This window comes from Barbus barbus (genome assembly GCF_936440315.1).
Source record: "Barbus barbus genome assembly, chromosome: 13".
In the NCBI taxonomy this organism is placed as follows: Eukaryota; Metazoa; Chordata; class Actinopteri; order Cypriniformes; family Cyprinidae; genus Barbus; species Barbus barbus.
Genome location: NC_136741.1, coordinates 29942838 through 30231195, shown reverse-complemented (window position 1 = coordinate 30231195; position 288358 = coordinate 29942838). Strand labels below are relative to the sequence as shown.

Here is a 288358-nt window from a genome sequence, read left to right as displayed (position 1 = left end):
TGTGTTTTTATATCTTCACTAGGCCTGTTGTAGTGTGAAGCTCGCACACTGTCCTCCAGTTTAAAAGGTCAGACATCATTCCTGTTATTCAGAACCTTTTGAACTTTGTAACTTACAAAAAAAATCATGCCTGTATGATAATATTTCTCTAAAAGTGTGTAGTAGGCTGTAAGAAAACTTCTGAACAACTAGAAAGTTAATAGGATGAAAAAATACTTGTTAAAAATGTTTATATTATTATTCAAATTATATTTTCCTGTTATTTATTCTAACAGGGTGGAATATTTAGAGGAAGACAAACTCATACAGACCTACATATCTACATACAAATATAAAAAAGATGCAAAAAATTAATATTGTTCATTATTACCTTTCATAATATTTTTGAATAATCATTTGAATAATTTATTTATAAATTTTAGGAAAATGTAAATGTAATTTTGTAAATATGTGTGTGTATATACTGTACACACACACACACACACACACACACATATATATATATATATATAATGTGTGTGTGTGTGTGTGTGTGTGTGTGTGTGTGTGTGTGTGTGTGTGTATATATATATATATATATATATATTCTAAAATTAGATTTAAAAAAAAAAATTCATTCATTCATTCATTTTAAGTGGGAGCATAATAAAATGGTTCTGCACAATAGAAATGTCCCTGAGATATACTGTTGTGAGCTCAAGTGTTACAGACATCATATGTTTTTATTTATCATTGTATTATTATTTTTGCCTACAGGTCTGCGTGTTTGTTTAGAATGCAATGAGTCATAAAACTTCAAAGGTTTTAACCAACAGCATAAAAACAAGCATATGCTTCAGTCTGAAAACATATTTCTCAACAATGGAAAAGTAGCAAGATGCAACACAGCGGCCGTCCATCTGACGCACGTGTATGTAGATGAACACATACAAATACTGCAGACCGAATGCAAGAATAAGGTTTTGGGTTCTTAAAGTTACAGTATGTTTTCAATTACAGGAACTCTTTTTGCACAAGATCAGGGAAGATTAGATTCCTCATTATATAAGCCTTTAAAACAGGCTGATTGAGTGTAGCTGTGGAGGATATACAGTTCAGAACAAAGCAGACATATATTTACAAGTCATGTATAGTGTCTGTGCACTGCTGGGTTGCCAGAACCTTTGAAATTAATCAGCTGCTAATTCATTTCATGTTAATTAATGCTGCAAAAGAAAATATAAATATGCTAAGCAGGCGAAACTGGTGTGAAGTCACTGCTTCGTTTCAAGGCAGTCTGTGAATTGTTTTTCATAAAGTGAACAATTCAACTCGTAATCCCACATCTTTCTTCAGTTCAGCAAGATTATACACAATATTAGGAATTTGATTTACCTCCACTATCATTCAAAGTCCTTCATCTTAATGTTGAGATTATTAAATTGTCTCATTGATACATTTTGATACAGTTTTGGAGAAGCTGCACAGTATGTATAGACTCAAATGAATCAGTCCGTGACTCCTCAACTCTTGCTCTAAAGCATGCGCAGCTTATTGAACTCCTCTTTTGTCATCCGTGTCTCATTAGTACCTGTTCCTCCAGCTGCACCCGTGGGTCCCGAGCTCACTCAGTGCAGTCAGGCAAGACTGAAGGGTCGTAGGAAGATACTGAGACAACAGACATATCATAACACATGAGGACTGCTGCTGACCTCGGCCCGGCTGCTCGCTGGTAAATTAGTTTAGATTAATGTGCTTTTAATTAGAGTTTGTTCTTACCCTCGTTTGCACAGCAGTTTGACCCGAGCAGATGCTCACGCCGCAGACACTCGTTCTGCTCTCTGCAAACCCGATTTCCCTCAGATACGCATGTTACACTTTGATGGGTGATCGGTACTGTTACCTTTTTCTTGCACCATGTGTGTGTGTTTTTATGTATGCATATAAATAAAAATTTCAATTAGAATATTTTATGAAAATAAAAAAAGTAAAAATGCAAGAAGTTTTAATCATCTAAAATATAATAAAATTTAGTATGATATATTTTAGTAAGTACAGATCAGAATAATTAAGTTGTTTTATGTTTTATTTTTACATAAATATATCTCTTGTATGAATGAAAATGAAACTTTTTTTAAACATTAAAGTATACTTTACAGTTATATCTAACTTATACAGTTACTTTTGTAAATTTTATTTGATATTTTCTACATGAGTGTGTGTGTGTGTGTAAAGGTATTTTTACTTTTATAAAATTAAATATTCAAATTCAAATAATTATTAAAAAATAATAACCCCATTCAGACATTAACTTTATTAAATTGTGTTTTAAATATGTTATTAAAAAGACAAACGTCTTTTGCTGTTATACAGTGTCTTTAATTGTTTTTTGAGACCCTAATAGGCTCTGAACTTTTGAGAAGCAGACCAAAAGCATAGATTTTGTTTCGATGTTCAGGATTCAGAGATGATGTTCGCAGTCGCTGTGCTTGCCAAGACGCATCATCCCATAAATCCCCAGGATCCCTTGTCTTACTCATTCAATTTTCACTCGGTGGTCTTGTCCTGATAGAGTCCGGTGGGTTTTGATTGAGCTGATTTGTCGTGACACAGTTTTGTGATGTTTCTGACATGTTCAAACATGTGGATGTGTGCTCTAATACATTTGAGCAGTCATTGCTCTATCCTGTATTTGTCTGCTCTCGATGGCTGAAGTAATGAACAATATCATTCAGCGTGCGTAAATGTCACCGTCTAATTAGAGTTTTATAAATTGAATTATACTGAAATGCATTTTCGTCGCTCTGAGCAATGAAAGCATTACTGTAACGGCTGTCCTGTCTCAGGAGTGCAGCATTCAAGCCATCATTACAACATCTCCAGAATGTGATGGAAACGATAACAGATGTGACAAAAGAAGAAGAATTGGACAGGAATTTGAAATCTAGTTGGCCGATGCCTAAATACTGTATATTGTGTTGACGTGGAGTTACGTCAGGAATTGTTGGGTACGAAATAAAATACTAAACAAGCTTTTTGAAAGATTAGAGATTAGTTCATAGCAGTCAGGTGTGACTTTACACTTTGGACTTCATAAGTTCTCTCACTTAAAAGCTCCTTGATAAAATGACAAATCAAATAAAAGACAGAATGGAATTAAAAGAGTTTGGTTCAATAATCCTCAGGGCATTTTCAGCATTTTCTTAATTTCTTCATATCTTCATTTTGTTGATTCCTCCATGTGACCTCAAATCCTTTGATATTTTCAGTGTTTTTATTGGGTTTGTCCATTATATTGCAGGGTGGCCTTAGATTGATGGTCAGTTTGATTGTGGGTTAACCTTTACAGATATGTAATTGCAAGTGGAAAGTCCAATGAAATATAACTCGTTTTGTACCTGGATTACATGAGCAGTTATGTCTCAACCAATTGACCTTATTGTCATTGTGCCTTTTTTTCAAACTTATTCATATCTGCTGTTTTGGACATAAAACAACTGTCGTTGGTTGTTTTAAAACACAGGTGAAAAATTGTCTTCCTTTTTAACTGACCAGAATGAACTGCAATTCTGCTTCGTTACTTGTGTAGTATAATTGTTTAAAGAAAAATTTCATCCAAAAATTAGCTAAAAATGTCCTCACCCTCTGGCCATCCAAGTTGTAGATGAGTTTATTTCTTCATCAGAACAGATTTGGATGATCGTCAGAACGAGAGTCCAAACAGCTGATAAAAACATCACAAGTAATCCACACCACTCCAGTCCATCTATTAATGTCTTGTTTGTAAGAAAGAAGACATTAAGACACTTCTGGCCAAATACAAGTCGATAATCCATAATAACGCTTCCTCCAGTGAAAAAGTCCATGTCCTGTTGTTTCTCACATCAAAATCCACCCACATATTTATTTAGAGTTGTTTTGGACTGTTTCCACTTGTTAACAGTACTTGAACTGTGCATATGTCTCTCCTGATTCAGATAAGATCACTTTTTCACTGGAGGAAGGATAATAATCCAATATTATGGATTATGGACTCGTATTTTGGCTGAAAGCAATGGTTTAAAAGTTAAAAACATCTTCACAATGGATTTGTTTCTTATAAACATGCTGGCTTCATAGTATGTTAAATGATTAACTGGAGTGGTGTGGATTACTTGTGGATTATTGTAATGTTTTTATCAGCTGTGCGTACTCTCATTCTGACGGCACCCATTCACTTCCACACTCAGGTATCCGTCACTGACTTGTGTATAGTTCATGAGGTGCCTTGTCATTTTAAGGGCGTCAAACCTCCCGCTTCCAGCAACACTGCTTTTGTTGAAGTAATTTCTGTGCCCCCTGAGTTTCTGCCATGTTAGTCATGTCTCTCTGCCAGTTGTCTGGTGCTGCTAAACTCACTGCTGTTATGTGTTGTTGTGAAATAGAATGGGTTGTTTTGTCGTAGCGCTGGACATTTAAACTGGTTGTGAAAACTCTTTACTCTGCTGCACTAAAAACCACTTGAGTATGTCGCAGTTAATAAGAAAGGTCAATGTAGCATAGAATTACATCTGATGGGCAGTGGTAATGACTTTGCCTTTAATTGCACTCTGTGTGCACTAAATTAATGCATATATGTATAGGACAGATGGGGAGTGCTTTATAGTGTATGTGTTCAGACATTACTTGTACATGTAATTGATTACAAAACAATAGTGCTTACAAAATGCATTTAAAATTGGGGGAAAAGACTTTGTCAATGGTCATTTATTATATACATACATTTAAGTGAAAGTGACGTGACATGTGGCCCATACTCGGAATTTCTTTTGTTAATGTAAATTTAACCCATCATAAGTGCACACACACACCGTGAACACACACCCGGAGCAGTGGGCAGCCATGCTGCAGCGCCCGGGGAGCAGTTGGGGGTTTGGTGCCTTGCTCAAGGGCACCTCAGTCGTGGTATTGAGGGTGGAGAGAGCGCTGGACATTCACTCCCCCCACCTACAATCCCTGCCAGCCCGAGACTCGAACCCGCAACCTTTGGATTACGAGTCCAACTCTCTAACCATTAGGTCACGACTTCCCATCATTATGCAAATCATAATCATAAGGATGACTTAAATCATCATAATGATTTTGCATCATTTCATACAGTAATATATTGTAAGTCTTTCCTTTTGTTAGCCTAAAGGATTAAAAAAGGAATAAAATTTCAGCATTGCAGTTTTTTATAAAAAATTTTTATATATATTTATTTATAGTATTTATATACTTTTATAGTATTTATGAATATTTTAAGCTAATATTAGCTTTTATTTTTAGATTTCCAGTTTTCATTTGAATTTTAGTTAAATTTAAGTTTTAGTAATTTTAGGTGCTTTTGTCATTTTTAGTAGTTATTGACGACAAAAAAAAATCTATTTAGCTTATTTTTTTATTTCTGTTTTAATTATATTGATTTTAGTACTTCAGCGTAAATATTATAATTTTTTTGCTATTTTTAATTGTACGTTTTTCATCTACTGTTTCTATTTTATTTCTACTTTTAGAAATGAAAGAAATAGAATAATAGAAATTGCATTGAAATAATACATTAAATACATGTATATTATTTATGTCATTGGGCGTGTGTGTGTATGTAAATATATGTGTGTGTGTGTGTGTGTATACACTCACTGGCCACTTTATTAGGTACACCTTGCTAGTTCCAGGTTGGACCCCCTTTTGCCTTCAGAACTGTCTTAATTCTTCGTGGCATAGATTCAACAAGGTGTTGGAAACATTCCTCAGAGATTTTGGTCCATATTGACATGATAGCATCAAGCAGTTGCTGCAGAGGCCATTTGAGTAAAGTGAACTCATTGTCATGTTCAAGAAACCAGTCTGAGATGATTTGAGCTTTGTGACATGGTGCATTATCCTGCTGGAAGTAGCCATCAGAAGATGGGTACACTGATGGACATGGGCAGCAACAATACTCAGGTAGGCTGTGGCGTTTAAACAATGCTCAATTGGTACTAAGGGGCCCAAAGTGTGCCAAGAAAATATCCCCCACACCATTACACCACCACCACCAGCCTGAACCGTTGAGACAAGGCAGGATGGATCCATGCTTTCATGTTCTTTACGCCAAATTCTGACCCTACCATCTGAATGACGCAGCAGAAATTGAGTCTCATCAGACCAGGCAACGTTTTTACAATCTTCTATTGTCCAATTTTGGTGAGCCTGTGCGAATTGTAGCCTCTGTTTCCTGTTCTTATCTGACAGGAGCGGCACCCGGTGTGGTCTTCTGCTGCTGTAGCCCATCTGCTTCAGGGTTCGACGTGTTGTGCGTTCAGAGATGGTATTCTGCATACCTTGGTTGTAATGAGTGGTTATTTGAGTTACTGTTGCCTTTCTATCATCTCTAACCAGTCTGCCCATTCTTCTCTGACCTCTGACATCAACAAGGCATCAACAAGCAATCACTGGATATTTTCTCTTTTTCGGACCATTCTCTGTAAACCCTAGAGATGGTTGTGCGTGAAAATCCCAGTAGATCGGCAGTTTTTGAAATACTCAGACCAGCCCGTCTGGCACCAACAACCATTCCACGTTCAAAGTCACTTAAATCCCCTTTCTTCCCCATTCTGATGCTCGGTTTGAACTTCAGCAAGTCGTCTTAACCACATCTAGATGCCTAAATGCATTGAGCTGCTGCCATGTGATTGGCTGATTAGCAATTTGTGTTAGCAAGCAACTGAATAGGTGTACCTAATAAAGTGGCCGGTGAGTGTGTGTGTGTATATATATATATATATATATATATATATATATATATATATATATATATATATTTATTTATTTATTTATTTTTTGCTATTTTTCATTATACTAAAATTCACATACCATGGTATTTACATGGTGCCTAAATAAATATGGTACGATTGCACTTCTGTTTTCAGAAAACCTTACTTTTTTTATGTAAGTGTAATTAGTTTTACTCAGACTGGACAGTTACTATAATTCAAGTAGGCACCTTGTTAGAGAATTGACTACGAGGTCTTAATTTTTCACACTTTAGCCCTTGATTAGGGCAGTCGTGGCCTAATGGATAGAGAGTTGGACTTGTAACCTGAAGGTCATGGGTTTGAGTCTTAGGTCCGGCAGGGATTGTAGGTGGGGGAGTGAATAACCAACACTCTCTCCACCCTCAATACCACGACTGAGGTGCCCTTGAGCAAGGCACCGAACCCCCAACTGCTCCCCGGGTGCCGCAGCATTGGCTGCCCACTGCTCCGGGTGTATGTTCACTACTGTGTGTACACTAGGATGGGTTAAATACAGAGCACAAATTCCGAGTACGGGTCACCATACTTGGCCACACACCACTTCCCTTTCCCTTTCCCTTTGATTAAAGCAAAAATCTTCCTTTTTTCTGCCAATAAGCTCCACCAAGCTCGATACTAATTGCCTGAACTGCTGTGCAATTTATTTGCTGTCAAACTGTGACTTCTGGTCACACAAAAAAACTGTTGGTTTACTCTGCTGTCATAATATTTGCTCTTGCGTCTGATCCGGTAAAAAACACACAGTCTGCCCCATATATCCACATCTGCGTTTGTGAGACACAGATATTTGCCCTCCTTTCCAGCACCTTGAGGGAAAAGGTTTCACAATGCTTGGTACGGCTCCAAATTTAATAGCCAAACACAGTAATTGTACAAATAGCTGATTGCAACACGTCCTAATGCACAGGGTGACTGGATAAGAAGCGTTCAAGAGATGTTTAGTGTAATTAGCAAATAACACGTTTGGACGAGCGAGAGTGCAGTCATAACCCGCTGCAAGCGAGCACCCTACAGCTGTTCTCTTTGGGTTTCTTAATGCATTCTGTGCGATTTGTGTGAGTAAAGATGGGTCAAAATACCTGCGTCCCACAGGTTAGGCTGCTTGTCTGAACAGGAGCCCCATTTGTATAGATATCTGAGAGCTTATAATGACTACACATCCCCCTGAGCTCAACCAGGGCCAAAAATGCCCTTTATTACCACTCTACATGCAAATGCCATATGCAAATACAAGTTCATTAGATCTTCTCCAGATCCTCCGCTGACAATTCAGTTTTTTTTTCTCCCAGAGTATCGTTTTTCCTTGCCCTCTTTTCTGTAGGGGGAAAAGTGGGTCAACTCACGCCATTGTCTATTTCCAGCCAGAGAAAACTCACACGAATAGAAACAAATAACAATCAACAGATATAGACTGTACTGACATTTCAGTTCTTGTCTGTATGGTTGGATAAGAATGATAAAATGACTATTTATTTTCTTTTTTTTCCCTGTCTGAATGAATAACAAACCTTAAAGTCAACATGAAATCAAAATTGCCCCATTTACTTCAACACATTTTCCTGATAAAAATTATACTATAGATAATTTCTATAATATATAATACTTAAATATGAATTAAAATTATATATTTAATACATTTATATAATTTTACTTCATATTTTTATATTTTATAATAAAATATATAATTAAAAAGTTCAATGCATTTATGTTTAAAAATAAATAAATAGTGAATTCATTTTAAATAAGAAACAATATATAAATATTTATAATATATATGTATAGTTAATTGATATGCTTAATGTATATTTATAAATAAATTGTATAGATATTCATATATATTGTTTATTATATAACAGGCCTCCACAGTTTATTTATTTACATTTATATAAGTGTATATATGTACATAATGATAAATTAGCAGTCGAAGTGTTGAAGTGCCTCAGAAATATAAAGTTATGAATACATATTAAATAAATATACCTTTATTTTTTATTAATTCACATTAATTTTATTAATGTGCACACATTTTTATTACTTTTTTTGCATTAGAACTGTTGCAAAAAAATCTGGCCAAATTTTAGTACAGTAATTTAATGCTGTTTAAAATAAAATAAAATAAAAATGAAGCATTTGAGATGCACATTATGGATGGAAATGCTTGTGGAAGCATTTGAGGCAAAGTGTGTTTAGAGTTCAAAGTGTGGATTTTTTTTCTCTTCTCTTTCTCTTTTGTTTTGTTTTGTAAGCTTTCTGAAGAGATCCTGTTTGTCTGAACAATTGCAGTCATGGCGTATGCAAAACCTGTTTGGAATTAATGGGATTTAATTATATTTTTGTAATTCAGTCTGGTGCGGCTAGTGGAGCATCCATTATATTAAACTAAACCAGTGTTCAGTTTGTCTTGTTACAGATTGTGTATCTACTCCTTGTATCTTTTAATCGACCAGTGAGATGTCAGCACACTGTTTTCCTGAACTGTCAGGACGTATCGGATTCTTGTTGCATCCAGATTCCCAACACTGCCTTCATCAGCTCTCATCCCAAAGGCTTTTTTTAGACAGAAAAATCTTGTTATAGTTCTGTCAAGCTCACCTTTAAACTCGGCACACATCTCCTATCTGCACCGGCAGGCCTGGAAGAAGCTTTTCTTCAGCGCTGATGGCTGTTTGTTGTTCAGTGTGAGATGAAGAGAAAGATGGAGATTGGATTGTCCTTGATTTTGATCGCGTGGATCAAGCGTGTTTAATAAGTACACAAAGCAGCATCGGCCGTGTCGTAGCACTCCATCTGGACTTTGATCTCTTTGAGAGGCTGAGGCCTGAAGGAAGGATGCGGCGCTCGTTTGATGATGCTGCGCTCTGGACCGCTTTGCCTGGGAAGAGATTCATTCAACTTGGAGCAGCTGTGTTTGCTGTCAGAGCCTCCAGGTACTCTCATGCTCCTTTCCATCTTACAACGTAAAGTAATTCTCACGGGCGGCTTGAGTTGCTTTGGAGAAAGACGCGTTTATGGGGCTGCAGAATTCATGGCATAAATTATCCGTGGGTGCATTAAATTTGCAGGATGCTTTTCAGTGTGCCTCAAGGATGAGGTAGCAGTAATAAAACAGAGTTGTTACCATGTACGAAACACTTGCACATGCTTATTAGATTTGTTTGTGAAAGGACCATTTCTGTAGGCAGTACATAAACATACATGTGTGTACAGTATAAGCTCATATGTCTATTTATAATAAATATAAAATAAATGTATTTATTGTTAATAAATTCACATATGCATCTAAATAATTTATATAAATATATATATATTTAAATGTTTCATATTTAATGTAATTATTAATATAATCAATATTTTATTTACTGTTATATGCTGTTATTTTATTTTACAGTGTACTACGAAAATAAATGTGTATGTAATACTATGTGTATAAAATAAATGTGTATATAATACTGTCTATACATTACATGTGTATATAACATGTATATAAAATATATTTTAAATGTTTAATTTTATAATTTATTCTATATATAAAAAAATAATTTAATTTATATATATATATATATATATATATATATATATATATATATACATGTGTGTGTGTGTGTGTGTGTGTGTGTGTGTGTGTGTGTATACATATATACAATATATATATTTTATGTAAAAAAAAAAAAAAGTTGAGCAAACTTCAAATTTTAAGGCAACCAGCTTCAGCAGATTTTTTAGTTTTCTCAACTTGTTGTTTTAAGTTTATACAACAAAAAGTTGAGAATCTCCTACAAAAATAAGCTGAGAGAACTCAAAACTCTGCTGAAGCTGAATTTTAAGATGGCTCAACTTGTTTTTTTCTACAGTGTGTGTATATGTGTGTGTATATATATATATATATATATATATATATATATATATAATTTTTTTTTTTCAAATAATTAACATATGAAGAGTTTATTTGCAAAAACAGATAACTCTGTTTTTTTTTTTTTTCCAAAAATCATGCTTTTTATTATGTTATCATGTTTTTATTGTGTTTTATTGTGTTAGTTGGCTGGGTTTTTTTTTTTTTTTTTAACCCAGTCAAAATAACCCAACTGTAGTTTGATTGAGATTAATTGGACTGCACAAGGAAAAAACATGATTTCTGAGTTATCTGTTTTTGCAAATGAACTCTTCATATATGTCAGACTTTTGTCCCGTATCTTGTGTTTCCACGTGCTCCCAGTGTTTCTATGTCCATATTTGTTCTTTCCTGTTCCTGTCTTCGTTCGGTTTTGTATCATTAGTTCCAGGTGTGTTTCATTTATGATCTAATTTACTCCACTGTTTATAAGCCCTGTGTTTCCCTGAGTCTAGTGTCTGCTGCTGAATTGTCTTCCTGGATGTCAACCCTGAGTTCCTGTGTTTGTTTCCCTGCGTTTGTTGAATTAAAGTCCATGTTGAAGTTTATTCCTCGTCTCCTCGCTCATTCGTTCCAGCACTCATTGTGAAATTGACAATATACATATTTATTTATTTATTTAGTCATTTAGCAGACGCTTTTATCCAAAGCGACTTACAAATGAGATATACATATACACAAAGCTGTTTTTATTATTAGTTATCATTAGAAGTATAAATAAATTAGTAATATAATATTATTATATTATAATATATTTAAATATTTAGAGAGAGAATTAATCAATATATTGTTTTATAAATTATATATTGGTTTATTTCAATACATTTAAAATTTTATAAAAAAAATAATGTTGTGTGTGTGTGTTTTCTTTATATCCATTTTTAGAGTGAGTGTTTAATAGATAAAATAGTAGACTATTCATGGCATAAATTATCCATGGGTGCAATAAATATGCCGGAAATTCTTCAATGCAAGGGGGAAGTAATGAAACGGAGTCCTTACCACGTACAAAGCGCTCGCACATGTCTCAATGAGGCTCTCCGACATTTACAAAGCATAGATTGCCTGTCCTCGGCCCCACAAGAATATGATTAGATTTGTTTGTGAGAGCAAAGGACAATTTCAGTGCAGTCCGTTCAGAGAAAACCATTTGCGCCGCAGACGGATCTCCATCATTCGATTAAATTCACCGATAGGTAAGCAGACGGACAGCTAGATGAAAGATTGGAGTGGAATCAGCAAATCTGATGCAGTTCTCACACTGAACTTCTCACAGTACTTCAGCATCCATAAGCCAGTATCTCAGGGTGTGTGTGAGTCCTTTTAAAGGTTAATGAAGGGGTTTTGTGCTCCGGGCACAAACATTATCTGACTTTGAGTGCTAAGCGACTGAAGCTCAGATGAATCTAATGAAGAGGAAAGTCATTAGGAGAGAAGCTATCATGCTGCGTTCTCTCCGCTCCTCAGATGCAATAGCGGGGGCTGTGATGGACGATTGTTTGCTGCTTTATCACACTCTGTTTGTTTGATTTCCCAGGGCCGCGGCTCAAGGGTAGGTGGGCATTGACTCCCCCGCACTGAGGTCACCCTCCTCCTCAGCGCTCTAATTCAATTTCCACACGACATGGCCGCCCATCGTTGCGGTATGCGGAGTGTTTGTCAGGCAGCGTGTTCATTAATAAGGAGCAGCCTTGAGCTCTAATATAGCTGCTTAGTCATCGACTTCAGAGAATCTCAACCCGGAAAGAATGGATCCCAGAGTCGCACCCTGAGCTTTTATTGTCAGTCGTTCACTAATTAAGATTGGCTGCGAAGGTTGTTTCAATCACCGAGGTCTTTCTCGTCGGCATGTGCGCCAGTGCACAATAATGAGAGCTTTAATGAGCTTTCTGGCATTGCACCGATGCACCAAACACGCACACATTTTAAATTCCTTTTTTGTTTTAATTTTTTTATTTATTAAACTACTGTTTCTGATAATAAATAAACCAATAGAGGTGATTCAAGAAATGTAAACAGTTTAGATTTTTCTGACCATTTTTCTGAGTCAAACTTTCTGAGTGCAGTTATTTCCAAAATTCCATTTTTTTTCTCCAAAATAAATGTGGAAAATGTGGGGGGAAAACGTCTGTGACTCTCTTTGTGTGTTTATACAGTATGTGAATATATGTGGCCACACGAGAGGTCTTGCTATCTTATTGACTGTAATGTCCTTGTGTAAGTGCTCTCTGATTCTGAGTCAGCACCGCAGGGCAGTCAGGTGTGTAAACGGCGTCATGTAACAGGCCTGTGTCATTGCTCTGCCACCGTCTGTGTGTGTGTGTGTTTGTGTGTGTGTGTACCACTCCTGTGCTTCTGCTCCCAAACCAACCCAGCTGTGTGACGACGCCACCTGATCCTGCCCTGCTCTGTGTACAGCAACTCTCACTACTGACCCACAATCCTCAGTGCTTGGTTAAAGCCCCGGGGGAGACAATCTCACCTGGAGCACTGTGCTTCTCTGGCTCGCTCTGTCATAGATGCCATTGGCTGTGTCATTTTATATTGATTTTGATTGGTTAGCAGCCTAGCGGATGAGCTGAGCTGCCAGTCCATTGGTTGAATGGAATGGGCGGCTTTTCATATAATATAATATAATTATATGTACAACCCGAATTCTGGAAATGTTGGGACATTTTTTAAATTTGAATAAAATGAAAACTAAAAAAAATTCAAATCACATGAGCCAATATTTTATTCACAATAGAACATAGATAACATAACAAATGTTTAAACTGAGAAACTTTACAATTTTATGCACAAAATGAGCTCATTTCAAATTTGATGCCTGCTACAGGTCTCAAAATAGTTGGGACGGGGGCATGTTTCCCACAGTGTAGCATCTCCTCTTCTTCTTTTGGTGTTGGAATTTGGTCCCATTCTTGCCTGATATAGGTTTCCAGCTGCTGAAGAGTTTGTTGTCGTCTTTGACGTATTTTTCATTTAATGATGCGCCAAATGATCTCTATAGGTGAAAGATCTGGACTGCAGGCAGGCCAATTCAGCACCGGACTCTTCTACTATGAAGCCATGCTGTTGTAATAGCTGCACAATGCCTTCCCTGAAATAGACGTCGTCTAGAGGGGAGCATATGTTGCTTCTCTGAAACGTTTGATGTTATGCACTGTAGATGATGAGATTTGCAAAGCTTTTGCAATTTGACGTTGAGGAACATTGTTTTTAAAGTATTCCACGATCTTTTTACGCACTCTTTCACAGATTGGAGCGCCTCTGCCCATCTTTACTTCTGAGCGACTCTGCCTCTCTATAAGACAACCTTTGCTGCCCCCGTGCCAGCGTTTCTGAGACCTGTAGCAAGCCTCAAATTTGAAACGAGCTCATTTAGTGGATAAAAGTGTAAAACTTATGTTTAAACATTTGTTATGTTCTCTGTTCTATTGTGAATAAAATATTGGCTCATGTGATTTGAAAGTCTTTTAGGTTTCATTTTATTCACATTATTCGCGTCAGGAATATCCTAGAAAACCAGAATGATAAGAGTTACCAAGCTGGGGTCAGGGCAGGCGGCAGGCTGGGAACAGGTCAGGAACAGATCAAACAATAAAGAGGCAGGCGGCAGAGAATCACAAGGGTCAAGGCAGTCCAGGATCATACACAGAATAAACAATCAGGGTAAACGCTCAGAAATGTCAGACAGGGCTAAACAAGACTTCACAATGGGGTGAAGTGAGAGTGTGGCTTAAGTAGCTGGGGTAATGAGAAACACCTGGCAGAGCCCCCCCGCGAGCGGCTCCCGAAGCGAGAACGATCTGGACGCCGAGGTCTTCCACGGGGTCGTGGTGCTGGTTTGTTAGGGTGGTTCTGATGAAACTCTGTGGTGAGGTTGGGATCCAAGATGTCCTGGGAGTTTACCCAGGACCGTTCCTCGGGACCATACCCTTCCCAGTCAATGAGGTATTGGAGGACCCTGCCTCGGCGTTGTGAATCTAGGATCTCTCGCACCTGATAGGCCTCCTCGCCATCCACGACTATGGGAGGGGTACTCTCTGCGGTAGCCTCGTCCTGGTCCCTCTCTCCTCTCGAACCACCGGCGGGCTTGAGCAGAGAAACATGAAAAGTGGGTGAGATACGGTATTTAGCAGGTATTGCTAAACGATATCAAACTGGGGTGATTTGTCTAATGATTTTGAATGGCCCCATGTACCTGGGGTTTAGTTTCTTCCAGGGATGGCGGACCTGAAGGTCTCTGGATAAGAGCCATACCCACTGACCAGGGGTAAAACTTAGTCCTGCTCTGCGGCGACGATCAGCCTGTTCCTTCACTCTTCGAACTGCCCGTTGTAGATGTACGTGGGCTGCGTTCCGTGTCTCCTCACTCAGTCTTTTAACTCTTAGTTTTAGTTACTTTTTCTTATTTGTAAATCGCTTTGGATAAAAGCGTCTGCTAAATGACTAAAAGTAAAGTAAGTAAAGTCTTAGCCAGTCATTGACAGCTAGAAGCGCTGAGGGTTCACCTGACCAGGGGAACATTGGAGGTTGGAATCCTAGAATGCATTGGAAGGAGGCAAGTCTGGTTGCTGCCTTCCTGAGAGAGTTCTGACAGTAGGAGCGGAGGAAGCGGGTGAGTTCTTGGTTAAGTCTCTCAACCTGGCCATTGGATTTGGGATGGTATCCGGAACGGAGACTGACATTGACATTTAGCTGTTGACAGAAAGCCCTCCAGACTCGTGATGTAAACTGTGGTCTCCGATCAGAGACGATGTCCTCTGGGAGCCCATAAAACCTGAATACCTGTTGTATTAGGGCTTCAGCCGTCTCGAATGTTGTGGGTAATTTAGTGAAGGGAATAAGTCAGCAGGCCTTGGAGAAGCGGTCGATAACTGGGAGTATGGTGGTGAAGTGATTGGAGTCGGGTAGGTTGGTTACGAAGTCGATGGCTATATGGGACCAAGGTCTTTGGGGAATGGGAAGAGGCTGGAGGAGACCTGCTGGTCGCTGATGGGATGACTTGGAGATACTGCAAGTGTCACAATTCTGCACGAACCGGGTTACGTCTGATTGGAGAGTTGCACACCAGAATCGATTAGTGACGAGTTGAATGGTGGCATTGATACCTGGATGACCGGCGCTGGGGAGTTCGTGAACCCACCGCATGACTCTCAGACGTAGAGCGGCGGGAACGTAAGTTCGGTCAGGCGGGCATTCGGCTGGAGTTGGATCATTGATGAGGGCCTCGGAAATCTCAGTCATAATATCCCATTGTACAGGTGCTAGAACAAGTGTGGAAGGCAGAATGGGTTCGGCCGTGTTTGAAGTGGGGAGATGGTCAAACTGTCTGGATAGGGCGTCCGCCTTGCCATTCTTGGAACCGGGTCGATAAGTTACTTTGAAATCAAAGCGTGAAAAGAACAAGGACCATCTGGCTTGTCTCGGGTTGAGTCGTTTGGCGGACCTAATGTACTCGGTTGCGATGATCTGTTAGCATGAGGAATGGTAATTTTGCCCCCTCCAACCAATGCCGCCACTCCTCAAAGGCGGCCTTCATGGCCAGTGACTCTCGATCACCCACATTGTAATTCCTCTCTGCGGGGTTGAGTTTGTGGGAGTAGAAAGCACATGGGAAAAGTTTAGGTGGATTACCATGACGCTGAGAAAGAACTGCCCCGATACCAGTGTTTGAAGCATCCACCTCGACTGTGAATTCCAGGTCCGGATTGGGATGATTTAGGACGGGAGCTGAAGTAAACCGCTCTTTTAACTGTTGGAAGGATTGTTCACTGGCATGTGTCCAGTTGAGACGTGATTTACCTCCTTGAAGTAGAGATGTGAGAGGGGCCGCGACCACACTGAAGTTCCTGATGAAGCATCGATAGAAGTTAGCAAATCCAAGGAAACACTGAAGTTCCTTTACTGTCGTGGGTTTAGGCCAACTGACCACCGCCTGAACCTTACTGTCGTCCATGGTAACTCATTCAGGGCTAATGACATAGACCAGAAACGAGATTTGAGTCTGGTGGAACTCACATTTCTGTATCTTGGCGTACAGTTGATGCTTGATGAGCCACTGGAGTACTGCCCTGACGTGTTGAACATGGGTTTCAAGGGAGTCGGAGTATATCAGTATATCATCAATATAGACGATGACGAATCGGTTCAGCATGTCCCGGAGGACGTCATTGATGAATGCCTGCAACACAGAAGGACTGTTGGCAAGCCCGAAGGGCATAACCTGATATTCATATTGCCCAGATGTAGTCGAGAAGGCGGTCTTCCATTCATCTCCCTCTCTAATTCGAATCAGGTTGTATGCACTGCGCAGTTCAAGTTTAGTGAAGTATTTGGCGGAGCGGAGCTGTTCCAGGGCGGCGGGTACCAAGAGCAAAGGATAGCGAAACTTGACAGTGATATCTTGCATAAGCTCTGCATGGGCTCTGGGTCTGAGAGTTTCTGTGTGACGGGCAGAAGTAGAGCTGTATGACGAGCACGTCATGAACGCATCAAATTGCCAATGCGGATGGTCAGTTCCATAAATTGTTCTAAGGTTTTCCCTTCATCGCGGCATGCCAGCTCAGACTGAAGCTCCTCATTAAGTCCTCTTCGGTAGAGCAGTTTAAGGGGGTCATTCTCCCAGCCGGCCTGAGCAGCAAGGGTACGGAAGGTGAGGGTATAATCCACCGCGGTGCTGTTGCCCTGGCGCAGAGCGATCAGCTCCTTTCCTACCTCCTTTCCACTGGGCGAGTGCTCGAAAACCTTGCGGAACTGACGAAGGAAGGTGTTATAGGAAGGAAATGACAAGCGGTTTCCCTCCCACATCGCTGTAGCCCACTCCAACGCTCTGCCAGTGAGTAGTGAGCAGATAAACGAGACTTGGCTGTCATCCGTGGGGAAAGTGAGAGGTTGTTGATTGATATAGAGGTAACACTGCATTAGAAAACCTTTAGATCTTTCCGGGGATCCATCGTATTTGTTGGGAAGCGACAGTTGTGGGTTTGGCAGAGTTGGAGTCGTTATGGGAGTGGTTGGCACCGGCGCGGGTGGCGTGGGGTTTGATGCCGCACTCACCACGTGGAGATTTTGCAGCGTCCTTACTAACTCCTCTGTAAGTGTGGTGAGCTTCTGAAGCTGTTGATGATGCGCGGCTAGCATCAAAGTTGGGGCTGATACCTCTGAGGAGAGTTGATTTAACACTGCTGGGTCCTGGTATGGCGAAGTCTTCTGTAATGAGGAGTCAGAAGCGGTCGGATCCATTTGCAGTGTTTATTAAGATCAAAGTCAACAGCGTCAGGAATATCACAGAAAACCAGAATCATAAGAGTTACCAGGCTGGGGTCAGGGCAGGCGGCAGGCTGGGAACAGGTCAGGAACAGATCAAACAATAAAGGGGCAGGTGGCAGAGAATCACAAGGGTGAAGGCAGTCCAGGATCGTACACAGAATAAACAATCAGGGTAAACGCTCAGAAATGTCAGACGGTGCTAAACAAGACTTCGTAATGGGGTGAAGTGAGAGTGTGGCTTAAGTAGCTGGGGTAATGAGAAACACCTGGCGGTAATCAGTCCTAGGCACGTGGAGAGCTAGTACGCGGGTGAGGGTGCTCTCTGGTGGTGATCGGAGAGAGCCACAGAGGCCTGATTCGTGACAGTATGGATCTGGCAGATGTGATATAAAATGTAATTTATATTTATTTCTGATTCATGTATAAAAATACATATAAAAAAAATTATGCGTTTGTTTATTTTTTCATATACTGTATTTATATGAACTTTTTGCTTTTGGTGTTGTTAAAGTACTGGATATGACAGCTTTAAATTGGCCCATAAATAAAATTATAATTGGATAATTTCAAGTACATAATGTACATCATCATGCAACATTATGTAATCATTATTGCTATTGCAAAATTGGTCCTGCAGATTTAAATTATTTCTCGGATCATTGATCTTTTTGGCAAGTGTGCTGTTACTTGTCTGTTTTATCAAATTAACAGTTTCTGCCTCATAGATGATCAAACAGGTGACACCATGGCAACCACCTACAACTTCATGGTGGTGACTTTTGCATAAAAAACATGCCGTACGTTAGGTTCTTGTGTACAGTGCCTGTTTCTTCTCCATCTCTGCCGAGACACTTGGTTTCTGAGCTTCCTGTGTCATAGAGGCGCGATCAGAAGAGCCCAGCACTGACAGCTTTTGTAATTGAGTGCTTACAGGTCACAGACCATTTGAGACGTGGCAGAGTCTTCCTGACAGCTCTCAGCCCAAAAATAGCCCCATTCCAGCTGAGTCACCTGAGTGGCTCGTTTTGTACTGTGGCGTGGAATTGAGAACGAGTGGCACACAACATTCAGAGAACGTCTCGCAAACTTCCGTCAGATGTGGATGTGGAAAAAATGTGGAAAAATTATTATTTCCAACCCTCATTCTAAAACGACCTGATTTTAAAGGGCGGGGCCTTTAAGGCTTGTCAGTAATCGGCCACTGTTATAATTGGCTAATGTCATTACATAGGAAACAGTATCAATGCCCCGTCCCCTCACTATTGCATGTGATAGTTTTGACAATGTGATCAAAAAATTGGTAATTTTCAATGCATTATGAAATCATTTACTTAGGGTTTGAGACACAGCTGCAGTCAGATCTAGTACCGCTTCATCTTTCAACAAATGTTTCTTTGTGAACTCTCCATGGCACTGTGCCTCGTTTACAAAACAAAATCCTCTGAACAATCCTCAGACACGATCCAGGGTGCCATTAAAAATAAACTATCCACTTATTTCTTAACCTGGGATCCTTCTGGTATCTGTACAAAATCGCGAACCAGCTGTTTAAACCAAATGCATCAAAGCAAACATTCTTTCACTCCATTTGTCCTGACAACAGACTCGAACATGTGGACTGTGTCAGAAAGTGAACGCGCATCTGTATAGTGTATCCAGTGTAGACAAGATAGCGACAGGGATTGTTGTTTCTATTTGCTTTTGACGCAACGCATCACTCACATTCAGCGTGATCAAGTGTTCTAGAATCAGGTGTCTTCAAGGTTTATGTCATCAAGTGATCATGACTATTCGGCGATGCCTTGCACTGGAGGCGGTGTTTATGCAAATGTCTGTGCCCCTGTGGTGTCATCATGCACCTCAGATCCAAACGACCCATTTTTGGAGCTTGATTAAATAAATGATTTGTTTATAAGGAGGAGAATGTTTTAAGCTGTGAAACTCACTGTTTTAATGGTACAAAGACCTCTTATATGCCAAAAGATCAAGGCAAATTTGATTTATCATCTCATGACCCTTTGAAATAAAGATCCTATTTTTGGTACTTTTTGAACTTTCTCTAATAGCAGTGCTGTTAGCAATGTATTTTATAACATTTGTTTTCAAACCAAACCAAAAAAACAACAACAATAAAGCAATTAAAAATAAGCTGGCATCATGAATATGGATCCATTACCTGCTGTAGAAAATGAAAAATGCAGATTACATCGGTGCCTTGACTGAAATCACCTGAGATTAACAAGGCAGGTGATCTTGTTACCGCTTCAGTTTCAATCTCAGTCTCACTTCAGTTGCATCATGACCCAGCATATACACAAATACATGAGACGTATAGTCTCACTTCAGAAGAAGAGCTGCCGAGCTTTCCAGATATTAGAAATCATTTGTGAGCACTGGAGTGTGTGTGTGTGTGTGTATGTGTGTGTGGTAATTGTAAATAATCCCCTGCGTCTTCACCGGCGGCGGCCGTTTCTCATGTAGATGCTTTAATGTCTTTCAAAAGCATGTGGATTGTTTTTGTGACTCGTGGCGAAATGCCTTTTTCTTTCTCTCGCCATCTTCCGTGCCGCGCAATTCGCTCACCTAATAGATTTTGTGTAACTGCAGGCTACCTGGAATTTGCTTCTGAACTGTGCTTCTGTTCTTCAGCTGGACAATGCAGGCAAGAATCTGAATGCAGCATTTCAATAAAAGACTCCAGCTTGCATCTGTGTCTCTTCTATCTCTGTTTTCCACTCTATTCTTTCCTGTCTCTGTTTGCTCCGAGCCTTCACTGATGTGAGCCACTGATCGCATCGATTGTGTTTTACAAAACAAATTTGCAGGCATAGAATGCAGTTGTTCGGTGACATGAATGAAAGAGGATGAAAGAGGATTTTGACCAACCTACAGTAGCTAAATGATTCCTCAGGAGAGGAATGTGCATTTACCATTTACATGAAAAAACATCCACCAATAAAGGAAGAACTCAAATCATATCTAGAGAGTGTAAAGCTGTTTAAATCATAATGTTTTTAACTGTTGTTTAAGGGTTTATTGTGTTGTCATGGTGACGAAGGTGAAAAATTGGATGTAACATTGCAGAGAAAAAGAAAGTGTTTTTTATTTTCATGTTAACATGCATGTTCACGTGTTGTGGCTGTTGAAACATGGAGTATTAAAACATTTGGATCAGCTCCATTAATTTCCATTGCAGGTGCCTCATCGTAGATTGTAGCCATTTTTTGGTGTTATAATCAACCCAGAATATTCCTTTAATATCTAATGTAATTTTGCTTTTCAGGTGTCTTTGGTTTTCAGGATGCCTAGATATTTTACTTAATAAAACAAGACACTCTTTTAATTTTAATTATTGTATTATTTTATAATTATTATACTTATATATATTAGATATTTATATTTATTTAATTATACAATACTTATTTTATTTTTACAATACAATACTTTTTACAATATTTACAATTTCACAATATTTATGTTTATTTTATTTATTTATTTATTTATTTTTATTGTATTTTTTGTGAATATTGTTTCACGAGAGCATGTGTGCATGGATACCCATGTGCATGAGCAAGCGAGTGGGTGAGTGAGAGAGAGAGAGTGTTCCATCATCCAGTAAACTCCAGCCGCTCTGAGCTGTCGTACCCTCCTCCTACGAGAGAGAGAGAGAGGGGGGGAGTCACGCTACAGCCAAGAGAGGAGAGGAGAGCGCGAGAAGAAGAGAATCGGTGGAGGAAAAAACGCGCATCTCTCGTTCCATCGGCCGGTAATTTCCTCTTGGCTCTCGGCAGGGGAAGGCAGGTGCGCAGATCACTCCATCTTTTTCTCATCTTCTCGTTTGGCTGTTCTTCTGCTTTTCTCCTCTGAGCGGAGGAGAGTTTTGGGGGAGCGAGGGCATTCGGAGAGGCAGGATGGTCAACAACCTGACCGAATGCGAGGAGGCAGAGGGGGCCGCCAACAGCCAGGGTGAGTGGAGGAATCTCTGGCGTTCTCATCCGCGCTCGAGCGCTCGCACACACCCACTCACGCTGACACGGGAATGGTCCATACAGATGGAGGGAGGGTTTGAGCCGCAGGTTCTGCTGTTGCTGCCCACCACAGGTCCTCTCCTGTCTTACTGCATGGCTGCTGGTAGTGGCATAGTAATAGGAGGTTGTAGTTGTGTGTGTTCATGTAGCGAGCCGCACTGTGTGCCTTTGTGTGTTTTGAAGCGTGGTACACAAATGCAGAAAGCTGCAATGGAAGGGGAACCTCTCACTACCGTCATACAAGTCTTAACTCCTCTGGTTAAGAACATAGATGCCGTCATAATCCTGTGGCTGTTTTAGTGCTGTTTAAGGTCTGTGAAAAAAATGGCATGGTTTTTATTGTATATTTTTTTATCATTATATTATTATTATTATTATTCATGACCTTTTTTATTATTTGTTTATTATATATTTTTCTTTCCATTTCATTTTAAAGGAGTCAAGTTGGAGAATGCTGTGACCTAATACTGTAATGGTCCTGTATATTTTATTTTATTTATTTTGTATTTTAATTTATATATTTTCATTTTTATTTCATTACTTTAAATTCTTTTTTTTTTTTCATTTGTATTATTTTTATTTTCTTTTTATTTATTTTATTTTTTTTATTTAATTTCATTATTATTCATTTGTATTTGATGTTATTTATTTTATTTAAAGTTTTATTCAAATTATTTTATTTTATTTTATGTTATTTATTTTCATTTGTTTATGTCATTTAATGTTTTCCTTGGTGTCACTCTGAAGGATTCCAGTAGGAAAGTGCCGTGACTGTATAATCTCATCTATCTGGTCAACATTGCATAAATCTCCATTACTGTAACCATATCATTGTGGTTCTTCGCCTGATTAGTCAACGTTTGCTGCTCCCATCCTTGGACGATTAAATGCCATTCAATTACTTTTAGATTTTCAGACGTGACTATCTGATCAGTGTGTTTAACAGGCATCAGCAGCTGTTGGTGTGTGTTTAGACTCTTTGATCATATCAGGAGGCAGTTTTTCATGCAGAACATACATCACACACAGTTATGTGGCACAAATCAGATTAGGGGACAGTGTTTAGTGTCATTTCCCTACATGGCTTTCTGTGTGTCGTCGTCCTGTAGAGCGGTGGATTATAGCGAGTCTACCTATAGTGTTTCTTCTCTTGCTGCCACAGAATTATACCTGTTAGGTTTGTATAATTCCCTGTAAACCCAAACCCAGGGTCAGATCCAGACGTGTGGATGTGCCGCTGTCCGTGGTGCTGAATCGAGCCAGGCAGCAGCACTATCAGTCAGTCCTGCCTGGCGCTGTCCAGGGTCCTGATTTATCCCTTTCATTACAAGCTGAGGCGGATTATCAGGAGATTTAGGCGAGCATCTCGCTGTCCCACTACACTAAGATGAAAGGCATCCGTCCTCCAGATGCATCTGCGTCATCCGCTCAGGCATATTCATGAGATACCGCTCTGTTAATTATTTGCAAGAGACTTTGTTACAGGCTTGATGGGCAAAGAATTTATTTAGAAGGGTTCACATTTTTTATAAAAGATAAAAATGCTATATATACAGAATATATACTATATGTGCATGTGTATATATGTATATACTGTGAAATTTAATACTTTATATCTATAAATAACAAAAAAAATATTGACTATGCATTTTAGTACACCTGGAACTATGTATTTGACTTTTGGCATAATAAACAAATTTCTTATTTCATAGTTTGTTTTGCCACATTTAGCTTCATTTGTGTCTTTCAGTAACTTGAAGGACTCCAGTAGAGAGTCCTGACCTGTCGCTGAGCTAGTGTTCACTGATGTGTGACTTTTAGTGCACTCTAATCTCATCTATCAGGTCAGCATGGCATAAATCGTCATCTCTGTCACTGTAAGAATAGTGGCTCTTCGCTCAGGGGACGTAACAGAGGTTTGTTGCTCCCCTCCTATTGCTTATACAGCTCCTAAATTTAGAATTTCTCTCAATTCAGTTGGATTAGTGCATGTGGATTTATTTTGGTTAAAAATGTATTTGTATATTTAAAAATAATTAACGCTAGCAACCACATAGTGGTGTTAGAACTCATTGCAACTGCATAGCAACACCCTGGCAACCATCCTAGCGTAATTCTAGTGAGCATTGTTTTCACTTATAAAATGCAAAAAATCTAGTTTTAGTAATTACGTTTCTCTTTTCATCACTTGACCTTCCCCTGTGAAGCAGCATTCGATGCTTATCAACAGGGTGATAAATTTGAGGATGGCAGCAATAGACAGAGGATGCAGCTCTGAGAAGGGCTGTGGGCAAGTCTTTCAGAGATAAGCGCTTATTGTGCTATTTGTCTGCGCGATCCCCGGTGCTTCGGCTGTGCGGATTGTACAGTGGCACAGGGACAATCTGTCATTGTTTTACAGTGTGAACTCTGATGATTAATGTAGTTGTCATGCAGTGAGGCAGTCAGTGTCTTATGAAGGCCTGTAGCTCTTTTCCAAAACCTGGTGAGCTGACAATCTAGACAGTGTTTTACGGCAAAATATGGATGCTTTTTGGGCTGTAACTAACACATAGTGAAGCTTTGTTTGGATTGCATTTGGTGTTTTTGAAAGATGTGTCTTATGCTTATCAAGACTGCATTTACAGTATTTGATTTAATTACAGAAATATTGTGAAATATTTTGAATATAATTATGTTATAAAACGTAATAAATTTTCAGTATCAATACTTCGGTCTTCAGTGTCACATGATCCTTTATTTTCAGAGGATTTTGGTTTGATTTCAAAAGTATTGGATCCAAATCATGAAGTAAGCTCCACTGGCATTCTTTTGAATTTCGTTCAAAAGTTAGTGGTCAGTAGAATTTCTTAAAGGGGTCATCGGATGCAAAATTCACTTTTCAAGTTGTTGAACATAAATATGTGTTGGAAGTGTGTGTACACATCCATCCTATAATGATAAAAATGCACCCAGTATTTTCTTTTTAAATCCCTATTTTAAAATCCTCTTTCTTAAAGAAAAATCCTCTTTCAGGTTGTTCTGAGATTCCTGTCAGAATGACGTAGTTCTGTACAGGCCCCCCCATGAGAGTTGATTGACAAGGCCATCTTACATTAGACCCGCCCTGAGTGAGCTGAGAGCTGTCCGCCTTCGGTGCAGGGGAAGACAAGATGTCTCCGATTAAGCGATTGAGATGCTTTGTTGTTGGATGTAATAATGAATAAAGCAGTCATCATTTACTCCTGACATCTGAGCTGCTGAAGATGCAGAGGATTCCTTACTTTCGCTTTGAAGTGAATGCGCTGATCCCCGATCTGCCTAAATGCGTCTGTGTTCACCAAATCATTCATGATCCAGCTTCATCTACAGAAGGAGTATAACAGTTTTTTATGAATCTGTGCAAATTGCCTTCCCTAATATGCGCTAGTTCTCCAGTTTCATGGCTAAAGTAAACAGTACTGCTCATCACCCCACAGAAGAGAGGGGCAGGCTCAGCGGAGTCATGAGCATTTAAAGGGACATGAACTAAAAAATGGCTTGATGAAAACAGAGCTGATTTTAACAGGGTAAAGAAGGTGTTTTTTACACTACCACTGAGAAATTTTAACCAAAGTATGTTATAGACATTTCATTAAGACCCTAAAGAATCATCAACTTGTGGAAAATGGGCATCCGTTGACCCCTTTAAATGTTTTTGAAAGTCTCTTATGCTCATCAAGGCTGCATTAATTTAATCAAAAAGTCTGTCAAATCAGCAATATTGTGAAATATTATTACAATTTAAAATAACTGTTCCCTATTGTAATATATTGTAAAATGTAATTTATTCCTGTGATGTAAAGCCGAATTTTCAGCATCATTACTCCAGTCTTCAGTGTCACATGATCCTTCAGAATTCACTCTAATATGCTGATTTGCTGCTCAAGACACATTTCTGATTATTATCAATTTTAAAGACGGTGTGCTGCTGAAATATTTTGTGAACATTGTGATTTTTAAAGAGTCTTTAATGAATAGAAAGTTCAAAAGAACAGCATTTATTTGAACTGAATTTGTGCAAACTGTCCTGTATGACAAAACAGACATTTAACATCATGTCTAGTGCATCTTAACTGAGATATTCCTCATCAAACCCTCACATTTATAGCAGAAACGGTCTGGAAATATATTTCAAGGGAAGATAGATGACACAGAGAGTGGTTTCGGTATTGTGGATGTGATAGAATCGTAATGACAGAGTTCAGAAAGACTGATTTGATGCCTTTCTTTAGGTCCCTCTGGGTCCACATGTCTCTCTGTTTATCTGTTTTGTCCTCACTCGCTCTGATCCTCTTCATCGAGGGGTTAATGACTATCCTTTGTCTCTCTCACACTCTCTCTGCAGTGTTTTATGTGTGCTGAAGGTCTTTAATAATGTTTAGTTAAGGCTGTGAGTGGCCGGGCGTTTCAGCAGAGATTCTCCTAATGCGTCACAGGAGCCCCGGTGTTTAATGAGCAATGAACCGCTTAAACTGTATGAATGTCACTGCTTTTGATGTAATTCACTTCCAGTTTCAAATGCTAAAACAATTGATCTAGTGTTAAAATGAATATTTGTGTTTGTTTGTGGTTAATGGTTAATGTGTGGCTCCTCTGCTGTGAACTGACACTAAATCACCAGCAGTCCTGCAGCATTTGTTTGACATTTTCTATATATTGCAGTGGCATTCTGGCATTTTTATAGTGCCAAAATACATTTTGGGGCTGCTGTAGCGAGTGTCTAAATGTGATTCAAAATGATGTGATTAGCTTCAGCAATAGGACGGCACAGTCTCACATACTCCACATGTCAAATGGCTAATGGCTTTGAAAGGAAAAAAGTCTATTTTAATTAAAAACGAGCCCTACAGTAAAGGTGATGGTAATGAATACTAATTCAGAGGTAATTATGTCAACCTTAAAACATTTAAAACAATTCTAGTTGAAAGTGTAGATATTTGTCGTTTTGTTTAGAAGCTTATGGACAGACTGTAATATGAGTATTTTATTTCCAAATCCTAAAGAAAAATGGAGCACATTTCTGTACTACATTCAAAGGTTATGTGACAAAAATATAATTACTGTAATTAGACAATGGCACATTTATTCATGATACATTATTTAAATTGTAAAATATTTGCCATAATTGTATTTGTTGCAAGGTCTTTGTTTTTAAATGCAAATTAGCAGCATTTTTTTCCATCTAATACAGTAAAAAAAAAAAAAAACAGTATTACAAAAATGTGAGTCAGTGAGAAAGAATATAGTTACATAAAATGTCTGAATGTATTAAGATAATTTTTGGCTTAATTGTCATTAAAAATAATGACACAAACCCATAATGACCCTAAAATAGGCTTTGTTTAATTTATGCAAACTATAATTTTGTGGTTCTTTCCTCTGATTTTGGTGTCAAATATGCCTTGGACATGTTTCTGTGGTGTTTCACAGAACTGCAGTGGCTGTAGGTGCGAGGATGTAGGAGAGATGTTTTGCAGTTCTTCGCAGGGTTATCGCCATAGTTACCGCTGTCGCAACGGAGCGGCCGACTGCATTGCTCACCATCAAGGCCAAACCGAGTGCTTGCGTTTGCTCAAGAGTGCAGGAGACTCATTTCAAACTGAATAGAGCGGAAATAAGACAGCTAGAGAATGAAATAATGAGGTGGTCGACAAGGACTGTGAATAAACAAGTGGCCCAAAAGGCTGAATAATAAATGGCATCACTGTGATGTAGTGCTTCCCCTCACATGCTGCACAGGAAGTGCTGTTATGACACTTGATGCCTACAGTGATTACCATAGTAAAATCAGTCAGCTCCTGAGTAATGGGAATGTCAACTTGTCTCAGCTCTGTTGGTAAGGTCTTTACTAGCTGTGTTTTTAGAATGTGGTACAGTAGCTGGTTTGTGGCTGGTGCTCTACCATTGTTAACCAGGTGGTAAATACCCAAATACTGTATGTTATTTAAAACTATTTATTTATTTACTTACAGTCAGAAATAAAGGCCAGCCTGGACCAGTTAGAAACCATGTAAAAGCAACCGTTCTGGTGGCTATGCATGGAGTGTTTGCATACTGGTGTTTCCAGCTCCATCCAGCTTTATTTCTCACTGCTCTGCACTGAGCGACTAATCAAGAGACTCCAGCGAATGAGTTGGACCTTTTCCATTTCAAGGTTATATGATATGATTCACTCTCATCATTAGAACAGCAGAACAAAAAGTGTTTGCTACAGTTGTGTAACACGCAGATGTCATTTAAAGCTCTGAGTGTCTCACGGAGCCCGAGTCTAATTACTGAAGGGTTCTGTAACGATACTTTATGACTGCAAACACCCACACTCCTCTCTCAGCCTCTTTCTCCCTCTGATACAAATCTAGCAAACCAGTCCAGAAATGCCAGTTTGACGTGAGTTCATTTGGATTAGACTGTTGTTGTTAAATCATATTGGGATTTCGGGCCCAAAACAAGTTTCCCATTTGCTTGCAAGTAGCATTAGGATGTCTGAAGGGTTTTGGAGAGCACGTTGTGGTCAGGGGAGTGAGCTGTTGGGATTCAGGGCAGAATTGGGCCAATTGAATAAAACCTGAAGACAACTTGATTGGGGTGGATCTTGAGAACAGCAATAAGATGAAGAAAATATACTGGCTTGTGCAAGTCCAGGGTGCTGCTATATGCCAGTGTGATGTTTGTATTATTTATATAATGTAGTATTTATTGAAAGGATAGCTTCCCTATCAGGCAGCGTTTGTGCGTGAAGGCACCTCATGAAACTGATTTCGGACAGGCTTCTGAGGCAGTGCAACGGTTTAATGATCAACAAAATAGAGCGAGTTTTGGTGATAACTAAACGAATATTGAATTACTATAATTAGAGATGTTCCGATACCCTTTTTCCCTTCCTGCTACCGATTCTGATACCTAGGCTTAGAATTAAAACTTGGTAACCATGTATGAATGCATATTAGTCATATTAAATGAACTTAGGACTGGTGATGGTGCTTTTTTTGGTCATTCAGTGTTTCTGTAAAAGATGGGATACTCTGAATTCTACAAAGAACGATATAAAACGCACTTAGGATTAACGAGCTGCTGGATTCATGAATATTAATCACATTATCTGTATTGGCTCGAACTGATTTGCTGACATCAAAACAGGGAAGATAATAGGTGAGCGCCAGCCAATGAGTTTGTCGTTTGTCGTTTGCGCATTAGCTCCGCCTACTACCGGAGAACCCGGTAATTCTTAAAAGCTGAAGAATTCCAATGGAACTCTGTTATTTTGACAAGAAGATACAACAAAGAATATTGTTTACATACCTTGCAGAATTTACGTGCTGCACGTATGACTCTTTCTCTCTCTGCGTGTGAGAAAAAAGTATTAATTCATCCCACTCGCAAAAACAGATTTAGTATTCATCAAAATGAATTAAAACAGTGAAATGCAAACTCAGAATATGACGCAAAAAGAATATGGATCAGAATATGATCCAGTTCAACCATACTAAGCAGCAAAAATGACGTAAAAGTAACGTAACGCATTACTTTCCATAGAAAGTAACTAAGTAACGTAATTAGTTACTTTTTTGGGGAGTAACGCAATATTGTAATGCATTACTTTTAAAAGTAACTTTCACACACTAGAGATTACGGTACATCAAATGCAGGTGTGCTGCGCATCCATTCAGATGAACTGAAAAATAGCACAGATCGCTTGACGGAGAGTGAAACTCTGAAGCGCTCAGTCAGAGTGTTCGGCGAGTGAAAATACATCTGTGCTAAACTTATCAAATCTGAGCATTTATTAGCCAGTGGCTAATATTAGACATCATTTAGTCGCCCAGGGTGAAGATTTAGTCGCATATGTGAGTGATTTACTGGCAATGTGCTAGCACGCTTGTATTTCTTCTTCACTGCCCTAAATAGTGGTTGCTTGTGGCAACAAAGCACAACTTCCTGTGTTTACATTCTGAGCAGCGAAGAAGAAATGATTTCCCATTTGCAGCATTAAGCAAAGCTAAAGGGCATTACTATAGGTCTTGCTTAAGAAAATGGTATCGGATCGGTACATGTAAATGTAAATGTAAATGTACATGGGTTCAAGTACTCGCCGATACCGATGGTATCGGTGGAATTTCCGATACTAGTATCGGAATCAGAACAACCCTAACTATAATACTGAGTTCTTGCTAGAAACAACATCAAAAGTGCAAAAAGTTAGTCAGGAATATACATTTACATACAAACTGACCACTAAACGCAACTTTCAGACGCCATCTTTATAGAACGCACAGAATAGTGGGATATCCAAGGCAGTGAAGGATACATCTATGCTGCCTTCAAAATTCGATCAGAAGTAGGTACTGAGACAGGAAGGGAAGCAGAATTTGGATTCGGGCATGCCTTGATGCCTTCCTGCCTTTCGGACACAGCCTAACAGTAGGCCTATATATGATTTTGTTCCCTCCTTCTAAGTCTCTCCGATGTCATTCTGCAGGATTCATGTATTTAATTTGACTTTTGCTTGATTATATAGTGATGCAGCCTTAGAACTTAGAAAGCACCTCTAATGACACTGAACCGATCCACCTCCATCATTTGTGGGTGTACATGCACTTCCAAGAACGATTTGTGTCTCCTCAGATGGAGCTAATATTCATTTCCATGGTTACCCATTGCTGGACGGGCGCCAGCGGGTCTCTGTGCTAACTTCGTTCAGTGTTGCTGTGGAAAACATCGTCTTCCCTGCACCCCCTTCGCCTCCTTCCCAGTCAATTTGGAAGAAAGCTTCGGTGCGGATGGGTTTGAGTGCGCAGCATCATTTCCCCAGCGACGGCGCCGTGTCTGTACGCTGGACAATGCTGTTTTTCTTCCCTCTATATCTCTGTTTGAGCACTCAGTTTTTCTGTGCATGTTTGCGGTGTGTTTGTGTGTGTTTATGTTGTGGATATCCGTGTGCGTGTAATTGGCCGGAAGTGTGTCGCTGATTTGAATTGTGTGCCTGTGTGCAAATCAGGACTGGCCTAATTATATATTCACATGCTTTCTTTGTATTGGTGTGTGCTAAGTGAATGATTGGCATGAAAGCATCAGTTGTTTTGATGCATTCCTGCTGTGACTTCTCCACATCTCGTGAATGTGAGCTGCCATCCAACCCAGACTTCCTAACATAGACTGAGCACATACTGTGATCTGACTACAAAACCGCCTGTATATTTCAAAGTAAAGATGCATGTATTAATTCATAAACCCTCTGGAGTCTGAGGTGATTTTGGGGCCCTTGAGATGTTTTGACATGCCCTGACGTTTGTGCTTATTTCAGCTACTTGACATACTATTGGCCAACATGTATTTTTTTGTATTCAGCACAAACTGTGCTACAGTAGTATGTGAGCAGTAAGTTTTGGGGAAAAATGTAGCTGAAATAACATACTGAATAGTTCTGAATAAGACTTTTGAGTAATTAGTAGGGGTGGGCGGATCAATCTTAATATCGATAGTATCGATACCAACGTTGGTATTGGTATCGGATTGATACTCTAGGTTATTTTTTTCTCCTATACACTTAATACATTGCTTAATATATTCAATAAAGTGTAGACATGTCTGTGGGTGTATATGCCGCTCTTTTCACATCTCGTATGCAAACATTGCTGCTCCTCCCCTGCTACACTGTGTTTGGTTGTCATGCCATCACGTGACTCAGAGACTCCAAGCGCAAGCAGATACTTTTGGCTACAGATCGAACGGTAGAACTCCGAGCTACAAAATAAATGAAAAGGAGAGGAAGGAAATCCTTCACATGGTGCATATTGTATATAACTGTATACCAAAATTGTCCTTTTTATGCAATATCACTGTAAGGTGTATACTGAGTTTGGCCTTTTAATATTATTTCTTAATGCATTAAGCCACTTTAAATGTTTTCATTATAACGGTTTTCTATGGGAGTAAAATGCTTAACATGTAATTTAGCATGTTTGCATATATATTCTGGGCTCATCTGCTTACCTGTTCATACATAGTAGGCCTATATATTTTTATAAACTATACCGAATTTGGCCTTTTCATATGACAGATTTTTATTGCAATAATAACAAACAAATATTACAGTATGTATAAAACAAACAGAAAATACAGTACGTATATTACATACGAAAATCCTTTAAATAATAAACGAGTTATGGCTTAATAGTTCTTTTTCATATCACTGTCTTCATTCAATAAGCCACTTACGTTAAACATTTCTTTATAAATAATGGTTTTCTATGGGAGGAAAATGAATAATGTGAAAACTTTGAGCGTTGCTTTCATATTCTGGGCACATCTGCTAACTTGTATATCTACTTTGCAACATTAATAAGGTGTATACTGAGTTTTGTCTTTTAAATATTACGTTCTTAATTTAAGCCACATTAATTATTTTTATAACTTTTCTATGGGAGGAAAATACTTAACATGAAACTGTGCATTGCTTTCATGTTCTGGGCTCCTCTGTCTGCAAAGTCCTTTTAGAAAGGCAAATAATATCCACGTAGCTTTAAGGTGAATATAATATTAGTCATATCAACATTAGTATTGTAACTGATCTAGACAATGACATCTCTGAATTCTATAATGAAATGCCTTAACTGAAAATTGAGTGTTTAATCTTATTTTTATACATTACTGACACTCTCCTCCAATTTGATACTGTTAAGTGCTTTGACACAATCTGTATTGTTAAAAGCACTATATAAATAAAGGTGAATATTGTTAATTTTTTAAATTGTTGTTGGACATTTAAATTTTTTATTTTTTTTAAATGACAAGTATCGGCATCGGTATCGGCATCGGTAGCGGCGATACTGGCTCTGTGTTTACTCTGTATCGGATCGATACCCAAATTTGCAGTATCGCACACCCCTAGTAATTAGTCTTGTAGGCTAGAATATTCATGTCAAAATGATGTGAAAATCATCTTGCTTACTTATTCACAGAAAACAATATATTGATTTAAATTTTGTAAGACATGTTTTGGGATAGACAAGCTTTATGCAAGGGAGTGACAATGGCCATGAATATTTAGTGATTCACATCTAAGAGACAAAGGGCCGTCCCCTGATGGCCCATCAGTGTGACTGTGACTTTGAGGCAGGTAAGAGAGAATGTGAGGAGATTGAAAAAATTGTTTTTTTAAATGATTTGTATTTTATTTACAACACAGTATAATCAAAGCATTCACAATAAAGCTCAAAGACACATTACACTGCACACTGATCTAACCACAGAGATGTGAACAGACTTTGAGTCATTCCTGCAACAGATTCTGTTCAACAAGTGAAACAAGTAAATCATACCTGATATTTAAGTGTTAGCTGCTTCTTTCCATGGATGCATGAAGCAAAAAATATAATCAGTAGTCGAGGAGCTTTTTTTTTAATCATAGAATATCAGTGTAGTTGAACATCTGATGTTGGTACAGCTCTCTCAGAGGAAAACAGCTCGAAGAGACTGCATGTAATGCATGTATTAATTTTATTAGTTTTTGTGTTTTTATATTTCTATTTAGCTTAAGTTTATCACTTCAACTTTTAAATTTTATCACATTTACTTCAACTTAAATACATTCATTTCAATGAATTGCCAAGGCAACATTTTTTTCAGCATCTAACATTCATATTTTATCTTAGCTTTATTTCAATTACTGAAAATAATTTTAATAGTTTTAGTTGACAAAACCAATACTGTACTCATCTATTTGTTCATATATATTTTATAATTTTTTTGTTGCATTTATATCATATTATTTAGTTGTATTACATTTAAATTACTGTTGATTTATCTATTAACCTTTATGATTTTTGTTGCTTTGCATACATTAGCTCGCATTTGCTAACATGCATTTTACATGTTAGCATGCTAAATTTGAGTACATGGCATTTAAACACGCTATTATAATTCATACATACAGTGCCATCATTAAACATTTCTGATCAGGTTTTTTTAGTTAGTTAGTCTCTCAAACACATGAATCCATCTGAACATAACCGGCTAATCATCAGCTGTTGAGAGATGTGTTCGCTGATGGATGGGAAAGCATCAGCAGAGATGTCTCCAGTCTGAAGTGTGTGTCCTCCCACAGCAGGAGTCAAAAATAGTCCCGTCTAAATCCATAAGAGCAGTTTGTAATTGGTGCTGTATGGGGACAGCTGGATGACAGACGGACGGGAGGGATATATGGAGCTACTGGAGGAGAATTAAAGGAATTCTGGGTAATTGGCCAGCATGAGAGAGAGGGATCAAAATCGGCGTGCCTCCGACTGATGCCCAACTCTCCATTACGCCACACAAATACTTCACATGGAGCCTAATGAGGGAGCAGGGCTTAGCACTGATGCTAAAACTGAGAGATGAATATATGTTTATATACAGAGTCGTGTGAGCACTGGTGATGCAAGCCTTGTGGTAAAAAAAAAATATTTATGTGTGAGTGTGTCTTTATATAATTTTACATGTAATTTAATAAGTATTTATTAATTAATTATTTCATCAAAGTACGTTAGACTAGAATATACATACCATGCTGTATAAATGTGTATCTTCAACTTCTGGGTTAAAAAATTATTTAATTTATATTTTTAGGATTTTAATATTTTAAGAATAGCATAGGAAAACATGTACAGTATAGTTTTTAAGTATATATAGAGTGATATCTGTCCATAAAAATTAAAGTATGAAATCAGTTGGTTGTAATATAAGTATATGTCATACATATTTCATTGTTTAAGCTCTATTTTCAGTTCAGTTCGATTCTGATGGCATGGCACATCAGAGTATTATTTCCGATTTAAAATTTGATTTTTTTAAACAAATTAAAAAAACTCCTGCACACTTCTGCACACTGGAGAAAAACATGGATTATCTAATGTCTAATTTCTTTTGAGAGAAGTATTTATTTTTCCTATTTTCACCCAAAATAGGATTTTTCTTGGTGGATGATAAAACTCTTTCCGTTTCTCAGATGTGGCTATGCTATCAATGAGACTTCTCTAAATCTCCTGATTTGTGGAAGCACTTACAGTAAAAGTTAATGGTGTGTGTGAATAATTTGGGTCGTGTTGGGAGGAGTTTCAGTGATGGAATTATTATACTACGTTATTTCGGTCAGTCTTAAAGCATCTCCAGCTGTCAGACTTCAGTATTTCCCACAAGAAAAACAGGTTTATTATACATGCATGCATGACCTCTTAAAAAACTGAAATTAAATACTTGAATATCTTGTTTCTCCAGTTAATATAGGTATTAATATCTTTGTAAATGTTCAGATGTTGCTTTTCCTGTTTCAGTATAAAGTATATAACAAGACTGAAAGAGTATTATGTTCGTGAAACCATTTCACAAGGTTTTTACATATTTTTGGCATATTTTATGCACAAACAGCGTCTCAAGTCTTTCATATCTTGCAAGCAAGTCAACAAGCAAATCAAACCACTCAGGGATTTTCTGTGTGTGATTGTGAATGCTTTCACATGTTGTAAAATGCCAGTCAAGTTCTAGTTAACTGAAGATTGTAAATATATGATTTGTCATCACTGTATTTGTCACGGGTTGCCGAGGCGAGGAGTTTGAAGGAGTATGAAGGAGGCAGATGATCCAAAATAAGTCTTTAATGAATCCACAAGGAAACATACAACCACTTAAAATAACTTAGTTTATTTAGTTTAGTTTAGTTTAGTTTAGTTTAGTTTAGTTTAGTTTAGTTTAGTTAATAAATAAACTAAACTAAACTAAAATAACTTAAGACAGGACAAAGAAACGGAAATGGCAGGGCTATAAATACTAACCAAACGAAAGGAACTAATGGGATAATAAACACAGGTGGAAACTAATGAACTATAACGAGGATTAACTAATGAGAACAGGAACTACCAAATAATGACAAAAAGGAACTCAAACACGTAACTGATCGCCCCCCTCCCGGAAGGCGCGTCCCGCGTCGTAACAGTACCATCGGGGAGGGGGGGGGTGAGCGGATCAGGAAGCCATGGCGGAGCTGGACTTTCTAGAGGCCATGGCGGATCAGGGGACTCAGGAGGCCATGGCAGATGGGCCTCCGCGACCTTGCCCGGCTCGGTCACCATGGCCACGGGCATATGGCCCCCCCCAAAAAAAATTATTGGGGGAAATTAGGTCCTTCAAAGCCTGGACAAAGTCTGGGGGAGCTCTGGAGGGCGCTCTGGAGGAGCAGAGCTGGCTAACTTGGGGAACTCAGGAGATGGAGGGCTTGACAGGACCAGCGGAGGCGAAGGAGAATCATGAGACGATGGGGAGCAGGACGGGACCAGCGGAAGCGAAGGAGACTCATGAGACGATGGGGAGCTGGACGGAACCAGCGGAGGCGAAGGAGAATCATGAGATGATGGGGAGCTGGACGGAACCAGCGGAGCGAAGGAGACGATGGAGGGCTGGACGGGACTAGCGGAGACGAGGGAGACGATGGAGGGCTGGACGGAACCAGCGGAGACGAGGGAGACGATGGAGGGCTGGATGGAACCAGCGGAGACGAGGGAGACTCAGGAGATGGAGGACTGGACGGAACCAGCGGAGACAAGAGACACTCAGGAGACGATGGAGGGCTGGACGGAACCAGCGGAGACGAGGGAGACGATGGAGGGCTGGATGGAGCCAGCGGAGACAAGGGAGACTCAGGAGATGGAGGGCTGGACAGAACCAGCGGAGACGAGAGAGACTCAGGAAACGATGGAGGGCTGGACGGAACCAGCAAAGACGAAGGAGGATTGAAGTTTGGATCTGTGGCCCTCCCTGGGCCAAACAGGGAACTTTAGCCCTCTCCGGGCAGGATTCAGGGATTGGAGCCGACACTGGAGCGAGCTCTAGGGTCCAAGACATATCCTCATATACCACCAGTATTCCTAGGGGCACGTGAGGACAGTGGAGCCACGGATGGTCTTTCTGGGCTAAGGACAATGGTGGGGCTTAGTAGAACTCAGGGAAGCGTTGGAGGAACGGAGGGAGCGGGCTCATCGGAACTGTATGTGGAGGGAATTGGCTTGTGGTAAGGTGGAGCGTCCACGTGTTTCCGGATGGGAGGAGGATGATCCTCCACATCGACAAGGAACTTTAAATCTAAGCAATTTAAATCTAGAACATAATTAATAAAATCCACTAGGTGTCTGCGGCAATCATTAGGAGTCAGGAATCTAAACAAATTATCATCTTTTAGTCCCATCCGGAAGCACACATTAATCATGAAATCGCTCCAACTCACCAGATGTATCACGCTCAGAAATTCCTCCACATACTGCTCCAATGGCTATCCCTCCTGCTGAAAGTCCAGGAGCAAATCCTCAGCCCAGTTCATATTTAAAGGGCCTGTCTTCGGTCACGGGTTGCCGAGGCGAGGAGTTTGAAGGAGGCAGATGATCTAAAACAGAGTCTTTAATGAATCCACAAGGAAACAGACAACCACTTAAATCAACATAAGACAGGACAAAGAAACTGGGGAAAGGCAGGGCTATAAATACTAACCAAACGAATGGAACTAATGGGATAATAAACAAACACAGGTGGAAACTAATGAACTATAACTAGGATTAACTAATGAGAACAGGAACTACCAAATAAGGACAAACAAGTACCCAAATACATGACAGTATTAGAGGAGCATTAAGAAATCGGCCCTGCTGCAGTGATTATATACGTGGAATGATTGCATCCACTCGAATGTGTGAGCAGATGTGATTGTGGGGCCCTGTGGGAAACCCGTCATGTTTCAAAGACTCTCTTTCCTCATCATATGTTTAAAATACTTAAAGCCATCATGCTGAGTGAGGCTGGAGAGAAGGAGCAGGAATATTCTCTGTGAGTTTTTCTTTCTCACGATGTCCTTGGTTGATTTTGAATGACAGGTGAAGCTGTAATTTACATTCAGAGAGCAGAAGCCGTCACTTGCTGTCTGTCCTCTAAAGCGGGATCCAATTCTCTGTCACGCTTCCCTGTTTCACGTTTTAAGAGGGTGAAAGTGCTCTCTGCTTACACTAGGACGAACATAAAGGTACCTGTCCATTTGCGAATTCACAGTTAGGAAGCTCTGATATACAGGAACCTTTAGGCCAAAAATCCCAGAGGAACGCTAAGGAAATTCTATCATAATTTAGATCCAATTCTATAGGAATCAAACAAGAATCCACTAAGAATCAGGCACAGTCACATTCCCAAGAATCAGGCACAATATTTTATTATTTTAAAACTGGAATATTGTGAAAAATTACAATTTAAAATAACTGTCAATATTGTGACGCGTCGGCTGCCTCCCCCCTTATTATCATCACCACCCCATCCTGTATTCGCCGCCCTTCACCAGGCTCTCGACGGGAGTGGGTGTGTGAGAGAGGAGGGGAACTGAAACAGCCAGGGCTGGCGGTGTGTGATGAGGCGCACCTGATCTGAATATAGCCTCATCACCGCCGCTGTTTAAATGCCGAGCGTGCCTCTCCTCGAGAGACCGGTCTCTTCCCCATGCATGCACGCTGGTGTCCTCGTGGGTCCAGGAAGGGAGCGTCGAGAATGGATCGCCTGCCTCCCCCCTTATTATCATCACCACCCCGATTTTCTGCTCAAGAAACATTTCTGATTATTATCAATGTTGAAAACTGAAATTGTGCTGATTAATATTTTTGTGAAATTAGGAATAGAATAGAAATTGTAGAATATTTGTGGGAAATTAGGTCCTTCGAAGCCTGGACAAAGTCTGGGGGAGCTCTGGAGGGCGCTCTGGAGGAGCAGAGCTGGCTAACTTGGGGAACTCAGGAGATGGAGGGCTTGACAGGACCAGCGGAGGCGAAGGAGAATCATGAGACGATGGGGAGCAGGACGGGACCAGCGGAAGCGAAGGAGACTCATGAGACGATGGGGAGCTGGACGGAACCAGCGGAGGTGAAGGAAAATCATGAGATGATGGGGAGCTGGACGGAACCAGTGGAGCGAAGGAGACGATGGAGGGCTGGACGGGACTAGCGGAGACGAGGGAGACGATGGAGGGCTGGACGGAACCAGCGGAGACGAGGGAGACGATGGAGGGCTGGATGGAACTAGCGGAGACGAGGGAGATGGAGGACTGGAAGGAACCAGCGGAGACGAGAGACACTCAGGAGACGATGGAGGGCTGGACGGAACAAACAAGAATCCACTAAGAATCAGGCACAGTCACATTCCCAAGAATCAGGCACAATATTTTATTATTTTAAAACTGGAATATTGTGAAAAATTACAATTTAAAATAACTGTCAATATTGTGACGCGTCGGCTGCCTCCCCCCTTATTATCATCACCACCCCATCCTGTATTCGCCGCCCTTCACCAGGCTCTCGACGGGAGTGGGTGTGTGAGAGAGGAGGGGCGCTGAAACAGCCAGGGCTGGCGGCGTGTGATGAGGCGCACCTGATCTGAATATAGCCTCATCACCGCCGCTGTTTAAATGCCGAGCGCGCCTCTCCTCGAGAGACCGGTCTCTTCCCCGTGCATGCACGCTGGTGTCCTCGTGGGTCCAGGAAGGGAGCGTCGAGAATGGATCGCCTGCCTCCCCCCTTATTATCATCACCACCCCGATTTGCTGCTCAAGAAACATTTCTGATTATTATCAATGTTGAAAACTGAAATTGTGCTGATTAATATTTTTGTGGAAACTGTGCTACATCGTTTTTCAGGATTCTTTGATGAATAGAAAGTTTAAAAGAACAGCATTTATTTGAAATAGATTTTAAATGTTTTTACTTTTTTATCATTTTAATGCATCCAATAAAAGTATTAATTTCTCTCAAATAAAATTTACTGACTGCAATCTTTTGAACAGTAGATATCAAATGAAGTCAAACTTCTGTTTTTGTTAATATTTTGTTATATCGTCCTTTAATGATGAGTTTAATGAATAATTGTCATCAGTAGGAGTCCAAACTAGACTACATGATGTGTTGAATCCTAGAACCAGATATTTTGCAATTGTGCAATGCAAACACTGTCGTTATTGTATCTCAGCTGGTAAATCATAGCGATGGCAAAGTCTCAGGTTTCATTCCCAGGACATGCATTAACTGATAAAATCAGTATATTTGTAAATCACTTTGGATAAAAGTATCTGCCAAATGTATAAATTGCAAATGTACAGTGGTATTGGAAGTCATTGTAATAGTAAAAACGCTATTTCTGACTTGTACTTGAGGTATTGATCACCGCATTTTGGAAATAGTGTAGTTTGATAACATAAATTGAAGCGTCCACACAAAAGGCCATGTTTGGATAATGACTTCAAATTAACATTATATAATGCCTAACAATTCAGTTACGGACATTCAGTGAATATATATACGATTCAGAGTTTCTTTACCTTTCTGTTTTTGAATGTGCATTAACTACTGATATGTTTAGCATTATAGAATGTATTAAAGTGAAAGTTATTTATAAGTGCAATCAGATCATGCGGTGTAGCTGAGCAGAATTACATAAATACACTTCTAATTTAGCCCTGCAGTAAGGACAGCTGATGTTTACTCCACAAACCCTGTTCTGAAGAGCAACTGCACTACATCACGTCATACTGACACACTGAGCTTTAAATCCACTTATGCTCCAGCAGTTTGGATGCATCCCAAACCACCGGGAACCCTCTCATAGCCTTCCAGATAAGGGATCAATTCTACCGGTTTATCCTCAGGCTACAACATCCAGATATCTTCTCTTATTACACTGGCCAGAGCAAAGATCGATGCTCTGATCTCACAGTCCAAGATTTCACACATCTTAAAGTAAACAAAAAAATTGCAGTCAGATGCTAATTTTTACCTTCTGGACATTAAAACGGGTGTAAAAATCCCACAGACTAGCATTGAAGGAGGCCCCCAAAACAGAGACTTAAGAACCATAACACCCTAGCAACTGCATAGCAACACCCTGGCAACTACTTGAAACATTGTAGCATCATATAGGTGAGTTTGCACAGTCCAGCTGCACTCATGTATTTTGGCTTGATTGTCCATGTGTGGAGCGAGCAGGTCTCAGTGTGTGTCGCGGGCTCTGGGCGAGAGTGTCAACATCAAACGGATCTGTTCTGTAGTGGTCACTAATCCCTTTAGTTCTGCAAGCACATCTGATCCCCACCTGCCCGTCGCTCTGATCGTACATAACGCCTCCAAATCCCATACAGCATTTTCACCATGTGCTCCCAAACAAACAACACTGTTCCCGGAGCCAATCTGCCGCTGAGCTCGTACACAGATGTGTGTTTTACTGCTGTAGACGAAGATTAAATAGTATTGATAGTTTACTGACAAAAAAATGATATTGTTTTTTTGGATATTCTACATATGTAATTCAGTTGTAAAATACTTGAGTAATTTTACTTGATTACTTTACTTAAGTATTATTTTGGGGGATATTTACTTTATTCAAGTACAATTTAAACTGACAACTTGTACTTTTACTTGATTACATTTCTGAAGAAAAACAGTACTTTTTACTCCTTACAATTTAATTTCAACTTAAAAAGTACATTACATTTTTATTTTATCTTATGCACATTAAATATGGTAAACGGAAGCTCAAAAGTGTGTGCTTGACATGAGAACCAATGATCATTGTTTTCAAGCATCAAGCATACAGTTCTACTCAGTTATGACTTTCATCAGGTCAATGTCTGGCTTCAAAAGTTCACCATCAGATATGAGGAAGCATATTGAGGTAGAAAAGCTGCGTTTTCCCCAAAAAAAGTTTATTCATTATTCTTTCTGTTTTGATAGATCCATTAGCTGTGTAATATATTGGCTGAATGCACAAGATTGAGTGCAAATAAAATCAGTGATCAAAATTTTACTATAATTATTATTTTTGTGGGAAATCATTTTATTAATTTTTTTTATTAAATGTTACAAATCTCCCAAAAAGTGTTTAAATGAACATTGTATGTTTACTTAATTGTAATTCATGTTGTGATGTTCTTACCAGGCAGTGGATAAGTTGTTTTAATGTCATCATGTCACACATTGAGTAGGAATTTGGACTCTCAATGAATATTTTTTTAATCTTAATAATTACATAATTTGCTCATTAATTCATATAATTAGTCACTTATAATTATGTAGCAATATTTTCTGAGAAAAAGCCCAAATAAAAATGCCCCACATAAACAATTAAAAGATTAATTATCCTTTTAGACAGTGATGTAGAAAACAGAAAAAAGTGGCCTTTCAAAATGTTAATGTTGTATGTTTTAGTTCTATGACTCTCCTCATAAATTCAGCCCATTCTTGCATTCTGTCTGGAATATGTTTCTAAGATCGTCATCACATTGTGTAGTGCAAGCGGACAGGACCACTTCAGAAACCACACAAATGAACACGACGGTCAAGTTTAAAATATTGATTCATTAACAGGGATTGTATGAGTTACTGTCATATTCACTTTCTGTAGTTTTTGAAGTGTCATTTTTGGACGTCCCATACTTGTCTTATAAGAAGAGAGATGATTTAGATCTTAGTTTGTGTTCATCTGATAAATAAAAGTCATATATATATATTTGTGGTGAGCGCACTGGCGCCATTGTAATGTGGCTGCCGTCGCATCATCCAGGTGGATGCTGCACACTGGTGGTGGTTGAGGAGAGACCCCCCACATGATTGTAAAGCGCTTTGGGTGTACAGTCAGCAATACACAATAAAGCTCTATATAAACGCATCATTCATTCATTCATTCATTCATATATATATATGGGATGGCATGAGGGTGGAAAGGATGGAGTTTCCTTTTAATCCCTTTCCCTGATATTTTTTGTGTGTGTGTGTGTGTTCTGCTGAGCTGAATTTTAATTGTTATCACTGCACTAGATATGTGTTTGACCTGTGCCATTGCATTTTGTTTCATTTTCTCCCTTTAACCAAACTTCTGAATGTCTGTCAGAATAAAAAAGAATAATACTTTAGTACATTTTAAAGTAGTACTTTTTTACTTTTACTCAAGTATGTTTTTGGCCAGATACTTGTACTTTTAATTGAGTAAAATTGTCACTGAGTATCTTTACTTTCACTTGAATAAAATTTTTGAGTACTTTTTACACCTCTGTCAGTGGTGTTTTTAGACATGTAGCATGGAAATACCATGTTTTTTGGCATGGTAAAATATGTACTGTGGTGCTATACAATGTTTGATTTTTGAATGGTATTTAGTACAGCATGTAATGTAAGGGAATATGTTAATCATTCGGTTCACAAACAATGATTATATTATTTATAAAAACTGTGATGGTATTACCAAGGTTCTATGGATGTTTATCATGGTGCTTTGTGGTATTTTTGCAAGTACTTTGCTGTATTATATATAATCACTGTGGTACATGAATTTCTGTACCATGATAAATATATACTGTCATTGTACCAGTCTTTGTAATGGATTTCATGCATGTTTCAACTGCAAAAGATACCATGGTACTATCATGAGTTTGGACATTTGCTATGATAGCAAATGGCATACTTTGGTATGTTATGTAAATACCATGCAACATGAATTCTAACTATGCTATAATACAATTATATTGGTACTATGGTATAATCTCACAATTTATCATCTCAAACCATAAATGTACCATAGTTCTGCCACAGTATGTAAAGGTTACCGCCGTGCCTCCTTTAATGTTTGAGTAGATGGTTCTAGATCGGCTCGGCTGGTCAGAGTCTAATCTGATCTCGTGCTGTTTCTGACCTCCACGCTCCCGTGACCCGGAGCTCATTTCATGGGCTGTCAATATTAATCCCGATGGAAGGTGAGCGGACAGATTCAGGTGTGGAGAGAGAGGTTGGAGAGATGAGGAGGTGTTCTCCTCTCTCCACTGTCTGTCTATTGAGCTGCTCAGTATGCAAACGTTGTATTTGTAGCGTGACTGAATGCTTTACAGCTTCAGTGAATATATCCTGGGAGAAAAGCTGGTTACAGACCAGGATGGAGCACTCTAGTTATCGATATATTTTGTGAAACTGACACTGAATTATCATCAATGACTGAATATTGTCATGAGCCCAGATCCTGCAGTTCTTCCTGTCGCCACCGGAGGACGCCATCTCCCGTCCTCTCGGACTCCATCCCCTTAAACTCCACACAGCTGTCACAAACCACACACACCTGCCGCATCAGTCAACTATTACACTCATTACACCCGCAGCTGTTCCCCAGTGCCACAGACTATATAGTCTCCCCTCTTCCACCACTCTGCCTGGTTGCATTAATTTTGTGTATATGCTTGGTAAAGGTATTTTGTTTCTAGTGTTTGCGCTGGTCTGGGATACATGCACTGCATTGCCGTTCGTATCCTATTCCTTTTCTGCTTTGTTTTTTGCCGTGTTGGCTTTTTGTTTTGAAATTAAAAAGCGTCTTACCTTAATTTGGACCCTGACCTCGTCTTTTCATGGCGCTTCCGTTCTGTGACAAATATAAATGGATGCATATTAATCTTGAACAATCAGCGAAGAAGACTAGTTAAAGGTATGAAAAGATATCCAGGTCACAGCTCACCTCAAAATCAAAAGGAAAAGTTTCTAATTTGCTTAAATTAGGCCTTTTATTTTGTTGCAATATGACATTATTTCATGACAGTTTTTACTTTCCATATTCTCGTTACTATTAAACATCTGGATGTTTTTAGCTTTTTAATGAATTATACATTTAATTGATATTATTCTGGCTCTGTAATAAAATGTTTTTCATTTAAACAGATTAAAGTCAGTACAACAAATATTATGTTGCATAAATTTTACCATTTAAATAATTGTTTTTTGTTTGTTTGTTTCATATTTATTATTGCATTAATGACTATTTGGGGGAAAATATGCTTGATTAGAAAAATAATGTCACAATGCAGAAAATGTGGTCCTAAAACAGGCTTCATTTTTTTTATGCAGAGTAACTTTTTTTATTTTTGCTTTGAAGGTAAAATGCGATCTGAACTTTTTAACACCTTCACAAGCATCAAAGATGTTTGTGCTTGGAAAATGAACGTATCTGAGATGCATACTGTTGATATAAATGTAATGTGTGCTGCACACCCTCACTACAGTCATGTTCGCTGAGGTGGATTGGCAAACACGTGACCTCCACGCTGGCAAGCGAGCATGTGTTTGCGTGTCAGCCCTCATATATTCTAGATATTCATGGTACTAGAGTTTCAGTACCATGATAAATATGCACCGTCATTGTACTGTGGTACTTTGGAATATCATGTATGCTTCACTACCAAAAAAGTACAATGGTATAATTTAATTACCATCTATATTGTTACCATGGTATATCCAGTATTAACATCTTATGTGGGAAATAATAGTGGATAAGCATGCATAGATGCACACTTGACAAATCGGAATAGCACACCAATACTTTCACTTTTGGTGAAATGTTTTCAGAATATTATGCAATAATGTGCAATTCTATATACAGTCAAACCTAAATTTATTCAGACACCTTCAACATTTCTCACATTATCACAGTTTATTCTCTATAGTTTAGAAAATGGTAATAAAATATGACAAGAACTCAACAATAAACCATGTCAGAACAAATTCATCTTGATAATATCAGATAACTTTTATAGAAAGCTATATGAATTAAGTTGAATAGCTGTCAGCTGTTAAATTTAAGTACACAATTAGATAAGACCAATTTAGGTCAACCAATTGCCAAGCAATGCTTAATTTAGTTCAGTCTGGTGTAAAAAGGTTTCATTAGCAATTATTGAAAAACATGGTGTCTGAATAATTTTACTGGTTGTCCACATAATGAAGAATTTATGTCACAGTTAACTTTATTTTGCAATCCTCACTTACATAAATGAACTATGTCCTGCACCCTCTAGTAAAAAATATCAAAATTATATCTGGTGTCTGTGTAATTTTTGGTTTGACTGTATATTCACTACTTCTAATCTTGCACACTATTTACAGTTGATAGTGTGCAAACTGGGCTGCAGGGAACCCATCACGCCGCCCATCTAGATACGATCGATTCTTGTGAGGTTTGTTAGTGTCGGTCTCAGTAATCGAACCCACTCCTGCGGCGTATCGGCCCTCCACCTCTCTTTCAAGCAATTAAAACACCCTTGATTCCGACGAGCACCTGGTGACCTCCTTAAAAAGCGTCCGATAAGTGGTCTTACTCTAGCGTTACACCAGCTGGTGAAGACATGCGAAATCATGCCCACTTTACCTCCTGAATGACTGCAGATAACCTTGAAGAGGGGCAGACGTTAATGATGACCATCTGTTGTTCCTCGCGTGCCGAGTCCAAGGAGAAGTGACCTGTCAGATCCGACAGAGGATTCGCAGCCAGCTTTTAAGGGCTGATATCGCTCTGATTGCTTCTTTAATACGCAAGGATCTCAGAATAATGAGAATATAAATGAGACGAGGCGCCCAACGAGAAGCACATGCACGCTTATCTGTGATAATTAAGCTACAACCTAATACTTTTATTAAACTACAACCTAATACGTTTCACAGTGATATGACCTAAAAACCACCTAGAGCACTCTGGGAACCATCTAGAAGTGCACTAGCACCTGTGTAGCATAGTAGCAGTTAGTTTGGTGCATGCAAGCATCACTTACGTTTGCTTCAGATGTACAAATTTGTCATTGTTTTGTAATATAGCTGTAATCTATTGATGCTTAGATTAGGAGATGTTTGGCTTGGTATGTTTTTCATGCATTTTACAGGAGCAAGATGCTTTCAAGTTGCTAGATTTTTAAGGCATGGCTGAATTTTTATGACACAACTACACATGCATAAATCCCTGTGTAAACACTTGACTGCATGAAAGGGTCTGCGCTAGAGGCAGCGGTGTCTTGTGGGCAGACTTGGCCCCGTCGGATGTGAGACAGACAGCGAACGGGCGAGGAAAACAGAAAAGTAAAGCGAGCGTGGTTGCCAGATCCCCCCAATGCTAGCAGACGTCACCACACTAAGTAGGTCAGGCTGCAGGCTTCCATGTTGAGGCAACGTACTACAGGATCTGATCCGTGTTGTGTTTGAAAACTCTGAATCATTGTGTCTAAATTTACATCTAGTCGTCTGCCCTTTAACATGCCATTTATAACATATATGCCTCGAGGATTTTGGTACAGGACCGCTGAGCGTAGAAGCCTGACAAAAGCATTCCTGTAAATAGTTCCTGACCCGTCACAGCTATAACTGTTCACATCCCAAAGCACATGACCATTGGGAAAAAGAGAGCAAATGTGAGCTTGACATCGACATGAAAGGTGTTTGCAACCCATTTTACTTCTATAACATGATGTATTTATAATGTTCAGTGAGAATAAATGTAGGGCGGGACTTGATTTTAATTGAAAAGTACACACTACATGCCTGAATAAAAACTAAGAGGAATTCTTGAAGATGTTTTGGAGGCGGAGGAGGTTATTATATTTGGATGAAAGATAATAAAGACAAAAATGTTCTTATTTGGAATAGCATGAACAACAAATTATAACAATAAAGGCCTGTTCCCAGCAAGAATGAAAACTATAATGATAGCGATAACTATATCAGCATCTACACTTATGCACATTAACATTTTATTTAAGTGCACACTTGTAGTTTTATCAAATGTTGATTTTATATTGAATATAAAATCATATATTTGGATTTCAAGATCTTTTTGCATCCCATTTTGCTTCTATAATGTAACACATTTCTGGGTGAACCAGAATATTCAGTATAGAAGATTTTTTTTTCACGAGAGAATGAAAAATACATGGGATTCTTGACGTTGTTTTGGTTAGGTTATTGGTATGGTTTGGTGTAGGTTATTACATTTAGATGAAAGATAAAGATAAAATAATGGAATAACATGCACAAAAATTGATAACAATAAGAGCAGAAATGTTTATTAAGAAATTACATTTTGATTTCATATTAATATATTCAGTTCTAATCTATGCATCTTTAAATATTTGATCAGAATAGCTTTAATTCAACATGAGAAGGTGTTTGCAATTCATTTTACTTGTATAATGTGACAAATATCTGAGTGAAACATGATATTCAGTGAGAATAAATAGACAGAGTGACTGAAACGTGCACATTTTATGCCAGAATGAAAATTAAAAGTTGTTTTGGAGGTTATTACAGTTAGATGAAAGATAATACAGATCAAAATGTTCTATTTTGGAATAACATGCACAAAAAGACCAGAAATGTCTATTAAGAAAATTAATGTTTTGATTTGATGTTGACTTCAAAGTCATATATTTGGATTTAGAATCCTGTGCATTTGTTGTTTCAGTTTGTTTTTAAAATCTAATATATAATCTAGTAATCCATAATCACTATACACACAATCAGGCTGCTGTATGTTGTCATGAACATTGGAAAATTATGAGATTGATTTATTCACAGTTACACAAGAAGCCAAAGCAAGTCATGTGTGTGTTTTCTTTCATTTCGCTCGCTGTGATACTCAGTGCAAACATTCTAGGCCAAATGTGGCAGGAGGAATATGGAAATGAAGTCTGTCAAAGAGCGTCTCAACTCTAATCTATACATCCGTAAATATTTGGACAGAATTACCGCAGCGCATGATGAGGAGATTCTGGAGGATTGTGTGCAGGAGCAGCAGAAGAACTGTGGAAGAGCAACAGAGGGCTTTCAAATGAGTGTGTGTCCAGATTACATAATATCCCCGAGGAACAATTTCACTGTGCTTTCATAGCTGGAGACGTAAGGGAGTTCTCACTTAGGTTTTGTTTAGGAATCAGCTTTGCCTCTGATGTTTTTCCAAAGATTTCTTTGGAGATGTAAAAAGAGACACAAATGCGTCAAAAGTTTTCATGCACTAACAGTAAAATGTGCATGTGGAGAGCAGCTCAGATGATGATGAGAAATGCTTGAGTTCATCTTAACTGGATCTCGGCAAATCTGAGAACAGTTCAGTTTGAGATCTCCTGAAGCATCTGAAAAGTTTGAGACATAAGTCTTAATTTGCTGTCCAATTAATCGCATTGTTTAGTACAAACAATTGAGATATTAAAGGCGTCTCATTTGGGTTTTTTCCTCTCTAAGTTGATGTTCCATTGTCCAGTATTTAGTGTGAAATTTGTAGGATTTAATTTTCACTCAGAAATTGCTTGTAATTTCCCAAAGAATATTATGTAATTTCTCAAAGAATTAAACATGAAATTATGGTGTAAAAAGATTGAAATAGTATTTTCTTTTAAAACAGACACCGATTATCTTTTATTTACAGCTTTGAAAAAATAAATTCACAGTGTTTGTTGATCAGCTAAAAATCACAGTCATATTTCTTGGAATCATTCCGATGTGTGATTGAAGCACAATTAATCAGCAGTTATTAATTTTAAGGCTGGACACTTGTTAGGCCAAGTCTTGCATTCAACAGTGTGATTTTAGCCAAGACTTGCAGGATTAACCTGCTGAGAAACTTGGCAAGTGTCTTGAATATGTTCATTGTGTTTACTCTGTAGGGCACCTTAGTTAAAGATATTAACATCACAAAAAAAAAAAAAGATTTCCAGTTAACCTTAAACTATCAGGCGGTGCAGATTGACCCTTGAGAAGCTGTTAGTTTTACAAAAACAGCAAATCAAAGACTATATAATAGTGCAGTAAACAAACAATGCAGTGCAGCATCTGTAGCTTTTAATTTTAATAACATTTTGTAAATGTTCTCAAAATGTAAGGTGTTTTTCCCCATGCGATATGGTTTCTAAGGTGTTTTAAGTGAAGTGCACATTGCTATGATGTTCAGGTTGATTTCTACACTGAAAAAAATAATTTTTCATAGCTGTAAAGGTAACAAGAAAATACTATTTCAGTCTTTATACTTTTAAATTTCATGTTTAATTTAACATGTAACATTTTCTTTGTAATTATTGGCTAAATTTACTAGCAATTTCTGAGTGAAAATATATATATTTGTTTAGCATTCCATGAAAAGTTTCTCAAATCTCGGGTTCCTCCTTTAATGTACTGTAAGTCTGGGATTTTTTCAGCACAAATGTGTTACTCATCCAAGTGCAATGCTTAATGTTCTGCATTTGTTTAAATCACTATTGCATGACAGAATACTAACAAGTCATCTGCATTTTCTGGGTTTATTGGAAGGCTTGAATGTCTGTGCGATCTGTGCAAGGTTTTTTATTTCATTTTAGAGCCAAAATGCAACGGCTCAGTAAACATCTCTTCCAGCGGTGCATTTACTTTAAACTTTGACACTTCATTAACAGAGCATGTGATTCTGATCCACTAGATATCCTCCATGACCTGTGGAAGAGCGGTTGGATCCGATCCGAGCTTTATCACACCATGAACATCTGTCGTGAGTTTGGGAAAAGATGAGACACCTCTTTAAGAGCGCCTGCATACACAGCTCGGCGCAGATGGCTGAATCTCGTCTCCTTCCCCATCAAACACTGATGCACATCTTGCACATGCATTTTTTTCTTAGAGCATCCTTGTTGATGGTCTGTCCGCTGCAGAAAGTGCCTCGGTTCATGAAATATATATAAAAGGGAAAGCGACAGTATTTGAGAAGGAAAAACATCTAAAGCAGCAGGGATTCACATAAATGCATTTGATTAAAAACACTTGAATAGATGAGGTCATGTGAACTGTCGAGGGGTCGTTTTCAGTTGCCTCGGCCGCCCAGTAGCCTTCATCTTATTTCCAATAAAATAACCTTTACAAACAGACTGATCAAATGAACAGATGTTTAGGATGAAGTCAGAAACACTTCATGTAAATATGATAATCATTCAGCGGTTTATATTACCATTTAAGATATTTTTTTAATGTTTTGAAAGAAAGATTTTTATGCTCAGCAAGGCTTCATTTATTTGGTCAAAATTACAGTAAATATCTGTAATATTGCGAAACACTATTTCAATTTAAAATAATTTAGTTTATCTAAAAAATAGTTTCTATTTGAATATATAGTAAAATGACATTTATTCCTGTGAGGCAAAGCTGTATTTTCAGCATCATTACTCCAGTTTTCAGTGTCACATGAAATCATTCTGATATACTGATTTGCTGCTCAAGAAACATAACCTTTATAAACAAGCTGGTGAAATGAGCAGATGTTTTGGAGTACATAAGAAACACATTTTTCTTAAAAAGCACACCAGTGAACGTGACATGAGGAAGCTTCATTGTTTGAGACCTCGCTCCGCTGGCACTTAAAAACACGCAGCGCCCAATAAAAGACTAATTAAACAGAGCAAATTAAATGAAGTATGTCAATAAGTGAAGGCTTTGTCTGTGCCACACTGAACGGCTTTAGAAAATCTGAGCTGCTTGATCCCGCAGTAGAAGCGGATCTTATGCAACGTCTGTGTTGAAGTGGTGAATTCTGCCCCAGATACGCCTTTATGCAACGCTCTGATGTTGAATTCCATCACAACGTCTTTGCAACACAGTTCTGTGGTGGTACAGTGATGCCAATGCTGTTGTACTTTGATATATATGGTACTGAAGTCAGAATTATTTTAAAATTTGAGGTTGGTAAGATTTTTTATGTTTTTGAAAGTCTCTTCTGCTCACCAAGACTGTATTTATTTGATCAAAAATACATTAAAAACAGTAATAATGTGTTAAGTATTATTAAGTATTAGTAAGTATTATTGCCATTTAAAATGCAATTTATTTCTGTGATCAAAGCTGAATTTTCAGCATCATTACTCCAGTCTACAGTGTCACATGATCCTTCAGAAATCATACTAATTTACTGATTTGCTGCTCAAGAAACATTTCTGATTATAATGAATGTTGAAAACAGTTGCGCTGCTTTATGTTTTTGTGGAGACGGTGATACATTTTATATTTCAGGATTCTTTGATGAATAGAACATTCAAAAGAGCAGCTTTCATTTAAAATAGAAACCTTTTACAACATTATAAATATCTTTACTGTCACTTTTGATCAATTTAATGCACCCTTGCTGAATAAAAGTATTAATTTCTTTAAATAAAAATCTTACTGACCCCAACTTTGAATGGTAGTGTAATCCAAAAAACATGGTAATACCATGGTATTTTTACTGTGATATTATATATTTTGGAGAAGTGACTCATTTGGATTTTGAAAATGAGAATAGGATTATAAGACATGAAAATGCTCTGACAGTTTGATCAGCCATGTGTTTGTTTTGTCTGGATGATAATCCTTGTTCTGAGAAAAGTCTCATGAGAGTCATACACTACATATTCAGAATTACAAATGAATTGCTGCCAAAATCTGTTGGAGAAAAAAAGGGGGGGGGGTTGTCTTTTGCTAATTTTTTATTTGTTTTGGAACCTTATGCACAATCATTTTGACCTTCCCTTAACCTTAAGACCTCGGTAGCAGCAAATGTGAATCTTCTGAGTGTTTTCCAGGAATATTTTTTTTGCATCTAGACAGAAGCCGTGTTGAGAAATTCTAGCCATATTCACTCGGGATGAGGACGAGAAGTCAAAACGCCCCTCAGGACGTCACGTGTGTGTTTGTGCATGAGTTCACCTGTGTGATTGTGATGCAATGCTGTATGTCTGTTGGAGGTAAACACGCTTGCTCTCTGTTGCATTCGGCTCTGAGGAAGATTTATGCAATCCACAGCTGCTCTGGGTGTTTGCATTGCAGGACTATTCTGATGGATCGCTCCGGCTTTCCAGCCTCAACAACTTAATGCCCTTCCCATTTGTCACTATATATGTGGTGCAAATAAAATGCATAGTGGGGCGAGGAAGTGTGTGTGTGTGTGTGTGTGTGTGTGTGTGTATGCACATGCACCGTATGTGTCCTAGCAGGTAGCAGGTGATTTTCTCAGTATTTCGATTTTTTGCACCCTCAGATTCCAGATTTTCAAATGATTGTATCTCAGACAAATATTGTCCGATCCTAACAAACCATACATCAATGGAAAGCTTATTTATTTAGAAAAATTGACACTTATGACTGGTTTTGTGGTCCAGGGTCACATATGTATATGCATTTGTACAATAATATTTCTATGTTAGAAGTTTTACTTTTAATGTGTTACTTGCTGTTTCTTTGTAATTATTTGTGAAATTAAGTAGCAATTTCTGAGTGAAAATTGTTTTACCAATTTTTTCAGGAGATTAGGTTTTTCCTTTTTTTGTTATATATTTGTTATATGTTTTATATATAAGTTATTATAATTATTTTATGGATATTAAGAATTCGCTTTTATATTATTTTTTTCATTTTAATTTAAAATGTAATTTTTTGTGCTTTTGTTTATTGTTTTTTGTTATTATTATGATTATTATTATTTTATATATGTATATACTTTTTATGTATATTTATATATATATATATACATATTACCAATGCAACATTTTTAATACAAGTTTTATATGATTTATTATTTATATTTTCATTTATTGAAATTATGAAATAAAAAAGATCCTAGATACATTACTGAAATTGTACAGTAAAGGAGAAATATGAAAATCTATTTCATTTTTGCACATTTTATTAGTATTGTTGCTTGCTGGAATGGCGGTTTGGTATCCAGTATCCCGTGAGGGTCTCAGTTCATTATGATTGGAGTGAGTTTGATGAAGCATGTGTTGGATCATGTTAGACGCTGGTTTAAGTGTCCAATCAGACGGATTAGAGGTTTTTAAAAGTGCTCTGAACTGCAGCTCTAGAACAACTAATTCCCACACTGTCCTGCAACCCTCTGAAACTCTCTCTCTCTGTGTGTGTGTGTGTGTGTGTGTGTGTTTGCCAACACATCTGTCACATCAGCCTCTCTTGACTTGCTGAGTCAAGTTTCATTTTTTATTCAGCGTGTGTGTCTTCTGCCTCACAAACACACACTGCCTGCAGAAATAATCGATATAAGGCACTAGTCTGTCCTCTGTTGACCAATCAAACGTGTCACATGACTGACCAGTGGAATATTGAGCTGTCAGTCTGATCGCGTCACTCTCCTGAGATCCACAAGCCTTTGACATTTAAACAGAAGCTCTAATATCAAGTGCCTTAAACATTTGGAGAAATATCTTATCTGTCTGTCTATCTGTCTATCATTGTATAGTTTTATATATCTCTGTCTCTGAAATTCCTTATTTTATAAGGCTTTCAAATACAAATTTTGAAAATATTCAAACAAGTCATCATCAAACCATAATTAAAAATGGAAAATAACTGAAAAATTAGTTTTTGTCTTTTGGATTTGAATGCTACTTCCTTACATTCAAATTCAAGCAATTCTTCATCCAGTTTGCTTTCATTAACATTCTAGAACTGAATTGGAATTTAAAGGGTGTTGAATTCAGAATGATGCACAAACCTCATTTGCTACAGTAGCTGGTTGCTAGGGTGTTCTGAGTAGTTACTAAGGGGCTGTTTACTATTATACATCAGAAGAGTCTCTGGTCTTTGGCTTGATTCCCTCCTTTAGTGCAAGTCTGTGTAAGTTTTTCACGTTTTATCGTTCACCAGGTGAAAGTCGTAAACCTGATCGCCTGGAACTGTAATGACACACCTCTCCACAAACAAGACATGTTTTCTGGCTCAGCCGCAGCATGAGTTTGTGCTAGGACTAGCAGCGCAGAAATCACACACTTCACCCAGAGTTCACACGTGCCGTCTCTGAAAATGATGGCAGGTTTATAGTGCATTTCCCATGCTCTGGCAGTCTTTTAGGCAAAAGCAGCACTTCATTGTGTGACGGTACAAAGAAAGAGCCGCGTCACCGTCACCGACTCTGAGGCGAAACAATAGAGCTGCCTTAAAAGAGGTTTGAGGTATTGGCAGGAGGAAGCAGCTCGGTTTGATGTGAGCACTTCGCTTCATTCACATGTGTAGCAGAGACAGTTCCTTTGTCATTACCTGCTGCTGCCGGAGCGAACGAGAGAATGAGAGCAGAGACCGGGACTGTGGAGATAAGCCGAGATTCTGAGAGCCGCTTGATTACCACAAAGACCCTAGTGAATATTGAGAAGGGTCAGGCCGTGCTGCAGGAGGGACGGAGGATCTGAAGTGCCTCGCTGACAGGAGCTGAGTGCTGTTCTCTGAGGATTTCTGAGCTAAAGCCCTTCTGAATCGCTGCCACTGACCATCATGGGAAAGTTCAGCTCACTGCATGTGGGGGTTTGAACGTGTGTATGTGTGTGGGACTGGGTCGTATATTGAGTATTTGAAATATTACTAGTGATTTTGGTGACACTGCATTTATCACAATGAATTTTGCAAATTAAAAAAAAGTTAATTATGATTTCCTTTTTTTTTTGTTGGACTAATTAAGCTTGTAAAGACTATATAAGCATGCTAGTTTTGTGCTTACTAATTAATTTCCCCCAAAATATTTTACTTATTCAGTTCAGTGTTTTATTTAGAATATATTAATATTTTGAATTAGCTTTTGTTTTTAGTTTTTATTTTAAGTTTTAATAAATGTATGTGTATCTGTCATATTTATTAAATATATTTTATTTTAGCAATTCAATTTTAGTTTTAGTAATTTTGTAATGTGCTTGTCATTTAAGGTTTTTTTTACACATTTTTACTTCAGTTATAGTTTCAGTAATTTTAGTACTTCAACTTTAATTTATTTCAGTTAGTTGCCAAGTAAACATTTCTAATTTTAGTTATTTTTTAAGTTTATTTCTAAGTCTAAATTTAAGTTTTAAATCTAATATTTGTTTTTGTTTTTATTACAAATTTATTATAATTATTGATAACAATATTTAATAGTTTTTTTCTTTTTTTTACAACACTGTTTTAATTATTTGTTACTAAGTGCCAAATGAGCAATTTATTTATCTAGTCACAAAGTCTCCATTTAGCATTTTATTTTAAAATGTTTTAGTGAACAACATGTAAAGGTAAATTACTTTTTTTATCTCTCTGACAACAAAGGCTGTTTGGTGCAGATTATGGTTCCTCTGATTTTAAAAAATATGTTTGAGATTTATGTAGAATATCATAAGGCTAAAAAAATCAAGATATATTTTCTTTAGGTGTATCAGACAGCTGCTGAGTGACCTGTGATGTAATGGAAAGAAACTGACACTGAATTTGCTGATTTTGCTGAAATGTTAGATGTTAGTGGAAGTTCCTGTCACTGGGGTTTTTGCACGTGCTGGACAAAGCAAATATGCACAAATGCATGTTTCAGAAATCATGAACACACAAGAGGGATTTCTTGGTGAGCTGTAACCCTCGAGTGAATCCTCCAGCTAAACATAAAGATAAAGGTCATATGATGCAATATTTAGCTGAATAACTGACTCCCCGAAAGAGTTACACACTTTTCCAGCCATGCGTCGAGCACCTGAGGCTTGTGCAAGGAGGAATCACAAAAGAGATGTGAAACTCATGTGAGACGGGTGACGTTTCACCTCATTCACTTCTGTCATTTGTACCGTGAGCTGAATGATAAATACAGCTGGGTGATTTTCATTGTGCACATGCAAACACAATACAAAACAAGTATATTGCAAATACACCTAACTGCAACAATTATTGTTGGCATTTGTAGTTTGGGTGAACTTTTGGGTAAGAATTTACTCACTTCTCAGGCCATCCGAGATGTAGATGAGTTTGTTTCTTCATCAGATTTGGAGAAATGGCAGCATTGGATTGCAATCGTAGCATCGACACAAGACCACAGGAACCAGACAAATCCTCTGCACAAACTGGCCCCCCGACTGAGCCTGGTTTCTTCTCCATTTCTGTCACCGATGAAGTTTTGGGTCCTTCCCGCTTTCGCCTTTGGTTTACTTAGTTGGGGACGCTTGACTGATTGCACAGACACTATTGGAAGAGAGCTGAACTGGATGATGACTGAATCATGAATTGACTTTAACTGGGAAAATGACTCTTTGTTATTGTCCTCTTGCAATATTGACATATTTTTATGTTTGACACTGTACAGCTGCTTTGACACAATCAGTATTGTATAAAGCTGTATATAAATAAAGGTGACTTAACATGACTTGACATTGCATTGCTTGCTCACCAGTGGATTCTCTGCAGTGAATGGGTGCCGTCAGAATGACAGTCCAAACACAATAATCCACACCACTCCAGTCCATCAGTTAAGATCTTGTGAAGCCAAAAGCTGCGTGATTGTAAGAAACAAATCAAAAGACATTTTTAACTTTGAAACTGTTGCTTCCAACTAAAATAAAGTCCTCTATCCATAATATTGCTAACTGATGGATTGGGGTCTTCAAATCTGTTCTGATGAAGAAACAAACTACATCTTGGATGGCTTGAGGGTGAGCCCATTATTTTTATTTTGGGGTGATCTATCCCTTCAACACGTTTACAAACCTCCATTATGATTTTCCATTAATGTGTGATTTTACAGTCACTTTAATTTTGATAAAACTTGATTTGTCTTAGATGTGTAGATGAATGCTGCGTGAATATGTTCTAAAGTCATGTGTGTTGTGTGCGTTTTTCTCCAGTGGTCAACACCACCTGTCCACCCAAGAAAGGTGAGAGACGGGCAGACTGCTGCCGTTGTGCGTGCGACACGTGTGTGTTCACGCAAAACACTGTGACGTGTGGCTGTATGTAGTCGTGTGTTCTTCATTGTCTTGGACTTTTCTTGAAAGAAAAGTTCCATGTACTGTAAGTTCACATATTTTCTGTTTGTGTTGTTGTATTTCCATTTATGGGTCAATGACAAATAGGATGTCCAAAAATAGTTCAATAGTAGCTTAGTATGGCAGTTCAGAAATAGCTTAGAATAGTTTAGAATGCACTATTTGCATTGATATGATGCGTTTGCATCAGAAAGATAATCTGAGTATTTATGAATGAATCTCATGAAAAGTATATCTGACTCTTTCTCTATAATTGTTTTTCATAATTTTAATGGCAAATGTGATGTCCAAGATTATGAAAATGGAAAAATAGTAAAAAAACAAAAGACAGGTTTTATTGAGTGTACTTTTTGTGTCACATAAAAACAAAATAGCTTGAATGTTGGCTACAAAAAAAAAAAAATTGGAAATATTAATAATAGTATTTTTTTATAATTTAACTAATTTAAAACAAAGCTACTTCATTATTTTATTTGTAAGATTTTTGTTTTTTGCATGCTTTTTTAAAAAATATCAACAATTATTCTGTTTTATTTTCATCATTTTAAATAAGTTATTAGATTCTGGACACAAAACAAAGAAAATGAGCATCACGTCATTGATCCTTATTTGTTTTGCTTTTCTTTTTTGTCTTTTGTTTCTTTGTGTGTCCTCTGTAAGCAGCATGTCGTGTCTGTGATGTCTCCCTTTGATTTGATTCTCATTTTGTGTGTGTATGTTCATGTTCTGGAGAGTCTGTTTGTTATTGCCTGTGAAATAAGCAGGAAACCAGTGACGGCATGCATAATAATAATCAGATGAAAGGTAGACGTATACAGCTCTACGGGATGTCACACGAGCCGAGACCAAACACCACTTTATTAGAAATGATGTGGGAATCCTGTGGAATTAGAATTCCCATAACATTCAATAATGTGACGCAATTCCAAAAAGCAAAACAGGATTATCAACGAAAAAAAGGTAGGACAGGATTTTATCCATCCGGAATTGATTTTATCTCTGTATGACAGATGCTTGGAGAAGAAGTGGTTGGTGATGTCATTTCATTTTAATGAAATATTTTGAAGGAAAATTCAAGCAAACAAGTACTAACCAAGCTAAGCCCAAAATCAGATGATAGCGGTTGTGTATTAAAGGAATAGTTTGCCCAAAAAATTCAAAATGTTTGAAAATTTACTCACTCTCAGTTCATCCAAGATGTAGATGAGTTTGTTTCTTCATCAGATTTGGAGAAATGTTGCATTGCATCAGTTTCTCAGCAATGGATCCTCTGCAGTGAATGGGTGCCGTCAGAATGAGAGTCCAAACTAGTGATGGATTTGTCTCTTGCAAACACACAGCTTTTGACATCACAAAATGTTAACTGATGGACTGGAGTGGTGTGGATTATTGTGATGTTTTTATCAGCTGTTTGGACTCTCATTCTGACGGCACCCATTCACTGCAGAGGGTCCATTGGTGGGCAAGTGATGCAATGCTACATTTGCCCAAATCTGAGGAAGAAACAAACTCATCTACATCTTGGATGGACTGAGGGTGAGTAGAATTTTTATTTGTGTGTGAACTATTCCTTATTTATTAAAAATTATTTCAGTCAGTTGTTTGAAATGATGTCTACTCTCTTGAGATGTAGTCAATCAGTGGCTCAGTAAAGCTGAAAACGTTTGCTTTATTCTGCATCTACATCAGTAGGTGTCAGTGTAATATCTAAGGCCACAAAATGTTGCTTAGTGCACATTTAAGCTTGGCTTCGGCTAGAAGACTCTTGCATTTTGGTGATTTCCGCAGTTGGAAGCTTTGAGAAAATATCTAACTGGTGCTTCGGAGCTAATTAGCTAAACCTCAAACAGAAGCGAGCGATCTGAGCCGCTGACACTGGTGTAAAGTTATCTCCTGTTATCTCTTCAGCCAGAGTTCTTCATATCTAGGTTACACACAGCAGTTCTACCTTCTCCATATTATCTTGATTGTTAGATGTTATCTTAAACAAATCGTATTAGCTAGTTAATCCTGATTAATTAGTCAGGAAATCTCCAGTAACTGTGTCATGGTTTGGAATGGAGAGGTTCGATTCGCTTCCCATCCGTTTGATGCATGAGGTGCGTGACATCAAGCTGCATTTATCCGTGTTGTGCTCATGCATTACGACTCATACAGTCAGTGATAACAGTGGCAGAGTGAATATAAGCAGTAAATAGAATATCTACCTCACCATCTGTCTCTTGTGCATAATAACTAAATACTAACCCTAGACATATGTGCATTTCTGCACTATTTGCATGAATCTGCTTGTAGTCTCATGAAAAACATGTCCAACTCAAAATCTAAAAGAAAAACAGAAATGGAATGAATTATTGAATGACTGAATGAATAAAATAATATAATGTTTGCATAGTTTTACAATTTTGAATTATTAATTTTTAACTTATTTATTTTACTATTTTATTCACCCCTAAATGACATAAATATTATTTTTTTTATTAACTTACTAAATTTTTTTATTTTATTTTAAATGTTTAATGGGCATGTTTTTCATGAGATTTATTGAAATACTATTAATATTTTATTTATTAAAAATCATAAATTTTACACTAGCTGTGACATTTTTGGGGACTAAAATTGAACTAATACATGTTTTCATCGTTCACCCTTAAAGGACATAAAATTAGCAAAAAATACTTGTCTTTTTATCCCATGGTAAAACCATGGTATTCTTTGAAGCACATTGGAGGGACATGTAAATACCATGGTATTTGAATATGGTAATTAATCACAACCATGGCATATATCAAAGCACCATGGTACTACCATCTGATACCATCAATTTACCTTGATACCACCACATTACTTGTTTGTTAGAGAAACAAAATAAATAAATAAAATTTGTAAAAATGCATGTAAAATGATCTAAAACCCAACAATGTAATAAAAAATAAAGGTGCTGCAACACTCTTTTGCTAAATGTGTAGCACATTTACCTGTTTAGCCTGTTCTAGTCAGCTTTTAAACAGAATATTCTTGAAAATTTTAAGTTAAATACATTCATTGCAGCTTTTTTGGCTTGGAAATAGAATAATATAAATTTCCCACTACAAGTTCCCTATATGTTTAGCACATTTAGCTGTTTTGCCCGTTTGTTTTTCAGCTGGACTGTTGATTTGCTTGAGTAGCTAAATGCATTCAATACGTTTCAATCTGCAACTTTATTCCTCATTGGCTTCATTTTCCAGTCGTTTGATCCTAAATCTCTGTGGCCGCGTGTTCTCGCCTAGGCTATCAGGCTCCGTCCTCATCTCTGCACAAAAAAGGTGATATTGTTAGACTACAAATGGAAGCGAGGCGAGGCCATTCCACAGGGTTCAAACAGTCCTTTTGAAGTGCCAGACTTATTACAAAATGTGCCATTTACCCTCGTACGCACACACACACACACACACATACACTGAAAATTGGTGCTTTTAAAAGCTTAATAGAGCCGCCGCTCACTGAGACTTAACCTGCAGACATCTGCCAGAGAAGAAGCCAACATCAGCACACAAATAAAGCCATAAAATATACACATGCACATATTAAGAGAAAAATTACTGTATATGAACACATGCAAACTTGAGAAGCAACTCTTTATAAGATATTATGAATAATTTTTCATCTTGAATTTAAGAGTATTTTTTCTAATTGCACTGGTGGATTTTTTTTTACTTGTTTATACTTGTATAAAAATAAATAAATATAAAAAATACAAATCTGCCAATAATGCAATATTGCTTCTCAAGTAAATGTATCTTGTTTAAAGATTTTTTTTTTTTTTTTTTTTGGAAACATAACTAAGAACAGGGTTTTTATTTTGTGTAATATACATTTAAATATAATTAAAAAATTAATTTAAAGTTTAATATTTAGAATTTCGTGTACCTCTTTGCATGGGAAATTCTGACTACTTACGAATTCAGAAATTATTAAAAATGATTAAAATTAGGAATTAAATAGACATGTTTTGCAATTTAATATTGATTTCACGTTTTTCCACAGTTTTTTTCAAAGTTGTAAATTGGAGTACATTTTGCAAGAAAATTCTATTTCATTCTATTATGTTTTTCTACTTCAGAATTTATGTGTTATTTGACGATTCTTTGTGATTATTTGTAAAAATTTACTAGGATTTTTTGAGGAAAATTGATTTCAAAACCTACTTTCACTGTAAGAGGAAGAGATTAGATGCATTTAATTAATTTTATGTAATGCATATGTATTTTATCACTGTTGTGCTGCAGCAGTGAATGATGGGTAATGTAGTTTTTCACATAATCCTGTTGCCTCATAAATCATCTAAATGAGAACATTTTTTACAAAGTTTTATTGCTTTTCTCTGTTGACAGCAAAGCACAAAATGCATAGAAACTGTGAACAGTCTCAATTAAAACTTGATAAGAAGTGAGTAGCTTTTGCTGTCGAGATTTTCCTGAACAAGCCTCAAAGAAACTCCCAGAGGTAATTATGGCTTTTGGTGCTGTTCATGCATGCTCATCTCATAAATGTAATATATCGTAATATAAAACAGGAGTTGAAGGCAGCATAAAACACTGTAAAATGTTGTAATTTGATCACATGCGTCTTATTTTGACAGCATGATAAATCTGTTGGAAGGTTTCATCAGTAAACCACTATAGTTACTCTGCTTTCCACGTCCCGTTGCTCAGAGCGGATCTCACACGTCTTCTTGTTTGTCTTTTTCACGCTTTTCCATTGCTCTTTGAGGTGTATTTCTGCTTTCTCTTTTAGTATATTTTTCTCTTTTTTACTCTGTGAGCGCGTCAGAGCTGTCAGCAATTACCAGCAGAGACAGTGTTGATGTATGTAGAGGGAAAAGTGAAGAGAGTCAGAGATGGACTGGTGTCATCGGCTCAGAAGAGCAATCGCTGTTACCCACGATGGGCTGAAGCAGAGGTCGGTCCTCGGGGCAGTGTGTGTGTGTGTGTGTGTCTTTAATTTGTGGAGCTGAACACCTGCAGTGTTCCTCTCCTGTCCCGACCCGACAAGATGATTCAACAGCCCACTTCAATCAGACCTGATAAGCCAACAGCGAGCCCTTCGGAATCACTTCCTCTCTTCCAAAATCACACTTCCCGTCTCTTTTCCTCTCGTTTGGTCTCATTAGTGTTGTTTGCTAAGACAAGCGTCACTATTACTGTTGCTCATCGTTAGAGTATAACACTAATACTAAGTAATAAACTTCAGTCCTGCAGCGTTTGTGGTAGAACTGAGCGATATAACCAAAACAATTTAATATTTCTTTAATATTTTTTATTCTTTTGACAATATTCAACATATATTACCATTATTTGGCTCAATAAAATTATACTTAAATCATAAATTAATGTTTTTATTCAGCAAGGATGCATTCAATTGATTAAAAATTATTGTAGTGTCATTACAAAAGTAGTAACAAAAATGCTTTCAGCTGATGATCATAAGAAATGTGTCTTGAGCAGTAAATCAGTATATTAGAATGATTTCTGAAGGATCATGTGACACTGAAGACTGGAGTAATGAGGCAGAAAATACAGCTTTGCATCACAAGAATAAATTACATTTTAACATATATTCAAATAGAAAACAGCTATTTTAAATTGTAATAATATTTCACAATATTGCTGTTTTTACTGTATTTTTTATCAAATAAATGCAGCCTTGGTGAGCAAAGGAGACCCCAAACTTCTGAACGGTAGTGAATATCTTGATATTATGTCTTTGAAATGGCTAAAAAGGATGATTGATTAATATACAAAGTAAATTAATTAAATTATTTAATATATACTTTATATATATATATATATATATATATATATATAAGTAATTTATAATTCCTTTATTATTTATTTATTGTTGTGTCAGTTTTGAATGTGATGTATATACTGTATACTACACTGATGTATTTGTTACTGAAGTTAAAAAGACTTTATTAAAACATTTTCATGTTGTTTATTTGTATAATTAATTACAAATATATTATGAATTTTTGATACATCATTTAACCAGAATATCCTAGGGCCTTGCAGCTGTTTGTCTTAGACCAGCCAGTAACCACTCTAGCCAGTTTTGCACAGACATACAGTAAACCATTCACATTTTCCCCAGAAACTGTAAAAGTGTAGTTTCTGACATCTTCCTCGAGCTCCTACTGATGTTTTGGTCCTGTGAGAGGTTCAGGCCACCTCTGCCACATGAATCATTATAGGTGAGATGAAGTGTGCAGCCGTTTGTCACCAAACCTCTCTAAAACACTCCTCAGCAGTGATGAAACATCGATCTACGAGCGCAGGCCAGCGTCTGCTCAGATGCATGCGGCCGGTCACCACAGCGGAGCGTCTTATTAACACTCACAGACGCTGCAGCACACATACCCCAGAGATGTTTGGACAGATTTGTGCATTAGCGCTCCTGCAGGACCAGAGCTTCTCTCCGGTGCTTCTCCAAACATAATGAGAGGAAAGATCAAACTGGTCTGTGATCAGCAGTCAAGGGCAACAGATGGCGGGTCTGCTGTGCGCCGTGTGTGCTGTCGCTATTCAGATCCCCTGCTAGCTGAAAAGTCTAGTCAGAGAACGATAAAAACCTCATGATAGAGACGCGAGACCCAGTCCTGCTATGGAGAGGTCGTTCCTGCTGCAAGCTTTTGTTGGTCTTGGCAGGAGAAGGTCACGCCACACTTTTGTGAAAGTGCCGATGTCTCATTTAGCAAGGCTTTTTGCAGCTTTTTCTGCTTTGAAGCGAGAATATTAATAAGCGCAGTTGAACGATTTTCCAAAAATAAAAAATAATAATATAGAAAATAGATTTTTTTTAAAATATTGCTGCTTATCCTGCTTTGAAGTCATGAAGTGATCATATTAATGAGACGAGTACAGCTGAACGCCACTATGATTTTAAATGACATTTTCTTATTATAATTTAAAATAATAAATCATACATGTATATATGGATTCCTTACAATTATAAATGACTTAATTGCATCAATCACAGTTTGCACCACAGTCTTAAATTTATATTAAATTAAAATGTAATAATATATTAATAAAAAATTATTATTTCAGTTATTTAAAAATGTGTATTTTTTGTATTATTAATATAATGTAAAATAAATTAATAAAATTGATATTTAAATGTATAATAATATTATTAATATGAGACATAGTTATACACATGCTTTTTGTGGTATTAATGTTATCAAGTCATTTATTGGTTGAACATTAATTTGAAGGATAATTTTTAATTGAACACTTAATGCATATGCTCTTTTGTGAAAATTTAGTGGCAGGTAAATCTGCATTTAAAGATATAATTGTTAATAATTTATTCACCCTCAAAAGAAGGTCTTCTGAAAAATGCTTTGGAATAGCAAGTTCGTTCCCCATCATTTTTCGTTCTCTCTCTCTGTAGATGCTGTCAACACTAAGATACTCACGAGTTTGAATGCATCGTCTGCCAAATGCGTAAATATTGTCTAGTGTCTCAGACCTGGAAATTGGAAAATTGGCAAAAATAAAATAAATAACTGTGCACTAAGTTGCATGAAGCCAAGCAATCAGAGGTTTTTGAGAAAGCTCGTGCTATTTTTGTGTGCGCGGTCTGTGCGACGTCTGAGACTCAGACTGCTTTGGGTTTTTGCCAGTCGTTGCTATTTATAGGCCCCTGTGAAGCATTGTCCCGTGTAACCAACACTGATGAATCCCTGACAATGTGTCACAATATTTGAGCCAATGAAAGAGCAGATTTGACTGTGTTCGACGGCTCCATCATAGCAGAGGGTCTTCATTCTGTCAGACAGGGCTGGGCGCTGAACTCTGATATTACTTTGCCACAGAAACACACTCCCATGTGTCAGTTCTTTTTTGAAAGAAAAAAGCCAGCAAGCATGACCAAACGAAGCATTATTTTCTGGACTTAATCATCTGTTTCCAGACGGCCCAGCGGTGTCACTGAACAGAGTGTTTTAGAAAGAAATATTAAAGCTGACAGCGATTCCCTTTCTGTTACACACAAGTATGGAAGCTCCCATTGATCAGAGTCAGTCAAACGACGTTCCCTCGCTTCTTTGTGCGCGTGATTGAAGCGGATAACGCTCCGTAAAGAATGCGTTTCTCTTCAGGGGAAGTTCTCCATGCTTCATCCTGCTGAAGTCAATGACATCACCTCTGCTAATGACGACACTCTTGTGTAATTACTCACTAGATGTGTGACAGCATTCTAATATGCGTTCAACAGCTGTGGTCCATCTATCATTCTATCTATAGTTCTATCGTTCTATCTTTCTGTTTCATTCTGTTTATCCATCCTTTCATACATCTATCATTCTGCCTGTCTTTCACTCTATCTATCCATCATTCTATCGTTCTATCATTCTATCACTCTATTGCTCTATCTATCTATCTATCTATCTATCTATCTATCTATCTATCTATCTATCTATCTATCTATCTATCTATCTATCTATCTATCTATCTATCGTTCTGTCATTCTATCGTTCTATCTATTGTTCTATCATTCTATCTATCTATCGTTCTCTTTCCATTAATCTGTCTATCCAGCCATCCATCTATCCATCTGTCCATCCGTCTGTCATTCTATCAGTCCATCCATATATCCATCCATCCACCAAATCTACTTATATATAATATTTAGATCAGGTTGCATTTTCTACTGTTGTATTTGTTCATGTCTGGGTGATATCATTAAAGCACACAACAATATTAATTTGTTCTGCACAGCTCTTTCTCATCATAAAATGCGAAACTGAGGCATCTGATTTTTCATTTAAGCCTTTTAGCTGACATTAAGTTCCTCTAACCTCTACACTCCTACACAGAAAAACCAAAGTCCTGATTACAGGTTAGTCCTCCAGTCCCAGTCTGATTTCTCCGGCGGTTGTTCCCAGTGTGCGAGCTGACAGCTGATCTCCTCACTCTGACTGCGATGTAGCGGCTGCCTGCTGTCATCGCTTGATTGATGCTTCGGCCTCTGGAGCATTTCAGTATGGCTGTCAGTCTGTCACGCTGCATTGAGCTAAATCACACCGCACCGCGGACTTCTGCTTACATTACAATGACAGTCTGTAAGGCCGCGGGCCTGAGGGAATGTATATATTTCCCCCTACAATATGTACCTAGGGGTTGACCATCACAAATAATTACAACAACATGACACAAAGATAGTAACAAAAAATAAAAATGAATATTAATTGTTAAAATTATTAAAAGTTGAATATTAAAACACAATTAGACAGTTTATGGTGTTTTGTGCACTATATGCTTTCATTGTAAAACAAAAATTAAGTTCTATATTATGGTTCAACTTGAATAGAGTTAAATAGACAAACAAAAAGAATAAAAGCATTTTTTATTAAAAGTGGTTTTGCATTTTAAATGAATAGCCATATTCAGACTTGTAGGGCATGAGGTAATTTCAGCATTTACAGATGTTAATGGAAATACTTGTGCTTTTAAACCTTTTAATTAACCTTTTATACTTTTGTACTTTGATTAAAAATAACTTTAAAACAGAGAGCAATATAACAGAAATATAGAATGATAGGCAGGTACACTGTAAGAAAGATCTGTAGAAAAATGCATAAAATAATTTAATTTGTTTCACTTAAATTTTGTATGGCTCTTCTGTAATTCTGTGGCGCTAATTATTATAATACTATAAATTTTCACATAGTATCAATATTTTGGTAAATACTTGGATCAAGTAAATTTGAGAACTTCTGTCATTAATTATGAAATATTGGTTTAGAATAAGTTTTTGTACAAATTTTGCATGTTTTATTTTTTTAAAGATAATTTTGCTTTTGCAAGGATGGGAACATTCTAGAAGTTTCTAGAGCATTCTGGAATACTCTGTAATATTCTAGTGCTTTCTGGAACATTCCAGTCATAAAGGACAATAATCATCCAACGTACATTTCTGAAGTTTTGGATGACTCATTTTGGTAGCATAAATGTTAAACTGTTGTTGTCAGCATATATATCTTATGCACGAGTAATAACAGTAGAGGGTCCAGAGACCCAATCACCACTCGAACTCTGTCATCCAGGCACTAAAAATATCTGCCCTCTGATCCAAGATCCCAGGTGAATGAACCATCTTACCTGTACAGATACAGGTCATCTCAAACACTCCACATGTGAGACCTGTATGCATCTCTGCCCACCAGTTTCCTTACCAGTAGTATTTACTGTTTTAGTACAAGAACCATGTAAACTAATGGCATTTCTTGCAGCTCAAACATTAGAGCACGGCGCTGGCAATATGGGTTTGATTCCTAGGGAATGCATGAGCTGTAATGCAGTGCAAGTCACTTTGGATAAAAGCATCTGCCAAATGCATACATGTGAATTCAATTTCTGCAATATGTAACAGGGCACATTCTGCATTTGTTTTTAGTATGCATGCATGACCTAAAATGTGCAACTAAAACGTGAAGTGCTGGAATCATCACAGCAGATTTTTCCTCATAAAACCCCCTGGAGTTGTGTGGCATCTGCTGTCACGCTGATGATTTATTTGTGTTTTTTGCTAACAGGAGATGGTAACCCCAAGGAGAGCAGTCCATTCATCAACAGCACCGACCCAGAGAAGAACCAGCAATATGACGGCAAGAACATGGCTCTGTTTGAGGTACACACCAATGCATGCACGTTAAATGATAACCTGCAACTGCGGCACATTTCAGCTCTCATTAGAGCTAGACAGTGAGGTACACGCATGCAAACGATAGTGATTAACGGAATAAAAGAGTCTGACAGTAATTAATAAGGATAATTAGCGTTTGAAGGGCAGGAAGTCCCCAGGACATTGAACTCTGCAGGTGGATGATAACAGCATGTAAGTCCACAAGAAGCGTAAAACACATCATGCACTGCATCTAAAAATACTTTAAACTGCCTTTATATGGCCTCATATTAATTAATATAATGAAGTCAGAGATGCCCAAACTTTTTAATACAAAGAGACAGGCTGCGGGCCAACAGTAAATGTATTAAAGTTTTTACATTTTAAATAATTAAACAGAGATTTAAATAAAAAATATATATATATATTTTTATAAAAAAACATGCATTTCAATGTAAAAACTGAACTGCCAAAAATTGCTTGAAATTTTCATTAGTTAATAGGACCTAAATTATGCATTTATATGCATTTTAAACTAAAATCTTAATGTTAGGAGAAAATGTTAATGTTCATCTGTAGGTAGATGCAAGAACAGTCTAAAATGATATTTTGTTTTACATTTATGTCTCTGTTGTTTCTCCTAGAATGTGTATCTTCTAAAGTTTGGGAAAAGAGCTAAACAATTGCAATTAACACCACAAAATAAAATTATCAATTAAAATATCTCTATGCAATCTCAAACAGTTCTTCTATTGCATCTCTATACATTAAATGCATTGATGTAAATGCAAATTAAATTTTCAATGGCCAGTGAATGCTAGCATACTAATCGCTCTTTCTCTGCAGTATGCAGAAATACACAGTATGCATGTTTTTATGAACTACTGCATTTAATATAATGTGCATTAAACACGCCCTACTAAAATGCAAATTGCTGCAATCATTATAGCATTTTCCTCATGAGATTCTCACTAGATCAAATGATCTGAGCTGACGTATGCAGCCATTTTAAAGCTCTGTACTCTTAATGTGACAACTAGTGGCTTATTTATCTCTGTTCTTAATCGAAACATGAGAACGAAGCACAACTGAGGGTCTCAACAGCTATTAAAGAGCAAACTCTGAGCAAAAATTGTCCTCTGAGCTAGTCATTTGTAATCTGTCCATGTAAACATGACATTTTAGATGTTCCTCAGAAACTACTTGAATTATTTAATGCTTACAATATTTGTTCTGTATGTGTGTGTTTACTCTACAGGAGGAGATGGACACAATTCCCATGGTATCGTCTCTTCTCAGCAGTCTCGCCAACTACTCAAACCTGCCCCAGGGCAGCAAAGAACACGAGGAGGCGGAAAACAACGAAGGCTCGCGCAAGAAACCTGTCCAGGTAGACACACACGCTTATGGCACGCTCTCAAAGCAGCCGATATCACACATTTTCGTCTAGCTCTCGATTGCTACAGGTGTTAATTAATTGTCTGCTGCCAGACAGAGCGTACAAACATAGCGAGATCTCGGCTGTGACTCAAACCTGTGTGTAAATGACAGCTCTCAGCTCTGTCTTGCACTTTTGACCTGTGACCTGATCTCCCTTGGTCCCTCGCCATCCCAGAGGGAGCGTGCTCATTAGAGAGTGGCTTCGATCAGCCTCATAACCTCCCTCATGGCGCTGGCCTTTCTCGGTCTGTTTCTCAGTCTGTTGTGTGCAAATTTGCTTCCAACTCTTGTGTTTTATATTAACGTACTATTAAAAAATATATGCAAAAAACTTCTGCATATAAGCAACTTCTGGGAGTCTTACTTGTGCAGATGTAAGTGAAGTCATGTTGTGGGGTCATGGTATGTAACACATTGATAAAATGAGTTTATTTTATTTCATAAGTAGTCTTTCATTTGCACCAAAATAATATAAAAAGTAAATTAAGTAGTAAATTAAAAGCATCATTTTGCAGCAAATTACTCAGAAACTGAAGCAGCGCAATATTATTTTTGTATTTTTTTATATGCTATTATAATTAGCAGTCAACCGATATATCGGCCGATTTTTTTATTTGTGGAAATTGTGATGGTGTGAGGACTTTTATTTTGACAGTGTTGAGAGTGCATGATTGCATGTATCTCTTCATTAGTTCGCTGTCTCTATATAATAATAAATTATTAGCTAGAACTGTCACAAAAAAGAAAACAGTATACAAAAAAGTATTATAGCATTTGCTTTTCTATTATTAGTAAAAGAAAGCCAAAACACTATAGTGCTTTCTCATTTACTGTCAGTATTTCACAAATACATTATTTAAAGAAGTGTTTGCGAAAAATACTATAATATGATTAGAGACAAAAATAAGTTGCCATCTAAATAAATCTGTTTATTTTACAGATTTTTTTTCTTCAAGTTCAAATTGTTTTGTTTTATTATTTATTAAATTTCAGACTATTTATGCAATTTTTATACATGAGTTTTTATTATCTTTTAATTAAATAGTGTGATGTGATATATATACTGTATAGAGAGAGAGAGAGCCCTGTGAAAGTATTCATACCCCTTCTTTTATTTAACGTTTTGTTATTTTGCAGCCTTATGTTAAACTGTATTAAATAACTTTTTTTCTCCACATCAATCTACACTCCATACACCATAATGACAAAGCAAAAACAGAACTGTCACAACTTTGCAAATTTATTAAAAATAAAAAAACTGAAATAAGTACATTGCATAAGTATTCAAACCCTTAACTCATTACTTAGCTGAAGCACCTTAACAGTCTTTTTGGGTATAAGCGACAAGCTTTGCACATCAGCATTTGGCAATTATCTGTCATTCTTCTCCTTGCCTCTTGACCTCTCGAGCTCTTTCATGTTGGATGGGGTCAGATGCACATTTTCACGTTTCTCCAGAAATATTTGATTGGGTTCAATCCCAATCTCAGAGTTGTCTATAAGCCACTAGGTGTTACTGTCTATAAGCCACTGTGTTTAGGTTCATTGTCCTGTTGGAAGGTAAACCTTCTGCCCAGTCTGAGGTTCTGAATGCTCTAGACTCAATATTTTGGTGCATTGAGCTTTTCTTCTACTCTGACGAGTCCCTCAGTCCCTGCTGCTGAAAAACAGCCCCACAGCATGAGGCTGCTTCTAGCATACTTTACTTTTTGGATGGTACTCTGCAGGTGATGAGCAGTACCTGGTTTCCTTCAAACATTATGTTTGGAATTGAGGTTCATCAAACCAGAGAATCTTGTTTCTCACAGTCTAAGGGTCCTTTGGGTGCTTTTTTGCAAATTCCAACCAAGTGGGTTTTTGTGTGTCTTCACCGAGAAGAAGATTGTGTCTGGCCACACCGACATAAAGCCCAGATCAGTGGAGTGTTGCAGTGATGTTTGTCCTTCTGTAGGTTTCTCCCACTGGTGTAGTGGAGGGTATACACAGGTATACGGCGTATTCCCACTTCTAAATCCCCTCTGATGCGCATCATTCTGTAGTGTCCTGCACTAGCCAAATCATGACAGTCCAGCATATGAGCAATCATGACAGTCCAGCAATCTAATCGCATGTGAATAAATGCAAATATTCCCTAAAAACATCCAGTAAAGACAGTGATGCGGTCAGGAACGTAAACACTCTCATGCAGTGTATGTTTCATTTATAGGTTACTCGAAGCCGGATGGTGCTCTCGCCCAGAAAGTCTGAAACGGCCTCATAGAAGTACTAACTTACGAGTCACTAGTCACGACGTGCAGCAATCGCTGTCGCCAAAGCTATCTCTACTGTAGCTACGCTGAATAAAAAGAAACGTGAAGATGATTGCAACAATAGGGTTTATGTGTGTTTTTCAAGTCATCTCCAGGTAATAAAAAAGCATCTGATTCTGAATAATGCAGTGCTAATTGACATAGCATTTATTACACTTGGCAATAGATACTTGGCTATAAAATATATATTCTATTCTGTGATAAAAATGGGGGAAAAAATTGTATATAAACAAATCATAAAATTGTCATTAGGAAAAAATATTATAAATTACTGTTTATTGTCCAGCAGTGTATTTGATTTCTCAGCCAATTAAAAGCAAGAGGTAATAATTAATAAGTAATAATAATAATAGTCACAAAACCTGTCAATTAGACAAAAAATTATTATATTTGACATTTCTGTCCCCCTTACTTCTACTTGTGAATCATGATTTTTTGTTTGTTTCAAATAGAGATCACAATTCTGAACAGACAACTAAACAAAATAGCATTACTAGAGGTTCTGACAAAATGTCAGTTGCTGCAGTCTATTTATATATTTATTTATTTAAATTTTTTATTGCAAAATCCGCACCTCTTCTATGGATAATATTATTTTCATAATGATCTTTACTCAAGCAGCAGAAGTTAAGTGACAGTGTACAAATATCACTGGCCCATTTTGGGGTGAACTAAATATGCAAGACTAGTTTTACATGCCACTGTTTATGACACAGGTCGTTCATCCTTTGCCGCCAACTACAATGTCCAGCAAAACGTCCGAAAAATCTAAATCTGGTAAAAGATTTTGTGGTGTGTTCTGCCGAATGTTCAGCAGGTCATCCCTGGTAAAACTGATCATATTTGAAAAACAAAAAACAGCAAAAACAAACAAAAACAGTACAAACACTGAAGAGCAACGCACAATAGCTGCCATCAGCGGCGCCATCTTGTCAGCATAACATATATATATTTGCACGTATATATTTTAAGTTTTTTTCATCTTATATTGTGTATTATTTCAGCTTCATTTCAGTAACCAGAAAATATTTTTATTAGTTTTAGTTTACAACTCTGATTGAGTCTCTATTGAGCATTTAACGTGTGTTTAACTATCTCCTATTAAATTCCCCTCTGGTCTTCCCTATTCAAGCAGCCAAAATGACCAAAACCCTAGTGAAGATGAAACCCTGTAGTACAGTACATCATCGCTCAGCTGCATGGGGGATAACCGAGATGGAATTGGATTTGTGCTCTCAACACGATCGAGGACAGCGATAATCTTCCTCTTGTTTCACAACTGCGACTTCAACTTAATTAGCTCGTCTTGCAAAGCATCTGCTCTCCAATCAGCCTCCATTTTGAAAAGGTCAATCCGCTCATCTCCAACAGCAAATGTCCTGATGTAACCACATGCATGCTCTACGCCGGGGGTCCGTTCATTTCCAATCACACCGCCAGGATTCAGATGACTAGCACTCTGACTCTCATTCTAAAGATGTCTTTAGATTGCAAAAATGGCACAGAAGTCACTTCTACAGTACATATACGATACTGTTCAAATTTTTGGGGTCAGATTTTTATTTTAGTTAGCAAAGATGCATTAAATTGTTCGAAAGTTACCATAAAGACATTTATAATGTTACAAAAGATTTATTTCAAATAAATGCCATTATTTTGAACTTTATATTCATCAAAGCCTCATGAAAAATAAAATGTATCATCTACAAAAATAGGAAGCAGCTCCGTTATTGTTATAATCTACTGTTTTTAAAACATAATCATAAATGTTTGTTGAGCAGCATATTAGAAAGATTTCTGAAGGATCATGTGACACCGAAGACTGGAGTAATGATGCTAAAAATTCAGCTTTGATCATAGAAATAAATTACATTTTACAATATATTCAAATAGAAGACAGATTTTTAAATTGTAAAAATACAGTATGTCACAATATTAGTGTGTAACACAGCTCTAAGTGAATGAAAATCTTAAATCTTAGAAGAATAGAATGTCTTCTATTTTTCTTAAATGCATTGACACTTACATATATGCATTTTGAAACTCAGATTGCATTTTGCTACAAGTATCCCGCGGTCTCACGATGAAAATGCAATCCCAAGTGTCCTACCCCTAAGTCTAAATGCATTTAGGAAAAACAGCATTTAAATGATCATTTTGCTACAATTTTTGCTTGGACATGTTAAACATATCTAAACAATTTGGGTAATACATTTTCATTTTCATTTTGCAACTTATAAAGCTTTAAAATATGTTTTTAATTTGCATATTAAAACTAGTGTAAAAATGGCCAATTTAAATTATATAATTAAATTTTCATTTTAATTTTGCACTAAATGTTGCACATATGAATGGGAAAATGTAAATTTAAATATAGAAATACATTGCCATTTTACATATTGAATTGCCATTTTGCATATTACATTTCAAATTGAATTTAGCTACACATATGCTTCCATAGGGACGCGCACAGACCTGGGAAAACTTGATTTTCGCGTTGGTCTGAATGAAAATGCAAATTCATTCTTTGCCACTAGGTGCCCGCTTTTGGAGCGTTAAAAGCTCCACTGCTTTAAATGAAATCGGCCAATCAGCGCAGATTAGCGTCACGCAAAGGAGGGCTTTGGAAAAATGAATCGTTGAGCGAATCGTTTGGGAGTCGTTGAGCAAACAAGGTAAAAATAAATGCATATTATAAGAAAACGAAAGGTGTTTGTTGATCTTGCATGCATGTCAACCTGTTGTTGGGGACTCCCAAACCAAAATATGAACCTTTCATAACCCATAATAGGGGCACTTTAAACAAATCTTACAGACTCCAAACTGTGATACCAGATGTGTACTTTGCTCATTTTTACTGTTTACTATTTACTAGTTTTACTATTTACTATTCAAAGTACTGAACACACAAATTGGGCATTTGTACCATTTTCAAACTGCTTAACTATTCAGATATGCGTCAGTTGACTGTCTTTGGCATCACTTTATCGCATTGGGTTTTTTTTTTCAGATTTAGCATGTAGCAGCATTTTTAGGCAACATATCAAGTTCAAAAATCACTACACATACTTTTACTACAGATCTGAATAAACTCATAACATTGCATATTTACACCTTGAGTGCAACCGCTGTTCGTGGTACAGACATGAATGATTTGATGAGTGGTTTGCTCTACCTTTTCTAGGCAAAAATACAAAATCTTTACATTTGCATTTTTCAAAGTTGTAAATAAAGATTATTGGAGTACATTTTATAAGAAAATACTATTTCAGTTTTTCAACTTCAAAATTTCATGTTTAATTCAGTGTTACTTTTTTGTAATTTTTGTGGAATTTACTAGTGATTTCTAAGTGAAACTCTACACCATTTCGTTCAGCCAATGTAAAAATCTAGTAATGTTTGCTGTTCAGTTGCGGTGTAGTAATGGCACAATTTGCCATTAATGTTGTGTTTCTGCGACTGCTTGTGTTGATAATTGGTTGGAAGCAAATATTTCAGTCTTACTGCATTGATGTGGGCTGATTGCATGCATAAAAATGTTATTTTTCTCCTGAAGGATGATGTAAGATGAGCTATGAAGTAGTTTTTGCCTCATAACGAGAGGTTATCAGATGTTCGTGCGGTGACATGTGGTCGTTACAGTTGCCATATGCTCTCTGTGGACCAAAAGCCAACACTCGCTACATGAACACACACACAGAGAGAGTCACAGGAAAAATGCTAATTCATGTCAAGCTCTGAGGGACGGGGGCACAGAGCAGTTATTTGTGTAATTTCTGAACATGCTGGCGTACACACAGTAATCCGTGTTGGGCTGACAGTGATATTCGCTGCCCTTTTCCTTCCCCTGCCATTGCTGTAGTTTTTAATAATTCACCCCGTCTGAACTAAGTCACATTAATGCTGTCAGCTCCTGTTTGGGAAGCTTTTCTCCTCTGCTCTTCTGCCTCTCTGGCCTTGGTTATCAGTTCGTTTGTCAATCCTGCTGGCGTGCAAAATATACAGAATGAACATATTCATGTCAGAATCATGTTTTGAGAAAATAATATTTTATCCATTATGTGTTTTTGTATTCCAACATTATTTTCATGGCAATTAAACACATTTTCACCCATAGCTAAAGCATCTCATTACTGTAGTGAGAAACTGTCAACATGTTTATAGCAGCTCTCTGAATAATAACATCTGCTTTAATGACAGACATTTGAGGGAAACTCAATCACGCACTTGAGTACTGATGTTTGTTAGCAAGAACACAGTAAGAAAGAAATTAATTCTATTATTCAGCAAGGATGCATTAAATTAATCGAAAGTGACAGTAAAGTCATTTATAATGTTACAAAAGATTCTATTTCAAATAAATGCTGTTTTTTTTTTTTTACTTTATATTTATCAAAGAATCCTAAAAATAAAATGTATCTCAGTTTTCACAAAAATATGAAGCAGCACAACTGTTTTCAACATTGATAATTAGTACATTTTTGAAAATATTAGAATAATTTCTGAAGCACTATTGTGACAGCAATGATGCTGAAAATTCAGCTTTGATCACAGAAATAAATTACATTTTACAATATATTACATTAGAAAACTTACAATAAAAAAATTCACAATATTAGTTTTTACTGTATTTTTGATCAAACAAGTGCAGCCTTGGTGAGCAGAAGAGACTCCTTTTATAAACAAAAACAATCTGTTTTAATGCTCATTTTAGGCCTTATTGTGATCCAGTAAGTTGTAAATACATGCAATGTCTTAAATATGGATAATTTAAAGTTAGAGACTCAATTAATTTTTTTTCATTAAACATAAAGAAATAGAACAGTAAAGGCATTCTAGGTGGGATGTAATAATTTTTAGCCATTTGTAAATAATATTTTCAAATATGGGCACATGCACTTTTATTTGTATGCCTAATATGTCGAAAGTGCAAAACTTTTCAGTTAGGAATTACATAAATGATACCATAATTTAATTTCAAAATGGCCATATTTGAGAAAAAGAAAGTTGAGTAATCTGGATATTACTGTTATTACATTTCTATCATTAAACAGTTGTTAAATATTAAATGTGTTGCTACTTTCAACATTAAAATTGAAACTTTGTGCTGGAATTCACTCTCTGCTACTGTGAACAGTAAATCCCGCCTACTTTGATTTGATTGGTCATCTCAATCATTTTGACATTGACGACCAGCCTAAAAATCAAACAGATGCATCCCAGCAACAAACAGAGCTTTTCAAAGATATTAAAATTTTCATGCTGGTTTGCAATGACATGAGAGTGAGTAAATTATACCAGGACAGTTTTTTTGGGTGCACTGTCTTTTTAAAATCTGTCATTTTTCAGGCTTTCAGAAGATCAGTTGTTGAAAACTGCTCTGTCATTCCTAAAGAGGAATCCATTATCTACCGGTTTCACATGTTGTCGCTGCTGCTGGGCAGGTCCACGGCGCTTTTATAGCCGGAGCAGCTGTCAATATCCGCAGTGGGAGCAAGACACCTGAGGCTCACAGTCAGGGTCCTCCGACGGCTGTCCCAGGAGGCCGCTGGGCATCTGCTCTACGCTGCCTTTACCTGAGAATCTCGCTGGCTGGAAGCAGCCTGTGGGAAATCATAAACACACACACAATCGGGACGAGCGAGGTCTGATTAGGCACCTACTCCAGCTAGAGTGTGATGGAGTCTTCTGGCTGCTGAAGAGTGACCGCTGCCAAACACTGTTGATAAAGACGTTCACACTCGCTCGACACGCCACCGCAGCTTCCATAATGAGAGCTCATTTCAGCCCGCATGGTGTCGATGCCACACTTTTGACTAAATGACAAACACCCTAAGCCTGCCAGATACTGAAATATCCCAGATAAACATCTCATACAACTAAAGTAGCCTACTGTGGTAACATCATGGTGTTCTTTAAAGTACCTTGGCGTAACATGTTAATATTGTGTTGATAATGTAAATAGCATATATGAATATGCAAAACTATGCAACGCTGTGCAAAATGTACTGTCATGATGCTACGGTGTTGCCAGGGTGTTGCTATGTGGTTGCTAAGGTATTCAGGATGTTTGCTAGCAGTGATGTTGTTGTTAAATAAAACTGAAGCAATTAAAAATCTTTTTTGTTGTTGTTAACTGAAATTAATATGAAATAAAATATAAATATTATGGAAAAAAAAAACATGCTGCCATAGTGCTAGGGTGTTGCCATTGCCATTCAAAATTATTTTTGTTAAAAATAAATAAAATAAAAAAATATATAAATATTATGTGAAAAAATAAAACAAACAGAAATGAGAAATGTTGCCTTGGTAATAAGTTCGAAGCTCTAAAATGACTAAAAATGAATTAGAGAAATATTTTCACAAATTAATAAAAATGACAACACATAACAAAATTACAAAAACTTAACCTAACATTAAAATAAAACCTGAAATTATAAAAATAAAAGCTATAATCCTGCAACAGCATATAAATAAGAAATAACACTTTTGTTGGCATTACTAGGTGGTTGTTGTACTAGTGGAAGTCACATACTAAAGATGCTGTGATTGGATGCCAGGGTGTTGCTATGTGGTTGCTAAGGCATTCTGGTTGGTTGTCTATATGCTTTTCTGTCCAGATTCTATGTTGTCCTGGTTGGTTGCCAGATCTTTCTTACTGGCTCAAGTCAAAAGAGTCTGAAGATACATATCTAGGGTTCTTCCATCATATATATTATTATCTTCCATTATATATATTCCATCATGTGAAAATCATGCATCCAATCACTTGCTTTAGCAACCAATACTAATAATACAAAAAAGACTGATATTTTCTTCTGTTTGGTGGATAAATGACTGTATTGTGTGGGTCTAAACTTCCAGAGGCTGTCACAGGATTGTGCTGTAATCATCAGGAGGAGAAGAGCGCTTCATTTATATTCTCATCATTCTCCGAGGTTTAAATGTGCCGATTTAAAGGCTCGTCTTTTCAGACTGCAGTGGGAACGGCAGGTTTCCTTTGGGTTTATGGCGTTCCTGTTGGAGTTCAGTGGCTAAATGTGTTCCTGCAGTTCAAATGAACACAACCTCAAACTTTTAATGAGAAAAAACTTTCCTTTATTGACTTCTGTTAAGGTTAGTGTTCATGTTGAGGTCTATCCCCAGCAGGGCTTTCATTCAACAAAATTAGGCGTTTCCTTCTGTCCTACAGGTTAACAGGACAAGAAGTTGGTAAGGAGAAAAGCCGAAAGAAATCTTTTGAAAAACAATTGCTCACCAAAAAAAAAAAACATTAAAGGAATGCAAAAATATTTAGTCAAATATTCTATTCTATTCTATTCTATTCTATTCTATTCTATTCTATTCTATTCTATTCTACTCTATTATATTATATTATATTATATTATATTATATTCTACTCTATTCTATTCTATTATATCATATTATATTATATTATATTATATTATATATGAATTTTATTATTATAAAAAAAACTTTCAATTTAAATGAAAACAGAAAATATCAAAGTAAAATAATATAAATATAAACAAAAATTATAATAGCATATCAGTGATAATAAAATAACTGCTACAGTTTAATAGACTTTTGCTAAAAGGCATAGTATAGTGTATATTATAGTATATATTTAATTCATTATTATATATATATATGAACTGATATTTTATTATTATTTTTTAAAAATAACAAAAACAAACGACCAAATTACTAAAATTTTACATTTAAATGAAAACTGATTATTATTATTATATAAAATATTTAATTATGTATGAAATAATATTTAATGTTGTTGTGTCTTATTACGTTCTGTATCATTTTTATATTATTAAATAATTAATTCTTGCATATGTCATTTAATATAATGTAATTTTCAGTACTGCTGTGATTGTTTTTTTAGCTGCTCAGCTGATAATTATATACAGTAATTTCAGGAGATGTTTGGGAGCGTCTGGAAGTCTGTGTCTGTATCTTGTTTCGTTAATTATCTGTCTGATATTAAATCTCGACCGCAAACTCCAGCTCAGCTCAGCCAGTGTTTCTGTGGCGACAGCATGTTTTTATTCCTAATTGCTGATTGGACACGTCTCACTCACTCCTCTCATAATTAGAGCGATGCAATGAAAGTGGATGAGAGAGGAGGTTTAGTATCTCTTAATTGTGTTTTGCTGTTATTCATGGATGCTGAGGCAGCGAATGGAGTGGAACATGCTTTCAGGAGCACAGCTGTATTGTTATTGTGAGAAGTGAGGCGTAATCTTACCTTAACACACATTTTATGAATGAAACTTATATATGAGCAGCCTTGGCCTTTCTGCACATCATTGTCTTTCATTTCAGTTCTCATATAGCAAAAGAAAGCACTCTAATATATGTAATATGAAATATTACATTTCCTGAACGTAAACTCAAATGATTTGGCAGAGCATTGATGTGGTTGCTAAGGTGTTCTGAATGGTTGCTAGGTGGCAGGTTGCAAAGATCCAACTCAAAATCTCAAATCTATCATATTGTGCCTTTTTTTGCCCGTTTTATATTCTGTTTTCAATATTTTCCATAAGCAACAGTAATAGTGATGCTAACCTTAACAAATCCAAATTTAATAGTAAAGCAATATTTTATAATCATATTAACAATTAAGATACTGTTACATGCTAATAAATGTTTTAATAAATATGAATATAATAAAAATACTTACTATGTATTAGCATACTGTAACATACTACATAATAATTGTTTTAATAAATATGAATGTACTAATAAATATTTACTAATATTAACATAGTCACTGCATAATGAATATTTTCAGAAATATGAACATAAATATTTGATAAATAGTAACACACTGTTGCATACGTTTATACACTATATAGGCCTATATCTATATAATTTTTATATTAAATTATATACCATATGTAAAGTGTGTTTTTACATTGTGTAGTCAATTGTATTTCTAATTTATGTTAATCTGTTATTTCTGTTCTGGTTTGTGTACATTTATTTCAATTTTATTTTTCAGTGTTATTTTTATGTAATTTTTTTTTCGATGCATGGAAGGTCAAAAAACATTTTGTGTGTGTGAGAGAGAGAGAGAGAGAGAGAGAGAGACAAATAACATTTGAATTTGATTTAAGCTCATTTGAGTTCTGGTTCTGGCAGTGTGGCTCTGGATCTGGGTGTCCAGTTTTATGCAAATTCTGTCATGGAATGAATAAATATGCAGAAATAATTATTTCACTGTCATCAAGTCAAAAGCTGGAAAAACGATTGCGAGAGACATTATTGAGATGCGAGTGCAGGCAAACACTGCAGGGGGCACAGACAGTAAATCTGATTAGTATTCATCTGACATCAGGCAAGAGGTGCCGCACATTAGCATAAGCAGAAGGATGTCAAAATGACAAAGAAGATCCGCTTTCCTCCGCCTGGATTCACTGTGGCGTTCAGGACGAGTGCTGCTCGTGGGTTTGGAGGGGCTGGACCTCATGTGGAGGAATGAGGGACTCCTTTAAGATGAACAGCTACAGGACAGGGTGATTAGTTTTATCGAAAACTGAATCCGTTAAAAAAAGTTACTTAAAATACTTAAAAAAAGCCAAAAACTCAAAACTCTTAAAAATCTTATCTTAAAAAATCTTTAAAAACTTAAAAATCTTCAAGGGACTTCTTTAAGATAAAGAAGTACAGGTTATGGTTATTATCGACAACTAAAACTAAAACAAAATTGATAACTGAAATATAAAAAAATATCAAAATCAAGGCAACATTTCTCATTTAGTTTAAGTTAAAGGACTAAAATAACTATTACAAAATTAACTAAAACTTAATAAAACCAAGACATATTTTTAAAAAACAAAAGCTAAATAAAAAAGCCAAAAACTCAAAACAAAATGACTAAATCTTAAAGGAACTTCTTTAAGATAAAGAAGTACAGGCCATGGTTATTATCAGAATTGGGTATAAAGCGTTACTGTAATCTAATTACTTTTCCTGCAGTAAAGTAATGAGTTGCATGTAATTTGATTACAGTTACTTATGTAAATAAAATTACGTTACTTAAGTTACAAATGCAGTGTTTAAAAAAAAAGAAATGAAGTAAAAATCATGTTTTGCGTGTCAGTATGCCCTTTAAAAAATCACCGGAAAATGCCAGCTAAAACATTTAGATGCAATGAAATGCAATTTGAATCTGGCATTATAGTTTGGGAAAAATTCAACAAGTGAATGTGTGCAAGTTTATGTCACCGTAACACCAATAAAGTAAAAAATAAATGACTTGTCAGAATGAGATCAGCTGCTGGATTAAACCGCGTCAGCTTTCTTTAGATATTCTGTATTTCATGTCATTTTCTGTCATTTTTGTGACTCGTTTCAGGAAGATATTCACGGAGACTGAGAATGCAGAAAGCACACCCTATTTGTTTTCTTTATTTAAAAAAAAAAAAAGAAAAGAAAAAAGTTTTTTTGATATTGGGAATGAATCAGGGTATACAAATAATAGGCCTACTTATGTATTTTTTTCAGTCAATATGAAATTAATAAGAGAACTATGAGTTTCTCTTTGTAGTGTATTTTTTAGGTTTGATAACTTGAAAAGTAAAGTAAACTTGAAAGTAACTTGAAAGTAAAGTAATTAGTAATCGGATTACTTTTTAAATGCAGTAATCAGTAATGTAATTACAATTTTAAAGAAGTAATAATTCATTTGTAGTGGATTACTTTTTTTTTTGTAACTTACCCAAAATCATTACCTAAAATAAAAACAAACATTAACTGAAATATTATAAAATCTTTAAAAGAATAAGAAAATAAGAACAGATTTTGGACAGTATGGGCAACATTTGCAAGTTATAACAAAATACCCAAACATACCATGTTAATAATCATTTTGGACAAATTTATTACAGTACTACAGTAGTTTTTGTCTTGAATATATAGCTTGAAGATGCTAAATAATAATAATTTATTTGAATTGATGTTAAATCCAAAAAATAAAATGTCTTATGTTTTCTCAAAGTTTAGGAGAAGGGAAGTAGTTTAGAAGTTGCCAGCTCTTTGCCTGTAGTACTACACACTAAGATGAGGTATGCATTTAAAATAGTTTTTAAAGGCAAAAACAAAAGTATAAATGCTTAATGCTCGGCCGACACATAGCGAGTGGCGTCCCGATATGTTATAAATGGTTACGTTATTGTGGTGGTAACGAACCTCATGGGGCCGAGTTAGAGTTTTCGAGTTTCCTTCTGAGTCTCACTGGTCCAGAGATGTGCTTCAAACCGTAGTCGCTTTGATTTGTAGTTTGTTCAAGTGTCTGTGGATATTGATCGGAGTCTGTCTGAGAACAGTAACCAAATGAATCATAACTGACTGTGGAAGACATCAGTGTTTTCTGTTTGCCTTTGGTGTAGATTACTAAAACTTAGTTTAGTAGCACTTTATATGAAACCTGTGTATGTAACATTTTGTAAAGATATTCATAATTCCTTATAATCAGTTTTGCTCTCCTAAGTACCTGTAACCACTTTTATGATGTAATATAATTAGTGGTGTCAAAATTAGCGCGTTAACGCATGCTATCAATTATTTTCAGATTAACGCGTTAAAAATATTTAATGCAATTAACGCAGGGGCGGGGCTAGGGTTGGACACCCCATTCGCAACTGCTGCCTCTGTCTCTTTTTTTCTTGCAAAGGATTGCGTTTATTTAGATGCAGAATGTCTTTGACCACATCAAACGGGAGAAGTTTCAGACACGTGCTCTATACGTCGCCTCCACGCCAGACGCGAGTCAAACAAGCGCGTAAAAGATACTGTGCTCTAGCGCGCACTCTTCAAATACACGCACAAAGGTGCCGGCGTGCGCTGTAGCCTATATCATTTCATATCATACAACCGAAAGAAACTACGTGCATGCAATGTCGTAGTTATGCCGTCAGTTAAGGCATGAAGTTACCAAAAAGGCGATTAAAGCTGCCTTAAACTGTGTGCATGCATGCAATAGCCTATGTTATATATGCGTCACATTTAAGTACATGTCTCTGAAATGGTTTTAAAAACTGTCCTGAGGCACCCCAGCACTGTCTCCCTCATCTAAAATACCCAATTCAACTCATCCGCTCATTAGTTGAGACTTTCAGACCTGAAGTGAGTCAGAAAATGTAAAGAGATTTGTGAGAAAATAAGATGCATGTCAGATCCCCATCACCTTCAGCAGCAGCAGCTTTTAAAGCAATAGCAGGCAAATAAGTTAATAACCAGCTGCTGTGATGTCTATTAATCCAAGAACAAAAGAAAAAAGAGGAAATCAATAACTTTTATAGTTTTAAGGGTTCATCTATATTTAATTTAGAATTTAGTGTTTGGTAAGTATTAATTTTCTGTATATTTCTGCTGAAGGGCACAGCTAGCTAAATATGTCATTTATTATAATGGGTTCATGTGAAGATTGTTTTAAGTTAACTTAAATTAGACGTTAAGTCTAATAAATGTTAAAATTGATAGCTCTCAATTATACTGTAATGCTGAATGGCTACAGTCAATGGTTAAATATTCAGGGGGCAAAAAGTTTTTTTATAGAGACATCAGTAGTATTGATATCAGTGATGCTGGCCTGCAATCATGAAAAAGATACCATTAAAGAAATATAAAAAATATACTGTCTTTATGTTGTTTGTACATTGTACATTTGAAGATTGTTTATTTAAAAACTTTAATGTTAGGTGGGGTTAAGCGTGATTAATCATGATTAATTTTAGAAACAATGTGTGATTAATTAGTTAATTTTTTTAATCGATTGACAGCACTAAATATAATACATACTTATCCATGGTTAATATCTTTAAAATATATAATGCATCAGAACTCTATAAATGAATTATGCATTATGTTCTTTAAATATATAACTTTATGCAAGTGTTAAAATGCATTATAAAGTTACTATTATTTATGAAAAAAATATTATTATTATGATATTTATTATTATTATTTAATGGTTCATGTAATTATTATTTATTTAATTTCTATCATTTAATACATTAAATTATGAATTAATAAAATACATTAATTTTAATTATTACAAATTATTTAACAATTATTTTAGTATATGTTATACAGATTTCATAAACAGTATAATTTTTAATTTTATCGCAGTATGTAATTATTGCCGTTGTTTTGATGTGATGCATAAAGCCACATTATATTAAATTACATTAATGCTGAAATGAATCCTTGCTTCAGAAATCAAATTATCTCACACAGAATTGCGCATTTGCATGGCTAATATTGAATTTAATGGCATGCATTATTCAGGTCTTCTTATTTATTTCAGGTTAATTAAATTAAAAGTCTTGTTTCCCAGTTTGCCATCTGCTGTTGCTTCAAGCCTACGGATGACTTGTTCTGGTGTGTGTGTGTGTGTGTGTGTGTGTGTGTGTGTGTGTGTGTGTGTGTGTTTCCCATCTGAAAAGGGCCCTATTCTCAGTCTGTAATGAAGGTTAAAAATATGCCGGAGGGAAGCATCTTCTCTCTCTGCGGTTCTCATTGTCTTTGCTCCTTTCAGCATGTCAGATTGTCTACCAAATATAATGGTTAACAACAATTACTGTAATTAACTCTAATTTAATCTAATTTATATAAAACATATTTTTCTGGCTGTAGATTCCGATTGGATGAGTCATATTCAAAGACTCTATAAAATAGCAGATATAAACACTTGTGTGCTCAGTTGGATGTCCATATATCTGTATTTTCATGGTACTTTAAAGATCTTCCAAGATTAACATGTTCAAAAAGAGGTACTTTTTTGATAGTTAATGCTAATGTTCTATATTACTTGCTGCAATAACTCTCTGTGTGTGTGTGTGTGTGTGTGTGTGTGTGTGTGTTTTCTTATGATTATAAATAATTATGTTTATTTACTTATTGATTTATTGATTTATTATTTTACAAATGCAATAAGCTATATCAGGTTTTATTTAATCTTTTAGATGCCATCAACCCCCAATTATGATCAATTTAAAAGGCAGCTATATATTTTCATGTGTAAAAGACTTAATTAATACTGTGAAAATTAATATTATAAATATGTAGAATAAAATTTAGTTTATATTGTGTTACATCATTGTTTGGTTCTACTCACAATAGTATTGTACTGTTAGATGTATTTATTATTTACTTAAATCACATTTTATTCATTAATTTTTATCAATTTATTAATTTAAATGCATTTGTTTGTTTATTTAAATAATTAAATACATTTTATTTAATTGTGCTTTAATCACTGAATCAATATTTATTTTCCTTTTTTGTATTTTGAACATTTTTATTTATGTAAGTAATTTATTTATTTATTTTAATCAAATTTATTAATTTATTGCTTATTTGTGTAAATCATATTTTATGTATCTTAATACAATTTATTAGATAATTACTTTAACTTTATTTATTTATTTTTACAGTTTTTCACTCAGTTTTTCCCATGGATTTTTTTCAAAATTTTTCTATTCAATTTTACTGTGGCTATTGTTAAGAATAAAGTATAATGTTATTTTTGAATAATGCATGCATGGACTTTTTATGTAATTTTGCCTTCAGACTAATGATTTTTATCAGCTGGACGATCAAACCGCAGCAAAAAATCCCACAGACACACGCTTGAAGAAGGGATCGGAGTCATTTAGGGACCAAAAACCACCAAGCAACCACTCAGAGCACCTTAGCGACCACATATCAACAGCCTCACACAGTAACACTCAATATTTCCTTTAAAAAATGTAAAAGCCTTGTCACACACCGTTCTTCTGGTAGCTACAGTACAGTGAGTTTGTGAACACTGTTCAGTTATTCAGTGCATGTTTTCAGGTCTGAACTCCAAAGAGTCACGTGGGATTCACTCAAATACCCATTAGATCACATTTAATCAACTGTGTGAATTGAAAAGTGCTTTCACCAGCCCTTGTGTGTGTGTGTGTGTGTGTGTGTGTGTGTGTGTATGTGTGGTTGTCCTGTACCTTACAGCGCTGTCATCCGCTGTGGGTCCGTCCAGCCTGGTGAGCTGACTTTGCCTGTCTGACCTTTTTTGGTCACTGGGATAATTGCATTTTATTGGCGACGTCCTTGAATGGGGACGGGACGTATTTGAGTGTTTTTAGATGTTGTGTGGTTGGTCACACACACTCACCATTTATCAGACCTTTACTCACTGTGCGTTAGTAATTACTAACCAAACACACACACTCACTTTCTCTCTGAATATCACATTGGCTCTTACTGATCTTTGAAAGCCCTTGAAGCAAGCAGCAAACACAATGAGAGTGAGCTGTTTATTGGCGAAGAGGAGGGTCATGATTTACAGTGGTGTTGATCACAGGGTTTAATCTGCTCTGCTGCTTTTTCAGTGTGTGACTCATTAAGATGTTGCAAAATATCATATAAAAATAATTGGATATTTACTTTTTTTGGAATTAAATGTGAGTGATGTTTGCTCATGCAAAACTCGCAGCCATGATGCAAGCATTCTGCATGGATGCTAGGGTGTTCTAAATAGTTGCTAGGGTGTTCTGAGTGGTTACTGTGATGTTCTGAGTGGTTGTTAAGGTGTTCTGAATAGTTGCTAGGGTGTTATGAGTGGTTACTGTGATGTTCTGAGTGGTTGTTAAGGTGTTCTGAATAGTTGCTAGGGTGTTATGAGTGGTTACTAGGGTGTTCTGAATAGTTGCTAGGGTGCTCTGGGTGGTGGATAGGGTGTTCTAAATAGTTGCTAGGGAGTTCTGAGCAAGGTTATTATAGTTTTGAATTTTTAAATTTGTTTTCAAATTTGCTAAGAAATTCAGTTTAGTTTTATTAGTTTCACTAATACTTTTGTTAGTTTTGGTTTAGTTTGTATTTTGTGAACACATTTTTATTTAGTTTTTATATAGTTTAGTTTCAGTTTTAATGAAAGTTTTCACTTCCAGAGCGAAGGCCAAAGAAAGACTTAGCATAATTGAACCTTGAGTAAGGAAAACGTTTTAGTGACAAAATGAACCCATGCTGAGATTGATAGACGGTAAAAGTATATACACCAAAGGAAGTAAGCCTTTTTACTACATAAATCATAAAAAGTTGCGCTTAATGTCACCTCTAATGGTGTGTTGAATTATTTCATATGAAAATAAACGTAGCCTAATTTGGTTATATGTATTTTTTCTTATTTAACCATAATCGTGATATTGTAAGTGTCTTGTCTTGCGCACTTTTCCGTGAACATCCGCGCATAAATCATAACTGTGTGGGACTAATGAAATTCAATAATAACTGCAATCGTAGGCCTATTTAAAGGCTCACATTTGAATATGTTATTTTCTTTATTTATGAAGAATTATAAGCGTGTGTATGATGTGATTTAGCCTATGCATATTTATTTGTTCGAAAGTTTGGCAGTGATCACAAGATGCTAGGACAAGCTTTGTATTGTTTACAGAAAGGTGCGTTCTCATCTTTTTTTTTTTCTTCTGTTAATTATCATGTTGCTTGTCTGTTTTTCTTCAAAGCACCAACTTGCCTAATGTTGGTTTGATTGCTTGTATTAGATGAGAAGATAAATATGTTTGCCTGCCTGATGTTGTAGATTAATGCGGGTCCGGTTCGGGTCGCGACTCTTGGTCTTTATGTCAAACGGTTCTGGTCTGGTAAACTACAGAAATAAATGAGTGCTGCTGTGGGATAACGGGTCGGGTGTTCTGTTAAGTACTGCTGGTGCACGTTTATCAAACAGGACCCGTGCAGGACTTGCTTTGCATCTCTCCGTCAGAGATGCGCCATTTACAGGTATTTCCCTAAACCGCCACACAGCTCATATATTTTTCAGCCAAGGGGTGAGAGAACGTAATGATTACGAAAACGATTATTTATTTTTGTTAATTATTATTTTATTTCAGTTAGTTTTTCAATAACTGTTGTTAGTTTCGTTTCGTTGTGGTTTTTCAAATATTTTGACATTTTTATTTTATTTCAGTTTACGAAATTGTTTTTTCATCAATCGTTTTCGTCTTAGTTTTAGTTTTCGTTTACGAAAATAACCTTGGTTCTGAGTGGTTACTAGGATGTTCTGAGCTGTTGTTAAGGAGTTCTGAATAGTTGCTAGGGTGTTATGAGTGGTTACTAGGGTGTTCTGAATAGTTGCTAGTTTGTTCTAGGTGGTTGCTAGGGTGTTCTGAATAGTTGCTAGGGTGTTCTGAGTGGTTACTGTGATGTTCTGAGTGGTTGTTAAGGTGTTCTGAATAGTTGCTAGAGTGTTATGAGTGGTTACTAGGGTGTTCTGAATAGTTGCTAGGGCGTTCTGGGTGGTTGATAGGGTGTTCTGAGTGGTTGTTAAGGTGTACTATATAGTTGCTAGGGTGTTCTAGGTGGTTGCTAAGGTGCTCTGGGTGGTGGATATGGTGTTCTAAATAGTTACTAGGGTGTTCTGAGTGGTTACTAGGATGTTCTGAGCTGTTGTTAAGGAGTTCTGAATAGTTGCTAGGGTGTTATGAGTGGTTACTAGGATGTTCTGAGCTGTTGTTAAGGAGTTCTGAATAGTTACTAGGGTGTTATGAGTGGTTACTCTAGTGTTCTGAATAGTTGCTAGGGTGTTCTGAGTGGTTACTGTGATGTTCTGAGTGGTTGTTAAGGTGTTCTGAATAGTTGCTAGAGTGTTATGAGTGGTTACTAGGGTGTTCGGAATAGTTGCTATGGCGTTCTGGGTGGTTGATAGGGTGTTCTGAGTGGTTGTTAAGGTGTACTATATAGTTGCTAGGGTGTTCTAGGTGGTTGCTAGGGTGCTCTGGGTGGTGGATATGATGTTCTAAATAGTTGCTAGGGTGTTCTGAGTGGTTACTATGATGTTCTGAGCTGTTGTTAAGGAGTTCTGAATAGTTGCTAGGGTGTTATGAGTGGTTACTCTAGTGTTCTGAATAGTTGCTAGGGTGTTCTGAGTGGTTACTGTGATGTTCTGAGTGGTTGTTAAGGTGTTCTGAATAGTTGCTAGGGCGTTCTGGGTGGTTGATAGGGTGTTCTGAGTGGTTGTTAAGCTGTACTATATAGTTGCTAGGGTGTTCTAGGTGGTTGCTAGGGTGCTCTGGGTGGTGGATAGGGTGTTCTAAATAGTTGCTAGGGTGTTCTGGGTGGTTACTAGGATGTTCTGAGCAGTTGTTATGGAGTTCTTAATAGTTGCTAGGGTGTTATGAGTGGTTACTATGGTGTTCTGAATAGTTGCTAGGGTGTTCTGGGTGGTTAATAGGGTGTTCTAAATTGTTGCTAGGGTGTTCTGAGTGGATACTATGATGTTCTAAGTGGTTGTTAAGGTGGTCTGAATAGTTGCTAGGGTGTTATGAGTGGTTACTAGGGTGTTCTGAATAGTCGCTAGGGTGATCTGGGTGGTTGCTAGGATGTTCTGAGTGGTTGTTAGGGTGTTCTTAATCTCAGGTTAAAAATCTCTGTAATATTCTGTTTTTAGGAATGACTCTGCTTCCCTGTTTTATTGTCCAGCAGGTGAAAAGCACGTCTAATGACTCAGTAAAGTAACAGCACACAATCGCATTCGTGTCTGGAGCACAGAAGATTTACAGTGTTCAGACCTCTTGAACAATGACTTCCCATTTCCATAATTTGGAACCACAGGACAAGGGTTTTTAAAAATCATTTTATTGAGATTACACTTGAAAAGAGCCCATTAAATCTTTTAGAGCTGAGCACAAAATAAGATCTATTCAGACTGTATACATTTCAATGACTTCTTATATGACTTCTTATTTATTGTTATGCATTACAGTTTTTCTCGATTGCTAACACAATTCATGAAACAATTCACCATTTTCTCACAACTATAAACACAATCTCAAAATTACACACCAACTTGTGCAAACTTCAAACTTCCAGGTCAAAATCAAATAGTTTAGTCAAAAGCATGTTCTCTTTTGTCAGAATCTAATCTTTGGCCTCAGATGATACACAAACCTGTCAAATACTCAGACTACTTTCCTGTCTAGAGAACACTTGTGAGATCAATTCAAAACACTGTTACAAAAACCTCCTTTTAGGAAACAGGAATCCTTTTGCTAGTCAATGACTGTTACAGTATACGGCATAAATAAAGGGGTGCAGATACAGTAAAATTCAGCAATAAACTTTAAGAAAAGTTTAGTTTCATTACATGACTGTAAAGATATCTTACAGTAGATGAAAAGCACTAGAAGAGAAAAGTTCAAAGATTAAACAACTAAATATACAGTAAACACACACTGGAATATTCTGTCAGTTACTGTAAATAAAAATGCATTCATTCATTCGTTCATTCAGCATCTTCAGCCAAATTGCATTACAGTATTGGTAGTACAGTATTTGTTATGGCAGTTTACATGTAAGGACTACTTGGCTACAAATCAATTCAACAGTAATGAGTTTGAGGGTGTACATCATACTGTACATAGAATAATGAACTTTTTCTCATCTGAAGTGCTGCTGCTATGTACTGTAACTATATTGTATGTGTCCGTAGTATTGAATCCTTGTAGATGAGCCTGTAGGCCAACTTCCCTCATGGTCAGTCCATGCAGAAGAACATGGTCAACTATAGTGTTTTGTATTTCATCAGGAACAAATAACCTTTGACCTCATCCCCTTCATTTCTCTTTTCTCCTCCTATTCCTCTTTGTCTCCCACTACCAGGATTAATTTTCCAAAACACATAATCACTTGTGCTCTTGTTCATATCATCCTGAGATTCTGACCTGTGTGTCATCAGTTTTGCTACTTAATGTTCACACAGGAATAAATGTGTGCTGTTTGAGTTCATTTTTTAATGCTTGAGTTAATTATATTGTGTGTTTGTGTTTTCTGAATGTGAACATGGTTAAACCTGTGCAAAATGATGGCGTTTTTGTGTAAGGTTTTGCAGAAAACAGCAAATTGGAACGTGTGTGCAAACAGGTGAAATGTGTTAAAAGTTTTGAAAAACGTGTCTTTGTTTTGAGAACTGTATGAATGGTTTGGAAAACTGGGTAAAATGAATCAGTTATAGTGTGTTAGCAATCCAGAAAAACAGGTGAAATGTGTTAAAGGTTTTAAGAAACGTGTCTTTGTTTCAAGAACAGTATGAATGGTTTGGAAAACTGGGTAAAATGAATCAGTTATAGTGTGTTAGCAATCGAGAACAACTGTAATATTAATTATCCTTGGAAATCAAGTTTAATATGACGTAATATTTCCAGGTTTCCATGGATTCTCTCTCTGTTTATCAGAACATCAACAGTTGCATTATTGTTTTTACAGTTGAGAGAACAGAACATGTGTTATGTTTGCTGAACAACGAAATGAAAACATGAACCTGATCAGCAGAACAGACCTAATCAGGTATTGATGTTGTACTAACACTCTGTGTGTGTGTGTGTGTGTGTGTATGTGTGTGTCTCGACAGGCTCCGCGGATGGGAACGCTGATGGGTGTCTACCTGCCCTGCCTGCAGAACATCCTGGGTGTGATTCTGTTTCTCAGGATGACCTGGATGGTGGGCATCGGCGGCGTCATTGAGGCCTTCATCATCGTGCTCATGTGCTGCTCCACGGTCAGTCACACATCATGCAATAGACATCTGAGATGAAAATGGACTTAAATTTGATGAAATTGTCACAATTTGAAGCATCTTAATGGTATTACAATTAAGGTTAATTTTTGTTTTGCAAATCATAATTAATATAGGAATTAGTTATTCATTTTTATTCATAATTTTAATTAGCTTTTAGTTTTAATTTAAATTTTGGTTTAATGTGTGGCAATTTTTGTCATTTTTATTAGTTTTTGTTTTGTTTGTTTTTTCCTAAAAAAAATTAAATTTCTAAATTTACATTTTTTTCCAGTTTTAGTTTTCAGTTAGTAATTTCAATTTAAACTTATTTCATACGATACAAATTTCTATGCATAATAATTGTTTTATGCGCCAATTTGTAGTTTTTATTAGTTTTTTAATATTTCTAAATGGTTTTCTAAATAGTTTTATGGTTTTTTTCAGTATTAGTTAGTAATTGTAGTTAGTAATTTTTAATTATATTTCAGTGTTTAGTACTTCAACTTAATCTTATTTTGGAGTTTTGGTTTGTTTACATATTTATTTTTCAGTTCATCATCTAATATTTATATTTCTATTTTATTTCAGGTTTATGTGAATTATGAAACATTTTTTAATAGTTTTAATTTTAGTTAACAGTCACATTAATACATTTGATGCTGGGTTGCATTGTTCTTAATAGGTTTAGTTAGATTCACCTTATATCTGAATATTTTCAGCTTTTATGAATCATTACATTACAGTGAATAATAAAGACATCATACTTCCACGTGCACACAGCTGATGCAAGCATCTAATTTCCTTTGATTTTGAATTTGCATGTCCCACATTTGCATGCCATCACATTCTCAAAGACCCGCTGATTAACATGCATGTGTTTCAGCCGAATCCAGGCCTCCTGCTGCACATGTGTACGTGTCACCGAGCAAGCATGCACTTCAGCATACGTGCTCATTAATGTGATGTGTATAAATGCATCATTCATTCATTCATGTGTATGTCTGCATGTGCAACCTAGATTCTCCTGCGCCCGTGGCCGTGGATGTGCTATTTTTATCATGAGCTCAGGAATTCACTATTTTCTATTTCTTCATCTCTCTTTCACTCGCTCTCATACATACACATGGTGTGATTGAGTTGGGAATAGCATACTACAATACTACTCTCAAAGAGTGAGATGCATCAAAATAGCCAATATATGCACAACCACACTGAGGTTAAATCACCTGCGGTTCTTAATGGAATATTTCACCCAAAAGTGAAAATTTTCTGAAAACTTACTCACACTCAGTGCATCCAAGATGTAAATGAGTTTGTTTCTTCATCAGATTTGGAGAAATGTGTCTTTCCATCACTTGCTCACCAGTGGATCCTCTGCAGTGAATGGGTGCCGTCAGAATGACAAACAGCTGATAAAAACATCACAATAATCCACAAGCAATCCACACATTCACAATGTCTTAATGATGGATTTGTTTCTTACAAACACGCAGCTTTTGGCTTCACTAGATGTTAACTGATGGACTGGAGTGATGTGGATTACTTGTGGATTATTGTGATGTGTTTTTATAAGCTGTTTGGGCTCTGATTCTGACGGCACCCATTCACTGCAGAGGATCCATTGGTGAGCAAGTGATGTAATGCTACATTTAATCATATTATACATACATATATATCCATTTTATTTCAAAAATGATAACTGAACACTATTTGCTTGATTAAACATGCAACGTTGTGAGTCATAATACTGGTTTTACTGCCTATAGTTACATAATGCATCATGGTGAACATGCTATTTTAAGAAAATGGTAATCAGTGTACAGTATATACCGTGCATTATGCAGTAATCCCATAAAAACGCAGCCCTTGCCTCTTATTTTCTCTTTGAGTATCTCTTGAGTGCACTTGTTTTCATCCCTATAAAGAACGCAGCATCTCCACGTTTCGATCCATTAGGAAATCCACTCCAGCTGTTAGAAGCTCTTGTGTCACTCTGGTGTGTTGTAGTTTAATCCGCAACAGATGCAGCCAAACAGAGATCTCTACAACACAACACATCCATTTATAAACCATCCGGATACTTTCAGACAAAAACACTGCAGCTAAAAGCACATCGTCTATATGTCGTTGTGCTACAGGTGATCGTTAAACAGAGAAATGCTGCTGGTTTTTAGGTCAGCATGCTGTTGTATGTGAGTACACACTGTGTGCATGTATTACTGTATTAATGATGCTTATAGAATGTGCTCACTAAATATGCATCAGTCTCTCTACATCTGATGTCAAGAGTGGAGAAGACTGTGTTTATTTCAAAATATTGCAAACACTATTTTCTTGTGTTGTTAAGTTTTTATTTTGATAGTATTAGCATCTCATTTTGCATGCGCACAAACTGATTCCAGCATAGCCTGTAGAGTCAGTGGTCATTTTAGGCCATCTTTCTTTTCTTGTGTCTCTCTAGTTGCTCTAGTGACATTTTTAGCCTTGTTTTGAAGGATTTCATAGCCTCAAGTGTGTTTGGAGCACAGAATACAAAAATAGCTGAATGAACAAAAAACAAGATTGATCAGATATATAGGCCTATTATATAGAAAATGCACAGCATTATTTTCGTGACAATTAGGCATGTTTCCTTATATGGAGGACTCTCATTAGATTATCATTATTTTCATTTTAATTGTGGTAATTGTTCAAAATGAGCTAATTAATTGTCAGTCAATATGTGTTTTAATAAGCATCAATTAAATGCAGTGCAACAAATGAAGAGTTCATTTGCAAAAACAGATAACTCCTTTTTAACAATTTTCAAAAATCAGGGTTGTTTTTCTTTATGCATTCCAATTGATCTCAATCAAACTGCAGTTGGGTTATTTTGATTAGGTAAAAAATACTAGCTAATTAACACAATAACACACAATAAAAACATGATAACATAATACAAAATTATAAATTATTTAATCACAATTTTCACAATTTTACAGTAATTTATACAGTAATTATGTGGAAATGGGCTACATTTTCATGAAAATGTCACAATTAAAAACATCTTAATGGTCTTAAAATTAGGCTTCATTTTTGTTTTGCAAAACATTATTAATATAGTAATTAGTTTCTTTCTTTTATTAATATTTTGAATTACTTTTCACTTTTATATTTTAAATTTTTATGTCCTTTTTGGCATTTTTATTGTAATTTTTTAATTTCAGTTTACTGTTTCAACTTCAAATTTCATGTTTATTATTAGGTTTTTAATCTAATAAATGTATTTTATTCCATTTCATCTTTAATTCAGTTAACAAAAAGTGTTTACTAACTTTATTTAATAATGCTTTTGCTACTAGGTTGCCGGTTTAGTGAGGTTCACTCTTAACTTGTTGAAAATCATGAAAGGTAACAGGCAGTTTAATTGACAGCAGCATTAATTTAATGCATACATTAAACCCTGAGGTTTTCTCATTTAAAACCCAAGCACATTATGTGAAAAGCCACAGCCTTTAGAGACGCTCAAAGATAATGAAGGCTTTACAGAATCCTTCAAATCGAGGTTAAAACGGCCTCAGAGACTTTTCTGCAGATGTGCAGATGAAGCTACAGATGACGTTTGCCTGGTGCATCTCGGTGACTTCCAGCCTTTGAAACGGCGTGTGTGATTTATCTGGCCATCCACATCGTCAGCAGAATCGACAGCGGTCCAGGGTGGTGCGAGCTACACCTCAACATCCGCCTGCGTTCTCTGAATGAGCGCATATATGCATCATAATTAGAAGTAGCGAGACGCTATCGATGTCATCTGAAATTACCAGCTCATTGCCAGGCGGCCGTCACTTGTTTTTCATTGCGTTCGGTCTCTCGTGGCAACAGATGGAGAGGAGGAGAGAACGCTGATTCTTTCATGCATCACAGAGATGGAGAAGCTCGCCTCTTTAAGACAGACTGAAGCCGTTAGAAATGCAGAAATGAATCATTAAAGGACACAAACAACAGCATTGATCCACTTTCAAACAGTCGGCAGGCACAGAAATATTGACAGGCGGATGACAGACAGCGCTTTGGTTATTTATGGATCGTGACAGTCGTGAAACGATCAAATTATTCGTGGTAATGCATTAATGCATGAATATGAGTTGACTGTTGTGTATCCAGAGATGTAGATGTAATCAAATTAACACTTAACACTGAGACAGTGGCTCCGGTCCAAAACCTAACGAGAATTGGCCAAATTCTAAGGCAGGCAAGGCAATCCCAGAATGCTCAAAAAAAACAGCAGCCAAAATGAGAGAAATGTTAATTATGAATACATTTATAGCCATTATGAGGTTCCACACTCAGATATTTGCGCAAAAGGAAGATGCACTTCTCCATCTTCATTCTGCACTTCTGTTTTCTGAGCTCAGCTGTATTAAATTCATTTTCACAAGGTTCCTGTTTCAATTAAATATGGTTCTTTTGAACTTTCTATTCATCCTGAAAAATAAAATGTATTGCAGTTTTCATAAATATATCAAGCAGCACAACTGTTTTCAACATTGATAATAGTCAGAAATGTTTCTTGAGCAACAAATCAGCATATTAGAGTGATTTCTGAAGATCATGTGACACTGAAGACTGGAGTAATTATGCTGAAAATGTAGCTTTGATCACATTTTACAATACAATATATTCACGTAGAAAACAGTTAATTTAAATTATAATAATATTTGACATTATTACTGTATTTTTGGTCAAATAAATGCAGCCTTGGTGAACATAAACGTTAAAAGATCTTTTGAACAGTAGTCTATGTGCACCTCACACTTTGAAAAACTGCTCAATCAGCCTTATTTATGTAAAAAGCAGAACAAAATTCTGACTGAAATGTAGATTTTGGTTATACATTGTTATGTATATTACTGCATTTCACTGAATTGAGTGATTTATACAGAAGTGTGTTCTTCTCATGTTTCATGAACACTTAGCATGAATGAAAAAATACTGCAGAATTAAACAATAACAATCTCTCAGTAAATGTCAGCTACACAATATGTAATCAGTCAGAAAATGGGCTATTTTATTCATTCACAATTGTTTCTCTAAGCCTTTGGGTTGGTTGTCATAGTATCTGTCTCATATTATTGGCTCACTCTGCTGAAGGCAGATGGTGTGATTGGCTGGGAAAACTAGTTCAAGCAGCCGGTGCCCTACATCGTCCAATCAGAGGCTGCAGCCAGCATGTGATTAGCATATGGAGTTCTGTGATGATATGAAGAGCGTTTCTGAAGTGCCATTGGACACGTGTGTGTGTGTGTGTGTGTGTGTGTGTGTGTGTGTGTGTGTGTGTGTGTGTGTGGGTCGGTGGGTGGGTGGAAATGGACCAGATCTTACATGGGTCTTGGTTATAGTCAAGATAAAACACTTAGTCTCAATTAGTGTCTTATCAAACCCGTCTGAAAGAGAAAACTGCTGATTATACACTGATTAAAGCCTAATGAACTGAAACACTTCAATCCTCTCAGAATGTATTGTTCAAAGGTTGCTCTTTCATAGCTCATGGACTTTGTCTCAGATGTTTCTCCTGAGATTACTGGGGTGTTTTTCTCAGGGGAAACATCTGAGATGGAGGAGACTTCATAAGAAGTCTTTATTTGCTCTCCATTTTAAAGTTTTTGTGTAGGAGAAAAATGATGTATGTGTTCACATTTTCAGTTCAGCAATCAGCCACGAGACGCCTTGTGTGTGACAGTGATTTTATCACGGTTTAAAAGGTGTTTTTAGGCAAATAATGAGAAACACAAAAAAAGCAGATTCATCTTCCACCTAGAAATATAGAGTAGAATCTTTTTCTCTTTTTCTTATTTGTTTCTGTCTGTATGTTGCATGTCACTTTCTAAAGAAGCGTCAGTCTGACAGCATCAGCTCTTTCCCTTTCCTATAAAAAAAATGCATTTGCATTTCTGGAGACAGTTTGGTGCCAATTTAAAGATGGTTTTAATCTCCAGCAATATAAAGAGACATCTCGTCCTTTAAGGAGACAGAGGAGGTTTCAAACGAGATCAGATTTATTCTGGTACTTTCAGTTCTACTATATTGCTTTAATCAAGGCGATCTGACACAACTATAGATCTACTGCTTTCACAGTCTCCTGCTTTGCTGTTTAAAAGATTATGTATCTATCTATCCATCTATCCACCCACCCACCCGATTTAGTAAAGGATTGATCAGAGTTATTCAAACTGATAACTTCTGCAAGTCTTTTTGAATGATTCATTTTAAAGAACCTGTTCATGGAAATCTATCTTTTGCCAAAGTAATGAAACCTACACTTCAGTAGGTGAACCAGATGTTGATTCTTAGTTCATTTAGTGAAGGATTCATCAAACTAAACTGTTACAGTCTTTTTGAATGACTCCCTTAAAAGATTCATATTTGCTCATTAATCAGAATGTTTGTTTTTTACTATTGAGAACAAAACTGTCATTATTTTGTATAAAAACTCAAAAATCATGAGTTTCTAGTATCATAATCAAGTTTTTGTTGGTAGTTAGTTGCTGTTGTTAGAAATGGATGTATCATCCTGGCATTATTATATATCTAATGCATTTAAAATATGCTTATTCGCCTAATCCACTTGTTTTCTCTCTTTCTTTGTATTTTCTTCTAGACGATGCTCACTGCCATCTCCATGAGTGCCATCGCCACAAACGGCGTTGTGCCAGGTAAGCGAGCACCTGCTAGAGCTTAACATGTGCATGTGGGTCGTCTTGGCAACAGGAAGTGGTCACCGTAGCAACAATAACTCCAAGCAATGAGCAGACAGCAATATCCTCAAAGCTGTATTTATGTATTTATAATTGGCCGAGCGTGTCCTGTCCTAATGACCGCCTCGATCTCATCTCCTGATTGGAGGAGAGCAGAGGTGAGATGAAATTGCCGGGTTCGGTTCCCCATCCGCTATTCGTCAGCAATAAGCTGCTATTATCTCTATAGTGCTAAAAAGCCTTTCTATAAGCATGCTTAATATTTTCCAACACACAAGAAGTTGTAATTGTGGGTTGTATAGTGCTATTTTTCTGAGCCGTCAACATCAGAATGCTTCGGTAATATCCCAGCAGATCGTCACTTCCTCAAATGCAAGATTCCTGAGAGGGTTTTCTGTTTGCATCAACAGCTGGAGGCTCCTATTACATGATCTCTCGCTCTCTGGGCCCTGAGTTCGGTGGAGCTGTAGGCATCTGCTTCTACTTGGGCACCACCTTCGCTGGAGCCATGTACATCCTGGGCTGCATCGAGATCCTGCTGGTGAGATCAACAACCTCTGTGCTTTATGAGTGTGTTGAATCAACGACTTTCTCACATTTCTCAAAACTTAGGTCACTTTTTCTCTCCACACAGCTCTCATAACCAAGTTTTAGCCTGGCACAGCACTACATGTCAAATTAAAAATGCACTTAGTGCCAAAACACTTCATGCATGTCTCAAATCAAGTCAGGTTGAAGATTGTCACCCAACAAATGCACTTTACAAAATAATGACCTTCAAAAAGTAGCATTACACATTGTTTTCTTTTGCAAAATTTATACAAATGTAAGAAATCACTGCAGTATTTGTGACGTGGCTCATGTTTGCACTACAGTACAAAATTATTCTTAAGTTTATCTTTTTGTATGAAATGCAAGACTGAATCTTTTTTAAGATTTAGATTTCAAGATTTTGATATTTTTCAGAATAGCATTGCTGTATAAATGTAGCAAATTTCTGTCTTAGTTTGTATTATGTTTTAAACAAGTTTTTGTTTTTTCTAAAGTATGTGAATGAGCAAATTTTTGGCGATGATTGTGTCCTAATAAGAAAAGAATTGATGTTATTTTTAAAGATGCAGTCATTGAATGCATTTTGTGCCAAAGCAATGATAAATGATCCACAGCTGTGAAAAGTTTTAGTCCTAGCAGTTGATTTTTGCATGAAGGTACAGCTGAAGGCAAGCCATTTCAGACTGGTTTTTCAACACATAATTGTCATGTGTCTAGTTTTAGAGATAAACAAGAATATTTAAAGTAATAATTTGAAAGGCAAATCCTGTCAATAACTCATTCTCATGTCATTCCAAACCAGTATAAACCAAATAAAAAAACAACTTTGAATGTTCACACTGCACTTTTTTGTACAATGAATGTATGCTGTGTTCAGGAGCACCATGAAATAAAGTGAATGAATGAAGCATCATAAAAAGCAGTCCATCCAACTTGCCCTGTCAAATCTCATTCATGCTTCTGCATATTAAAACTTGGTGCATCACAGAACATGCAGTACTTTAAAGATTATGATTTTGTTTTGTTATAGCCTATATGGCATGTGGTATGTTTGGTAACAATTTACAACAAGGTTTCATTTGTTAACATTAAACTATATTAGTTAACATGAACAATACTTATACACAGCGTTTATTAATCTTAATGTTAAGTTAATAAAATAATATTTTGAAGAATGTTGGAAACCCAAACTGTTTTGATTCCCATTTACTTCCATTGCATGGACAAAAAATACAATTCAAGTCAATGGGAACCAAAACTGACTATCGCTTTAAAAAAAACACACATTTCTGGTTTGGTTTTGATGAAATGGTACTAGAACCTGAATGAGGGTTCAGACTTTGAATCTGTTTCTCTCACAACTCTTGCATGGCTTCAGAAAACATTTTAATATAAAGCATAAGTTGTATTGACTACTTTTATGATGCTTTTTGAGATCTTGTTGGCACACTGGTCACTGTAGGCTATTATTTTGTGCAGCATGGACATTCAGCTACACTTCTCTTTTTGTTCTCCGAGAAGCAAAGTCTAAATATGGATTTGGGATGACATGAGGCTGAACTGAAATAATTTTATCAAAAGACTTTTATTCTTTAAATGCACGCACACAACATCACTGGCAGCGAAGGACCTGTTCTAAACTGCCTTTAAAAATCAACTAGATCAAGACATCACAGTAGTCAGGATGTTACGTAAAAACACTGAAATCATGTGTCTAGATGCATTTTTAAAAAGTTGATTTCGTTTCTTCTTGTTCATCAGTCTTTCATTGTATCTCTCTCTCTCTCTCGTCCTGCTTTCCTCCCCTCCTCTTAGAGCGAGTAATTAAGTAATTATGCAGACTCTGCGTTTAATTGCGCCGCTAGTGTGTCCTTCGAGCTTCGCTCATCTTGTGTTTTAACACACGTGTTCTGAGCTGCTCATGTATTTCATATTGCATTGCTGGTCCGGGACTCCAGTGTGTCTGACTTGTGGGTTAATTCTGTCTTGCGGGGGAACATAGGCTTAGCTTCCATTGTCCATACAAAATCTTCCCCAAGCTCAGAGATCGGCAGGTCCACGACATGCTGATTTGAGTGAGAATTTTATCCAGCCTATGGTTCAGAAGGACACTAAATCGTCTATTTAAAGTGAGCCGGCACTTTGAGATTAAAGCCGTATTGTGTAACCCAGCAGATATTATAAAAATGAACAGGTCACCATAGCGACTAACTGATCATATGTGTGTGTGTTTCAGCAATTGAACAGCACTTAAGCATGCTTCCCACATGCAGATCACGCAGTCTATGAAGAGCTCTGAATCCTGAGGGAACACCACCAGTTGATGAAGAAAAAAAAAAATAATAATCATAAATATGTATATATTTAAAAATAAACAAAACAGGGAGTCATGTGACGTGCTCGTGAATCTAGTCGCACTTGAGTAGAGCTCCGTACGTTTGGCCTCTTTTTGCAGATTTTTTTTTTCGTTTTGTTTTAAGTTGTATTCATTGGTGGTGCTTTCCCTGATGACATGCAGTCATAAACAGCAGGAGTTGTCTCCATCGCCTTCTCCGATTAAGAAGAAATCCAAGCCTCCGTCGGCGAGCGATATGGACAAGATGGCAAACACTGTTACACACTTCGAGGACATTCTAAGAACCGAGTTGACGGCGATGCGGAACGAGTTCGCTTCTCACATGTCAGTTAATCAGTTGCTATGCTCTAAACTGGATCTTCTTACAGGGGAGATGAGAGAACAATTGGTCTCGTCTTCCTACTTCTTTTCAGGCCCGTATATCGGTGATTAAAATGAATGTTCTCCCACGTATTAATTTCTTTTCTTCCATGATTCCTCTCGCTCCACCGGTTGGCCACTGGAATAAACTAGATGCATGTGTTTCACGGTGTATATATGGGATGGGAAACGTCCTCGTATTAAACTGACTACCTTACAACGATGTAGATTACATGGAGGTCTTTCTTTCCCTAATTTTAGACTGTATGCTCAAGCCTTTTCCCTCCACCCTTTAGCAGTTTGGTTTGATCCTGACGCTTCTGTGTCTTGGAGAGCAATTGAGGAATCTATTGTTTATCCGTATAAATTGTCTTGTTTTTTCGGGAGTTCCGCTTAGGCAGTATAAATCTCAATTTGGTCCCATTGTAACCCACCTCCTCTCCACATGGAGGGATGTTGAAAGACGTTCACAACTAGTTACAAAATGGCATAGGCATTCACCTATTTTCCACAATAATAACCTTTTCTCAGACAGTACTCCATTTCATTGTCTGCAATGGACTCATATAGTAAAGTAAACACTCTGGGATATATCTATGATGATAGTGGTTTAAAATCCTTCCAGAATCTTAAAACTCAATATAATCTGCCAGGCACCTCCTTTTTTTATGTATTTGCGCATTAGATCGGCCCTATGGGCATATAGGGTGCCTTTGAACTCTCTGCCTGTTCATCCTTTACACAAACTAATCCTTCCTTCTGAGGAATCTCCCTCCTCTGCTTCAGTCATCTATCTCTTTCTTCTTGAGCATTCATACAAACCTTTATCTATTACTACTGTTTGGGCTAAGGATCTTAATGAGGATGTGCATGTTTTATTTTCCGATTCCCGTATGGGATATGTTTAAATTGTCTTCTAAAAACCCTAATCAATTGATTCATTGGAAATTGCTGCATATTGCTGCATTAATTCATTTTTTATAAAGTGGAAAATAATAATATAATATAAGTTATTATATAAATTATTGTTTTAAGTCTTTATGGTTTATATGGCATACCGATTTTTTATTTAATATTATACAGTTACAGTATTTATTTAATGGCATAAAATGGGTGAAACTTCTGAAAAAATGTCTGGGTCATGTGAAAATGTCCTGAAAAATATATGTATTTTTCATAAATTTTTTGGAACCGATTTTTTTCCTTTTTGAGGCAATTAAGCATATTTTCATTTAAAGATTATTTAGATTAGATGAGATGCTTTTTTCTAAAGTGGAAACAATATAACATATATTTCTTTTTTGGGGTGAATTATGACCCAGACATAATCTTGACAGATTGCGTAAGATTCCCAATAATTTCTCACTTTTATCCTTCTTATAAAGGGGAAAATATGAAACAGTTTAATGAACGATGCAATGTATTGTGCTTAGAGTGGTGAAACCTGAAAGTTTATGGCATTGAATATAATTTAGGTCAGGTTTCTAATAAGAACTAATGGCAGTCCATTTGCAGTATTAATTCCACGCTTGACTAGTTCAATTAGCGCTTGTAGAACTGAACTCACAGTAGTCCGTTTTACTGCCACTGTGTCATTGTGAATCTCACTCATCTCTCATTATTTTGTCCCTCTTTGTCTGTTTGCTGTTCTTTGGCTCTGTTTGTAGTTTTTTGCTTATTTTTAGATTCATCTTGTTTATTTGATGAGGTTTGCTTTTATCATTTTTACACTCTTTTTCTGATATTCTCACCTTTAACCCTCCCCAATCTTGTTTCTGTATTTTATTTGACTGTTCAGATTCTGTTATAAACAACAAGTATATAACATAAAAATAAATATAAAATAACTTTTAAGTCTCCATAAGCAAGTTTGCTAGAAAGATTAATGTCAAACACAGTCCATTTGGTTATTGTTTGGATTGAAATGATGATCTGAACCATTTTTTGTCAGAAAAGCACAGTTACAGTATATATTTATAATGTAATACATTTATAATAGCAGAAGGCATATGGCTTCAGAAGTTTTTAGCTAAAATTACACAAAATTTAATTTGACCGAAACTTTTATGGGTAATTTATTTTCAGAGAGGCAGTTTAAGAAGCAAAAAGTGAAATAATGAGGACAGCAGGTTAACGGAATGCCTAAACATGAAAGTTCATAAAGTCTGAGGAAAATTATTTTATTACAGAATATTGATTGGCAGACCTAATTATTTTTGTTCTTTATGATTCTCTTTTATCCTTTTAATTCATTTTTCTTCCTTCCACCTTATTTTCTCCTCCTATCTCAGGTGTACATTGTACCACAAGCGGCTATTTTTAAGATGGAGGGTCTGGAGGGAGCAGAGGCCGAAGCCGCCATGCTGAACAACATGCGTGTTTACGGCACGCTGGTGCTCAGTTTCATGGCCATTGTGGTGTTTGTAGGAGTGAAGTATGTGAACAAGCTGGCGCTCGTCTTTCTCGCCTGCGTCATCTGCTCGATCCTCGCCGTCTATGCCGGAGTGATCAAAACTGCCTTCGAGCCTCCGGTCTTCCCGTATGTGCCTCAAATATTGCAATCACATATATCAGATATCTAATAGGGGTCGACTGAGTATTGGCCTGGCCAATTATCGGTGCCGATATTAAGAGTGTTATGGTTATCGGTATCGATAACACTTTCTAAATCGATTTGCCAATAATATAATTTAAAAGCATTTAAAGAATGTTATTGTCAGAGCCTTTGTTATTCTTAATTTTGACATTAATTTTCATTTTTACACCAGACAAAAATATCGGTTGTCGGTAGGGCTGCACGATGGAATAAAATCATGTTATTAAATGTGGTATTTTGTGGGACAAGAGGTTCTTAAATGCTTCTCATGCTTGGAAAGATGTTTGGGGCAAATGCACGGTTTAAACGACCTGGGTAAAGGCTCGATGGTGTACAGAAGCGGGTTCAGTTGGAACAGCATTTACTACATAGAGCCGTAGTTCATCGACAAGCTATGCAAACTGCTTTCATAATCGCAGAACGATTTCATCGATTTCATAATTGCACAATTAAATCAGTCTGTAATTATGAAAGTGGTTTTGTGTAGCTTGTCTGTAAACTTACACCTTCATTGTTACTTTCCTGAAGCAGAGATATCCCTTCTAGCCACAACCCTGGAGCGATGTGCATTATCTTTCTTCTGCGGTGCATATTTAGAGTTTCAGCGTGACAGCGCCCTCTGGCCTTTGGATGAAGATTTACTACTGATCACAGAACCTTGCTTCACTGACAGATACGCAAGACAATCACATTTGATTAATCGTGCAGCCCTAGCGGTCTACTTGATCTGTAATATTCGGCATGGGCCCTGAAAAATACATATCGCTTGACCCCTAATTTCTAATTGAAGCTGGGGATTTTTTTTCCTTTAGAAATTATTAAGTTTGAAATAATTTCCACAGAGTGTGTGTGCTGGGAAACCGGACTCTGATTTGGAAAGGCTTCGATGTGTGCGCGAAGGTCATCGAGAGAGAAAACGCCACGGTCACCACCAATCTCTGGCGGCTCTTCTGCGACTCCGAGTTCTTGAACGCCACCTGCGACAGCTATTTCGCCAACAACAACGTCACGGAAATGCAGGGAATCCCCGGAGTTATGAGTGGCATTCTGCGCGGTAAATACAGCCACAAAATGACATCATAGTCATAACCACGTTTTTGGTGTCAGTAAGAGTTTTTTGTTGTGTTGTTGTTGTTGTCGTTTCGAAAGAAAGAAAGAAATTAACATTTTATTCTACAAGAATGCATTGCAAATAGATTAAAAGTGACATTTACAATGTTACAAATAAAAATTCAAATAAATTCAGTTTTTTTTTTACTTTCTATTCATCAAATGTTTCATGAGCAACAGATAAGCATATTAGAATTATTTCTGAAGGAAATTCAGCTTTGATCACAGAAATAAAATACATTTTAAAATATTTTCAAATAGAAAATAGTTATTTGAAATTATTAGAATATTTCACAGTATTACAGATTTTAATAAATGACCCCAAACGTTTAAATGCTAGTGAACCTACAGAAGATATTCCCTTTTGTATGAGGATATTAAAATAAAGTTGTTGTTTTTTAATTCAAACTTTTCCTCTGTGTCTGCTTACCATTGCTATTAATATTGCTCATATTTAGTGTTAATGATCTGAACGAGCCTCTAACACTGATGATAAATAAATGTACTCATTTATCATATCTCTCGCTTTTGTTTCCCTATTTCTCTCTTCCAGAGAATCTCTTTGGGAATTATATGGATAAGGGCTCTTTTATTGAGAAAGCGGGATTACCCGCCGCAGTCGAACCTGATTCCATACCGACCAACACCAACCGCTACATGCTCGCAGACATCACCTCCTTCTTTACCATGCTGGTGGGCATCTACTTCCCCTCCGTGACAGGTAGAGTCTCCTCTTGACAGCCCTGATCTCATCCATCATTTATGATTGTGAAAATTGACCTTGGGGATCAGAATGCATAAGAATATTCTACGCTCTTAAAATAAAGGGGGGCTTTTCACAGCGATGTCACAAAAGAACCATTTTCCTGAGGAAACTTCCTTTTTAGAACCATTTTTTAATATAAAGAACATTTATAAAACTTTTTTTTCCACTATGAATAAATTATAAAAAATGTTTGCAATCGAAAGGTTTCATGAATGTTAAAATGGAACTTTAAATGCAAATAATGAACGTTTATTTTTAAAAGTTTATGAAAAGTCTGGATTGTCCAAATTTTAGAATACAAGTTATCAAAACTACACTGTAAAAAAAAAAAAAGTTGGGCAAACTTAAAAGTCAAAGCAACCAGCTTTTTTTTAGTTTTCTCAACTTCTTGTTTTAAGTTTATACAACAAAACTTTGAGAAAACTAAAAAATCTGCTGAAGCTGGTTGCCTTAAACTTTTAAGTTTGCTCAACTTTGACTATGATGTCAACTTTTTACAGTGTATGAAATAACCGGGAATGATGTTGTAAGGAAACATGCCACCCATTCTATGCTCTGTCTTTTTTGAACAGGTATCATGGCTGGATCAAACCGATCTGGTGATTTGCAGGATGCCCAGAAGTCCATTCCCATCGGCACCATCCTGGCCATCACCACCACCTCCATCATCTGTATCCTCTCATAGAGAAACACACACAGCTATATATTATGTAAGCCTAGTAATCACTCTGTGGAGAAGCTAAAAGACTTAGAAGCAATCAAAGCTGCTGATACAGTTACATGTTTATCCAAAAACAGTGTTCTTTAACTGAAGTATTCAGACATGTCCAGCGTGATTCTGTTTGGTGCCTGCATCGAGGGAACGGTGCTGAGGGATAAGTATGTTATGTGTTTAAACGGTCTCTTGTCACATGAGTTAGTTCATGAAAAATACAGTACACTAGCATTTAAATGTTTAGGATTGGTTAGATTATTAATGTTTTTAAAAGAAGTGTCTTATTCTCACCTAGGCTGCATTTATTTGACCAAAAATACTGTGAATATTGTGAAATATTGCTACAGTTTAAAGTAACTGTTTTATTTGAATATATTTTAAAATGTAATTTATTTCTGTGATTAAAGCTGAATTTTCAGCATCATTACTCCAGTCTTCAGTGTCACATGATCATTCTAATTTCAAGAAACATTTCTGATTATTATCAATGTTGAAAACAGTTATATATATTTATATGTGATATATTTTTATTTCAGGATACTTTGATGAAGAGAAAGTTCAAAAGAACAGCATTTATTTGAAATTGAAATCTTTTGTAACATCATAAATGTCTTGACTGTCATTTTATTAATTTAATGCATCCTTGCTGAATAAAACCCCAAACTATTGAGTGGCAGCATAGTGCTTTGTGTTCATGTTTGTGCATCTCAGGTTTGGTGAGGCGGTCAGGGGGAATCTGGTGATCGGGACACTGGCGTGGCCGTCGCCCTGGGTCATCGTCTTCGGCTCTTTCTTCTCCACCTGCGGAGCGGGGCTTCAGAGCTTGACGGGCGCTCCGCGTCTCATGCAGGCCATCGCTCGAGACGGCATCGTGCCGTTCCTCAGAGTGAGTGTGCACATGTATGATGAGTGTTTAGTCTTTCAGCATAAAGTCAGATTCACATTGTAGCTTATTCTGGCCAAGAGCTGCCAGCTCCGACCGTGTGTGTTTAGCTCTTCATGGGCATTTGTGTGTGTGTGTGTGTTGCAGGTGTTTGGTCATGGAAAAGCAAACGGGGAGCCCACCTGGGCGTTGCTCCTGACCGCATGTATCTGTGAGATTGGAATTCTCATCGCTTCTCTGGATAACGTCGCTCCGATTCTCTCCATGTAAGAGACGATACAGATATACAACAGCCTCAGAAAGTGTTTGCACATTTAAATCACACATAAAAATGACATAGTCATTGCATTAGATAATACAGTTTTAAAATAAAGTAGCATTCATCAGTGTTGTTATTGTTATCTGAAATTAAAACTATTCAAAAATGTTTTTTTCGGTTGAAATAAAGTTAAAATAAAATACAAATATAAAATATTACATGAAAACCAAAACTTAAATATAAATTAGAAATGTTGCCATGTCAGATTACTGGAATATAATATGCTGAAGAATTAAAATGACTAATAAAATAATAAAAAATGAAAATAAAATAATAAAAATTAATTAAAGATAAACAGAAATATTTTAAAAAGACACATAAATTGAACTAAACTGAAATGTAAAAATTTTAATTAAAACTGTTAATATAAATATTAATTAACTATTAATGTAATTTTGTTTTATAAAATATTATTTTATATACAATAGATATATTTATGTTCATATATTTAACAAACATAAATGATAGCCTATTTAACAAAATTATTTAAAATTTAAACAGAAAATGGAAAATATGAAAATAAAAGCTAATTCTAAATATTATTAAATACTATGATAGTATTTAAATAATACTTAAATAACAATATTTTATTTAAATTAACCAAACTGATTTTTAGTAGCTTATGGTTTAGTTTTAGTTAACAATTGTACTGTATTAGCTATCAACATGATCCACTAAACCAAAAAAAAACAAATACTTTCTTAATTTTGCTTGAAAACTGTGTTTGGGCTATTTTTGTTTTCAATACATGTTATTTAATTCAATATTCTTTTACTAAAACAATCAGACATTTTAAGTGTGGTCCAAACATTTGAGCCATAATCCCGGGTATCTGTTTCTGTTTCTCAATGTTGTCGTGTTTGTTTCTCTCTTGTGTTTGCAGGTTTTTCCTCATGTGCTACATGTTTGTGAATCTGGCCTGTGCTGTTCAGACTCTGCTCAGAACGCCCAACTGGAGACCGCGATTCAAGTTCTACCACTGGTGAGCTCCAGAGCACCGTGTCTTGCCGTTTGCTGTGGCTTTACTCGTATTTGTACTCTAATATTTGCCTTCCTCTTTTCCAACAGGACTCTATCCTTCCTTGGCATGAGCCTTTGTCTCTCGCTCATGTTCATCTGTTCTTGGTACTACGCCATCATTGCCATGGGAATCGCCAGCTGTATCTACAAGTATATCGAGTTCCGAGGGTAAGTGGATTGTGACCCGGAGTCGGGGGAGACCGGCGGGCCGGAAAACCAAGAGATGGATTAAAATTGAGTTTCAGGCGTTTGACCTGTCAGGATTTTTAGATCCCTCGTAATCCGGCCGGCTAAGAACAGCTGAAATCTGCTCCAGGATTTGATTAGTTTAGTGCCTTTCCTTTGGAAACACTTCCAGAGTCAAGGCGAACAGTGCCCGAGTCTGTCGCCGGAAATGAAAGACGAGGAGAAAATTGGCGGCAGCATTATGGAGTCTGAGGCTGTGTGCGGATTTGAATTCTTACTGCATACTGTGCAGTATATGTGCAGTATATACTGTATTCTTACAAACAGAAACAATGTAAATAGCAGTATGCATACGTCATCGTCATCATTTTAGACTAATCTGAGTCAAAAAGTGAGTCAAACTGCAAGGTCAAATTGTGTGCATTGCATTGTGGGATACAGTACCCAGCACATGTACTAGATCATCAAGGTTTTGCATGCAATCTGAAAAATAGTATGCAAAACAGTAGACATATACAATATACTGCAGACATAGACACGAGCACTCACGGAAAAGCACAAGATATTCTCTATTAAATTTTTTTTATTAAAAATTAGATTTGGGAACGTCTCTTATTGGTGGATCTCACATCAGGTCTTAATACACACAAATGTTTTATTAGACTTGCCAGTTAATGGAGTTTCATTCACAGTATCCAAAAAAAAAAAAAAAAGTAAACTTATTTATGGTTTTGACTATTTATTTCATACCTCCATGCATACTTCATTTATATGGCAGTATGCATTAAAGTCGGGACAAATTAACAGGACATTTATTAATTTCTTCTGTAAATGTCAAACATCTCTACTTCATGTACAAGGATTTCATCCAGTATACTTGTGCAGCTGATTACATGTTACATGCTGACTTGGCATGGACTCTGATATGAATTTCCAAATTTAACGGCTCTGATAAGTAATAAATAACGTCATATGCAGCCAATGTGAAATTTATTATAAGAAACCCCCAAAAAAGGTATCCCTGTGTGCATCTGCAAGACCCTCTGGTGTGGAGGGTGGACACTCACCGGCAGAAACAGAAAACAGCATCTATGAATGCAGATATAGTCAAAGTAAAATGTTAGAATGGCATTCTGAACATAAACAGAGTGTGTGAAAAAGATGTGTGTCGGTGCTGACAGGGCAGAGAAGGAATGGGGTGATGGAATAAGAGGTCTGTCTCTCAGCGCGGCCCGCTTCGCCCTCATGAGGTTGGAAGAGGGACCACCGCACACCAAGAACTGGAGGTAAAAAAAATACAAATCATGTATGTATGAATTATAATAATACTAATATAAATACTGTATATAGCTGTGTCATTTATATATTTATATTAATAGTTTTTTCATCAATAGAAATAGGCTGAAATAAAATAAAATATATAAAAAATAAAATAAAAATATTAAATGAAAAAAAAAAACTTTAAATGGAAATGTTTTCTTGTCAGCTAACTGGAATAAAATGTTGAAGAATATGTTGGAGTAAAATAAATTGAAGAACTAAAATGACTAAAATGAAGACTGAAATAAAAAATAAATTAAAGATAAATAGAATTGTTTTTAAAAAACAGCAAAAATTGCTATAATGTCAAAAACTAAACTCAAAATCAAAGCTGCTAATACAACTATTGATATGATTAAATAAAATATATTTAACTTTTGTGTGTGTGTGTGTGTGTGTGTGTGTGTGTGTGTGTGTATTATTTATGTAATATACATATTCATATTTATGTATATGATTATACTTGGGTAATATGTAAATATGTATTCGTTATATATTGTTTTTTATACAAATAATAAATATATACTTATTTTAAATGTATGTATTTTTATGCATTTTTAGTTCTATATGAATATGTTTATATATGTTTCTTCATATTGATGCTTTTAATTATTTAGATATTTATGTTTTATATATTCATATTTAGATATATTTGTTCTGAATTTTAAAGGTACAGCATTATGTTACTGGTCTTATTGCTCAAGTTTTGACACTATTCTCTCCTGTTTTATTCTTTCTCCTCAGACCCCAGATATTAGTCCTGGTCAACATGGATTCTGAGCTGAACGTGGAGCAGCCGCGTTTGCTGTCTCTGACCAGTCAGCTGAAGGCTGGGAAGGGTCTGACCATCGTGGGCACAGCTCTGGAGGGAACCTACCTGGAAAACCATCCTCAAGGACAGCAGGCCGAACAGGTGACATTCACACAAACACAGCATGGCTAGTGAACTATCTGCTCAGACAGCATACGTTGGAACTTGATCTTGATATTTATTTGTGTTATAAGGTAATTCCCCACTTTGTTTTGTGTCTCAAAGTCTCTGAGGAAGCTCATGGAGGCGGAGAAGGTGAAGGGTTTCTATCAGGTGGTCATTTCTACTAACATGAGGGACGCCACGTCACATTTGGTCCAGGCCGGAGGGTTGGGAGGTCTTCAACACAACACCGTTCTGGCCTGCTGGCCGCGCAACTGGAAACAGGCCGAGGATCATCGGAGCTGGAGAAACTTCATTGGTGAGAGACATTTCTTCTTATTTAAAGGTTCTATATTGGCATTCCATGAAGAACCTTTAACAACCATTGAACCTTTACTTTCCTCACAAGGTTCTTTATAGTGAACAAGATGTCTTTAGATTTTGAAAAAAAAATTCTTCACACTACACTCTTAAAAAATAAGGTTTCAAAAGGTGGTTTTCACAGTGATGCCATAGAAAACACATTTTTGTGCTTCCCAAAAGAACCTTTCAGTGAACATTTAAACAGTTAAAATCACCATTTTAGGGAAGCTTGTTTCTGCAACAGAGAAAAAAATCAATGCCGTTAAAGATAATTTAATTTTAAGAGTATAAGAAAAAAAAAAGTGTTGCTTTTTTTTTTTTTTTTTTTTTTATGACATCGGACTTGGACATGAACTTTTATTTTTAAGAGTGTTGGAATGAATCCCAAATGAGATCTCTTTTATAGTTTATTCCAAACAGCAGTGAGATGAAATGGACTTTGGAGATGTTTCTCCTTCTCGTAGGTTCAAAACTTTGGTCAGATTGTCTTAAAAAATACCAAAGTCTGCAATCAAAAGGCAGAGATCTCAAGCATTTCTTGTCAAATGATCTGAGTTGCTTTTCTCATTCATTTCATAGCTCTGTACTATCACTGTATGATAACTATTGACTCATTTGTGTCTAGTTTTATTTTTCCTAAGCAATTTGAGGAAATATATCTGAGACAAAGTTGCTATATAAAACATAACTGAGCTGTATAATTTTCCTCTGGCTTTATGAGATTGGATTTACACCTCTTGAGTCAGTATGTAAGGTTTAACACGCTGCTCTGCGCTGCGACATCTGTTAAAGTCATTGCATCATATGTGTTGGTGCGAGTCTGTTCTGTGTTATCACAGCTAAACTGAAGCTCTAAAGCAGCCAGACTGAGCAGGTGCAGCTTCACATCTCACGCCACAGATGTTCACTTGTGAATTTTAAGAAACAAGCGATGATTTAATTCATCTGATTTGGAATGGATCCCAAAATAGTCACAGAAATAGACAGTGCTGCTGAATACAAGTGTTTAATTATCAGCTGATCTCGAGTATTGATTCTGTGTAAATACAATCGATTAAGGATGAGCGGGATCTTAAATCTCGATATGAATGAATTTATGTCACAGTAATTGTATATTTGACAATATAATGACTTTTACTGAAACTTCAACAAGAAAATGGTTTATATAGTGCAAATCCAAATGATATGGCCCTTTTTTGGATAATGCAGTAAATTAAATATGTGACCACACCCTGGACCACAAAACCAGTCATAAGGGTCGATTTATTGAAAGCTGAATAAATAATATTTCCATTGATGTATGGTTTGTTATGATGGGACAATATTTGTCTGAGATACAACTATTTGAAAATCTGGAATCTGAGGGTGCAAAAAAATCTAAATATTGAGAAAATCACCTTTAAAGTTGTTCAAATAATTTTGATAAAATTTATACTTTAGTGCTCCAGGGTCACATATAAAAACAATGATATATATATATATTATATAATTATATTACATTGTTATTACATTGTTATATTATAATTACATTATATATAATTATATTGCACACACACACATATATATATATTGTTATATATTCATGCACATAAGATATATAAATATTATATATTATGTATATATTATATATTGCACATATTACTGTTCAAAAGTTTGGGATCAGTACAAATTTTTAATTAGTTTATTTTTTATTGATTTAAATTTTAATGCTCATAAAGTGTTTTTTAAATACAGTAAAAACTGTAATATTGTGAAATATTATTACACTTTAAAATTACAATTTTCTATTTGAATATATTGTACATATAATTTATTCCTGTGATGCGAAGCTGAATTTTCAGCATCATTACTCCAGTCTTCAGTGTCACATGATCCTTCAGAAATAATACACTGTATTCATAAGCATAAATAATAAATATAAACATGCCTTCATGACAGAGCTGGTAAGAGAAACCACCGCTGCCAGTAAAGCCCTGCTGGTTCCCAAGAACATCTCGGCCTTCCCGTCAAACGGAGAGCGTTTCACAGAGGGTCACATTGACGTGTGGTGGATCGTTCATGATGGAGGCATGCTGATGCTGCTGCCCTTCCTCCTCCGCCAGCACAAGGTACATGCTTTAACTCTTCGTTTCTGTCAGAAGGACGTTATAGTTAAGGCACTGTAGCTCATGTGTTGGCATCTGTGGATGATGTTCTGTAGGTGTGGAGGAAGTGCAAGATGCGCATCTTCACCGTGGCTCAGATGGACGATAACAGCATCCAGATGAAGAAGGATCTGACAACCTTCCTGTATCACCTGCGCATAGACGCCGCAGTGGAGGTGGTGGAGATGGTAATGCATCCGCTCACCATTATACTTGTACTACTTGTGTTCAAAAGCAGCTTTGAGAGAGAAACAGGATGATGTTTAAGTTGAAAAGTTGAAAGGAAGGTCAGAAATTAACTAGGGAGGTACATTTAATATTTAAATCAATATTTAAAAAACTGGGTAAAATATGTAGAACATTTATAACATTTTATAATATTTGCCATAATTGTTCAAATTATCAAATTCAATTAATTTCAGTTTATTCAGTTAAAATATTCTCTAAATAATATTTATTTGGATGTATGTGTGTGTGTGTGTGTGTGTATTATACATAAACAAATATACATATATTTAATTTTAAAATTATACATATTTTTTATAATGCGTGTGTGTGTGCATATATATATATATATAAAGAAATGTCAATGTTTTTTTTTTCAGAAAAATTTCATTTTCAGAAAAAGTAGCTGCAGATGATGACAAAAATGTATATTTGGATCAGCTATTCCTTAATTGTAGACTATATTTTCCTTGTTTTCTCACTGTTTCTGTACAGTTCTGTGAGTAACTATAGCATCTATATGCATCTCTCTCCTGTATCTTCAGCATGACAGTGATATCTCAGCGTACACTTATGAGAAGACCCTGGTGATGGAGCAGAGATCTCAGATCCTGAAGCAGATCAACCTCACCAAGACTGAGCGTGAACGTGAGGTACAACATTCACCATCAACCTGTACTTATGATCAGACATGCTACTCTACAAACTTGTGCATCAAAGTTATGTTAATAACAAAAGTGATCAGTCAATTTTAGAAAGCATAAATGCAGCAATGTTTTTATTTTTGGCTGGATACTTTTCATTTTAAAGAGTTAAAATACTTTACGTATTTCTCTGTACTTTATGGAAAACACCTCATTAATATTATAATATTACATCACAGGATACAAATACAGTTTAACCGAAAGGCCGCATGTTGAACCTCATTATGCATGACATCAGTGCTTGAGGGCGGGGCCTCGGCTCTCATTAATATTCCCATCGTTCCTCTCCCTTCAGATCCAGAGCATCACTGACAGCTCTCGCGGGTCGATCCGCCGTAAGAACCCGGCCGCCGTCACGACCCAGCTGAGTGTGACAGAGGAACCGGCGGCCAGCAGCAAAGAGGAGAAACCAGAAGAGGAGGTACTGCATGACCGGCCGAGCCAGGAGATATCATGTCTTCAGATATCACAGAAACAAATCAATGGCTTTACTGTTTTCATTTTACATGCCAATAACAGCCACGGCGCTTGTGTTGAACATGCTGTGATCTCAGCTTGACTGTCTTGTCTGATATCTGTGTTTTTGTGATGCCTTTCAGAGTAATGGACACGGCAGTATCTCTCTCTCTCTCTCTCTCTCTCTCTCAAAAGTTATTTATTTTCAATATTTTTAGTTATAAGAAATACCATTTTAATCATTTAGTTTGTATTAATTCATTGTTTTAATTAAAAAATTATTAATAAAACTATATTAAATATTAATTTGTTTTATTTTTAACTTGTCTTTTAATTTAATTCTAAAAGTCAAAACAATTAAATATAATTCAAATAAAATAATTGCTCCATAAATAAATGACTTTATATTGATTATTTTATTTTCATTATGATTTATTTAATGTTATTCATTATAATGCATTATCAGTTTCATTGTGAATGTATTAAATCTAATTAAATACAGTGAAATATAATTAAAATGAAAATAATCGTCAATAAATAAAAATAAATTTCTATTAATTATTTTAATTTAATAATGATTTATTTCATATTGTTCATAATAAAGCATTTTCATTGTGATCATAATCTCTTGTTATTATTGTTGTGATTATTTATTTTTAATTCATAATAATTTATGATTTATTATTACTATTATTTATCATTTAAATATTTATTTTAATTTTTAATTATTTTAATCTGATCATTAACGTTTTCTTTTCCTTCTCTTTTGCCCTGACATTCTCCATATGTGCGTATGTACCGGTCCTGCCCTCTCAGTCTGTCCCTGTGTCCCCGTCCCAACAGGAACAGCTCATTCATGACAAGAGTACCAACCCGCCGACCCCGGCCACACCGCAGTCCCCCAGCGCAGACGCCGAGACCCCCGGCACAGCTGTTCAGATGACATGGACCGAGGCGAAGTGTGATGGAGAGCAGGCCAAACCTGTAGGAGCTACGACACCAGAGGCCATCAAAGACCTCTTCAACATGAAACCGTGAGTGCAGCATGCACCTATTTAAAATACATATTTGCTAAGGTTTGAATTTAGGTTCAGTTTTGCATTGCACACATTTACACTCGTCTTTCATTCTTTCTCTGTCACGCCACAGAGAGTGGGAAAATCTGTGAGTATCTCAGACAGCGATGCACACATTCACACTCGCTGATGTTGATGAATGTTTATGAGCTTATGGTTGATGATGGTTTTGTTTTCAGAAACCAGTCCAACGTGAGGCGCATGCACACTGCACTCAGACTCAACGAAGTCATTGTTAAGAAATCCCAGGAGGCCAGACTAGTCCTGCTCAACATGCCCGGACCGCCCAAAAACAGGAGCGGCGACGAGAACTGTATCCTGATCATTTTTTGTGTTGCATTGTCTCATTGTTTTCATTTAGAAAATTATTATGGCTTTCATTATTTTTTATTCCAGTTTGGTGTAAAAATTCTACATTTTTGGTTTTGGCATTATGGGAAACTATGCAAATACACCACTGTTCAAAAGTTAATCTAATGAAGGAAATGAGTGCTTTTAACCGGAAAGGATGCATTAAATTGCTCAAAAGTGATTTTAAAAATGCTGTGTTGAAAATAAAAATGTATCCCAGTTTCCACAAAAATGTTTTCACACTAATAATAATAACACTAATAATATGTAATAATACTTCAATACTAATAATATGATTCTTAAATGCAGAAAATCAGCATGATAGAATGATTTCTGAAGGATCAAGCTACACTGAAGACTGGAGTAATGAGCTTTGACTGAATTACATTTTACAGTATATTCAAACAGAAACCAACTATTTGAAATTGTAATAATATTTCACAATATTACTGTTTTTACTGTATTTTTGACCAAAATAAATACAGCCTTGTTGAGGATGACACTTCTTTCAAAAATCTTATTGACACCAAATTTTTACATACTGTTCACCATATATAGTACATACTGCAAACGTATTTGAGTAGTACACATCTGCATGTCTGTTTCGTATCTTTTACAGCTCTCATTTCCTTGACTCTGTCAATCAGACATGGAATTCATGGAGGTTCTAACTGAAGGTCTCAACCGGGTCCTCCTCGTGCGTGGTGGAGGTCGTGAGGTCATCACCATCTACTCTTAAGAAACTAGTCGATGTCATCCCACTCCATTTGCGTTCCTTCCCCAGTGTGGCCCAAGCAATATCCCAGAATCCCCTTCAATCAACCAGCTTCATTCATCCAACAGAAAATGCCGTTCTACTGGTTTGCCAAGCTCTCACTGGCCAAACATCGCTCTAGGCGTTACTCTCGTTCATGATGGACGTGATCCACACTTTACTGTTCAATGAAGTGCACTGTTGATGTCAGTGGGTGTTTGTTCAATGCCCCGTCTGCTGTAGCTTTCCTACATCATCTGTCAGTCACCGCTCTCACCCAATCAGGAGAAGCGTGTGGGTTGGGCTTGATTTGTTTTTATGTATTTGTTTTGAGGAAGAGGATCCAGAACAGAATGTGCAAAGTCAAGGAATCGGAGTTCAAAACTACACCAGAGATGCTGTGAAATAAAATATGCTCTGGTAAAGACTGACAACCTTGGGAAAAGATTTTGATGGTTTGAACTCGATCCTTTCGGTCTGCAGATTGGTCAAATGTGAATTAATAATGAGTTAATACTATAATGTGAACTATGAAATGTGAAGTTTAAAGTCAACATGAAATTAAACCTATTTACTTTTCGTAAACGATCGGCGCATGTTATTTCGAAGAAAAAAAGTTAGTTTTTATAATCAATATATAAAAATGAGACAACTCTTATTTTTCAACACCCAATCAAATCTCGTGTGCATTTTTTGCTTCTCTTCCTGAATGCTTGTATGTAGGAAGCAAAATGGTTTGCAAACAGCATTTCACGTTGACTTTAAGCGGGTTCCTCTGCACAAAGATCTGTTGTTGTGTGTTTGTTTTGTCTCATCAACCTCCTCCATGTTTTTATTCGTTCCTAGCTATCCCCCTGCCAAATACAGTCACAATATGTGCCAAAAAACAAGGCTGGCAGGGTGTGCGACTTGCTGTTTGACAGCAAAGCAGCGAGTGATAGTCTATCGGTGCAACCGACACTGTAATTAAAGAACATGCTTGGAAAAAAAGAAAAGAAAAAAGTACTCAGCCACTCCGAAGTAGTGTAAATAGAGTATAAGGCATTATTAAATATCAGTGTAGTATTTTTATTGTGAAATAACCGAAGATTCTGGTGAAGAAACGCTGTTGTCTTACAGGGTCAGGGTGTTTTAGGTGGCTACAGGCTTCACTACGGCGGCTTGAAGTGTACTACGGTACCGAAACTCCCCTCCCCAACAAGCACTCAACCTGCACTGACAGCCACTGTGTAACAAATGATTTAATGAGTCTGTGGATTCATTAAATGAATGTGTGTGTGTTTGCATGAGCGAATGAGCGAGTTGCATCCTTGAGCAAATGGAAGTTGCCCATTTCTTTCTTTTTTCCCATTTTGCTATAAAGAAAACCTCTATGTTTGTTGCATTTACAGACAAATCTGTATGAATTAGCTATATCATAGACAAAATCTATATTATATTACACCAGAAATGTCACAGAGCTATATATGGAGCATTATGGTATCTGATTGTATTGCCAAACTTCGATTTCACTCGTGCCATGTGAAAGAAAATGTGAATTGTCAATAGAAACTAATATTGATAACAAACAATGTCACTTTAAACACAAATGCTGCACAGAGTTTCTGACTTCGAAACTTGATTTCTTTAACTTCATATCAAATTTGGAAACTCTGAATTATTTAATTGCTCGACTTTATATATATATATATATTTAAAAGCATCCAAAATCACAGCGGCTTCAGCAGTTTATTAAGCTACAGTTCAACTTGCACGCTTTCTTTGAGATGTGATTTTGTGTTACAGTGCTGTTGCAAGAAGTGAATTTGTGTGATTTTAAAAAAGTAGATTGCAGTCATCATCAACAAAGCCGCATATGGATCCATGTTGGGCGTCACTATAGTTACTAATCATTTCTGGGTCCAGAAACAGCTCAGAATAGACTCTATGTTGTCGTTTGGTAATTACGGTAATTCTGACGTGACGTGAACGCACCATTAGATTGAGTTGTTATAAAGCATTATGGAAATCTGAACTCTATGCAGCGAGACTGTAATGCATTAGCCAAATCACAAAATGAGATTTCAGATGCAAAATTAACCCAAGATTGTTTGCAAAATTATGTTTTGATCATAGAAAAGTAGAACAGAAAGTGTATTTTTGAGAGCATAATTAAGGCTATGTGAAATTGGGAAATCATATATTCATTGCATTATTTATTTTTCTAGAGATATAGGCTATTTTATAGTCTTTTTAGCAGAAATACCAACAACTGCATATATATGCAAATATATAGATAAATATGTATAACTTCAATCTCACTGGTAAGAAATTCAGTAGTTTAGGAAGATATTACAGATTATTTTATGTTTAAACATGGGAAAACCTCTCATACAATGAATGCTGCTGCTAGTGTATGAATAGATATGGATTGTGCGTGTACAGAAAGCGAAAGATTAAATATTTAAAGGTATATTTACGAGGGGAGGAGCAGACGCTAAGATTGCAAAACAGTTCTGGCGTTTGCATAGAAAATGACTTCAGCCTTATGTAATCAGCTTTATCATGTTTTATTTTCTGTTAAAAGTGATAACTTAAAGTGACGACAACGTTTACTGAATCCAAACAAAATGAAAAACGTGCGTCGAAAAGTGACGTATTTTTTAATATAATACTGCCTGCGTAGACTGAGCCTCTGATGATGTTTCAAAAATTTGTTGACTCAACTATGTTTTTAACAAACCACTTACGATACGCTTCGTTTGCATGGTGTGTGTTGGAAAAATTTGATTTTTGTAATGTGAAAAGAGCGGTTCCTGGAAAAATGTCAAGGCCGCTTTTTCAGATTGTTGTCGCGACTCAACGGCAAAATGTTCTTACGTGTAAACTTAGATTAGCGGGATACTGTGTTGTTGTTTTGGGTTTTGTACATAATATCGCTCTCGAGACACTGTAGCTACAGGGTCGTTGTTCCCTGATGTGTTTATTAGGATGCTTTTAGTACACACCGAAAAAATTAACTTTGTTTTCAACGGTAACGTGCAATATTGGTTTCCACTGGAAACGGTACGTATGGTGTATTTTTTAGTTGCTTGTTCGCACACGAGTCTGCTTCTCGTAGAGTTCATCGGCACGCTTCGTATGCTAGAGTGTGCGTTACATCTGTTCTATGGTGGCTGAGATAGAAATGCACTTTATAACGTTATTTACGTCCATGGTGACAGTGACGATTGAGTTGCCAGAATCGTGAGCATGCCAGATCCATTTCAGCGCTGATGCCTCTAGCGGCGAGAGTGTGTACTGCATCTGCCGTTCGGCCAAGTCATTGCAGACCGGACAGAGTTTTGTTCGCTGCGGTAACATAATACCTGAAGATTGATTTTATTATGCTGTAAAACAAAACAAAAATGTGTATTTGCTGTTTATTTGGCATGAATTTCTAGCATTTCTTGTAATTAATAACAACAAGTAGATGTAAAAAAAAAAAAAAAAGAAATATTTCTAATACGAATCACCGAGTTGATGTGGTTTTCCATTCCTCCCACTTTTCACTCCCTATGTCATTCTGAACCTACAAGCACTGTTTCGATGTAATCACCGTATGAAAAGACTTTAAACAAGCGCTTCCACTGCTGGGCTTGGCTCTATTCAAACTGACAGTGGACACATTCACAATCCTTTACTTTCTTCAATATCTCACGATGAAAACCTGGCTTGTGTGTAGCAAAACATAAATGTTCATGCATGTGAACAATGAACATGTGAAGCTCTGTCAAAGTCCAAATGTTGAAATCTGAATCAAATCCATCTGAAGCAGTTGATATAGAGCCAGGACCTGGGTCCGTTGTCCTGTTCAACGCATGCACATTATCCTGACCAAGCTGATATATAAATATATATATTTAAATGTTTTGTGATATACAGTATTACGTTCACGCCAGTTTATTTCAATTATTTAATTGTAAATGTGTTATTTTTACCAGATGTTTGGTGTTCTTGTGCACAACGGTTTCTTTAGATCAACTATCTTCGTGTCAATGGATATTGGTTGGTTAAAGGGGTCTATTTTTACTATAGGTAGTTTATAGCCAAGACGAAGACCATTTTGCTTTTACTACAGTTATTACTGAGTTAATATATTTAAAGAACTGATTACCAAAGTTATTTATGTTAACCTGGGTATGTGTTTAGTCTATTTCAAACTCATTCTGAATGAATTAAAAAGAAACTTGAGGGTTTGTTTTGTTTAGCAGTAAAATCTTTAATTACACCGGTTTGTACACATGCCTTAAATACATAAATTGGCAGCTATATGTTAACATAACAAAAAAACTTATTTTATTATTTAATCATTATTTATATTATTTAATCTAGTTTTTAATTCTAGGGCCAATTTCAAACACTCAAATTAAGCTGAAAGGACTAAAAAATATTCGCTAAAATATAAAATGTCAGTGTTGCTCACTGAAAATGCATATGCCCAATCTTATTTTTTTTAAAACATTGAGTTGTTCCCTACTAATTTGATTGGAAAAGCAGATTGCATGGGTTATTGCTTTATTACAGCACAACTGCGATTGTTGGATATTGCTGAAGTAAACAATCCGAGACGACTATAAGGAAAATGTACAAACAAAATCCCACTTTGTCTTGGCTTTGCTTCTCTGAAAGGCAAAAATGTGATTAATTGAATAGCTCGCTTTAGGCAATTCACTGATTTCACGGTTTGCAAACGATAGTGCAGTTAATTCTAGATCAGAACATTAGTTTTACATAGAAAATGACTGAATCCCTCAGGCTTGTTTTTGATTCATTTGAATTGAAAACATTTTGTATGAACATTTGAAAGGGAATGTAGTGGAGAAAAGGCGATTTTCTTTTTATGTGCGTTTCAGGGTTTTATGGTCATATTGCCGTGTAGTGTGTTTTTCAGTTGTGTGTGTGTGGATGCGTGTGTGTGTGTGTGTGTGTGCAGTGACACACAGCAGATCTGGGACCACAGGCAAGGGTGGAGGTGGGTCCTGTAAATATAGCAGAACTAGTTAGTGTTGAGGTGTTTATTTTTTGTGTCAGTGTAAGTTGAATATTTTAAAAAGATAAATAATGAGTATTATCTATTGTGTTTCATGGTACATAAAGAAAATAATGTAGTTTTATCTTACATTTCAAATGCTTTATCTCTATGGCTTCTGCAAAACTCCCATTCCATTTTATAGATTTGTCAGCACAAAATGCAATAAACGAATACCATTTTATTACGGATCCTATGATTGAGTCTTCATTCCGAGCAGGTTTTAAAAGGCTCAAAATCTCAGTCCTGCTCCTGAGATTCTTCAACACACCACATTTTGGATGTGATTTATAGCACACACCTGATTAATATCATCAGCTCATTAGTAGACTCCATGACTTGAACTGGCTGTGATTTAATTACTTTTCTGAGGTTTTACTGTGAAAACTGTCAGCTAAAGCATTGGAATTGCTGAAATTATTAAAACAAACATCTGGACTAATCAGTAAACCTCACTGTTGACTAGTTAACCATCTTGAACCCAGTTCCCTCGCATGTTGGGGAATCTGAAACCTTTCTCAAAGTCAATTCTTTTGAAGTATTTCTTTGTTTATTCGTGCAAAAGTCAATTGATTCAAGATGTCAGTCCTCTGGCCTTCCTAAAGAGCATTTGTGGCTGGATATTGGAGCAGAGACGGTAAGTGTTGAGATCTTCCTCTGTGATCTAAATACTGTTTATATTCGTTTAAACCGATTCACATTCTAGTAATAGTGTTTTAATTAATGTCGCTGGTTTTTGGTTACCTTTAAACAACAAGATTGAATTTGGCATTTAATATAAACCAGGCATAATTTCCAGCAACAAAAAAAGTGAAAATGGTGCATAAAGCCAATCAATCACAGCCATTTAATGTAAGGTCACGTGGAGCAGGATTTTGGAGCAATTGATATTTCACTGAGAGCTGGGTTTCCAGCACAGCATGCTCTGTTTTATACGATACATTAAGGAAATATAGCATGTTGTCCAGTTTCTGCAGCATGAATACCAAGCAAAAGAACATGCTTTATCCCATCAATTAAGGCTGGACAGATTTTAAAACACTAAGCATCACACACTTACCAATTAGAAAAATGCTGCAAAGAAAAACTTAAGTTGTTCTGAACACTCAACATGTGCCTTGTTGCTACACTTAAAAATAAAAACTTAAAGAGGTTTTTGCAGCAATACAATAGAAAAGACATTTGGTTTCTCAAAGCACCTTTCAGTAACAGTTAACCTCTTTTTTTTTTTTCTTAGTGTGAAGAACATTTGAATGATTTTAACAACTTTAACCCACTATAAAGAACCATTTGTGGAGTTGAAAGATTCCATGGGCGTTAAAGGTTCTTTACGGAACCATCAATGCCAATGAAGAACCTTTATTTTTAAGAGTAAGTTTGCATAGAAATTTCCAGTGGTGGGGTTTGCTAAGTGTTTGATTCTGAGTTTACAGATGGGTGGGTGCAGGAGTGGGTTAAAAGTTCATCATTGAACCATTAATGCCAAAAAAAAAAGCTTTATTCTAAGAATGCAGTAGATGCATAAATTTAAAATTAGTTTTAAAATCAGTTCAAAATATCAAACGTCTAAAATTCATAGACTGAAGCTTAAAAAAAAACAAAAACAATCTGTGCCCATCATACACTACATGACTTTCTGTGAAATGTCACCTTCAACTGCCCAAAATCTCTAGACCGGCTTTGACTTTGCGTCCAGACCGCAAATTGGGGAAAATTTTTTATTTTATTCCAGCCTTTACAAGTAGTACACAGCTATTCTGGAGAAACAAATTCAAGAGAGACAGAAATTTATTTTATCTAAAAATGAATTTATTAAGTCAGAAGTTGGCTGGTATATACAATGCATCAATTCCATATAAAACAACAGAAATTCTCTCATTTATTGATGCATTAATCAATCATGCTCTGTAAAGGTTTCGTCTAACACATTAGAGGAGTAAAAAATAAAACCGTAAAACCAGAAAACTATGACTTCACAGAAAACTCGTTTTTTATCATAAATTACACAGGAGCAAAAAATTATGATAATTCAGAGCAATGCCGACTTCTCAATTCGAATCAGATCTATTAATTTCAGTAATGGCGGGAATAATGGGACATGGGCGATGGATCCATGCTTTGGCCCATTCCCTGTGCTGACCGGGACCCTTGACCCACAGATCCCATATTCACCAAGTGGTTAATGGGTCCGCTCTGAATGAGCGTATCCAAGGCTTTCTGCACGCTGGGGTTATCAAAGTTGATGCCAGTGCCTGTGGTGACTGCCGGTCTCGGGGCGCCTGTCGGCCCGACCATTCGAGCGCCAGGAGGCCTCAGAGTAGGCCGAGGGTTCATCATGCTGCTCTGCGGCTGGACGGCGGCGATTTTGGGCATGCCGGTGGAAGTGGGGGCAGCATGAGAAGACTGGAGTCCGGCGCTCTGAGGGCCGAGGCTGGAAGAGTAACCCTGTGTTTGGGGCACTGGAGCAGGGCTGGACACTGAAGTGCCGCTGCCGCTGTTGAAGATGCTGAGGATCTTAGCCTGGAGCTCCTGCTGTTGGTTGGTGGCAGTGGGGGCGGACACAGGGGTCAGGTGGGTGGAATGAAGGGGCAGGCTGGCGTATGCGGGCTGAGCTGAAGCAGATAAAGGCTGTGTAGGCTGAGACGGCTCGAGGGTCGCTGGTGGAGGGTGTGCGACTAGAGAATAAAATCAGTGACGGGTAAGGCTTGATGGGTAAAGTGTAATACAACATTGAGTTTAAAACACCTAATGAAGTTACCTGTGTCAGCACTGCCTCGGACAAGACGATCACGTTTGTCTCTCAGATACTCAATTAGCCTGGCCAACTCATCTGGAGTCATAAACCTGAGAGATGCAAAGACGATCCATTATATTTGACACTTAACACCAGTAAAATGTCCTGAGTTACAATGCCAATTTCAATAATGCAGCAAAAAAGGCTACGGAATTTAAAAAAAATTCCATATTTGAATTCAATTAAAACAAATGGCATATGATCTTTAAGTGAACGCCATTTTAAATATTTTCCAGCTATTAAATAAACATTACAAAAAAAAAAAAAGGCTGCATTAAACTGCATTTACACAGTGCGTGTCTTCTCCAGGTTGTGCATAAAAGCTGAAATGTGCCCAAATGTTGGCTTTTAAAGTTGGAGCGTTTTTAATTACTCGCACACGTCTCGCCTCCCTCCGCCATTGTATATACAAAGCAAATATGCGACAAATGATGTCAGAAAAGAATCAGTTTGTTATAATCGGTTATGGTCTATTACTGAACCGATACCGAATCGTCGTCTGCAACGTGTTGCATCGTAGAAACGACTCATTTACTTCTTATAGAAAATATGTTTAATACATTTAAATTTTGCCATTTTTCCATATTAGTAATCATTAAGAAAATTCATATGTGCACTGTGGCGGAGGACATGGCGGAGGAGGCATTCTGTGCTGCGCTTTTTTAAAAACCATTCCTGAGGTCTGCATCTGTGTGAACAGCCCATAATGATGCTGTAAATGTATCTTTGCGTCACAGGAATAAATAACGTTTTAATATTCAAGTAGAAAACACTTAAATTGTAATATTTAAGCATTTTAATGCATTTGATAAAATAAATGCAGATTTACCTAAACAAAAATAAAATCTTGCAGACCATAAACTTTTGAATGCTAGCATTTGTTGACCTACCTGCCCTCAGAGAGCAGCGTGATGTGGGTCAGAAGGGAGGAAGGATGACCCTCTCTGTCAAGTTCCCTCATCAACACCTCATCTGCCATCTTGGCTGCCTTCCTCGCGAGCTCGTCCCTTTCTTTAGCACGGTGTTCAACTTTAAAGGAGTCAAAGTTGTGAGCCACCAGCACCATGGCATCCTGCATGGGCATGTTCCTGTGCTCTGCAACAAGAGTATGCTGTGGTCATCTAAAATGTAGATTATATATTATATTGTGCTATGTGAACATCTGAAATATTGTACTGCAATCTCATATCAACACTGGGCCAGTTTAGAGTAATCCAGAACATTGCTGCCAGGATTCTGACTAGAACCAGAAAATCTGAGCATATCACACCAGTCCTCAGGTCCTTACACTGGCTTCCAGTTACATTTAGGATTGATTTTAAAGTACTTTTACTCGTTTATAAGTCACTCAATGGCCTAGGACCTAAATATATTGCTGATATGCTCACGGAATATGAACCTAACAGACCACTCAGATCATTAGGAACGAGTCAGTTAGAAATACCAAGGGTTCACACAAAACAAGGGGAGTCTGCTTTTAGCTATTATGCGGCCCGCAGTTGGAACCAGCTTCCAGAAGAGCTCAGATGTGCTAAAACATTAGCCACATTTAAATCCAGACTCAACTCATCTGTTTAGCTGTGCATTTGTTGAATGAGCACTGTGCTACGTCCGAACTGACTGCACTGTATTTTATGTATAATTATTTTCTCTTAACTGTTTTAAATTCATCTTAAATCAATTTCTATATTTTAAAAGTCCTTTATTTTTAATTCCTTGTTTTTATTGCTGTGATTTTATTTTTCACTTTCTTTTATGTAAAGCACTTTGAATTACCACCGTGTATGAAATGTGCTATATAAATAAACTTGTCTTGCCTAGTTGTGGTGTTTAATTGCATTGGATTTTCCCAGCTTAAATCTGATGAGGAAGTAAACTGGCTTAAATTATCAACTCTTTGTGGAAGGACACACACCTTGTGGAGTCCCAAAGAGGATGTTGACTGTACAGGAACGATGTACTTGGTGCTGCTGGGTGATGATGATGGCAAAAGGTGTACGAGCCCGACTCACATCCTCCAGAGCTTGGGTCAATGACACTTCTGTATTCAGGAAGATGAGATCCACTACCATACCCAGATCCCGAACCTTCCTGCCCACCGTCTCTGCATATTCCCTGCACACAAACACGGAGCAGAAAGTGTAACTGGTTCTCCAAGAAAACAACTGATGTTTTTCAAGAACACTGAAGTCTTCAAGAACATAGTCAAAGGACTCACTTTTGCAGCTTGTTGACGACTATGACGGAACAGTCCACTGGTCTCTCAGCATCAAAGCGCCTCTGCAGCTCTTCATAATATTGCCGGTAAAGTTCGTTTCTCCGGCGCTCTTCAGGACGCACCCGCTCCTCTGTAAATTCAGAACCAGAAAGTTCACGTATACTCCTCCTCTGCTCTCTCTATGACCAAAACTGTGTGCATGTGAAATCATTTGTTCGTTTTAAACGTACCCAACTAATTTTATTAATTTAAATATTTTAGGGATTTTTAAAATTTGTGCAGTGATATTTTCATTAACACAAAATTCCCATTATCTAAATGCAAAAACAACGAAACCGTGTCTTAGTAGTATTCTACTGCCATTTATTATTGCTTATTTAAATAGAAAAGAATAGAATAATTTTTCAGCTTAAATTATTCAGGGGCATTACAAAAAGAACTTTGGAAGAAAAAGTATTTTTCTAGAAGTTGTTTTAGTATCCTTTAAGTTATTTTTTATTTTCTGTTTTCATTTTATTAGTTAGTTTTAGTAATTTAATATTTTTGGTTTTAAAATTTCTTATTTTTATTCATTTTAGTTTATTTTTTTAATTCAAATTAAACTAAACAAAATATTGCAACTAAGTTATTTTATTTCAGTTAACTTGTTTTATTTCAAGTAACAACTTAAGTGAATTTAAAGTGCCCGTATTATGGGTTATGAAAGGTTCATGTTTTGGGAGTCCCCAACAACAAATTGACATGCATGCAAGGTCAAAAAATCACCTTTAATTTTCTTATATGCATTTGTTTTTACCATATTTGTTCAATGATTAATTTTTCCAAACCCCTCCGGCCACGTACACACTGCAGTTAAATTTGATCGTCAGTTCACCTTTTACTCCTTAATCGCATCCTGTACATAATTCACTAAAATACAGGAGTGACAACCTACGCAGTAGGTAGACAATTATACACAGTGTGTACGGAAATGAACAACTAGTTGTTAATGACGTATTTTAACGTGCATCAAATGTGTCTTTGCGAGATGCAAGAAAATAACAGTGAAAGAAGTCTTAACTTAGCACATTTTGACACGGGGCTAGCTGCGCTCATGAGCCCTGCGGTAAAGTGTCAGTGTTGACAGATCTTCATAGAAAAAAAAAAAAGTACAAAAAAACTAACCCAAATGCATTGTTTTATAACACCCAAAAAAAATCTCATATCCGCGACAGACCATTTTATTAACTCCATAAAGTGCCTATCTTTTATGAGGCACTTATGAGCCTAAGACCAAAAAACATGCCTAAAAGCGCTTGTAAATGTAAGGACATGGCAACACTGCACAACAGTGCTTTCTAAAGCAACCTCCCAAGCATAATCAAAGTGCAGCACATCTAGCAGCGGTAGTTTAGTTCAAATTGACAGACAAAAAGAGTCTTTAGGCAAACAAAAAAAATGGCACAACATACGGCTAAGTTTTTATTCACTCCCGCAAGACAAATGTTGCTATGGTTACAAATGTGGGAGTGACTGCTGTTCCATACACACATGGAACGATCATTTATGGGACTCACTCCCGCATTTAAATACGGTTGTCACTCCTGAAACTTACAATGTGTACGTCGTCTCCTTCGCGTGACGCTAATCTGCAGTGATTGGTCGATTTCATTTAAAGCAGTGTTTGTGAGCTTTTAACGCTCCAAAAGCGGCACCTAGTAGCAAAGAATGAGTTTTCTCACAGACCAACATGAAAATCAAGTTTTCCCAGGTCTGCGCCTGCAACAAGTGGGCGGGCAATATATGCTAATGTTTCATGTTGACGTCAACATGAAACAGCTTGGGATTCATTTTTAAAACTACTTGTTTCAATGATTCAGAGTCGACTCTTTCTTTTCAGAGACAATAACTTTATGCACTTTCAGATTTAAAATTTTGCAGGATGTTTTCATTCACTTGCTGTTACACACTGCATGAAAGGTAATCTTCAAACATCCATAATAGGAGCACTTTAACTAAAATAATGCAAAAAAAATTATTGATCTTAAAATAGGAATAATTTTCTTTGTAAACAATTAAACCAACCCTCAGACTCTCTCCTGCCGTTCCAGGGTTCCCTGTAGCGCTCAGGGTACGGCTCCTCTTTCTTCCGATAATAGTCATACTCTCCACGGTAATAACGATCATACCCTTCATCTCTGTGGAAGCACAGTAATGTTGTTTAGATGATGTTACAACACAGGAAAACAAGAGAAATGCACAACTACAAAACCGCTCAAATGCATTGTAGTGCACCTGTAGGAAGGATCTTTCTCCCTGCTCTCGGACCCCCTGTATCGCTCATCGGGCGGCCCTCTAGCCTCATGCTCCCGAGGTGGACCGGGACGTAGCTCACGGCTATCACTCCTCATCTCTCGGCTGTCACGGTGGTCTCGAGAATCTCGCCCATGCACCGGGGACCGAGAACGGGGACGGGGCTCTCGACTGTCCCCGTAAGAGCTGGCTGGCCTGAACAGACAAAATACACTCAATCAACACATGCCAACTAAACACTTAACCCCCAAAACTAACAACTCTATTAGACAACTCACTAAAAGAATTTTACCATCAAGTACTTAAGACATTATGTTAGGTGTAATGGTAAAAACAAAGAACACTGAAAGCACTTAATTGATTTTCTGGTAATAAAATGTACATTTGCGTACAGAGTTCGTTTCAGAGTCCTGTTGCCAGAGACCACATGAGAATGTAGCGCCGAAAATTAATCTTTCCAGTCGCAAAATTCAAGTCATTTCTCTTATAAAATGTACCTTTGCGAACTCCGAATATAGCTCTCCAAAAATGAATGTCATGGGAAAGATGTTGAACATTATCTTTTGAAGTAACCATGAAAACCAGGGTCCATCTGTTAGTTTCCATGAATCAAATTTTAAGAAAAATGAACAGCAGGTTTCAGGATAAAAATGCACTTTTATTACATTGTCAGCATTTTTTGTTTGTATTAAGCAAGCAACATAAGTTTTTAATTTTAAAACCGATTTAAGATAAACCAACACAAACCGCACTGTTCCACGGCCGCAAAATAGTCTCATTTTCTTTTCAAATTGAGGTGGTGACAATGAATTGATCTGGAAAGACAAACACCAACCTCCAAAAATAAACATCCAACAATTGAATGAGTTGCTTAAATTAGTTTTAATTGTTTCCATCCCACTTGAGTACATGAAATAATTCAGTTTTTGGTAATGTTTTAATGCATTTTAATATTAACTAAACTTCTGAAGTGAGTGTTAATTGGAGTGTCGAAGACTCCAGCAGGAAGTAGCGAATGTCAGTGGACGATTTCGAAAAACTGTGCATAGTAAGTGAACAGATTGAGTAACACACCGTTTAGACAAAGACACACCAAGGGAAACGTACTCAAATGACCCTTTCAACTTTATTTCAGTTAATTCTGACACCACTAAAAGTGATGAAAAGGGATAGAAAATAAATAGAACAAACTAAAAACCGAAGAGCCGCGAGAAATATAGGCCGAACCGTTTTTGCGCACTCAACGATATTTATGCATTTTAGAACTTTCGATGAATTCCATTGTGGAGGGAAAAACGTTTACCAAAATTCTCGATAGAGGTCGTCTTCATTAGCAAAAATCCCAGCGATACTTTACCTGCGTGGAGGGCTTGACCTGGCTTTATTCTGTCGTCTCTCCGCTGCCATATTTACATCTGCAAATAAACCAATCCAAACGTTCAATATGACAAAAGACGAAAATATTTCAGATCCAAACGAGTTTTTCTTTTAATCAGAGGATGAACATTTGGCATTCTGCATCAGATGAAAAGAGACAAGTTGTCTAAATTGTAAGCATTTCCAAAATTTAAATAGCAGTTAAATTATATACTACACTGAAAAGAGCAGCAAAGAATCTTGTGAACCTGTGCATCACGTGTACGACAGTATTTGACATTCCCAGCTGAAAACGCTTATTAAACACCTCAAATTTGACCTTATTAGACCACTAACAATAACTGCTGCTTTGGACAAATAGAATATAAAAAAGTACAAATTATAGCATTAGCAAATCAATAAATACCATCAAAATTCAGATACTATTGTATAATTTTAATTATACAGTCAAGATTATTATAATTGCAGCAGTCAAAAAGAAAGGGTGAAATGGGAAAACATGGGGTCTGTATATTGATTCATTTCAAGAAGTCATAGGGCACCAATATATAGCCTATTTGTAAAACGTTCCTTTGGATTTATAGCCTCTAATTATACCTTTACATGTACAAAAACTCAAGACAAATTTTATATGCAATTTGCATAAGGAACATATTTAAGGTAAAGTTTGGCTTTATTAGATTCACCATATTGGAGTTATTACAGTAATACAATTAATCGGTCTTATGATTTATTTCTCTTAACCTAAAATCTTGATGTAACAACTCCCCAAACCACTCCAGTGTTTAATACCAAATCAGACCTTACCTAGTTTATAACCTCTATAAATTCGGCCGTTATGTCCGGCTTTAGCGGCCTCGGCATCCTCCACTCGCTCAAACTGCACAAATCCGTACCCCCGAAACAGGGACAAAGCTGGAAAAGGGAACAATTATTTTCGTTTTACGCAAAAAGACGCTTTTTAGTGGATTTTTGGCCTAAGCTTTCCTTGCTTTTTGCAAATCGCAACCAAAGTATTTAGACCAAAGTCTAAAGAACTGTGGGTTAAACCAGTTAAAACTGCAACGAACACTGAAATTTTTCGAAACGTCTAAAAATGCTTTGAATTTGTACGCTACTAACCCTGTATTTTCCCATATGGCCTGAACAGATCCTCCATGTCCTTCTTCGCCATGTGTGCCGTGGGCAAATTTCCGACAAAAATCCGTCGCTCCAGGTCACGAGGGTCATTGCTGTTGGTGGTGTACAAGGGTGGCGAACTACTCCGGCTTCTTCTGTGCGACATGCCTCTATGAGCTTTAGGTTCAACAGCCCGTTTTCAAGGAACGCTTGCAGTTGATTTTAGTTACAAGACTATTTGATTAGCTATATTTCCCCCAAGGTCTTGAAATTGACGATGCATCAACATGTAAGAAAAGAGAGATTCCAGAGGTAAAATGACTGGGCAAAGAAAGAAAACACCGCAGAAGTCAACATGAAATAAAAAAAATAAATAAAATAAAAAAACTCTTACACATCTTAATTAGTGGTCAACCGATATATCGCCAAGGCAGATATTTTTTTCTGTTTGGCCGATGCGTTTGACGCGAGACTTTTTTGGCGGCTCTGAGAACGGCAGTGCCTGAGCACACAGCGCTTATTCTCCCTCTTGTTCAGTGACATCATTCTGTCTATTACGGAAAGAAGTCTATCTAGTAATCAGATAAAACAGTTAAACAAAGGAATTAAAATGCATACAAGTATTAAAACGATTGCTTTTATATTATTAGTAATAGAAAGGCAAACGTTATACTTTCTCTTGCCATCAGCATTTAGCAAATAAGCATTTACATAATTTAAACAAATCTTTTAATGTCTAATGAACATTTTATCACAAACTTAGTCGAATCCAGCTATGACATCTTATAAAAGTGTGCATTTATATCCTGCATGATCCCATGTTCTCTGCGTGACGGTCGGTCTGTGAATTGAATGCGGACAGGAAGAGAGTTCAACTTCACTGGAGATGCGCGATCGACAAACATTAAAGGGGTCATATGATGCTTTTTTAAAGATCATTATTTTGTGTATTTGGTGTAACAGAATATTGACATGCTTTGATCAAAAAAAACACGTTATTTTTCAAATACTGTACATTTATTGTAGGTCCTCTATGCCCCGCCTCTCTCAAACGCTTAGTTTTCTACAAAGTCCCTCCTTCCGACAAGCACAGTCTGCTCTGATTGGCCAGCTGCCACAGTGATTGGCCAAACACCACAAGCACGTGTCGGAAATGTAATGCCCCTTTCCATAATCGCAAGCTTTAGCTTTCAAAATAAATGTAAAGACAGTTAATAATGTCCTTATTTATTTGTGAAAAATACTTTTGTCATCTAAAGTATAATCGTTTATTTTTCACTTATTTTTTTAATCCATTTTCAAATGATTTCTTAAATATTAAAATAAATTACATTGGCTTTATCGGCCACCCTGCTTTCCAAGATATCGGCATCGGCTGTCAATATCGGTCGACCACTAATCTTAATATCTGAATGTAGATTGATTGATATGAACTATTAATTTTCTAATTGAATATCCCGTTTCATTCTAAAATACTTGCCAATGTAGTTTCATGTTGACTTTAAAGACAAACTTGAGAAACTTCACAACAAGTAGAATTTCTAAGTACAGTTTAATTCACATGCAGTGTTTTGCTGCCTGATCAACTGACATATGAACACTTTACGGTCATTTACACCAACTAAAATGATGAAAATAAATGAGCTTTTTGGCTTAGTGAGGTCTTGATCGCAGGAGTCCTTGGATTTTGCTGCTGCACGTCAAGTCTGCAACGTTCTCATGCAAAGATGCTCCTCAGATTGCCTTTTTAAATGAAACATCAAGTATTTGATGAAAGACTGTGGGTGAAGACGACAGGAAAACCTGTTGGAAGAACGGACCACAAACGGGTTTCCACAGAGCACGCAACGGAAAATATGCAAGCTTGTCGCTGAAGATAACATCAAATCTTGTATAGGCTTGTTCTTGGGGATAAACATAAAATGCTCCCCAAAAATGTCTCGCAGGTAGTCCAAAGTTTAAAAATTTGCTAACATCTAGGCGATGTTTGATGAACCAGTCAGTAGGTCAACAAAAACACTGGACACTGGACATCATGGCTCAAGGGGTATCATAAAAATGTTCCACTACAACGCACATCTGAAAGCAATTGTCACACAGTTTCTTGGCCCGCTTGTTATCCCCCATGTTTCCCTCATAGTAGTTGGATGGCAAGAGCTCACAGATGCTGTAGACTTTGTGGTCCACTTTGGCATTCTGGTGATATTTTGGTAAGTTTCAAAACACAACATCATAACCCGAGTTTCCAAAGCTGCTCAACACCTTACCAGATGAATGCTGGTCGCTCCACCTAAATGATTTTGCTCTTTTTCAGATGACTCTACCTCAAGAATATCAACTGCCAACAATGGAGAGTAAAAAACATGAATTTTGGATCATATCAGTTTACAACATATGATATACTATGTACAGTACACTTAAAAATTAGAGACAGTAAGTGTGTACCAACATAGTAAAGTTATGACAGCATTTTTTATGACAAATTTCACAGGGTGAGTTCAAATATTAAATATCAAAATGATCAAAACAGGATTTTATACATGTAAACTTGAGTATGTTTTGATGAACAGGCTGGATAAAAAAAGGTAAAATATAGTAAATTACCATATTGTCTGCGAAATGACTAAATAATATGGGCTTAATAAATCAAAAACATTTGATTCAGTATTTTGGCACTCTAGTACCCATTATAATATATTAATGCTTGAATATTACACATCCAAGATGTATGTCCTGTAAAACACACCTGACTCACATTGTTCAAAGAGTCAAACAATTATAGTATTTTAATAATCTGTTAAACTGTCTATCATCCTCCATGGTCATATTTCCACCACTTTTTATTGTTCAAAAGGCAGAGAGAGTGAAAGCTGGTAACAACTGGAAATGGCCAGCATATAATCCTCGTCGGCGCCACAACAACGCTTTCCGACATTTTGTGACCGTGTCGTGATGAGGTGAAACCCAAACCGTGTAAAAGAACGCGCAAATGTTTCTGCAAACGACAAAGACCGCGTACTCCTGTGATAAAATGCATATCGTGCATATTCCGTCATTTTGAAAGCTGTAGGGAACACCGCGCACACTTCGTCTAGTGTGGAATTCGATCGGGCGCCATGTTGCTCCGCAAATAGATGCTCCGCTGCTTTGAATTCGTTTTTTTTATCGTGTTTGTTTATGTTCGAGCTAAACTATTTAAACGTTGTTTTCTTACTACCAAAACGACATTTACGGCTTTCAACATTCAAAAAGAACAATCGATGCTTCGACTAAGAGGGCAGCTAACAAGCTAACGTTAGCTTACATTGATAACAATGACTGCAGGTGGAGCTCTAGAATTTACGATCCCTGAGAAAAGTTTTGTGAGATCATGGAAGTAAACTCTTACCGTTACCATGAGAACCTGGAAAATATCCTGCGATTTTCTCTCGGCGTCCTGTTTGTGCGAACAATTAAAACGAAAGACTGCCGCAACCGTGCGGTGATCCTGTGCGGAACTGCGAGTTGCTTAGATACTGTCTTGATGGCGCCGTTTCCAAAATAAAAGTTCCTTTGTTAAGCGCCGATACAAATAATTGTATTTTTTAAAAAGTCCTTAATTTCTATTTAGACCGATTTGCGAATAAACGATAATAACAATACATTTAGAAGTACATATTGAAAATTAAAATATAAATAGTAAACCTTTATTATTTATCGTTGCATTACCTAAAATTAGCACTAAAATGTATTTTATAATGTATTTCCAATACTGACCTCAATATGAGTATGAAAATAGAAATAAATCTTTATTTATGTTGATTTCTTTGTTTTTAGAATATTTGACCATTTAAATGTTGTGCACTTTTATTTTGACACCGCGGACGAAAAACATCATGTGACTTCATCACGGGAAAGTTGAAGTCACATGAATTTTTGGGGCTACTTAAACAATTTACTAGCTGATAATCATTTTTGTTCCCGCACCTGGAAAGGTAAGACTAACAAAACAATTCTATGAACAGCTTTAATCTTTCTTTTGCTGAATAATATCCGTGCATGCGTCAGATTTCCACCTCATTATTAGGATAAACCCTCAGTTTCCTGGTTAGTGCTTTGAGTTAGATCGAGCAAAGGTTATATAATTGTCCCTTTGGTTTTTGGTGACCTCTTTGATTCAGATTTTTGTTCGAGGGGTAAGTCAGTACTGGTGTTTTGCTGTGTTTCAGATGCATCTTGTGCTGGTGTGTTTGCTGCTAGGAGTGCTGGAGGCTTCTGGGGCTCCAGATGCAGATGAGATCAAATATCTTCCTGGACTTTCAAAACAGCCCAGCTTCAAGCATTATTCTGGATACTTCAAAGTGGCAGACAACAAACACCTTCACTACTGGTAAGATGGACCGTCTGACTTTCACTCTCATTTAAATGACCCTAGGAATAGTTTTGAAAGTTTCCATATGCAAATGTACAACATTATTGTGTTCCTGTTCAGGTTTGTTGAGTCTCAGAAAGATCCGGCCAATAGTCCGGTTGTTCTGTGGCTAAACGGAGGACCGGGATGCAGCTCCTTAGATGGTTTGCTCACAGAGCACGGACCTTTCCTGGTCAGATTTTACAACACTTTAATTTTTTTTTAAATAACTGTACTGATGTTGACTTTATAAAAATATTTAATGCTTCAAATAAAGTGTGTTATCCCTTCTCTCTGGTTATTCACAGATCCAAGATGATGGTGCCACTCTGGAATATAATCCTTATGCTTGGAACAAGGTATGGATATATATATATATATATATATATATATATATATATATATATATATATATATATATATGTATATATGTATGTGTGTATATATATATATATATATATATATATGTATGTATATGTATGTATATATATGGCTTTTATAATCTCATTGATATTTATACTTCAGCGTTACCAAATGAGTTATTTCTGTGATGTGAAATGAGGAAGTCTTGGGGTCAGTTTTCACCCTAAAACAGCAGTTTTTGTAACTGGACTATGACACTTCCTTAAGCCAGTCACATGCTCTTATGGTCTTTTGTTCTTGGCTGTAGCAAACCTGCTTTATACCCCCTTTCCACCATCTGGAACCAGCTTCAGATCCAGTGCTATAGCCGGTTTTAGCCCTTTAAGAACCGGTTGCTTTTCCACAGGCTAGAGAGCCAATAAAGCGCCAGGTTTTATGTCACAATATGGCGGTCCAAAGTTTCTGTTCATCTTGTTGGTCACGGTAACCCCAGCCCCTGACGCAAGCGGTTCTTCCTTCTAACCCAGCAATGTTTTGGTGCTACTTACGAACCGCTTTTCCTGGTTTGGAGCTGGTGCTTTGGGTGTCGAAAAACAAAGAACCGGTTTGAAACTAGGCTCTGGCTCCGAACCAGCACTGGAACTGCCTTGGTGGAAAAGGGTTAAGGGGTACATTATTGTACTAAACATGAGCTGTTTTTCAGATTGCGAATGTCTTATATCTGGAGTCACCAGCAGGTGTCGGCTTCTCCTACTCTGATGACAAGAAGTACACTACCAACGACACAGAGGTATGATCAGATGAAGAAAAAAGGAAGAAAAAAAATAAATATATATGTGACCCTGGACCACAAAACCAGTCATAAGGGTACATTTTTCAAAATTGAGATTTATACATCATCTGAATAATCTTTCCATTGATGCATGGTTTGTTATGATAGGACAATATTTGGTTGAGATACAACTATTTGAAAATCTGGAATCTGAGGGTGCAAAAAAAATCTAAATATTGAGAAAATCTCCTTTAAAGTTGTCCAAATTAAGTTCTTAGCAATGCATATTACTAATCATAAATTAAGTTTTGATATATTTACAGTAGGACTTTTACAAAATATCTTCATGGAACATGATCTTAACTTAATATCCTAATGATTTTTGGCATAAAAGAAAAATCGATCATTTTGACCCATACAATGTATTTTTGGCTATTGCTACAAATGTGACTTAAGACTGGTTTTGTGCTCCAGGGTCACATACAGATAGTATTTAATTGAACTGTTTATGATCAAAAACCAGAATGCTAACCATATAATCGCTGACTTTCCAGGTGGCCACAAACAACTACTTGGCCTTGAAAGAGTTTTTCAGGTTGTTTCCTGAGTTCAGCAAGAATGAGTTTTTCCTGACTGGTGAGAGTTACGGAGGCATTTACATTCCAACGCTGGCTGAGATCGTCATGGAGGACGGCAGCATTAATTTGCAGGTAGGAGGGACTTTATTTTGACTGTATTGCCCATAATAAACAGACGTGGAGCCAGCAGAATGTATGACTTGTGTATTTGTGTTTTGTAGGGAATTGCAGTTGGAAATGGCTTGTCCAGTTATGAACTAAATGACAATTCACTGGTCTATTTTGCATACTATCATGGACTTCTTGGGACCAGGTGTGATTTATTTATTTATTATTTTGTGTGGCTCTATTTACCATTCACTCTCTGATGCATGTAGTTTTATTATTGGTGCTTGATGTGAAGGCACGTGTAAATATTACTTGGGGTTATTGTGGTGTGCTTTTCACAGGCAAACAGTATAAATTGTCAATAAAAAAATAAATGCATTGTAATTTTTTATTTATGCATTGTTTTTTTTACATATTTTCTTATACATAGTTTGTGGAATGACCTGCAGACTTTTTGCTGCAAAGATGGTGTGTGTAACTTCTACGATAACCAGGATGTGAACTGCTCTGCTTCTGTAAGTTAAACAGTGCTCTACTAATAGCTTAAGATGTCATATATTCTTTACTAATATTTTCTATCAATCTTCAGCTCTATACAGTTCAAGCTATAGTCTACAATTCAGGACTCAACATTTATAACCTGTATGCACCCTGTGCCGGAGGTGTTCAGCAGAGGGTCAGGTGAGCTTGGATCAGTTATGTGGAGTAACCGTTCAATGGCAGTTCATAAGAAGATGAATAATGTCATTCATTTTCAACCAGCATTGAAAACGGCCAGCTTGTGATCCGAGACCTGGGCCACCACTTCCCCAACCATCCGTGGTCCAAAGCGCAGAACGAGGTAGAGAAACCTGTTGACGTGTTGCTTCAGGAATGCAAAAGTCTCCTTTCCAAATATGAAAATGAAAAATTGTCACTTGCTCATTATTAATACATCCTCATGTTGTTGTTTCAAAGCCCTACAAGTTTCTTTTGTTCTGTGCTGCCCGAAGGGACTTTTTTCTTTTTTAGCATTTTTAATGCTCGTTTCCATACAGTGAAAGTAATGAGGTAATACAATAGCTTTTGATTTTAATTCACTGAATATATTCCCATTCACAGCAGCTCTCTCATTTTGTTTGCATATTCAAATTGAGACTTGCTTCACTCCACAATATTAGTTATTGTGTGTCTCCAAATGCAAAACTCCAGTTTGAATATGAGTGCGCGAATGGGATTCAAGAACAATTTATGGTTTTGGAACGACAAGTAAATAATGGCTAAAATACAATATTTGGGTGAATGGTCTCTTTAAAGGGATGCTTCTTTCTGTGAACTATCCCTTTCAAGAACCATGAAGAACAAAGCTTTGTGCCTGTCATGGTGTTTTAACCTGTTTATATGGTGCTTTGAGGGTTAATCTGCATGAGTCTTCTCATTGAATCAGAAATTGCGAGGTGCGGTCTCCCTGTTCAAATCTTCAAGGCTGGATCCTCCGTGTACCAACTCTACTCCATCCACCCTGTACCTCAACAACCAGCTGGTGAAGTCTGCTCTCCACATCTCACCCTATGCTTTGGACTGGGTCATGTGCAGGTGCGATGAGTGGACTTTAACCATGCAGATGAGTTTTGTGATGGAGGGTTTTCATTTGTAATTGTCCGGTTGTTTGTTGCAGTGCTGAAGTCAATCTGAACTATAAGCGGCTGTTCATGGATGTGAAGAAACAGTACCTGAAGCTTCTTGGAGCACTTGTGAGTGATGGAAATGTAAACGCTTATGAATCAAATACTTACCAGCTCTTATTGATTTCAATAATCTTTTCAACAGAAATACCGTGTGTTGGTATATAATGGAGATGTGGACATGGCCTGCAACTTCCTAGGAGACGAATGGTTTGTGGAGTCGCTCCAGCAAGAGGTGAGTTGTTGCCATCTGATCTTGTGTGTCCTACTTTCCTTTAGTCTTGGTCTGGGGACTGCTCATTAATTGGCGTTTGTGGTGTTTGTTTTTTTTGTTTGTTTTTTCTTCTTTCTTCAAATAAAAAATCTGTGCACCCCTAGTCAATAAGACTGCAACTTGTGTGTTTGTTTGTATGTTGTATTAGTTTTTTAATTAGTTATTAATAATGGCAAAATTTAATAAATATTTAGAGAAATATTTTGTAACTTTTATACTAACAAGAAAAATCATAGATGGTTTTTATTTTTATAGTATATTTTAAAACAATATTTTTAGTATATTTTAATAGAGATCTTAAATCCATTTTTAAATTATACTAGGTAACATTTTATTCAGAAAATATATTAATTGACATTTTTAAAAAGGTTTCTCCTGAAATTTATTCTAGAACTTGTCATAAAGTAAGCTGAATATTGCTATTATTGTTATTTCAGGCTGTTGTCGTTTTTGTTTGTTTATTTGTTTTAGTTTTTTGGAGAAAGCTCTTGCCAGTTTTGCACAATTATGTATTAGACCATCCATATTGTTTGTGGTCTAATTTTTTTTTTTTTTTTTTTTTTATATAGCAGAATAAACAATCTCTCTTCATCTTTTCTAACAGGTGCAGGTGCAGCGCAGACCTTGGATTTATTTCAATGGTGACACTCAGCAGATCGGTGGCTTTGTCAAGGAGTTCACCCACATCGCTTTCCTAACAGTGAAGGTAAGACTGCAATAAAACCAATGGCACACTTTCTCTGTGATTTTGATTAAACGCTACATTAATAAGAAATCCTTGCCATGCTATTATTTCAAACATCTCCTGAGCTGCCTATGTAGCATTTTAGGCATCATAACGCAGCTTAATTAGGTTTAGAACGGAGAACTACATGCACTTCCATTGTAAACTAGTTTTGCCGTCTAATTTATTTATTTTTTTTCTTCCTCAAAGTGAACTTTTATTTATTTTTCTTTATTATATTCTATTATTTTGGTTTGTTTTTATTTTTTAAATTGTATTTATCCATGTCCTCCACAGGGTTCGGGTCACATGGTTCCCACTGACAAACCCATAGCGGCCTTCACAATGTTCAGTCGCTTCATCACCAAACAGCCTTACTAGAAGACACTCAGGGACTTTTTTTAAATCTGGATTTGCACTGTCACACTGGTAACATGTTTCTGATGTATGACCACTGACTGTTTTCTGTCGCTTTGCCACTCAAATCTGATCATGTATTTATGTAGTTTAGTTGCCAGGCTGTGAAATAATCTTTGATTATGATTGATTTAATAGCGAGAGATGCTGAGTGTTTACAAATTGAAATTCAATCCGATCAGCTGTGAGTGGATGCTGACTGTTTATTGCACAATTTTATCTTATGTCTTCTCTATTAAACATGAAACTGTAGCTTTTATTAATCATTGCACAGATTATTTTTGTCATCCCTTCAGGTATTAATGCCTCACTGTGATAACTGTAAACTTTTGTTGAGCTGTCACCGAGTTGTTCGTTTGATTGTGATGTACATGATCTCTGGTACTTTTTGTGCTCATAAGGGAATATTTTTTGTGCCTTTTTATTTTTCCCCCAGTTTTTTTTTTTTTTAATTAAATAAATTTTTCTATGATTGTTTTTCTTTGATCTTTTTATTTTAGAAAACGGTTCATTTAAACCCATTTAATCATTTCAATGATGAACCAAGCAAGTTTTAAGATCAAAAACAGTAACATTTGCTGATTTCTAACATGTCATTTTTATAAAGTGGTACAGTGAGTGATTTTCATTCACAAATGAGGATGGCTAAACAATCAATATACGATAAAACTTGTACAAAAAAATCATAAAATTGAACTAAAAGTACATATACATCTAAGCACATAGTATAGGAGTTGTACATGTGTTTTCAGGGTTCAGACACTTGTGCAATACCTTAAAGTCAACATGAACCTGTATTTGCAGCCTATTTTGCTTCTGAAACTTGTGTAAAAATGCCGTTTGGTACTTCATATTAATGCACTGATTAATTGGGTGGGGGTTTAATATTAGAACAGAGTCATGTCTGAATGTAACTTTCTATTGGTTTGTGGGGGATCCGTTTTCTATTGAAAAACCATCCTCAAGAGCAAATATGTATTTGCTTATACTGGTGTAATCTTCATGCGACAGCTATTTACCCTGAGTGCAAATAGTGCTAGATAAGTGTAAATAGAAGAAATGCACTTTGTGTTAAAGCAATTGTGAAAAAGCCTTTGCCGACAAGGTTGGTAATTCACACTCATTGTTAGACATTGCCAATGTTCATTATATTATTGCATTAACTATTGGGAGGATATTAGAAAAAAATAGGGATTGCATGTTGGCATAAAGTGCAAATTGTACACAATTACACCAGGAATGTATATTCGGAGAATAAATAGGTTGAATTTAGAGTTCATGCTGACTAACAATAGCAAGCCTTGAGGATCAAATGTTCTGTACAGTTAATAAACATCATGCTTTTGCTGGAAGGTTAGTTCTTCTCTTTTAAAACCTCCATTTATTGCTCCCTATTTCATTATCTGTGCATGACTTTCATACATGTGGTAATGTTAGCCTGGCTCTGGTCTTAAATTGCATTGTCTGTCTCACCCGTCAGCTTCCCCTCGATTATTTCTCTCAGGCCTGTTCTGAAGTGTAGGTTTGCCCCCACGATGATGTATCCCTGTGAAATCAACGATAGAGCATCACAGCTGAACATATCAATTTTCTTAAGATGTTAAAAGTTTCACCAGCCACTTACATTGTGATACTCCACCACCTCTTCGATGAAGTCTATCCCGTCCGGTAGAGGGATCTGCACACCTCGCTTCGTGTAATCTTAAATGAAAACACATTTAGATTTGTTTTCAATATTTTAAGTGAATGTTTCAACAAAAATGTAAAGAAATGTCTATTCAGAAAGAACACATTCAATTGATCAAATGTGACATTAAATGTTTTAAATAAAAAAAAAATGCTGCTCTGAAAAATACTGGAGTAATGATGCTGGAAATTCAGCTTTGATCACAGAAATAAATTACATTTTAACATATATTCAAATTTAAAAAAATGTGTTTTAATTTGTAATAATATCTCTCAATTTCTACATTTTTTACTGTTATTTTCTAATCAAGTAAATGCAGCCTTGAGCATGAGACTTCATATAACCCCTTAACTTGAAAACAGACTTGAAAGTGCACTATTTCAAGTTAAATTGTTATAATTCATGAATGCTTTTGAATAAAGTTGGTCTCTTTTTAAAGAAGACAATCAGCAGATTATTGCAGAAGTTAAATAAAAGTAAAAACAAGTTATAAAGTTTAAATTTACTGTAAATAACATGTACGGTACTATTATTATTATTAATATTAATATTAATTATAAATATTTTACAAAATATGTTTTAATCAAAATTTGGCATAAAATTAAAGCCATATGTCTAAATAAGTTGCGTTGATATAAAAAATAATTGAGGTTACTATGCAATTTTGTTTAGGTGTTATACCACAAACAGCCACCGGGTGCCATTCAATCCAATTCAATCATTTTATGCACTTTTCTGTCACAAATGTATCAATTTCTCTCTCAGTCTTACTCCTATCACAAAACCGTAATATATTTGGAATATGACACCTCCCACTAAGGGGGAGGAGCCTGATAAAAGATTTTAAAGTACCATTTCTATGGTGACGCAATATCCAATCTCAAAAGTTTTCACAGGATGAATTTTGAGATTTTAAGCTTTCAAATGATATATAATATATGATGATTGCTAAAACGTGTGATAGGAAAAAAGGAAACAATAGAATTTTTGTGTCAAGGGTCAGAGCTCCTGTTATGGTGTATATGTTTTGAGGTGAGTTCTTGTCATAAATTAATCTATTACTGCTCCTACATAAATTCATTTAGGAGTCTGGACCTTTCCAATGATATATATAGTTTGTCATGATTAGATTAGGATTTAATGGTAATATATTGAAGTAAAGTTGAGGTGACAGTTAAGGTTAATATCTATATTGTTTGACTTACTGTTAATGAGAGGCACCACAGATATCTGCAGCATCGTTTTCAACGGACCTTGCAGTGGAATAAGCTGAAGGAAAAATATTCATTACATTGACTATCTGCTCTTGATTAATTTTGCATCAAATATATTAGTATCTGGAAACGCAAACTTACAGCCAAAGACTCGAGGGCAGATTGATTGGAGAACATTTTAAACCTGAAAACAGATTTTCAGATCAAAATTAATGTTAACAATTAATCAAATGTCAAATACGGTTCAGTGTTCGTGCATCATATTCACTTTCTCAGATCTAAATGGATGACCAAGCGCTTGCCCTTCATCGATACTTTTGCATTGAATTTGCCTTCCTGGAAACAAGGTGAAATTTGGTGCATTTATAACATCCCTTCATTCAACTATTGGTTGTGTATTGTGTAGTTCTCACCATGGTCATGCTGCTGAGCTGGACTGCTGGTTTTCCTGGAGGAAGAACCAACAATTTGACGTTACAGTTGATGGCCACACTGGCACCAGAGGTCTTGATAGTGGAGCGAGGAGGAGAGGTGACCTCTAACTCCAGCGACAGAGGATGCTCCATTAGAGCCGGGTTCTGATTGGACAGACAAACACAGAGAATAGGTAGTTGCTGGGGCATTGCTATGCGATTTCTATGTATATACATATACATCTTAGTTTTGCTCACCAGCATCATGATTGTCCCCAAGTAGGTGGTCCTGAGGAGTATCTCTAAGTCCTTTGGCATCTGAAATGAGTCAAGCGTTAGTTGCTTTTGTCTTATTTGTGTATCATGCCCTTGAAGTGTATTGGATGGTGTCTTACTCTTTCGTTTGCAATCTGCATTTGGAACAGTCCACCTTTGAAGTAAGAGTAGAGGCCGCTGTCAAAGAAGAATTCAGAGAGAGCAAAATAGATCATACGATCATACTCTCTCACTACCGGATTCACAGCGTAGTTCACGAGCGTCTCGTTCTCATTCTTAAGGTCGTAAAACATGCCCTGTGTAGATGAGAGAGAGAGAAATACATAATACATTAAAAAAATTTACATACCCATAAGTCTATATACTGTATATAAATATATGTAGAATGTATGCTAAATATATGGTGCAAAAACATCACCATATTTTTTTATATTAAAAACTGTATTTCATTTATACCCTCAAATTCCAAAATATATAGGCTGTGTGTGTGTGTATAAAACATATGAGTTATATAAATAACATAAATATCACTATATTTTAACATCTAATTAAATATACTGTGTGTGTGTGTGTGTGTGTGTGTAGACTTGCATATGAAGTTCAGTTACTAGTCATCTGTCACTCACTCTAAAATCCATATCAAGGCTAGTTTCCGTCACCACAGGGTCATTTAGCAGTGAGTAATCGATGCCCACGTAACTGTCCACCTCCGCGCGCACTGAAAAACACATTCACGTAAACACACCAGTCTGCCAGATCAATGTATCACAGCAGTTTTACAATCATCAACATCTTTCTCTAACCTGGGATTGTTTCCAGTAGCTGGTTAACCAGAACTAGTGCAGCATGATTCAAAACAGGACAAATCTGACAGAGACATGTGTGCGAAAGTTAGCTTTCATTAAAATGAGTTCAAATGTCCTTAAAGTTCAAATCATTTGATTTATAATATATGTAAGCACCCCTGCGAGCACCTGCTAATCCTGACTGGAAAAAGCAAACAAACCTGTTTATTTAAGAGGAAGCGCATTCCTGTAGTCAGGAAAGTCCCGATAAAGTCATAAACCCTCCTGTGAGACACATAAGAATATGCCATATATCAGAACAGACATGCAAAATGCTGAGCAAACTATTTCATTAACAAAGAAATTAGTTAATCAAATCATGAGTCATTTGCAATGCTCAAAGTTCAATAGAGTCAAGTACCCGAGCGTCCCGCTAAATCTGGCCCTCATCTTGGCGATGGACGCATTGCAGGTGACATTGGAGATCTTGAGACGTCCCTCCATGTCTTTGCTGAGATGGAGGACTGTGAAGATGTTGACACCGTCAGCGGAGGCGTTGATGGCTCCCTCATCATAACTGACAAAGAGAAAGAGGGACACCTCATCAAGACTGCATTTATTTGATACACAATAGACAGAGCAATAATAGATTACAATATTGTGTGCAACAATAGAGCAAATATTGTGAAATTTTGCTATTTAAAATAACTGTTTTCTATGTGAATATGTTAAAATGTAATTTATTCCTGTGATCAAAGCTGAATTTTCCGCATCACTACTCCAGTCTTCAGTGTCACATGATCCTTCAGAAATCATTCTGATATCTAGAAACATTTCTGATTATTATCAATATTGAAAACAGTTTTTTGTGGAAACTGTGATGCTTGTCTATTTTCAGGATTCTTTGATGAATAGAAAGTTCAAAAGAACAGAATTTATTTGAAAGAAAAATCCTTTGTAACATTATAAATGTCTTTACTGCCACTTTTGATCAATTTATTGCATGCTTGCTGAATAAAAGTATTCATTTCCTTCAGTTGCTTGTAACCGCAAATCCTTCATGTCTTTTGTTTGACTTCTGCAGGTGTGTTCAGACTCACAAGAGCCAGTACAGGATGCGTCTCTGGAAGTTGAGGGTGATGGAGGAGTTCTGCACCTCGAACAGCAGCCCCACATCAGGCTGGAAGCGCAGGTCAGAGGTCAGGTTCAGCTCCGTGATCTTCACACTCAACAAACATCAGACAAGAATTAACTAGATATTATGGAGGGACTCATAGGTTCGTTCAGCTCTTGTGGTCGTCATTCTAGTCCATACGCTTTTGTAATGCCACTGATACCAAAAGGGTACTTCTATCTATCTATCTATCTATCTATCTATCTATCTATCTATCTATCTATCTATCTATCTATCTATCTATCTATCTATCTATCTATCTATCTATCTATCTATCTATCTATCTATCTATCTATCTATCTGTCTGTCTGTCTGTCTGTCTGTCTGTCTGTCTGTCTGTCTGTCCGTCCGTCCGTCCGTCCTTCCATCCATCCATCCATCCATCTATCATCTATCTGTCTGTCTGTCTGTCTGTCTGTCTGTCTGTCTGTCTGTCTATCTATCTATCTATCATCTCTGTCTGTCTGTCTGTCTGTCTGTCTGTCTGTCTGTCTGTCTATCTATCTATCTATCTATCTATCTATCTATCTATCTATCTATCTATCGTCTGTCTGTCTGTCTGTCTGTCTGTCTGTCTGTCTGTCTGTCTGTCTGTCTGTCTGTCTGTCTATCTATCTATCTATCTATCTATCTATCTATCTATCTATCATCTGTCTGTCTGTCTGTCTGTCTGTCTGTCTGTCTGTCTGTCTGTCTGTCTGTCTGTCTATCTATCTATCTATCTATCTATCATCTGTCTGTCTGTCTGTCTGTCTGTCTGTCTGTCTGTCTGTCTGTCTATCTATCTATCTATCTATCATCTGTCTGTCTGTCTATCTGTCTGTCTGTCTGTCTGTCTGTCTGTCTGTCTATCTATCTATCTATCTGTCTGTCTGTCTGTCTGTCTGTCTGTCTGTCTGTCTGTCTGTCCATCTATCATCTATCTATCTATCTATCTATCTATCTATCTATCTATCTATCTATCTATCTATCTATCTATCTATCTATCTATCTATCTATCTATCTATCTATCTATCTGTCTGTCTGTCTGTCTGTCTGTCTGTCTGTCTGTCTGTCTGTCTGTCTGTCTGTCTATCTATCTATCTATCATCTCTGTCTGTCTGTCTGTCTGTCTATCTATCTATCTATCTATCTATCATCTATCTGTCTGTCTGTCTGTCTGTCTGTCTGTCTGTCTGTCTATCTATCTATCTATCTATCTATCTATCTATCTATCTATCTATCTATCTATCTATCATCGTCTGTCTGTCTGTCTGTCTATCTATCTATCTATCTATCTATCTATCTGTCTGTCTGTCTGTCTGTCTGTCTGTCTGTCTGTCTGTCTGTCTATCTATCTATCTATCTATCTATCTATCTATCTATCTATCTATCATCTGTCTGTCTGTCTGTCTGTCTATCTATCTATCTATCTATCTATCTATCTATCTATCTATCTATCTATCTATCTATCTATCTATCATCTATCTGTCTGTCTGTCTGTCTGTCTGTCTGTCTGTCTGTCTGTCTGTCTGTCTGTCTATCTATCTATCTATCTATCTATCTATCATCTGTCTGTCTGTCTGTCTGTCTGTCTGTCTGTCTATCTATCTATCTATCTATCTATCTATCTATCTATCTATCTATCTATCTATCTATCTATCTATCTATCTGTCTGTCTGTCTGTCTGTCTGTCTGTCTGTCTGTCTATCTATCTATCTATCTATCTGTCTATCTGTCTGTCTGTCTGTCTGTCTGTCTGTCTGTCTATCTATCTATCATTCTAAATGTCGTTCTAAACTTTGTTTGCACATTTTCTTAATTTCTTTGCATTTTAAATAGTTTCAAATAATTCTACTCCTTACATATTCTTGCAGTTGTACATCGTCTTTGCGTCCTCAGTTAAAAATCAGGAACTGAATTATAATTTTAAAAGGCATTCTTATTTCTATTGTGAGTGTCGCTCAATCCTGACGTGTGTTTTCAGCCTGCTGGTGTTTGTGAGTGGATGACTGCGTGAGGGCGCAGTGTGAAACATGACTGTATGGCAGCAGATGAAGTAAACATACTCTTTGATGGTGTACTGGAAGCGGCCCTCTGTACCGCGCATCTCTGGCATGGTGATGTTACTCAACTCTTCTTCCACGAACCTCTTTGTCTCGGCCTTCACTGTAAAAATGTCAAACAGAGGCCAGTCTGAGACTTTTATTGGCTACTAAAGGAAAGTTGCATATTAAGTCTGAATATTGAGTCAGATATCTTACACATCTCCAGTCCTTTGTCAGTGATGCGGATCTTGCATCCAGGCGGCTCCGCTAAAGTCATCGTGAGCAATGAAAGAAGAAAGATGACAGAGACTTGCAGCAGTCCCATGATTCCTCAGTAGACCTGAAAAACAACAAGTAGCCTACTTAATTTAACAGAGCAAGCAAGAGACAATTGAGAGTAAATCACACTGTAAAAGTATTTTTCAAAGTTGTAAATAAATCAAAGATGACTGAAGTAACCCACGTTATCAGTTTTTCTCATTCAAAATTCAATGTTTTAGTGTTTTTCTAGTAGTCTAGATTTATGTTAATTTTTGAGTGAAAATCGATTCAAAGTAAATTATACATATTTTTTCAGTCCAGGGTCATCAAATATTGAAAAGGTTCATATATATTATCAATTCCCATGTCCTTTTTATTCAATACATACATAATCAGTGAATAAGAAGAAATAGATGTTATTTAAAATAATTTGAGATCATAAGTTCATATAATAGACTAATAATAGTAAATAATTAATAATGAATTAATAGATATGAATGAATTAATAAAGTAAAATATGAATTTAAATGGATAAAAATTAGGTACATTGTTTTAAAAAAGTTTAAATGATACAACTTAAATCCAAATAACATATTTAAAAATTAATAATAAATGAAATAAAAATAATGTAAGTCAATTCAAATCCAACACTAGTGCATCAAAAACCCTTCCTCTTGCATTAGTTTTAAAGATCACATCAGAGTTACGTCTGTCCACAGATGGTGCAGTTTTTCTCTCCTGCACCACAGAGCTTCTCCGGTGCGGCAGCAGGAAAATAGGTCCTGACAGCTAAATATACAAACAGCCAGCAAATAAGAGAATGATCTTGCCTTTCAAGCGTATGTAAGAAAATATCCAGTCAAAGAAGTCCAAGTCTGTCGTCTCTCGTCTCTGTAGCAGCGTGTGTGTGAAGGATCTGTGTCTGCGTGTGTGTGTTTATAGTGCAGAGGAGGAGAGACTGCGTGCCTCGTCTGAATGGACAGTAGAGAGAGAGGGAGAGAGGGAGGATAGATAGACTTATACAGCATCCCCAATGAGAGCATTATTGTGTGGTTTCTATGGGTGCCAGAAATGTTGTTCTGGTGCTTTTTATTCATGTACCGTTCAAATGGTTTGGGATGAGTTACATTTTGAGGTTTGTTTAAATCACTAAACTAAAGTATGATTAACAGTAAAAGTGTAACTTAGCAAGCATTTATCCAGTACGGCATAAAACTATTCAGAATTGTAGAAACAAAAATAAAATAGTTTTGCTTACGAGACACAGCACTTCAACTACTTATGTAAATAATAATTATAAAATAAATAAATACATTTCAATTATATTTTATTTAAAATAAATGAATGAATTACATTTTAAAAAGTAATTTTAATACATCAATTATAATTTTGCATTTTTTAGAATTTAAAAATAAATAAATGTAATAAATTATAATTTAATTACCATTTTGAATCATAACATTTAATTACCATTTTGAATCATTTAAAATATATAAATAATATTATAGTATAGTATTGTATAATGATTAATAATAATGTAATGATGATGCATATTAATTTAATATTTCATATAATAACTAGCCAGAGAAATTCAGTAATAGTAAATGCAGAAATATCTAAATATATGTTACTGCGCAGTATAATAGAGAGCCAGTGGCCAACGGCTCGAATGAGGTCGCTCTCTTGGAGGTCGCATGTGTGTGTGACGCTGGAGGCAGCTGTCTTTAGTCACCCAGATATAACCAACAAGAACAAACTGAATCAAAACAAACCGTCCCGCAAATGGGCTTTATAAGGTCATTGACCCCAGGGTCCGGCTGATTTACCCCGCTTCAAAGAAGACGGTCTCAGGCAGGCAGAAAGATTTCACAAATACCTTGTGTATTTTGTATAAAACCCTGTGGGCTTGGGAGCTTTTTTTAAGTGTCCAGAGGTAATTACTCCTCTGAGACAATGTCTTTCAGCAAACGCATTGTCCGTGTGCAATACCCAGGTGACCTTTGACACAAAATGATGCTGAATGAAAGCAAAATGTCTTTGCATTTCAGGAAGGACGAACATGTTGTGTTTTTGCAGTAAGTTTTCTTAAGGAACAAGAAATAGCATGACATGAGATTTGGTGATTGTTAGCAGACATGGTTTAGATTTGGAAGGTGATGTTTGCTTCGAGAAGGGACTGGGGTTACTACAGATCACAAACACATTTGCTTTCCAGGTCAATACCCCAAAATACACCAAACATATACAACAATGTTACACAAGCAAAATAGACACCTACTTTATATTCAAGATATGTTTGGTTCACATTGGGAAAGCACAGAAACTGTGTCTGTAAATGTTCTTTTAAAGTACACTTAAATAAATAAAAAATAAAAAAATTAAATAATAAAAATAACATTATAATAATAATAAACATAAACAGTTTAAATGACACTTTTAAATAATTGGAAAAAATAAATAAATTATAATTGTAAATAATTTAAAATAAATAAATGCATTTATTAAATAAACAATCATTTTAAGTTTATTTTTAAAACGATTAGAATAAATACATAATATTATAGTACTATGTAATTGATAAATAAACTATATTTTTAATTTTAAATAATTTCGAATGAATAAATATGATTACTTTTTAATTCAATAATAGCACATTCTGAACGTGAATTTGGGTCAAAGGGCAAAACAACATGATGCCGTTTAAACTAACTAGTAGTGCTGATCTTTAATTTAAACAGTTACTCATTATTAAAAAACAAATATGAAGACAAATTATATTTTACTTCTTAGAATATGTCCGATTGCCAAATTAAAACTATGAAAATGTCCATATTAGCCTCATAGAAACATAAACCTACCTCCATTTGTGCTGGAGGTAGCACTCGATCCCTTTTGAGTGATGCCACAAAAAGAAACCTTGTACACATTTTATGCAAGCATGCAGCTTATTCCCATATTTCCCTCCCCAAATACCTCTAGTGCCTTTCACAAGAAGCGAATACTTACAGCGGTGTGGAAATGCAGGCTGGGTAACTCTCAGAAGAGGCAGACGTTTCTTGCAGCCTTATAAATGCTGTATTCCTTCCTCTTTTAGTCAGGGTTCACTATGTCCCCTTTTCTTTGGCAGACAGAATTTATAAGGGCATGGGAAAGGCTGTTCCTCTTCGCCTCATGTCTTATGACCTTGCAGCAACAAGATGACTCTAATTCATAATAACATGCAGTTTCCAAAAATGAACACGCAACAAAGTAGCATCTGATTTTTGTTTCACTGCAAAGTTGCATCATTTCCAGAAGCTGGCATTATTTCTAGTGAGGTAGTGGAACGGCTTCAGGATGCATTAAACAGATCCCAGCGCTTTCATTTTTGGAGACTAAACCTTAAATTAGTTCATGACTTCTTGGAAACCCATGTTGCAAGTTTTCATAGAATCACATGATGCAAGAAATGTGTTCGACTTAAAACCACACCAATACTTTGAAGAATCAAGAAAAAATGTTATTTCAAGCTTTTGGCCACCAATTATGGGGAGAGCACACCAAACTTTCTTTTATAAACCTGCTTGAAAAGCGTCACATGCTCTTTGAGAAGCACACGTTTAGACACAACGCTGCATTTGATCTGGTTTTCCTCCCAAAGACCAGAATTTCCTCAAGCTGTAGACCAGCAGTCCTGCACTGATTTGTGATTTGAGAACATACAGCATTGTTATTGTTTACTAAAACTATTCAAATGTTTATAGGAGAATTGATATTGAACTGTGAAAAAAGTTGTAAATTAGACGAGTATTAGAGTATCAAATTTCACGTTCAGTTCGGTGTTCATAGTTGTTTGTGAATTTTATTAGCAATTTCTAGAAATACTGCCTAATAAAATAATTTTATAAAATTATTAAAGCTGAAACTAATAATAAAGCCACACACACACAAACTAAAACTAATAAAAATGACAAAAGCACATAAGAAAATTACTAAAACTTCAAAACTGAACATATGAAATTATTAATAAATACCATATATAAATAATACTGCAGTAACACTGTAAAGAGAGTGCAAACACAGTCAGCAATAACCAGAAGTGAAAACAGCAATATAACATTTAAATAAAAATAAATGATATAGTGCAAATGGCCAATGAAGGACAAAGGTGAGTGAAGCGCACATGGCATGATGTACAAACAGGAAATGAGCTGAAATCAAACAATAGTTCAAATGAAGTAATGATAGAAGTTAAATATTCAAAAGTGGAACTGTGATAAAGTTCATAAGCAAACATTCACAAGACAATAATAATTTAAACAGCCTTTATTTGATGCATATTAATAATTGAAAGCTGAAGTTTAGGTTTCTAATAATTCAAAACATTTTTATTAGTAAACTGAACTAAAAGTGTCTGCTAAAAAATAGTCTATAATTATTAGTAACTTATTTAAAACTTAATAAATAAATAAATGAAAACGTTGCCTTGGCAGCTAACTTAACATTTAAAAAGTTTAAGTACTTAAATTGCTAAATGTATAACTGAAATAAAGCTAAATGGAAATTGTTTGTTTGGGAGAAAAAAAGTAATAAAGAAATTCAAAACATAGCCGTTTTATTGAAGTAAATGCACAAACATTTTCAGGAAACAGTGAAGAACATTCACATAGTTTTCTATGAATAAGATAAATCATTTATGTTGTTATTTGTGACCCTGGAGCACAAAAGCAGTCATAAGCAGCACGGAATACATGTCTGGGTCAAAATGACCGATTTATGCCAAAAATCATTCGGATATTAAGTAGCTAGAGACATTTTGTAAAATTCATAACGTAAATATAGCAAAACTTAATTTTTGATTAGTAATATGCATTGCTAAGAACTTCATTTGAACAACTTTAAAGGTGATTTTCTCCATATTTTGATTTTATTTATTTTTTCATCCTCAGATTCCAGATTTTCTAATAGTTGCATCTCAGACAAATATTGTCCAATCATAACAAACCATACATCAATGGAAACATTATTTATTCAGCTTTTAGCTGATCAATAAATCTCAATTTCCAAAAATGGACCCTTATGACTGGTTTTGTGCTCCAGGTTACATTGCATTTCCCAGCAGACTGACTGAATGAACGCCTCTCTACAAATGGCCGCGCGGCTTTGACGCGTTCCACTGCGGAGCCGCGCATGCGCATTAACCGCGTCCGAGTGCCCGATACAAGATGGCGGAGTCGGTGGGGAGGGAGAGGCGGAGGCGGGTCCGAACCGAATAGCGCAAAGCCAATTGAGGACTCCGATCAAACCTCTCCAAGGTAAGGGATTCAGCCATCGAAGAGCAGCACTAGACCTATAGGCGTGTGGCGGAATGCACGGGGCACAATAATATCCCCGCGGGTGCTGCAAACGCGCGCAATGCACGCAGTAAACAGACCTTATGCTGCGCAGTGAGCGCGGCGTCTAGTGTGAGAGACCGCGCGCCATTTTGTCGACCGTTTCTACGAAGCAAAGTGGCGCCTAAAAGTTCTGTTAGTAACGGTCGGAGATTGACGGGGTTTAAACTCAATAAATGAGCGGTTTGACACACTGGTGATGGCCCTATGTATCCCCGTCCTTTCTGTGCTCAAATGAAGCCGGTTGCTCCGTCACTTGGTGGTATTTTACCCGCTGTCTCCTGCACATCGGCGGGCGCTGCCGGAGCTCTTTGTTGGATGTTTTCTCCTCCTTCTTCGGGTTTGTTTTCGGGGTTTGGCTCGATCTGGGGCGGGCGGCGGATCAGGCGCATGCGTGCCCTTCTTTCGCTCATTTGCGCGCTTATTAACGACGATAAACGCAGTAAAGAATAAATAAAAGATGTGTGATGCCTGAGTTTACCAAACAATAACCCCCGGTAATACTGTGTTAGAAGCGCATTACCCTCCGATACCATCACCGTACCATAGCACTTTTTGTAAGGTTTATTTGTGGAAAAACGGGTCTTTTCTGAGATTTAACGATACATTATTTTTGTCGTAATATCATTACCTCAGATTTACCACAGTATTACCATGCTAAGTTCCTCAGAGTACCATGAAGTAGACTGGATACATATTTACATAAACATGCTTTTACCATAACACTGAATATTTACCTTATGTTTGCTGAATTATAACCTTTTAGCATATTATTTTCTGGAAATCCCATTCAAAATAATACCACAGTAATCATACCATAATACAATACAATTATATTGTTGCTACTCTAAAATTAAAATAAAATCGTAAACTCCGTTATTGTACAAAGCTTTAGAGTTCATGTTAGTTTTAATTGTGTGACTATTGTCTAATAATACTGTGATTCTTTGAAATAAATTATGGTACAGTATAATTACCATATTTATAAATATTGCTTTAGTTTTTGGTAACGTTAGGTCATCATGGCTCAGTTTTATGTGTGCAATAATGTTTCGAAACACTTTTTAACTTTATTAGTGAATGCTTAACAAATGGAGGATGCAAAGTTTCACTTTCATTATGTTATTTTCCTGGGAAGTTTTTCTTTCACATTCACCTCAAGGCATATTTCACCCCAAAATAGACATTTTGTCATTATTTTCTTACCTCTTACTAAACTATTTAATTGATTACAGTTGTCCGCTTCAGTCTCTATTTTATTTGTATGTCCATAATTTAATTGGCTTCTGGGATTAAGACGTTTAATCCAATTTAATCAGTTTGTATTTGTTTTAGGGGCGCTGAGACCCCAGTACTCTGGAAAAAATAAGAAATAACAATTCAAATTATTTAATATGTTCTTGAGACCAGTTCATACCTATATTATTGAACGTTTAATCTTCTGTTCTATCACAATCTGGTTTGCATTTATTCCTATTTTCTTTTTTATACATGGCCTCCGGGACCCCAAACACCACATTTAGGCTTAAACTGGCCGCTCTATGTAGCGCTCTCAGAATTACAACGCTTGCATTTTGTAAAGATGAAATATTTTCTGTCTTAAGACAGGACAAATGAGGAGCTATGACGAGTGAAAACCACGGAACAATAAAGGCAGACTCGGCAATGGTCATGTCGCCCACCGGGTCCACGTCACAGGCGGCTCCTTTATCACCCTCAACCAGCAAACCCATGCAAGAGCTGCCAGGTGTGTATCTCTCAGGCTTTAAATGACTGATGGACTCTGTTTGGGGCTGCTGTGTCCTGTGCATCTGATTTTTAGCTTCACTTTCAGATGAGCTGATTCAGGCGGGATGGTCTAAGTGTTGGAGTAAGAGGGAGAATCGGCCGTATTACTTCAATCGATTCACTAATCAGTCTCTGTGGGAGATGCCTGTCCTGGGCCAGCATGATGTCATTGTAAGTTAATTAATTAAATCTCTTTATTGTGGATGTAACATTTAGGGGGGAAACTTTAACAGTGTTTATTGGTATACAGTTTTTTTTGTTTATTTTAGATATTGGTTATACAGTTTTATTTTATATATATATATATATATATATATATATATATATATATATATATATATATGTGTATATTTTCAAGTTTCAATTATTACATCATGTTTTTTGCGTTTTTTGATATACAATACTGTATCTGTGTTATTTTAGTATTTTTTTTATGTAGTTTTTCCCCCAGTTTCACAGACAAGGCTTAAGCCTAGTCCAAGACTAAAATATAAATCTGAGCTGTTTCAAGAAACTTGCACTGACTGCTCTTAAAACATGTCAGTGCCTTTTGTTTAGTCCTAAGATGCACACCAGTAATGCTTTTTTCTAACGCATGTTTATAAAAATGACTTAAATGTCCTAATTAAACTATGGCCTAATCCTGGTTTAGGCTAAGCCCTGTCTATGCCGGGCCTTATAGTGTTAAAATTTTGAATTAGCTTTGAAATATTTGAAGCTTTTCATTTTAATTTTAGTAATTGTGTTGTCATATGTGCTGTTTAATTTTTAAATACAGTACTTAATCAGTGTGTTTTTAGTATTAAATATATAACTATAGTATTAATTAATATTTTATATATAATTGTAGTATATTTTTATGTTTGTTTTATTAGTTTTTCTAATTTTACTAGCTTAAACATTTACTCCCGGTTTTCACAGACCAGGCTTAAGGCTAGTCCCAGACTAAAACGCATGTTTGAGCTGTCTCAACTAAAAATATCTTGCTCTGACATATCTTATACTATAGGGCCTTTCGCACTGCTTTAGTTCCAGAACTAAAAGTACGGTACTAAAGTACTGGGAACTATTTCCCAGTACCATTTAAAGGGTTGGATTCGCACTGACAGTGGGTACCAAGAAGTGACGTAAGCCGGTCGACAGTGATGTCATTTGTACGCGGCGTTCAACAACGTAAACAAAGCACAGCGTTAACAGCAGGAGGATTGAGGATGCTGTGATCGGAGCTGTGGTTTTGTTGTGTCTCGCTGGTTTCACAATAATGGACATGGAATTTCGACGTAAACGTCAAGCGATTGAAAGGAGGACTAAAGAATCTCCAACGACAATTTGCAGTGCTACATTTCATTGAGGCTGATAGAAGCACAAAACCCCGTAGATGAAGTCTTCAGGTAAATGCCGTCTATAAATGCTCTCAGTGTGATATAATGTTTACACAGTATATGTTTACAAGGTGTTTTAAATCATGGCGGGTGAGGGCGTTTTCGTACGTTTACATTACGGATAGTTCCTAGAACTGTTTTAGACCCTACTCTGAAGTAGGAGCTTTAATTTACCTAAAAACCGTTCCTAGTTCCCGCGGTGCGAAAAGGCCCTTATGATCCGTCTCAAGATGCACACCTGTAACGTTTTCTTCTAAGGCTTTTTTATAAATGCTGCTTAAATATCTTAATTTAACTAAGGCTTAGTTTAATCTAATATTTATATTCTCCTTATTATAGCAACTTTTGTAAGTCGCTTGGGATAAAAGCATCCACTAAATGCATAAAAGTAAAAAACAAAATCCACAGGGAACTAATAGTTTTGGTTAACAATAACAACACTGTCCTGTTTTTGCCATTGTTTTAGTCGGATCCTCTGGGCTTGAACGCGGCTCCAGCCTCTGGCGAGGCGATGACCGACACCGGTCTGGGCAACGGACAGCGTAAAAGACATCCATCGGAAGACGTTCAAGCAGGCCCTAACAGTTTCAAGAGGCCAAAGGTCCATTTTCTTCCTATTAGCTTTTTTTATTTATTTACCCTTTATTTAACCAGGCAAGTCAATTAAGAACTGGTTCTTATTTTCATTAACAGCCTGGCAGGAGAATCTCCTGAGAAACATACATTACGATACATAAAGCACATAAAAAAGAATAAGATCTTAGTTAAAACATAAGCATTTGATATGCTTATTTGATACTTCCAAAACAATATCTATTTATCAATAACTTTAGGCATATTTAAGTGAATAACGTCTGTTTGATTTCAGGTTGAGATTCCAGTCACTCCAACCACTCCCACTATCCCGATTTCTCCCAGCACGCCAGGAGCCAAACCCTGGGTCAGCACCACAGATGATAAACAAGGCCAGACCAGCACGCCTGCACCGGCTCCATACCGGCCCTCTGTGTGAGTATGGACACCCTTTACACCAGTGTTAATTTCGTTGACGACGACGAAAAATATTCATCAACAAACCTTTTTTCTGTGACTAAGACGAGACGTTGACGAGCTAAAACTAATATCTGGTGATAAAAACTATGACGAAATTTATGCCGCGTCTTCATTAACAAGACGAGACGGGACTAAAATGTTATTTGAGGACTACCGGACATTCAAAATACATCCTATAGGCTAAGATAACTGTGTTGTCTTTCAAAATGTGCGTCTCTGTCATTGGATAAGGTGCGTTTGCATATCTAGTCTCAGTATGGCAGCCGCAGTGGACGGATAGGCTACCAAAACGCGAACTATAGCGATCTGAAACAATGGCCTCAGCACCCGAAGGGTTAGGGAGTGGGTGACCAGACGTCCCGTTTTTCCCGGGAGTCACAATTCATTGTCGATTAACTTAGTCAATGAAGGTGCGATAGGTGGAAACGCGCTGATAGAAGTGCTCTCTCTCGCGCACGCTCCACTTCTTCAGTTCTCATACAGCGCGCGATCAGTTCTCAGCGCTCAAATACACACACAGCAGTCCACATGTCTCTCATGTAGAGCATCTCACGGAAATACAGTCCGTTATGGTTTAAGTGAGCTTAAACAGGTGGCTGAAAACTGAATGTATGTCAGTAGGCTATTACATACATACCTTCCGTCTTAAATGGACAGCATTCCTAATTATCTGGCATAAATGTTAACCAACAAAAGATGTTAAATAAATGTATACTTGTTAAGTAAACCTACTGTATCTGAAAAATGAGTTTAATTTATATCTCTACCAAAAAATGAAAATTTATTCCAGTTTTTCCAAATTCAATCCTTGATTCAAATTTCTCATAACTAAGCTTAATTGATTTGGTCTAAAGAGAGAAGTATTAATGACTATTTTTGTTAGAATACTACATATAAAATAGCTACCAAAATAAATGTTGGTAACTGCAGTTTGACTAAAAGTTGACAAAAATGCAATGACTTTTCGTCGATTAAAACTAGACTAAAACTATGAAAGACTCAAATGACTAAGACTATTAAGCTTTTTCGTCTCAAGATAAAGACTGACTAAATCAAAAATGCCTGCCAAAATTAACACTGGTTTACACCTCATTTATCAGTAGCATTGACTAAAAGTGAAAGTGAAAAGTGATTTCCGGTATTCTGACTGCGGTTCAGCTCTCTAAACATGACGTGTCTGAACTGGTCTTTGCGTTTCAGAGTGTACTGGGACCTGGACATTCAGACCAACGCTGTGATCCGCGAGCGAGCCCCGGCGGACCACCTGCCTCCACACCCTGAGATCGAGTTGCAGAGAGCTCAGCTCACCACCAAGCTGCGGCAGCACTACCACGAGCTGTGCTCTCAGCGTGAGGGTATGAGCACACCGCTGCTTTCACATCTGACTGAATATATGCCCATAAAAAAGCTTTACATTCTACATGCCAGAGATTATAAATATTAACGTCCCTAACAAAAACACTGTATATTTTTTGTCTTTTTTGAACTGTCTGTTTTCTACTTTTATGCTGCTGGAAATGTAGTGAAGTTAGTAGCTTTGTTACTTACTGTTTTATAATCCCACTAATTCCAATCTGGGTTAGTGTTAATGGTTTATGAGTGCATTGCAAAGTTAATGTAAGGAAACTGGAGCTCAGTTGTTGTTTTTTAAAGAAATTAAGACACTTATTCAGTAAGCTAAAAGTGACATTTCAAGTTATACAAGATTTGTTTCAAACAAATGCTGTTCTTTTGAGCTTTCTATTCATCAAAGAATTAAATAACAGTAAATGTATCCACAGAAATATGAAGCAGTGCGACTGTTTTCAACATTAATAATAATAACTGTTTCTTGAGCAGCAAATCTAATGATGCTGAAAATTCAGATTTGATCACAGGAATCAATTACATTTTTAATATATTCAAATACAAAACACTTAAATTGTAATATTTCACAAAATTGATGTTTTTACTGTATTTTTGATTAAATAAATGCTGGTGAGCAGAAGATTCTTCTTTCAAAAACATTAGAAAGCTCTTACTGACCTCAAACTTTTAAATGCTATAAATATAATTTATAGATTATTGTTTAGAAACAATTGACTGTCTGTTTTCAGGCATAGAGCCCCCGCGGGAATCCTTCAACCGCTGGCTTTTAGAGAGAAAGGTGGTGGATAAAGGTCTGGATCCGCTCTTACCCAGCGAATGCGACCCGGTCATTTCCCCATCCATGTTCAGAGAGATCATGAACGACATCCCCATCAGGTACTACAACATCCGTGTTCAACGCTTCTCACTGTTTTTGTGTTGTATAATTGTATAATGGTAATGCTTTAATAATTTTCCAACAAATTTCAGGCTCTCTCGTATCAAATACAAGGAAGAGGCCAGGAAACTCTTGTTTAAATATGCAGAGGCGGCCAAGAAAATGATTGACTCCAGGTAATTATTGATGTCAGTTACTAAAACTCTTTGAGATGAACAGGAATGCTGTATTAAAGTAATATTTCCCGGTTGCACAGAAATGCAACTCCTGACAGTCGGAAGGTGGTGAAGTGGAACGTCGAGGACACGATGAACTGGCTGAGACGAGACCATTCTGCCAGCAAGGAGGACTACATGGTACATTCTCACTAGTTTTGCCCTGAGCTGCCTACCTAGACAACATTTCAAGGCATCATATGCATGACCATAATGTGATCTTTCATCAGGATCGACTCGAGCACTTACGGAAGCAGTGTGGGCCTCACGTGACTGCCGTGGCGAAGGACTCTGTCGAGGGCATCTGTTCAAAGATATACCACATTTCTGCAGAATATGTGCGCAGGATCCGCCAGGTTCACCTAACTCTGCTTAAAGAGTGCAACATCTCAGGTAGGAGCTGGAGATGTTTGTGAACTGGAAAACGGACAGTGAGGGTTTTATTGTGGACAAAAATCGACCAGCTCCAAAGATAGGATGATTTTTTTGGCCCTTCATTGCAGGTTTGACTTGAGCGCCTTTGTGATTTATTCTTGTTGCTTTAAAGTGGACGGGACAGAGTCGACAAAGGTGCAGGACCGGTTGGTGTATTGTTATCCTGCCAGACTGTCCATCCCGTCTCCTCCTCAGCCGCGTGTTGAGCTGCACTTCGAGAACGACGTTGCTTGTCTGCGGTATAAAGGGGAAATGGTGAAGGTCAACCGCGGTCATTTCAACAAACTGGTGTGTATATGCTGAGACTAGCTCAAAATGGGGCTGTGACGATAAATCGAAGCAGAATCAATTCGTGGATCGATTCTGAGATCTTCTGCATGCATTGCGATTCTCTCTGGAATCGATTCTGAGCTTAGATTTTAACAGCAGATGGCGCTCTAATCTACTTTTTATCTGCACAGTCAAATTCTCATGAAGAGTGCTGAAAATCTCAGAATCGATGCTGAATCATTTCTCGATTTGCAATGCATTGATTTATTTTCCCAGCCCTAGCACAGAACTGATTAAGGTTGGATACTTTGGATTCATATCTTGTTACGTTTATTTCTCTGGCACAAACAGGAACTCTTATATCGGTACAGCTGTATTGACGACCTTAAGTTTGAAAAGTTCCTGTCTCGTGTGTGGTGCCTTATCAAAAGATACCAGGTAATACTCAAATTACAGACATTGGTAACCAATCAGGAAGCCGAATGCTGCATCAGCGTCTGTCTCCGCCCTCTTGTGAATCACAGGTGATGTTTGGCTCCGGTGTGAACGAGGGGTCTGGTCTGCAGGGGGCACTGCCTGTTCCCGTCTTTGAGGCTCTCAACAAACAGTTTGGAGTGACATTCGAGTGCTTCGCTTCTCCTCTAAACTGTTATTTCAAGCAGTTCTGCTCCGCTTTTCCAGACATTGACGGCTTCTTTGGATCTCGAGGGTATGTAAATGTGTTCTTGGTCATTAATGTTATTTTTCCGGTTTGAAAAGGCAACGAAAAGTGATGTTCCAACAGCTTTTGAGGATTAACTTATTTCAGAATGATGCTTGTTTATTGAAAATTGTGTATTATAAAATAAATTTATATAAAAATGTATTAATTTTATTAAAAATTATAAAACCATTCTCGCTTTTTTTTTTTCTGACTTTTGTAATTTTTCAATTACTGTTAATTTGCTATATTGTATCACCCATCTCTGTCCTCACAGGCCATTTCTCAGCTTCTCTCCCGCCAGCGGCTCATTTGAGGCGAACCCTCCTTTCTGTGAGGAACTCATGGATACCATGGTGACACACTTTGAGGTGTGTTAACTCTTAACGTCATCCCAAAGTCGTTAGATCAGAATATATTACATATACATTCCCATGCTGATTCTCATTGTCTCTCCGTCTTTCTCAGGATCTTCTGGAACACTCCAGCGAGCCGCTGTCCTTCATCATCTTTGTGCCAGAGTGGCGTGACCCGCCGACCCCTGCCCTGACACGGATGGAGGCAAGCCGCTTCCGCAGGCACCAGATGATCGTGTCTGCTTTCGAGCACGAGTACCGCAGCGGCTCGCAGCATATCTGCAAAAGGTCAGACATTTGCTGGTCTGTTTCCTTGTTCTTGTAGCTTTAGTTCCTTGTTCACTGCACAAATCTTACCAGAAGTGCTTTTAAACTGCAATCGCCACCAGTTTTGTGAAGTTTGAAGGAAGTTAATTCAGAAATGAAAATTTGCTGAAAATGTGCTCACCCTCAGGCCATCCAAGATGTGGATGAGTTTGTTTCTTCATTAGATTTGGAGAAATGTAGCATTGCATCACTTGCTCACCAATGGATGCTCTGCAGTGAATGGGTGCCGTCAGAATGAGAGTCCAAACAGCTGATAAAAACATCACACCACTCCAGTCCATCTATTAACGTCTTGTTTATGAGAAACAAACACATCAAGGCGTTTTTAACTTTAAATCTTTGCTTCCGGCTAAATATGAGTTCTGCAGTGAAAAAGTCATCTCATCTGAATCAGTAGAGAAATATGCACAGATCAAGCACTGTTTACATGTGAAAACAGTTCTAAACAAAAATGTGGGAGGAAAACTGGGGATTGATTTTGTCATTGGATGAAGTGTTATTATTGATTATGATTATGGTATTTTAGCCGGAAACAATAGTTTGAAGTTAAAAGGGTTACTCCACCCCAAAATGAAAATGTTATCATTAATCACTTACCCCCATGTCGTTCCAAACCCAAAAGCTTCGTTCATCTTCGGAACACAATTTCAGATATTTTAGATGAAAGCCGGGAGGCTTGTGACTGTCTCATTGACTGCCAAGTAAATAACACCGTCAAGGCCCAGAAAAGTATGAAAGACATTGTCAAAATAATCCATTTGCCATCAGTGGTTCAATCTGAATGTTATGAAGCAATGAGAACACATTTTGTAGGCAAAGAAACCAAAAATAATGACTTTATTCAACAATTTGCCTCCTCTGTGTCACCGTATCGCCATTTTGAAAAATATCCACTGAATGCAAACAGTGTACGCTGCTCTGTGTCAGCCGCACCACACAGATACGCTGTTTTTGTTAAATCAAAGCGTAAATGAACGTAGAATGCATACCAATGTCGTGCAAGTCTTTTTTTTGTGTGGAGTAAGCCGTTATTATGAGAAAGTTTCTCATTATGAGAAACAAAGTCATTATTCTGAGAAACGAAGTCATTATTACGAGAAAGTTTCTCAGTATAACGAGATACTAAGTCATAATTATGAGAAAGTATCTCATTATTATGACTTACAGAATTATATTTTTTCTTAAGGTGGCGGGAACGAGCTTCCATAGATTATTATATATATTTTTTTTAAACCGTAGATATGCAAATGTTTATGGTATGGTAACAGTGTACGTTCAAACCGTGATAGACCGTCATACTGGTATATCGTTACAACCCTATTGGCAGTGTTATATTACTTGGTAGTCTAATGGGACAGTCACAAGCCTCCTGGTTTTCATCCAAAATATCTTAAATTGTGTTTCGAAGACGAACAAATAAAAGCTTTTATGGGTTTGGAACAACATGGGGTAAGTGATTAATGACAATTTTTATTCTGGGGTTAAGAAACCCTTTAAAAACATCTTGATGAGTTTGTCTCTTACAAATATGCAGCTTTTGGCTTCACAAGATTGGGATGTTTTTATCAGCTGTTTGGACTCTCCTTCTGACGGCACCTATTCACTGCAGAGCATCCATTGGTGAGCAATGCTACATTTCTCCAAATCTAATGAAGAAACAAACTCATCTACATCTAGGATTAACTGAGGGTGAGTACATTTTCAGCAAATTTTCATTTTTGGGTTTATTACTCCTTTAATAAAGGAATAAATACAAAACTCATCTATGTTTTGAATGGCCTGAGGGTTTCATTTTTGGTGAACTATTCCTTTAACTGTGGACTCCCTATGCCGTGACTCATGTTTCTCCTCTGTGTCTCTCAGAGAAGAGATGTACTACAAGTCTGTCCATGGAACGGCAGTCATTTTCCTCCAAAACAACGCTGGCTTTAGCAAATGGGAGCCCACCACAGAGAGAATCCAAGAGTTCCTGGCGGCGTATAAGGCCTGCGGCCGTCCATTGCCCTCACCTGGTCCTCCTTCCACCAGTACAGGAGACAAAGACTCCAAACCGGTCCAGGAGCAGAGCTCGGCTAGAAGTCAAGACAACAGCAGTCCTGTTGACAAGACTGCACCGGACACAACAAACATTTAGACCGCGGCGCTGGGCGTGTGGCCACGTGTATGTATGTTCATGGGAAAGAGTCTATGATTGTATGAGAGGTTTAATACTGCGCTGTTGGGTTTAGGTGGGCACTGGGCATGTCAATGTTCACGCGAGAAGAAGAAAAACCCATATTTGTTTACTTTCTTCCTCCTCTATTATTTAATATAATTCGTTTTAGGTTTTTGAGTTATGTTATCATAATTGTTGATTTTATATCAGTGTATTGATAGTTTGGTCACATTTTTGTTGTCTTCTTTTAAGAGATGATAAATGTAGTCATGTATATCTAATTCTTTTTTCATTTTTGTTGGCCTTTTTAGGGTGAATCTCGTTGAAATGTCATATTTCGCACCAAGATCGAAAGAAAAATATTTTTCATAAAAAAGCAGAAAGCCTTTTTAAAAGTTTTTCATTAGCATCAACAATCATGCAAGTTTTTCCATTTTCATTTGAGTTTTTGTAGTTTTCATTATTCTAAATGGTTAAACTTTCATTGCATTATTTTCATTTGTTATACAGTATTTACTGTATTACAGTGCAAAGGTTACTATTACAATTATATTTATAAAAAATAAAGTCAGCCTAAACTAAATTAAACACAATGCAACATGTTAGCACTGGGGTTTTACTACCTAAATATATTTTGCATTACAGTGGTAAATTTTTATTTTTATTTTGCATTACGGTGTATATAAAAATAGTATAAAATTACAAAAACATAACAGTTTTTAAATAGGCTTCATATTCTTATAAGCAAAATAAAATAGCATATTTCTTTGTTGATTTTGGGTTGAAATAAGACAGGCTTTGTGATATTCACTCTTTAACTCTGTGCTTTTCTCACTTGGCAGGATTACGAAGCTGTCAATGAGTTGATGCACCGAAGCTTGTATATTGTTGTTTTAGATGATTCAGAAGACGATCGGCGATCAGGCAGCTATGTTTAAATGCCTTCACCCTGACATGCATTAGCGCTTCTCGAAGCATTCGTCAGTTCTTGTTAAACCCATAGGCGTTCCGTTCAGAGGTGAGAGGTCATGTTTGGTTGCTTCAAGTCAGAATATATACTGTATGTAAAAACAAAAGGTCGGTAAAGAAGCAGAAACAAATATTTATACTCTAGTTTCCATCTGCAGTGAAAGCCAGTCTTTTATTTCTAAAATATTGTACAGAACACAATAGCAAATCTGAAATTGTTGAACCGTAAGGACTTTCTACCTTTATTGCGTTCTTGGTTTCTGTACAGTACAAGCCTGTCCTAATGTGGCATTCTGGGTCACATCAGTTGTAGCATTTAGGTCTAGCAAGTGGAAAAAGAAAAGTCAAAATTCGTATTAGTTATGAAAGCATTATTCCAACTGTTTGTGGTGTTTTATTGAGAATGAATTAGCTTGTTAATATGGCGTACGCCCCTCGTTTTTTTTTTTTTCTCCAGTGAGTCTACCTCTCATTTCGGGTGTTTCATAACTGAGAGCAACGACAGACACCTGGAAATTCAAACGAAGCCGTAAATGAGTGGCTTATTCTCTCTTTAAAAACGGCATTGGCGTCCAGTTATCAGAATTGGTTGCTATTGCCTTGGTTTCACCGTTTCGTGTATGTGAAAAGTGCTTTAAAAGATGATTTTTTTTTATTCTAATCAGAAATTTGTTTACATGATATTGGTTTAAATTGTATCACTGGGCAGCGTTTTGAATGTACGTTTTTAAAAAAAGGAAAAGAGAAGTTATTGATGGATTTGTTACTACAATTGGACTTCAAATGTTGCGATTAACACTACAATGATGGATCTTTATTCTTTTGACATGCATATGAGTATGTAGAAATTCATATGGTATCACTTTATTAAGCCCAATCACTTCCATCTTTAAGAAAGTATAGGTTTGTTTGGTTGTTTTTATTCCGTGGACTACATTGTCTTGCAGCCAAACTTGGGAAATGGCTTTTATATTCAGTTTAAAAGCATTCCAGTGGTTTGGCGTGTAATGTAATCCAGTTTGCCATTTATGAAATCCAATATTTAAGCATTGGGCACTTGTTGGATTTTTTAATCCCAGAGTGGATCACCAGCAAAACTGTAGATGTTGTACAGAACATGGCTATGAAGTTTGTCGTTTTCCTACACGGCTCTTGTGCGTTTATTTGGAAAGAAAACAAAAGATCACCATGCTTTTGTTTAATTAAACGTTTTGGTTCTAAATAACTGTTTATGAATTATAGGATTTATGAAATAGTTGTTTTAAACTAAACCAAAGTGTTATTAAAAGAGGAATTTATCTTGTATCTTAAAGTAGAATCGTGTATGATTAAGTGTAACCAGCAAAAACATCCATTTATTCATAACTTTATTTTTATAACTCTTTTTTTTGTTCTTTGTTTTCTTACAAAGGTATGTTTGGGTTTTTATTTTGCATGACCTGATATTTTTCATTACAAAAACACACAAATTGTACAGATCTGTATTGTTTAATTAGTCGTACGCGTTGCCACACTAGGCTTTTAACTGATTTGTATTTATCAGTCATGTTGATTGATTTATATTTGGTTTGTTGATTCAGTGTCCTCTAAAATGCCATGAATGTCTGTAATCTTATTCTGATAAAGACAAGGATTCAGTGAATGTAAATATGTCTGTGCTTATACGAGTTTTCTTCTACCTGTATATTATCAGTGTTGTGGCATTTCCCATCACCTAAAGTGGTATAAAGATTTTCCTCTGAATCAGAAAAGCTCAGTAAAATATTGAAATCATGCACTCATCTCTGGCATTTTAATTTGATTTGCATATTAGAAGTGTCATCAGAAACATTGTACAGTAACACTAACAAAAATATTACCATTGTTAATAGCAGGTTTTGTTTACCTGGTATAATTTACAGTAATGCATGCAGGTGACGTCCTTCAATCGAATATCCTTGGTAAGAAGTATAGTATTTTAAATATATATTCATATTTCATATATTTGGAATATTCCATCTGCGGGACAAATATTTATCTGAACGTAAAACTCTAACAAGCGTCTTCCGTGCCACAACAATGATGGCCGCGCGCTGACTCTGACGCGTGACCACGCCTATGGTGTAGACGCGCATGCGCACAACCGATCAAAGACTTGTTTTGGAATTCAGGAAGCGACGATTCATCGAGCTCGCGAACTTTGACAAACTGTGTTTTTCTTTCTGATTACTTCATTGTTTCGTGCCGTTAAGCCGGTTATTCTCGATGCATATCTGTAGTCAAGTTTAAAGGGTCTGATTTAGCTCGCCTGCTATCTAACTGCATTGAGTTGCTGTCAGGTGAAGTGCACACTTATCGATCAGCATCAAGAAGCCCCTGGAGCCTTTCCATCGATCTTCATCGATCCGCTGAGGATATATTGATTGTGACTGATGGGGGCCCAGAGGAGTGAGGGACGCAGAGACTGGCTCCAGCAGGATTTCACCGAGCAGCAGGTCCAGACAGTGGTGAGTCAAACTCGTGTCATCATCTTCATCCATGCACCATAACTGAACATGCACCTTTTATAGGTCATATTTCACCCACAAATATAGAAAACATATTGTGCACAAAGAAAATTAATCTTGTTTTTAGGGCAATTAACATTTTTTGCATTGTGAGATCTTTTTTTTTTTTTACAATTAAACACTTAAATTATTATTACAGTTATGTTTTATTTATTTTATACATTTTTAGGAACTGTATAGCTATGTGTGTAATTATATATTGTAGTCAAATCATCCAATTGCATGCATAAACTTGCAATCATCAATTATTTATTAATCATGCAAGAGGGCTGTCCTGGTTGAATATTGATTGTTGCATCCTTTTTTATGGCCATTTACTTTTTATGATGTTTTTCCGAATGGCAGAATCCCTGGAACATCATGATCAAACACAGACAGGTGCATCGCAGAGGACGGCGCTCGCAGATGGCGGTTAGGTAAGTCCAGTAATGGGTGTTTTAAGATGAAGTGCATCATTTGTTTTCATTGTTAAACTACTTTGTCTTATCACAGGATAATGTGGTTCTTTCAAAACATCATTGTGTTTGATTGAGCATTGTGTGTAGTTATACAGACCCTGTGATTTCCATGGATCTTCTGCGGACCGTTCTGCAGCCCAGCTTCAATGAAGACATCCGTGCTGTGTTCAGAAAATATATGAAGGTGATTGATCGATCGTGTTATTATTTTGGGACTGGTTGTGTGTGATTAAATCGCTCTGTTCATGTGTTTTTTTACAGTTTTTTGAGAAGGCGGCCAGTAATGTGAAAGAAAATGTTGGAGGAGATGTCCAGCCTGACCAGCTTATCAGAGACGCTTGCAGAAACTGCCTGGAACACGTAAAACATGATTCATGCACATTTTCACTAATATATATATGCTCAAATTAGTGGTCATTTAAATTATGAGTTGATAATATTCTGTTTCTGTTTTAGGCAAAGCAGCTCTTTCCTGATACAGAGAAAACAGCTCCGAAACCCAGTGTTGACCCAACAGCGAAGGTAAAGGTTATCCAAATTGAGAGTTTAATTTCTTATGTTAATTAATCTATGAAAACCTGCACACTTACCTGAAAAACTATAAATGTATGTGGAATTTTAGAAGACATTTTTGACTTCGTTCTTTGTTTTATTTATCTTTTATTTCTTATCGATTTTCATTTCGCAGCGTGCACGGCAGCCAGACGACACCTCTGGCCAGAGAGACAGTCCCATCCCTAAAAAGGTTAAAGAAATTACTTCTTTGGAAATATTTTTGCAATTTAAAATTAAATGTAATATACTGTAAAGTGTAATTTATTCCTGTGATCAGAGCTGTATTTTCAGCATCATTACTCCAGTCTTCAGTGTCACATGATCTTCAGAAATCATTCTGATATGCTGAAAAACATTTCTGATTATTATCAATGTTGAAAACAGTTGTGCTGCTTCAAATGTAAGTGGAAACTGTGATGGAAAGTTCAAATGAACAGCATTTATTTAAAATATTTTATAACGTTGTAAATGGCGTTATTACATTCTTGGTGAATAATTTCTTTAAAAAAAATCTTTCTGTATATCTCAAAAGCCAGATTGCTGTTGTTTTTAACACCAACAACTATAAAAATGTAATGTTTGTTTATTAATGTTTATTTTCAGAGGAAAGGTCGCCCCCCAGGTACTGTTGTACAGTATGACAGACCGGCCACATACAACACTGCGTAAGTGTCCTTATGTTTTCTTTATCTGATGTCTCCACATCTTACAAATTTATGTTTTTTAATTTTTAAAACATCCTCCACAGAGCAAAACTCAAAATATCTGAGCCAATAAAGCGAGACGGACCTAAGGTATGTGCATTTGGATTAAAATAGCATAATACTCATATGTTTATATGATATTAATGTGAGTGTGTTGATATCTGTATAGTGGGACCCATCCAGACTGACTGAGAGCAGCACATTCGTTCTGGGGTCCAGGGCAAATAAGTAAGTGTACAGAGGTTTGCTCAAATTATATTATATTGTATATTTCACAATAGCTGATGTATACGATCAACAAGTATTGATATCATTTCAGGGCTTTGGGAATGGGCGGTACAAGAGGAAGAATCTACATCAAACATGCAGAGCTCTTCAAGGTACTTTTAGTCTTTTTCTGAGCATTCATTAAACTTTTTCTGTGTTCATGTGGAGGTAATATCTCTTTTGTCTCAGTATGCCGCAGATGCTCAGGACAAACACTGGCTTTCAGAAAGACAGCACATGAGAGCCACCGGTGGAAAGATGGTGAGGACATTCTAAACATGGAATAATTCACCACAAAATTAAAATATGCTGACATTTTTTTTTAGCCTAAGGCCATCCAAGATTTAGATGAGTTTGTTTCTTCACCTGAACAGATTTGGAGAAATGTAGCATTGCATCACTTGCTCACCAATGGATGCTCTGCAGTGAATGGGTGCCGTCAGAATGAGAGTCTGATAAAAACATCACAATAATCCACACCACTCCAGTCCATCAGTTAACATCTTGAGAAGACAAAAGCTGCATGTTTGTAAGAAACAAATATGTGACACTGGAAACACAACCAGTCTTTTTTCGAAATTGAGATTTGTACATCATCTGAAAGCTGAATAAATAAGATTTCCATTGATGTATGGTTTGTTATGATAGGACAATATTTGGCTGAGATGCAGCTATTTGAAAATCTGGAATCTGAGGGTGCAAAAAAATCTAAATATTGAGAAAATCGCCTTTAAAGTTGTTCAAATTAAGTTCTTAGCAATGCATATTACTAATCATAAATTAAGTTTTGATATATTTATGGTAGGAAATTTACTAAATATCTTCATGGAACATGATTTTTACTTAATATCCTCATGATTTTTGGCAAAAAAGGTCATTTTGACCCATACAATGTATTTTTGGCTATTGCTACAAATATACCCCAGCGACTTAAGACTGGTTTTGTGCTCCAGGGTCACATATGTCTTTGAGACAGTTTTAACTCAAAACTTTGTTTCTGGCCAAAATAGGAGTCCCTTATCCATAATATTGCTTCCTCCATTGAAAAAGTCATCTGGTCTGAATCAGGAGAGAAATATGCACAGATCAAGCAACATTTACAACAAAAACAGTTCTAAATAAATATGTTTGTGGATTTTGATGTGAGAGGACACAATAGGAGACAACAGGACTTTTGCACTGGAGGAAACGTTATTATAGATTACGGCCAGAAGAGAGGTTTAAAGCTAAAACGTCTTAATGATGGATCTGTTTCCTTCAAACATGCAGCTTTTGGCTTCTCCAGATGTTAACTGATGGACTGGAGTGGTGTGGATTATTGTAGTGTTTTTATCAGCTGTTTGGATTCTCATTCTGACGGCACCCATTCACTGAAGAGGATCCATTGGTGAGCATTAAAGCATTGTAAGTATTAAATTACAATTGGTCCTCATCTTATTTAAACTGTTTTTGTTCTCAGGCCTATCTGCTAATAGAAGAGGATATTCTTGATCTGGCCCGAAGTGAAGACTACAAGTAACTAAACATTATAAAACATATGAAAGACCGATGAATGAATTTTACGGACAACATGCATCATGAAATTGTCTTTGAATCTTAGGGATTGTCCTGATCTGAAGCTGGATGAATTGAAACCATTTCTAGTGCCAATATGGATGGTGGAGAAGATGCAGAAGGCAATGGATGCACAGAAAACAGAAAGTGATCTTGTCATATAGTGCCAGGCAAGTCGTTGGACCACGGACACTCTTGAGTGTGACCAATTTAACATAACTGTAACTTTTTGTTGTTTATTTTTGTTTGTGCGACGTTCACAGTAGACCCAGGCATTATGATCAAGTTGCCCAGAAATCGTGTTGGAGGTTTACTTGGCAAATCAAAACTCCACATTTCATCTCACATGCTATTGTCTAAACTGGTCTAGAACTGATTTATTTTTTCTGTCAACAAATGTGTGCTTTTGTCATGACTTGAATATCTAATGAGGCACATATAGAGCCTTAATGATTTATTTTTTATTTTTTAAATACTGTGGTTAATGGTCATTTTGTGTGTTTCCCATGATTCTGTGTCCTATTTTTTTAAACAAATTAATTTTATGAATGGGCATATCTGCGTTAAAATTGAATTTTAGTTATTTTAATTTCCTTTTTAAATATATTGCATTGCTCTAAAAAAACAAAAAAGCTTCCTTGCACTATAGAGCCCTGATGTTTTTACCTTATAGTGTCTTTTGTAACTTAAATGTTTTTGTTTTTAAATGAACTGAAATGTTTTAATTGACTGATTTTATAGCTTATTAAAAAAGTATGTGGGGGTGTAATTTAAATTATTTTCTAAATGAATTTCATACCTGTTACACTCACCTAATGTCTGTTATAATTGAAAATGTAGAACAGTTTATTAATGCATGCAAATATATTTACCAATAAACAGTTTTGTGCTAAATGGTGTTTTTGAATGAATCCGCGAAATAAAACCAGTTCATTTGATGCGTGACTCAAACACATCAACGGTTATAGACACGCCCACCTGGCCGTATTACCCAATCAAATCAAATGTTTTGTGCCCAGCATCAGTGCTGATTGGTTGCTAAGCATTCGCTTTGTTCGTAATCTGCGCTTCTGATTGGTTGAACTGAAGGTAAGGCGGAGAACCTAAGTTTAAACAGAGGGGCGGGATGTGATTTAACGATCAGTTAGTGTCGACTGCACTGAACATAGCCGGTAATCATACGACTCGTTTAAATAATGCTGCTTTTAATGTGTATATGTTTTATTGTTATGTTACGGTATAGTTGATTTGGTTATATAAGTGTATTCGCTCGTTGATATTTCAGCTTTAGATAACAGACGTGTTTTTAAATCGTTGTACGTCGGTTTTTATCACTGGCTGTTATATTTTGACTAAGTTAGGCCTATAGCCGTTTACCTCACACCCGAATTCAGTTATGCTAGTTCTTAAAAACCGAATTCAGTTATGCTAGTTCTTAAAAACCGAATTCGTTTCAGCCTCCCGTTTCCATTCAACTCGATTCGGTTTCCAGTTAGTTAGTTTAGCCAGGTTGACGTGAAGAAGCTCACTAACGTAAACGATCTTTGTGTGTCGTAAACGGCTTTGACTGGTGTAACGTTAGATGTGCGCGTTTTAACAAGTGTTTTTCCTCCTGTCTTCATCTTAGATCCGACGCGATGGCCTCTCAGAACATGGACCCCGCAGCAGCCTCGTCCACAGCAGCGCTGAAGGGCAGCGAGACGAGCGTAAGCGTGTCCAAAGGATCCGTCACTAAAAGGTTTGATTGTTGCTGATATTCCCTTTAACTCTTCTGCAACCTTATGGACTTTTTTTTATATATATAATTTTGCATGTGTTAATGATAACTGCATACATTTTGGCTCAAGTGTGTAATTTTAATATTCCACCCCCATTTCCTTTAATAAATCTATTTTACACTAGGTACTCGAAATTGTTCCTCTCAGGACTTTTAGACAAAAATGTCCCCATTGAAACTAGGGGTGGGCTAAAGTCATATCACGGTATTTTCCACTGTCCAGATGATATCGATATTATATCGCGGTATGAGGGAAAAAATTGGAATCGCATTTTAGTAGACCTTAGTTAAATTACAGGCAAAATATGTTAATCTTATATAACTAGAAAAAGACATGATATCAAGATCTATAGAAATAGAATGGTGTGACTTTAGATGTGTGAAATTGCGCAGGTGTCTTATGTAGCATAAAAGGAAAACCGCAAATGTACTGAAAGCTGCTGCGCTTATGAACACGGAGGTAAGAGAAAAAGAAAATGCCATCTAAAGTTTTCTGAAGCGAGTTCCCTTCAGATAATCGTTCATATTTATCCCCTGTCCCCAATTTACTTCTATTTTTCTTCCTATATTTCGAGCGTTGTGGACCGTGATCTTGCACTGCCTGCTCCAGTCTCTGTCCTGTGTTAACGGCCGTTTACAGACTTACTAATAATACCACACAAATTACATTTTGGGAAGTTATTGTAATCCGGTTTGTGTGCTGTTCCGAAAAGCCGATCGTGTGTTTGGAGCAAAAACTATCCGATTCTGATTTATGTCTGATCAAGCGGGGCATCTACACAGTAACAACCGCGGGGAACAAAATCTTTGTTTGTCCTTCCAGTGAAATCCATGAGTATGTAACGGTATCCACGGTATAGCAAAATCCATATCATGGCATAACATCATATAGCGCCCACCCCTAATTGAAACCCATTAAAACTGCTATTTTTAATCGCAGTACCTTTTAACTGCAAAATGATACAATTTTGTTAATAGGCTTTCATTCTGTTGCAAGGCTTCAAATTTTTTTTACTATTATTATTTTTTTTTACCATATGGTGCAATTTTTTTTCAGGTTTGGTCTATAAAGCAAATACTCGCTTTATTCCTGTTTTCTGCTTCTGCATATTATAGAGCCAATTGGATGAATAATGGAGCTATAATTGTGTGGGTGTATTATTTGAGAAATTCTACTGTAAATCACAAATCCAAGCACTGTGTGCACCAGCAGAGTTTTGCTAGCATCTAATGGGGAAAATTTGGTACAGGGCCCAAACAAAATTTGACACGGCTTTTTTTTTTTTTGCACAAGGATTCAATATACTGAACGCTTCTATGTGCTACACACTGACCGTTCTCATAAAGAGATACGTGTAGGATTCCTACTTGGATTTATTTCTTCATAACTTGAAATAAATTCTAATGGAATCGTATAATATGCTTCTGTAACAACAACAGTTCCTACAGGCTTGTTTATTCTTAGTTTCGGTTTGGAAAGTGTATTCTTAATCAGAACAGTATTTGTATTGAAATGCTGTGTACTGCACTGGAATTAAACCAGATCAAGTGAGCAAGAGTCCTGCTCATTTGTGTCCGTACTGTTTATTGAATTTGTAATAAAGGCAGAATCGCAAGAAGTTCGTACTGAGTAACTTATGTTTGAGATATAATTAGTTTCCGCGCCCCTCCCCCCCTAATACAGTCAACCAAAATTGTTCCAAAAATATTCAGACTTGGCATGTAATCAAGCAATGCGCAGATTCTCTTTCCATGTTACAGAAATAACCCTGGGGTTTATAAGATGTTGTAAAGTCCTTTAAATGTGTTGTGATATCCAACAAAGACATTTGTAATTGAGAGCTAGAAAGTACTATAGTTTGAATGGAAGTCCATTAGGACGTTTTGTGCCTAGCGAGCACTAGTTTCTCTGTTTCACTGAGGTTAATACAGATGCCAAAATTAATGTAAAAATGCCATTCATTTTGGTATCTGAAATGACACAAACTGGCATTTTAAAATCTTTTCTCTTTTTAATTTTTGTGCTTGCATTTTGTATTTTTTCATTCACGTTTATTTTTAATGTCTCCCCTTTTCCTCTGTAGGCTTCAGCAAGAGCTGATGACACTAATGGTGAGAACCTTTTATACAGATGATATTTTGTTTGGTTTTCTTTTAACTGTAGTTTAACTCGGTGCTTTGTTAAATGCAGATGTCAGGAGACAAGGGCATTTCAGCGTTTCCAGAGTCTGACAATCTCTTCAAATGGATTGGCACAATAGATGGAGCTCAAGGAACGGTAGGAACAACTGTTGTTTTCTTCCACATGATGTCAGGAAATGGGTTTCTTACAACATACTAATCTAGATAATTTGAAGATTTTAGTTAAATCCATTTTTTTTTTTTTTTTTTCTCGGTCCCTGTTCAGGTTTATGAAGGTTTGAGGTACAAACTTTCACTGGAGTTTCCTAGCGGGTACCCCTACAACGCCCCTCGGGTGAAATTCATCACTGCTTGTTTCCACCCAAATGTTGATGAGAGTGGCTTCATCTGCCTAGACATTTTAAAGGACAAGTGGTCTGCACTATATGATGTCCGCTCCATTCTATTGTCCATTCAGAGTTTATTAGGAGGTAGGTTATGCTTTTGATATGAGTAATGCTTAGGAAAATTCTGAAACTTGTATAACTTGATTCATGAGTTGAAATTTGGCCATAACTTTCAGGATGTTTAATTGATATTAAACCACAATATAAAACCAGTTTTGTGACAATGATTATACCCTGATAAATGGAATACTGTTAATCAGATCTTAATTCATGTAAGGTCAACTACTTTCTCCTGGTATATAAATTTACGGTCTTGTCTGGATCATTGTACTCATGATTTTTTGTTTTTAGAACCCAACAATGATAGTCCAATGAACTCTACAGCTGCTGAACTATGGGATGACCAGGAAGGTAATTGATCATGCCAGAGTCAAGCAGTTGTTTGAAACTGCAGTATATTTAGAGAATGGTTTCTCTTTCAGTGTTTCGGTAAATTATGCTTCTAACGCATTTCTAATCACTTTTGTTGCAGCCTTCAAAGCCCATTTGCACGCATCCTACAAGAACTGACCACGAACATTCAAATCTGCCTCTTGTTTTATCTGTCTGTTTTCTTGTTCATAATAATGTAAATTTTCTGTAATGGGTCTGTGTATATTATTTCTATGTTGTATTAAGCTTGCCTGAATAAAATGCTGATTGAGTTTGAGTTTGTCCCTAATTATTGGAGTAAATGGAGGGGAAGTAAGACCAGAATGTTACAAAAAAAAAAAAAGGCAATTTAAGAATATAAAGGCTTTGCAGTGCACAACTGATCAGGCAAGAATATAGTTTGAAAAATGTTCTGTATTGAATTTAAAGGTTTACAGGGTATAATGGTCAACAATTGTAACTGCTTGCAGAATGCATGTCTCAATTTCAAAACTTCTGTTTAACCCAGTTCCAGAACCTAGCTAAGCAAACATAGTAGACAGCCTACTTTGCAGTTGTGGTGATTGCAACAGCCTGTATTATTTTGAGACACCACCTCCACTTCCATTATGTCCTCCAAGCTTTCGTCCTCTTCTTGCCCACCATCTTGGGTCGAAACGCCTTCTACCCAGGCTTCTTGTGTGGGTTCAACAGACCACAGTGGAACATTAACTCTTTGAAGCATTTCTTCAAGCAGAACATCAATCTCCACTATGTGATTCTTCAGGTCTGGGCTTACAGTCTCCTCTACTGATAACCATGGGGTTTGCACCATGGCTGCCCGAGCTGCTACTTCTGACATTCCACCTGCATAACCTGTGTTGACAAGGGCTTGTCGATCTTTGCGCTGGGTCAGAGGGAATATTTCTCGCAAGACTTTGACCTTCTTTAGGTCCTGCTGGAAGTTTTCCAAGCTGGACAAGAAGATCACCCAAAGTCGTTCAACCTGTTCTTTGTCCTCTTGTCCTTGCTCCATTTCTATCAGCAGGCTTAGCAGCCTCCGGTGAAGCCCTGAAACATGAGTCGATCAAGTCAACTCTCAACAGTTTGAAAGTGGCGTAATTGAATATGGCCAGCCGTTAGTTTTTGCAGTGCAGAAAATAATTGAAAGGGCAATGTAAAATTTCTGCACCACTAGCATCACCAAACTGTTTCCTGCTTGTCTTCTGTTTCTACTTGTCCAGTCTTACCTGAGCATATTTTATGAGCTACTGCCCTGGTTTCCTCCAGCTCCTCTCTAAGGAAGCTCCCATCCATGTTGCTCCCCAAGGAGGTGGCCATTTGCTGGAAGCAGGCTGTCACTTTGCTCAGGGCGGCCTGTGCCCACTCGCATTCATTCACCTGCCTCTTTCTGGTTTGGATCTCCACCACTGACTGCCTCCAGCGATTCATTACCACTCATGTGGTGAACGACCTAAACTTATGCAGAATATTTAAGTTATTGTTGGTCTCAATATCAGAATTGGTCTGGCCTATTCTGAACTAAAATATTTAAAATGATAAATGGCGTAGATTTGGCCTTAACTAGATTGTGAAATGTTTTAATTTGTAAATCGTGCGGTTTAATTTTTTTCGATCGAATCCCAATTAAAACGAATAGACCATAACCATTTAGTTTGCTTGAACACAGAAATTATTTGCCGCCTTCATTAGCCCGGTTTATTAAAGTTGTCTTTTAAGAAAGGTCGCACCACTTTGAAACACATTTTATTTTGCCTTATTTCTGAAATAATTTAATGTGATAATGTTCAATTTAAAGGCTACACCCATTTCCATTTGTATGCTAACAATTTTATGAAAGAAAAAAAGCCACTTACTTGTAACTGAGCTTCAAAGAAATGTTTTATTTCATAGCCTTCGGAAACTTGCGAGTTGTTTTGACAGTCCTGCTTCTCAGCGTGATTACATCCGTTGGAGACACTTCTGCCAACCTCCTTGTATTTGTACGCTCACCTATGTTATTTTTTCCAAAGCTTTTATAAAGGCCGGTCTTCAGGGACACTTGCTAAAATTAGGCCCAAACCTTGCAGTCCATGCTCCCAGAATTCCTTGCGCTGTAGATCATTATGTTAAAGTTCTTTCTTTCTCAGAAACGCATGCAGTGTTGGGAGGACAAGGTTTGCGATCAAGAGATCTATGCATAATGAATTTCTATGAGCGCTTGTGGGAGTGTGTGTGTGTAATAATGTGTGTGCTGTGCTGTGCACAGTGGTTTATGTGAAGTTAATTGTCCACGGGGAGAGTGGTATGGTATTGTGGAGGAACAGACGGGGATCCTTTATTGACTCCCTTGTGGTTACTTGGGCTTGTTTGAAAGCTGTGTGTCGCTTGATGCAACACGTATGCTCCCATGGGTCAAATCTCCTGAGCAACACCAGTAATATTAGCTCATTCAGTTAGCAAAACAGCAAAGCTGTAATAGGCACTGACATAATTCCTCAGTCATAATTATAATCAGCTTCATACACACAAAATTGTGATGTAGAAGAGTATTCCTTTTATATTAAGTATGATTCATTAATGACTAAATTCATTACATTTTAGGATGCCAATTGCAATGAAAATCCAATGTATGCTTTTGTCGTTGTCCTTTTTCAGAACTATCCACCTTTTTCCTAAGGAGCCTACTGTGTTTTAAATTATGGGAGGTACTTCCAAATAATTTAAAATCACAAGATTGCACTACAAACAATCCTTATTCATTATTTTGACTGCACTAAGAATCATTAATTTTCTCCCCAAATCCTTGTGTCTCTGTCCAGGCGTGTTTTCACACAGATGCAGTAAAATGTAATTGTTACGAAATATAGACATATTACTATAATGATATTTAACACATCTGTAATATTGCTGCGGATAGGAGCAGGATCTTTAGTTGAGTTATTCATGGTTTATTGAAAATAACTTGTTAATGCTTTTACACTTACAATTTTTATTTATCCAAGAAATTTTTACACTTTTAATGATCGATAGTTGAAGGGTGAGTAAAATAATGTGACCTCATTGTAACCAGTTTTTGCTTAATGCTTATTGATTGTTTACAGTGTAAACGGAAGTTACTCCCATAATTTGCGCAAAGCGTCATGGAACGTGGGAAAAATGTGGATCCTCAAAACAGTGTTCAAGTATGGTAAGTGTACTTCACGGTTTAATCTAGAGTTCTCTTAGATATGGAAGAATCTTTATTGAATATCTAACAGGTGGCTTTAAAGTATTTGTTCATTCTCATAGCAATGACACACATTCACTTATTTTACAAATACATTACAGCTTGGCCATTGACATGCCTTACAAAGGCAACTTGGAACGTCAACGAGAACATTGAGACAATGATAGAAATTATACCACAGATATTCAGAAGATAACAGAAAACAAACAAATTTGTCTAGTATTGTTGAACACATCCTGTGGTTTCCATATTAAAGTGTGGAAGGTCTTCATTCTCCGTTGAGTGTTATTTATATCACAGTTGTTGAAGACCCATTGGGTGAGCTAGAGACGATACAAAACCACAGCGATCTGATGCAGTCCAAAATCAATACAACCAGCTTGCATTGGTAATCAAGCTTTAACTGCTAAAGTCAAGTACAGTAGGCCCTGCATACAATGTGAAGTGAGTTACAAGGAGTTCACTGGTAGATGCTGGTATAATCTGGTGCAACAGAAAAAATGTGGTGTCTGGGATTAATAGATATGCATCAGTCATTTGGCTTTTGTCCTTTTACAGGTCTTGCTAGTCCAAAGATCAGCCCAAGGACCGACCATGGGGTGTTATGTGGCGATGGCCTCCATGATCTCATGGCACAGACATTGGCAGAAGCCGTAGAACACGCAAAGGACCAGGGTGGAGGGCACCAGGCTGACCAAGATCACTCCCATCGTGAGCTGCTGGATCATCAGCAAGTAGATACCCAGTGGCAGCGAGCTAAAGTAGACCAGGCAGAGGAAACCCATTAGAAAGCGAGGAACCGAACGAGACGTCCAAGCCCGACACTTCTGCACGGGAAGGTGGCAAGGCAAGGAGTCCAAGCTGGCCGGCCGATACAAGCGCACCATGTTCAGCATACTCATAGAGTCCGAGGACTGCGACTCTCTAGGGACTTCCATGATTGTGATGACGAGGCAGTCGGAGGAGCTGTGGGCCTGCTCGCCTCCGCTTAGGCTGTTGGGCGTCAAAAGGACCTCACCGCAGGGTGTGGTGCCGCTCTTACGTGCCCGGTCCTGGTAAGTCAGAATAGCCAAAATGTTGCTGTCATCTTGAAGCAACCATATTTCCTCGTCAGGTACATGAGTCTCGTGGCGACAGAAGGGGCAGCTGATGATGCTCGGAGACGAGTCCAACTCCACCATCTTCTTTAGACATTTGGCACAGACTCGGTGCAAGCAGCTCAACACCTTGGGCTTGCGGGCTCGGGTGTCAAAGCGATTGTAGCAGATCTTGCACTCCAGTTCCTCCACCGTATAAATCACCGGTGCCTGGGAGCTCTCAGTCTCTGAGTCGGACTTCTGGCTCATCCTGAGAGATGGAGTGTGGCCACAGCCGAGAGGAGCGAAAGAGCCAGGAAGCAGGTGCAAATGTTCAAATTAAGCAAATTTTAATACGCTATAGGAGCACCACCTGAGCACTGTCCTTGGTAGCCCTTGTTTTTCTGCTTTGCGTTTGTTTTTCACCAACAAGGATTGCTTAAATTCATCTTTTCAAGAGCTTGCAGCATACAATGCTGATTAGAAGTCCACAAAAGCAAATTTGAGTCCTGATGGAAAGCTTAACATTGTACATATGTCCATGATAAGACAACCTAATGTATTTATGACAAGCAGATTATACTAAAACAAAAGAATACAGAAATTCATTGCATGCTAAATGAGGGTCTCCATTCACTGTCCGCACTCAATTAAAGAACTTACTTGGGTTTTTCCAGAATGGTTTAGAGAGCGACCAAATCAAATAGCCAAATAAAGAAATAAAGTTAGTTGACATCAGAGAGGTCAAAAAATATTCCATAGCAAACAACTGCCAGTTCCTCTGAAATCAGAGTCTGGAGACAGAGAGTGTTTTTGCCTTGTTATCCATAGCTGATTCTAGAATGAGGTGGAAGAATCGCAGATTCAGATAAAGTCAGCAGAATCATCCTGAATACTGCCAGATTTTTTCTTCCAGTAATGGCTACACTTGATTATGATCTTCAACTCTGAATGCTCTCATTGTCCCTCCAAGCACTTTGTTCATTCTGCAAAAAATTAGAGAAGAGACAGACTTATGTAGACAAGAATGTAATTGTTTGCAAAATGCGAAATGTTAACACTTTGCAGCAGATCTGAAGAACGCAAGAGGGAATAGCTTGATATCTGCACTTACCTTTCGTGAGTAAAACCCTTCTAGTGTCATTGAGCCAGCAGTGCTAAAAACCCTTTGCATTCATCAAGCCCTTCCTATCAGGTGTATAGATGTCAACATAGGGGTGGGCGTTTGTGATATAAAGCATGCACACCGCCGGCCAAAAACAGTTATTGTTGTTCCTCCCAATATTATAGTTAGTGGCTAGTTGTTGACTTTTTGATGTCAAATTCCTAAACTTTTATCCCCAACATTTGGTTACATCCTTGCATATGGCAAAAATGTATGTTTCATTGACTACTTTGCTAAAATAGTGGCTAAAGGACATCCTCATATGCACTAGCCATAGGCGTGGCAAGCCATTCAAGGCCAACGGAAGCCATATAAGTTGATTACAAATGTAATTAGCTCCTGTATTTCTTGATTCCCTGTGGACGTGACTCACTCCGATCTGAAAGAGAGGCAAACAAGTGATGCAAGTGGATGTTAACAAGAAAGCGGCAAACATGCAAATTTAATTTCCCACTACGAAACATTTAATTGTTTTTCCTCCTCTCTCTTTCCATGTCTCAAAGCGCAGGTTGTTCGAATTTGAAGCCGGTCTATAAATAGTATGCGTGCGGCGCTAGAGGATACAGCGTCCCCCCCCCCCCCCCCCCCACACACACACACAACCTTGATGACTGTGATGAGGACTGTCACACTCAACACACACACTCATGTCCAACAGTCGAGGACGCAGTGATGCGCTGAAATTATGACTTTGACATTGCATGGCAGCTTGTCTCTAAGGGTTCCTCAGCTCGGTCATGTAAATGGCAGCAGAGTCTGTTGAATAAAAGCCAGTTGGTCAAACCTGACATCCAAGATGAAGCGAGAGGAGTGAAGGTTAAAAGAACGCAACCGTCATACAGAATTTATTTGCCATTAAAACGGCAGCGAGTCAATACATGCTAAGGGCGCATCTACATTTAGCTGAGTAATCAATGCAGTTGCAGTGGAATATATTAACTGCATTATACTTGGCTGCAGACATGGTTGCAGTTTTCAGTGGCTTGTAAAAAAAGATCTTTATTCAGATGAAGAATGTTCTATTTATATGCAATTTGTGTGATGCTGAAATTCAGGGGCTGGGTCTGAATTTATCATCATGTTGGCCTTAAAAAAAAACATTGGCAAGGAAATTGAGCATGTGTAGCCTAGAATGAAAAACATATGCATCTGCCTAAATTATGGACCATGTCTTGCGAAATCTGTTAGAAACATGAAGAAAAAGAAATTACAGTTTTAAATGTTTATGACAATTTTCTCTATTTTTATATGTGAGGGGGAGACCTTATAGTAATTAAATAGCTTACAGTAATTAAAACGACCATTAAGAATAATGGGAATTAAAAAAAAAAAATCTCATTTAAGTAATGAGAAATATAAAGAAAAATGGGCTTAACTGTCATGAAAATCTCAATGCAAAAAATCCTACTGGTCTTAAAATAAGTTTAATTGTCTTTATACAAAATGTAATTTCTTAATTTGTTATTTTTCGGTAAAAGGAACATGTTTAGTGAGATACTCTCAATACTGAGGTCTGTAATGGAAAATCAATTTCTATTTACTTAAATCATTGTCCGTTCGGGTTATCTAAAGTGTCCTGTTTCTAAAATAATTGAATTTGAAAAGTGTCATCTTCTAGCTTGGGTGACCTGTAGTGCCAGTAACCGCAGGAGATGATTGCGTCTGTGTGTAGGCTATGTGTTTGTGTGAGAAGCGGAAATAAAGATGCAAGGGGCGTTCACAGGAAAACACCATCTGTGTCCTGGTGCTGTGGGTTACATAAATAATACCAGTTCACCTGCCTGCTCCAATGTTTACGTCAGCCTTTTGAGGAGCATGCAGGCCTTCTGAAATGCTTCTTATTTTCAGTGTTAGTTTGAACATTAGCTTGTTAAATTAATTACGCTCTCTAGGCTATATAATAACTCCATGTTAAGTTTAAATGGGTTAAAAAAAGGAATACTAATAATGATGCTCTGAATTTAGACCCTAGATGCATATGTTAATTATCACTGATAAGTCAAAAAAGTCAAACTGGTGGTTCCAGGCTAACAACTGATGTTTACAAACCACAGATGACTGAGTTCAGTTAGATAAAGCCTGTTTTTAAAAACAATAAACCGAAATAACCACGTAATAAAGTGCAATAACCTTTAGATAACGGACCACCCTCATGCCCACCAGCGTTCTCCTGGGATGTTCCTTGCATTGTTATGATGTTCAAATTGATGTTTCTTTTCCTCTTTTTCAGTTCTTAGGAAGCTTTTTTTGCACTAGTGCCACAAAATGCACATTAGATGTGTAATTGATGCTTAAGAATTACAGGGGTGTATCAGGACTGAAACTAAATTCTGCAGGAAGGAACAGATCTCCTTGCAAAGGACCATTTAAAACTGACAGAATGAGTCGATATTCTTTACCACTAGCAAAATTACAATCCAAACAGCATTTATTTCTGTAATGTGATGTATTTCCAAGTATGACTCTTATTCGGTTAGTTAAAAATGGACTTTTAACCATTTTATCCATCAGGAACCCTTTTGAAATGTCCCGGGCACACATTGGAGTCTGACTGGGACGTGGAAGATAAAGGTCAAGTTCATCCTCAAAAGCGTCTCTTCATATATCACTGGTAACAATTCTTCATATTTATTGTTGCTATTGTTTCAGTAAATGGCTATAAATGACTGTTAACTACTGGCAAGATTCTAGAAAGGCTATCTACAACAGTAATGGTAATCGTTATATTGGTGTGTGGCCTGGTGATGTCAGCCAAAAAGCTGTTTCATATGACTGACAACAAAGCAAATAATGTGAACTTCAAAATAAGATCTGGATTGTGTATTAAGAAAGTAATTTTGGCACCTAGTTCAACATCTTGACAGGAATGTGGTGTATTATCACTAAACGATGCACCTACGATTGATTTCTGTGCAAAACTAAAGAGACCGAATGCACAAAACAGGTAAATAAATCTATCAATTCATTTTGACCAGTAATTGAATTTCTTCCAGAACTGACAGTAACTCATCGCACCCAGCGGAGCTGTCCGGACATCAGCACTAAGTGGACCTTTGTCTTGACAACTGAACGGAAGGATATCAGCCTCTCCAGCAAAACAAGAAAGTGATGAAGATAAACTGCTATAGAAGCATTACAGATCCATTTTCAGACCAGTTCAATATGTTAAAAAAGCTTTAAAAAAAAATAACAAACAGTTGCTGTTAAATATAATGTGCAACTAGAGACAAGTCTGCAGATTTATCCAAATGTTTTTTCATTATCAATACAAATGAGTGTCTCTTTTAAAACCAGTTTCATTTTTGGACCAGAGCCTTATTTTCTTTCACTTCTGGTCATGCAGTAAAAAAAAGTGCTTGTTTTTGTTTTTTTGTAGTTTTTGTTCTTGATTTAGTGTGACAGCTCAGTGAAGATTTCACATGCGAGTTAGCCATTCTATTCGTTGAAGCGCAGGTATGAAACAGACCAATCCACACAGGTAACCAGTGGCCTAGTTTACAGCGACCCTGTCTGACTCCTGGAAGAAGGGGTACAGCTATATGTGGGCCTGGATTTGGAAGAGAGATATTTTCTAATGTCACTATAAGTCCTCAATGATCACCCCATCCTCAAGTGACCGCTGGGTTTTGCCAAGAAAAGCCATTTTGCAATTGGGAACATTGCCAAAGCTGAACACTGTTGCCATAAATAAGTATAATCGGGGTTGAGGTGCAAAGCACTTCTTAGAATCTGTCCATCTTTAGACGACTCTCGCATGTTTTTCATGAAAGCTAGAATTGGATCCTTTTGTGCAATTATTCTGCTTTTAAACATGCATTATAGTTTTAATATGTTTGTGTCTTGCATCTAGCACGGACTCTTTAAAGTGGCAGACTCCATTAATGATGGCGTTCAAGAGGCTTTTTAGTGAGGTAATTACAATGCATCCTCCACATAAGCATTATATAACATGCTAAGTCTCTCTCTCTCTCTCAGTTCTCTCAAGGACTGTATTCACAGTTCATTAGTGAGGAGTCTGATACGGCTAGATATCAATTCTTCAAATCATTCAAACAGCTCTTGACAAATCTATTTCTTTTATTACAGTATGCACAAATCAGTTATTAACCATTTTTAGGTTCAGATGCATTCTCAGAAAGAGTTTGACTAATTCTCAGTTAAAATATTGAGAGATATGTGCAATGCATTTAAATGATAAATGATGGGAAGACCTGTGCAAATTAATTACCTTTAATTACATGAGCTGTTTATAAAACCATTACCCTATATTAACGCTTCATATTAGGCTACTAATCACAGCAATCACCATTTTGCATCATTTATATACAAAAAAAACATTGACTAGCTGCTATTTTTAATATCCATCGCTGGTTTATATCCAACAGGTATTTTTTACATTCATCGATTCGGGTGGATTTTATTAGAGCAACAGAAGAACAACAAATGTACTGATATTATAATATACGATTTCTAGTTTTTGTATTAAACAAACACAAGTTACCTCACATGTTTGCCTTTGGAAAAAGAATGCTGGAGCGTTGAAAATGCATATAAACATTGATGCAAATGAATAATTTGAAGGTTTATATCATTAGCTGTAAATGACACTCACCCTCAGGTCTTGATTGCGGCTCGAAAACAGCCTCGTCCTTCCAGTCCAATATAAAACATCGACTATTACCGCCACATTTGCCTTTTCTCGTCGCTTTGTGGTGAGTCACAGTCAATGTTTAGGTCCCATCTGCTGCATCCTCCTCATTGCGGTGATGCTCCAGCATCAGAAGCTGCTCCTCAGTGGTTGCTGTGGCAACAGGAGCCAGCGCGAGCTCCACTGAACTCTTGCTTTATTAAATCAGTTAACATGCAAAAACAACTAGATTACAACCTGGCATAAAAGCATATTGTTAGGCTAACAGCACTGACCCTCGAAGCATGCACCTGTGAAATAAAAAAGAGAAAGATGGTGGCATCTGCAAGAAAATAAGCTGTGGGTGCATGGGGGTGTAACATTAAACAAAACAGGAAATAAATTAATTTTTATTTAAATTAAAATGCATATTTATTTAAAGTGGCTCAGTCTTCTCGAATTGCACATGACTAATAATTATAGATTATTTAATAGGTTAATTTGTAATTGATTTTTGGAGGTTAGAATCGTTTAAATGATTGAAATGCACTCATTCTGATGAAAGAAACGCTGTGAAAGGTCAGTCCAGCAGATGGAGCCATTGTTATTGTTAACACAGACCTTTATAAGATGGACAGGTGTTCATTTACTGTAAAACAAACACACCTGTTATTATAAACACATCCTTTAAGAGTCTGAAAGATAGCATAATAGATTCCGATTTCCCATAAAATACTGTATTTACAACTTATTATTCAAACATATTGTAAACAAGCAGCACAATAAAAGCATGTTTTGCTTATGAATTTGATACGAATTAAATATATATTCTATGTTGTTAAGATGTGAATATACGCCGTTTTGTTGTTGTTTATATTTGAGGTGTTTCTGCAGCACTGAGAACCATTTTCTGTAACTTTTTCACAAAACAATCGTATGTTTATTGTGTTGTTAGTTTGTGAGGGAGTTTGTTTTCAGACCGGAAGCTGCGCAGCATCTCTCGCGCTCTCTCACGCGTTCCAATCATTAGTAGAGCGCGCGACTGACAAACACTTCGCTCCGTTGCCTTAGAAACTAAACTAACTGTCCATAACTGTTTATATTTCGCAGAAAACTACTCGATTAGTTTCGATTCTTTGACTTTTTAAATCACTTTTACTGAGGGAACTTTGGCTTGAAAACTTGTCCAATGAGTAATTTATACGAAAACATCGACGGTCAAGAAGATCTGGACTTTCCGTTACTTTTTCTGTACAACCAACCTGACCAAGGTTAGTAGACTAATTATTAATCATCATTTTAGAGCTTTTCACATGCTTTCCTCTCATAACAAGTGTTTTTTTTTCTGTCCTCTATAATTGGCCGTGTTTTTAATTGCATACAAAACAAATTAATCGTTTTCTGTACACATGATACTTTATAATACTATGGTATGTGCACTATGTGTATTGTATTCCCATTATTACTATTTTGTAGTATTTTTCATTGGAGATAGGTTGATTGGGTTTAAAAGTAGGTTACACAGATTGTCTGACACCAAAGATGTAGTGGAAACTTTCACTGTTGCTAACCGTTTAATTCTCTAGTATTGGAGCCTACTTAATTTACAGGAAACATTCAGAATTTTTATTATAAACATCCGGTTTGATTGTAATGAAATGTTGTTAATGTGTTTTCCCATTTGTTTTTAGTTGATGACGCTGGCATCCCCTCCAGCCACGGTACCAATCAAACTTCCCCAATCACTTATCAAGACCCGTCTCTGTACGATGAGGAGTCTGCGTGCCAGCGTTCCCACCATCTCCCCACCGATGACCTTCTCACCTATGGCCAATCTGATTATAGACACCCCTCCATGTTTGCCAGCCACCCTGGAGCGCTCCAAGTCAATGGCCCGAGAATTGAGATCACCTGCCCTGACCTGTACCAGCATGACCATGTCCACACCAACCCTGTGGACATCAATCGGCCCATGCTTGACATCCCTTACAGGGAGAGCCAATGCCTCAGTCCGGCTAGTAGCACCTCGTCTACTAGCTGGCATTCAGATGGCTATTCTCCTGGAACATACTCCCCCTGCATCTCTCCCGGTGCTGGTGAAGGAACGCTAGCCGGATTGACCGAAGCCGTCCTTTGTCCAATGATGCAGGCCATCCAAGCTTCTGGTTCTCCCAACACGTCCCCTCGCACCAGCATCACAGAAGACACCGTCCTGGACCGCCGTCCCACCTCTCCACGTTCTCGCTCGTCTTCTCCGCAGGGGAAGCGCACTTACACAGAGTACGAGACCCAGAGATCTCAAAGCCCCCGTTTTGGCCGGGACGAGCCCGCTGAATTCTATCCACTGGCAAACTTGGAGGAGACCATAAACAGCCTCAGCCACGGCTTGACTAAACCAATCCCTACAAAGATTGTCCGACCTAATCTAGAGTATTCTGTCTACACGGAAAGCCATGTGGGCATGTTCCCATCTATGCCGGAAGTGAAAAAAGAATTCACTGTAGAACCGTGCTATTTCATGCCTGCCAACTGGTCCAGTCAGGCTCTTGCTGGGGTTTGTAGGTATGATATAATCGATCAATTAATCAGTCCAGTGACAAAGCAATGGTCTTACATTTGTTTAATTTAACAGGCTTTATACACTTACACTCGTAAAATAAAGGTATCTTTATGCATGACATTAAAATGTTTGCACATCTAATCGTGGCCCCTATGCATTTTTATTGCCAGAAGCTGCTTATTATTAAGTGATCTGTGATGGTTATTGTGACTAAACAGTATCTCATCTCTTAGTATGCCAGTGGCTGCCTTGCCTTCGCCGGAATGGCCTCTTCCCTGCAGCACTGAGCAGTATGAGCTCAGGATAGAGGTTCAACCCAGACAACACCACCGGGCCCACTACGAGACAGAGGGCAGCCGAGGGGCCGTCAAAGCATCTACTGGAGGCCATCCTGTCGTTCAGGTAAATTGAGGACAACGCTGTGTATTTAGAAGAAAAGTCTGCGGAAAGGTTGGTTTTGTTTGGTTTTGAAAGGTTGCGTGGGGAGTGAATATAACAATTCTTGAGAATCGCTGTGTGTGAAAATGTTTGTGAGAGTGATTGAAAGTGTGTCGGTGAAACTGAGGCGGCTGTCAGTGAAGAGGTTGATAACAGAAACAAGGGGAAGATAGAGAGGGAGAGATAATGCAATGATTGTGGTGGCGTTATTTCCCTGTTACGGATCGAAGTGCTGTGTCCACATTTAGGGAAATGAGGATCCGTGTTTTTGTCGTTGCTATCACTGAGACAATATGTCATATCATCTGCACTGACTAAACCTTTCACTCAGCTAGTATGCATATCTCACACAGAGTATCAGTATCGTATCTGTTGAAAATGAAGATAATGGACTTTGTACATTCACTAAAAATCACCAAAGACACTGGGCAAAAAATTTGCATTGAGACACAAATAGAGCCACTTTTTGTAATGCAGCCACAATCACATTTTTATTTATACAGTAGTTTATCTTCAAATGTTAGTTCATCCTTTGATTGTTGGCATACTGTGAAGCATGTGCAGATATAAATTGTGGTTTACCCACTGTTTCAGTTGCGAGGGTACACCGGGACGGAGCCGCTGGCTCTACAGGTCTTCATCGGCACGGCTGATGACAGGAACCTCAGACCTCACGCTTTCTACCAGGTCCACCGCATTACCGGCAAGACCGTCTCCACCAACAGTCAGGAACGAATGCTGAACGGAACCAAGATCCTAGAGGTGCCACTGGAACCCAAGGAGAACATGAGAGCTGTGTAAGAAGATAATGATATCACGTAAAGAAGACTGGGGCAAGTTGTCACATGGGAGAAGTTATCTCAAGTGCTGAATCTCAATAGCTTTTGAGTCAAATATACAATTGCACAAATCCAGCAGTGGTTTTATATGCCTAGTTCTATACTCTTGTTCTTATTTCTTCTTGGCAAAAACAGTAGCTTTTATATTTCTTATATTATAATTGTTAAAATATAGATGAAGCCAGTAAATAGCTAACAACATGCATTTATTATGGCAGGTTTTCTTTGTGACGACTTACACCCATATAATGTAAAAACATTACACGCTATTGGATAGCATCATTCTTGATCAGTTTTGTAGATTTTAGTGTATGTGCCTGAAACAGACTTTCAATAATAAACCTGGAGAAATATTCTGTAAAAAAGTGACAAATAGCACAAATTATCTTATTCAAATAGGTAGTTGATAATTTCCATTCTTGGAATATAAAATATAATATTCTTAGAATATAAAAGAGGAACAGGAAGTGATAAAAGAACCAATGATTTGCCTGCTAAATGTTTGTTCACATTTTTAGAGTTGACTGCGCTGGTATCCTGAAACTGAGAAATGCCGACATTGAGCTGAAGAAAGGAGAGACGGATGTGGGGCGGAAAAACACACGAGTGAAATTGGTCTTCCGTGTCCACGTTCCTCAACCCAGTGGCCAGTGGATCTCTCTCCAAGTGGCTTCGCAGACTATTGAATGCTGTATGCATTAAAACTTTTCATTTAAGACTCACTATTTTAACCATACATTTCAATGCACGTATTTTGCATTTATAAAATCAATTTTTTGTACAGAATTGACAAGTGGCCAACCCATTACAATTTATATTATTATAATTTGATATATTTTTTATATTTAACATTTTTTAAATGTATGTTTTACATTTGTTTTAATATTTAATAATATATATTTAACATGTACTCAAAAATCTGTAGGTTTTGTAACTGGCACCAAGCAGAATGGTGCCCTTGTTATTTGGCCAATCACGCACAGTCATGATGTTGATGATATCAGAATGGTCAAATATCATATTTTCAATATTAAATGCATGAATGCCACGGGTTTTGTTACAGCTCAAAGGTCTGCTCACGAGCAGCCAACGGTAGATCATTATGACTTGGACCACTGTTCGGTTCTGGGTGGACCGCAGATGATCCTCAGGGGCCAGAACTTCACATCAGAGTCCAAAGTCATCTTCTTTGAGAAAACGCATGGTGAGTAAAACTGCAGCAAGAGGTTTGGTCACACTTGTTTTGATTATAAGTGTAATGGTAAACCAATGTGTATTTCAGTGGCTAATGTGGGTGTCTAGAGAGCAAAGAGGTCCTCAGTAGCTCCAAAAATGATTCGGACACACTTAAAAATGTCTGAATGTAATTGCGTCAGATGATAAACTAAAATAAAAGACAGTTGATTTTATGTTTTGTAATCTGATGCTGTAAAATCTTGACTATTGCAAAGTATCCAAATCCTTTTTGGAGTTACTCTGTCTCTCTGATGTGACTCACTACTAAGCTGAAAGACACACAAACTTCAATGTTAGGTCTACAGTTTCAGTGAAAACTAATCGGTTAAGGTGCAAATTCAGTTAGAGAGATGTTAATCTCACTTTACATGGGTGAATAACTCTCAAAAAAAGCTCACAAAAGGTGAAAGTAGATCTTCACCTTCTGATTTTATGCTGCAGCGTGTTAACAGCTCCAACCATCGACATATAACTCTTTTAATATTTGACTTCTCCAGGCACTATCAGCCATCTGTGGAGAAAATTAGCATATGATTTGTTTAAAGTTGTATTGATATGCTTTGCATATGCTGAAAAATGGTGGTCCAGGCTGGAGCCATGAGGCTCTGGGATGCATGGTAGACTGCAGTATGGTTTGGCCAATCTTTGCAACAACACAAGAGTGAGAAAAAAAAGATAAGCCTTGCAAAGCTTGCATAAACACACACACATCTACATAGCCGCCAGTTTGTCTGTCAATGTTTAAAGACGTCAGAAACCTCAACCAACACCTACGCACTCCACATAACGTTAAGACATTAATTATTTTCCAAACAGCTGTTTATTGGTAGTTGATATTAAATATTTTTAGAGAGTTGTCATTTCTAATTTCATGTTAAAATGCTAAACTCTAAATCAAAAACTACTCTTAATAATTTACGCATTATTTTATAATTATTATGCATGCACCTTTAATAATGTCATATTATTTAAGAGTCTACATAAAGGCAGTAAGATGATTAAAAACAAACTTAACTGATTTAAAATCAACGTTTGCTTTACAGCACACAGCATATGTGCATAAACATTCAAATACATGTGGAAGTAGATGCATGAAAATGAAATGGACAAAGTTAGAAACTAAAATAAATTAAACTGACAAATGCAAAACCAATTTAGCATTTAATTAAATTAAAATAAATCTAATTAAATTATTTGTGGAAGCACCGGAAATCATCCAAAACGTCAATAATAATTTGAATGGCAGCGTCCAGCAGAGGTTGAGTGAAATCTCAGTGTCACAGAACTTGAGGACAATAGCATATATCAGCCATGACTCACACTGACATCCTATAAAGACAGCCTACACTTTCTGACGCAAGCAAAGTTTTAGCTGCACTTTCCATTTAGGTGTGCAGTGCGGTGCGAGAGGATGTGGTTATGCTCTGCGCAGATAGCATCTACAAGCACAGAGACCAACTTTCCTTTCCTGTACTCAACGTGAGGGTTGCAGAGCAGCAGTAGCACAGCAGGAGAGTGGGAGTTTCATCCACTATGCATGAAACTTTCTCTCTGTTGCTCATGTAGAAGTCACAGACCAGATATTTGTTGTGGCTTCCAACATTAAATAGTGAGAATGCACATGGGCGTGTGTTTGTGAGCGGATGTAAATTAACTTCTAAGTTTAAAAAAAGTACACTACCCTTCAAAAGATTGGGGTCAGTAGGATTTTTTTTTGTTTTTGATAGAAGTCTGACAACAAAGGCTTGGAAAACAAAGGCTGAATTTTGATCAAAAATACAGCAATATTGTGAAATACAGTGAGAGAAAAAATAGTTTGATCCCCTGCTGATTTTGTTTGTTTGCCCACTGACAAAGAAATGATCAGTCTGTAATTTTAATGGTAGGTTTATTTGAACAGTGAGAGACAGGATAACAAAAAAAAGAAAAAATCCAGAAAAACGCAATTCAAAAAAGTTATAAATTGATTTGCATTTTAATGAGTCAAATAAGTATTTGATCCCCTATCAATCAGCAAGACTTCTGGCTCCCAGGTGTCTTTTATACAGGTCAGGAGCTGAGGTTAGAGCACTCTCTTAAAGGGAGTGCTCTTAATCTCAGTTTGTTACCTGTATAAAAGACACCTGTCCACAGAAGCAATCAATCCATCAATCCACCATGGCCAAGACCAAAGAGCTGTGCAAGGATGTCAGGGACAAGATTGTAGATCTACACAAAGCTGGAATGGGCTACAAGATCGTCGCCAAGCAGCTTGGTGCGATTATTTGCAAATTGAAGAAACACAAAATAACTGTCAATCTCCCTCGGACTGGGGCTCCATGTTTCTGCTAAGGGGACAGGACAACTGCACTGCATCAAAGGGATGATGGACGGGGCCATGTACCGTTAGGGCCAGGGCATTGAAAATGAGTCGTGGATGGGTATTCAAGCATGACAATGACCCAAAACACATGGCCAAGGCAACAAAGGAGTGGCTCAAGAAGAAGCACGTTAAGGTTCTGGAGTGGCCTAACCAGTCTCCAGGCCTTAATCCCATAGAAAATCTGTGGAGGGAACTGAAGGTTCGAGTTTCCAAATGTCAGCCTCGAAACCTTAATGACTTGGAGAGGATCTGCAAAGAGGAGTGGAACAAAATCCCTCCTGAGATGTGTGCAAACCTGGTGGCCAACTACAAGAAACGTCTGACCTCTGTGATTGCCAACAAGGGTTTTGCCACCAAGTACTAAGTCATGTTTTGCGAAAGGGTCAAATACTTATTTGACTCATTAAAATGCAAATCAATTTATAACTTTTTTGAAATGCGTTTTTCTGGATTTTTTGTTGTTGTTATTGTCTCACTGTTCAAATAAACCTACCACTAAAATTATAGACTGATAATTTCTTTGTCAGTGGGCAAACGTACAAAATCAGCAGGGGATCAAATAATTTTTTCCCCTCACTGTATTATTGCAATTTAAAATAACAGTTTTCTATTTGAATATATTGAAAAATGTAATTTATTCCAGAGATCAAAGCTGAATTTTCAGCATCATTACTCCAGTCTTCAGTGTCACATGATCCTTCAGAAATCATTCTAATATGCTGATTCTAATATGCTGTTATTCATAAAGAATATACTATATCATCATGTGTTTGAAAAATTATTTATAGTTTTTTTTTAGCATTCAAATGACATGTTTCATTGTTTTAGTTGACTTACAGTTATGGGAGGCTGAGGCGAAAGTTTACAGAGACAAATGCACGTCTGTAAGTACTTCAGACTATTTGGAGAGCAAAGTAATACATAGCCTTGAATAAAGCTGTTAAATGTAAGTTGTCTTTCCTATAAGAACCTGCTGCTTTTGGAAATCCCTCCATATCGAGACCCTAACATCTACCACCCAGTCAAAGTTAAATTTCATGTGCTGAATGGGAAGAAGAGATGCAGCCAGCCTCAAAACCTCACCTACACGCCGCTCTCAGGTGAATCCATCTTTCTCGTTATAAACAAATACACTTGCGTTTTTATTTTAAAATTATCTAAATTATTCAGATTTGCAACACCATAGCAAGTTTTGAACTGTTTATTTTTTTATTTTATTTTATTTTTTGGTTATAGACCTTATCTCTTTTTTTTATTCCAAAAAAACATATAGTAATTGACAAATGAAAAGTTTTAAATGAGTTTACTAAGGGCAAATGTATATTTTTAGTGGGGCTGTGCAATTAATCGCATGAGATTGTCATTCGCATCTCGTCAGTAAAGCCGGTTCTGTGATTAGTAGTAAATCTGTGTATTAAATGCTGCTCCATCTGAAAGCATGTGAAGGAGATTTACTACTAATCACAGAACCGGCTTTACTGATGAGATGAGAATGACAATCTCATGCGATTTTTAGGCACCATAACTGCTTCTTTTAAGAACTACTTCACTTTATGAACAAATACCCTTGTCTTTTGTTTTAAAACTGATTCCAAATGTTTCCTCTCTAGTGCCACAGATTAAAGCAGAGCCGGTTGAAGAATACCAATACACACAGTTAGACTGCACCGAGCGTCCCATTATGGGCATCTCTCCTCCCTCTTGCCATCTCGCAGATGGTTACATAATGCCGAGTGGCCCGTCATACCAGCGAGCTCACTGCATGTACCCTGCTGTCCCACCACATGTACCCATGCGCTACCCGCTGGATCACATGGTGCCAGGAGCTCTCGCCAGCTCCCCGGCTCACGCAACCTCTGTGTCTACATTTGTGCCCAACACCTACCAGCACACCATAGCGGGAGACAGCTTCCAAACGGCCTCCTCTCTGTTTCCCACCCTCAATGTCTCAGAGCTCTGCTCCGCTGCGGCCCATCAGAAGGCGTACGGCTCGAGGGGCTCAACCACAGGGAGATCCCCTCCGGCCCGCAGCCATCAGCAGACATACCTGCCAGTGCAGCACCAGAGAAACGTCAGTCCTGTGAGAGTCACCATCAAGCAGGAGAACCTGGATCAGGCCTATCTGGATGATGGTTTGTGTTCTTATCATTCAGTATATATACTGTTGTGCTTAACAGTGCTGGATAGTAACTGATTACATGTAATCTGGTTTAATCAGATTCCAAAAATGTACTTGTAATTAGATTATATTACATTTTAAAATGCTCTTAATTAGATTACAGTTACACTTTTATGGATTACATGTAGGGGTGGGCGACATGACCAAAATCTTATATCACAATATGAATAATTTTATTTCATGGTAATGATATATATCACAATATAGTTATTTTTGTTTAAAATAAGGTTTTTTTTAAGATATCAAATTTTTTGATACCATAGAAATTTCAAAATTCTTGTCACTAGTGTCAATATCACAAAAAACTAATACTAGTCTTAAAAAAAAACTCAAACTCACTGAAGACAAGTAAACAGTACAGACAGCAGGAATATTAGACTGCTGTCACTTTAAGAGCTGCCTGGATCCAATATACTGTTACGTGCGTGTTTTCTTTCTCAGCTGTTTGCTTTCACTTAAGACCAAACTTATTGTGTTAACGAGGATATTTTGATGGGATATAAAAGTGAATACATATAAGTCCTATAAAGTGTCTTCATGCGCACGCACTTCTCTAACAGCGCTCAGAAACGGTCTCTCAGACAGCACGTGCATGCATATAGTCAAATGAGTTCTCTTTTGCTGCAGATTGTGCTTCAACGGCTTACAATCACTTGTTTTAAACCGCAATGATTAGTTGTAACAGCAATGATAGTCCAAAATTTCTACCAGTTAAACATGTCTACCAGTATATTGCCCACCTTTAATTTCATGATTATACATTATTCACAGAAGGGCAGCAAAAGCATCATCATTTTATAAATTTTTCTTTTAAATTTTCCTTTCAAAAAAATCCTACTGTGTGTCATACCGTTTAGCTATGACTATATTCACAGTACGGCCATGTAGATGTCATGCAAATAAATTTGTTGGGTTCCTGAAAATTAAAAATTAATTTCTCTATATGGAAATTTATTGTTTACGATAAATTATAAACCGTTAAAAACAGATGTACTGTGAGCAACAAGTTTATATGCTTTTGTTGAAGCATCAGCCTGCACTATTTCAACCTTTTTTTCTCTCTTTAAATAATCAAGTATAACCGTGCCAATCCTGGTGAGAATATGAGTCTTGAACAGTTTTTAGTTTTAGCTGCTTTTTTTTTTTTTTTTAGTTATAGACTTACTTATCTATTGTTTTCTTCCAAAAAACAAAAAAGTAAATTCCAAATAATTTTTTTGACAAAGATTTTATTTGATATGATTTTTAGTTTATAAATTTATAACGAGTGTATATGGGGGAAAGGGTATATTTTAGACTATAATTTTAAGAACCACATTTACTTTTTAGTTTTGATTTTCATTGAATTATTGGATATTTATCAGTTAATATGAGCTAAATTGTACCATGATTAGTTGTTGTTTCAGATGATTTGTGTGTTTAATGTATGCCGGCTCTATATGGGTCAGTGCTTCAGTTCTGCCAGAGCCTGTTCAATATTGAGCTCTAACAGACCTAAACACACACAGGGACAACCAGGACACACCATCGAGCTCTCAGGAAAGCATTCAGTCGCTAAATAAACTAAACGTGTTCTTTATTCACGTAAATGTAGTTGATATCGCGAGTGAGCCATATTTGAATAATATTACACCACATATGTAGATGTGTTTTTATTTGCGGTGGCTGCGTGGGCATTACAAAGAATCACACCCCCGCTTCAGCTTCTATTTCAGGCTGATTATACCTGTAAACGCTACCCCTCGTGTCCCCTAATCTAATTTTAGACAGAAAACTTTGCATTTTTAGCCCACTAACTTGTCTCAGCAGAACAACAGGAAGCTGAACCAACTCAAGCACGAGAGGGGCGCGTCAGACTCTGTGCCGCCGGCTAGCGGACAGTCGGTGTATTGCAGCGTGTGATTGTGCCGCAGACTGCAGGAGATGGTCCTCACTGCAGAACACAAGATCCAGGGGGCGTGGTTGGATCTAGAGCCATCTCCTCCCACCTTACATAGACCTAAACCCACCCATCTCCACCCCCTAGATGTGGATCCAACCCCACCCCCTGGATCTTTGTTCTGCAGCGAGGGGCTACTGGACTGACCGCGTCTGTGGATGATGCATCATACAATGCCTTAAAAGTCTTGTTAGTAAGTTTTATGGTAGAGCAGGTGGAAATGGCACATCTGATCACTTAGTAAAGTTGCAGCACGTATTCATGTCTGGAACAGAAGTAATACTGAGCAATAGTAATAGTAATGCATACTTCAGCATAGGGGTGTGCGATATGACGATTTTTGATCGTGGACGATAAAAATGTCTCCACGATCTGCTTTTGAAGAAATATCGTAGTATCGCGCTACAGCACACATTGTCAAATACAGTTCTGGCGCCTCCGTCTCTATATACTGTACAACACCACATACAGCAGTAGAGTTACTCTGACAGGACACTGCACTTATTCGCGATCGCAAAAGTACATTATTTGCATACAAGCCTTGCTGGTTAAATGTTTAATTCGCGCGCTGGTCTGACGTGTGCTTTTCTGAGCGCATACACCTGAAGCACGTGCACTAAAAACCCTGTCTAACAGCGCCTGATTACTCAACTAACTTATCTTTTGCGCTAATACTGTCAAAACACACAAGGTTTACATACAGACTCAGTTGGTTATATCTAAAATGAAAGTAAATAGTTAAGAGAGAAACGGATGCGTGCCTGTATATTAGATGCGTGCAGCTCTTAAAGGGACAGTACTAAACATACTGTCGACTGTCATTAAAGGGATAGTTCACCCTAAAATTTAATTTCTGTCATTATTTACTCACTCACATGTTGTCCCAAACCTCTATTAATTTCTTGTGCTGAACCCAAAAGATGATATTTTGAAGAATGAGGGTAACCAAACAGTTGCTGGTCTACATTGACTTTGATAGCAGGAAAGAAAAATCCTATGGAAGTCACTGAGGACCAGCAACTGATTGGTTTTCCACCTTCTTCAAAATAGCATTTATGTTCAGCAGAAGAAAGAAACTCATTCAGGTTTAAAACAACTTTTGAGTAAATGATGGTATAAAAATAAAACATTATGACAGAATTGACATACAGATGACTATTTAGTTTTGGGGGGAACTATTCACTTAACGTTAACAAAACAAAACGCAAAGAGAAAAATCACTCTCTATTCATGACTGAAAATCTTTAATACAGTTGCTTTAGGAATCAGTCTATCTAGTGTTTTATTTTCATATTTGTTCATTCAATTTCATTGAATGCTCTGCTAAATACACCTATTGTACCTGAAAATAAAGCACTGTTTGTTTTATTTGTACATTATGTGTATTTGTAATTTGTATCTTTGTTCTTATTAAAAAATAAGAAAGATAGAATGATGACACACATTTTTATCTTTGCCCACTTTGGCCTAAATATCTGTCATGTCTTTTTTTTTTTTTTTTTGTTACCTTGAAAGGCTTTGTCTTTCTAGTTTGGCTGTAATGCTCAGACAACTTGTAAAACCAACATGACAAAGAATCGTGATTAAAATCGTGAATCGTGATATTTCTAAAAAAAATCGTGATATGATATTTGTCCCATATCGCCCACCCCTACTTCAGCAAACCCAGAGTTTCTCTACGTGCTATGAAGGTAAATTTAAGACCACGTAAAGAAAATGTACAGAAATAAACTGAAGGAAACACAATGCATCAGAATGTTCTCTAAATGTCCAGGGAACACAACTAGTTGTATTAGCAAAAAAAAAAATAGTTTGAAAATACAACTTACAACCAATATCCATTACTTTTTTTCATTTTACCAAAATAAATAAGACTTGAATAGCTCCAAACCAACTGTGCCTTTCTTAAATCACACTGTTCTTCTTACCTATTTTTGTCTGATTCTTAAATTAAGATGCATTTACTTGAGCAGCAAAATCTCGTTTTCTGTGAAGTTGATCAAAATAAAGTGAGTTTATGGTTTAAACAAGGACAAATATCTATCAATGGGCTCAAAAAATACACCTAATTCAAAAGGAAACAAGTTTTCATACCTCACTGACAGATATTTGGTCTTGTTTCAATCATAAGCTCACCTACTTTTGTTTGGTTTCTCAGAAAACAAGATTTCATATCGTCATTTTGCATCTCAAATAAATGTGTATTAATTTAAGGGCTTTAGATATTTGTATTGGAAAACAAAAATACTAATTTTGCAACATTTAATGCCAGTTTATGACTTTGTTCTGATTTAAAGAACTCTGTAAACACCACTAATTAACTATTTTGTATTTATTTTTCCTTGCAGTGAATGCTGTTATAAGAAAGGACCTTGTTCATAAACATAATCTCTGATGTCAGTCGTGGAAGAGAGATCGTCATCCTCTCTCAAGATACAGCATCATCACAAATGAAGACGTCTTGGCATTGATATCCATTTAAATTGCTGGTTTTTCATATCCATGATTTGTACACAAAAATTTGACCAGTAAGATCATGTTAGATGTAATATTAGTGTGCTTTACTGTTGTTTATATATATAAATATATAATGCCTATTTTCTCAAATCATGTTTGTATCCAAATTTGATCTTGTAAGACATATTTATCGATGTGCATTTAAAATAAAATGGTTTAAAGTGTCTTTGAGTAGAAACAAACAAGCAGTCTGTCAGATAATAATACTACTAAACGTGGATGCTGATTAGTTAGTTTACATCAATATTAGATCGTCTGACGGCTAAGTCAATCATTTAAATTCTAATGTTTATATAAGAGTTCTTAATATTTTGTTAAAATACTGTAGCTACCATTTCATAAATGAAAGCCAATAAATGATCTGACATAGCATTGCCCTATGCAATATTAAAAATGCAAAATAGTTGCTCATACAGTTTATATAAATTGTATGAACAATATTTAGCATTTTAAAAGTGCTTAAAGCTTAAAGTTCTCAAGCTAGCTCAAAGTTAAATTTTCAAATGCTTAAGAACATCAAATTCAAACCTCACACTGATTTATCCATTCTCTCTCTCTTTAGTAGCAAGCACGTTATGGACATTTTTTAATAAAGTGTTCAATGAGCTTGTTGACTAACACTTGTTTGTCACAGAGATTTTATGATAATATAATTTACTTATAAAAGTAAAATCCTCTGGTTGTATTCATACGAATGTACACCAAAGATTGATACATAACATACAAACACTGTTTTGAAAGATACGGTAAACCTCAAACCAGATGATCTAATGGCTGAACTGAACAATATCTTGTTCGATCCACATCCTCTAATGCTGTAAGTGAATCCATCATTAGTGAGTTTGTCAGAGTCTCTGTTCAATCTCACACACTCTATCTCTTCTTCTTGCTCTCCTTTTTCAGTTTCTGTTGGAGATTTGGCTTTTGGTTCTGCTCAGAGCTGCGAGCGTCAGCCGGCTCCGGCGTCTCCTGCAGTTAGGAAATACAGCAGAAGAAAATCATTAAGATGCCACAGATTAACAGAGTAAATATTGAACCATATTTTACCCAGCTGATTAATCACAGTATTGTTTTGTATTACAAGTTTTCTGAAATGTTGTTTAAAAATGCAAATGATGCATTATCTAATTAAATATGCCCTAATTTGCATACATTTCCAGAAGTCTGAACACTGGATAAAAGCCAGGTAGGATAAAAAAAACACAATGTCTTCAGGAAAAAAAGTTACATAATATAAGGTAAACTACTTAATTTCTGGCAATATTGTCGACATGATTGAAGACCCTATTTGAAGTGCTATATAAATGTGACCCTGAACCACAAAAGTAGTTTTAAGTCACATGGGTATATGTGTAGCAATCGCCAAAAATACATTGTATGGGTCAAAATTATCCATTTTTCTTTTTTTTGTTGCCATCATTAGGATATTAATTAAAGATCATGTTCCATGAAGATATTTTGTAAATGTCCTACTGTAAATATATCCAAACTTAATATTTAATTAGTAATATGCATTGCTAAGGACTTCATTTGGACAAATTTAAAGGCGATTTTCTCAATACTTTAATTTTTTTGCACCCTCAGATTCCATTTATCTCAGCCAAATAGTGTCCTATTATAACAAACCACTCAAAAAAGCTTATTTATTCAGCTTTCAGATGATGTATACATCTCAATTTCAAAATATCGACCCTTATGACTGGTTTTGTGCTCCAGGGTCAGATATACAGGTGACTTGACTTCAGAAAACAGATAGGAATACAACTAAGTGCTGCTGAAGTGGAGATGAAAACTCATTTAGAGAAAAGATGTATTTAATTCTACAATAAACACTTCACGTGTGTATTGTGGATGTTTTCTCTCCACTAGTCTGAAAGAAGACTAATAGCTCAAAATCGACCAAAGCATAACAACTGTAGTTTCTTGCTTTAAAAGGCCTATGGTGCAATAACTTGCATGCCCCAAAAAGCCATCGTTGCCATATAAAAACATTTCAAGATATCCAAATTCAAGAATAGTTGTTTCAAAAAGATCTGATTCTATTTGGGTCCCTTTGACTGAAACAAGACATTACAGATATGTGTGACGCTGCACCTGTCCGTGGCTCTTGGATGTGGATATGATTATTGCTAAAATACAGAGGAGTTGAAAAATGGCCCCTAGAAATAATCCATAATGCAGGAGACTCTCGAAGAAAGTGGGTTCAGGAACCTCCGGAGCTGCCTGAGAAAACAACACGGTAGTGTTTGATCAAATATCATCACACACACATACAAAACAAACCCGTTACCTGGACATACTTCTTATATTGTAATTATTCAATATCTTATTATCAATACTACTATTTCAGCACGCCGCTAAAGTGGATGGGATTTGTCACGTGGTACGTGTTACTTTTCTCAGCACTGATCGGGATGCACCAATCAAATTACACCAAATATGTAACAGTTGTTTTTAATCAAAGAAAAAGAATGATTATACTTAATATTATTATATATTTTAAATAATTCATACAGATTTCCATTTGTGTAAGGCATCTCTTCATGAGAAATTAACCTGAGTGAAATCACAAGGTATCAAACGCTACAAAAACAGCTACATATGACAAACATCTATGTTATTTTGGTTAAACTATATGACCCTGGAGCACAAAACCAGTCAGAAGTAGAATGGGTATATTTGTAGCAATAGCCAACAATACATTGTATGGGTCAAAATGACTGATTTTTCTTTTGCTAAATGTACCATGAAGATATTTAGTAAATTTCCTAGCTTAAATATATTGAAAATTAAGTTTTGATTATTAATGTGCTTTGCTAAAAACTTCATTTGGACAACTTTAAAGGCGATTTTCTCAATATTTAGATTTTCTTTCTTTTTTTGCACCCTTAGATTCCAGATTTTCAAATAATTGTATCTCCGATCCTAATAAACCATACATCAATGCTTATTATTATTATATTTTTTTTGACAAAAAACTTTATTCGTTCAGCTTTCAGATGATGTAAAAATCTCAATAAAAAAAATATGACTGATTTTGTGGTCCAGGGTCACATTATATTATTCAAAGAATCTTGTAGTACTAGAAAAAAAAACCCACAGTAGCATATATGAGTAATACTCACTCAGTCACTCTTCAGACACTCATGTTTCATTTCAAGGACCGACACACCACTCCAAACAAATAATATATTTAAAAGATCTTTATTTCCTATGATTAACTAATGGATAACTCATGGATAAATCTGCATGTAGACGTTCTACTGGTTGGTTTTCATCGATGTTTTCACATTGGTTGTACAGGATGACAAGAAGCTACAAGAGCGGCCAGAGGAAAGGCTTTCTTTTTTTCTTCATTGGACGATGAGTTAGATTGTAGAAGGGAAATTTCAAAGCATGCCAAAGCATCCACGAAAGGAATCAACAACACTGGAACCTCCACACAGGACGAACGCAAAAGGAAGGCATCAGTTCTTTGGAAGAGTCTGTACAGGGAGGTCGCGGTGGGATGGACGGGAGTGTTAGGAGATGTTAGTAAGCTGAGATGTTGGCAGTATTGCATCGGGAAGGTCTTTGTGACTATATGGTCCGATATTAGAATGCAACGAATGGAAAACGGTCTCAACACAGAGAGGGAAGGGGGGCCAGTCGACTGGCATCCACAGTGTCCCAGGGAAGACTGGTATTTTGTTGCTTGCTCTGCAGAGGAACACCAGAGCCCTGCAGTTTGATTCACGTCCACAGAAGAAACATTAAGACATTATTCTACATTGGTCCTATTGCAAAGTACAACACACAGAAGCAGACAAATATTCCTACGCAGCAGTAGACAGTCCAAGGCTGTTCAACCGAACAGAAAGTCATAGAAAAGAAACGATTACATACAACTGACCGAACATTCAATGAAGGAATTCAAAAGAATATGAGAAGAACACATCTGAATGGCCACTAAAAGACTATCTTTATTCGTTAATTACCCACCTATGTCTTTTGATTTAGACAAACATTCAGCTGCCCCCGTCTAAAACATGGAAATAAAATACTTTAGAAGTGCCATTTGATCAGTAATTTTCCAAAAATAGGAAAACAAAAGATCATGTAAAAAAAAAATATATATACAGCGTAGTTATTCAGAAAATCATACATAAACTCATCTCAAAACTTAATTTACAAATAAACAACAGATCTATTGGGCTGGTTGTCAATTGCACACATATTGCATAATAAAGTCATGCCATTTGCCACATTTGGATCACCATAATTATGATAATACATCTCTTAATAATTTATTTTTCAAGCAATTATGTGAATATTATGTATTCTCAAATGACTTCAGTTGTCGTACAATGAACACGAGGGCATCACTTTCATACCTGCTAATATCCTTTCAGTTATTGTGATGAACTTCAAATCCAAAACCGTCTTTGAACAGACAGCTGCTCTCGCATCGTTTTGGCTCAAATGCATGAAGGTTAATATTATTGATATCTGTTGAGGTGTTTGTTTTGTCTGAAAACGATGAGCTCTTGCGAGGGCCCATGCATATGGCTTCTAGTTTCAGCAAGTGGTTTTACACACTGTACATTAAAAGATGAATCTCACGAGACGACATTCAGGTCATACGCATCAAAAGAAAGAAAGAAGAAATTATATTTCATAGGGATAAAATGAAGCCTATTTTAGGACCATTACTACTTTTTGCATTATTATAAAACATTAAGCCCATTTTTTTACTGAATTTAACTGAATGCAATAAAATAAAATGGTCCTAAACATTTCTTAATGCAAAATACACTGTCTTCTGATTTTGTGCGACCCGGATGTGTTTTTGTGAGATTCACCCTAACAAAGACATTCCTGTAAATTCACAACCTGAACATTTTTATTTCTTATTTTCACAGCAACAGGACAGAATAAACACAGAAACGTGACAAGTCCACGGACGAGAAAGGTAAACAAATGCAAATAAAATGAAACGGACACCACAAGCATGAGTCTAACACTCACGTTACACACAGCTCTTAATTCTCTGTTGCACATTTAAAAGTACTTTGAAAAACTCTATATTAATATATTCTTAAATGTTTTACGCCCTTTCAGGGAAATTTCATAAAATGTGCATTCAGTGCATTTTCTTTCCTCTACATCGTATTATCAAAATGACAAATGCCACACGTACACAATATAATTATGCTCTATCTTTAAAACATGCTTCTATGTACATCAATTTATAGGTACATGCTGTAGAAACCAATTTGATCAATGCATATATACACAAGCATCGTTGGGGATGAAGAGCGGAGCTGAACGCTTCGGATTGCTTTATTAGTATCGTTTTTAACCGCCACTTACTATTCCATTCCAGTTAATACTTTGGCATCTCGGAGAGCGGAGTTTACTGAATGAGTGTGAGCTCCGAACAAAGGCGGCAGTGACGTCAACCAGGTATTCGAATGTATGTCAAACAGGCCGAGATCATGAAAAGACGACAGCGAGCTCTCGAGGACACAACCACTGAGTGCAAATTTCATTTGTATGATCCCACGATACATTCACAGCCAGCTTTAGTGCCTGTCAGGTTTGGCCAGATGAGATCTTCTGTATGTGAGATACACAAACGTCTGGATTTGGCACTGTAATCGCAGCATTACAGTAAAAGAGATGTGTCTTTACCTTTACACTGACTGTGTAAACCATGCTTGACTCGTGTTGAATGTTTATTGCAACATTTCATGAATTATTAGCCCATTTAGCAATATAGTCCAATCTAACTGCACTATTACAAAACCATAGACCTGAATCCTCTTTCTTTTGGGCACATAAATGCAAATGCGACATGATGTTTTTATGTGTCTTATGAGCCTAATTTACCTATCGACAATGTAAACAAATCTGCCCTACACGGTCACTTCTCCTGGGATGTTTAAGTGAACGTGATCATTGCTTTTTAATTGTGCAAATGTGTAGATATTTGCAACCTATACTTGCCATTATTTGCACTTATGATTAGGCACAAAATTCCAGCTCACCAGTATATCCGACAAATAACATCCTGAAACAAATTCCTTCCTGTTCAAGGAATGAAATAAAAGCCTTTTGCAATATTTAATCCAGTTGAAAATGTAAAATAATACGGCATGTAAATGGAAAAATTGTCTCTTCAGGGGTGTTTACTGATTTCTTGTGCACTTTCATCGTTGGTTTTTACTATTTTTGTATTTGCGTATTGTGCATTTGGCTGGCAAATTGGGCAGCAAAGTAGAAAGTGGTGTGTAAAATTTAATTCTGCTGGCTACTTCTACTGCCATTTTGCGTTTGCTATTCAGGTGCACAACGTTACTTGCAAATGTTGTTTCAGACCAAATGTGTCCGTTTCTCCTGCCTCGGTTTACGCTATGTGGCGAACGTGATATTGTTCATCTTTTCAAGTATATTCTTTAGAATATTTTTGTTGGTGATTATGCGAAACAAACTGGCAGAGCGCGTACAGATGAGTGTGGGGTGTCATGCAGTTGCGGGTGGGTTAGTTAGTTGGTTAGTCAGGCTGAGATGTGAGAAGTTACTTCTTGGCATTAAGGGCAGCCAGAGCACCGTCGATGTCTTCCTCCGGTTGGAGGGGATGCCACTGGGCGATGGGACGGCGCGGGTTGGCCAACATGTCAGACCAGTGCTTAAGCGCTGTGCCTGAGGCTTTGCTGCCAATGAAGATCTTCCCGATGGCATCGTTTTTGCCGATCTTATCGTAATCGAAGACGGTCACCGCCACAAGGATTTTCTAGAGAAAAACAGAAAATCGTTTAGTCAAACTAATTCGAACGTATTAGAAAATCTGGTAGTAAAAACTGCATCAACTACTGATCAAAATATATTCAAATTGTTTTAAAGTTAATTAGTATTAATATTGCACAATATTTGTTTCAACTGTATGTTCAAGAACTTTGATTTTTTTTCCCCCAAAATTGCAAATCAAATTTAACCATTGTTCGGGTAGAAATTGCTATAACATCATTTGGAGGGAATTAGAAAAATAGTAAAATTTTATTACACCTGCCCACCCAAAAACTTTTTTTTTTTTAAATAATGTAGGCATATAACTGCTAAATATTACCATATTTTCTGCAGTTGTAATAAAATTAAATCATTTTAAGGGAATGTCCATGAAATTGTAAAATAAGTTTTGGATATTTAATTTCCATTTACTTTTAAAGTATTTTATTTGGATTTACTCCCCAAAATAAAAAATATAAAATATTACAGATTACCAATATTTATTTTAAATAATGTTAGCTTCTTCTAAGAAAACAATTACAAAGTTATTATATAATTAATAACTTAAGACAATATTACTGTAATACTGTCTTTAAGTTATTAATTATATTTTGTCAATAGAAAAAGTTTCAAATATATCAGAATTGATTACATTATATTACTAGCCTGCACTGATCTTCTTTTGGCTTTCTAAACTAATACAAAAAAAATTTTTTTTTTATTTGTTTAGTTTACGTATTCATTTTTTTTCCCTTGAGTTTTTTTGTATTTTGTCTTGGTTTGCTTGGAAAAATGTAAAGAAAAGCAATGATGAATATGAAAACATCTTATGTACTAATATGTTGCATGATGTGACTTTTCCAAACAAATAATAAAATAAAAAAACGTAAGTTAAAGTCTACCTGCATCTGCTCCAGAGGGATCTCAAAGCTGAAGGACTCATTGTAGTAAGGGTTCAATGTGTTCTTCTTCACCGTAGTCTTCTTCTTCTTTAGACGCTTGCCGTTCTGCAATAGCTGGATCTTCACATACGGGTCTGCAAAAGGTCAAATGTCGAGTTAATTGTATCAAACATATGAAATATATCTTGCTGGTCTCATATATCTCAGCTTGTTTCTCACCAGACAGGCCGCCCACGTCCATCTTCTTCAGGTTCTTGGCTTCGAGGATGCAAACGGTCAGTTTGCCCGCAGTAGGAACGTAACGCAGAGAGATGCAGATGTCACCGAGCTTCTCCGGCTGTAAGAATTAGATATGAATGGGTGATCGTTTATGATTTGAAGGTACTGATCCAAAGCATCTCTGCTTGCTTTCTTTTCGAATCTGTCTCAGAACAGTTAAAAATAGATCATAATATCAGGTCCTTTAATAATCACCTCCTCTTTCTCAACGCTATCCAGGTCTTTCCACTCCTCAATCGGCTGTCCCAGATCCACAGTGTTCATGGCTAGTTTGACCTCACCGATGATGTCATGCTTGGAGAAGCGGTCATAGTCATACACAGACATGACCAGCGTCTTCCCACCCAGCTCCTCGTATGGGATCTAACATGGAAACCATTAAGAAGAATCAACGAATTATACATAAAGGTGTTTCAAACCGTTTTTGCAGCGCTGAGTCATAAATTGAGCACAGAACATATTGTCCTTTGAGGATTGTTATATATAGGAGATGCAAGCTGTTTTTGCTTAGTTCTGCCATCGATAGACAGATTAGTTAATCATTAGACTATTTAATTATTTAATAAATGTATCTTCAAATATATTTTAGCAATTAACAAATAATATTAAATATTCTAATGAGTTATTCTAATATATTAAATATAGTAAACGTTTGTGAAGCAAAGCCTATAAACATTTTTTAAAAATTAAAATAAAAGGAAATAGTGTAATATCTTAAAATATATTACAAGTTTGTGACTTCATTTTCAAAATATTAAAATACAAAATTAATATTATTTTATACAACATATATTAAATACAATATATTAAAAAGTGTGAGATTGTGAATCCAAACCATAAATGTTTTTGATCACATAGTATAATATCTTAAAATATATGAAAAATCTGTGACTAATGTGAATTACAACTGATAAACTTTTTGTTTAAATATTAAAATATTAAATTATAATACATAATAAAATAGTATTGAAATTATAATGCATAATCAAATACTACAACATTTTTTTAAATATATAAAAAAATGTGACTCAAAGCCTATAAACTTTCTTGAATTTTTTTTAAACTTTTTGTTTAAATATTAAAATATTAAATTATAATAAATAATCAAATAGTTTAATATATTCAATATTTGTGACTGCGAATCAAAGCCTATAAACATATTTTTAATTTTTTTCAAATATTAAAATATAAAATTTTTATATATAATCAAATAGTTTAATATCTTAAAATATATATATATATTTATTTATTATATATATTTTAGCATTTTTAAAGAAAATGACATTCAGTTTACAGTTGATTTTTCTAATCGTGTTTTTTTGTAATTATTTTTCACATCATTTGCATGAGAAAACCTCCTCCTCACTTGGCTTTGTTTTCTCTATCTCGCTCATACAGTGTGCAGATACGGCCGATCCATTTTTAGAAACACAGTCAGCCGTTCTCACTGTAAAGCAGGGGCTTTGAAGATGGCCAATTGTTCCTGTCCTAGATCACTTTTCTCCGAGTGAGACTATTAGAGATCTACCAGTGTCCACCAGAGGATGCTCGGCCCCTCCGGAGCTCATTACTGACTCTGGGAAACTAAAGCTCGTTCAGGAGCTGCTGGAAGCATTAGGACTGAAATGCTGGTGTTGCAGAAAACCACCAATAAACACTAATGACAGACCAACATCACTGGAGGCATATCGCTATTTTAGTTTTATTCGATATTTGTAATGCGTTAGAGCCAGGGTCTTACTGATCATACAAGTGTTATTATATATTATCAAAAAACATCTATTTGACAGGCATTTGACCTTCTATCAATTGCATATTTATTCTCTAACTGCTAGCTTTTCTTGTAAAACTAAAGCTTTATTTTTTTTCTATTCTATCTACTTGTTTCTTATAAAAAAACACAAAAAGAACCCCACTAGGTTTCTTTTTTCTATATTCTATCTACTCGTTTTCTTAAAAAAAAAAAAACGTTTTATGTGTACTGCGTTAGGCTAACCAAGACTTGTAATAGCACTTGCATCTTGTTGCTCTTTGGTTGGTTTTGATTGCTAATGTCCTCATTTGTAAGTCGCTTTGGATAAAAGCGTCTGCTAAATGACTAAATAAATAAATAAAATATATATATATGCTTTATGCATCTATATTTGACCAAAAAAATTACTGACATTACAATGAGTCCTTTTAAAATAATAAACAGCTTACCTTGAAGACAAAGGATTCGTTGAACACTGGGTTGAGCGTCTTTTTGTGCACCTTGGTGTCAAACTTCTTCTTCTTGTCTGGTAGGATGAACACTTTAACGTAAGGGTCGGACGTTCCGCCAGAGTCCATGGAAATCAGATCGGCACACTGCATGATTCCCACGGTCAGCTGTGTATATAAAGCAGAAGCAAGAGAAGAGACATAGTGAACGGAAAGAATATCTTTTACAAATAATGAAATCCCACATGAGATCTCTTTGGTACATTTTAAATGATATTAAATGGACAGCAAATAGTCTCCTGCTTCTCAGATTTTTCTTGAGAAATTTACACTAAAATTTGCCTTTGGGATGTGCTTCCATATAAGGATACAATTCGTTTAACCTTTACAAAAAAAATTTAGGTTGTACAAAAATGGCCTATTATAAATTTTATTCATCTTGTCAAAATACCAAATTCGTTTAACATCTTTCTGTAAACACAGTAGCCTAGGAAAAGTGTAGCAGAAGATAAATAAATAAATAAATTCGACATCTGTCATTTAAAATTATAGGATAAGCAAAATATATTTAAAAAACCCCCGAGTTGAACGTTCTTCAAGGACAGCGCATCCACACTTTGCTCCATCTTTATACTGGCCTGTCACTCATCGACAAGCTGCCTGTTCTGTCTGCGGGCCGTTTATTCACCACTGGTAGGCTGGCATCATTATGCACATGCTGCGCACAGACCTCGCAAATAAAACGAAGCACTGGTTCATGCGTGCAGCGCGTCCATAACAGTCCAATGCAGGCGGTACCGGTACCGGTGCTTGAATAAAGCAAAGCTATGCTGTTCTGAAAGGACGTCGGGAACGGGATATTGTTAGACCGCCCGCTCCCGTTTAAATTGCACCAGAGTTACCGACCGCTGCCACGTTTTATTCGGGAATGCAGACCTCTACAGTACGTGTCTTTTTCATGACTTCCACTCTACTGTTCTAGCGTAACAATACTCTACCAATATCCTGTGGCTTTATGCATATTAAAATTGGATCTGATTGCATTAAAACACATGGTAAGAATAACGGTTCACTGTCATTAATGTTTGTTTAAACTCATTTTGGTTGAACTGCAAACAACTTTACCTACAGCTGTGACTCAGCCGTGCTGTTAAACAGCATCATTAGTGAAAGATACAGCACAGCATGAGCACAAACTCTCTCAAAGATCATAATACAGGGAACTTTTAAGAGATGTACAAGTTAAAAGAATAGTTCACCCCAAAAAAAAAAAAAATCTGTCATTGTTTACTCTCTCACGTTGGTCCAAACACAAACATGCTGTTATTTTTCAGTGGGACACAAAACGAGAACTCTTGAGAATCTTCTCCAAATTCCTATTAATTACCCCAAGACTTTCATACTTAATCATATAACTGTGTCCAAATATATCTTAATATATTTTAATATGAGCCAAAATGAATAACTAACAACGTGTTTCATTATCAAAAAAAAAAAAAAAGATGATAAAATGAGAAACAAACCTCTTTAAAAAAATAAAACCCTGCAGATTTGAAAAAGAGGCCTAAATTTGACCTAATTTGATGATGTTGAGTGCAAACAAAACTATATGGGCCATTCTACAGAGTTGGTCCAAAGTCAGAGTTGGAAACGTCTTGAAAAAAATGTATTTTTCCCAAAAACTATTGTATGTATGGAATATTTGTCCTCTCCCCAAATTTATCACTACCAAAACACAGTAATAATAATTTAAATAGAAGGGTTATATTGACCTATTACGAGTTTGCTTGCATCTACATTGTAAATATATATATATATTGTGACGAGTCGGCTGCCTCCCCCCTGTCCATCATCACCACCCCGTCCCGTATTCGCCGCCCTTCACCAGGCTCCCGACGGGAGTGGGTGTGTGAGAGAGGAGGGGCGCTGAACACGCAGGGCTGGCGGCGTGTGATGAGGCGCACCTGACGTGAATGGAGCCTCATCACCGCCGCCGTTTAAACGCCGAGCGCGCCTCTCCTCGAGAGACCGGTCTCTTCCCGTGCATGCACGCTGGTGTCCTCGTGGGTCCAGGAAAGGGAGCGTAGAGGGAATAACCTGCCGCCGCCAAAGACGCGAGCGGCCGGACCCGCAGTCCGGCCGACACTGCACCCGCGATACGGCCGTCGGGCAAGGACGCCGGGCCGTGGAATCCCGTCGAGCACCCGGGGATGAAGGAGATGGACGAAGCCGCCACAGAAGCCGCCGCCACCCGCGCCCCGGGACCTCCAGACGGGAGCGCGTGCGGCCGCCGGACTCCGCCCCTTACCTGGACCCTTCCCTCCTGAACACTGCCCTCCTACACAGCCCCGCAGCACGACGAGGACACCAGATCCCCGTTTATTTTGGACACTTTTCCCCCTTTGGACACTTTATTTTAAATATTGTTTAATAAAAACCTCTCCGAGGCTTGACGCCACGCCCACTGTGTCTGTCGTTGGCTCCTCCCGCCACAGTGGTGGAGAATGCGGGCAGGCGGAGCCTAGACAGCACAGTTGGGCAACATCTGATGACGTCATCCCCTCTCGCTCGCAAGAAGCCGTAGAGCCCGTACGGGGACGGAGGAAGGACGGGGACAGCCTCCCAGCCACCAATGGGGTAAGTGACATTCTGTCTATTTGTCATCATTACCCCGTGGTTGGTTGAGGCTGTCAACTAAAACCCGCTTTCTCTGTCCCGGCTCCGGCGCGGTGCGAGAGGGAGTGTTGCCCGGAGAGGAATCCCTGCCCCGCCCACTCCGACCGCTGGAGCCTGGTTGAGGAAGGTAGCACTCCTGCGTGGGCGGCGACCCTCGGACGGGGATGTCGCTTGGGGGGGGGAATGTGACGAGTCGGCTGCCTCCCCCCTGTCCATCATCACCACCCCGTCCCGTATTCGCCGCCCTTCACCAGGCTCCCGACGGGAGTGGGTGTGTGAGAGAGGAGGGGCGCTGAACACGCAGGGCTGGCGGCGTGTGATGAGGCGCACCTGACGTGAATGGAGCCTCATCACCGCCGCCGTTTAAACGCCGAGCGCGCCTCTCCTCGAGAGACCGGTCTCTTCCCGTGCATGCACGCTGGTGTCCTCGTGGGTCCAGGAAAGGGAGCGTAGAGGGAATAACCTGCCGCCGCCAAAGACGCGAGCGGCCGGACCCGCAGTCCGGCCGACACTGCACCCGCGATACGGCCGTCGGGCAAGGACGCCGGGCCGTGGAATCCCGTCGAGCACCCGGGGATGAAGGAGATGGACGAAGCCGCCACAGAAGCCGCCGCCACCCGCGCCCCGGGACCTCCAGACGGGAGCGCGTGCGGCCGCCGGACTCCGCCCCTTACCTGGACCCTTCCCTCCTGAACACTGCCCTCCTACACAGCCCCGCAGCACGACGAGGACACCAGATCCCCGTTTATTTTGGACACTTTTCCCCCTTTGGACACTTTATTTTGATTATATTGTTTAATAAAAACCTCTCCGAGGCTTGACGCCACGCCCACTGTGTCTGTCGTTGGCTCCTCCCGCCACAATATATATATATATATATATATATATTGCTATTTTATTAAAAACATTTCAGAGGTAAATCAATAACAATTACATTTTTAACAATATTTCATGTGTAATTTATGAGATTTGTTGTATTTTGAATGAATCATTTTTTCTTTGTAAAAGGCACAAAGTTGATCATACTGATTTCAAAGTGAAGGATTTATTAGTTTGAATATACATTGAGCAGAAAACTATCTTAACAGATTAGTTGATCATACAGTATCATTTATTTTGGACGAAACATCCCATGTTTCGGTAATGACTGCACATTTTCAGTTGTGACAGTAACACTTTGGTAGCAACCGCATCACATTATAGAATTTTAACTTGCATACTAAAACACTACTAAAAATGATTAAAGGTGCCATAGAATGCATTGATACAATATTTTAAATTGTTCTCTGATATCTACATAGAAGGTATGTGGCTTAGGTAAGGGAAAAAATCGGTTTTACATGTCCATTCACAAGCCTAGGATTTGTCTCTACAATGAAATAGTCTGTTATTGGCTTATTTGGAAGGGTCATGAATAATAATGAGCTCTGCTCTGATTGGCTGTTTCACAGTGCTGCTTAATGTTGAGCACTGCTCTGATTGGCTGTTTCACAGTGCTGCTTAATGTTGAGCTCTGCTCTGATTGGCTGTTTCACAGTGCGGCTCATTTCAGTAGCTCACAGCAAGAAGGAAACACTGGGAAAATATATATTTAAATACTTTCTCTTGCAGTTATATCATCGGGTAATTGAAATATAATATTATATACGCGGGGCATTGAAACGGCTTTTGAACGATCGGTCGATCGCGTTATAGTTTCACTTTCGCTTTCGAGATTCGCGATCGCACATACTCTGTTTAAACTATGGAGCGGCAGTACTTACCACAGATCGCATAACTGTACTAAAATTTAGTTTATTTCCCCCAAATATGAGGATTGTGTGTTCCCTTTTGTCACTACCGAACCAATGATGACATGTTTCAGTCGTGACTGTTTCGGTAGTGACAATTTTAGATACTTAGTTCAAAGATGCTAATCAGCACATGGTTAGCTAGCACAGTTCTGAACAGTGGTGCACATATAACAATTAAATGTTATGGAATAACTCCCAAAAAACTGTGCTTAATTGCAGAAAAAAGGTGTTTGGTAGTGACGTTCCTTAAAGTTACACAGATTTTTCTGTGAACACATTTACCTCAAAATGGTGAGACCCATCTACTCGCACCTTGTAGCTATGAGAGAGGGGGACACAGGAATATTTCCTGATCTTAAATGTAGGGGTGTAGTTAAAATCAGTCTCGGACAGTGGACTAATACATACACTGTTTCAGATGTGACATGAAAAATGCGGGACACATTTTTTTTACATAAAGTTTCATAATTTACAAAGAAAATATAAAATATATACATATATATTTTGAACTTGAATCAAAACGATTCTTTTAAAAACAACAATGGACAAAAATGATTTCAATATCATTTCCGTAAGATACCTCCAAATTGAAAATACCCAATAAATGATGATTTTAAACTTACTAATATTTTAAATATTATCGTGGGTTTCAAAAGATAATAGAAGGATCTTAGTGAACATCTAAGATTTGAATACCTAAATGCTTTTTAAATGTGTTTTTTGGTTGTGGGACAGCATTTTGCACCAATTCTGTAGAATGGCCTATGTATACAGTATATATGTATATAAATTATTATTAAATATATCAGCTTTAATGCACTTCTCAAAATAACAAGCAGTCAAATGTCAAAACTTTTGTTTTTAACAACAAAAATAACCATTCAGAATGTATCATTTAACTTACAATAAGCGAAAGTGGAAAATATTATGTTCAATATGTTGGAAAACATGTTTGCATTTTCTTCTGTCACTGACCTTGAAATTAAGCATAAAATAGTATCTTCAGTTATTCATACATGTCAAATTGGGCTGAGAATTGAATAAAAATGTGAAATCTGGTTCAGAGGAAGATAGGAATCATGTCTCTGTGCTGTTTTTCTGCTGATTGCTGTCAAAAGCAAAAATGCTACAAAATGCATCATATTTTGTGATAAAATGTGACGTGCTTTTGCCAAACAGCCACTAGCATTGGAATCAGCACCCCAAATTTAGTATGAAACAAACATTGGATTTCATTCAGCAGATATGATACTGGGCGATGTTATTAGTTTATATTCCAGCATATGATGTCATTAATCTGACATCCTAACCTTGTTATCCTGGAAGTCGTAATCCAACGAATACTGAAGCTTTCCGAGTTTCTCCACTTCTTTTTCCTCTTCCTCTTTCTCCTCCTCCGTCAAACCAGTTTCTCCTTCTTCTTCATCATCATCATCCTGGTTTTTCTGTAGGGCAAATGACAAATAGATTTAGCGAGTCGATATCTGGGACGAAAGTATATCTGGTTCCTGTCTATAAGCATGCCACAAGCTCAGGGCCCGGTCAGTTGCAGTAAGGTTGGAGAGATGCTTCTACCTGGCCTGACCTACTGGTTATCTGCCATAACGGACTCAGAGTATGTTGTCATTCAGGGCAGGATGCTGCAAATGACTCAAGAGTTCACAATTTTTATTGGTGACACTTTTTTCTGTTTGCTTATCTTGGCTTTCCACGGTTTAATTCCTTCTTTAATACAATTTACGTTTTGACTCTAGATTCAAATTAGGTTTGGTAGTAAATGAAAAACAAAAGAGCTTTTATTGATATGCATAATTTGGCATGCAAGCGTTTTCTCATCATCAGCATGATAAATTTAACTGTTCATCAGTGATACTCCAGGGAACGAGTGATGACAGCTCATTTTTAAAGAAGAACAGACTCCTTTGTGCTATTCTTGGCGTATGAAATGCTGGCATGTCGTTCTTGTGTTTCTGAACATCATCCAAACTGCAGGAAGAACAAAAAATCTATAATGTGCAGAATTATTTTTTTGTTTCCACAAATAGGTCACAATTCCAGCGTTATGCAGTGGCCTCAAAAACTATTTGGACACTAACCACACTTCAAAATATCTGAAATTTATATCGCATTACAACAACGGGTTTCACCGTTATTAATTACCATCATTACCTATGAGAATATAGAAATATAGAATAAAAATAAAAAATGCATCATTTGCATCTCAAATGCCACGTGGTTTGATATTTTGTTATCTAATACAAAAGACATTTTAAGTGTGGCTGAAGCGGCTAAATAGTTTTTGGGTTCACTTTATGTGAAGATGATGCATAACAATTATTATGCTATATGAACTGAATCTTTGTGCATTACATCTTGAGGACAATATAATTTAGGGATTGAAATATTAACTAATTAACCCAGGTTTTTAAAAGAAATTTAAAACTGATTTTTTGATAGATGTTTTAATGTGCCACCAAAAAAATTGTCACTCTCAAGTCAGTTCCTAACCATATCCATACAGCAACAAATTAAAGGGCACAGCAGAATATGTGCTTATATTAAAAACAAATTCTTCATTTCCATTTGCTTTTAAAAGAATTCAGTAATTCACTTATTTTTGTTACATGAAAGTGAATCGATTATATGATCACAGAACATGAGCTTATATAGTTAAGGTTTACAGCTAGTTCTAGCCCCTGAGACATCAGGATTTCAGTGCAGTTAAAACAGCCATGCCCTTTAACACATGCATTCATTGTGAGTCTGTGGGTCGTCTCTTACTAACTCCAAACATCTTGCCAGTATTAGTGAGTTAATAATTAATTATTCCATTCACACCTCCTACACAAATACGACTATTTGTTATTAAGATAATTTTTGGTCCACTTAAGTGGGGTTTTCATTTGTATTGTAACTGTCCTTTGTTTTTTAACTGTATTCTTGTCAAGCAGCAGGTACAAAAGGCTTAAAACAAGGAAGTTACAACAGCCATTCCATCCAATCCCACCCACGCGGTGCTAGCACTCAGCGGCCAAACAGCTGTGCCGTTCATCCGTCCACCTACCGTAGCGCCGACGCCCAAGAGCGTCAAGAAATGCGGCGCATTAGACACACAGTGGGAGGAAGGAGAGCAGAGAGAGAGGGAGAGGTTGAACTCACGACACACCAAAAACAGATCCAAAGACAGTTAACAACACCAAGAGCACCATTTTCAGAAATGACACACTGCCATGTTTAAGACATCTGTATGCAAAGAGGTTTGGAATAAAGTTCTGGCTTTACGCTTTCAAGGATCAAACTATGAAATGAGTGTCTTTTCTATATTGAATGATATCTGTACATTTCAGTAAGTAAACTTCATTATGCCATCTTCTGCTAAAGTAACAGGTTAACCAGTGTTGGGGGTAATGCATTACAAGTAACAAGAACATTTAAATTAAGTTAATTTTTCAAATACGTAACGCAAGTTTTTTTCCATTTATTCACTGCATCTCCTGTTCCCGTCAGAGAGAAATTGGGACTGAGGTGCAAAGGCAGAAGTACTTTCTTCAGCCTGAGGTTCAATCATTTCACTTTTGCCATGAAAGTTGTCAAAAATATAACTTTTGGCTTTTTTTGTTAATAAAAATTAATAAACAAGCCCTGCTCAGGTGACAAAAAGCAATGCAATGCAATGTAACTCTAACAATGAAGATACATTGTTCTCATGTTATTTGTATGTTAAGTTTTATTTTCTCCATTTTTGCTATGTCACACCATAAGAGACAGTCAACTACCTATATATATATATGTGTGTGTTTTCTTCAAAATGTGCATCCTTGCAAGAAAATAAACCGTAGTGCATTATAAGTGGAGATTTTCACTGACTTTTTTTGTTGTTCAAACGGATTAATTAAAAAACAGCATCTGTCTTTAAGAGTGAGTCACTAAATCAATCGCTCAACCAATTAGTTCAAAAGCATTGATTTATTCCCTGACAAATCGAGTTACTGGGTTTATGAGTCACATTTAGAGACAAATTCATTCAGTGACAAATCAACTGAAGTGTTTTTATAAATTACTGACTGCTTTGAACTAAGTTGTAACTGATAATATTGATTATAAAATGTAAGCTACTCAATATTTACTTCTTGTTTAATAATAAGAAACTATATTGCATTCACAATTGTACTGCTGGTCTGAATTCTGTAACATTTTTTCATGATACATACTATAATATAATATAATAATTAAAGCCACTCATTTTGCAGAATGATTTTAAAATTCCTATCTTTTTATGATCAAAATCACATGAGCAGCACACTTGTTTTAGAACATTCAGTGTACCATTTCTCTTCAAAGGAAACAAAACACTCACATTACTCACAAACACAATAAAGAAAAGCATGAAGCTAATAACATAACAGACTCTCCTTCATTATCAGTGCAACACTTATTTTCATTTCTTAATGATGCAACACTATTTTTTGTTGATGTACCCAGTTAATAAACAAGTTAATATCATTTTGTTTTAATTCTAAAATCAAACAGATTGAAGTGTGCATCAGTTGTTTTAGTTATATTATGTACTGCTGTCATGTTGGGTGCTGCTGAACACTGTTACATACATCTCCCTGCATGTTCTTCATGTTGAAGCCGTCCTTTCCTTTTTTGCCTTTCTTGTTCTTCTTCTTCTTACAGCAGCATTTCTTAATGATACAGAAGCAGCAGGTGAGGACAAGGAGGGCGGCCACTACAGCGATGGCGATGAGCGCCCATGGAGGCACTGCAGAGCATCATGGGATAAAAATGAAAGAAATTTATTTAGAAGATGGGTTGTCCCCAAGAGTGTGAAGGGTGTGAATGTGATTTTGTAACATATCAACCAAAAAGTATGGAGAAAGTTATAACATATTAATGAAATATTACAAATACAAACATGTTTTTAACAAAAAAATGAAATAGTGAATTGTGACTGCATGTTGAATTGAAGGAGTAAAGCACTAGTTGTGCACTAGTAGCACTAGTAGCACCACTAGTGAAATGGACTAGTTCACCCAAAAATGAAGATTGTAGATGTAGAAGAGTTTGCTTCTTCATGGGAACAATTTGGAGAAATTTAGCATTTCTATCTTACTAATGGATCCTCTGCAGTGAATGGGTGCCGTCAGAATGAGAATCCAAACAGTCCATAATCTATAATAACGCTTCCTCCAGGATAACAAGTCCATAATCTATAATAACGCTTCCTCCAGGGAAAAAGTTCACACCCTGTTGTCGTCTTACATAAAAGTCCTCCCATGTATTTGTTTAGATCTGTTTTAGACAGTTTTCACTTGTAAACTGTGCTTGATCTGTGCATACTTCTCTCCTAATTCAGACAAGACACCTTTTTTGCTTGAGAAAGCAAAATTATGGATAGAAGACTCTCACAAGATGTTAACTGATGGACTGGAGTGGTGTGTATTACTTGTGGATTATAGTTATATTTTTATCAGCTGTTTGGACTCTCATTCTGACGGCACCCATTCACTGCAGAGGATCCATTGGTGAGCAAGTGATGCAATGCTAAATTTCTCCAAATCTGTTCTGATGAAGTGAGTAAATTCTCAACAAATTCTTATTTTTTAATAAACTATTCCTTTCAGTTGCTCTTTATTGAATTGAGCTTCTACTGTTCAGAAAGAAGGTAAGTTTGGTCAGCTAACTAGGGGCCTGACAATTTGGCCACCATTTAAATCCATAAAACATCTTCAGCATAATGATACACTATTGATTTTCTTGATGTAGTGGGACTGTAATATATCTCTGCAGGACTTACATGGGATTTTATCGATCTCATTGAGGAACTTGCTTTTGATTTCCTCAAAGACATCATTCTTGTTGACGGGTGCCTCAGACTCAGTGGAGTTGTCCGCAGGTGTGGAGACGGCGGGGGCCATCGTCATGGTGTGTGACGGGTGGGTGACGCCGAGTCCCGTGGGCTCCGGGCCCACCATGGCTTCTGGCTTCTTTTTGAAGAGGTTCCACTTCATGATCTCTGGCTCGACCACTCAGTGACCCTGGAAGAGTTTAACAGACTTGAAAGACCAAATACATATAAAACAGAACATATATTGACGTCTGGAATGATTTTTGATCTTAAGGATGATAAGAACAAATGTAGCCTTCAAAAACATCAGCGCACTATCATCTTTTACGTAGGAAGTCTGCAGCATTAAAAAAAAAAACTCAGGTGCAATTTTCACAGTATATTTATTATTATGAGAAACTTCAAACCAAGAGCTTCTTGAATAAAAAACAAATAAGCAAACAAGGCTGAGACCTCTCAGAAGCGTCGCGGGCAGCTCTTTTTAATAACGAAATGGATGGCCTTGCATTTAAATAATGAAAGGGAGAAATAAAGCGACAGAGCTTCAGGCCTTTAAAGGAGGCAGTGCAAGATAAACGACAGAACACTGCACGGCAGGACAAAACACAAGACAGTTTGTCCTCAGATGCCTCAGTGCCTTTGACTTGTTCTGGTTCCTGTAAATTTTGCACTAATTTTCCTTTAGGTTATTAAAACAGGATTCTTCCTCACATTACCTAGAACATCCTTGTATGGGAAATAATTCTGTCTCTGATTTGACATTCACTGCAGCATTCACCTCCAAAATGTCAGATAATATCTGCTGTCACTGCAGATAGCTTCTCACAACCTTGTGAATGAAAACCCATAAAACTTCTGACTTTAAATGAGGATAGCGCTGCTGGCAGGTTGGACATTCTGCTAGATAATATTTCAAATGAAATGAAACAGCAGGACAATGCAGTCTTAACAAGGCGCTCTGATATGTATCGAGATAAATACGTGGATTAAATGATAAATAAAGAGGTCTGAAACTACGTCCTGGATGTATTATTGCTGGTGGATAAACACAGCAATAACTAAACACAATCGAATTAACATGATTTTGTGAAAAATGTATAAATAAATTCTTACAAATGTAAGTAGAATCTTAAAACCTAAGACCTAAATCTAAATTAAAAAAAAAAAAAAAAGTTAAAATATTTACTAACGACAGAAAAATTATGATAGAAATGATTTGATTTACAATTATTATTAATAAAGAATTATTAATAAAATATTAAAACAAATCTTAAATATATTTTTTTTAAATATTAAAAATAATTCATAAAATGTTAAAATGAATTATTACAACATGTAAGTCAATCTCTTATTTGTTGCTGAAATATCTTCAGCAGATGTCACTGTCAACGAGAAAAAGAACTGAAAAAGAGACCGCTTTTGAGCAAGTTTATTTTAAGTTTAGTTTATATTAAAATATACAAGATATTAACAAAAATCACACTACTGAGTAGGTTTAGATTATCGAAGTGCTAATGAAAGAATTGTTTTTAATGGACACTAATGTATTCTGTAAGCTTTGAATGAGAAAACGCATACTTATTATTAGTGGATGACTGATATGGGTTTTTCTATGATTCATGCAGGTACTGATACCTAGAGATTTACTTTAGCCTTGCGATGTGAACAAAATTGCTCAAATGAAAATTTCACACACTACTAATTAACAATTAAGGTAATCAGCTCCCTGCACTGGATAAAAACAAAAGTGTTTTTTTGTTAATAAACGGCAGTGAAATGCACACACGAATCAAAGCGAATCTGCATGTTTAAATGTGAGTATTTCTTCAGTCAGTTAATAGAAATATATGTATTATATATGGTCCCTGTCACAGCATTGCCTTCTGATTTCTACACTGTAAAAAAACATGTTTCAAAAAGTTGTTTCAACTTAAAATAATTTGTTACCCCTCTGACTTAAAATGTTTAGTTTAGTCAACTTGAAATTTTAAGATACTCAATGTTCATTTAAGGGACAACTGGAATATTTTAGTTGACTAAACCATTTTTTTTACAGTGATTACAGCAGTTAGCTACAGCCCCCAAATTTGTCATTCAAGGAGAGCAGATATTTGCCCCAAACACAATGAAATATTTTACTTTTGTGAAACTTTGCTTGTTTTACTCTGACTGAGTGAGTGCTGCTCGATGACACACAATATTTCATAAATAGGCTTCTTATCGCTGTAAAGTTGACTTAACTTTAAAAAATTGAGGAAACCCGTAAAATTATTAAGTAATTAATAATAAAAAAGTATAAGTTAAGTGAATTGTCAATTGTCACAACTTTTTTTAAAATTATTATTATTTACTTGATAATTTTAAGGCAACGTGTTTTCTAAATGTTTTAAAGTTAAGTCAGCAACACTTTTTACTGTGATTTTCAGCATTCTCCTCTTGTATCTGAGCTATGCTTGAGAAAAACAATCCGAAATTGCCTCCTCCCCCGCCAAATGCCAATAAACAACCATAAATACTAATCAATACCAATCTAAACAAAGCCAGCTATTGACTATCATTTGTACTCTGCTCTTCTCTGAAAGAATCGAATGGGTTTGATTTAGCAAATGCACATCTCCCTTCCAATCCATGCTGGATAAATCTTCAAAATGACAAGATCCTCAGCCTTCACGCTTCAATACATGCAAAACCAATCTGCACTATTTAGGTAGCAATCACTGATGATACCAGCGTTCGAGGGGCTGCATTGATTTTGTGGAGTAGCTCGACATCTATCCGCTGTTGTCCGCCGCTGCAGAGCTCACCTGCTGCGTGCCACTGACATTTGTGCTCAGCGCTGCTTTATTGACTGACAACGCTGTGTCACCATCTCTGTTCCTCAAGAGTAAAGCATGTAATAAAAGCTTCCTTTACAAGCTCACACTCCAATAGTCATGAGGAGGCTCTGCCGTGGCTGGTGTGTATAAGGGGCTTTTGATCAGTTTGGGGGGGCTTTGTATTGTCAATTTTCCAAGAGAAAAGTCTTCAAGTGTCAAGTAAAAAAAAAACAGCTCTGTGATTAATTACAACACATCAAACTTCAAATCAAAGCAATAAATAAATCAAAATAACTAACTAAACTCAAAAATTATTTATAGGCTTTGATTAACAAAATGTTATATATTTTAATATGTATTAAACATTATATATTAATATTAGGGATGTGCGCTACGACTAATTTGTCTGTCGTTAAAACGCAAGTTTTGTATCCGACTAGTCTAAAAGCTAGAAACCCCCAAAAAGTGTCAAAAGAAGCAAACTATGTGTGTCTATATAACAGCCTACACTTGAAATACTTCATCTTTGAGTCACACTGTCAAATCCCTCAAGGAATTCTGCTAAAAAATAGGTCACGATTATGCCGTATGCTTGCCTCGCGTTATCATCATTTAATTTTAGGCGGTCGTTAAACAGAAAAAAGGAAGAGCATAACTTACAATCAACAAACCAGTGCATAGTTTATTTTTTCAGATCGGCTGGAGCAACGCAGAAATGGAAAATCAATCAATAGACTGACAGAATTCTTCATCTTCATATAACGTTAGCCAACACATGAAAACACAAGTCAAAAACAATAGGAAAGTTTATCAAGGAATAGCATTAAAACAAATCTTCAATAAAATTAATTATTTTTTGCGAGGTCTGAGGTAAAAATGAAGTTTCCGCCCAGATACGCTTTTAAAAATACCTATATATTCAAATATTTGTATAACTTATGTATTCTTTTTCAAAAGTTGTATTTTAACTTATTTAAAATGTTTTAAATGTAACATTAAAATGATGGTAATCGTGTAATCGACTATTGTTTTCAGTGTCGAATAGCAGGAGCTGTACCGTTGAGTCGACTAGACCCGCACATCCCTAATTAATATAGTATTATATATGTGTGTTTACATTTCAAAATATCTGATTACGTTATAATATTATATTTTCATATTTAGGTTTATACGTTTTGTTTCACACAGCCACAAAGCTTTAATATATTTTATTTTATTAACCTTTGATGTAACTATTTGATTATATATTATAATTGTATATTTTAATTAGGGCTGTCAATCAGTTAAAATATTTAATCGTGATTAATCGCATGATTGTCATGAGTTAACTCGTGATTAATCGTAACTTAATCGCACATTTTTATTTGTTCTAAATGTATCTTAAATGAATACTTTTCAAGTTTTTATTACTCTAATCAACATGGGCATGGACAAATCTGGATGCTTTATGCAAATGTATGTTTATTATTATTGAAACCATGGTCAACATATAGCATGAAGACTAGACATGTTTCGAAGGTTATAGATTTTTTTCAAAGAACTTGTTCATGTCTACACTCTTAAAAATAAAGGGGCTTCACGATGCCATAGAAGAACCTTTGTGTCTAAATGGCTCCATAAAGAACCTTTAACATCTGAAGAACCTTTCTGTTTCACAAGGAACCTTCAGAAGGTTCTTCAGATTATAAAAAGGTAAGGAACAGATTGACTTAATGGTTCTTTGTGGAACCAAAAATGGTTCTTCTATGGCATCGCTTGAAGAACGTTTTGAAGTACATTTATTTTTAAGAGTGTATTAGACTCATGAAAAAAAATTTCCAGGTTCCCATTTCTTCTCTTTCTTTGCACTGAGCAATTTACTTACACAAACCTCTTTACATTTTTGCACACAGGGCAGCTCACTTCTTCTGAACATGCAAAATGTACATTTATTATTACATTTGTTTGCCTCTCTGTACCCACATACTGTATTTTGATGCAGCTAAATTCTCAATAAAACAGTTTTCATTTATATTTTACTGTTTCTGTTGTCAGACAATGGAATGAATATGAAATAGTGACTGAAACACGACCCATTGAGACTACATAACCAGCTCTCCTTTCCAAGATGTTAATCTGCACAAAATCCTGATAATCGAGCCGTCGTTTGATGAAATCAAATACACATAAGATAAAGACAATAGCTGTGCATGTAAAATTGGACAAGAAACATCATTTCTGTGTTTAACTGAAAGCGCCGCTCACAATGCAGATGCACAGAGAGAGAGAGAGGTGTGCATGCGCAGGGAAAGCAAGACCTCGTGCTTGCGCGGCAGTACCAGCGAGTCTCAGAAACTAAATGTTTGGGCAAACCTTAAAGATTTGTCGCTCGGCGCTTTTTCTGAAGGGAAAAAAGTCTCTAAAGGGGTCTGCAAAGTTGCGAAGTTGGCAACACTGTGCATCTCCATTTCTCCAACTATGGGCTAGGCCAGGGGTCAAACAGAAAATGCGCGCTGCATTAATAAAATTAGTGCCGTTAAAATGAATTTGCGTTAACGCCTTATTAACTAAAAAGAAAATAGAAAAAATATATATGCTTGATTGATTTGAATAATCACAAATTTACTGTTTGATCATATCTGTCTATCAATTCATTTCCAGGAAAAACAGATACTGATAAAATATATAATATGTAAGACACTGCCAAATTCATGAAGTACATGCAAATCTAGGCTGATTATGTTGGATCTGAAGCGGCTGAACACTAGAGATGTGATCTGTCTGAATTGTGGAGACAAATTAATTTACAGCTCGCTCTAAATAAGCATCCAAGACACGCGGACAGAACTGGGATAAGCGGTCAGTCGGCGCACGGGGTTTCACCCTGATTATGTGTGTCAGCGATGGGGACACTCTGGATATAGACATACATTCGTCTAGATCACGTCCGACCTGGACACAGAAGAAATTAGAGACTGCAGAGTGAGAGTTTGCTACTGTTGGGGTGGAAAAACCAGAGAAACAAATCCATGAGGAAATCAATAAGGTTAGAAATCATATCTGCCATAAAGCAAATCAAATTATCGGTAAAGCTAAAGCTACAAGCAGTGATCTTTATGTGCTCTGTCACTGATATGCTGTTATTTTATGTATTTCTTAACTGCCTCAAAGACCCTGTTAGCATTCAAGCTCTCCTGAGAAACATCCTTACACAACCAGAGTTTCATAAACGTCTCGTCTTATGAATGAAGACAGATAGTCACTTCTGCTTCACTGGCACAGCCGCTAGCATGACAACTATCCTCACGCAACCCTGATAACATCCATTTACAGTAGTATCTACACCCATGGCAATGCCATCTGCACTGAAGAGCCTGCTTATCTCAGAGATCTCACGCTCTCAACACCTCCACTGCATCTCAATGAAACGCTTAGGAACATAAAAAAAAATTAAGTAAAAAAATAATTTAAAATAAAATTTTAAAAAGTCCATGACCAGACATACAGAATACAGGACAGGATACAGAGAACATCAAAACATGGGAGGAAATATATGTCATTTTTTTGATTATACAATAATAAAAAATCAAATAACGTAACATAAAATAAATTAAATAGCCTACATACAAATTACAGCAGTGTCAGTCCATGAATAGCTGTACAGAGCACATCAAAAAAAAAAAAGAGAGATGGGAAACATATGTAAACTGTGTGATCAAATACATAAATAAATAAAACAAATAAAAAACAAAAATAAATAAATATATAAAATAAAATAAAAAACTTGGAAAACAAAGCAGAAAATACAATTGAAACCTGTATACACATATGGTATCTTTTCAAAGATTTAATGCAGCTAACCTTAACAAACTTCTGAAAATAAACCAACCTGGACCGATGTGGAATTAATTTCAGCAGAGCAAAAACAACTTTCACTCTGCCTCAAATATATGTAGCTTCAATCAAGTGGGATAAGACTAGCAATTGATTTGTTCTTTTGTAGTCTTTTGTACATCATGTACGCAAGATTCTACATCAAGTAACTTGATCTTCAGGGCTTCATGCATTCATGTCCCGCTTCAAAGTCACTTCTGAAATCAGAGAGTGGAGGCAAACTCTTTATGATGCAGAAGGCGAAATGAAAACAACCTGCTATTGTCCGTGCAAACAACTATTGAACAGCGTAAAAAATGTTAGCATGCTTTTTGGATGGAGTCAGTCGGGGAGGTGGGGTCTTGCAGAAATGGGAAAGCCCTTACCAGGCAATAGTTCTGTCCTCCCTAATGGAGCCACCCATCCAAAACGGGAGAGCAGCACAGGCTAGAGCGCATCCCACGATCTCCCTCGCATCCGCGCAAGCTGCAGTCCCCCCACTGCAGCACAGTCTGAATCTCGCTGCTGCACACTCCCCGCTCTTTCATTAAACACAAACCTCCCTCTTTCAACTTTATCTCACAGTCGCTCTATTGCTACCTTTGAACTCTCTTCTGTTCTTCCGTCCTGTTTAGCGTTACCATCTCTCTTCCTGCCCGCTCGTTGTCTCTCGCTCTCTCTCTCATTATGGATTCTGCTCACACTCGGCCGAATGCAGTGTGCTACACCCTGAGCCGCTAGTGGAGGACAATCTCCACTGATCAATATGTAAAATCGTCCACCCCCTCAGGGTTTGGCTGCTGAAATGTTATGGGGAAACTGTCCAGGTGTGCAGCGAAGCTTGTGCTGTGTGGGAGGAAAACGGAATAACAAAGACAATACGATGCAATGTCTCATGTGTGTCTCACGGGGACGGTCTGTAATAAACCAGGAGATGTGCGGTATACAATCCTGAGCGGAAAAACAATATGAAGAAATCTGAACTATGTGCGGCGCGGTTACTGGCAACTATGTGACATTTTGCAAGACATTATGTGTCACATTATTATGGAAATATTCATAAAAATAGCCATGGTTACAGCTAGTCCTGAAATTTTTGGATGAGGGCTTCAGTGCTGGCATGAGTGGTTATAAATTGTTGTTTCTGAATAAAAAAAATTAAATGCAGTGTTTCATCAACTGCAATAGAACGCTGTGATATATCACATTTTTTTAAAGCACAAACTGTTCCTGGGGCAAAGTGAATGGAAGGCAAGATGTTTTATTGCATGAGAGACTAAATATTATGGGATTTAAACCAATAGGTAAAAAACTAGCTTTTACATTTTATATTGTTCAGTGGTTCTTTCCTGTGCAAAACTCACTGCCATGATGTTAGAACATTGTGGATGGCTGTTAGGGTGTTGCCAGGGAGTTTGGGGTGGTTGCTAGGTGGTGTCTTACTGTGTTGCATGAAAAAAAGTATCTGTGATATTCTGGTCTCTAGATATGGCTTGTGTGCCTTCGTCAATGTGTGCCTAGGGTTTTTTATTATTATTATTATTAAACAAACTGCACAATTCAAGGTGTCATTCATGGCTGTAAAACATTAATCCTCAATTCCCTATGTAAAATATGAACAGTAGTAGCAATAGCCAGCAACACTACTAATCAGCTTCTGAACTGTGCAGAAGAGTTTCCTCAGCTCATTTGAGTCCAGACAATGGAAAAAAGGATGAATAAAGAAATATGCATGAATATAGATGGACATGAATGCAAGATTCATTGCCCAGTAGGCTGCAGTGCCCTGTGATCTCCCACAATAGAGAGCTGACAGCGCAGCAATACAGCTGATGTCAATACTGATTATTCAGAGAAATGAACAACAGCGGGGGCAGAGAGAGAGATAGAGAGAATGATGGGGAAAATGCCCTGGCTAGAGCACTGACAGCACTGATGAGGATTAGAGAACAGTAAATTCACACAACACCAGCTCAAAACCAGAAAATGCCCAAATCAGAGGTCAACCGATACAGGTTTTTTTTTCAAAGCCAATGACATTAACTAAAGAGCACTGCTGTTATTATTAACCAAAAGTAAAATTATTTAAAAAAAATTAAATAAACTTGAAACAAAACAAAATATAAATATTAAATGAAAACAGAAAATAATTAAAACTGAAATAATATAAAGTTTAAGTATTAAAATGACTAAAACTGAAGCTATACAGAGATATTGAAAAAGAAAACTAATAAAAGCACATCAAATATAAACCGAAATGGAAAACATAAAAATAACTAATTCAGAATTATTAATGAATGCTACAATAGTATATAAACAATAGTTAAATAACACTGCTAAAGTGAATGATTATTGATATAATGCCCAAATGTAATAGCAATACACTGACAAGCTGCCCACTTTATTCTCTAGATGAGTTTTGACATCAGCCATTGAAAAACCCAGATCATCTGGGAACCAGTGCATAACATAATCATCTAAAAATGGTATATGAGGTGAACACAAAATTGGTCAAACTAAACAAACATTTACTTTAAATTCTTTTTTTTTTTTTTTAAAGATCACAACCTTTCTGTTAACTGGCCAAGCTGATATCAAAAACTGCAAATGCTGGCAGATTAATAAATGCCGGATCAAACTGCAAGAAAAATGCAATTTTGTGTGTTCTTTATGTCACATTTAAAACAATCTAAAAATGGCAGATATCACATATTGGCCAATATATAGCAATAAAACATTATTACCACATATAATAAAAGCTCTGTCCGTTGGTTTTAGGGAAATCCTCTCTACGTGAATACTCTAGTGTGCATCTAATAAGTGCAGAGGTGGCCTGGGTCCATGCATTAATAACACAGCCCAGCCGGCCCCTGCCAGATGGGGTCTGTCATCCCCAATCCAGTGGTGTTAACCCATGCAAACTGAGCTGCACTTCCAGGTACTGCTTTTTCTATGAAACCTGATGTATGTGCACCAAAGCTGAATCACCAGTTTGAGTGAGTCAATATTAAATTCATGAAGATTTACTTAACGGTTAATGAAGGCTATTAAATGTCAGGAAATACAATAACCCTCAATTATCACTGTAGACGTTATAAAGATCATCACGTCAGCCTTTTAAGACCCTGATGGAAGATATGAATTTCCTGACAATACAGACCTATATAGACCACGATAGATGAATCTAGCAGCTCGAGTCCATCTAATTAACCCAAAATTGTAGAAAATGTCCCAATTTTAGCTCTAGAGAAGGGTGTGACTTCATGAATTAACAGTAAGTGTCACAGATTCAAGTGTAATCTTTAATTGTTTCCATTCAAGATGATGAGTTATAATTACATCATACAGTTGACTATCGCCCAGTTATTTGGTCGTGAAATGACTTTGCACTTATGCTGATAGAGTACAGTTACATCAGATTCGCAGTTTTGCACACACTGTGGTGCGATTCTGTAGGAAATAATCTGTGCAGTACAGGTCTAATGTAGTTAACTGAACTTACACATGATAACGTGCCAGATTCTTCTGCTCTCATGGGTTACTCAACACAACCACATTTCCATTCACAAGAAAATAAAAACCCCTTTGTCACTGAGACAGAACCTCTTTCACTGATTGTTACATGATTTATACACTGAAACAGAATGGCTGTCCCGAGCCGGGTGAATTTACAGTTGCGCTGGAGCGTTTGGGTGATGTGTGCCTTATAGGGGTGGGGGACAAAATCCATACAGCATAGTATCGCAATATTTTCCGTAGCTAAACTGTATCGATACATGGACACCAAGTGTCAATCTTTTATTATACTCTTTGGTAGAATAATAAATCAATTTCTTTACAGTCCACTCGATGGTAGTGTTGAGTTTTTTCTGGTGAGGTCAGCTGGGTCACCTTCAGCATGCAGTAAGTTAGTAAAATAAAGATGGCAGCGCAGCATTGCGGAAAGTTATCGGTTTAAATCGGATGTAAGACTGTTTTATTTATTTTAAATTTAACAGTAATTTACTTTGAAAAGCCCCACTTGCCGAAGGATCTGCACAACTTTTTTGTACAAGTTCAAGTTTCAATGTTCAAAATACCTGTAATAGTGCATACCTGTTTACATTTAATTAAGGTGGACTAGATTAGACTGTAATACAAATAATTGAGTTTGCAGGTGCATACAACATTTATGGCAGTCTGTCTGCTTGACAATCCCATTTTTCACTGCAGCAATAAAACTGAAGTGAGATAAACAAACTAAGAAATGTTGCCAAAGTTTTCTTTTGGGGACATAATTTGAAGTTGGAAAAAGGTAATAAATTGCAATATATGGCAGAATATCGCAATATATTTAAAATTGCAATAATATTGTATCGTGACACAAGTGTCGTGGGGCCACTGGTGATTCCCAGCCCTAGTGCATTATTGGTCCAATCAGACAGGAGCTGGGGAAGAATGACTAAAATGGCTTTTCAATATGCTTCCTCGCTCCTCCGTCCTCCATCCTATGACCCGGAAACCGATCAAGCTCAGCCATCTTGATGGACATCTCAATTCTCTAATTGCACCGGAAACAATATGCATTTCATCCATCATACTCACAAAGGCAATTACATTCAGTTCAGCTGGATTAATTGATATAATTTGTTTAGCTCAGAAGCCCTGCAGTGAATTTTCTGGTTCAGGCATCAAGTCCTTCCGTGATTATACCACGAAAACCCAGTTTAAAGAGTATCTACCTGGGTTTCATAAAGTACACAAATACGAGGCAAAGGTGAATCATAAGAATTTTACACTGTAGAACAAATGATACCAACACACAAAACTGTAAAACTTATTGTTAGGGGTTTGATAAAATCCATAATCCTCAAATATGATCAGTTACAAAAGTGATGCTCACCTCAGCCAGCACTACTAATAAAACATTCAGCGTGGCTTCGGGCCCACAGGACACATATGATGCAGGTATATTGCAGCAAAACTTTCAGGAAGATATTCTGTACTTATTTTAGCGTTTAGACAGATGCTGCACATGTAATATCTCATACTAAGTGCAAACGCACTGTAAGTATGCAGATGGCAATGTTTTGCAGTGTTTTACATATTTAATGTGTTCTTGTGTTAATATGGTGACAACCCCAATACTCCATCCATAATGCTGTCTTCTCCAGTGAAAAAGCCTCCAGTGAAAAAAATCCTGTCTAAATCAGGAGAGAAGTATGCACAGATCAAGCACCATTTACAAACCAGAACAGTTCAAAACAAACATGTGGGTGTATTTTGATGCGAGAGCACAATGGCGGATGGAATTTATCACTGGAGAAGGCGATATTATGGATTATGGACTGGTATTTTAGCCAGAAGGTTTAAAGATAAAACCTCTTAATGATGGATTTGTCTCCACAAGATGCTAATTGATGGCCTGGAGTGGTGTGGATAATTGTGATGTTTTTATCAGTTGTTTGGACTCTCATTTTGACAGCATCCATTCAAGGCAAGGCAATGCTACATTTCTCCAAATCTGTTCTCATGAAGAAACTCATCTACAGTTTGGATGTGAGTACATTTTCAGCATTTTTTTGTTTGTTTGTTTTTGGGTGAAATATTCCTTTAAAGCATATGTGTTGTTATCCAGGTATAGCTTATATTCTAGCTAAAATGCTGACAGTTTGACTAACTAACATGCTCAGCAAGTTGCCTTTCAAATTGATGGCCAACCATGACAGTAGAAGAATCAGTAGAGAAAATGAATATACCTAGAGAGATCACACTGTTAGCATTCCCATTTCAGAAGACAACCATGTTTGGCTCACATAATTGCATAAGTATGAATGTGACATTACATGTGAATCATAGGTTTGTTAGGGCGCAGTGTGATACATAAAGATGCCGTGGGGAGAGGTCACTGTAGAAGTAACTGGGACAGCAGGGGATGCACTGAATTATTGATCTTCCTGAGGTCTATTCATACACACTCGCAAACCAGCATGTAAGCAGCTGCCCATATATATTAATTGTATTCAAAAAACACACAAGTTCACTCAGCCTACAAAATGGTTTGAATATTTAATGCCGACTCAAACAAGGGCCTTAAACTACTGCTTTTGTGCAGGAGTCTAAAACAGACTCAAGGAGGTATGCTGGAATTTACTACGATAGACTCTAAGAGCAGAGCTCAGAAATTAAGATCAGGCCTCAGTTTAGTTCATGAGGGTGAATTTGAGGTTTTGGTTGCCTAAAGCCACTGGATGTTTAATTGAAATTGGAAAGAGGAAGAGGAATCTACTGAATTACAATTCAAAGAAATTCAGTACACAGTCAGACCAGAGGAACTTCGATAGTCCAAAAATCAACTAATCATTAAGTTTGACTAATTAAGCCTATTTATTCCCTGGTATACAGAATACACTCTTTTACATAGCCTACTGCACAGTGCACTCGTCTACCGAAATACGCTGAATACTGTTGAATCCATTAAAACAGCTATCAACAAAACTGAATTTTGCTACAAAATGTCCACATTGATTACTAATATTATCTCATGGATAATTCATATAGAAAATAAAATGTATTATTAAAAGAGAAACCTACAGCAGTTTAATTCTGTTTCCTTATATTCAAATTCAAATGACAGTTCAACATCTTACTTGACTCACTTGTTAAATTCAAATTCAGAAACCAAACTGGGTTTAAAAAGCCAATTCTCAACACAATCCTGAATGGCACATAACTTCAGTGGAGTAAGGGCTTCTCTCTGATGTGATCTGGACCAGGTTTTCTCACTCTCCTGCTCTCTCTCTCTCTTTCTCTGCTTCTGCAAGTAATGCTGCAATGCAGGGGTTTAACCGGAAATATAAAGCTAGAGGGCGCATTGAGCGGAGTAATTTATTCACACACACACACACACGGTTCATTAACACAGTCAGCTAGGTAAGCAGTAGTCTGTCAGGTGTAGCACCATGCTATCACTGGAAAAGCACAGATGGCATATACTTCCTTTTGAAACAGGAAGTTGGGTCTGTTTTCACGGAAAATAAAAATACATTTTAAATCTGTAAATATGCTTAAAGTTAATATTAGTACACTAGCATATCAATGGAATATGATGTATAAAGAAACAAAAAGTCCTTCTAGTTTTCTGCACAAGTTTCCATGCTGCAAGTCTTCGAGCAGTGCCCTATTATAATATCCATTACTTCAAAATCAAACACAGATCTGCCACACTCTCTGAGGTCATTTAGTATTAGTATTCATGTAATTAATTTCACACCTCAATATGGTGTGCTTGTACCAAAGTAGCATCGCATGCCCTCTGAAAAAATGGGAAATGGCTGTCAGAAACCAAGTCAAATACAGTGCAAGTACAACGTTCCATTATGAGTCAGCATCAGTGGGTTTGCATGACATTTTTATTACTCTGAACTATAATTGAATCTGTATGAAAAGCTGAAGAGCTTCATTCACTCTCGGCCACTAGAGTGCTGCTTTTATCGAGAGAATACTTTTGCATCTATTACGCTGCAGCACAACCAGGCATTGTTTCTTAATCAAAGCAGTTAGATTCGATAAGCCTCCACTCCACAATTCAGCCACAGGATTATCCTGTTTCATGGCAGGGTTAAATTAATAGATTAGCTGTTAAAACATAGATTCTATCTCATAAAAATGATCAGGTATCAATTCACCCTTAATAAATAATGTAATAAATCAGTTTATATTCATTCAAACATTTCAATACAAAAGTCTATTTAATCACACACACAAATGCAAAATTTAAACACATTTTCATAATTCCAATTATCAAATGTTATTCTCATCAGATAAAAAGCCTTTCTTTTTGAATCACAGTATTGAGCATATTTTTAAAACATTTTCTTTAAGTAAAATACTAGGCTATATATTATTTCTGCCTTTTGATTATGGGGTGGATGTTATGTCAAAGCTCAAACGCTTTCACCTCGATGTGTAATAATTACACACTCTTCATCAGAATGTGACTAGACAGATTGGCCTGAGCCCATTTGCTCTAATTAACCACATCATCAATAATTGGGCTTTCTATTTCAATTACTCTTCAGCTTAAAGATGCATTGCAGAGCAAATCAGGAAATATCCAACCACGGCTAATAAATATACTTTTATAAATACCTTTTCAGATGCAAACATGTTTATAATTACATGATTTTCAAACATCATTGTCTATAAAGAGTTGGGTTTCTTCCTTCATCTTTTTCCTTTCACCTGTTCATGGTGGTATTGAAGCACACTTATCTGTGAAGCTGCTTTGTATTATGAAAAAAGCTAAACATTTTACATGTGGATGCATTCAACTTAAACAGTCATCCATTGCCCAATTATGTAAATCAATACAGAAGATTTAATGACATGTTTTGTTAAACAAAGAGCTGTACAAAAACATGCTCTTATAGAATTTGAGCATTACTACCAGTCAAAACTCAAAGAAGCGGCATGATATGCAAATACTGAACTGTAATTTCAACGGCCAACAACATGCAAATCTGTATACAAATGAATTCCGGAAATGTTGGGACATTTTTTAAAGGCAGCAGCTATTTGAAGCTGCAGCTAAGTGAAAATAGCAGTATTTTTTAACGATATGCTGTTTACACTAAGTGCAAATAGCTATAGATTTTATTTACACTGTTAAAATAGCAAGATTTTCTGCTATTTATACTACTTATTGCAAATAGTGGCAATTATCTGCACCTCAGTATTGTAGTACATTATAAAACAGTACGCAATAATAACGTATTGAGTGTAAATTATAGTTTGAATTTAAATTAGGCTATTAAATGGATGCCACCTTCTTGGGACAATAAAAGCCCTCCCTACACCTACCCTAACCCTACCCCAGTGGTTCCCAACCTTTTATTCAGGGGACCCCTATTTTAACATTTAGTTTTTTCACCGACCCCCATAACATGTACGACATATAAAAAAAAAAGTTTTGACAAAAAAGTTTTAAAATGATAAACCTTACATTTCATACTTAAAACCATTTATAAGAAAAGAGATGAATCAAAATGATGAATGATTATAGGTGATTATATTATTTTATCAGATTTTTTGAACATTAGGTCATTTTCATCCACCGGTTAAAATGTACAACTGTGCATAAAAAAATTTGTTAAAGGAATAGTTACCCCAAAAATAAAAATTCTGTCATCTGTCTGTCAATTCTGTCATAATGTTTTATTTTTATACCATCGTTTACTCAAGAGTTGTTTTAAACGTGAGTGAGTTTCTTTCTTCTGCTGAACATAAATACTATTTTGAAGAACATGGAAAACCAAACAGTTGCTGGTCCCCATTGACTTCCATATGATTTTTTCCTACTATCAAATTCAATGTGGACCAGCAACTGTTTGGTTACCCCCATTGTTCAAAATATCTTCTTTTGTGTTCAGCAAAAGAAATAAATTAATACAGGTTTGGGACATCATGTGAGTGAGTAAATAATGACAGAAATTAAATTGTATGGTGAACTATCCCTATAATGACAGTCGGCAGCATGTTCAGTACTGTCCCTTTAAGACCGGCACGCATCTACAGACACGTATCCATTTTTCTCTCAACGGTTTACTTTTATATTAGACATAACCAACTGAGTCTATATGTAAACCTTGTGTGTTTTGACAGTAGCCTATTAGCACAAAAGATTTCAATGCGCGTGCTTCTGGTGTAATATTACACTAAGTGAAAATAGCAGGATGTTGTGCTATGTATACTACTTGTTGCAAATAGTGGCAATTATCTGCACCCCAGTATTGTAGTAAAAAAAAAAGTATGCAATAATAACGTACTGAGTGTCAATTATAATTTTAATTCAAATGGATGCCACCTTATTGGTACAATAAAGCCCTCCCTACAGCTATCCTAACCCTACCCGATACTTCATTTTCAACTTTTTGATTATCTCCTTCATCTTTATTGAAAATAAATGCCTTTCCGATGAGATACGAGATTTGAAAAGAGAGAAAAAAAAAGTTTGGCAAAAGGCGGGATCGAACCCGGGCCGATCGCGTCCAAAAACACAATAACACACGATCTACTATCTGCGCCACTGGAGCTGATGCTTCAATGGACTCTGCTGTTCTTCTTCTCGTTCTTCCTGTACACCTTGATTGACAGATGTCTCATTCAGTCAGCGGTGAGTAATCTATTCCCAAACCAATGGCGCTGTCTCAAACTATACCTACCTCTTCCAGTTTGACTGATTTGTCGATGTGTTTTCTGACTTGTTATAATGTTTTCGGAATTGTTGTTGTGTTTTCTGAATTATTTTGTTTTTTAGATTTGCATTTGCGTTTGTAATTTGTTATTTTGTTTTCAGAATCGTGATTTCTTTTGCACTTCTCGGCCACCTTAATTTTGAGACCCATCAAATTTGGTTATTGAGTTAATTTTGTGCATAAAATGGTCAAATTTCTCAGTTTAAACATTTATCTGTGTTCTATTGTGAATAAAATATTGGCTCATGTGATTTAAAATTCTTTTGGTTTTCATTTTATTCAAATTTAAAAAACGCCCCAACATTTCTGGAATTCGGGTTGTATAAAATGTAAAGTTCCAAGATTTTATCAGGTCAGTTGCATGCTGATTTTCACAAGGACTGTTATTTTATGTGGCTTATACTTTGAGAGAGTGCACTGCCAGATGATTGCTAAGTGGTTACTTACTGGCCCAAGCTAAAAATGAAAAAATCCTAGTAAACAATAATCTCTTTGCTATAAATGATTGGATAAATGAAGGCATTCCAGATTGGATCCTTTCATAAACACTCAACACACGTCTGGCCAGTTGTTTTGCAGACCAACTGTGCAGTTATTTTGATTGATAACGAAATCCATTTCCAAGAAGACTGCAGACCCGCTGAAGGAAACAGATATGCCTTTGGGGAAATTAACTTGTGCGTCATTCTGTCTGAAAAACTTTTGGGCCAGCGTTAAAATTAGCATGTGGTAGCATCACAGTAAGGCTGAAATTTAAAAGGATAGTACAGACATTAAAGGGGTTATGCCCCTTTTTACAAGATGTAAAATAAGTCTCTGATGTCCCCAGAGCCTATATGTGAAGTTTTAGCTCAATATACCCCACAGATAAATGTTTACAGCTTGTTAAAATTGCCACTTTTAGGGTGTGAGCCAAAACGCGCTGAATTTGAATATGTTGTTTTAAATGCGAGTGAGCTGTTGCTCCTGGAGAAGAGGGCGGAGCCTTTGCAAATAAGCATTTCACTATTAATACAAGCCTGTTATCTGATAGCTTTAGCTGTTAGCCTTACAGAGTGCCAAGAAGTTGGTATTAATTCCTAAACATATAGGGGACGGGATATGTTCATTAGTGCATCCCAAAACACAACACAAAGCCTCTTTGGTGCTGACATTGTATATAACTCCAGTAATGGCAGATCGCAGCTTCTCTGTGTGTATGCTAATAGGACAGAGAGCATCACAAATGGGCGGGACTTTTTCCCCTCGGTGACGTGAACAGAGGGAGAATCTGAAACAGCTCATCTGGAGAGACTATTTATGATTTATTGGTTTTATAAAAAAATTAGTTGGTGGATTTTTTTCATTATAGGCTGGTTGTTTTCACACACTGCGGCCACACAACTGTGTTCAAACAGCTTATAAAAAGTGATTTTTGCATAATAGGTCCCCTTTAATAAAATTCAAGACATAATTTACTCCCCCTCATTTATTTCCAAACCTTTATGACTTTCTTTCTTCTGCAAAACACAAAAGGAGAAACTCTAAATTTGACTTACGAATTACAATGAATGGTAAATTAAGTTTTAAACCTTCAAAAAGAACTCAAGAGTACCATAAAAGTAGCTCAAGCCGGTCCTTTAAAGCCATATGATACTGTATGGAAGCCCATTTCCACCACAGAAAAGAAAAATGAAAAAAGAGATAATTGCAACCTTTTAGTTATAAATTCGCAATCTTAATTTTATATCTTCCATTTCTGACTTTTTTCAAAAAAAAAAAAAAAAAAAAAAGAGTCAGAATTGTGAGATATAAACTCAGAATTGCAAGAAAAATAGTTGCAATAACTTTTTTATTTTTTTATTCCATGGCAGAAATGGGCTTCCATAATATCAGGGGTGCAAACTCATCAGGGGTGAAAAAGGTGCCCACCCCCAAGGCAAGTTAATTCACAGCACATTTCACACACAATGGCAAGTCAAACTGCTTTATAGGGAGAAAATGGTACACATTTTTTTGTCTTGTTTCCAGTCCAAATATCTAATAATTCTTAAATCAAATAATTTTTATTTTTTTCTGAAAAATAAGATTATTTTGCTTACCCCATTTGCAGCTTGTTTTAATACATTTTCACTTAATTTTGATCTTTTTTTTTCTTTCTTTCTGAAAACAAGACAATTTTTACTTGTCTATAAAATGCTTCCTGATTCAAGATTTTTTTTTAGATATATTTGGACTAGAAACAAGACAAAAAATGTAAGAAAAGCATTTTTTGCAGTGCACCATTCAAGGATAAACACCTTTATATGATTAAAAGACGTTTGAGCGACAACTACGGTCTACAATCAACAAGGATTGTTGTTAAGATGTTACATGAACTTAGTCAGGGGAAATAAACCACTGTAAATCTTCAATCCAGCACTCGAATTTGTGAAGCAGTTTCGCCGTCTTGAAACAGGCTGCTTTAGCTATATGGTTTAGCGCTGCCTGACTTGAGCTGAGTGATACTAATATTACTGTACATTAAACGGTGTGCTTTACTTGTAGGTCGAACAGTTCTCAAATCGACTTCATGTCAGAGTAATAGCTTACGGATATGTGAGACACATGTTAAGGTCGAGACTGAGGAGCGAACTAATGTAGCGATAACGAAACTTACAATCTTCATAGCTATCGTAACAGCAGCCTCACGCAAAACAAAACAAACAAACAAAAAAACAGCAGCCTCACGTGAGGTTAACACCATCATTTACAGCAGATACAAATGCATTCCGTCCGAAATATGGACAGTTGCCTGCAGCGTCTAAAAGTTAGGCTTCAGGAGTGAGATTGGTTGGATGAGGGAAAGAACATGAAGGTAAGCCAATCAAAGGCAGAGTAGGGCGGCTCCATTCCTTTGCCAACAGGGGAAAACTCCCCAATTTTATTTTAACAGATCTACACGATTCATGTGAATGACCTATTTCAAGGTGAAAACGAAAGGTGACAAGTTTGCACCCCTGAATATAGTGTTGTTATTGTTAACTAGAACTGTGTATGTGAGTGTGTGTATGTATGTGTATCATATATATCAAATCATTTATTAATTTTCTATATATTTTATGTTATAGATTTATATTGATTCACAAAACATGGCTACTTTTGAATAGTGAAAGATATATTTGAAAGATATTTAGTTTAATTTAAAGATACATTTATACAGAAATAGAGTTGAAATTGAATTTTTGAAATTAAACAAATACTAATAAAATGCACAAAAAGCACAAAACTTGAACTAAAATTAAAATAAATATAAAAGCTAATAGAAAATATGAATAATACTACAGCACATATACAATACTAAAATACTAAAATAACAACTGTAAAATAACATAATAAGAAACAGATTCAAACAGGTTTGAGTAAAGTGAGTAAATGATAGTATTGCAATTTTTGAACGAACTTTCCCTTTAAGAAACGAGTCAAACACACACTCAAGAGTTCTCAAGAGTTCCACAGTTAAATCTGACATTGTTTGTCTTAATTTCTCATTGCAGACGTAAAGACAATGCTCTCCTTTCAGAGGATGAAAATTATGGATGTGGTCATTAAAAGTTATGGGGTCATTTGTTTTTCCTCTTATCTGACTTGTCATTTTCAGGGTGTTTCACCGCCATTGCTCCTGTCAGCTGCGATCTCCCCGTTAATCCAAACTGAACTGACGACTGCAGCACAGGCAATTTGAACTCACTGCTGCATTTCCAACACATTGCAGTGGCAGTGTAAACCTGATATCACTGATGCCCTTGTCAGAGTTTTGGCATGTTGGTGGAAAAGCACAAATGGCAAGGTTCAGCCTGACGGATAGATGTAGGCAGATATAACTACAGGACTGGATGTGCTAGCGTGATGCAGTTAGTTTTTAAGATAGCATGTTAAGATATTAACATATTAGGGTTCTCAATCAATTAGCCTAATAAATAAAAACACATGCAATCTAAAACAAATTTTCATTAGATTTAAATGCATAACATGCCAAATAATTAATCAAATTATTCAAAACTAATATATCAATGACTGCTGAGAAAATCTTCCAAATGAAGTATTTTAAAGGCATTACATCACGTTTATTCATAAGTTTTCTATATTTTATAAATTTATGTTGAGTCACAAAACATGGCTACTTTTGAATAGTTAAAGGAAAGATATTTGGTTTAATTTAAAGGTACATTTGAAAAACTTCGTTCAAACAAACAATGGCTTAATAATAGTCAGTGTTATTATACTATCATTGACTATTATTTTTATTAATACATTGATTTTTAAATTTTTTAGTTTTTATTAATATTTGTATCAGTTTTCATTTTAATTGTAGTTAATGTTTTAGTAATTTTATTGTTTTTGTTATTTTTATGTCTATATATGGTTTTGATTGCTTCCATTGCCATCATTTGTAAGTCGCTTTGGATAAAAGCATCTGCTCACTAAATGTAAATATATATTTTTAATGACATTTTTGGTTTTAGTTATTTTAATACCTAAAGTAAAACTCAACTTAAAATTATAATTTAAAAAATTTTATTTAATTATTTAAAGTAACAAAAATGATTTACGGTTTTAGTTTCAGTTTGTTTGACTTAACTACAATAACCTCTGCACTTTTCATTTGAATAGGAGAATTTTTTAAATAAAAAAACAAATTAGCTGACAGCAGCAAGTGTTTCTGACTAGGAAACCCCAAGGATAGCAGGCAGTCATCATGCTTTTCAGCACATACTGAGAGCAAGTGAGTCAGCAGCAGACCTTTAGTAAAGCCATAAGAGCAAATTAGCTGCAACAGCACACATTTGAGCGTACATTCAGATTAGGATGTAGTGAGAGACAGCGAGCACCTGCGGGGGGAGTCGTGGCATCGCAGTGAGGGAGCGGGTCTCTTTAACAAGCTGTTCTCTCCTCCGCAGTGCCTTTCTCTCCCCCGCGAAGGTCGAACAAATTAGGCCAGTCAGAAACTCTGGCCCACATCTACGCTCTCTAAAGGCCCTTTCACATGACTCGCGTCAGGCCTTCAACACAAGTGACATGTGCCGCTTTGACCTGCATATGAAAAGTGCTGGAGATACAGGCACAGAAGGGAGATTTTACTATGTCTTCATTCTCACAGAATATGTAATGTGTATAATAATATAATGATCATATTCTGAATGATCTCAGTGTATCTAGATATGCACAGTCTATTTAAAGCCTGCCTGAAACACAATTTCATGTTCAGTATTTTTTATTTAAACTAACAAAAAACTAAAACTATTCAAAATAGTTTTTGGCAATTAAAATAAAGCAGGGGAAAAAAAAGTAAATCTAAGATAAACTCAAATTTAAAAAGTTGGCAACAAACTAAAAATAAAATAAGTTCATTATTTACTAAAACTAAAATACAAATATATTTTTTAATAATAAAATGTTAAAAATTGTTATTTTTAACATTTTAATCAAAATAAATAAATGACACAAATACATGAAAAATTACTATACTTAACGAATACCTTAATTGTATAAATACTATCAATAAATAATACTTCAGCTTATTAGATCAAATATATTCTAAACTGATGGCCAATGCTCAGTTGTCAAAGGGTATACAATAATAATAATAATAATAATTATTATTATTATTATATTTACTACTACTACTACTACTAATAATAATATTAATCATATTTAATGAGTTATTAAAGCACCGCAAAAGCACAACATTATTGTCCATGTAATCTCCACTAAGTATTTTAAATATCTGTATTGCCTGCACTAAAATGCTTTTAAAAGGTGCTGTATGTAAGTTTTTGACTCTACTAAAGCATAAAAATGCCATAATATGTTTGCAGATATTTAAGAAACATGCTAAGTTATCTGAAAAACAATGCTACAGTCAGCTATTCCCCTTTGAAAATGTGTGTTCCGGCCCGGAATAACGGTCTGTGTTTTGGTTTGTGAAACCCGCCCACTGCCAGTTTACCCAATTGTATTTCGGCACGCCGGGTTGCCATTTGGCGGAAAACACAGCGCAATTAATTTCATTCATCGTCATGTGCGCTCGTTCCTGTTGGCGTCGTTAATCCGGCAGCCTGCGTGTGCTTCAAGTCTGAGGAGGAGGGGAAAGAATCCCTCTCCAATATTTTGAATTTGAACTGCAATACCTAGTTCAACCGCTAGGTCAATCCTACATACAGCACCTTTAATAATGACTGTATTTATTTCATCAACTACAACACGAAGACGTGACAGGCGCTTCTGATTAGTGACCCCATGGGGTCCTAACGTGCCCATTTGAGTGGCACACACAAAGTAACAAGACAATCTCCAGCACACATGCATTTGAACAACTGTACGCAAACAGAGAAACACAGAGGCCCATATTTTTTATTTCTCTCACAGGCACCAAAAATAGTTAGGTTGGCTGGTGGAGTTCAGAAAGGTGGGCGACAGATAAAGCTAAATTTTCTCTTCCCCGAACCGGATACAGAGATCCAAATGAACCAAATCTAGGTCAGTGTGAGTGAGTATCCCAGAAAATGTCCGACCCACTGAGAAACAAGCACATTGACTAATCACTTGGCATTTGTGCTCTCTATCTTTAGCAGCAAATAAACCTGCAGTGCTTCATTTACAAATCTACTGCATTTGTACCCAACAAACTGGACAGGATTTTGCTTCTAAGAAAGTTTTCTGGCGAAGTGCATTGCTATATGGTTGCTAAGGTATTCTGGGTGGCTGCTAGGCACTGTAAATTTTATTGTAATTTTAACAGCAAAAAAACAACAGTAAAAATGCTACAGTAAAAAAACTGTTAATTGCTTAATGGTAAATTCCCTTACTCTACGGTGAAAAAAAATTAATCTAATGGGACGTTTCATGTAATGTTACAGTAAAATATAGTTAAATGTACAGTTTTTAGTCATCTTATAATTAACAATGAAAAACCGTGACACTTCACATTTCATGTTTTTCCTAACTTTTCCTAACTTGGTATCTTCTTAGTTTTTCTTAATAGTTATATATGGTATATATCTCGGTATTTTCGTTTTTGTATCTGGATATTTCAAAAACAATTTGTATTTAATATACAGTGTTGTGCAAGTTACTTCCAAACTGTAATACATTACAGATTACGTGTTACTGTTATTTAAAAGTAATTCCTTACCTTACAATATTACTCTCAGAATTGTAATGCGTTACATGACTCCTGTATTACTTTTGAGTTACTTTCACCAAAATATCTACAGAAGTAGAACTTAACATTCTAAAATGACAAAATGTACTAGAGCCCTGCCCTAATGGCAAAGTGTTTATATTTCGTTACGGCTTTTTATTAAGTTCGTTTCGAAAAAATTTTTTGTTCATTAAATAAGTTTTTTCTTTCTTAAAGTAACGACCAAGCGGCCAGCGGCAGACCGGCAGGCTGATCATTGCTTATGCTTAATCAATTTAGCCTTCTCAAATCATCATGACTTTCCTAAAATAAAATCTATAGATATACTAAAACAAGTCAAGCATCTAACAGTGTTTAAACGTTAAACCGAGATAAATGTGCTCTGCATCCAGTTTGTGCGAAGAGTGGAAGTTAAAGCACAGGACATGGAGGCACCAGCGCAATCAATTGCAATTTTTTTTCAATGGAAACAACTTACGCCATCATTTTTGCTCATTAACCCTTTAACGCATACGATCACACCGGTGTGATCAGCCTTGGCTGGTCCCTGGAGCGTACGATCACACCGGTGTGATTAGGACCTTCAGTGAGTCACGTCATCAACTGCTGAATTCAAATCTGCTTTCGCGCGTTGGCTGCCGAGCGCTTGTCATATTATCACAAATATTCAGTGTTTTCAACCATATAATGCTTATTTTAGGTTTCAGACATTTAAATACACATAAGTACTAGCAAAACCATACATTTATAGTTTGTAAAATACACGCTGATGTCTATGGAAGCAGCAATAATGATCCTTACAAATATAATCTGACAGCATGTTTTATTGATATCATATACAGATTGTGTAGATAATTTTAAAGTTTACTCTGCTCTTTTCCCAGTTTAACCGGAGACTTACTTTAACGTTTTTCGGGAAGAGAGGATGAATTTGCATGGTCTTATTCCCACAGCTCGGATTCAGCGCGAACAAACATGGCGGCGCCCATCACCCGGTATAGATCAACTAACACGGTCATTATAAAAGTATTTAAACTACCAAATAAATTTACTTGCACATATTTGAGAATCGGAATATCAGATATTTCATAATATTGTGAGTATGTTTGTGAAGTTGTGAGTATGTTTGGAGAATATACCTGTAAAATGTAAGTTATGCATTAAGGAAAACAGCACATCTCAAACACATTAAACAGCTCAAGTAGAGTCTCTGTCAGCCTCACACGCAGCCTTTTTGTCAGAGCATCTGACCGGGCGAACTACAAAACTATAAACTATACTATATCTTGCTAGTTTTTTTTTCAAGCCGTTAATATAAAGCTCGTCACATGTTTAGAACAAATTGGATTATGCACTTTCTCCGCAGTGGCTCCTCCACTATATTTTTCAGATGCGCTCGTAACAAACTACTGTATATCGATATAAACAGTATTGCCTCACCGTATCGCGTATAAAGAATCATTCGTATAAACTCGATATACCGCCCAGCCGTATTAGTAGGTAAATTGCTAAGTATTTTAACATTACATCACTTAATGAAATAAATACGGTAGCAACATTTTTTGATTTTACAGATTGAACTTAAACTCGTGGTAAAAAACAAAACAAAATTTATTTTACAGTTAAGTTCTGGCAACCACAGCTGCCAGTATTTTTTGGTAATTATTTTTATTTTTAACAGTATGGTTGCTTCCAGGTCAAAATCAAGTCCTGTATCCTCAAGTCTCGATGATATTCGGCTTTCTAGACATAGCTTGGGTCCCTCATTTTATGTAGGTATGTGGGATTATTCCACCCATTTTATGTCCAATCAATTAGAATTAAAAAAAAGAATTAAATCTCAGTGTTAGACAGCAACAATTGAGATGTTATAGAACTCTCTTTAGTGATTTATCTAAACAACAGATTTAAAAGCAGATTTTCCTTTCACAAGCATGACCATATGAAGGAAAATGACAACTTCTGTGTCATCCACTGAAGGCCGCACTGCTATTATTGGTCCCTAATGACAGAGCACCAGGAGGGGGCAGCAAAGCAGCATAATTGGTCTATTACAGCACCAGAATATATGAACTCCTCTCCAGCACCTTGTTTTATCAGCCTGTGGTTCGAGCCAGTAATTTCATCATGCAGCAGTACGGATCATCGATCATTCATTAATGAGCCGACATAAAAGCGAACGACGAATCGAAGCGCAGTGCTAAACCTGTCTGCAGCAGATGTCACTTTCACTTTGCATGTAGGTTGTTGTAACATTTAAATATTTTAGATTGTGAATCCAACTTGCATATAATGAAAATGAAATGGAAGTACAAACAACACACACTTTAACAAATGTATGTTTATGCAATTATATGTACTATTTTATATCATAATCACTTGCGATGAATAATGCACAACGTCGCGGTAGGAAATGAGAATAACAAAGTGTTTTTAATTAATTGCAACATATTGTTCATCCCAGGATAAGACTCTCACTTATCATGCAAAGAGTTCTGGCTTCACATCTTACGTAAGCTTAATTACGTAACTTAACAGAAGTTTTTCCATTAGCGGTTCAACCAGCGCATTGAGGAGTTCGGTGTGACGTGCATAAACAATATAAGTCATCTATCAGAGACGTTCAGGGGTCTCTGGGGACTGCATTGAATAGCCGCACTTGTATTGATCAGCTTGTGCTGGGATCAGAACTGTTTGGTTGCTCTGTAAAAGAGTGTTTACATTAGCTATCTTCACAATTCAGTATAAAATCATGAATATTTAGAATGTAATGTTTACATGAACTCTGCATAAAGTAATTGGTTTGATCTGCATGATTACATGTTCCAAACATTGTTGTTATTGTTAAAGGAACCAAAGTTCACCTAAAAATGACAATTTGCTGAAAACTGACTCACCCTCACCCAAGATGTTGATGAGTTTGTTTTTATCAGAACAGATCTGGAGAAATGTAGCATCACTTGCCCACCAATGGATCCTCTTCAGTGAATGGGTGCCGTCAGAATGAGAGTCCAAACAGCTGATAAAAACATCACAATAAACCACAAGTAATCCACACCACTCCAGTTAATCAATGAACATCTTGTGAAGCCAAAAGCTGCATGTTTGTAAGAAACAAATCCATCAAGATGTTTTAACTTTAAAGGGGACATATTATGCAAAAATCACTTTTATAAGGTGTTTGAACACAGTTGTGTGGCTGCAGTGTGTGAAAACAACCAGCCTATAATGTTAAAAATTAGGGGTCGACCGATATGTGTTTTTCAGGGCCGATGCCGATACCGATTATTATAGACCAAGTAGACCGATAACCGATATATTGAACCGATATATATGTCTGGTGTAAAAATGAAAATGAATGTCAAAATTAAGAATAACAAGGGCTCTGACAAAAACGGCCTTCCCTAGTGTTGGTTGCACTTCTTACTCTTGTCTTCCTCCATGCATCCATCTACAATAAGGGTAATATATAAAGAGAGAGTTAAAAGTGGGGCCACTGTATGCTTCATGATTAAGCCTATGAATACTAAATACTACAGCTAAACAGCTTGGGGAAATGTAAGTATTTGGCTTCAATAATTTACATGTTAGAAATGTATGTGTAATAGCATAATAGTAATAGTGTTGTTTTATCTCTGTATACTTCAATGTTAATGACGAATTAGAAGCTGCTGCTTGTCATTTTCCTTCACTGAATGATGTGGCCGTCGTTTGCTTGACGTACGTGTGATATCTGTGCGCATGTGCGGTGTGTGTTTGCGTGCAATCAGTCATCGCGGCAAGAGTGAAACGTTCGAAAGTGTGGTCTCACGTTACAAAACTAAGCCACATCAGTGTCAGGCACAATATATGCAGTAGTGTAATAGTGAACAAAGGAGGCAACACCTGTTATATAATGAAACATTTACTAACAAAACTCAAGCAATGCGCTGTAGCCTATTAACTATGTCTCCCGGCTCCAGCTCCAACTGCAACTCGTGAGACACATCCACCACAAATGTTGACTCAGCAGTAGAGCACTGCACTTACTCACAGTCACAAAAGTACATTATTTGTGTGTGCTTTAGTTTAATGCCTTGTCGGTTAAACATTTCATTCACGTGCTGCTTTGACGTCCGCTTATTCAGAGCACGTACACTGAAGCGTGCGTAAGTTACACTAAGGCCGGTCAAACAGCATATGATTACTTGGTTATCTTAGTTATCGTCTGATTGCGCTAATACTGTCAAAAACACAGAAGGTTTACATATAAACACAGTTAGTTATGTCTAAAGTGAAAGTAAACAGAGAGAAACAGATGTGTGCAGCTCTTAAAGGGACATAATGCTGCCGATTTTCATTAAAGGGATAGTTCACCCAAAAATGACAATTCTGCCATTATTTACCAAACCTGTATTATTTTTTATTCTTGTCCTGAACACAAAAGAAGATATTTTGAAGAATGTTGGTAACCAAACAAATGGACCAGCAACTGTTTGGTTACCAACATTCTTCAAAATATATTCTTTTGTGTTCACGACAAGAAAAAAAAATAATACATTCTTCAAAATAATTTTTATGTTTAACAGAAGAAACTTTTTTTTTTCAGGTTTAAAACAACTTGAGAGTGGGTAAATGATGACAATTTTCATTTATGGGTGAACTATTCCTTTAAATGTTAATAAAATAAAACACAAAAAGAAAAATAACTCCCAGCTCCTGACTGAAGAACTTTAATACAGTTGCTAAAGTTCAGCAGTAATAAAATAGCTTGAAATTTTCAACAGCTTTTCACATCATATCTTTTTGCACCAAATAGTATCGATAACAGTATTGATAAGTACCGGTATCGATAAGCAGTATCGGTATCGGTATCGATAAAATGTAAACGATACCCATCCCTACTTCTGACATACATAATATGGCTATTAGTAAGGTAAGGTAGGCTATATATCAAAGTACCATGGTATTACTCTCTGATACCATCACTGTACCACAGTACAGCTACAATGCTTGTTTGTAAGGGATCATGTGTGTGTGTGTGTCTCGGGGGGGATGGACGCACACTGCACCAGTAGCTGAGCGCGTGCAGCAGTCTGCATGTGTTAGCCTGAGGCGCTGTGGCCCACAGTCATCCACACAGCCATTTGCTAAAATTCATGCCTCGTTTTACAGCACCACTGCTTCACCTGACGGGTTATTGCTGCAAAATTATGTTATTGCAAATACAATATGTGAAGTTTTATAAGAATGCATAAATAATTTGCCTAATGCACGAACACACAAAAGACAGTATTCCCAAATTAGCATAAAGCCAAATGCCACCAGTGCCTAGAGATATTTCCATCATAATAGATTTTACTTTTGTTTTGACTACAAAAACCACAAGCGCAGAAAGGTCAATGCCTAGTTTGACTGACAAACCTGCAATGATTTCATTAAGAAGAGACAACTTTTAGCCAATAAAAGTCAAGAAAACAGAGCGAGCTTAAAGATTCTTCGCTAAGTCCCACCTTTAAAATGTAATTGACCAATCCTGTCGTCCACCAGATTATCCAACAAAATTTTACTCTTTTCTAATGAAAGTCAGCGCAAGTTCTATGTGTTTAAATAGCTTTAAATTGAATTTGAATGAAATTATCTAAGAAAACGGTAAAAGGTTGTGTATTTTTTCATTTTTAAAATGTACATTTTATTGTTTATTGTAACCAATTGTATATTGTAACCAAAGGGGGCGGAGCTTAGCAAAGGGTCAATATCATAGAACTGTAAAATTGCTTTCTTGTTCTCTAACACTCCCACACACACACCTTCCACATCTGATTTAGTCAGCATGCTGTAACATCTCGCAGCCTGAGGGCACTATATCTAAAAGCCCAGCACCTTGGCTGTCCTTACTAAATATTATGTTATAGAGCTGTCACGAACACGTCAAACTCGGTTGCTGATCTGAGTAATTTGATGGACAGGGCGAGATCGCTGCGTTCAGTTGTGGTATTTACGTTGTGAACGAATAAGTGTTGTGAATCTTGTGAACGAATCACTGTTGTTCACTTTCATGCAGTGACACATTATTAAAGATTTGATTATCCCAATTTTTAAATGTATGAAAATTATTATTGAATTACATGTTTAAAAAATGCTTAACACTTCCAGAGTCTCTTAGTAGATCTGTATCATGCCAATTTTTAAAAAGGACAATACGACTTGTTTCGGTCATGAATGATTCTGTGTTTTAGAATAAATTTTTAAGCAAATGATTCAATGATTCGTGAGAGACAGAAAGTGTCACTGAATGAATCTCAAAAGAGTCGACTCACTGGAATGAATCAAATCCCCGCTATTAATTTCCTGGCCGTATTCTGGCTTTCACTAAACACTGCAGTGACAATCACATCCATTAGTATATCAAACAAACCCAAACCGCAGAGCTTCCCTTTTGTTATTGTGAATGAACATATGTAGTGTCCAAAGCAGCTGGCGTGACTGAGGAATTGTATTTCTGCATTGCCCATGTTAAGCATTCAGAGTTTACGAAGCCATTACATGAGGAGTGATTGATGTGACAGCAAAGATGCTGTTAAATCAAAGCTGTGTCGGCGCAAAAAAGAGAAGGTACGGATGGATAGGTAAAAAGAGAGAGAGAGAGCATGATACTACCACACCTTTACTACGCAGTTTGAAATGCAGCTGTACGAAAACCGGAAGTGATAAAAAAAAAAAAACGTGTTTAGAAATGCTTTTTAAGCTTGGTCAAATATGACCAATTCAAACAGCTTGCTCACGATTCCTTCAGTGCAGCATCACTGACGACAGATCAATAGTTTCATTAATATTGAACCTGGCACATGTACAGTCTGAGAATCACTGCCTTATGACAAACATGTTACGTGGCCATTTTGATTGTATGTAGTGTTTCACCAATACAGGCCTTTTAAAGGCTGGTCTCAATATCTAGAGAACAGGGTGGGCATTAAAATAAAATAAAATAAAATAAAATACGAACAATTTTCAGGTTGGGCAACGGAAAATAAAATGAAATAAAATATTAACACTTACTCTAGGATGGGCAATGGAAATAAAATAAAATAAAGATAATTAATAAAATAAAATTAAAAATAATAAAATAAAATAAAGATAATGATTATCACCTATTTTACACAATATTTACTCAAAATGCACAAAAGAAAAGCCAACAAAAATGTAAATTATTCATTGTTTGACGGTGCTATCTTTTTATTTTGAAACTAACACAAGGGGAAACTACAACAGGCGATGACCATAATCTCAAATAAATCATCTGACATTCAATATATCAGCCAGTCGCTATGTTTATTCATTCTCAGAAGTGTGTGCTTACACACATATAGCTAACTGTACTGTTTATATCTTGACTATGCAACCTGCTGACCCTGCTGCAATAACGCTATCCTATTGTGGCTTTTATGAAAGTAATGATATCAGCTTATTAAGAAAGAAAAGAACACATTTAAAGCGTGCCAACGGTCATTTCAACCATGTTGATTAGGAGAACCACAGGGAGACCCTTACGCTTTATGTGAACGCATCCCAATTTCAGCAAGACACGATTACAGCAGGCAAAGACCATTCAATTTCATGAACCATCAAGCAGATATCCACTTTTAAAAACATACGGCACTCTAGAGAGCGAGAGATATAGATAGAAAAATAAGAGGTTCGGGTATGTCACTGATACTCCAAATAAGAAAAATCAGTAAATACAAAAAGATGAACTAAAATCAACGTCCCCAAGCTCATGACGAGCGAGATGTTCTTTATAATAACAGCACATTTGTTGAGTTATGAGTCCTGATACTGCGTCATTATTACCCAAGTCCTATCCATTACTGTAAAACAAAAAAAAGGGACAATGTTCTTCTTCAAACATTACCGGCCCCTGTACAGCAGCAAGGGAGCATGATTTATTACAGGAAGGGGAAACGGTTTCACTCCACTGAACAGCCTCCACACATAACCCTCACAAAAGTGTGTGTATGTGTGTGTGTGAATGTGTCCAATGCGGCGATGCCTCCTCTGTCTCACCTCTGCTTTGAGTAGAGTGAGGTCTTCTTTGAATCTAAACGAGTGCCGTTATTATGTGGTGCTTTCAAGGACTCACCCGAAGCACTTAGCCGAATCATTGCGGCCCAGGGCACCTCCCAGTCATCTATCTGTCTGCATTTGTCTTACTCCAGTGCTATTCACCTGGTCGCCACTGCAATCAATGAGATTACCTCTTAAATTGGCTTTTCCTGTTATCGGTCCTGCCGGGATGTCTTTGAGAAGTGCAGGTGCACGCAAGAATGAACACAACACACAATGCTCGACTTTTGCAACTGACCTCAACGGAGTTCGTTTCACACGCATAATAAAATGTTAAATGAGAAAAACAAGACGATGCAGTTCACTTCCCCTAAACATCAAGGTAATCAGGTTTATAACATCCTTCGCCAGCAGACAGGGCGAGTAAATCTGCGCCTGTTGTCGGCAGAACAGCTTGATCAGCAAAAAGATGGCACGGTCAGCAGCCGCACGGCCAGTAACGAGCTCTCCGCTGGACGCCAACCCTAAATAGTCTGCAAAACAGCTTATACTATCAACTCAATCAATTCAAGAGAACGCTGTAGTGTTTCAATGCACATAAACCATTAAAAAAAACTTGGCATAACAACATTAAAAAGTGCACAAACAGCTGCGGTTGTGTTTTATGATCATGCATACTCAATCTACAAAGCCAGCAGTGACGTGTCAGACCGCATCTCTGAGTTATCAAGAGATGCATATTGTGTGTACAAATTATGAGACTCTCAAGTTCTATTCTACGCACATCGGCCACTATTATGTAATGTGATACTGCAGCACTAGGACGCTACGCACTCGCACTCTCATGCGCGCTGAGAAAGTTCCACTCGCTGACAAAGATCTTCCTCTCTCCCCTCTCTGCCATATGCCGCCTCTCCCTGATTTTTTATTATAATGACTGAAGGACTATATTCAGACTCCTGTCTATGCATTAAAATGTTAAACTGCATTGTATAAAAGGCATGCTTTATCATAAAAGGGGATACTGTACTTACCTCTGTACCGTGTGTATCCTCACTGGAGATGTACTGCACCAAGAGGAGGGTGGTGATGCAGAGGGGGGTTGAGGAAAGAAACTTCGCAGCGCAGGCAGGGCACTTGGAGAGCTTAGGGGGAAAAAAAGAAAAGTGACAACAATCAGGACTTTTGGTTTATCCTCTTCTGATTGTGTTGGAAATATTAGAACTGTGCAAATACACACACACCCCTGATGTCTTCCTCTACGCACCCCCACGCTCACACAAGCATGCACACTCACACACACACAATAGCTAGGATCGGGACAGATGTAGAGATGCTCTCATGCACACACACACATTTGTAGTCTCACACCCTGCAATCGTTGCTCAGCACCACAGCCCCTGGTGTTTCACTGCTGTATTTCCCGGTACTGAGCTGTCATTGGTTCAGTCAAGGCTCAATAAAAACTCCTCCCATTTCCAATCGGGTGAGGAAGGCACAATCTGAAACCCATCCCACCCCTCCTGCTTTTAAAAACCTACACCAGCTACATGGAGAATGCTGAGCTGTGAAAATCGGGCAGCTTGGAGTGAGATGAGAAGAGGGGAGGAGAACGCGAGAGGGCGGGGCCAGAGAGAGAGAGAGAGAGAGAGAGAGAGAGAGAGAGAGAGAGAGAGAGAGAGACGCAGTAACCAATCAATGAGCTGCATAGAGAAGCGCTGATGAATCTTCAGCGTAATAACATGAGACATTACATATTTAATGCAAAACTGTACTGAATGTGAATGAATAAAGAGAGCGTGATAATGACAATAAATATTTGTCGATTGTACTGTCCTAAAACAATACAAAAAATACAAGGCGACCAGTGTGGACAGATTCAGAAAAATCCATTGAGCTGATTCTTTTTAGTCAACAGAAAACGCGACCAAAACAGTCCGCTTCAAGAGACTATTAGCCGTTTATTATTATTATTATTAAAGGATAGTTCAATAAGACCGAGTTGCCGGTTTGAGTAAGTCTGAAGAATACTTAAGTAAACTGAATCAAAGTTCAACATCTGACCTGATGAAGAGCAAGATGTCCAGGTTTGTGTCACTGCATTACCGATATATCATTACTGACTGGCTGTTCACATCACAAAATCATTTATATATAACGTTATATATATATATATATATATATATAAAACATTGCTAGTGAAGTGCAGCAAAAACAATATTTCTGTAGGAATCGATCAATCGGGATCGCAGCTTAGAGACAAAAACATATAGTTTCTAAACAGAACCGAAATATAATCTTATAAAAGTCCAAATGATATGGTTTTGCGTCATTTACCGGATTATTTTTATGTTCTTAGATAAAAAAAAACAATACTTACAGCTCAAAAAGCACCTTCTTCAGAAAGACCAGCCGTCAAAATAACCGTTATGTTTAAAAGACTGAGGCTGCGTCTGAAATCGCATACTGCAGAAGGAGGTACCACATTTGAATTTGAACGTACTTTCCGACCGTTAAAAAAGTACGTTCTATATAGTATGAAATTCAGACATACTACCCGCGTCGCATACTGTTTTTCGCATACTATACAGTAGGGAAGTATGCGATTTCGGACGCACCCTGAGATTCCCGCTTGTGCAGACCGCTCGTGTCAGTGACAGTTACATGTGATAACCTTCACCACACAAAGAAAATTCCATCTTTTTCGCATGTTTAACAAGCCCAATGTTCACAAGTGTGTTTATTTTAGAGAATCGACTCGTTTTTAAGGAACTGATTCATAAAAGCAACTGTTCGTACGAATCGCTTTACGGATCCGTTTGAAACAACTCTTCACGAATCTTCGAATCAGTATTTCGGAGCTGATCGAACACGTGATGGAGGCTAGTTCGTTACAGTTCGTTACTGTTCGCTACTGTTTGTTACAGTTCGTTACAGTTTGTTACAGTTAGTTACTGTTCGCTACTGTTCGTTACAGTTCGTTACTGTTCGTTACCGTTCGTTACAGTTCGTTACTGTTTGTTACAGTTAGTTACTGTTCGCTACTGTTCGTTACAGTTCGTTACTGTTCGTTACCGTTCGTTACAGTTCGCTACTGTTCGTTACAGTTCGTTACTGTTTGTTACTCTTCGTTACTGTTCGTTACAGTTCGTTACTGTTCGTTACAGTTCGCTACTGTTCGTTACAGCTCGTTACTGTTCGTTACAGTTCGCTACTGTTCGTTACAGCTCGTTACTGTTCGTTACTGTTCGTTACTGTTCGATACGGTTCACTACTGTTCGTTACAGCTCATTGCAGTTTGTTACTCTTCGTTACAGAAACGTTCTGAAATGGTTTGATAGTATAGAGTAGTTGATTTCAAGTGAACCCTTGAACCAGTCAGTTTATTAGCAATTTAAATTCATAAAAGTTGAGTAAAAGTTTAAATAATATTCTTTAAAAATAAATAAGGGCTACAAAGTGATAAAATACTACTTTTTTTAATACTATTTTAATTTTGTGTTCTCATTGTATTTGCACAACTTCAACCAGCAGACGTCTTCTTCAGCATAGCAACAAGACATGCTTCTCCCACCGCAAATTTAGCGAAAACAAGGATTCTTTTATTGTGAACTGTACATATTTAACCAGCAAGCCAGGGAAGGTTATTTGGCACTATAGGGTGAAGTCAGCTAAAATGGGCTATCAGGTAAAATGGGCCAAATAAGGTTGTAGCATCATATCTCTTTAAAATTTTACAGAAAATTACAATAACTGATATTGCATTGTTGCTTCAACACTGTTGACATGTAACAATAATTTTTATTGGTCTGAGTTTTTAAAGCGGGCAGGGCAGAGTGTTACATGAAGGTCGTCAGAGAAATTGTAAGGTAACTGAGCCTGACATAGAAAATTTCATTAATCACTAATAAGGGGTCTAAAGCAATTATAAGTAAGCTTACCAACAAAGCAAAGGTTTATGAACAATGTTTTTACATGCTCTTTCAAATAAAAAAAGTTTAATTTATAAAAGAAGCATTGATTTTTGTGAAAAAGGTAATTTTAGGTTGAGATGGCTGGTTAAGCTAAAATGAACAGAAATTGAGGGTGAAAATAGGTTTGTAGGTAAATATGTATCCATACAAAATCTTAAAATGCATTGCAGAAAGTATGGCAGGAGGACAAGCAAAGAAAGGTAACAGAGAGAAGAGAAAGGGAAAGAAAAGTAGATGTCAGTAAAATGGTCTACATACACACACACACACTTTTACACAGAACCTGAGGGTGAAAATAGGTTTATAGGCCTACTGTAGATATATATCCATACAAAATCTTAAGAGTCTTTAAAAAAACAAAACAAGCATACACACATACATGCACACACACAAAAGGCACCAATGCACAGAAACACACACCTATACAACATAATCAGTTCATTTTTAATTGCATTGTTTAATTAAATATTCATTCAACTTTCTATTTAATGAAATACATTTATGGTGTTGCTATGGCACACTAAAGACAATAGTGTCAATTTACTGTTAAAGTAAAATGATTTAAGCTGAAATTACCTGTGTTGTTCTCTTTTTATATTGGCCCATTTTACCTTAATGTTGTGCCGTGGTTCAAGAAGGTACCTGCTGATACTTTAACTCTCATCATTTTAAAACTTTTATACTTTTTCACATTTAAAAAATATAAATATATTTAAGAGACCCATGCTAATTTATAAGAATATCATTAGATCTCATGCATAGCTTATTTGATGGTATTATACGTCATTTATCAAAAAGTGGCCTATTTTAGCTGACTTCACCCTACTTAACACTGACAGTAACATGTCAGCTATCCAACTTACTAATCAGTAGACAATACATAAAATATAAGGATATGCCCTATTGACTTATGGTGCTTCATTGATCACTGTTAAATGCATAAAATATTAATTTATGAGGTAATAATTCATAACCATTCACCAAGTAATTATTTTACTTTTTTTTTTAAAGCTGGCAAAATATCCAGTCCCAGAACTGAGTGTCTTAAAGATGGCAGCCTCCATTTTGCATACTTTTGCATGTCTGCAGTAAATATAATATCTCTTTGGCCCTGCTCTGATTCCAGCCTGCTGCGCTCCAGCAGCATGTAACTTAATGTGCTCTATGTAAATTATTAAAGACTGATGGGACGTGGTGTAGAACTCACTCTCCAGCAGAGCAATCCATCCACACACTCCAGAAGCAGTTCACAGTCACCATATCTTACACTGTCAGACCGACTCTCACCGTCTCTGTCTAATGAACTGTGCTGTGTTTGCTCCCTACAAACTCATGTAGTTTCATTATATAATTCTAGAAGGTGCTGGTTAGCCGTGCTGTATGATATTTAAACAGATCAGCCGAATGATTTCAGTCCCCCTCCCCCTTTAGTATATCTCCATTTGCAGCCTGGTGCCTCAATACTAATTAAATGGGTTTGATGGAGTCCAATCCATCAACATCTAAAATCGATTAAATAAAGTCAGGCCTTTGGCCAGAGGGGTCGAGCCGCTGCGCCTGGATTCTTTCCACATGATTGCGAATTCCTTCAGATTGGAAAAACAAACTGCAAACCTGAAGTTACACAGTATGTGTGCTTCTACCATTTCAGGGATTTTTACATGTGTTAGTGCAATGTTGATATCTAGAATTAACTTGAAAGAAACCAAACTAATGCTCTATAGTAGATCTAAAGTTCATTCCATTTACTGCATCGTTTTTATTCCTTTACATATCTGTGTTTTTGTCAGGTATACATAAATTTGGCAATGTAATAATCTACATAGAGTCCTGTAGAGTGTCAGCTGGGTTTTATGAATGTCAAACGGGTGTAGCGGACCGGCTCTATGATTGGATTTATTATTATTGAGGCAGCAGTAGAGTCTTCCGGGCTGTGGCAGATGTCCAAGTCATCCTGTTTCTGTGCCTGCAGAGCTCTCCTTTGGCAAAGTGGGATGCAGCTTTTGGCCAGCTAGCGCTATATATTTGACTGGAGAAAACTCAGGCTGCATGACAGAGCAAGAATTCCTTGGATGCATTAAGAAAATTTACAGTGCTTCCGGTGCTTAATTTAAACGTAAAAATACTGTGGAGTGCCAAAGGAAAGATGCGTGCTATTACAGTTTTGTGTGTTTAATTATGATTTGACAAATCTAACTGTTATTGTACAAACTGTGGCTAAATCTTAAGTACTAAAATTACTAATATTAAAACAGAAATAAATAAATTAGAGCTAAATAATTTTTTTAAAATATATTTAAAAAACTAATACAAATGATAAAAACATAAACTTACTAAAACTTAAAAAATATAAGTTATTTATTAAATAAAAAACAAAATATTAAATAAAAAACTCACACACTAAAAAACCCTTTATAACTTTAAAAAACTATCTTAAATAAAATGTCAGCTAATAAAATAAGCTGAACTACTAAAATGACTAAAACTGAAATCAAAATATAAAAAAAAAAAAAAAAATATTGACAAAATTACTAAAACTGAAACTAAAAATAAAACACATTTGTCGGCCCCATATACATCATCAAGGATGTCTCATTTTAAAAAAGTAACCAACGTAAAGCTGACTTATTTCTTGTGAGGCATAATTTATTGTCATTTCTTTCTTACTTTGGAATGTAAAGGAAAGACACATCCTCAGTGAAATATGCGGCCAACAAATGCAACTTCCGGAGGGTGCAGCCTTCAAAATAAGAGACAGTAAATATAAGCCACCCAAATCAACTTTACAACTGCCTTGAAGCTGCCTAGTTTTCTTCCAGAGCACTTTATGCAACTTCCCTTTCCAGTTCTCAAGTTAGGTCTTGACTAAGACTTTCTCTCATTACAAAACACCATTGATAGGCTGTTTATGCAAAGCATATTCTAGAAATATATGTCAGTCTGTTGTCAGCAAGCCTCAATGAAATGTCATCACGCTTTGTGCTCTCAAATTCAGTTGAGTGCTGTCTGTGCTTCTCTATACCATCAGATCTTATTGTAGTAGACAGAACATCCATTGAGCATCATTTGTTTGTCCAGCTGCGATGCCACAATAGTCATGCTGCAGGAATAATAAGCACCATAAACCTGATACAATACAGCCGGCTCCATCATTCATCTCTGTGAGGAATGCTGCATATGTTATCAGATTACAGTACATCACAGACGGATTGCTTTGCAAACTAGATGTGTATCCTGGTTTTGCATTTGCAAGGTTGTGGATGTTAAAGATTAGAGAATTTATGATGACGTTACTGATAATTAAACAGATAAGTCTTATTTTCTTAAATTGAATTGTGGCAAACATCATATTCACTCTGCAGCACAGCATTTCTTTACATCACTTGCTCACCAATGGATGCTCTGCAGTGAATGGGTGCCGTCAGAATGAGAGTTCAAACAGCTGATAAATACATCACAAGTAATCCACATCCCTCCAGTCCATCAGTTAATGTCTTGAGAAGACAAAAGCTGCATGTGTGAAAGAAACTAATTCGCCACTGAGGTGTTTTTAACTTTAAACTGTTGCTTCCAGCTAAAATATGAGTCTATAATCCATAATAATGCTTCCTCCAGTGAAAAAGTCATCTAATCTGAATCAGGAGAGAAATATGCACAGCTCAAGCAACAGTTCTAAACAAATATGTAGGTGGATTTTAATGTGAGAGGACAGCAGGAGTTATAGCGTTAATGGAATATGAACTTGGATTTTAGCCGCAAGCAATGGTTTGAAGTTCCAAACATCTAAATGTTGGATTTGTTTCCTACAGACACGCAGCTTTTGGCTTCTCAAGATGTTAACTGATGGACTGGAGTGGTGTGGATTATTGTGATGTTTTTATCAGCTGTTTGGACTCTCATTCTGACGGCACCCATTCACTGCAGAGGATCCATTGATGAGCAAGTGATTCAATGCTCAATTTTTCCAAATCCGATGAAGAAACAAACTCATCTACATCTTGGATGGCCTGAGAGGGAATACATTTTCATTTTTGGATGAACTATTTATATGCAAATCAAGGTGCTAGCGACTTTTTTTCTTCAGATTTTTATGCAGATCTTGTTTTCTTACTTGATTCCCTTCGGATTGATACCAAATCATGCAATGTCCAATAGCAATCCTGCAGCATTCCTTCAGGATTTCTTGACCAGATCCCTTCCTGTTTCAGATTCAGGTCCCAGTCTCTGGGCTCAAATTGGCATTTCTTCAAATTTTTGCAATCCTGTGTAGAAAATAACCATCTCAACAGACTGTGTGACCTCAAACCCAGCAGAGTCATATGGCACAAGCAGCTGTGAAAATCCACAGATGAAGTCACAGCCATATCATCCTGCTGCCCAAGACTGGTTGCCCACTGAAGCTGAGCTGGTCAGTACCTGGATGGGAGACCTCCGGTGAAAACTAGGTTGCTGTTGGAAGAGCTGTTAGTGAGGCTAGCAGGGGGTGCTCACCCTGTGGTCTGTGTGGGTCCTAACGCCCCAGTATAGTGACGGGGACACTATACTGCCAAAAAGCACCGTCTTTCAGATGAGACGTTAAACCGAGGTCCTGACTTTCTGTGGTCATTAAAAATCCCATGGCACTTCTCGTAAAGAGTAGGGGTGTAACCCCGGTATCCTGGCCAAATTCCCTCTACTGGCCCTTGTCTATCATGGCCTCCTAATAATCCCCATACACTTGATTGGCTCTATGACTCTCTCTCCTCTCCACCTGTAGCTGGTGTGTGGTGAGCGCACTGGCGCCGTTGTAGTGTGGCTGCCGTCGCATCATCCAAGTGGATGCTGCACACTGGTGGTGGTTGAGGAGAGACCCCCCACATGATTGTAAAGCGCTTTGGGTGTACAGCAATACACAATAAAGCGCTATATAAATGCATCATTTATTCATTCAAGTCAGCTTCAGATTCAATCAAACTTCTGAGTATCTTAGGCTGAAAAGAAAGTTCTAAGTTCAGTCCACACTGAATAAGTCAAGTGGTTGTGTGGGTTTGGAGGTAAAGCCAGCGCTGTGATGGATTCTGGTGGTGTTTTGAATCTAGTACAGTCTTTATGTTATTCAAACTGTTATTCAATGACTGAGTCATGATAAAGGTCGATCAACAAAATTAAATAAAGCTTTGAGTTGAGGATGCATTAAATTGATCAAAAGTGACAGTAAAGACTTTTCAGTTGTTGATAAATAAATGCTGTTCTTTTGAAAGAATGCTAAATGAAACATCACAGTTTCTACAAAAATATGGAGCAGCGCTGAAGGATCATGTGACACTATAAAGACTGGAGAAATGATACTGAAAATTCAGCTTTGCATGACAGGAATAAATGACATTTTACAACATATTCAAATAAAAAAACAGCTGTTTTATATTTTAGTAATATTTTACAATATTACTGCCTTGATGAGCATAAGGAACTTCTTTCAAAACATTTTTAAAAAATCTTAAACTTTTGATTGCTAGTGTACCTTGAGATACACAGTGTTATCTTGTAAGGGTATCAGACATGTACAGGTCCTTCTCAAAAAATTAGCATATTGTGATAAAGTTCATTATTTTCTGTAATGTACTGATAAACATTAGACTTTCATATATTTTAGATTCATTACAACACAACTGAAGTAGTTCAAGCCTTTTATTGTTTTAATATTGATGATTTTGGCATACAGCTCTTGAAAACCCAAAATTCCTATCTCAAAAAATTAGCATACCATGAAAAGGTTCTCTAAACGAGCTATTAACCTAATCATCTGAATCAACTAATTAACTCTAAACACCTGCAAAAGATTCCTGAGGCTTTTAAAAACTCCCAGCCTGGTTCATTACTCAAAACCGCAATCATGGGTAAGACTGCCGACCTGACTGCTGTCCAGAAGGCCATCATTGACACCCTCAAGCAAGAGGGTAAGACACAGAAAGAAATTTCTGAACGAATAGGCTGTTCCCAGAGTGCTGTATCAAGGCACCTCTGTGGGAAGTCTGTGGGAAGGAAAAAGTGTGGCAGAAAACGCAGCACAACGAGAAGAGGTGACCGGACCCTGAGGAAGATTGTGGAGAAGGACCGATTCCAGACCTTGGGGGACCTGCGGAAGCAGTGGACTGAGTCTGGAGTAGAAACATCCAGAGCCACCGTGTACAGGCGTGTGCAGGAAATGGGCTACAGGTGCCGCATTCCCCAGGTCAAGCCACTTTTGAACCAGAAACAGCGGCAGAAGCGCCTGACCTGGGCTACAGAGAAGCAGCACTGGACCGTTGCTCAGTGGTCCAAAGTACTTTTTTCGGATGAAAGCAAATTTTGCATGTCTTTCGGAAATCAAGGTGCCAGAGTCTGGAGGAAGACTGGGGAGAGGGAAATGCCAAAATGCCTGAAGTCCAGTGTCAAGTACCCACAGTCAGTGATGCTGGTGTTGGTCCACTGTGTTTTATCAAGGGCAGGGTCAATGCAGCTAGCTATCAGGAGATTTTGGAGCACTTTATGCTTCCATCTGCTGAAAAGCTTTATGGAGATGAAGATTTCATTTTTCAGCACGACCTGGCACCTGCTCACAGTGCCAAAACCACTGGTAAATGGTTTACTGACCATGGTATTACTGTGCTCAATTGGCCTGCCAACTCTCCTGACCTGAACCCCATAGAGAATCTGTGGGATATTGTGAAGAGAAAGTTGAGAGACGCAAGACCCAACACTCTGGATGAGCTTAAGTATTGAGTGCATAACTGAACATAATTATTTGAAGGTTGACTTTTTTTTTTTTTTGTATTAAAAACACTTTTCTTTTATTGGTCAGATGAAATATGCTAATTTTTTGAGATAGGAATTTTGGGTTTTCATGAGCTGTATGCCAAAATCATCAATATTAAAACAATAAAAGGCTTGAACTACTTCAGTTGTGTTGTAATGAATCTAAAATATATGAAAGTCTAATGTTTATCAGTACATTACAGAAAATAATGAACTTTATCACAATATGCTAATTTTTTGAGAAGGACCTGTATATGGTACTTCAAGGATGTGTAGCATACTTTGGACCCAGCTTTCATTAAGAAGTGGCCTTGTTCACAATCATGATTGAGCTTTAAACTGTTATTGGTGTTACATGGAGACAAGCTGTATATGAATGGTTTGGACACGCAAGGTCAGCAGAGGGAGCTGTTGTAATGTCCACTGACTGTCCCAAAGACGTTATAAGCTGATACAATTCAAAGACTGTTCCAGATTTACTTGGCCATGTTAAGGCAGCATTCATTGCATCTTCATGAAGAAAGCAATCCCAGAATGCAGTTCTGTGAAAAATGTTTTATAAATAGTGGGCAAATAAATTGGAGATGTTGATTTTCTCCCACTTTTTCAGTATTTGGTAGGCTGGAATCAGTATTTGTTATGCTTTGGTATATCACTTGCTGTATATAATATTAATTAGAGTATTTTGCCTTTTGTCTAGCAACATGCTAATGCCAGACTTTATTGTGTTGTCTGTGTAGACAGTAGACAGCCAGGGTTTGGAACAGAGCCAGAGTGTTTTATTACCACAGATCTGGCCTGACCCTGGCCTTGTTTCTTTGCTCTGAATATCTGCTGACTATTTTGATAGCTAAATTCGGGTTAAAAACAGCAAAGGTGCTGCCATCTACTGTTTAGAAATACACACATCTCAACAGTGCATACATGGCAAACACATTGCATTTATAATCAGCATATTTTTATTTTATTAGTAAAATAAATATCAAAATTTAAATATAAACATCCATATTGAATTACAAAAATCTTGTCTTTAAAACAAGATTGACTGAACTTCACTAGAGAAGCTCTTTTAGAGAAGATTTAGATTTCTTTGAGTGACATTTTTGGTTGTGCTTACTTTACAAAAAGCGGAAGTAAGCTATTTTTCTGTGAATGATCGATTTATTAGCCGCAGTAAACGGTAAAACTATGTGCACTACAAAACAATGTGTTTATGATTACGATAATCAATTAAAATAATATATATATAACAAAATAATGGAATAACATTAAAATGACCACGCCCAATCTTAAGTTATTAAGAAGAAAGGTATGCCTACTAAAGTACATTGAACTGAATCAAGGCCATTCTACAGTCCAGTGGGATTGTAAAAATTATCATATTGCTCGGGGTCAAAAAGGCCATCAAAACCTTCAATTTTTAGGTTTTATGCATCTTTAAGCATAAACCCCAAATTTTATTTCTCATATGCCAACAGGCAATTGCATCAGTAACTTTACTTACGTGTTGGCACAGGGTTTCATGATGCTGGCCAAACCAAATAAGCTCTAGGCTTTAGGTTTCTCTGACAGGAACCCTGAGAAGTCGATAATGAACATCATGCATAGCACATAGTCCTTTCAAAGTCTTTGCATTCTCACAGATACATTTATCTTCGTGTGTGTCTGTGTGTGACCTTCAGTAACCCGTCTGCTCTCAGTTGAGTTTCCACTGGTTGGGAAGGTGTCTGTACAAAGTTTGCGTCACAGAAATAAATAATTTCCATACTAATGAATGTCACCCTATTCGGTTTTCCAAGGCTCCGCTGACAGTGTTCAGGGTCACTCGGCCTGCTAAATCTTGAACGTTCCTGTAAATGTTACATTCGGTGCGTTGACATTATGACAAATGACAAAAGACACAATGTGGGTGAAAGGCTATCGTTTAATTGAACAAACACTCCTGTTGGTCCGGATGGGACTTGATCCGAGTTACATCACTGGACTCAGACAGGGACGAGTATGTGCGGCGATACACAGACAAGAATCCATACATGTCACAGGCAGCTGCTGATGTAAATGTCCATATAATAAATATATGTGCTTTTTCATAATTGTGAGGCCAAGCATTAAATTATGAAAAAGGAGGAAAATGTCTATTTTTATATATATTTTTATTTCATATGTACATGTTTTTTTCTCATCAGCAAAAGACGTCTTCACAATCCTACAGAAGTGCAAGAAAGAGTAAAATTAGTAATAAAAAAATACATATGGCATATCAGTTGAACTGCATATTAATGCACCAAGTTGCTTTACGTTAGGGTTATTATTATCGTTAATGAAAACTTATATAACATATACAGGCATATAAAAAAAAAAAAAAGACAAAATTTAAACTAGTGAAGTGAAATTATACTAATAAAATCTAATTAAACATTAACAAAAAGTGTAATAGTATAGTAATGATTCTGAACACTGCTTTAAGCCATTAAAATGCTCAATGAGCATGCTTCTTATAATTATTAACAGGACAATTAACTATTTACACCCTTAATCACTTTAAAATGGGAGGAAAACAAAATATATGGATGGATAAAAATGACCAAACAAATAATTAAAATAAAACTAAAACCAGAAACTATAAAAATAAAATTAATTAAAATGAACAAAAACTAATAGTATATCAGTAATACTAAAATAATCACTGCTTTTGGTTAATAAACTATATTCCTTGGCAGAATGTTTATTATTATTAATAATGAAATAAACTATTTATAAAATTAACCATTTTACAATGGGAGAAAAATAGAAAATGATAAATAATAATAAAATAAAATAGAGACTCTACACATTTGTTCTACAATGTGTAAATAATAATAATAGACAATTCTTTCACCAACAAACAGGATGTCAACTTTCTGCATTAATATAGGAGTCAACTGAAACTTGGTTGCTGCATATGTGTTTTATAATAGCTTTGAAAGTAGCTTATCAGGGCTGATGTATCTTATCAGGGCTGGAACATTCTGGAATGAGTTCTCACCTTTTCAGAGGGATCCCACATTTTTCTGTTCCTTATTTGGGACTAGAGTGCATGCAGAGAGGAAGAACAAGGAACAGGTGTCAGCCGGCCTGAAATAGTTCTAACAATCCAAGCAACATGTTTGACTGAGTGTTTTCTGTGGTGAGATCTAGCAGTACAGTCTGAAGACTCATCAGGGTCTAACGGTGCACAGTCAGGCAGATGTAATTTAGTCTCTCTGCTGGTACACACGTATAGAGTCATGACGAATTTAATTTGAGGAATTGTCACTTGGACAGGGGCCGCAATCTCCAAGTTTAGTGTCCCCCATGTAAGGTCAGGCTTGGGGGTGCTGACATGTCTTGTCAAGACCCAAATAGAAAGAGAACCAAATCTCTTTTTGGCAAACCAAAGCTCCTTCTCCAAAGCAAAAACTCAAAACTGTTCTTTTGTGATATATTTTTTGTGACAATAATAGGACTTGAACATAAACATGACCAGAGGTGTTAAAAAAATGCAGAGTAAATATATTCAAGTTGAAGTATGGTTATTGTGTTATTTAAGCATAATTATTATTTTTTTTAATTTAATTTTATATTGTTTTTTTTTTTTGCAATATTAGTACCATAGTCTATTTTTGGTCCAACAATAATAATAAAAACTTGTACAAACTGTACAAAATCAACTATATTAAATCTTTCATTTATATATTTGATTTAAAAAAATTGTGAGGGTATTGTTAAACATGTACTAATCTCAAAAAAAAAAAAGTTTTCAAGCCAACAAAGTTAGGGCCTTTGTAGGCCTAAATGAAATACTGAGTGAAATGTTTCATTTTTGCTTTGGAAATGCATAAGTGTTCAAAGTCTCCCCCGAGGCTGTATTTACTTGCTCAAAAATACAATAAAATCTTTAATATTATGAAATATTATTAGAAGTTAAAATAACTGTTTTCTTTTGTAATCTATTTTTAAAATGTCATTTATTTCTGTGATCAAAGCTGTATTTTCAGCATCATTACTCCAGTCTTCAGCGTCACATGATCCTTCAGAAATCAGTATAATATGCTGATTTGCTGCTGAAGAAACATTTCTGATTATAATTAATGTTGAAAATAGTTGAGACATGATGCATTTCAGCATTCTTACATGAATAGACAGTTAAAAAGAACAGCATTTATTTGAAATAGAAATTTTTGTAACACCATAAATGTTTTTAATGCCCCTTTGGAGCAATTTAATGCATCCTTATTGAATAAAGGTATTTGTTCAAATCCTTACTGACCGCAGAACTTTTGAATAGCAGTGTAATTAAGTACAGCAATGAAGTCAAATTACTCTAGTGCTTTACACCGCTGAACACATCTAAAAATAGAGACTGACCTGTATGAATGTGGGTGTTGAACTTATTTCTTATCAGCATCAGCAATCACAGGCTCTGTTGGGAACGAAAGCAGGAATGCGGTTTAGTCCGCTGACTTTCAAAACATTATGTGTGGGATCAATGTCTGTAAAGTTATCACCCAAACAAACATGAATGTTAACCAACCGGCGACACTCGAGTTTTATCACAGACATGTGCAAACTCTTACTCTGTCTGACATGTTCATCTTCTGTGCTTTCAAAAGGCTGTTAATCATTTTACAATAACAATCTGTCCAACCCAGTAAAGACCCATGTGGAGTGATAACTTGACAAACATAAGAAACAGGTCCCGGATTGGGTTAAGCATTTGTATTAACATAGCTTAGGTTGGATTACACTGATAATAAATCTCAATAAAGTGATGCTCCATTTGATAAATCGGCATGGGAATGATTCCAATCTGTTTATAATTCACCGAAGATCATCTGACTATCATTACAGTATCATCTGATAGACCTAGACGTCTATTTTACATATTTATCTTAAGCTACAATGCTCAATATAAACTCCATGTGTCTGGAATCATTTGTTTTTATCATCACAGTGCTTTGTATCATTCCATGAATCCAGATGCTTTGATTTTCTCTCGAACATACAGAGCTTCTTTCCAGCACCAGCAAAATGTTCTTGATTTCATTCATAAAAGCATAAGTCAAACACGTCTGCATGATGTTAAATCACTCTAAATGTGGCCTTGACTAAATCTACACTTACAAAGATCTGATTGTAATGTACGTTCTCTGTTTTTTGCACATAACCCAATATAATATGCAATCCTTTTGAATATTTAAAAACTTTTCAAGTCAGTCATGATTATGCGTAGAAAATGATTTCACAGCCATTGCACTCTTAAAGAATAAGTCAAACCCATTAAATATTATGGAGCTGAGCATAGTTAGATAATGCATTTAGTCTCTATAGACATTTTCATGACTTTTCTAGGCTTTGAAATCACAGTCAAGTGATTTCCATGACCATGAAATACTCCCTAAGGTCAGAAACCTTTTAGTTGGTTCAGAATGCTGTCAATCAAGACTGAGACCATCACAAACTCATCATGACTGGAAATACTTTTTTGCCTGTTCCAAAGCATATCACTGACACCTTAAAAACACAGTTGTGTTAGGTCTACAACAGTCACTTACGTTTAACCTCCAGTTTGCAGGTAATCAAGGCCTCTCCGTGCTCGTTCCTGGCCCTGCAGCTGTAGACGCCGCCGTCAAAGTTGCCAGGCTTGCGGATCTCTAGGGAGCAGATGCCCTGGTTGTTCATTTGCCTGAACTTGGGGTCGTCAGCAATGATCATCTGATTCTTCATCCACTCGATCTTAGGCTGCAAAGAAGTCAGAAAACTGTGACAAAAAAAATTGACATTTGCAGTCTATAATTGGTGAAAAGATGGACAAAGATAATGGAAAGAGCTATTTCACAACAGTTTTCACAACAGCCAACGTCACACTCTAAAAAAAAGAAAGTTCTTTATTGGAAGTGATGTTTCTTGTTTTGATTATTAAAATATTCTTCAAAATAAGAAAAAAAAATGTTGTTTTAAAGGGGTCATATGATGCGAATTCAAGTTTTCCTTTCTCTTTGGAGAGTTACAAGCTGGTTGTGCATAGTTAAGATCCCTGAAGTTGCAAAGACTAAAGTCTCAAAACCAAAGAGATATTATTTATAAAAGTTAAGACTTGTCCTCACATGTCTACGTCAAGGTGTGGGAAGATTTGCATAATACCGGCCAAATGTATACGCAAAGAAAGGTGGCGTGATTTTTATTCTCGCTGTAGTATTGTTGCTGCCGCCGGCGCCATGTCCTGGAGACGCTGTATGTTTCGATGTGAAACCGAAACTACTTTGTTTGGGCTTCCAAAAGAGGACACAACTAGAAATCAGTGGTTAAGTTGTATTTACAACACTGTTCCAGAACAGTTCAACCCAAATATTAGAACGTGTGCAGCGCATTTTACGGAGGACTATTTCCTGAACCTGGAAGAGTAGCCTGCCATCTGTGCACAAAGGCTGTTTCTATAAAGTGGGGCAATTCCAACTTTGCAGGGACAGTCTGGCGCTTCTGACTCACAGCCTGTAAGTACATTTACTTTACTTTACTTTTAGTCATTTAGCAGACGCTTTTATCCAAAGCGACTTACAAATAAGAAAAAGTAACTAAAACTAAAAGTTAACACTCTGTAAATACTTTATACACACCCATTTAAGAAAATACAGAAATTAAATAAAATTGACAAATGCATACAACAACAACATTTCAATAGTAAACATAGAAAGGAAAAAAAGAAAAATAAATAAAATAAAAAGCGATACTTCTATCCTTTGCCAGTGTCCTAGCCTGGTGGAGTCGCACGGTAGAGTCGATGGTCTTTACACTCTTTGGGCTTTACACTCTTTGGTCTTCACACTCTTTGGTCTTCACACTCTTTGGTCTTTACAATCTTTGGTCTTTACACTCTTTGGTCTTTACACTCTTTGGTCTTCACACTCTTTGGTCTTTACACTCTTTGGTCTTTACACTCTTTGGTCTTCACACTCTTTGGTCTTTACACTCTTTGGTCTTCACACTCTTTGGTCTTCACACTCTTTGGTCTTTACACTCTTTGGTCTTCACACTCTTTGGTCTTCACACTCGTTGGTCTTCACACTCTTTGGTCTTTACACTCTTTGGTCTTTACACTCTTTGGTCTTCACACTCTTTGGTCTTTACACTCTTTGGTCTTCACACTCTTTGGTCTTTACACTCTTTGGTCTTTACACTCTTTGGTCTTCACACTCTTTGGTCTTCACACTCTTTGGTCTTTACACTCTTTGGTCTTCACACTCTTTGGTCTTTACACTCTTTGGTCTTTACACTCTTTGGTCTTCACAATCTTTGGTCTTCACACTCTTTGGTCTTCACACTCTTTGGTTTTTACACTCTTTGGTCTTTACACTCTTTGGTCTTTACACTCTTTGGTCTTTACACTCTTTGGTCTTTACACTCTTTGGTCTTCACACTCTTTGTTCTTCACACTCTTTGGTTTTTACACTCTTTGGTCTTTACACTCTTTGGTCTTCACAATCTTTGGTCTTCACACTCTTTGGTCTTCACACTCTTTGGTCTTTACACTCTTTGGTCTTTACACTCTTTGGTCTTCACACTCTTTGGTCTTCACACTCTTTGGTCTTTACACTCTTTGGTCTTTACACTCTTTGGTCTTCACAATCTTTGGTCTTCACACTCTTTGGTCTTTACACTCTTTGGTCTTCACAATCTTTGGTCTTCACACTCTTTGGTCTTCACACTCTTTGTTCTTCACACTCTTTGGTCTTCACACTCTTTGGTCTTCACACTCTTTGTTCTTCACACTCTTTGGTCTTCACACTCTTTGGTCTTTACACTCTTTGTTCTTCACACTCTTTGGTCTTCACACTCTTTGGTCTTCACACTCTTTGGTCTTTACACTCTTTGGTCTTCACACTCTTTGGTCTTCACACTCTTTGGTCTTCACACTCTTTGGTCTTCACACTCTTTGGTCTTCACACTCTTTGGTCTTCACACTCTTTGGGCTTCACACTAAGAGGGCTTCACACGAGGGCTGCCGCGACCGCTGCCGCAGTATAACAACCTTTTTTATACCTATCTAACAAATCACTGCTAGAATTCAGCTGAACCCACTTTCCTATTAATCACTAAAAATGGCCAAGCAAGTCCACACACTGACAAGATACGTGATACAGTATGAGACCAAACGTGATTTCAGCAACTCAAAAATAAGCCATTTAAGTATGTTTTCATATTTAAAGAATTTGCCACTGACGATTCAAACGTGAGTTTTGAGCAGTGTAGAGTAGCTCTTGTTGTTTGTCGTTTCTCCGATCACAAATGCAGACATGGTAATGTTTACTTACTGAATGTTTATAAAAAAAATTGCATCGCGGCGTAAAAAGACAGTATAAGTCATTATAATCAGTAATTATGTCCCCACTGGATGCAACAAATGCCTCGTTTATAATGGGTTTTATTGTTTTTGTCTTGATGCGCTGGGACACGGCATCACAATACAGTGAGGGGCGTAACATTTACGTAACACGCTTGAGGTATTCGGCCAATCCCAACGCACTGGATAGCTGGCCAATCAGAGCACACCTCGCTGCTCAGAACGATGAGATTTATAAAAATCGCCATGTTTCAGAAAGGCGGAGCAACAATAATGTACAGTATGTAGAAAATAATGTTTTTTTTTTTTTTTTACTTTAAACCACAAATACACTGCATTACACCAAATACACAAAATAATGCTCTTTTTAGCAATGTCATATGACCCCTTTAAGAACTGTTCACTGATAGGTTCTTTAGGGAAACAAAAAAATGGTTCTTCTATGTTATCGCTGCAAAAAACTCTTTTGGAACATTTCACAATATTTTAAGTGTGGAGGAGCATAATATGGAAATATTTCATATATGTACTGACAATAAAAGCTAGGCATCCCAGATAAACTGCTAATGGTACACTTTTCAATTGTGCTAAAAGTTACACAACAATATAACATGCATCACGTCACATTTCCTTATAAATTTAGCAGCCACTGGGTTTTATTCACCCACCAAAGCCATTTTTACAGGCATTTGGCACTTGACGAGTGTTCATTTTGTACACTTTCGCTCGTGCATGTGTCTGATCCCAGTGCCATGGCCTCCACATATCGGTGTTTGGAAGCTCACCCCGTCATAGTGATGCAGGAATCCCACTTATCCAGCTCACGCTGTCCCCAGTCTAGTTATCTGTCCCCTCTAGGAGCTGCACTATCTCTGGTGGCATGTTAGTGGCGGATTCCTACACTGAACTGTTGAACAGCTCTTGATGGATTAAGTGTTGATTTTGTGACAGACTTCATTACAAAATACCCATCAACACCATCTTTACAATAATTCAACACATTACTGAACATTACTGCATGAGGCTGGACTATATAGGAGTCAGATGATGTTCACACCTGAAGTGATTCAGGTGATCTGATCCGTTTTGCAATAAGGTCTCTCAAAACACATTTAGATGTAGTCAGAAATGCATTTAACGAAATTGTATTTGTAGTGTAAACACTAATTAATTTTTAAGGGACAGCCACAGACTAACCTATCAATCAAACAGTTCACTAAAACAAGGGTTTTTAAACTTTATAATTTGCATGCAGCTTAAAAACCATCTGATTGTAAAAATGCATACATACAGCACGCAGCACATGCACTAAATGAGATGGACATCTGTGGCATGTTGAGCTTGTGCATTAAAGTCGAATTCATTTAGATAAAATAGTTACAAGCCTTCTGCCTGAATCATCTCAAAACTTATTTTTTGGTAAAACATAACCAAGAATTATTTTTTTTTTAATGTTTTTCTTGGTTATCTGAAAGCTAGAGACAACATTAAGGGAATGTTCCATTTTAGAATTTTGCAAACATTGTTAGTTTTGAATGTTCTTTAAACCATTTGAAACTTAATGTGCATCATATTAACCCCTTACAACTGCGGTTGTTATTGTTTGCAATGGATTATTAAATCTAACTTCCAAAGTACAGACTGTATTAACCCTTATGTTGATTTGTGCTATCACACTTATTTATGTAATATGAGTCCCTAGTGTTTTTTTTTTTTTTGGTCTTCTTTTCTGTACATTTTAAGTGTTTCAAGAAACTTTTATAAAAATAATATTACAAAAAAAACATTTGAAACTAACAAGTACTAACATTTAAAAAATGTTAGACAAACGTCCAACTAGAATATTTCAGAAAAATATTCCATAAACAATGTATAAATCATGTTTTGTGCTAATGTTTTGAGAATGCTATTTCAGAATAGATGAACAATCTATTAATGTTCCTGGATCAATGTTTGTTCATAACCTTGCCAGCTCACTGGTTCTGCTTATGGGTGCATGAAAAACCATGTACCTTAGGGAATCCCCTAACGGAGCAAAGCAGCTTGGTGTTATAGCCAACAGTAGTGCTGCGGTCTGCCAGGGGGATGGTGAATTTGGGTGCCTCGCTGAAGTCACGTTCCTTGTACTCTGGAGGCTTGTAGTCAATGCCTATAAAAACACATCATGAAGATCCGTGAAGTAAGAATAACAAGAATAGACACTGGATGCCTGAAAAACACTGCAAGATTTTTGCAAGACTTGCAAGAACCTATATGTAAATCTTTGTAAATTAAATGCAAGTCAAATTGGAAAAAAAACGTCTGCCAAATGCATAAATGTCAAACGACAAGACTATATTTACTATCGTGAACTACATTTTTTTTAGATTAAGATAAAGCTGAAATAAGATAAAAAATACAATCGTTTGATGAAATATTTAAAAAGAAAATGTTGCCTTTGGAACAACTAAACTACTAAAAACTAAACTAAAAATAAATTAAACATAAATAGTAATATTTTTAAACAAAAAATTACAAAAGCAGATAAAATTACTAAAATATGTATATTATATTTATAAACACAATTTAAAATGAAAACAATAAAAAATATATATAATTTTCAAATATTAATAAAAAATATATATTAGTACATAAATACAAAAATCATTATATATATATATAATGTGTGTGTGTGTATGTGTGTGCCCTGATCAAATGTCAAATATACAAAATGCTGAAAAGCTGGTTCACCTGTCTTCTGGATGGTGGCTGAGGTCTTTGTCACGGTGGCTTGTTCACTGATTCCACACTTGTTCTCAGTGAAGGCCCTGAAGATGTAGGTGTTACCCATGATCAGGTCAGAAATAGTGGCATTCATTCTGTGATAATGCTCCAGTACTGTGAACCAATCCTGTGGAGAGACAGCAGCACAGGTCCATATACTCCAGACATGACTACTGACAGCGTATAACTGAGATAATTAGATAATTTCGCTGACTAGTGCCACCGAAAGGAACGGCACGAATAAACAGTTTTCAAAACAGTTTTATGAACACACCCCATCCCCCAGTCAACCACTGATACAATAAACACAATCCCACCCCCAACTCACACCATTGGTCGAGTCAGTGTTGTTGTTGTGGAGGACTAGTTGGGTTGCTAAAAAATAAATGAAACTACAAATGGCACAGTTATAGTTATAGTCTCTGCGTGTTGAGCTTGGATAGTAAAAAGTATTTTAACACCAAGAAACACTTAGGGGCTGTTCACACAGTGCATTACAATGCACTACTTTTCCATTGTTTTTCTATGTAAACACGGGCTAGACAGACGTGTATGACCGTTGCGCTTGCGTCTCATGTCTTTCGTAGCATCCCACACGTGAGCGCCGCGTTTTTAAGATGCCGCGTCAAGTTAAAAGAATTGAAACTTTTACATGCAGCGCTGCTCATCAATGTCAGTTCCAAAACAGTGGACCAATCGGAAGACCCCAGAGGCGGGACAAGCATTTGCGTTTTTAGACTCAAATACGTGCCCTGTGTGAACGGCTCCTTAAGCTTTTATATGGCATGGCATTTCTTCAAGGCATTTTCAAGAATACCATGTAAATCGTGGCATGATGTCCAAACAAACTTGGCAATGTCATGGTAAATGTCTATTGCAATGTAACCATGTCCAAAAAAAAACCCATGGTATTTTGTTATAAATGTCATAATTTTTGAAAGAGCCTCTACCCCTGTTTTTTTGTCAGCCTTCTGGATGGTGTATCCAGTGATTGCTGTGTTTCCATTATCCTTGGGTTCAGTCCATTCCAGAGCAACATTGAAACCCCAGGTGTCCACGATCTTGATGCTGGCTGGAGGTCCAGGCAACTCTGGTGAAAAGGTCAACAAGTAAATAAAAAAATAAAAAAACTCATAGACTAATATAAAGCACAGTCCACGATGTGTACAAACACTTACCAACAATCTGCAGAGTCAACTGAGCTTTGTCCTCAAAGCTGTCCACTTTCACACACATCTCATACACGCCGGAGTCGGCTCTCTCAGCGGCACGGATGAAGAAGATGCTGTCCTTGTCGGTGTTGCGGATGTTCACCTTTTTAGTATCCAGAGGCTGGCCATCCTTTGTCCATGACACAACAGGTTGTGGTTTACCCTGCAGGTAAGAAAACAAGACAGGTTTAGCTGCAAATTAATGAAGAAAATCAACTTTTACCAGATATATTCATTGAAAACAGATTTAGACTAATTGGTCTTCTTCATGCATTTTTGTTTTGTACAATTAAATCCTTTCCTTGTGACAAAGAAGTTTAAATAATTGCATTCAATATGCACTTAAAATATATTTTCAAATCTTAAAGTATATTTAAAAAAACTTGTACTTGCAGATTATGTAATATTAATTAAATAAAAGCCTACTTAATTAAACTTAAAGTGAAAACATTCCTCACTGTTTCTTAAGACACTTAAGTGCACTTTTACAAGATACACTTTATAATAACATCAAATTAAAAGTTTTACTTTAAACTATATTTTAAACCATTGTTTTAAAATCTTTTATCATACACTTATTTTGATGTGTTGATGAACATACTAAAGAACATATAAAGTACTTGAAATTAATTTTAACTGTGGTTGTTATTTATTATTACATCTACAGTAAAAATCTTTTAATTTCCTAAAGTTAAGGTACTCATACACTTTAACCATACTTCAAAGACAATAGACGTAATTATGAAAAATTTAAGTATGTTAAAAGAGCACTTTAAAGGTCAACTAATTCCATTTATTATAAATTTAAACTGTAAAACTCATTTAATTGCAAATAATATGCATTGCATTCAAATCACACTTAAGTACTTTCTTTTGAACATATTATTTCCATTAACCCATAATAAGTACTCTTTCTAAACATATGCTAAATTCTACTTTTTTCTATAATGGGGTGATTAGTGTTACCAAGAAGTAAATCCTACTCTACATCTTGGCTGTGATGTAAACAAAAGTCTACTGGCTATTTAAAGCAACAACAAAAAATAGTACCAGGCCAGTCCTGCGATATACCCAATGCAACTTCCTGTTTTACCAGGAAAAAGTAGGAAATTTAAGCATTTTTAGTCTTTTTATTCCTGTTAAAATGAATTAATGTGTGTACATCTGGCAAAAACTAAAATAAGCAAGCGAGAGTTTAGCTACCTTTAAAAGAGTTTGGCTATCCACCTTTTTCTTCCCGTAAGAACATTAGTCAATTCTATGGGTCTAACTTCCGGTCTCATCCACGTCCAGCTATTTTTAACTGTACAAAATAGCTAATTTTGCTGCTTGATATTGCAGATTGGTGTGTCTTACCATATCATTTTAATGTATTATCTTAATTTTGAAAACGCTGGTTTGTAGTTCAAACAGTTTTACCGTTTACTGTACGTTGTTATTCTTCTCGTCATTTCCCTATAGCGGCTAATGAACCCAGAAGTCTCGCCCATAAACTTACATCCGCATTAAAGAATATGGTAGATAATCATGCATTTTCAGTAACCTTAACATTTGTCAAGAGACTACATACACTGAAGGGAATAACAAGGTTGACTTTCTCTCCAGAATTTTTCACATAACGCTGCCTCAGGAAACGTGGCAGACGAATTTTGGGGCGATCTGTAAGGAGAAAAGATGGTACATAATATGATTACATTGTACAGTATGCTTTTAAACACTATGAGCAGGGTTATATCTTCACTGAGATTATACAGAACTACATCTTCCTTGTGCACAAGCCCAATTGCACGAAGACAGAACAACTTTTATAAAGAAATACATGCTCTTATTTTATTGGCTCATAAAAACAAACCTATCCAATTTTCTTTTCTTTTTTTGTCAGTCATCTCAAAAATATTGAGGAAAAATTCTAGCCTTAGGAGAAGGAAAACCTTTGCTTATTTCATCCCAGTTATATAACAATATAAAGAATGTTTTTCTAACATTCTCATTAATTAATGAAAACTATTTATGAAAATTCTCTGAACATTCAAAACATCCAGGCCCGGTTTCACAGACAGGGTTTAGACTAAGCCAGGATTAGGCCATAGTTCAATTAGGACATGTAAGTATTTTTTATAAATGTGCCTTAGAAAAAAACATTACTGATGTTCAAAACAAAGGCACTGATATATATTTTAAGATCAGTCAGTGTAGTTTATTTCAAGACTTACATTTAGTCTGAGACTAGGCTTAAGCCTAACTGGGGGCCAATTGTTTTAATTGTTTAAAACTAATTTTTTTGTTATGTGAACGTTAAGGGATCATTCCATTTGAAATTTTGCTACATAATTGGAATGTTACTTTTGAATGTTCTCTGAACATTCTCACACAAGCAAGCAGTAACATTTAAAAAATGTTACATTAGCATCCAACTAAAATACTACAGAAACACACATTCCATGAACAACGTACAGGTATAAATCATGTTTTTGTGCTAACGTTTTGAAAACATTATTAAAGACACAGATACCTCTAAGAATGTAAGAATGCTTTGAGAACGTTTCTTGTTAGCTAGGATAGCACTGTTTATTGAACCAGAAAACTGACTTGCTAACCTTAACCTGACCCTGGCTTCCAGAGCGCAAGCTAACTGTAATTTCATCTTTAGCTGCAGTCGGCCTGTTTCATCTTAGGTTGGTTAACGGTCTACAGCAAAAAACTAGCAAAATCCTTTTCAAAACCATAGGCAGATCCCAAAATTTAAATAGAAGACTAAAAACATTACGAGGAGTCATTTACGCTAACATACCCTGAGCTAGCCAACATGCTAACGGTGGCTCTGTTGGACTCATCACAGCTTTAAATAGATCAGTCCTATTAAACACCTGCCACTAATAACTTATGATGGAGTGCTTTAGTCACATTAAAACTACTGCATTACAAGTTTAGCATTCAGTGTCACAGTTTAGAATTTATTTCTAATGGATGCTACAAAATATTATATATTTTTTTAGAACATTGCCTAAATGGAATTAAAAACTTTTGCATTTCAGTCTGCATTTTAATCAGCAAAGCAATGCATATAAAAAGGTGAATTGAAGCATTAGCTGGATGCTAACTCTCTTATAAGCTACAGCATGCCTCTAAATAAACATAGCATCTCTAGCGAGCTAAAAAGTCTCCTGGGGTAACCTTAGATGCTACTTGACTCCTTATGCAGTGCGAGAACATTTGGGAAATGTATCCCACCCTCCGACTCGACCCATTCACACTTGTCGCTATCGCTCTTAGAGGAAGTAGCTTGACATTGGTCCAGGCGGCTAGATGTCAATGACTTTGAAGCCATGTAAAACCTTCTCCACGTAATCCTTGTTAATGCACCGCACCTACCAACTATTTTCCAAGGATATGCAACAGAGAGTATTCTTATTGGAAAAGACAATTCATGACATGCCTCCATGCATTGGAGGGAATGTAGAGAGAAGACCTTTAATCGGAGATCTGCCAAAATTTCCCTCCCCCTCTTTTGCGTAGACTGGATTCAAGTTACATTCCAATCCCGCTTGACTTTCCATTCTGCATTTATGATTTCTTTCTTTAGACGACGGACACCCTTGGAGTATGTAAAGTTACTGCATGCATTCTTACACGAAACCTAGTTTACATAACGGTTGCGATAATGTGGTCAAATGTGACGTACTTGGACAATATCTAAGGCATCGAAAGCTACTTTAAAAATGTACCACTAAAATTATAATTTTTTTTATTGTTTTTAATTATCTATATTTCTTTTTTGTATTTATTTATTTGAATAATTTCCTATATTTATTTGTGTGTGTGTGTATGTATAAAGGTGAGTGTTTAAATTACAGTCAACATGGATACAATCCCAATAATTTGTTGGTGAGGGTCAAGGGATTATTAAATCTAATTTGTACTGAAGCGCCAATATAAAAACTTTGAGAAAAAAATAACTACTAAAAACTGTCTAAAGTTATGCAATGCCAAAAAAAAATTCTGATGTTTTGCGCCGCTGTCTGATCTGAGAGGGTTTGTAAGGCAACACCTCTTCGTGCTAAAGCTAGACGCTTGTCAGGTAGATTTATTTAGATTTATTTTTTTCACAACTGGCAACCTCTCAGAGCCAATTAGGGGGCCCTGTAGAACAGCATGAGCGGTGGGCTTGACGTGGGACCAGTTTCACCTCTCGAGATAGCTCTGAGGTCTGGGATACTTGAGACTCGAGAGGTGGCCTCCCATCTTTAGAGCAGCAAGAGCTGGGTAACTCTATGTTCCAACATTTACAGTTATTATGTCAAATGAAAATGGGCTTAGTTGCAGGAGGCAAGAACATTATGAAACACATTCTGAAACTTGTCAGCATGGCTCATGAATATTAAATTAATGACACCATGGTCATTTGGCTATATCAGCAATGCATACATCTTGTGGTTTTCTGCTTGTTGTTTTATGTCCCTGGTTGCACTTCTGCATTTCTGTGGCCAAGCGAAGGAAACTCACAACATGTCATGATTATTTACGAAATAGGTAGGGGGAACTTAAAGCTACAGTATCTGGGAAGTAAAATGTTGGCTTACCCACAACCTCTCTGACCAGCACAGTGTCGGCCAGGGTGGCAGGAGGGCTGCGGCCGCCAGGGTTTACAGCCACCACCCTGATGTTCAGGCGGTCACCGGTGGTCTGGTTCTTAATGATGTAACGGCAGGACACAGTCAGGTCCTCGTTAGCGGCTTTCCAGTCACCAGCTAGGATGGAAAAATTAATAATTAGTTGCAAGAACATCCAATATGATTTGCATCCAAATAACTATCATAAAATTGATTGTTGATTAATTGTACATTGATTGTTAAGATTTTTGAAAGGCAAAAATTTTTACAATAATACTCAATTATAGTCATACTTGTAATAGTTTGATTTAAATAAATATTTATATATAATCTGCACTGCAACCTTAGGGATTTGCATCCACTTAACGATCATAAAAAATTATATTTGATCATTTTTGATTATACAGCTTTTGGAATGCCAATTTTAAAATAAAAATAATTATATAAAACTGATAAGAAATATTATTAAAGTATTATTATTTTCAAAATGAATAAATATACATTTTGAAATGAGTTATTTAAATAATACACAAAATATTAAGAACTTTTTTTGCATTCTATTAATAATCATAAAAATGTATTGCTAAATAATTTCTTATTAATTGTAAAGCTTTTGGAAAGGTGATATTTAAATAAAATTTGGTATATAAATATTATCAATTTATTATTATTAAAAAAATTATGAATAAGCTCATTTTGAAATTTGTCAGTTCATGTTTTCCGGAACAAATAGGTAAGTGTGTGCATATACCTTTTTTCAGAACGTAATTGCACATATAACGTCTGTATCAGCAAGTTTAACTGTATTCACGTGTGTGCAACTGACATGAGCGCACCAACCATGCTCTTCTGCCGTCAGACTTCTGCATGGCACTTCTAGAAATGCCTCACTCCATATAGGGGCACAACTGAGGTGGGTGTACATGTTGCTCATGTTGACATACTGGGGACAGGTGCAACTGAGAGCTTTGACCAGCCAATAAAATGCTAATGAACATTTTGCTGCATTTAATTTAACGTACGGTATTGTGAGGTGGCATTTCAAGATGCAAATGTATGCAAGTGCTCTGCAAGCCACCGTAATCAAATAAAAAGGCTTTAGATTTTAGGTTTAATCCTCACTGAGGGCTTTATTACCCCAGTGTTTGCAACCAAAAGCAACTGACTTGCCTTCCAGTCAGACGATGCCTAAACTGGCACCATTTTTGATCTAAACGTCTAGAACAAAAAGGCTTTTGTGTTATGCTAGATTGGATCTGGACGTGTCTTGATGTCTTCCTACCTCTATTTACTATCTAAGAAGGCTTGAATTTTTCAATTGACATCAGACTCACTTCCTTCCTTGCAGATTTCCACAGTGTATCCATCCAGACCAGAGTTTCCAATGGTGGCTGGTGGTCTCCATGAGATAGTGACGGAAGTGTCATTGACATCCTCAACGCCAAGCTCGAGAGGCTCGCTGGTGGGCTCTGGAGAGGAAAACATTTAACATTTAATATTTAATATTTCAAACTAAAATCAGGCATTTCAACTGGAAATGTTTCAATTGGAAATGACACAACGTAGGTGATCTGAAGCGGTTTTGATTCCCGGTGGGTTTACCTGCAGGTGGAGGAGGTGTAGGTGCTTTGATTTCCTCAGCAGGTGGAGCTTCAGCATCAGCTGGTGTTAAATAGGCACATTAATGAAAGCAGCATATAACAGAGCGGCAGGCATTAGTTTTGTCAAGAATGATGGAATAATAGCTCAGGTCAGGTTTTGGCATAATCCAAAATATGATCTCAGCACACATAGTTTCCAAATTCCGTACCTTCAATATAAAATTAGTACATTTCTAACATTGCCTTTATTAGAAAAATGCATTGATTAGATCAGAAAGTCAACATGAAATCAGTACTGACACAATGAAGTCGGGTACACTGTTAACGCCCTGAACATGCTTTTAAAATGCGAACATTTTGTCTTTCATGTTGACTGAATTTTTCAGTACTGTGCAAATGCAGTGCGTCAAATAAATTGACAGTAGCTGTTTACCATTGGCTTACCACTGCTATTACTATTAGCGGGGCCTCAGCAGCGTTTGCAGCGGCTTCTTATGCGATGTAGCCAGCAAATAATTTCTAAATGTTAGTAAAATTTTAGAATGGACCAAATATTTGAGGCTTGATTTGCATGCACAGAATATATTTTTAAAAACAGTACAGAATCGATCCGTCAAACAATATTTGGTCATTTTGAGATTCCTGGCATTCACAGATAATGGAATCAGACTGGATGAATGTGCACATTATCTGTTTCAAGTTCATTTTAGAATGTTTAACTTTGTATAAACAGTAAGAAATGAAATAATTTAGTGATAGCATATAAGATGTACACATAATAATGAATATCATTTATATTCATACATTTTGTGAATGTCTGATATTGTTTATGCTATCATTATTTCATTTAATATAACAATTTTTTCTAAAACTAACAATCACTAAAGTATTCCCCTGGATTACACTCTTACCTTGTGACTCTAAAAGACTGGGCTCACTAATTAAAACATCAATATTTATTATTTTCTTCATGCATTGTGTTAAAGCTCTCTGTGGGACTGTAAATAGAGTTGTCTGCGTTTGCCACAAGCTCTAAATATCTCTGGCTTATAAGGACTCAGTGGATATAGCTGGTGTTAAAATAATAATTGCACAGGTGGTGAACGGCATGCTTTGCATTTGTTAGAGAGCAGGACAGATTATCATGTGAATGATCACACATTATGTGGAGAAGTCGTAATCCAAAGGTTCGAGTCTCGGGCCGGCAGGGATTGTAGGTGGGGGGAGTGAATGTCCAGCGCTCTCTCCACCCTCAATACCACGACTGAGGTGCCCTTGAGCAAGGCACCGAACCCCCAACTGCTCCCCGGGCGCCGCAGCATAAATGGCTGCCCACTGCTCCGGGTGTGTGTTCACGGTGTGTGTGTGTTCACTGCTGTGTGTGTGCATGTTGAATGGGTTAAATGCAGAGCACGAATTCCGAGTATGGGTCACCATACTTGGCAATATGTCACTTCACTTCACTTCATTATAGTGAAAGATTAAGGAATTGGGCTTCTGTAGAAGCTCATGTTAAAATGTATGCCCTGCCGACATTAAACAATTTTGTATTAATGAAAAAAATTAATTAAAACTTGTTTTCTTTGACTCCATTTCACCATGTTAACCACAGTTTCCAAGAAAATACCACCAGTTATTGCTACCACTGTAAATCATAAATTAATAGGTTAAAAATTTAAAAATCTTTTTGCTAGCAGTTAATTTTTTGACACATTACAATATTTCATTTTAGTAAGCACAAGGCGAAAAGTATTATAACATAACATTCGATCACAAAAAGTACCAAAAATTACTATGGTACTACATGGACATGGTGTTCTTTAAAGTACCTTGGAGTAGCATGTTAATGAAATGGTGCATCATGAGTATCTTCATTGCACCATAGTACTGCTACAGTACTTTTCACTACAGGTATATAACAGCCACGATATGATATTTTTGTGGTATGGTATTTTTGAAAAATGCATTTTAATTCAAAAAGGCAAACTAAATAAATTAATGATAGTTTTTTTTTCTGGAAATCAAACGCACACTTAAAGTAGAGCTAATGTAGCAGAATAGACGTTGGGCGAACAGCTGGTATGATCAGTATAGTGTAGAAGCGAGGAGAGGTTAACAGGTGTAAATGCTCACTGGTGTTTTTTTTAAACCATCAGCTGTAGTCAGACATTTTCCAAGTAGCTACCAAGAGTTCTAGGCTCCAGTAGCAACGCACACTGAGTTCTCGTGCATTAGGAGGTAATTGTTAAATGGCATAACATGCATGTGTTAATAGTGTCTGTTTGTCTGTTTTTATTACAAATGATAAGAGTGGATCTTACAGAAGCAGGGTCATATTTCACCAAATCATTGTAAGATAAAAGAAACTATCCTGCATAAAGCAAATGACACTATTTTTGGTTTTTCTTTACATTGTAACATGACAATTAAGCAAATTCTTCTTCTAATTCTTATTACACATAAATGTTAAAAATGTTCCTATCGCTGCAATGATTTATTATTTAAATTATAAAGTAGTACTTGAATGTACTTCATAGCAATATTTGCTGCAATCAGTTTCATTAATGCTGATTCATCATCATGAATTGATTATTCTCATTATTATTTATGCAAATTATAATTTTTTTTTTCCTTACAATTTTGGACTTAAATATGACTGATTTTACTCTTTTAAGAAAAGCTATGCTCTTAAAGGTATTCACCCAATAAAAGTATCCATTTAGAATGCACTTTTTAAGATCCATGATTTAGTTTGGGGTCTCCGTACACACTCAGTACCTGCAGCGGGTTCGGCTGGTGGGGCTTCAGCAGCAGGTGCCTCCACCGGGGCTCCTTCAGCCGGGGTTGCCTCCGCTGGAGCGGCTTCGGCGGGGGCAGGTTCGGCGGGGGCTGGTTCAGCGGGGGCAGGCTCAGGTGCAGGAGCGGGCTCGGGCGCTGGTTCAGGTGCGGGTGCCGGTTCCTCCTTCTTGGCGGCCTTAGCCGACTTTTTTATCGGGGCTGGTTTTGCCGGCATGCTTGTCCGCTTCTGGGATCCCTCTGACCTAGTAAGTCCTTCGGCTCAGTCTGAAGATGGGTCACCCCAGATTTATAGCCTAAGGCATGTGGTGCTACTCAACTCCTCCCCTCGAGAGTTTCAAGTGACTAGTGAGGGAGCAGACCCCTCAGCATCACGCTCACTCAAGCTGTATATATGTACTGTACTCACAGTCGAGCGTCACTGCCGATAAGAAGCGTGCAAGCACTGAGGGGTGTGGGAGGGGCATTTAAAGTAATACTTAACCGATTTTTAATTCCAGAAAATAAAAAGATAAACTGCATTTTAATGCTTTAGTAACGACAAGATGTATCAGATGACAGATTAACTTAATATAATTCATACACTACATGGTGGAGTAAAGCGCATAAGTGCATATAGTGCCTCATTTGGGACACAGTTGTAGATTAGATGTTTTTGTCTCTAAGTATAGGCCCCACAGAAACTGGTGAGGTGGTAACCATAGCAACAACTATGCCAAAGTTTGTATTTATTATTGCAAAATTATACAGTGAAACTCACAAAAACAGGGCCATATTTAATCAAACCCATACAATAATCCTATAGGTGCATCCCAAATCGGATACTTATGCACTACTATTTTATAACGTTTCATAGTATGAATAGTGAGAGTAGTGTTCACACTGAAAATTCAAAAAGATAAAAAAAAGTGCGCTTTAAATACCTGGATGATGCACTTAAATAACCGAATATATTTTGCATAAAGAAAAT

At 36.8% G+C, this 288358-nt stretch overlaps 12 protein-coding genes and 1 long non-coding RNA gene across 25 annotated transcripts; 7 read left to right on the top strand and 6 right to left on the bottom strand.

Annotated features, from left to right (window-relative positions):
- Positions 1-21875: 21875 nt before the first annotated feature.
- On the top strand, positions 21876-119493 carry LOC306879056 (solute carrier family 12 member 5-like; the record flags this gene model as incomplete). Its single annotated transcript, XM_079431743.1, has 27 exons — positions 21876-21930; positions 57469-57498; positions 68192-68286; positions 69539-69670; positions 92461-92607; positions 99245-99299; positions 99752-99882; positions 104901-105148; positions 106048-106259; positions 106869-107036; positions 107654-107752; positions 107903-107960; positions 108508-108682; positions 108827-108945; positions 109882-109980; positions 110067-110186; positions 111386-111490; positions 112269-112437; positions 112561-112756; positions 114739-114908; positions 115001-115132; positions 115715-115822; positions 116169-116294; positions 117146-117363; positions 117479-117493; positions 117585-117718; positions 118404-119493. The coding sequence occupies 27 exons, from the start codon at positions 21876-21878 to the stop codon at positions 118493-118495; spliced, it is 3408 nt and encodes a 1135-aa protein (XP_079287869.1). The 3' UTR covers positions 118496-119493.
- A 5861-nt stretch (positions 119494-125354) lies between these two features.
- On the bottom strand, positions 125355-136888 carry LOC306879293 (nuclear receptor coactivator 5-like). Of its 4 annotated transcripts, none has more exons than XM_079432114.1 (11): positions 136749-136877; positions 133364-133624; positions 133049-133156; positions 132222-132279; positions 130847-131059; positions 130637-130749; positions 128573-128702; positions 128270-128469; positions 127245-127449; positions 126319-126404; positions 125355-126235 (listed from the first exon to the last, which is right to left on the bottom strand). In XM_079432114.1, the coding sequence occupies exons 2-11, from the start codon at positions 133524-133526 to the stop codon at positions 125634-125636; spliced, it is 1878 nt and encodes a 625-aa protein (XP_079288240.1). In that variant the 5' UTR covers positions 133527-133624; positions 136749-136877; the 3' UTR covers positions 125355-125633. The 4 variants fall into 4 exon arrangements, with proteins under 4 accessions (XP_079288240.1, XP_079288241.1, XP_079288242.1 ...); XM_079432115.1 differs by lacking the exon at positions 136749-136877 and adding an exon at positions 133755-133932; XM_079432116.1 differs by lacking the exon at positions 133049-133156 and having other exon boundaries at positions 136749-136870.
- A 331-nt stretch (positions 136889-137219) lies between these two features.
- On the top strand, positions 137220-144000 carry LOC306879405 (lysosomal protective protein-like). The gene is made up of 15 exons (XM_079432332.1): positions 137220-137334; positions 137569-137729; positions 137832-137943; positions 138059-138109; positions 138817-138903; positions 139440-139595; positions 139685-139776; positions 140002-140086; positions 140161-140252; positions 140334-140412; positions 140998-141146; positions 141229-141304; positions 141381-141470; positions 142114-142215; positions 142531-144000. The coding sequence occupies exons 2-15, from the start codon at positions 137569-137571 to the stop codon at positions 142612-142614; spliced, it is 1416 nt and encodes a 471-aa protein (XP_079288458.1). The 5' UTR covers positions 137220-137334; the 3' UTR covers positions 142615-144000.
- On the bottom strand, positions 143149-153770 carry LOC306879406 (phospholipid transfer protein-like). Of its 4 annotated transcripts, none has more exons than XM_079432334.1 (17): positions 153494-153631; positions 151318-151458; positions 150443-150566; positions 150248-150347; positions 148126-148251; positions 147447-147602; positions 147247-147310; positions 147044-147107; positions 146867-146958; positions 146360-146536; positions 146223-146282; positions 145965-146129; positions 145820-145887; positions 145693-145735; positions 145543-145606; positions 144275-144351; positions 143149-144196 (listed from the first exon to the last, which is right to left on the bottom strand). In XM_079432334.1, exons 3-17 carry the CDS (start codon positions 150549-150551, stop codon positions 144101-144103), a joined length of 1461 nt encoding a protein of 486 aa, XP_079288460.1. In that variant the 5' UTR covers positions 150552-150566; positions 151318-151458; positions 153494-153631; the 3' UTR covers positions 143149-144100. The 4 variants fall into 4 exon arrangements, with proteins under 4 accessions (XP_079288460.1, XP_079288461.1, XP_079288459.1 ...); XM_079432335.1 differs by lacking the exon at positions 153494-153631 and adding an exon at positions 153346-153458; XM_079432333.1 differs by lacking the exon at positions 151318-151458 and having other exon boundaries at positions 153494-153770.
- A 1913-nt stretch (positions 153771-155683) lies between these two features.
- Positions 155684-169534, top strand: LOC306879169 (mRNA (2'-O-methyladenosine-N(6)-)-methyltransferase-like). 2 transcript variants are annotated; one of them, XM_079431964.1, is made up of 16 exons: positions 155684-155781; positions 157464-157606; positions 157694-157818; positions 159496-159630; positions 159898-160037; positions 161283-161437; positions 162179-162326; positions 162420-162503; positions 162584-162683; positions 162773-162935; positions 163090-163265; positions 163599-163685; positions 163772-163956; positions 164225-164318; positions 164416-164591; positions 166494-169534. In XM_079431964.1, the coding sequence occupies exons 2-16, from the start codon at positions 157483-157485 to the stop codon at positions 166762-166764; spliced, it is 2163 nt and encodes a 720-aa protein (XP_079288090.1). In that variant the 5' UTR covers positions 155684-155781; positions 157464-157482; the 3' UTR covers positions 166765-169534. The 2 variants fall into 2 exon arrangements, with proteins under 2 accessions (XP_079288090.1, XP_079288091.1); XM_079431965.1 differs by having other exon boundaries at positions 155779-156199.
- Positions 169535-169878: 344 nt separating this feature from the next.
- On the top strand, positions 169879-174729 carry LOC306879493 (deoxynucleotidyltransferase terminal-interacting protein 1-like). The gene is made up of 14 exons (XM_079432481.1): positions 169879-170240; positions 170646-170716; positions 170846-170942; positions 171020-171118; positions 171215-171280; positions 171447-171503; positions 171917-171978; positions 172062-172107; positions 172187-172245; positions 172337-172397; positions 172474-172545; positions 173744-173799; positions 173885-174008; positions 174102-174729. The coding sequence occupies exons 1-13, from the start codon at positions 170166-170168 to the stop codon at positions 174000-174002; spliced, it is 939 nt and encodes a 312-aa protein (XP_079288607.1). The 5' UTR covers positions 169879-170165; the 3' UTR covers positions 174003-174008; positions 174102-174729.
- Positions 174730-174934: 205 nt separating this feature from the next.
- On the top strand, positions 174935-178852 carry LOC306879494 (ubiquitin-conjugating enzyme E2 C-like). Its single transcript, XM_079432482.1, has 7 exons — positions 174935-175010; positions 175466-175576; positions 177700-177727; positions 177807-177893; positions 178023-178227; positions 178495-178554; positions 178676-178852. The coding sequence occupies exons 2-7, from the start codon at positions 175476-175478 to the stop codon at positions 178711-178713; spliced, it is 519 nt and encodes a 172-aa protein (XP_079288608.1). The 5' UTR covers positions 174935-175010; positions 175466-175475; the 3' UTR covers positions 178714-178852.
- A 240-nt stretch (positions 178853-179092) lies between these two features.
- LOC306878914 (regulator of G-protein signaling 9-binding protein) lies at positions 179093-180006 on the bottom strand (the record flags this gene model as incomplete). Its single annotated transcript, XM_079431511.1, has 2 exons — positions 179093-179625; positions 179805-180006. 2 exons carry the CDS (start codon positions 180004-180006, stop codon positions 179093-179095), a joined length of 735 nt encoding a protein of 244 aa, XP_079287637.1.
- A 1774-nt stretch (positions 180007-181780) lies between these two features.
- LOC306879722 (E3 ubiquitin-protein ligase RNF182-like) lies at positions 181781-188803 on the bottom strand. Its single transcript, XM_079432869.1, has 2 exons — positions 188637-188803; positions 181781-183845 (listed from the first exon to the last, which is right to left on the bottom strand). Exon 2 carries the CDS (start codon positions 183127-183129, stop codon positions 182386-182388), a length of 744 nt encoding a protein of 247 aa, XP_079288995.1. The 5' UTR covers positions 183130-183845; positions 188637-188803; the 3' UTR covers positions 181781-182385.
- Positions 188804-189627: 824 nt separating this feature from the next.
- On the top strand, positions 189628-203745 carry LOC306879584 (nuclear factor of activated T-cells, cytoplasmic 2-like). Its single transcript, XM_079432637.1, has 11 exons — positions 189628-189922; positions 190343-191213; positions 191445-191613; positions 192244-192446; positions 193007-193179; positions 193552-193692; positions 196915-196970; positions 197054-197186; positions 197697-198218; positions 202553-202713; positions 202760-203745. The coding sequence occupies exons 1-10, from the start codon at positions 189841-189843 to the stop codon at positions 202597-202599; spliced, it is 2397 nt and encodes a 798-aa protein (XP_079288763.1). The 5' UTR covers positions 189628-189840; the 3' UTR covers positions 202600-202713; positions 202760-203745.
- Positions 203746-207656: 3911 nt separating this feature from the next.
- On the bottom strand, positions 207657-257823 carry LOC306879585 (synaptotagmin-2-like). 4 transcript variants are annotated; one of them, XM_079432639.1, is made up of 11 exons: positions 257681-257763; positions 256335-256445; positions 250161-250276; positions 223142-223382; positions 221949-222106; positions 218652-218786; positions 212873-213040; positions 210866-211033; positions 210611-210728; positions 210392-210525; positions 207657-209496 (listed from the first exon to the last, which is right to left on the bottom strand). In XM_079432639.1, exons 4-11 carry the CDS (start codon positions 223353-223355, stop codon positions 209281-209283), a joined length of 1311 nt encoding a protein of 436 aa, XP_079288765.1. In that variant the 5' UTR covers positions 223356-223382; positions 250161-250276; positions 256335-256445; positions 257681-257763; the 3' UTR covers positions 207657-209280. The 4 variants fall into 4 exon arrangements, with proteins under 4 accessions (XP_079288765.1, XP_079288764.1, XP_079288766.1 ...); XM_079432638.1 differs by lacking the exon at positions 250161-250276 and having other exon boundaries at positions 257681-257823; XM_079432640.1 differs by lacking the exons at positions 250161-250276; positions 257681-257763 and adding an exon at positions 256545-256667.
- On the top strand, positions 210004-212625 carry LOC306879586. Of its 2 annotated transcripts, none has more exons than XR_013785024.1 (3): positions 210004-210534; positions 210618-210772; positions 210890-211091. It is a non-coding gene; the product is annotated as an uncharacterized lncRNA (long non-coding RNA). The 2 variants fall into 2 exon arrangements; XR_013785023.1 differs by lacking the exon at positions 210004-210534 and adding an exon at positions 212069-212625 and having other exon boundaries at positions 210550-210772; positions 210890-211078.
- A 10128-nt stretch (positions 257824-267951) lies between the features above and the next one.
- On the bottom strand, positions 267952-287791 carry LOC306878727 (myosin-binding protein H-like). Of its 2 annotated transcripts, XM_079431234.1 has the most exons (13): positions 287371-287785; positions 284594-284653; positions 284326-284460; positions 282962-283129; positions 279952-280040; positions 278349-278544; positions 278121-278260; positions 277138-277297; positions 276420-276556; positions 271622-271808; positions 270435-270489; positions 269074-269115; positions 267952-268254 (listed from the first exon to the last, which is right to left on the bottom strand). In XM_079431234.1, exons 1-11 carry the CDS (start codon positions 287603-287605, stop codon positions 270458-270460), a joined length of 1539 nt encoding a protein of 512 aa, XP_079287360.1. In that variant the 5' UTR covers positions 287606-287785; the 3' UTR covers positions 267952-268254; positions 269074-269115; positions 270435-270457. The 2 variants fall into 2 exon arrangements, with proteins under 2 accessions (XP_079287360.1, XP_079287361.1); XM_079431235.1 differs by lacking the exon at positions 284594-284653 and having other exon boundaries at positions 287371-287791.
- Between the last annotated feature and the right edge of the window lie 567 nt (positions 287792-288358).

Excerpts from the sequence above, each read along its gene's own strand:
- LOC306879293 (XM_079432114.1), bottom strand. The coding sequence starts at position 133,526 with ATGTCGCACAGAAGAAGCCGGAGTAGTTCGCCACCCTTGTACACCACC. Across the intron at positions 130,750-130,846 it reads GAGAAAGATCCTTCCTACAG|AGATGAAGGGTATGATCGTT; the intron begins GTGCACTACAAT and ends GTGCTTCCACAG. Across the intron at positions 126,405-127,244 it reads ACGCTGCTCTCTGAGGGCAG|GTTTATGACTCCAGATGAGT; the intron begins GTAGGTCAACAA and ends TGCATCTCTCAG.
- LOC306879405 (XM_079432332.1), top strand. The coding sequence starts at position 137,569 with ATGCATCTTGTGCTGGTGTGTTTGCTGCTAGGAGTGCTGGAGGCTTCT. Across the intron at positions 141,305-141,380 it reads TGAAGCTTCTTGGAGCACTT|AAATACCGTGTGTTGGTATA; the intron begins GTGAGTGATGGA and ends TCTTTTCAACAG. Across the intron at positions 142,216-142,530 it reads TCGCTTTCCTAACAGTGAAG|GGTTCGGGTCACATGGTTCC; the intron begins GTAAGACTGCAA and ends TGTCCTCCACAG.
- LOC306879406 (XM_079432333.1), bottom strand. The coding sequence starts at position 150,551 with ATGGGACTGCTGCAAGTCTCTGTCATCTTTCTTCTTTCATTGCTCACG. Across the intron at positions 150,348-150,442 it reads TGACAAAGGACTGGAGATGT|TGAAGGCCGAGACAAAGAGG; the intron begins GTAAGATATCTG and ends ACATTTTTACAG. Across the intron at positions 148,252-150,247 it reads TTCCAGTACACCATCAAAGA|TGTGAAGATCACGGAGCTGA; the intron begins GTATGTTTACTT and ends ATGTTTGTTGAG.
- LOC306879169 (XM_079431964.1), top strand. The coding sequence starts at position 157,483 with ATGACGAGTGAAAACCACGGAACAATAAAGGCAGACTCGGCAATGGTC. Across the intron at positions 162,327-162,419 it reads ATGAACGACATCCCCATCAG|GCTCTCTCGTATCAAATACA; the intron begins GTACTACAACAT and ends AACAAATTTCAG. Across the intron at positions 163,686-163,771 it reads GCCTTATCAAAAGATACCAG|GTGATGTTTGGCTCCGGTGT; the intron begins GTAATACTCAAA and ends TGTGAATCACAG.
- LOC306879493 (XM_079432481.1), top strand. The coding sequence starts at position 170,166 with ATGGGGGCCCAGAGGAGTGAGGGACGCAGAGACTGGCTCCAGCAGGAT. Across the intron at positions 170,717-170,845 it reads CGCTCGCAGATGGCGGTTAG|TTATACAGACCCTGTGATTT; the intron begins GTAAGTCCAGTA and ends CATTGTGTGTAG. Across the intron at positions 172,108-172,186 it reads TAAAGCGAGACGGACCTAAG|TGGGACCCATCCAGACTGAC; the intron begins GTATGTGCATTT and ends ATATCTGTATAG.
- LOC306879494 (XM_079432482.1), top strand. The coding sequence starts at position 175,476 with ATGGCCTCTCAGAACATGGACCCCGCAGCAGCCTCGTCCACAGCAGCG. Across the intron at positions 175,577-177,699 it reads AAAGGATCCGTCACTAAAAG|GCTTCAGCAAGAGCTGATGA; the intron begins GTTTGATTGTTG and ends TTTCCTCTGTAG. Across the intron at positions 178,555-178,675 it reads ACTATGGGATGACCAGGAAG|CCTTCAAAGCCCATTTGCAC; the intron begins GTAATTGATCAT and ends CTTTTGTTGCAG.
- LOC306879722 (XM_079432869.1), bottom strand. The coding sequence starts at position 183,129 with ATGAGCCAGAAGTCCGACTCAGAGACTGAGAGCTCCCAGGCACCGGTG.
- LOC306879584 (XM_079432637.1), top strand. The coding sequence starts at position 189,841 with ATGAGTAATTTATACGAAAACATCGACGGTCAAGAAGATCTGGACTTT. Across the intron at positions 191,214-191,444 it reads GCTCTTGCTGGGGTTTGTAG|TATGCCAGTGGCTGCCTTGC; the intron begins GTATGATATAAT and ends CTCATCTCTTAG. Across the intron at positions 193,180-193,551 it reads TTCGCAGACTATTGAATGCT|CTCAAAGGTCTGCTCACGAG; the intron begins GTATGCATTAAA and ends GTTTTGTTACAG.
- LOC306879585 (XM_079432638.1), bottom strand. The coding sequence starts at position 223,355 with ATGAAGTGGAACCTCTTCAAAAAGAAGCCAGAAGCCATGGTGGGCCCG. Across the intron at positions 222,107-223,141 it reads TGAGATCGATAAAATCCCAT|TGCCTCCATGGGCGCTCATC; the intron begins GTAAGTCCTGCA and ends GATGCTCTGCAG. Across the intron at positions 218,787-221,948 it reads TGAAGAACATGCAGGGAGAT|AAAAACCAGGATGATGATGA; the intron begins GTATGTAACAGT and ends TTTGCCCTACAG.
- LOC306878727 (XM_079431234.1), bottom strand. The coding sequence starts at position 287,605 with ATGCCGGCAAAACCAGCCCCGATAAAAAAGTCGGCTAAGGCCGCCAAG. Across the intron at positions 284,654-287,370 it reads ACCAGCCGAACCCGCTGCAG|CTGATGCTGAAGCTCCACCT; the intron begins GTACTGAGTGTG and ends ATTTAACACCAG. Across the intron at positions 276,557-277,137 it reads AGCCACCATCCAGAAGACAG|GCATTGACTACAAGCCTCCA; the intron begins GTGAACCAGCTT and ends GTGTTTTTATAG.